The following is a 214180-nucleotide window of genomic DNA, read 5'->3' on the forward strand; positions in this document are numbered from 1 at the left end:
CTTTCATATTTTTTGTCTTAATTTCATTCATTTCTGCTCTGATCTTTATTATTTCCTTCTACTAATTCTGGGTTTAGTTTGTTCTTGATTCTCTAGTTACTTGAGAAACTAGGTTCTAGTAAAAGTAGAATCAGAGACAGTCTCAAGCAAACTTTTAGAGACTGTACTCCTAGACTTTCATACTGTACATTAAGTTGTCTGTAGGGCTATTGAGAGGATTAAATGAAATAATGTGTTCATTTAATCCGTGCTTGGCATATAGGAAAGCTAAATATAGTGAGCTGCCATTTTTTTTTCTTTTGAAGAAATCCCTAATGAAATGTTTGAAAATATGATGGGATCGTTAAAAGTTGTGAGCTGTGGAGAATATCACAATTTTAATGTTGATTTCTGGATTATTAATGTGACAGTGCTTCTGTGAGATACAGAAGGAGAGAATTCTCTATCTGTTTGGAGACTTGTAATAGTCCAGTTGAGTGTAAGGAGAGATCCTCCATCACTAAAACAGCCTGAAAGAGAAGGGAATTTTAAGATAACTTTGATAAGTCAAGCAGTAACATTTATGGAACACCTAAAGTGCACAGATAACTGCTGGTTACTGTGAGAAAGAAAGGAAACTAACATTCCCTGAGCGCTGATGACAGGTGCCATTACCTTTTTTTTCTTTAGCTGCTATTTATTGAGCACCTTCTATGGGCCAGACACTTGTATATAATTATTTTTCATTCTCATAACAATATTGCAAGGCAGGTGTTATTTTTCTAAGTGAGGCTCAGAGGTAAGAGACTTGCCTACAGGAAAGAGAGGGAGAGAAATATTTCCAGGGCTTAATCTCAGACCTCTCTGACTTCAGAGCCCATATTGGACAGAGAATCTTAGTTTGAACCTTAAAAGTTCCATGAATTTTTGAAATTATAGGCACAATTTTGTGGGGAGATGGTCATTTAGCATAGACTCTCAAAAGGATTTATGACCCCCAAAGAGTTAAGAAGCATTGTCCTAGACTGTCAGAAGGACCGTAAGAAATCAATCTCACTGTCCTCATTTCAAATTTGGGCAAACAGTGGCACAGAGACGGGAAGACATTTGTTATAGAGTGACTCAAGTGGCAGAGCCTGTGCCAGAACCCAGTCCTCCTGGTCCCGGGGCCCCTGTACCTCTCTTTTTGAGGCCCCACATGAGTACAGAGAAGCCTTGAGTAGCGTGGAAGAATTATAGTGTGTAGAACCAGATCTCCTTTAGACTGTCTTGGCAAGAAGTCAGTTAGGCACCTCTGGAGAGAGATGTGTTAACTCTTCAAGGACCAGGTACTAAATTAGTACTATTTGGTAAATTGCTACTTTATAGGGTACCATTAGTAAGTGACTGCTCTAACGTGAACTAGAGTGTAGAAGAGCAACCCAACCATCCAAGGGCCTGCTTCCTGCCTAGTGTATAGTTTTCACTCCAGGTAGAGGAAACCCTGCCTGGGCTGTTGCAAGTCAGAGACCATAGTAGGAGGGAGAAAGGCAGGACAAAATGCTTTCTACACCAGCAGAGAGTGTCTGGATTCAGGAGTGGCTTCAATATAAGGAAGTGCAATTGGTATTCATGTTCCTTGCATATTTTATGTTCTATGAAGTCTTGCAGGCTACCCCCCAACCCCTCTTGAGCCTGAAACCATAGCCACTTTTCTATTTCCTCACTATATTCTTGAGGCTCATTTTATTATACCCATAACCTAGCTTGGTGCCTGGCTTTTAACCAGTATTTATTGACTAAATAAATGAATGTGATTTTATCTGGGTTTGAATCTCGGTTCTACCACTTACAAGCTATGTTCTTCTTCTCCTTTTTTTAAAAAAAGGAATAGGATCTCACCCAGACTGGAGTGCAGCAGCATGATTACAGCTTGCTGCAGCTTCAAAATCCTGGACTCAGGGGATCCTCCCACTTTAGCCTCCTGAGTAGTTGGAGGGGCGCACCACCACGGCCAGCTATTTTTTTGGTGGGGGCGGGGACAGAGTCTCTCTCTATCGCCCATGTTGCAGTGCAGTGGTACAATCTCGGCTCACTGCAACGTCCGTCTCCTGGGTTCAAGCTATTCTCTTGCCTCAGCCTCCCTAGTAGCTGGGATTACAGGCGTGCACCACCATATCTGGCTAATTTTTTGTATTTTTAGTGGAGATGGGGGTTTCACCATGTTGGTCAGGCTGGTCTTGAAATCCTGACCTCAGGTGATCCACCCACCTTGGCCTCCCAAAGTGCTGGTATTACATGCATGAGCCACTGCACCCATCCCCAGCTGACTTTTTAATTGTTTTGCAGAGATGGGGTCTTTCTATCTTGCCTAGGCTGATCTTGAACACCTGGGCTCAAGCTGTCTTCTGGCCTCGGCCTCCCAAAGTGCTGGGATTCAGCCACTGTTCCCAGCCAAGCTATGTTATTCTAACGAGTAAGATAATGTTTCTGAGCATTAACACATATGATTACCTAGTAAAGTAGGAAACAGAAGAAAGTCTTAATGATGGTCAAGATAAGCCCTCTTGGGACCTGGGAGAAAGGAGTAGCAGGAACTGACCCTTTTGGGGACACTAAGAAGCAAACTGACAGTATTGCTCCAGCCTGCTTCAGCAGTTGGTTATGTCCTTGAGACCCAATTGTGATCAAATCGCTTTTATGAACATCGGGAGGCTCATTTCTCATCTTTGCCTTGCCTCAGTAACACTGGGAACTTGGACATTTTCTGCTCTTTTACATCATGACCCTTCACCTTTTCCCTGTCTAGGGCAAAACCAAATTTGTGTTAGCATCATTCAAGATGAGTAGTATTTGGAGAAGATTCCTGCTCAAAGAGAATTAGGAATGAAAGGTTTAGCCTTTCTCAAAGAATGACTCCTCTCACTTCAGACAAGTGTCTGTGATTTAGCTTTGTCCAGAAAATGATTATTGTTTCTAGATAAAGCTTCTGCAGTTTCAGACCTAATCGTGATAAATCTACCATGAATTCATGCCTGTCTGACATTAGACCAATTGCCTAGAAATCATGACACTTATAAGAAACAGTCACCTCTTTATTTGAATGAAAACAAAGCATTCCAGGGAAGATTAAAAAATATATTACTTTAATTTTTAGAGGAAAAGAATTCTTTAAAGAGAATTGTCAACGATCAAAACTGGTTGATAAATCACATATGTAACTATGTAATTAAACATCTCCATTTTCAGAGACCTGCAATTAGAGTTCTTCGTCTAGTTACCCATAATGATTCATTCTTGCTAATATGCTAAGGATGGAGGGAGTCAGGAAGAGAAATTTTAATTTGAACTTTTCCCTAATTTGGATCCAGACACAGTGGAAATATGTCTAGGTTGGAATGCAGGAAAACTGGGTTCTAGTTGTCTTAGTTCTGTTTCTCATTAACTCTGGAGCTTTGGCCAAATCACTAAGTCTGTCTGAGCCTTGTTTCCTCAGCTTTAAAACAGAATAATAATATCTACTTCAGGGTATTGTTGTGAATCCTTAATGAAACAATGGTTATTGTAATGTATTTGTAAATTTTAAAGCATTGTAAGGTCTTAATTATTTTCCAAGTATCGTGCTTTTTCTCTTCTTTTTCATAGCAGGCCAGGCCCTCTATTGGTGGTGGAAGGAAAAGACTTTAATATGTGATATTAAACCTTTTGTGTAGGAAAAGATGCATAAATGATGAGCTAGCACGTGATTTGTTGGCTGTGTCTGTGATTGACTGCCTCCAAATTGACAGGCCTCACCAGGCCCTGCTTCTGATGACCAGGATTTAATTATTAAGAGAACTGGGGCTGAGCTTGGTGGCTCATGCCTGTAATCCCAGCAATTTGGGAGACCAAGGCAGGTAGATCTCTTGAGCCTAGGAGTTCGACACCAGCCTAAGCAACATGGCGAAATTCTGTCTCTACCAAAAATACTAAAATTAGCCGGGCATGATGGTGCGTGCCTGTAATCCCAGTTACTCGGGAGGTTGAGGCAGGAGGATCACTTGAACTCAGGAAGCAGAGGTTGCAGTGAGCTGAGAGCACGCCACTGGACTTTAGCCTGGGTGACAGAGAAATACCCTGTCTCAACAACAACAACAACAACAACAAAACCTGGTATTTGCTTGGGGGCTGGAAACTTAGTTTGCATCTTGCAAGCTACAGAGGGTCGTCACAGGTGCCTTAGGTGCTGGTGCATTGACTTTGCTGGATTCACATTTAAAGAAAACTCTCTTATTTGGACCAAGCAGAGGTCATAGGGGATTGTGATAAGAACATTGAGAGTTTTGGGGATTTAGTTCTAAGTTTTACTGTAGGGCCATACGATAAGAATTGGGGTTTGAGTTCAAGCAGAATATGAGAGCTGGAAGGGATGATCTAATCCAGTGGTTCTCAAAGTGTAATTGAGTTGCAGCATCAGCATCAATAGGAAACTTATTAGAAGTACACATTCTTGAGCTTCATCCCAAACCTGTTGAATCAGAAAGTTGGGGGCTTGGGCTTAGCAATCTGTATTTTTCTTTGTTTTTTAGACAGAGTCTTGCTCTGTTGCCCAGGCTGGAGAGGAGTGGCATGATCTTGGCTCACTGCAGCCTCCCCCTCCCAGGTTCAAGTGATTCTCCTTCTCAGCCTCCTAAGTAGTTGGGACTACAGGTGTGCGCCACCACGCCAGGCTAATTTTTGTATTTTTAGTAGAGATGGAGGCTTCGCCATGTTGGCTAGGCTGGTCTTGAACTCCTGACCTCAGGTGATCCGCCTGCCTCAGCCTTCCAAAGTGCTGGGATTACAGGTGTGACTCATTATGCCCAGCCACAATCTGTGCTTTAACAAGCCCTTCAGGTGACTCTGATGCACTCTAAAGTTTGAGAACCACTGCTGTAATCTAGTCTTACTTAGAAAATGCTTGCAAAATGCTGAGCCTGGTACCTGGTATATAGTGAGGCACTATGAGTGGGGTGCCTGTGAATGTATGGTAGCTGTTGCTCTAGAACAAAACTCAGACTTCCTTGCTGCTGCTTTTCCTATGACCACATTTTTCAGTGGTCTTTAAAAATTCAAGTTGCAAAAATTCAAGACTGCCTCTTTGATTTTGACAGCAATGTGTGAATGCAGTTTCTGGGATTATTTTATAGAGGAGGATTACATATGCCAATTGGAGTGGTGATAGGGCCTCAAGGTAGTTCTTAGGCCTCAGACGAACTTGGTCAGCTGCAGTGCTGAAGCCTTCAGTTCCCCAGTTTTTGTCACACTCAGAAAGAATACGGTTCTTAGGGATATGAGAGATGTTACAGAGAAGAGAAATTAGTTGCAGTTATCATATTGGCTATTTTGACCTTGACTACCAGCAGAATCCAGTACAAACTCAGGCAGACTCTCTATGATTCAGTTTCTCCATCTAGAAGGTAAAAATAGTGTGATTTCCCCATTGATTAATTGACAGAGACAGGATAATTATCATATCAGGCTTATAAGGTAATAATAGTCTGAAGACTATTCTTTGTTGAAATTTAGTTGTGTTTATTTTTGTGTTTTATTTTTGTGATTGTAAATATAATAAAACTTTGGAAGGCCGAGGCAGGTGGATCGCCTGAGGTCAGGAGTTTGAGACCAGCCTAGGCAACATGGCAGAACTCTGTCTCTACTAAAAATACAAAAATTAGCGGGGGCATGGTGGTGCACTTCTGTAGTCCCAGCTACTCGAGAGGCTGAGACAGGAGAATTGCTTGAACCTGGGAGGCGGAGGTTGCAGTAAGCTGAAATAGTGCCATTGTACTCTAGCCTCAGTGACAGAGTAAGGCTCTGTCTCAAAAAAAAAAAAAAAAAAAAAAAAAAAAAAAGAAATGCATGTTAGTGCCTCTGGAAAACTTTAGAAAAGTATAAAACATAAAATATAAAAATCACTAACAATCCCACTAACTCAGAGAAAACCACCATTAATATTTTGGTGTATTTCCTTCTAATCTGAAGTTTTAATGAAAACAGTCTAAAATTAAGATACTCTCTATTGAGGGAAGCTTACATGTATTGAGTGTCTATTGTGGGCAAGACAGTGTGCCAATTGCTGAAGATATATTAAATCACTTAATCTTTACAACAACCCTGTAAAACAGGAGTCACAACATGGACTACACACTGGAATCACCTGAAGCAGTGGTACGGGATGGCCTTTAGAAGTCTGAAGCCTATGCCTCAGACTAATTATATCAGAAATTCTAGGGGTGGGACCAAAGCATCAGTATGTTCAACAGTTGTTCAGATGATTACAATGTGCAATCAAGGGTAACAAGTTGCTATAACATAGACCAGTGGTGCTTAAACTTTTGTGTGCATCAGTTTCACCAGTAGATCTCGTAAAGACAGATTGCGACTGCCCACCACTAGTGTCATATTCAATAGTGTCTAAAGTAGGATCTGAGAGTTTTGCCTTTCCATCACATTCCCAGGTTTCTTGCCACTTTATATGTGAGAAAAATGAGGCTCAGATTAAAGAATTTGCCCAATATATACACCTAGAAATTTGTAGAGCTGGCATATGTACCCAGGTCTATAGAAGGCCTAAACTTATTTCATCTCTCTATTTTCCTCACCCCATCAGTGTCCACGTAGCTAATGTCCACTTATTTAATAAGTTGTATGTATCCAGGGTAATATATACTTTTTCAACTCAGCACTTTCAAATTGTGGTTAAGAAAACATCTTATTAGCCTTGGAAACAAAAACAGTAATCAGAAGCACAGGTTAATGTTTTGCTAGGTTCAACCTGCTTTTCATAAATGACAAACATTGGCTGGCTCAAGATAACAATTATCTATAAAAACCTTTAATAGGCCAGGTGCAGTGGCTCATGCCTTTAATTCTAGCATTTTGGGAGGCTGAGCTGGGAGGATCGCTTGAGTCCAGGAGTTTGAGGCTGCAGTGAGCTATGATCACACCACTGCACTCCAGCCTGTATGACAGAATGAAACCCTTTCTCAAATAAAACAAAACAAAAAACTCCTTCCCAGAATTGCTGAGGGAAACCTTTCCTCTTGGGTTTATAGAGGTAGATTCTGAGGCCCCAAACTTCTATCTTCTTTCTCACTTTTCCTGTTTGTTGTTTGGTTAGTTTAGTCCATGAGTTTCCCTGATACTTGGCTAGAGTTTGGCCTCTGTCACTGCTGCTATTCAAATACATTCTGACTAGTTTTTAGTATTTGGCTTTCATCCTAATACTATAGTACTTAAACTTAGTTGGCATATATGTCTGGGAGTGAATTGGATAATTGTACACACTTTACTGATTTGGTAATCACACTGGGGCTGGGGAGCTGGCAGGATTGCTCTTGTTGACAATGGGAGGGTAGATACATGTTGTGATTTGCTTCCTCTCTTTCTAGGTTCTAAATCCTGTTGTGGAATGGAGTGTGTGAGTGAAACTTTGTGGCTTCAGGGGAAGATTTATAGAAACTGCTTTGCTGGCTGCAGTCTTAGGGAAAGGCTGCTGAGGAAATGATGTGGTTGTTAATATCCTGCTCTTTAGAGTCCCACTAAGCACTGTGACTTTGGGCAAGGTACTTCACCTTTCTGAGACTGTTTCCTCATGTAAAATGAGTATAATAATATTCTACGTTTTAGGGTTGCTATGAGGACTGGTTAATTGCTGTCATCCACGTAAAGGAGCTTGTCACTCTACCAGGCATATAGTAAATGCTCAATTGATTACTAAATTGATTATCATCCTCACAATTAGAGATAAGTCAAAACTGGGAATGTAAGTGGAGGCTTTGGCTATTCTCTCTCTCTCTTTTGTTTTTTTGAGACAGGGTTTCACTCTTGTTGCCCAGGCTGGAGTGCAATGGTGCGATCTCAGCTCACCGCAACCTCTGCCTTCTGGGTTCAAGTGATTCTCCTGCCTCAGCTTCCCGAGTAACTGGGATTACAGGCGTGCACCACCACACCTGGCCAATTTTGTATTTTTAGTAGAGACAGTGTTCCTCTATGTTGGTCAGGCTGGTCTGGAACTCCCGCCCTCAGGTGATCCACCTGTCTCCACCTCCCAAAGTGCTGGGATTACAGGCATGAGCCACTGTGCCTGGCTGACTATTCTCTTTAAAGATATTGTCATTACAAATATTTATTGGGAACTTATCATATGTCAGTGTCATTGTTTTAAACACTTTACATATGTTAACCTACCTATTTTTCAAAATAATCCTGCAAGATAAATACCCTTTGTAAGGGTTATTGCTGAGTTTAAAATGAGGAAACTGAGACCAGCACAAGAAGATCCAATGCAAATTTATTCAGCTCCCGGGCAAGGTTCTGTGGTCCAACAGGAGGGACTGGAGAAGTCTCACGGACTCTTCTCAGACGTGGGGTTTTATAGGGAGTGGAGACATTTGATTGGTTGTGGGAGAGCAGGGCGTGGGCGGGGCAAGCTTGCTATTGGCAGGTAGGCAGGGTTTGAATGCTATTGGGTAGATTTACAAGACTTCTTTTGCATTTTGGTGGGGTTCTTCAACGGCTGGCTAGGTGCCGAGTGCAGAGCCTAGTGTGGAGTGAAGAAGTGGGTGTGGAGTAATGACGTGGTTTCCAGGTGCAGATGGGGCATGTCCAGGCTCCCGGAGAGGGAGGGAGTGTGGGCGTGCCCGAGCTCCTGGGGCCAGGGATGGGGGGGAGGGGTGTGTCTGAGCTCCTGGCGAGGCTACCGGCCTTACACCCTTATTTATTTATTTTTGTTTTGCAGTTGAGGAAAATGAGATATAGAGAAACTAATTTGTCAGTTAAGATATAGGCACCCACTATCTTGTGAGATGGTAGGTAAGGAAAGCATTCCAGAAGAAACATGCACCATGGTGAAAGGGATGTAGTCAAGAATGCATAAGAAACATGAGCACCCCCAAGAATTATAAGGAAAGAAGTAGTAGAAGTGAGATTTGAAAGGTAGCTGGGAGCTTGTCCGAGTTTGGCTTTACATGTCAAGCTAGGGAGCTTAAACTGCATCCTATAGGAGCTGCTACTGTTTCTACTTCTAGCTGCTTCCCTGGTCATTGATCTCAAAAATTTGTGCCTAAGAAGACTGCGCACAAGGTGGTAGTCCTAGGAATGGCTGTTTCTGCTGTCCCTCAGTGGCTCTGGTCTCAACATAGGACATCATTAGAGTTGTTTTGTTATTTAATTCTGTTAGTTGATCTAGTATTTTATATTTTATTTTATTTTTGAGGTCAGGTCTCACCCTGTTACCCAGGCTAAAGTGCAGTGGCATGAACATGGTTCACTTCAGCCTCAACCTGTCAGGCTCAAGCTATCTTCCCACCTCAGCCTCCCAAGTAGTTAGGATGATAGGCCTGCTACCATGGCTGGATGTTTCTAATTTTTTGTAAAGACAGGGTCTCACTATGTTGCCCAGGCTTGTCTCGAACTCCTTGGCTCAAGCAATCCTCCCACCTTGGCTTCCCAAAGTGTTGGGATTATAGATGTGATCCACCATGTCTGGCTTGATATTTTAAAACCAGGATCATTTTGGGAGGATAATGTCAAACCAGAAAGACTGAAAAATAATTCCATGTATAACTGTTCTCACCTTGTTTTAGAAAATATACTATCATCATGGTTGGTTTATCTTTGGACTACGTTTGTAAAACCTACAGTAGCAAACAGGTTCTATGCCTATGAGAAATAGAAATAGGAGTAGAAAGACCAGGATTCTAGTGCTGGCTCTGCCAAATGCCAGCCGTGTGAATGTGGGTAAGTCATTTGACCAGTCTGGACCTCAATGTTTTCATCTTATACATAAGAATAAGAATTCCTAATCTGCTTGACTCATGAGATTTTCAGGAACATTCAATAAGATAATCTCAGTAAAAGCTTTTTGTGTACTATAAAGCATGCATCTTAATGGATATAATTATTATATAGCATTTGCTTATTGTGATCTATCAATGAGCAAATATTTATTGTGTACCTTTTAGATATTATTGTGGTAAGTGCTTTTGAGGCTTCTGAAATAAAAGATTCAGGCTCTTCCTTCAGAGAGCTGGCTATCTAGTTGAGGACGTGATATGTTCACATAAAGTCACCAAATATGAGATATGCATAGTAAAAGTTTTATGGTCTTGGAGATCACCTTGGGTTCAGTGTCACCTTTGGCTAGAAGAGAAGAATATGTGTTGAAAAAAAGGGAGACTGGCCTGGCTGGAATTTAATCCAACTCCAGCAATTCCCATGGAGAGTCAGACATAGTAGATTTTCACTTTGGAGACTATTAATGACAAATAATTTGGAGGGTATTAATGACAATTTTTTAACGTTTAAAATTTTTTTTTAACTTTTATTGTAGGTTTGGGGTACATGTGAATGTTACATAGGTAAACATGAATGACAAATAATTTTAATGGTAATTACAAATTAATGAGAAATCAATGTTACTAGATTAGGGCTGAGGCTTTCAGTAAAGTCCTCAATTGCCTCATTTCCTTTTCTCAACCTTATGCAGTATTATTGTCTCCATTTTATAGAGATGGGGAAACTGAGGCTCAGAATGGCTAGTCAGAACTAGGAGTCAAATACCTGTTTATCTGGCACCAAATCCACCATTTTTACCATGGCTTTTTACCTCCTCATTAATTTTTTAAAACATTTTCTACAATCATTTCTGTCTAGTAGGCTGTGTTGAGTTTGCTTTGCCTCTGAGGCCCAATTCAAATATTATCTCTTTCATAAAATCTTCCCTTCATCCCCAATAAGAACTTTTTTCTTAGTAAGAATGCTAATAACTAAGGATTCTCAGTTTGTATTGCACAGCAGTATATCACATTTTCTATTTTGTGTCATAGGTATTTGGGTACAAGAGTATCTTCCTCCATTAGGCCTATTCCTCAGCTAAGTATGTAGCTAAGAATTGCTTCTCAACATAGCTTTGCTAATAATTGCATTTCAGGGCAGAAATAGTAGCTCTCTTCCGGGTGCAGTGGCTCACACTTATAATCCCAACACTTTGGGAGGCCAGGGTGGGGAGATCATGAAGTCAGGAGTTCGAGACCAGCCTGGCCAATATGGTGAAACCCTGTCTCTACTAAAAATACAAAAATTTGCCAGGCATGGTGGCGCACACCTGTAGTCCCAGCTACTCGAGAGGCTGAGGCGGGAGAATCGCTTGAACCGCGAAGGTGGTAGTTGCAGTGAGCCGACATCGCGCCACTGCACTCCAGGCTGGGCAACAAAGTGAGATTCTGTCTAAAAAAAAGAAATAGTAGCTCTCAAGACCTGCAACTACTAAGGAAATCTCATGTAAAAAACCTGGGTAGTATATTAGGTTCTGTTTCTTTCAGGTAAAAAATGAATAAGGAAAGAAAATGAAAAAAAGGTCTCAGTTTTTATAATCATTCCGCCAGAATGGCACTAAGGAGGCAGGTGACAGTAAATTCAGTGGCATGAAGCTTTACCTGGTTCTGATTTGTGGTGCACTCCTCTCTTTGCCTTTTAATCAGATAATAGAAATGACTGAAAGAGTAAAGATGCTGGGCCAGTAGTTATGCTGAGTCCATTCTTCCCATTGATGCTTAAGGGATTTATGTAGGTAAGTCTCATTAATGTTAATGGAAGTTACATGTGTAATTCCCCTTTTTCATCACTGAGAGAACAGAGCTTTATATTCCTTGGGTAATTATGGTACCGGCACTGTTAGTTTTCTCAGTTAACTTTTTCACCTGCCTTTCCTGCTTGGACTCTTAAGAAAGGAACTGAATTCTTCTGTTCAAAAAGGAAAATTGCCAAAATATCTGAGAGGTGAAACAAATGTAACCAGATCCATTTGTTGGAGGGGAAAAAAGCAAGAAAACACTGGGACAGGAAGCTGGAGGGTGAGCTCCTGCTAATTCTCAGATCCCAGGAAGCAGGTCGTGGTTTGGATTTTCTAACAATGCAGGGCTTTTCACTGGCAGTCCATTTCCTCAGGTATTTGAAGTAAGTGGAAAATAAGTCCATTTCCTCAGATATTTGAAGTAAGTGGAAAATAAGTCCCCGAACATTTGGGTGAATTAATTTTGAGTTTGAGTAAGTTTGAGTAGCGACACCTCAGTCTCTGCAGAACCTAATAAAGAATTAATCTTGGTTTCTGCCTGAGACTTAGTAACAGATTTGAAATACCATGGTATCTGAGATTTGGTTTGCAGGAATCTAAAGGGTAGCTGTTACTGTTCTATTAAAAATTACCAAGTCCTTTGTGAGTTCCTCTGTCACACCAGGTGTTCTGATTAGAGCATGCAGCAGGTCATCCTGTTCCTCAGAAAACAGCAGGGTCTATTCCTCAACTGTAGATAAGAAAGTCAGCATCCTAGTCTTGCTATGTGGCTAGGTGATTTTTTTTTTTTTTTTTAAAAAGAACAAAGTTTCTTTTTGATGGCTTTACTTTTTAAAAATTTTCTGTCCTCACAGTCTGTTCCCAATTGATGGCTTTACTTCTACCATTTATAATTTATAAATTTATAAATGGTATAAAACACGTTTATACCATTGTGTTTTTTTAAATAATTGAAAGTTTAAAAGAAAAATACACTTTTACGCATACACTTTTTTTTTTTGAGACGGAGTCTCGTTCTGTCACCCAAGCTGGAGTGCACTGGTGCGATCTCGGCTCACTGCAACCTCTGCCTGCCAAGTTCAAGTGATTCTCCTGCCTCACCTCCTGAGTAGCTGGGATTACAGGCCTGTGCCACCATGCCTGGCTAATTTTTGTATTTTTAGTAGAGACAGGGTTTACATATGTTGGCCAGGCTGGTCTCGAACTCCTGATCTCAGGTGATCCACCCGCCTCGGCCTCCCAAAGTGCTGGGATTACAGGCGTGAGCCACCGCACCCGGCCGATGCATACACTTTCAGTTTTTTGTGGCAACCATCAAATCTCACGTTGGAAGAAACCTTACAGTCAGCTAATTCAGCCAAGTGCTCCAAAAGCATTCAGTGGTAGGGAACTTACTTTAGCACTTGGTATAGTATCTGGAACACAGTTAAATACATTATTTGAATCAACCCTTCAGGAACAGGCTATTCTTTCTTTGGATAGCTTTGTGTTAGAAACTTTTCCCTTGGGGTGAGAGAAAATATATGTCTTTCTCTAGTTTTCTGTTACTCCTTGGACTTTGTTCTACACTTTTACCCACTGGCCCCTGTTCTGTCCTCATGAGACCATAGAAGATGAATCCACTCCTTCTTTCACTTGAGAATTCTTCTCTTATTTTCTCAGAATTAAGAATCAAGACATTTTATTGTCCTGCCTTTCATGTCCTAGATGCAATAATGTTTTGGCTTCCTGGGCAATGGCCCTTGCTATTCATTCTCCAGGTGTTCTTTTATCCCTTGGATGCTGAACCATGTTTTTTCAACTTGGCTCATTTCCTGAGGCTTGTGACAGAAGACCTTTTTTCTATCACCTTGTATTTTAAGTCTTCACACTAGATTATTGGTCCATGTAGCTCCCTATTCCTAAAACCCTACATTCAGATTAGCTGATCAAAGCTTGGAGAAGACCAAGATACAATGTTATACAAGGTGCTTTCTCCAAAACAGCCAAGCGTAGTGAAAAGAAAATCAATTGAGACTTAGGAGATCTAGATACTAGCCTTTTCTCAGCCGTGGAGATTCCATATTTCAAATCCTTCTCTTCTATCCATTTAATTATTACATAACAGTCAAAGTAAGCTTAAAGTATAAATTGGATTATGCCACTTAAAATCCTTCAAGGGTTGGGAGGCCGAGGTGGGCGGATCACGAAGTCAAGAGATCGAGACCATCCTGGCCAACATGTTGAAACCCCGTCTCTACTAAAAAATACAAAAAATAGCCGGGCATGGTGGCACGTGCCTGTGGTCCCAGCTACTCGGGAGGCTGAGGCGGAAGAATCGCTCGAACCCAGGAGGCGGAGGTTACAGTGAGCCGAGATTGCGCCACTGCACTCCAGCCTGGCAATAGAGCAAGACTCCGTCTCAAAAAAAAAAAAATCCTTCAAGGGTTTCTCAATCTTCTTAGGTCTTAGCCTAAAATCCAGTCTTTACCAAGGCCTCAAATGTTCTCCATAGTGTGACTCTGTGATGTGACTCCATTTTGATTACTCCCCACCCTCATTTTTCCCTTCTTCTATGTTAGTCACTACTCTCAGTTATACTGGCCATTGCCCAAGCTTTGTCCCATGTCAGAATCTTTGCATAAACTGTTTCTGCTTCCTCAACTGCTTATTCCCTCAATTTTTTGCCCAGCCAACTCTTAATCCCTAGACTCAACTCAGGTGTCATTTCTTCAAAAAGCTCTTTCATAACGTGGAAGAAATGCTGTAGCTAAATAAATGGTAGCCAAATTGAGCCCTTTGCTTTGGAGATAAGCACAGTCTAACCCTTGAGCTTGTGCTTTTGAGGTGTGTGCAGTTCTTCTTGTGGCACCATCCACCAATCTGTATTATTTACATGTCCAATTATATGCGGCCTGGGTATGTAAGGATTGTTGTTGACAGTATGACACCTGGAACTTAAGAAACATTCAGAGAATTTAGTTCACTCAACTTGAAGTGACTACTGTGAGGAAAAGAAAGGAATGGCAAGAAAACATATATTTATTGATTATCTACTTCAGGTTTGGCAAATTTTTCTATAAAAAGCTAAATAGTAAAGATTTTAGGCTGTGTGGGCCATACAGTCTCTGTGGGAACAACTTTGTTCTGCCATCCTAGTGTGAAAGCAGCCACAGAAAACACATCAATGAATAAGTTGATGAGTTTCCAATAAAACTTTACTTACAAAAGTGGGTGATTGTTTCCTAGGCCCTGATCTGGTGTGTGCTGGATGCTTTACATGTATTTACTCTTTATGACAACCTGATAGATAATTGTTTATTCATTTTATAGGTGCATAGAGGTGCAGTAACTTGTCTAGAGCCTCTCAGTTGGTAAGGGAAAAACTTTGGATTCTAACTTAGGCCTCAAAGATTAGAGAAAGGAAATGGTCAATAAAGTTTAATTCAACAAGTATTCATGGAGCACCTACCATCTGATTATAGTAGTGCTAGACATTTGAAAAGCCTAGAATGTATAAACTTCACTTCTATCTAGTTACCTTTTATTTATTTTATTTTAATCTAATTTGGGAAGGCAGCATGGTGTGGTGAAAAGAATGTGAGTTTTGAAATCAGACCTGACTCAAATTTAGCCCCACTATTTAACAACTTTGTGAACTTGGGAAAGTTAAGTTCTGGCTTTAACATCCTGAAACCAAAAACAAGTGAAGTGATATTGGTAGATGCTAGGCCTCCATCAAATAATTTTTAATGAGATTTTATATTCAAAGGAACATTATACTTACTTTTTAAAATTCCAGTAGTTTTTGGGGTACTGGTGGCTTTTGGTTACATAGATGAGTTCTTTATTGATGAATTCTGAGATTTTAGTGCACCCTGTCACCTAAGCCATGTACACATAGCCAACATGTAGTCTTTCATCCATCACCCTTCCTTACCATCCATCTCCCCTTCCTTACTTCCTCACCCTGAGTCCTCAAAGTTCATTATATCACTGTGTATGTTTTTGTGTCCTCATATTAATAACTTAGCTCTGATTTATAAGTGAGAACATACAGTATTTTTTTCCATTCCTGAGTGACTTCACTTAGAATAATGGCCTCCAGCTCCATTCAAGGTGGTACAAAAGACATTATTACATTCCTTTTTATAGTGTGTGTGTGTGTGTGTGTGTGTGTGTGTGTGTGTACACCACATTTTCTTTATCTTTGAGGAACTTTATACTTTTGATTTATACTATTTGAATCTTTCTGTACTAAGTACTGTTAATGTCTTTATAAATTTTAAGACCTTTAAGGATCGAGATAAAAAGGAGACAGCCATTCTTTATCTCCTTCAGAGCTGGTCTGTCTCTAAGAATTTGGCTTGCGTGATGGAACAGAAAGTTTGTCTCCATCAGCAGGAAGAAGTGTTTGGAAGAAACTCAGGGAATGTAGATACTGATGTCAATAGTATATAAGTTGTTGAGTCCTGCATTCTTCTTTTATTTGCTAAGTGACAAATCATTTGGGAGAGTGACTAGTAGGTCCACATCATGATCATGTTTGATGCTCATATTCAGAGTGGACTTCGGCGTGATCAGTAGTTATTACAAGTGGTGGAAAGTTTGAAAACATGCAGTGGGAAGAGTTAAGTGGTTTGTAGGAAAGGTGTTTATGACCAAATCAGGGCTGCTGTCAATTTGAGGATTGTCATCAGTATCTGATTACATATAATAATTTCATCTTGCTAATTAGAATCTCCTATTCCACAGGCTATCTCATTTCAAATTTCAGGCATCTTTTAAAAGCACACCAGGAGTGCCTTCTTTTGCTCAGAAAAGCTTCACTACTAGAAACAACTTGCTGTTCCTTTTCTGTGCCTCTTCAGTTGTTCTGGGGACGATCTACTCCACTTCACGTGAAGCATGTTGCCAGTGTTCTCACCAGCTAAGTCCTCTGACTCTTGCCCTTATCTGAATCTGTTGGGCTAATGGGAAAAAAATAACCTTTGATAACCTTTGAATCAACAAAGATATTAGAGGTAAAACAAAGAAATTTTGTGACGAAAGAAATCGAGAAGAGTCTTAAATAGAGATGCAGTTGGAATCGCTTAAGAATTATGTTGTTAAAGATGTAATGGAAACTATTTTTATATTTGGGTACTGAGTTCTCAGATACATTTGAAAATCAGGGTGGAGATTAAAGCATAAACTGGGTCATGGTTGAAAATTTGGCATTTGGTGTAGTTTTAGTAACCTATAACCTTCATATCTTTTCTCCTTTTATCAGACAAAAGGCAAATTCTTCTGACCCATGAAGTTGATCTGTGAACTCCGTCAAAAAATCCAAAATCCCACAGTTGTAGATCATGCATCCCATTAGCATAATTTGCTGCCCAAAGTGTAAATGTATATTATCTAAATTGGCACATAGTATAGATAGTGTATTACAGAATTATAAGAGAAGATTGTTTGCCATGTAGTAGAGTCAATTTAAATTTTGCCATAAGAATTATTGCTTTTATCTCTTCACCTTTTCTTTCAGAAACTGTGAGTTATAAAATAAATTTAAATGTAATCATAGAGATAGATGCTATATTTCAGTCAAATAAAACCATACATTCTAGCAGTCTGTGGTGGTTGAAGAGAGTGGAAATCTGATTTTCATGAGGATGTCAGTTTGGTAAATCAGGACAGAAAAAAACAAATGTCTCAACTAGTAAAGTTATGTTTTTGGATTTCAGAGAACAAAGCCAGTTTAAAAGCTAAAGGTGCGAAATGAAGAATTTGAGAATCTGAATTTCCCTTGCCTCTACTCTAGGGATTCCTTTTCTCTCTCTCTCTCTCTCTCTCTCTGTGTGTGTGTGTGTGTGTGTGTGTCTGTGTATGTGCGCGTGCGCGCTTGGGTGTTTGTAGGACTTACTTCACTGTTATTAAAGCTTTGTAAGATTTCTCTAGGATCTCCATGATGATGTTCCTCTTTTTTAATTCCTGAAATTAAAATGTGTTGGAATGCTTGGCTGCCTTTCACTCCCTCCTCAATGGACCCTTTAGTTTTTCACACCAAGGTGTCCTTCAGGGTGCCAGGTCAGGCTACCAAAACAGCTTCTAGGAGGGGATTAGAACCAATTAACATCTTTGTACACAAAAGCCACTGGCAGCTGAACAGGCAGCCTGGTGGCGGCTCCGGAGCTGCATTTTAAATAGGGCCTTCTGTACTTGAGTTCAAGTAGGAAGAGGTGGAGAAAGTTTTTATTTATAATTGAAAATGCTGTTTTTGGATAAAGTCTAATGAAAAGAAAAGTAGTGTTCAGAAGTATCTAACAAATACCATTTGAATGTTGGTCTATATTGTATGTGATTCCATCAAGGATGCTCTCACAATATAGCCTGCTCCTTGGCACATATTGAGATGAAGTGATGTTTCTTCACATAACAATTTTGTCCTTACATTTCTCTTGTTCTCTGTTTTAAAAAAAGTTCAGCTGGATCCCAAGGCACAAAAAGGAGCTGCTCCAAAGGATATATGGTCTTAAAAGCCAGAAGCCTTTTTTTAAGAAATCTATCGTATGGATACCTGTACCACAAAATCTTTGTTTGGGGCAAAATAAAGTGGAGAGAGCCATTGTGCAAAGTTTGTTTGTTTTTTAACCCTTCAGTTTGAGAGAAGTTGAGTTATTTTTGTTTCATTTTAAGCACAGTAACCAAATTGTTACACTTTTTATTTTTTACTGTTTAATTTTTTGGAGTTAGTGTATCTTTTTATGTTCAGGAGTACTGGAATCAACAAAGATATTAGAGATAAAGCAAAGAGATTTTGTGACCCAAGAAATTGAGAAGAGTCTCCAATAGAGATGCAGTTGGAATCGCTTAAGAATTATGTTGTTAAAGATGTAATGGAACCTGTTTTTATATTTGGATAGTGAGTTCTCAAATACGTTTTAAAGCTCAAGAGCAAAGTAGGGGTGTTTTCAATCTGCTTAATATTGAACCTTCTCAGCTTCCTCAACTGCAAGGCATGTAGCTTTCTCTGTGAATGAAAATACTAGCAAATAAAATGCTACTTTCAGAATCTTGTCCAAAAGACTACAGTGGGAATCCATGGGGGAAAAAAAGAGACCCGAAAAAGAAAGAAATTAATATGCAGTAGGTCAAAAGAATGATGGTGATCATAAATTTACTAAATCAGAGTGGAAAGTATAAGGAAAAATGAAACAACCTGATATTCTACTTTCTGTCCTGTTATATATTTTTGTTTTATGGAAGGAAATGATGAAGAGAATAGTATGCATTTCTCTTTCAATGGCTTGAATGGAAAATGTTTTTAAAAAGTCAGTCTCCTGGTCCCTAATCTAAATTATGGTCATTTCCAGTTTCCTGGGTTTTATACATAACTCTAGATTCTTCTTAGTGTGATATTTTCGAAGCAAACCTTAATACAGTCTTAATGTGTGGTTTCCCCCCTGGGTTTTAGTTTCAGATACTGTATTGTGAGTCTTCAGACATGTTGAGTCCCCCTAATGTTAAATGGTAATTGCCAGAAGTATAGGTGGGGATGGAAACATTGTTATATTTTGTTCATTTTTCACACTTCAGCAGTTATCCCTTTTTCTCTCTTGCTGTATGCTTATTAGGGTATGAAATGCAGGTGTGTGGGAAATGGCTAGCGGACATTGACAGGTTATTTTGTTGGTCACTGCCTAATTAGTAGCATAGTGGATGCACCCTGCTAAGCTTTAGTGTGGGGCAGCAGAGCTGGTCTGTTCTAATTTCCTCACGGCTTTGATATTCGCCAAGAGATTGACGGTTTACACAAAAAGCCAAGGCCCGAAGGAGGCCTGTGGAAACAATGAGCCTTCTTGCTTGTAGACACCACAGATGTGAGAGAAAGCTGACTAAAAACAATTGGCTGACACTGTCTAATTGTCTCCGATGTCAGCGTCATTAATGTTTTCCCATGTAAAACGGAGAAGGCCAAGGTTGTATCCTCCCTTTATTTTGAGGCACATGATTATGTAACTTATCGAGATTCAGATTAAGTGTTAATTGTATTTGTGCAATAAAGAAACTGAAGCTACCTTGGATTTAATGAATATGTGCTTAATTAATTTTGTCAGCTTTTATCTTTATTACCTTCTGAATAATTCTTATCAGAATTAATAACATTTTCCAGTAATTAAAATCACAACTCATTTAATGGTAATATATATTTACATTTCTTTCTAAGTTCAAACCAGGGAAATGATTATGAAACTTCACTTATCTTCTGGCAAGCCTCTTATGAGAGTGTTAAGCAATAATTAGAACAAATACTTTGGGATGTCAGCAGAGCTTTTCAAATTAGACAACTGACCCAAGTGTTCTAAAGAAACACATGGTAATAGCCAAGAAGTACAAAATTACCAGGCTATTCCTGTGAAACTCCAAACCTATTTTTATCTGCAAAATGACTTTAAAGATTTTTTCCTGAGGAGGGGAAACTGGGGAAGGCGAAACCCTAGGAAGAACTGACAGCTTGGACTGAAATTAAACATTTTTTTTGCAAGGCAAGACCTGTAGTTTCCTACAGCGCTGATGATATATTAATCCAAGCTGAAGTATATTGCATGTCATTGTGATCAGCAAATATTACACAGTGTGTACTGTGCGGCAACATCTGTGACACCAAAATAAGGCAAATACTGTAGTTTCTGCTTCTTTTCATATTTCTTAGGTCTTTTTGGGGCAATACATTTTTCTCATCTGAGCAGTATAAGAGTAGTGGCAGAGCAACGAAGTTGTGCCCAGGAGAAAAGATATTCTGTGATTTGTTTATGGTCTGTGACGCTTCTGAGTCAGGGAAGCCCACGTATCCTGAGTTCCACATTGAGTTAAAATATGTCAAATTTGATTCTCAAAAATAATCTATTGGAAGACTTAGCCTCCCTGAAAATCATTTATCCAGGAAGCTCCATGTTTTCCTCTGAACCCTCTTACTTACCCAGGTTTGTTGCTTGAGTGCATAACTACCCTTGACAGAAAGCATTGGTTTTTGAACTTGGGGTCATGCATAGAAAATCATATTGCCGAGTGTTTGGCTTCTTGTATCCCTTCCTTACCTGTACAATAGCACTGGCAAAGTGCAGTCCACACAGTGAATGCCCATTGTGTGTGGTTCCAATACATTGTCCACAGTGGTTTCCTAGGGGATATGTTACAGTACAGCTTATGACCAAAGAGAGCCCGGTGTTGTGGAAAAGTCCATAGCCTTTGGGGTTAGGTAGATCTTAGTTTGAATCCAGCCTCAGCTACTCATTAGCTGAATGACTTTGGACATGACCTTTTTGAGTCTCAAGTTTTTGTTTTGTTTTATTGTGTTGTGTTGTGTTTTTGAGACAGGGTCTCGCTCTGTCACCCATACTGGAGTTCAGTGGCATGATCTTGGCTTACTGCAACCTCCACCTCCTGGGCTCAAGTGATCCTCCCACCTCAGCCTCCCAAGTAGCTGGAACCCTGGAACCACAGGCATGTACCACAATGCGTGGCTTTTTTTTTTTTTTTGCATTTCAAGTTCTTAATATTAATGCCTTGCAGGGTTGGTATGAGCTTGACAGATAATGATTGTAAAGTGCTCAACAGAAGATCACCTGCAGTAACTATTAAATGGTGGCTACCATTATTATTGTAGTAATACTTTCTGTACTCATGGGCTCTGCTGCCTCCAATTTCTAATTGCATGTATCTGGGCATTCTACCTAACTTGTCTTAGCTTAGTTCCTCATATGTAATATGGGATGATGATAGTATATACTCAGTATCCTTGTGAGGGATGGTGAACTGAGGATAGTAATACTAACGATAATAGATATTAATGACTGCTACTGACATTTATCGAAGGAGGTCTCACATATTGCAGAGTCTGAAACGTTAAGCACTTTATAAGTGTTAGCTGTTATTGTTGTGTTTATTGTGAAGTCCTTAGAATTGTTGAAGAATTTCAGGTCTGTCAAATTCTTCACATACTGTTACTAGTGGACCTGGTGGAACTGTTCCTCAACCAAGCATTTCTTATCTATGAGATGAAGAAAGTATTACATATGAGCCTATACCCTTTTCTTTTAAACCCTTTAGCCTCAGTCTCTCCCTTATCCCCGCCGTACTTTTTCTAAAATTCGGTTTTCTAAAGACAGTAATAATGTGAAAGCTTACTCTGAATAAGTCCAAGCTTCTCCAGAAAATGGTAATTGCTCATCTTGATTTATTCTAGTATGTAAACTGTCTGCATGCATCTTTTCTCTAAGTGACCCAAACCAGCTGGGCACTGTTGCCTCATGATTGGCAGATCTTTATGCACTGGGTGCAGCCAGATGGGTCTAGAGAATGCCCTCTTCTTTCCCTTTGTTTTTATTGGCTTAATTTGTCCCCAAAGGGGATAAAGTTTCACTGTGTTGGTTCATTTCAAATACAAAGGGATTTATTCCTACAGGTTTCTCAACTTCTCGCATGTGTTGAAAATTCTGGATATAGGATGCTGTAGCTTGGTCATCTAGCAAATCATAGACTTGCATCTGCAGCAGCTAGAGAGCTTCTGGGAGGCTAGTGTCATTACCCAAACTAGAGTTTGCTTGCCTGTGAGAGGCCAAAGCTATAACCTAATGTATTATGCTCACATCCTTACTGGAGATCATTTAATCCCATGACTTCAAATCAGTTCAGTAAACGTCTCTTAAACATCGGTTATTTGCACACTACCGTGTTGGGCATGGAGAATACACATCTAAGTACGGGAAGTACTATGCACTATTGTGGTTACATGTACAGGCTTTGGTGTCACATCAGGGTTAAATCTTTTATCTATCCCTTATTAGCTTAGACATTTTCCTCATCTATATAAAAGGGGTTGAGAATACCAACCTCCCAGGGTTGTTTTAAGGGCTAAATGAGATACTGTATGTAAAGCACTGATCACTTGACAAATGGCAGTCATTAATAAGACAGTCCCTGCCTCAACTGGAGGATACAGACATGGAAAAGAGATCATTTCCATGTCATGTAGTAAGAACGAGGCTCATTCTGGCAGAGTGAGAGGAAGAAAGCTTAGGGAAGCCTTCCTGGAAAGGATACTCACTAGTTGGCCTTCAATCTTGATGGATGAGGCAGTCACTCAGGTAAAGTAGGGGAAGGGACCATGTTTTCCCAGTGGAGGGACCAGCATGAGCAAATGCATACTGTAGAAAATGTATATGCTAAAAACTGCAAGAAATTCAGTGTTATTAGGAGCTCAAAGCCTTTAGGTTGTGCTTACCTGTTAAGAGAGGCTGCTTGGAAATGGGCTGGCACTCTTTAGGCCTTTGTTTTTGTTCCCTCAGGGCGACTTAGCACGTTCCAGCTGCCTTTAGAAGGTGACATAGTCCAAGGATGCAAGTTCTTCTTTAATTTGCTTAGCTTCTGTTCTGAAAGGAAAGGTCATTTATGGGGAAAGGTCATGTCTGTCATTTAAGGAAAAGTCAAATGTGGATTTCCAGAGCTTTCCTTTTTGATCATGTGACCTTGTGCTAATTATTTAGCCTGTGTCTCAGATTCCTCATCTATAAAATTTAAAATTTGGATAGTAATGGTATTTACTTCATCTGAGATATTTCAGGATCAAGTGAATAATCCATGTAAAGTGTTTGGAACAGTCCCTGGCACAAAGAATAAGCTCAATAAATGTTAATATTGAAGTGTTAATTATTCTCAGGAGTATTTCCATTCAGAAGAAGGCAGAATTTAACTGAGAGTAATGGTGGACTTTTTCAGCATGATGTCATTTGCTATTTGGAACAGAAGTCAAGAGAAATTGAAAAAGGTGATCCAGTGTGTTCAATCTTCTCTTCCAGAGGAGAATTTAGTGCTACCGCACACACTGTAGTTGGAAAGGGATGCACAGTTCCCAAATCATCATTCTGAGCCACCTTGTGCTCTTTTGTCACAGAGTCAGAAGCCTTTAAAGCAGAAGTCCTGGGAACAGATCCACCTCAACAGTCAGAACCTTTTTCTTATTCTTCTTCCTCCTCTCTATCCTCTTTTCCCTGGGTCACCCCTCCCTCCCTCCCTCCCTTCCTTCCTCCCTCCCTCCCTTCCTTCCTTCTTTTCTTCTGTTTTCACAAATTATGGTGTTTGGTTTGGAGAATAGAAGATGGGGTGGATTTTAAATCCATAGCTAGGTGCCCTTGTATAAGACAACTTGTACAGTCATATGAAATAGACCTTATTCCCTTCTGAATTTTTACCTTTTATATGAGCCCACCAATGGTGATTGTTCTGTTTTATTTTAAATTGTTATTAAAATAACAATTTTACAGGAGCAGTGGCTCACACCTGTAATCTCAGCACTTTGGGAGGCCAAGGCAGGTGGATCATGAACTCGGGAGTTCAAGACCAGCCTGGCCAACATGGTGAAACCCTATCTCTACTACAAACACAAAAATTAGCCAGGTGTCAGCTACTCAGGAGGATGAGGCAGGGAATTGCGTGAACCTGGGAGGCAGAGGTTGCAGTGAGCCGAGATCGCATCACTGCACTCCAGCCTGGGTGACAGAGCGAAACTCTGTCTCAAAAAAAAAAAAAAAATTGTGGAAAATACACATAACATAAAATTGACCATCTTAACCATTTTAAGTGTACAGTTTAGTAGTGTTAAGTGTATTCACATTATTGTGAAGCTAATCTCCAGAACTTCTTTATACTACAAAACTGAAGCTCTGTACCTGTTAAACAACAACTCCCCATCCTTCTCCTTCCCCTGACCCCTGATAACCACATCCTACTTTCTGTCGCTATGAATCTGACTACTCTAGGTTCCTTAGATCAGTGGGATGTCAGTATCTGTTCCTTTGTGACTGGCTTATTTAAATTAGCTTAATGTTCTTTAAGGTTCATCCATGTTGTAGCATGTGTCAGAATTTCCTTTCTTTTTAAGATTGAATAATTCCATTGTATATATATTACAATATGTTTACCCATTCATTGTTGATGGACATTTGGGTTGCTTCTTTCTTTTGGCTGTTAGTAATGATGCTGCTATGAACATGAACATGGGCATACAGCTATCTCTTTGAGACTTTGCTTTCAGTTCTTTGGGATATATACCCAGAAGTGATATTGCAGGATCTTCTTTGAAGAACTACTGTACTATTTTCCATAATGGCTGCACTATTTTACATTCTCACCAACAGTATACAAGGGTTCTAATTTCTGCACATCCTCGCCAGTGTATATTGTTTTCTATTTGTTTTTGTTTTGTGTTTTTTGAGAGCGGCCATTGTAATGGGTGGTATTATATTGTGGTTTTGATTTTTATTTCACTAATGATTAGTGATATTGCCTATCTTTTAATGTGCTTCTTGGCCATTTGTATATCTTCTTTGGAGAAATGTCTATTCAAGTCCTTTGCTTATTTTTGAATCAGCTTGTTTCTTTTTGTGGTTGAGTTTTAGCATTCTTTATATATTCTGAATATTAATATTTTATCAGATATATGATTTGCAAATATTCTTTCCCATTCTGTTCATACTGTCTCATTCTGTTGATACTGTCCTTTGATGCACAGAAGCTCTTAATCTTTATGTAGTTCAATTTATTTTTATGTTTGTTGCCTCTGCTTTTAATGCCTTGTCCAAAAAAATCGTTGCCAAATCCAGCGTCATGAAGCTTTTGTTCTATGTTGTCTTTTAAGAGTTTTATACTTTTCATGTCCAGGTCTTTGATCCATTTTGAGTTCATTTTTTATATGTTGTAAGGTAAATGGTGATTTTTTTTGTTTACTTGTTAAAGAGAGTACAAAGTTCCTGAAGTATTATCCTGCCCTTTCCCCACTTCTAAACTCTAAATTACTTTTTATTAAATTTTTATAATGATATAATTTATATAAAGGTTGTCAGTTTTAAGTATACTGTTTCAAGACTTTTGAAAAACGTACACACCAGGTAAACACCACCACAATCAAGATGAGAACATTTTTGTCACCCTCAAAATTCCCTTGTGCCAAGTTTAGTCAGTTCTCTCTCCTACCCTCAATAGCCACTGATCTGTTTTTTTCTCACTATGGTTTTGTGTTGTCTAGAATTGTTGCTAATAGGGCTGCTGTCTGTACAGCCCCACCATGGGTAGGGTGCGCCGTGAATAATGTGCCAGGTTATAGGGACATGGTATATATAGAGAGGAATGGGACATGGTGCTTATATGTTCATGGTCTGTTAGGAGCTACTTTTGTAGGCTTCATTGAAAGTGCCCCAGACAAGACCCCTGATGTGTGTGTGGTCTGGGGAATGTGCCTAAAAGGAGAACTTAGGCATCTGTGTTTTAGTGGCAGACCTAAGACAAGTTAGTACCTGAGTGAATTTGATCAAAGACTCTTTCCAGAGCCACAAGTAGCAATGCCAAGCACAGAATTCTTACAAAGTAAATAGCCTATACATTGCAGGTGCTGCCACCTGCACACCTGTAGGGGAAGATTTGCTGAGTATAGACATTTTGACTTTTTAATGGGTGGCCATGAAATTGACAAATGAGGTAGGAGGAAATTGCGTCTCTGAAAGTTTGTAGTTCATCATTCTCCTGGGAATGACTCAGATTCTTCTTCCCTTTGAGCTATAATTCCAGTTTCTTTTTCTAATGGACACATTGATATTTTCATGCTTATTGCTAACCTTTTGGGGCCTACTGAAAATGTCCTTAAAAGGAAATAGAGAAGTTAGAAGGTATAATTCGAAAAGTAGCTTTTATGTGAATCAGCTCTACTAATATTAATATTTAGGCAATTCTGGCCAGGCACCATGGCTCACACCTGTAATCCCAGCACTTTCGGAGGCCGAGGTGGGGGGAATCACAAGGTCAGAAGATCGAGACCATCCTGGCTAACACGATGAAACCCCATCTCTACTAAAAATATAAAAAATGAACTGAGCTTGGTGGCACACACCTGTAGTCCCAGCTACTCAAGAGGCTGAGGCAGGAGAATTGCTTAAACCTGGGAGGCGGAGGTTGCAGTAAGCTGAGATCATGCTACTGCACTACAGCCTGGGTGACAGATTGAGACTCTATCTCAAAAAAAAAAAAAAAAATTTAGGCAATGCCTGATAACAAAACATTTCTAAATTTTAGTCAGCTATGAATAAATGGCACTAAATGTGGATGGATATGGCTCCAAACACCCTAGTGAACTGAGGTAGCTGGTAGATATTAGAGGTTTGTTTTGTGTATTCCTGTGTAATGCATTCACCCGAGTACAGTTTTTTTGCATTCACCTAGTAAATTTCGTGGGGTAAAATTGTGCATAATCAAGTGCAAAATTCACATTATGCACAAATTGTTCTTTAATACATTAGTTACACTGGAGCACATTCATATTTTCACAGCAAACATTGCAGCAGAACTAACAGTATTCTCGAACACTTGACCTGTTATTTTGTTTTGTTTTGTTTCTTCCCACCTCAGCCTTCTGAGTAGCTGGGACTACAGGTGCGTGGCACCATGCCTGGTTAATTTTTACACTTTTTGTAGAGATGAGGTCTTGCTATGTTGCTCAGGCTGGTCTCAAGCTCCTGGTCTCAAGCAGTCCTCCTCCCTTGGCCTCCCAAAGTATTGGGACTATACCCAGTTAAGTTTTTGTATATTTAGGATACTAATCTGCTGCATTTAAATACATTGCAAATGATTTTGTAGCTTGTCTTTTTGCTTTCTTTAAGCTGCCTTTTGCTGAATAGACGTTTTTAGTTTAATATAATCAATTATATTAATTATTCTGTTTTGACTCATATTGTCTTAAGAAATCCTTTCCTCTATGTCACGTAAATATTTTTTAAAGTTTTACTTTCCTTTAAAATCTTAATTTACTTTTGTTGATTTCTATGTATGATATGAAATAGAATTCCATGTTTCCTTTTTGTATATGTAGAACTAACTCCATTGATCAAATAGTCATTCTTTTTTCTGCCCTGGCATCTCTGTCATGTGCCAAATTTAAATAAATGTATCCGTTTGGAGGCTTTTTATTCTCTGTTAATAGTCAGTTTGTCTAACTCTGATCCAACACCATAGTTTCTTAATTATTAACATTTTTTGTGTGTGAAATCTTTATACCTGGTAGGGTTACTCCTCTTTCCTTGTGCATTTTAAAAATTATTTAAAAATACATATAACATAAAATTTACCATTTCAACCATTTTAAAGTATACAATTCAGTGACATTAAGTACATTCATAATGTTGTACAATCATCACCATTATCTGTTTACAGAAATTCTTCATCACTTCAAACACCTAAACCTATTGCTTACTGCACCCATTAAGTAATAACTCCCTATTTCTTCCTCTGTCCAGATCCTGTTAACCCTGGTAACCTCTAATCTACTTCAGATCTCTATAAATTTACCTATTCTAGATATTTCACATAAATTGAATCATACTATAGTTGACCATTTGTGTCTGGCTTATTTCACTTAAATAAAGCATCTCTGAAAAGACATGGATGCTCAGAGTGGTTAAAAAGAACAAACAAGACCCCAACTATGTGTTATCTACAGGAAACCCACTTTATAAAGTCACAAACTGACTAAAAGTAAAGTGATGAGAAAGATATGCTGTGCTCTAGTAATAAAAAGAAAGTTGGAATGGCTATATTAATTTCAGACAAACAGACTATAGATAAAGGAAAATTATCAGGGATAAAGAGGAACATTACATTATATAAAAGGGGTCAGTCTCCAAAAAAGATATAAGGATTTTAATATGTATGCACTTGACAACAGAGTTTCAATATATGTGAAGCAAAAACTGAGAGAATTGCAAAGAGAAATAGACAAATTCAGTATTATGGTTGGTGATTTCAATGCCATTCTATCTGTAATTGACAGATCCAGCAGGCAGAAAATCAGTAAAGACATAGTTGAACTGAACCACATCATCAATCAACTGGATTTAATTGACAATTATAGAATACTTCAACAACAAAAGAATATGCATCTTTTTAAGCTATCATGAAACATTCACCAAGGTAGACCACATTCTGAGCTATAAAACATACCTTAGAAGACTCTCAAAGTATGCTCTCAAACTAAAACAGAATTAAACTAGAAATCAGTAATAAAGATAGCTGGAAAATACCCAAATATTCAGAGATTAAACAACACACTTCTAAATAACACATGGGGCAAAGAAGAAATTGCAAGAGAAATTTAAAAATATTTTCAACTAAGTGAACATAAAAATACAACTTATCAAAATTTGTGGGACCAGTAAAAGCAGTGTTTAGAGGGAAATTTATAGCATTGAGTGCATATATGAGAAAAGAAGGAAGGTCTAAAATCAATAATATTTTTTAACCTAGGGAAACTAGAAAGACCATATACAATTCAAAGAAAGTAGAAGAAAAATAATAGAAATTTAATCAATGACATTGAAAGAAGGAAAACAATAGAGAAAATCAATGAAACCAAAAGCAGGTTTTTTGAAAAGTTCATTAAAATTCACAAACCTCTAGCCAAGCTAATGAAGATAAAGAGAGAAGACATAAATTACTGTCACAAGTTAAAGCAGGGCCATCACTACTGATCGAATGGACATTTTAAGGATAATTATGGAATATTATAAACAACTCTGCCCACAAATTTGGTAACGTAGATGAAATGAACCAATTTCTTGAAAGACATGACCTTCCAAAAGTCATACAAGGAGAAATAAATATTGAACAGACCTTTATCAAAGAAATAATATATTTATATTTACCTACATGTTTTTACTCTTCTGGTTCTCTTCATTCCTTCCTTTTCTTCTATGCTTTCACTGGGATCATTTTCCTCCTGCCTAAAACACTCCTACCAGTGGTGTGTGTGTAATGTGCTGCAAACAATTCTATTAACTCCATAGGTGCCAAAAATAAGACACGATGGGTCAGAGCAAGGCAGTTTATTATGCACAGCGGAGCAAACATCAGGAGTATCTGCATGGTACGCTTATTCCCAAAATCGTGGCAGAGCTTGGTCGCGAGTGCCTAATGATGTGACCACAATCTACTACTCTCATAAGTGTGGCATTTCCATAGCAAGAGTAAATGCCAAAGCCTGTTAGGCACTAGTGGTGTCCACAAGATTACATGCCAGGCAGGCAATCACCTTTAGAAAGGTGAGTCAACTGCTGACAGGAGCCACCATCTTTGTAGACCATTTTGGTTTACAGATGGGAAGCCTGTCTTTGATTGTGCTTTGTCTTGAGAGTCATACTGGTAGAGCCATGTTTCACCTCCTGTTATCATTCTTCAAAGACATCCTTCAGGATCTTAATCCCACTTGTTTAAAATGTCCATTGAAAGCTTTGCTTTTGTCTGCAGCTGATCTGGGCATAATGATTTGGCACCCATAGAGTGGGAAGTTTGCTACACTTTCATTTTTCAGTTAGAATTGTATAAGTTGGACCAAGTGAGACGTCTGTAGTGTTGGCTACTGTTTGTGCTGTTAATCATCAGTTTTCTTCAATTAAAGTAAGAATAAATTGATGTGGGTAGTTTGCTGCTGTGACCCTTCTTAAAATGAGTTACCCATTGTAAACTGCTGATTTATTTGGGACATCAAGATAAATACAGCTGATGATTCCTCCAAAGTGGAGGCTTGTCCATCTAAATCATAATTTAAAAGATTTTGGTGATTGCTCCAATTATCTGTTTAATAATTATCCTTTCTTTGGTGGGCAAATTTCCAGTGAAAACCTTGATTTCCTTAAGTGCCCCAGATAGAGTTGTTCTCCACATACATACCACTGTTAAGGTCAGCAGTCACATGTCATTCACTATTTTTCCATCTTACTTCTCCATTGTCTTTAGTCAAAATGCAAACTTGTTGGAATCTTAACTTCCTTTCATACCTCTTTCTGATCAGCTACTGGGTAAAGCTGACATATTATGAAACTCAAGATTTACTTTTCCAACTAAAGAAACCTATTTGTAAAGGTGAAGCATTTTAATATTTTTAATTGCACATTTCTTCTTAAATTGTAAGGGCTTTTGTGGTGGGGGAGCTTAAGATCTAATATGAAAAAATAAAATGAGAGATACTGAGATGGAAATATACCAACGAAAGTTCTCAGAACTTTTCTTCCACTAAAATAAAGCAATAAAGTCAGCACACTAAAGGCAACACTAATGAAGTTTTATACATCTTCAATTAATAATAATGGATACTGTGCAATTACTTTCCATTTGCTTTCTCCAGAAACTTGTAAGTCAATTTTGCTTTAATGAAGATAATGTGTAAATTCAGAGGAATCCATATGACCTTGGACAAATTAGTGAGAGGCATATTTTTTCCGGTTTTGTTTCTAAAAGTTAATGTTTTGCAGGTTTTGTGAATCAAAATTAACGCTAGCTTTTTCCTAGAAGCCCCAACTTTGAGCCAGAGATACAAAATAACTTTTGATATTTGAAATTATGAAATCTCTTGATGACTTTCATCCATCCTATCCAATGCAGCTAAGTATGCATTGTAATTTGTCACTTTATATGAAATTATGGTATACATATGTTTATTTCTGCACTTTTTGGGGGCAGAGTTGATAATTTCTGTTATAATTTAAATATAAATGTGTGTTGATATTCTCAGATGGTGGGTTTGGGAATGGAATAGAGGTAAGTGACTGATGAAGGAGATTTGGAGGTCTTTCCAATTAACTCCTAAGAAAGAGAGATACAGTTGAAGCAAAGAGAACCTGGGCCTTAGCTCAGCACTCTAGCAGACAGCTCCAAGGATATAACTGTATGTCAAATCAATCCACTTTTTCCACCTCTACTGACTGTCATTTACCTAAATTAGACAGCCATCATAACTTCCTTTTGTGACTGGTTTTTCTGCCTTCAATCTTGGCCAATTCAGTCAATTTTCATATAATATCTAACATTATTTTTTATTTTTATTTTTTGAGACACGGTCTTACTTTGCCGTCCAGGCTGGAGTGCAGTGGCACAGTCTCAGCTTGCCTCTTGGGCTCAAGTGATGCTCCTGCCTCAGCCTCCCAAGTAGCTGGGACTACAGGCATGTGTCACCACGACCAGCTAATTTTTGTATTTTTAGTAGAGACAGGGTTTCACTATGTTGCTCAGGCTGGTTTCAAACTCCTGGACTCAAGCGGTCCACCCACCTTGGCTGTCCACAGTGCTAGGATTATAGATGTGAGCCACTGCACCCGGCCTCTAAAGCTATCTTTCTGAAATACAAATCATCCTGTCAGTCTTGCCTAAAATCTTTAATGTCTCCATTGCTCTCAGGAAAAAGTCTAAGTTCTTTAACATGACTTACATGGACTTAATGGTCTGAACCTTATCTCTAACTATTTCCTCCTTACGTGATTGTTAAATAGAGTAATTCTATTCTATTTGATGTTATTATTTGCCACGGGTGTTCTCAATTCCTCCTTTAACCCATTCTAACTAATTTGTATTCTTCCTTCAGGTCCTAGTTGAGCCACTACTCTAATACCTCTGGTGTCTTCCTGACCACTCCCAACCCAAGGGAGTCTCTGGTGTTTTCCTGACCACTCCCAATTCCTAGAATGCTCCTACTGTAATGCATATCACACTATGTGGATAATTGCCTCTAATTATTAGTTTGTATTCCCTACTAGATTGGAAATTCCATGAAGTCCCAGGCCATGCTTTTCTTGGTCACTATTGCATCCTGAATGCCTAGCAGAATACCCAACATTAAGAAGTTGCCCAGTATTTATTTGGTAAATAATCGAATGAATGAAGGATCTTGTGATTTCTGTGACAGGTTGACCCAAAGCCTTTACCATCTCAAATGCACAAGTTATTTTGCACTGAGATCACTGTGAGATCCAAGAGTCAAAACTCAGGGCAGGAATGAACAACTGTGACTCATCAAATCTAGGGAGCCTCTATGTTGAGGGCTGGGCTTGAGAAACACTGATTCTCGGGATGCAGAATATCTACGATAAAGCAAAGCAGATTTCTAAATACTGTGTTGAAACTCTGGGGAAAGGAGATCCTAGAACATTTTTACCAAGCAGGGGAAAGGTAAGTGGAAAATAATAGTACAGGTTCCATTTTTTACTAATTTACATTGTGTAAAATTCAGTTAATAATGTATGTATTGTTTTAGAAAATCCAAGAGTCTTTTTCTTCACAATATCTTAATTTTTTTGAATCCTAAATTCCCTGAACATGCTGAGGAACTGAACCTCCTGGAAGACTACTGCATTTCTTAATTCCTCAAGTATAGAGCCTTAGCTTTGACCAGGATGACTCTAAGCCATAGAGAGTACATGCTATCTGCCCATCCTCCCTACAGACACGGGAGGGCAGTACAAAAGCAGGTTTATTGTCCTTAGACTTCTTTTGTCTGTCCAAGGTGTTGTGCAAACTTCTACTCTTGCCCTGCCAACTGCTGCATTTCCTATTCCTAGCCTCAGTTCCCTATTCTTGTATTTATCCCCAGTAGATGGCATGGGTTACTAAAACAAAAATCCTGTAATTCTATATTGTTCTGGAAAATGATATGGAAATAAATTTACATATATCAGAATTGTACAAGAGAGGATCTAAAATTTGTGGTGGTATCTCTGAAGTGCAGTAATTCTTTTTGTGAGTTGGGGATTCCTTGAGAATCTGTTGAAAGTTATGGATCCTCTCCCTAGAAAGATGTACCCACATAAAATTTTGCATATAATTTCAGAAGTCTCATGAAGTATAGATTAAGGATCTCTGCTAGATCTCTTACTGAAGGACTCTCTTGTATTCTGAGAGTTGAGTACTGAGGGATAAAAAGAATTGGAGGTGTTTATGGCTATGGATTTGACAGAGTTTGATTATATGCTTTGACATGTGCTTTATTAATTTATGACACTGTTAGCTCAAAAGCTATTAGGGAGTGTATGACAGGGTCATTTGGTATTTGCTGAGAGTAGTTAGAGACTATTAGCTTTCTAATGAAAAGATATGGATGTACAATTAGAAAAAATAAGAATTAGCTAAATTTAGCTAGAGGAGGAAAACGATGTGCTTTAAACCAATATTTCCAAAATGTCAAGACTTAATATATAGCATCGCCCTCCCCACTCCAACATGCTGCCTCTGCGCCTGCCCCTGCCCCATTCAAAAAAGTCTCATATATTCTGCAGTGATGTCAGGGATTCTGGGATAAAGGCAGTGGGAGATCTATTTGTAGAAACCTCAGGGAGTTCAGGAGGGGGACAGTGCCTAGGGGTTACTAATGCTGATGTCTGCCTCAAGGACCATGGCAAGATGCAAAACCACCAATTTAACTGGCAGCGGCAGGAGTGGGGGCGAAGTGGATCTCCAGGTGCTCACCTGAAGGAGACAGAATTAGTGGACACAAGTTGGAGCTCAAGAGGAGTTACTGCGTGTCTTCCAGCCAGTAGCCTCAGGGTTCATGTCAGACTCCTAGAGGAGGGGGCTAAAATTTAAAATCAATCCAGTGAAGAGAGGTGCCATCACCCTTACTTTGGCGTTAGTATGTTCTAGATGTTAGGCTAATTAATGAAATGCAAAAGTGGCACTGCTTTTATCCTCCTCACCTGCAAACCTTCTCCTCCTCTCTAATTTCTGTGACATATTGGAAATGCACTATAATATGATAGTTAAGTGGCTTAGCCACTTACCAGCTATGTGACCATTGCACATCATCTATCAGTTTAGCTGCTCATCTATAAAATGGCTAAATAATAGTATGTACTTCATAGAGTTATTATGAGAATTAAATGAAATAATGCACGTTAGTAGTACAGTGCCTACTGCCTAGTAAGCAATTAATACATGTTTGCCATTTTTGTAGTTATTTGGCCATCTACTCTTCCCTACTAAGCTGATTATAAACTTCCAACAGTCGGGATTTGTCCTAATGCATCTTTGTCTTACCATAATACTTATACATAACAGGCTTTTAGAAATATTTTTGAAAAAATTAATAAAGGAATAAATGGGTGACTGTGGGAATGAATGAAGCTGGATTTAAAAATAAGTATTTTGAGTGGGCGTGGTGGCTCATGCCTATAATCCCCACACTTTGGGAGGCAGGAGTTCAAGACCAGCCTGGCCAACATATATGTGGCAAAACCCTGTTGCTACTAAAAATACAAAAATTACCCAGGTGTGTGGGCACCTGTAATCCCAGCTACTTGGAAGGCTGAAGCAGGAGAATCACTTGAACCCAGGAGGCAGAGGTTGCAGTGAGCCGAGATCGTGCCCCTGCACTCCAGCCTGGGTGACAGAGAGACTCTATCTCAAAACAATAAGAACAACAACAAAATAAAATAAAAATAAGTGTTTTGAACAACGTGGAACAGATGTCTCAGGGCTTTTATATGTGCTAGACCCTCTGATTGAATTATTCTTCCCCTGTTTTTGCATGGCCACTGACCATTTCTCAATTTTAGCCATCAGTTTAGTGCAGCCTCTTCAGAAAGACCTTTATTTTTATTTTTATTTATTTATTTATTTTTGTAAACAGAGTCTCGCTTTGTTGCCCAGGCTGGAGTGCAGTAGTGTGATCTTGGCTCACTGCAACTTCACCCTCCCAGGTTCAACCAATTCTTATGCCTCAGCCTCCAAAGTAGTTGGGATTACAGGTGCTTGCCACCACACCCACTAATTTTTGTATTTTTAGTAGAGACAGGGTTTTGCCATGTTGGCCAGGCTAGTCTCAAACTCCTGGCCTCAAGTGATCTGCCTGCCTTGCCCTCCCAAAGTTCTGGGATTACCGGCGTGATTCACTATGCCTGGCCCAGAAAGAGCTTTTTGATGATCCCTATCCAAATGTGACCCCTATCCAAATGAGTTTCCCTGCCCCTGGCCCCACTGATTTTGTTTTCTATCACTACCCTTTGCTCATGGCACTTAGAATTTATAATTGTATGATTTATGTATTATAAATCATATAATTATATGATTTATGTATTATAAAGTATCTAATTATTTGGTTTTGAAAATACTTATATGTTGTCTGCCTTTCTCATTACACAATAAACTCTTCTACAACCAAGAACTTAAAAAAAATAATTAATCTGTAGAGAGACAACATAGCCTAATGGGCAGAGCTAGGATTTGAACTCATGCAACCTGACTCCAGAGTCAACCTGTGTTCAAATTTTGGTTCTGCCACATATTAGCTCTGTGACCTAAGATAGGTTTTTTTAACTTCTCATCTTATTTTTCTCGTCTTCACATTGTGAAGAATAATAGTACCTTCTTCACTCATACTGCCCTTTAGACCCAGGCAACTAGGACTCCTGCCCTGGCCTAGTGCTTTAGAGGACATAGCTCTAACTGTACTCTGGCTATGTCCCATCCCAGGGGCAAGCAGTTCATAGGGCCAGAGGAGGAACATGCTTGTACCTTTTGTAGACTTACACACTTACAATAACTGGAATCCCACCACTCCCTACCCAAATAGCTCTAAGTACAATGCCAGAGTTGGTTGAATTTTTCCTCCACATTCATTATCCCAAAGATAGGCTGCATCACGAGTGTGTCCACCCAGAGAACTTATGGTCTCTAGTCCTGCCTCCCGTCTGCCATAATGGAATCACAATCACAAGGTCTCACACTAGGCCATCTACAAGCTGTCTTGCAGGAACAGTCCGCTTCTTTCAGAGGGTCTGTGGATCCTCTTGCATTTCCTGATTTATTCCTGCAATCATTCTGGAGCTAAAATTCATGACACAGGCCTCCACACACTGCTCTGTCCATCTGAGTTGGAGCTGTAATCTAGTCCTGCCTCCCGTCTACTGTGATGGAATCACAATCACAAGGTCCCACAATAGGCCATCTGCAAACTGAGGAGCAAGGAAAGCCAGTCCAAGTCCCAAAACTGAAGAACTTGGAATTTGATGTTTGAGGCCAGGAAGCATCCAGCACGGGAGAAAGATGTAGGCTGGGAGACTAGTCTTTTCCCATCCATATATTTGAACTAACATTTTCTTTTTTTGCTATAATCATAATTGGCCCAAAGCAAGAAATACCAGCTTAACATACACAGTTAAGTACGAATTGCAAATTTCCTATGAGGAACAGTCTTAGATATTGATTTCACAGAATGACAGTCCTTAGAAAAGGTCTGCATCGCCATAAAAAAAAATGAGTTCATGTTCTTTGCAGGGTTATAGATGAAGCTGGAAACCATCATTCTCAGCAAACTGACAAAAGAACAGAAAACCAAATACTGAATGTTCTCACTCATAAGTAAGTGTTGAACAATGAGAACACATGGACACAGGGAGGGAAACATCATACACCAGGGCTTGTAGGGGGATGGGGGATCTAGGGGAGGGATGGCAGTGGGTGGGGGGATTGGGGAGGGCTAACATTAGGAGAAATACCTAATGTAGATGACAGGGAGATGGATGCAGCAAACCACCATGGCACATGTATGCCTATGTAACAAACCTGCACATTCTGCACATGTACCCCAGAATTTAAAGTATAAAAATAATAAAAAAAGAAAAGATCTGCATCTTATTTGAGCTAACAAATTATTGTCTTTTACAACAATACCACAGGAATTTGGATTTCTGTACTATCAGATGCTCCTTGTTAGCTCAAATACAATTTGCAGTGACATACACAACAGTAGGATTTGCAGCAGGATTCTGGGTCTCAATATAACTCCAACAGTTTTCTGGTAGCATAGAGGACTGTTATAATAAGGAAAGCAAGCGGCTGACTATATTATGTTATTTGAGGCCCTAAAAGCCCAGCCCTGATGGCTGACCAGAAGTTAAGAATCTCATGATCTAAAACACCTCACAAGTTTATCAACAAATGTGGCGGGATCACAGACTTTAGAGACAGAACAGGACTAAATGCTACTTCTGTCACTTATTAGCAATGAGATCTTGTGCTAATTTCTTAATTTCACTTTGCTCCAGTTTTCTCATTTATGTGATGAGACTAGTAATATTCACTGAGCTGACTTACTGAGTAATGCTATTAGAGGGCCTAGTATAGTTCCTGGCATGCAGATTTCATTTCCTTCACTATCTAATCACCATTTATAGGCCAGGAAACGGGGTATTTCCTGCTTTGATCTTGTTTTGACATTATAGTTACACAGGAGATTCTGAAGATATACTTTCAAATGTGATAAAATAAAATATTTCGCCAATGCAAAGTGTCAAACATGAGGAAACATAATCATTGATAGCAAAAGAGCACAGCAAATTACTTTAAAAAGATAATTAAAACATTCTTTTTGCTTAAATCTTGTCAAATGGCATTTTACTAAATTGCATTTAATTTATTCACGTAAGGTACTCGCTGCTTTATTGCTAAAGAAGGTAGGAAAATATACATAAATTAAACATTTTTGAAATTAAGAAAAATTATATTTTAGTTGTGGTATTACCAAACCTCTTTTTAAGAAAAAAAAAAAACCTTTAAGCCTATTTTGGATCCTTATGAAACCAATGTCTCTAAAACTGCAATAGGGCCCTTCGCCTGTGGGCTGGTGAAGATGCTGCACCCTTCTCTCCTGGGTTTAATGCCCCCTGAGTGACATTCTCCCTCTACTTCATCCCCGCTAATGCCTGCTTTTAGGATAAGAAAAAGAAAGGATCCGACATTCAATTCCAGTAAATCTAGGATAATGAACTGAGCCAAGAGGAAGATTTACCACCAAACTGATTTCTTGCATCCACTCAAGAACCTGAGTGGGACTGCCTGCTTCTTCTCTGAAAAAGAAGCTATCTGGCCTGCTTACCAAAATATGGAGATTTCTTTTTCATTGTTAGAGATAGCTTTGAAAAATGCAAATGCCTCTTAGAAAATAAATCACAATGACTAAAACTCATTAAAATAATTAAGTGACTGCAACTCATTAAATTCTTGGCTTTGCCAGGAATCAGGAAGGTGCAGGGGTGAAGCATAGAACACAAAAGAGAAAAGCAGATGGAGGAGAGGGGCCCCCAAGAGTCAATAGGGAGCTCAAAAGAAAATCTCCCCTGGTTATGGTTTTAAACTAGAATCTGGAGTTTTAAAATTTTTTAGTTCTGGCAATAGACTATGGTTTAAACAAGGGCTCCCCACTCCACACAAACATATGAGAATAGAAAAATACATACCTCCCATATCCACTTAGTAGTGGTTTGTAGCCATTTGACTAGCATGCTTGATATTGACTTCAGGGTCCATTATGCACATCAAGGCAGACGGGCTGGACTTTTTTTATTTTTAGCAGTTTTATTTTCAAGACTTTCCCATGGCTTTTAATACTTTTTTTGATTCCTCTTCATTAAGGATTTTAAAAGCAAAGGTCTTTGCTTACCTTGAAGGTACTACTTTTTCTATCATCATAGTTACTTGTTAATGGATTTCTGAATTCCAATTTCATTACTTAATTTTTATAGAACTCTATTTCCTTTATTATTACATTTGCCTTTGTAATATGTACAATCTGTTGGCTAGATATAACAAGGCTTTAAATAGTTTTCCTGTGTACCATTAATAAAATTGGTTGCTGATTCATTTGCTTTGCAGAATAAATCACTACCTCATCCATGCCCAACAGAAAAATGGCATGTGTTATCTTCTGATTATACTCACTAGCTATTTTGCTCTGCTCTCTCTCTTCTCCTCTACGCTAGTGAATATATGATGTTCTTAGTTGTAGAGAGGAAACAAGCAGAGGGGTAAAGCTACTTGGACTTTATAAATGTAATAGTAACAATTTACTTAATAATAGTAATGTAATACTTGACAGTTTATTGAAGACCTTCATTTATATTATCTGGTTTGAATCCTGAAGGGTTATAAATGTGACCTACACAAGTTCATGATTAGTAAGTACAGAGGCTGTCCCTTCTTTTCTTTAATCAGCCTCAAGTATTTTCCATCTTAAGAACCAAAATCTTTCTCAGTCCTACATTCTCTTTTAGCTACAGCTTTCCTCACCTCCCCTTCAGAGCCAGGCCACTTGAGAGTGATCTGTACTTCTTTTCCCTCTTCTTCACTTCTCACTCATTCTTTTGCTCACTAATCTGAGGTTGGTGTCCACTGCTATATTGGGATGAATCAGTAAAAATCATTGTAACCTTCTGGTTGCTAAGTGTAGTGAATACTTTTCAGTCCTTCTTTTACTTGATTTCTCTATATTACTTGACATTATTGATTATTCCTGCCTTCTTACAACTAACTCTTCCCTTGGCTTCTGAGACCTCACCCTCTTCTGGTTTTCTCCTACCTCTGCAGCAGTTCATGGTCTCTTCAGTGACTCCTGTTCCTCTGCTTTTTCCTAAAATACGGAGATTTTCTCAGGAGGCCAGTTTCCACTCCCCTCCCTTTCCTTTTTCTTCCCTTTTCTTGTCATCCCAGAGCAATCTTATCTGTTTCCTATATAGGTGGATGATTTTTTTTTTTAATGTTACTGTACTTTAGGTTCTGGGGTACATGTGCAGATCATGCAGGATTGTTGCATAGGTACACACATGGTAATGTGGTTTGCTGTCTCCATCCCCCGTCACCTACATCTGGCATTTCTCCCCATGTTATCCCTCCCCAACTCCCTACCCCCGCTGTCCCTCCCCTGTTCCCCCCCAACAGACCCCAGTGTGTGATGCTCCCCTCGTGTCCATGTGATCTCATTGTTCAACACCTGCCTATGAGTGAGAACATGCGGTGTTTGTTTTTCTATTCTTGTGTCAGTTTGCTGAGAATGATGGTTTCCAGTTTCATCCATGTCCCTACAAAGGACAAAAATTCACCCTTTTTTATGGCTGCATAATATTCCATGGTGTATATGTGCCACATTTTCCCTGTCCAGTCTATCATCAATGGGCATTTGGGTTGGTTCCAGGTCTTTGCTATTGTAAACAGTGCTGCTATGAACATATCTGTGCATGTGTCCTTATAATAGAATGATTTATAATCCTTTGGGTATATACCCAGTAATGGGATTGCTGGGTCAAATGGAATTTCTATTTCTAGGTCCTTGAGGAAGTGCCATGATTCTTTAAAGAAACTATCTCAGACTTTTTTTTCTTCATTGTACTTTAAGCTCTGGGGTACATGTGCACATCCTGCAGGGTTGTTGCATAGGTACACACATGCCATGGTGGTTTGCAGTTTCCACCCTTTCATTGGCTACATCAGGCGTTTCTCCCAGTGTTTTCCCTCCGCAGCCTCCCCGCCCCCCACCCCCTAATCTACCCCAGTGCCCAGTGTGTGATGTTCCCCTCCCTATGTCCACATGTACTCATTGTTCAACACCTGCCTATGAGTAAGAGCATGCAGTGTTTGGTTTTCTGTTCTTGTGTCAGTTTGCTGAGAATGATGGTTTCCAGATTCATCCATGTCCCTACAAAGGACACAAACTCGCCATTTGTTATGGCTGCATAGTATTCTATGGTGTATATGTGCCACATTTTCTTTGTCCATTCTATCATTGATGGGCATTTGGGTTGGTTCCAGGTCTTTGCTATTGTAAACAGCACCACAATGAACATATGTGTGCATGTGTCTTTATAATAGAACGATTTGTAATCTTATGGGTATATATCCAGTAATGGGATTGCTGGGTCAATGGGAATTTCTATTTCTAAATCTTTGAGGAATTGCCACACTGTCTTCCACAATGGTTGAACTAATTTACACTCCCACCAACAGTGTAAAATTGTTCCTTTTTCTCCAGTGTCTGTTGTCTCCAGATTTTTTAATGAATGCCATTCTAACTGGTGTAAGATGGTATCTCAATGTGGTTTTGATTTGCATTTCTCTAATAACCAGTGATGATAAGAATTTTTTCATATGTTTGTTGGCTGCATAAATGTCTTCTTTTGAAAAGTATCTGTTCATATCCTTCACCCCCTTTTTTTGTTTTTTTTTTTTGAGACAGAGTCTCACTCCATCACCAGGCGCCAGGCTGGAGTGTAGAGGCATGACCTCGGCTCACTGCAACCTCCACCTCCCAGGTTCAAGTAATTCTCCTGCCTCAGCCTCCTGAGTAGCTGGGACTACAGGCTCACACCACCATGCCCAGCTAATTTTTTTGTATTTTTAATAGAGACGAGGTTTCACCATGTTGGCCAGGATGGTCTCGATCTCTTGACCTCGTGATCCGCCCACCTCAGCCTCCCAAAGTGCTGGGATTACAGGTATGAGCCACCGTGCCTGGCCCTTCACCCACTTTTTGATGGAGTTGTGTGTTTTCTTCTTGTAAATCTGCTTTGGTTCTTTGTAGATTCTGGATAGTGGCCCTTTGTCAGATGGGTAGATTGCAAAAATTTTTTCCCATTCTGTTGGTTGCCGATTCACTCTAATGATTGTTTTTTCTGCTGTGCAGAAACTCTTAAGTTTAATTAGATCCCATTTGTCTATTGTGGCTTGTGTTGCCATTGCTTTTGGTGTTTTAGTCATGAAGTCCTTGCCTATGCCCATGTCCTGAATGGTATTGACTGGGTTTTCTTCTGGGTTAGGTGTATGGTGTTAGGTCTTATGTTTAAGTCTTTAATCCATCTGGAGTTAATTTTAGTGTAAGGTGTAAGGAAGGGGTACAGTTTCAGCTTTCTGCACATGACTAGCCAGTTTTCCCCACACCATTTATTGCATGGGGAATCCTTTCAGTGTTGCCTGTTTTTGTCACTTTTATTAAAGATCAGATGGTTGTTGATGTGTGACATTGCTTCCGGGACTTCTGTTCTGTTCTGTTGGTCTATATCTCTGTTTTGGTACCAGTACCATGCTGTTTTGATTACTGTAGCATTGTAATATAATTCGAAGTCTGGTAGTGTGATGCCTCCAGCTTTGTTCTTTTTGCTTAGGATTGCCTTGGCTATGCAGGCTCTCTTTTGGTTCCATATGAAGTTTAAAGTGTTTTTTTCCAGTTCTGTGAAGAAGGTCAATGGTAGCTTCATGGGGATAGCGTTGAATCTGTAAATTACTTTGGGCAGTACGGCCATTTTCATGATATTGATTCTTCCTAACCATGAGCATGGGATGTTTTTCCATCTGTTTGTGTCCTCTCTTATTTCCTTGAGCAGTGGTTTGCAGTTCTCCTTGAAGAGGTCTTTTACATCCTTTGTTAGTTGTCTTCCTAGGTATTTTATTCTCTTTGTAGCAGTTGTGAATGGGAGCTCACTCATGATTTGGCTCTCTGTTTGTCTGTTACTGGTGTATAGGAATGCTTGTGATTTCTGCACATTGATTTTGTATCCTGAGACTTTGCTGAAGTTGCTTATCAGCTTAAAGAAGTTTTGGGCTGAGATGGTGGGGTCTTCTAAATATACGATCATGTCGTCTGCAAATAGAGACAGTTTGACTTCCTCTTTTCCTAATTGAATCCCCTTTATTTCTTTTTCTTGCCTAATTGCTATGGCTAGAACTTCCAATACTGATTGAATAGGAATGGTGTAAGACAGCATCCTTGTCTAGTGCCAGTTTTCAAAGGGAATGCTTCCAGTTTTTGCCCGTTCAATATGATATTGGCTGTGGGTTTGTCATAAATAGCTTTTATTATTTTGAGATATGTTCCATCAATACCTAGTTTACTGAGGGTTTTTAGCATAAAGTGCTATTGAATTTTGTCAAAGGCCTTCTCTGCATCTATTGAGATAATCATGTGGTTTTTGTCTTTGGTTCTGTTTATGTGATGGATTACATTTATAGATTTGCATATGTTGAACCAGCCTTGCATCCCGGGATGAAGCCTACTTGATTGTGATCGATAAGCTTTTTGATATGCTATTGCATTCAGTTTGTTGGTATTTTACTGAAGATTTTTGCATCGATGTTCAGATATTCTTAAACATAAACAAAAGTGGAAATAATGGTTTAATTAATGTCTGTGTACCCATCACTCAGCTGCAACAGTTGCCAGCACTTTACACATTTTGTGTCACTTATCCTTCCCCTTCATGTTACTGCACTTGTAAATGTTTCAATATACATTTCATGAGGGCTTTGAAGTTATAACCACCATGCCGTTTGTATACCTAAAAAGAATTAATGGTAATTATTTAATGGCATTAAGTAATGGCATTTAATCCAGATTCAAACAAGGAATGGATGACTATTTTATTTTTTGAGATTGAGTCTCACTCTGTCACCCAGGCTGGAGTGCAGTGGTGCAATCCCAGCTCACTGCAACCTCTGCCTCCTGGGTTCAAGTGATTCTCCTGCATCAACCTCCTGAGCAGCTGGGATTACAGGCACCCACCACCACATCCGGCTGATTTTTGTATTTTTAATAGAGATAGGGTTTCACTATGATGGGCAGGCTGAACTCCTGACCTCAGGTGGTCTGCCTGCCTCGGCCTCCCAAAGTGCTGGGATTATAGGCGTGAGCCACCTTGCCTGGCCTGATGACTAAATAGGTTCCCATTTTTCGTCTGACCAGTCCTCTGTCCTGGCCTCTCAACTCAAGTATCTGTCTCATCTTTCATAGCTCCACTTAGAGGCCTCAAAGATGCTTTGGACTCTTTATATCTCTACCTTAACTATGGCTCTCCAAGCTATTCCCTATTTTGTGCTTCCTCTCTCAGTAAATGGCACTCCTATCTACCCAAATTATTCACGTCAGAAACCTGGTGTTTATTGTTGATATTTCCATCTTATCCACTTCTCATATCCAGTATATTACCAAATACTGTCAACTCTATCTCCTAAATATATTTTCAGTGCATCCTTCCATCCTCCCTGCCATTATTTCAGTTCAAGTCATTTTTGCCTTGGATTGCTGCAACAACCTCCTAAATGCTTGCCATTTCTAGTCCTTCCTCCTCCAGATCTTCTCCGTGACAGCCAGGGATCTTTCTTTTTTTTTTTTCTGAGGTGGAATTTTGCTCTGATGCTCAGGCTGGAGTACAGTGGCATGATCTTGGCTCACTGCAACCTCCGCCTCCCAGGTTCAAGCGATTCTCCTGCCTCAGCCTCCTGAGTAGCTGGGACTACAGGCACCTGCCACCACACCTGGCTAATTTTTGAATTTCTTTTAGTAGAGATGGAGTTTCCCCATGTTGGCTAGGCTGGTCTTGAACTACTGACCTCAACTGATCCACCTACTTCGACCTCCCAAAGCGCTGGGATTACAGGCCCTAGCCACCACAGCTGGCCGGGATCTTTCTAACATGTAAATCTGGCGATCACCGCCCTCCTTAAAACTCTTCAGTGGCTCCTCATTGTTTTCAGGAGTGCAGTGGCACTATCTTGGCTCACTGCAACCTCCCTCTTCTGGGTTCAAGCAATTCTCCTGCCTCAGCCTCCCGAGTAGCTGGGATTACAGATAGCCACCACGATGCCTGGCTAATTTTTATATTTTTAGTAGAGATGGGGTTTCTCAATATTGGTGAGGATGGTCTCAAACTGCTGACCTCAAGCAATCCACTCACTTCGGCCTCCCAAAGTACTGGGATTACAGGCCTTGGCCTCCCAAAATGCTGGGACTACAGGCATGAGCCACCACGCCCAGCCTAATTTTTCTTTTCTTAGGGAGATGTGGAAGCATTTGATGGATTCTCTCCATTAGCACATCTTTCTTCTTCTAATTCTTTTTTTTTATGTTACTTTAAGTTCTGGGATACATGTGCAGAATGTGCAGGTTTGTTACATAGTTACACATGTGCCATGGTGGTTTGCTACACCTATCAACCTGTCAGCTAGGTTTTAAGCCCCACATGCTTTAGGTATTTGTCTTAATGTTCTCCTTCCCCTTGCCCCCAACCTCCCGACAGGCCCTGGTGTGTGATGTTCCCCTCTTTGTGTCCATGTGTTCCCATTGTTCAACTCCACTTATGAGTGAGAACATGCAGTGTTTGGTTTTCTGTTCCTGTGTTAGTTTGCTGAAAATGATTCAGTCCACCTTTCGTAAGTGGGGTGATAAGCATGTGCTTACATCAGCAGAACAGAAAGAGAAGCAAGCTTTGGGAGATGGGTAACTGAGTAAGAAAGGTAATCAGGGAGCCTTCAGAAAGAAACCTTTTAACAAAAGAGAGAGGCAACAGTTTGCATAGTTCAGCTTCAGAAACCCTGTTTGCAGAGACTCCTAATAAGGCTAAATGGTTTAGCCCAAAGAACAGACAGTAAGGTTCAATTTAGATTGCTGGCTTTCTTCTCAACATCACAGTTGTATGAGACTTTGGGCAATAATAGTGATCGTTGTTGAGGGTGGGCCAGGTGGGGTTTGGAAAGGCAGTGGGTTATGAATTTTTTTTTTTTTTGAGGTGGAGTCTCACACTGTCGACTGGGCTGGAGTACATTGGTGGGATCTCAACTTACTGCAACCTCTGCCTCCCAGTTTCAAGTGATTCTCCTGCCTCAGCCTCCCATGTAAGTGGGATTTCAGGTACCTGCCACCATGCCTAGTTAAGTCTTTGAATTTTTAGTAGAGAAGGGATTTCACTATTTTGGCCAGGCTGGTTTCAAACTCCTGACCTTGTGATCTGCCAGCCTTGGCCTCCCAAAGTGTTGGGATTACAGGCGTGAGCCACTGTGCCCAGCCAAACGTACGTTTTTAGGGAAAGGCAAGATACAACCAATGTCTCCCTTTCTTGGTTCCTTGTAACTTTCGCAAATGTAGTCCAAGGATGGTCTCAATGTCACAGTGCCCAGGTGGTAGCCACAGTAAACTCACAGTTGGAGCATCTACTTTTGAGGCCAGCTTTGAATTGAAACATTTGTTTTATCTAGTTCACTGAAAATTGAATAAGAATATATGGCTTTCCAGCCTCTGGTTTCATAGTTCCTTAATGCCAGTGCTCAAATGAGACTTGCTGTGAAGGGGAAAATGAGCACACCAGAGAGAAGTTTTCATAAAGTTATTCAGTTTAAAGGACTGTCCTTTATTCCAAAGTGACCCTTTTGGTGTTACTTTTTTGCTTTTATGGAATATGGTGAGACCTATAGCTTTTATCTTAGTTTAGTCCTTGTTTAGAAAAACATTTAGAAGTTGGATTTGGGGATATCAAGAAAAGCCTTTGAAAAAGTGACATTCCAGTGGAGAACTGAAGAATGAATAAAATTTGCCAGGTGAATGGTGTAAGGAAGATCAGTTAGAGAAAAGGCACCAAATGTATGAATACGATGAGGCAAGATGGAGATTGGAGTATTATAAGAAATAAAAAGGCCTTGAAGATACAAAGAAAGAGGATCAGTAGATGAGACCTGGGAGTAGTTGGGACAAGATAATGTAGAATCTTAAGGCTGCACCAAGGACTTTGTACTTTTCTCAAGAGCGACAGGAAGCAATATCAGTTAAGGGCACAAAAGGAAAACAGAAATCTCTCTACAAATTTTAACAAAATGAATCTAATACAGGGAATTGGTTAGCACATGTACTAAATGGCTGAGAGAGTGATGCATCCCCATTGAGATAACCTGGTATTAATACTGCAGGAATCATTTTCCACCCCATTGGACTGGTGGTATTGTTAGAACTTAGGAGTGCCCAGAATGACTCTTGGGACAGATGGTGAAACCATGGAACAGAGGGGCTGCTGCTGAAACTGGGATTACCAAAGGATAGATCCTCTTCACTTCTAAAGTCACTGTCTGAAGGGATGGGGCTTTCCCCCTCCTCCTGCCAATGCTTCCTGTTAGTAAAGGCTAATAGGAAATGTAGTTTATACATGTCTAGCCATGATATTATCGTGTGGAATAGAAAAGGGTCAATATGGGACTGGGAGACAATAATAGAGTATGAGTCAGTAAAAGGTTTAGATTAGGGGAGGGAAATAATCTGTAGATTGCAAAAAAGATTGATATGTTTATGGCAACTTCCCTTCTGGAGTTTACAAAACCATCTCCATTTATGGTAGTATTATCCAGTGAATTCCAGTCACTCAACTTAAAGCCTGCTGATCTTACATTCTCTTTCCTATAAGTACCTACCTATGAGTTATACAAAATAATCTAATAATAATAGATACCATTTGTTGAATACCTACTATGTCATAACACATTACAATTTCTCATTTAATTTTCACAACAAACCTATAAACTGGGTACCATTATTATGTCCATTTTAGAGTAAATGTAACTGAGGCTGAGAAGGTAACCTAATAAATGGCATTGCTGACATCCGAACTAGGACTTTCTGACTCAAAACCTGTGCTCCTACAATGATAGCACAATATCTAGCCTAGAATTCTGGGAGGAGCTCCTCAATAAGAACCTCAAAATGTAAGCTAATTCATTGATGTCCAATTTCTTACTTGTGAGATTCCCAGTGGGAATTCTGTGTTAGTTGAGCAAGACACACAATACTCAGGATCTTTTGTGTCTTGAACTTTTTAAACTAATGATACTCAAACTACATGGTCAAAAAAGTTTTTCGAGGGAGAGAGATCCAAGATGGCTGATCACCAGCAGCTCGGGATTGTAGCTCCCAGTGAAAGTGCAGAGAACAAGAGGACACCACACTTTCAGACGAATTTTTGTTGCTCATGGACCAGGAGATTCCCAGCGGAGCAGTCCCACCAGTCGCCAGCACAACTCTTGTGGCCGGCGCGGTGGTTTTTGCTGGCGCCTCGGTGCAGCAGTTCTTAGTGCAGAGTGAGCAGGACTGGGTCCCCTTTTGGCCAACGTTGTTTGGAGCTCCGGGAAGGCAAAGTCGCCTATTCAGCTGATTGAAGGACGGACTCAAGAAGGGAGCTAGACTGGAGATTCCCGGGCAGAAAAGCACAATCAATCTTAACACTGCTGTTTTGGCCGGCGCAGTGGATTTCTCAGATTTCAGCGCTGGGAATCAACAAGTTGGACGTCCACTCAGAGACCTAATTTGAAAATCAGTAATCACAAAGACAACAGGTGGATAAATTTACAATGATGGGAAGAAACCAGCGTAAAAAGGCTGAGAATACCCAAAATCAGAATGCCTCTCCTGCTACAGGGGATCACAGTTCCTCATCAGCAAAGGAACAAAGCCTGATGGAGAACGAGTGCGTTCCATTAACAGAAGTAGGCTTCAGAAGGTGGATGATAAGAAACTTCTGTGAATTACAAGAACTTGTTCTAACCCAATGCAAAGAAACTAAGAACTTTGAAAAAAGGTTTGATGAAATGCTAATGAGAATAGACAATTTAAAGAGGAATATAAGTGAATTAATGGAGCTGAAAAACACAACACAAGAACTTCACAAAGTATGCACAAGTCTTAACAGTCGAATTGATCAAGCAGAAGAAAGGATATCAGAGGTCGAAGACCAACTTAATGAAATAAAACAAGAAGTCAAGATTAGAGAAAAAAAGGATAAAAAGGAATGAGCAAAGTCCCCAAGAAATATGGGACTATGTGAAAAGACCTAATCTACATTTGATAGGTGTACCTGAATGTGACAAAGATAATGAATCCAAGTTGGAAAATACTCTTCAGGATATTATTCAGGAAAACTTTCCTGACCTAGTAAGGCAGGACAATATTCAACTCCAGGTACTACAGAGAACACCACAAAGACATTCCTCAAGAAGACCAACCCCAAGACACATAATTGTCAGATTCATTAGGGTTGAAATGAAGGAGAAAATACTAAGAGCAGCCAGAGAGAAAGGTCAGGTTACCCACAAAGGGAAGCCTATCAGATTTACAGCAGATCTCTCAGCAGAAACACTACAAGCCAGAAAAGCGTGGGGGCCAATATTCAACATCCTTAAAGAAAAGAACTTTCAACCCAGAATTTCGTATCCAGCCAAACTAAGCTTCACAAGCGAAGGAAAAGTAAAATCTTTTGCAAACAAGCAAGTACTTAGAGATTTCACCATCACCAGGCCTGCTTTACAAGAGCTTCTGAAAGAAGCACAATACATATAAAGGAACAACCAGTATCAGCCTTTCCAAAAATATATCAAAAAGTAAAGAGCATTAACATAATGAAGAACTTACATCAACTAATGGGCAAAACAGCCAGCTAGCATCAAATGGCAGTATTAAACTCATATATATTATTAACTGGATAAAAAGCCAAAACCCATCGGTATGCTGTATCCAGACCCATCTCACATGCAACGATACACAAAGACTCAAAACAAAGGGATGGAGGAAGATTTACCAACCAAACGGAGAGCAAAAATAAATAAATAAATAAAAAGCAGGAGTTGCAATTCTCACCTCTGATAAAATAGACTTTAAAGCAACAAAGATCAAAAGAGGCAAAGAAGGACATTACACAATGGTAAAAGGATCAATGCAACAAGAAGAGCTAACGATCCTAAATATACACTAACCCAATACAGGAGCACCCAGATACATAAGACAAGTTCTTAATGACTTATAAAGAGACTTAAACTCCCACTCAATAATAGTGGGAGACTGTAACATCACATTGTCAATATTAGACTGATCAACGAGATAGAAAATTAACAAGGATATCCAGGACTTGAACTCAGACCCAGAGCAAGTAAACTTAATAAACATTTATAGAACTCTCCACTTCAAATACACAAAACATACATTCTTATCAGTACCATATCACACCTATTCCAAAAGTGACTACATAATTGGAAGTAAATCACTCCTCAATAATTGCATAGCATTTCATAGGTTTAAATGAAATATTGGTTGGCTGCTAGTTTGTTATTTTCTTCCCTTATTCCTTCCTGTCTCCATTGTTAAGCACAATTATTGGCATAAAAGAGGTTTTCAGTTCCCATTTTTAGACTGCATTCTAGCCTGGGCAATAAAGCAATACTCCCGTTCTCTCTCCCTCTTTCTCTTCCTTTTTCTTCCTCTTCTTCATTCTTTTTTTTCTTTCTCTCTTTCTTTCTTCCTTTTTTTTTCTTAAAAAAAAAGGTGATTAGTCACGAGGGTTCTACCTTTATGAATGGATTAATGCTGTTATTTTGGAAGTAAGTTTGTTATGAAGGGAGTGGTGTCCTTATAAAAGATGAGTTCAGCCTCTTTTTTTTCTCTCTCTCCTTCACTGTGTTCTCTTGCCCTTCTACCTTCTGCCATGGGATGACATAGCAAGAAGGCCCTCTCCAAATGCAGGCCTCTCAACCTTGGACCTCCCAGCCCCCAGAACTGTAAGAAATAAATCTCTGTTCTTTATTAATTACCTAGGTTCAGGTTTTCTGTTATAGCAGCACAAAATGAACTAAGACAGTGACCGTGAACTTTGGCACCCAGCATGAGACCTGGCCTTAGGATGCATGAGACACTGTTTGTTGTTAACAAGAGGAACATGAAGGAGAATGGGAGGCTTTCAGTCCAGGCTAGCAAGCAGTTGTCTCAGCCCCACCTCAAAAAAAAAAAAAAAAAAAAAGTTTTTCACTGTAGGGTAAATGTTCTCACTTTTACCTATAAATGATATCATTCTCTTCCTAGCTGAAAAGTTCTAAGTTCTAAGATTTATTTCCTCCTTCACTTTACTGTTAGTGTTTCCTTTTTAATCAGGTTATTTTGTTAAGTACAGAAAGTTTAGTTAACAGATAGACTAGTGTGAAATATTATGCAAGTAATTTGATCAGGCCACAGTGACTGGAAGAGAAATAATTCTTCTGGAGGGAGACCTGAAATTCCTTAGCAGAACCTATCTGACCCTTTTTTGAGGTTAATGACAATGCAAAAGATAAACAGTTTGGAGATCATTGAAACCTGAAGCAAACCCATTAAATACCATTATGCTCTACCTACATTTCAATTCAGAAAGAGAAGCATCGTACATACGTTGGTAAGAGAGTGTTATTTTAAAGTATAGCATGGACTGTGTTTTGTAGAAGTAGGCCCGTTGGTTGATGCTGATTGTTAGGTTTCACGGAAGCCTAAGTGGAATGACTTTTCCTCTTTGTAGAAAACCTATGGGATGGGAGGCCAAGGTGGGTGGATTACCTGAGGTCAGGAGTTTGAGACCAGCCTAGCCAACATGGTGAAACCCCATCTCTTCTAAAAATACAAAAATTAGCTGGGTGTGTTAGTGCATGCCTGTAATCCCAGCCACTCAGGAGGCTAAGGCAGGAGAATCGCTTGAACCTAGGAGGTGGAGGTTGCAGTGAGCCAAGATTACGCCACTGCACTCCATAGCCTAGGTGACAGAGTGAGATTCCATCTAAAAATAAAAAAAAAAAGACTAAAGCTTCAGGCAATATAGTAACAGTTGTCTTGACTATGCATAATAATGGTATATTAACATAATATGAACAGTGCCAGGAATGCTTGACCGTTTTGCTTAAAAATGTGTTGTCGTTTCTTCCCAATTGGATTCCTATACTAGTTCAGCATTAATTGTTATTGTTGTTTAAATTAGAAGCCAAGGTCTTTAACAGAATCATCCAGGCAGATGTATTCTGTTTTAGGCACTGTACTACATTAGGTTTTTGTCAGAGTTGCTACCATTCCTAAGATTTCTTTCCTCTCGCTTTTCATACCATAAATAAAGTACCACAAGTTTTCTGTAACATTAATTCCTGAAAGACCTATTAGGCTATGAAAACCAACTTCAAGTTGGTATAGTCATTGTGAAAATAGTATCATCTGGCTGAAATTTTATTCCTTTTGTATTCCATGTTATCTACTCAAGGTGAAGTTCTTGTTCTGGTTTGTTTCCTTGGTTGACCTACTATAGACAGCTTCTATACAGGTAAACAAGGGTGGAAAGACATTACATTTTTAGTTGCTTTGTTTATTAATTCTTTAAAGTTATCTGAATTCCTAGTTATATGTGATTACTTATGCCTTGCCATGAATTAAGAAATAATTCTACATTTATTGACCAGAGGGGAGAGAAGCAGTTCTCAAACTGTTTGGCTCACTACACCATTCTTAAAAAATTCTTGAAGACCCACAAAGAGCTTCCCTTTATATCTATCAACATTTGCTCTATTAGAAATTAAAGTAGAAATTTAAAAAATATTTATTTCATATTATTAAATACAACAACAATTAACCCACCATGTGTTAGCATAAATAACATTTTTAAATGAAAAATCACAATATATATTTTTACTTTTAGAGATAGGGTCTTTGTTACTCAGGCTGGAGTACAGTGGCATGTAACCTTGCCACTGTACTCACTGTAACCTTGAACTTCTGGGCTCAAGCAATCCTCCTGTCTCAGCCTCCTGAGGAGCTAGGGCTACAGGCATGTGCCACCATGCCTGCCTAATTTTAAAAATTTTTTCATAAAGATGAGGTTTGGCTGTATTGCCCAGGGTGGTCTCAAACTCTTGGCCTCAAGAGATCCTCCCATCTTGGCCTCCCAAGGTGTTGGGATTATGGGTGTCAGCCACAACACCCAGCCCATATTTTTAATTAAATGTCTTATTTTGACATAATTATAGATTTGCTTGCAGTTGCAAAAGATAATACAGAGAGACCCCATGTATAGCCAGTTTCCCTCAATGGTATAATCTTCTAAAACTATAGAACAGTATCAACCATGATATTGACATTGATATAGTCAAGATATAGAACAGTTCGGTCCCCACAAAGATCCCTTCTGCCCCTACCACCAAAGTCTAGCAACCACTTATCTGTTCTTCATTCCTATGATTTTATCGTTTCAATAATGTTATACAAATGGAATCATACAGTATGCAACTTTTTGGGATTGGCTTTATTAACTCAGCATAATTTCCTGGATATTCATCCAAGTTGTGTGTACAAGTTTGTTCCTTTTCATTGCTGAGCAGTATTCCATGGTATGGATATATCACAGTGTAGTCATTCACTTTTTGAAGGACATCTATGTTGTTTTCAGTTTTTGGCTATTACAAACATGGCCGCTATGAACATTTGTGTACAGGTTTTTTGTGTAAACGTAAGTATTCGTAAGTATTCATTTCTTGGGAATAAATACCCAGAATACAATTGCTGGGCTATATTGTAGTTGCCTGTTTAGTTTTGTAAGAAACTGCCAAACTGTTTCCCAGAGTGGCCATGCTCTATATTTTATATTCTCACCAGCAATGTGTGAGTGATTCAGTCTCTCAGTATCCTCACCAGTATTTTGTATTGTCATTATTATTATTGGGGAGTGGGAGTGGCATGTTTCCTATGTTTTCAAGTTGACAAAATACATATAACATAAAATGTATCATTTTCACCATTCATTAGTGTGCAATTCAGTGGCATTAAGTACCTTCATATTGTTGTACAGCCATCACCACCATCCATTTCCATAACTCTTTTCAGCTTACAGACCTGAAATTCTACACCCATTTAACAATAACCATTCCCTCCTCTCTTCAGCCCCTGGCAACCACATTCTACTTTGTCTCTACGAATGTGTCTATCTAGGTATCTCATATGAGTGGAATCACATTCTTGTTTTGTAACTGGCTTATTTCACTTAACATAGTTTTATCCATGTTTTAGTACGTGTGAGAATTTTCTTCCCTTTTAAGGGTAAATAGTATTCCACTGTATATATATACCGCGTTTTGCTGATGCATTCATCTGTCAGTGGATACTTGGGTTGCTTCCACTTTTTGGCTATGGCTGCTGTGAACATAGGTGTACAAATACCTCTTCAAGACCCTGCTTTTAATTCTTTCGAGTATATATTCAGAAGTGGAATTGCTGTGTGATATGGTAATTCTGTTTAATTTTTTTTTTTTTTTTTTTTTGAGACAGAGTCTCACTCTGTTGCCAGGTGCCAGGCTGGAGTGCAGTGGCATGATCTTGGCTCACTGTAACCTCCACCTCCTGGGTTCAAGCAATTCTCCTGCCTCAGCATCCTGAAGTAGCTGGGACTACAGGTGCACGCCACCACACCCAGCTAATTTTTGTATTTTAGTAGAGAAGGGATTTCACCATGTTGGCCAGGATGGTCTCCATCTCCTGACCTCGTGATCCTCCTGCCTCAGCCTCCCAAAGTGCTGGGATTACAGGCATGAACACCACGCCTGGTCATTCTGTTTAATTTTTTAAAGAACTGCCATATCGTTTTTCATAGTGGCTATAGAATTTATATTTCTACCATCAGTGCATAAGGGTTTTAATTATTTCTCCTATCCCCACAAACATGTATCGTTTTCTGTTTTTTTTTTGTTGTTGTTGAGACAAAGTTTTGCTCTTGTTGCCAGGCTAGAGCGCAATGGCGAGATCTCGCATCCCTGCAACCTCCCCCTCCTGGGTTCTCTTGCCTCAGCCTCCCGAGTAGCTGAGATTACAGGTGCCCACCACCACACCCAGCTAATTTTTGTGTTTTTATTAGAGAAGGGGTTTCATCATCTTGACCAGGCTGGTCTTGAACTCCTGAGCTCAGGTGATCCACCCACCTTGGCCTCCCAAAGTGCTGGGGTAACAGGTGTGCTGGGGTAACAGGTGTGCACCTGGCCTCTGGTTTTTTAATAGTAGCCACGGTACTGGGTGTGCTTTTGATTTGTATTTACTTAATGATTAGTGATATTGCCTATCTTTCATGTTCTTATTGGCAATTTGTATATCTTCTTTGGAAAAATGTCTATTCAAGTCATTTGCCTATTTTTGAATCAGATTGTTTTGGTTATTTTGTTGATTTTTAGATTCTAAATAGTCTGGTTTTTAATCACTTATCAGTTATGTGATTTACAAATATTTTCTCCCATTTTGTGAGTTGCCTTTTTATTCTGTTGATGGTGTCTTTTGATGCACAAAAGTTTTTGATTTTCATAAAATCCAACTTGTCTATTTTTTCCTTTTGTTGCTTGTTTTTGTCCTACCTAAGAAATCATTGTCAAATCCAATGTCATGAAGGTTTTGCTCTGTGTTTCCCTCTAAGAGTTTTAGAGCTTGAGGTTTTACGTTTAGGTCTTTGATGCATTTTGAGTGAATTTTTGTACGTGGTGTTAGGTAAGGGTTCAGCTTCATTCTTTGGCATTGGATATCCAATTTTCTTTTGTTGAAAAGACTGTCCTTTCCCTGTGGAATAGTCTTAGCTCCCTTGAGTGGGTCATACTTTCTTGTTTCTTTAAATGCCTTGTGATGCTTTGTTGAAAACTGGACATTTTAATCTAACAATGTGGTAACTCTAGAAATCAGATTCTCCCCCTTTCCTAGGGTGTGCTGTGTGTTTTTGTTTGTTTTGTTTATTTCTACTTTTGTTTTTAGATTGTTGTGTCTACGCAGGGGATCAGCCTGAGGTATAAACTTAACGTCTTTTTTTGAGCCTGTGCCTTCCCTTAAGCATGCAGAGTCACTTTCTAAATTCCCTGCATATGTGTTTGCTTTTGAATGTCCTAGCCCCTAAATGCCTGGCTCCCAAAGGGGAAAAAGAGAAAAATGAAGGGAAAAGGGAGGGAACCATATAGCCTGAAAGTTATTTCCGTCTGAGCAGGAGGGCTTTGTAGCAATGGGAATTTTCAACAATTACTGCCCATCTCTGTGTCTGCACCTCCATGATCAGAAGCAACAATCAGTGATCACAACACAGTTCTCCAACATTTGAAGAATTGGGTCCTTTTTGTCCACCCTGACTGAGGCAAACTGCAGGCTGCTCCTGGAATATGTGTACAGCTGCTTACCAGGTGGCTAGAGGTGGGAGATGGGTAGCTGCTGCTGAGCTAATAGCTGAAATTGACCAAAATTAACCCACAATTTACTGTTCCAGTCTTCCCCTGGAAGCTGCAGGCCTTCAATAAACTCCAGAGTTGATCTTGTTTTCATGATACATTGCTGAACTCGTTTATTAGTTCTAGAATTTTTTTGATTCTACATTTCTTGAGATTTTCTATGTAAACAATCATGTTCTCGGCAAATGGAGGCAGTTTATTTCTTCCTTTTCAATTGGTATGGCTTTTGCTTTTTTGCTTTTCTTCTTACCTCTTTGCAGTAGCTAGAACCTCTAGTACGATGCTGAATTGAAGTGATGAGAATGAACATCTTTACTTAGTTCCAGAACTTAGACTGAAAGCATTCAGTCTTTCATCTGTAGGATTTTTGTAGATGCTTTTATCAACTTGAGGAAGTTCCACTCTATTCTTAGTTTGCTAAGAGTTCTTACAATGGATGAGTATTGGATTTTGTCAAGTGCTTTTTCTGAATCAATCAATCCCATAAATTTTTTCCTTTAGCCCATTGATAGGGTGGATCATTATGTTGATTGATTTTTGAATGTTGAACTAATCTTGCATACCTGAAATAAATACTTGGCTATTTTGCATAAATTTTTTATACATTGCTTCATTCAATTTACTAGTATTTTGTTGAAGATTGTTATGTCTGTACTGATAAAAAATATTGATCTGCAATTTTCTTTTTTGTATTGTCTTTGTCTGGTTTGGTATCAGGGTAATACTAACTTCATAAATTTAGTTGGTAAGTGTTCCTTCCTCTTTTACTTTCTTGAAAATATTGTGTAAAATTTGTGTAAATTCTTCATATGTTTTGTAGAATTTTCTAGTGAAGCTATCTAGGCCTGGAAATTTCTTTTTCAGCTTTTCAACTACAAATTCAACTTCTTTGATGGTTAAAGGACTATTCAGGCTGTCTGCTTCATCTCAGTTAAGTTTTGGTAGCTGTGGTATTTGAGGAATCGGTCCATTTTCTTAAAGTTCACAGTATTCCCTTATTATCTTTTTTGGCTTAAAAATACATTAAAGCATACATAACATACAATTTACACTTTTTACTATTTTTTTTTTTCTCTCTACTTAGAGACAGGGCCTTGCTCTGTCTCTCAGGCTGTAGTATAGTGGCATGACCACAGCTCACTGTAGTCTGGAAACCTTGAGCTCAAGTGATTCTCCTGCATCAGCCTCCTGAGTAGCTAGGACTACCGATGCATACCACAATGCCTGGCTAATTTAAAATATTTGTTTAGAGACAGGGCTGTGCTATGTTGCCCAGGCTGGTCTTGAACTTCTGGCCTCATGCAATCCTCCCACTTTAGCCTCCCAAGTAGCTGGAATTACAGGTGCAAGCCACTGCACCCAGCTCCTAACCATTTTTAAGTGTAGATTTCAGTAGCTTTTAGTACATTCACAGTGTTGTGCAACAAGCACCATTATCTGGTTCCAGAATAATTTTATCACCCTAAAAGGAAATCCCATACCCATTAACCAGGCACTCTGTATTTCCCACTCTCCTTCAACCCTGGTGTTAATGGAAAAACCAAAGTCTGTAGAATATTTTAAAGAGGTTTCTTCTGAGCCAGTATAAGTGACCGTGGCTCAGGAAAAACACAAACCCAAGAAGCCTTGAATAAGGGTCCTAAGGTGGTCAGATTACAGCTGATATGGTTTGGCTCTGTGGCCCCACCCAAACCTCGACTTGAATTGTAATCTCCATGTGTCAAGGGAAGAACCTAGTGGGAGATGATTGCATCATGGGGGCAGTTTTCCTCATGCTGTCCTCATGTGATAATGAGTGAGTTCTCTTGACATCTAATGGTATAAATGTGTCTGGCTTTTCTTGCTGTTTCTCTCTCCTGCCACCATGTAAGACGTACCTTGCTTCCCCTTCATCTTCTGCCATGATTTTAAGTTTCCTGAGGCCTCCCCAGCCATGTGGAACAGGAAACCTCTTTTCTTCATAAATTACCCAGTCTCAGGTAGTTCTTTATAACAGTGTGAAAACAGACTAACACAATTTTATATATTCAGGGAGGCAGGAATTATAGGCAAAGATGCAAATATGGAAGGTATACATTGCTTTGTCCTGAAAAGGTGGGATATCTTGAAGTGGAGGCTTACAGGTTATAGGTGGATTCAGAGATTCTTTAATTTGTAGTTGGTTAAAGGAGTAAGGCTCTATCTATAACTTGAAGTCAGTGGAAAGAGATATTTAAGTTAAGACAAGGATACTATGTCAGTCAGCCACAGTATACTGGATGAAATGGACCTATTTAGCAAGAATGATGGCCTACAGGCATGACTTGCATGGCCTTAGGTCTTGCTTATAATTTGGCATCTTACTGTCACAAAGAGTCAATTTTGTCAGTCTTATGATCTCTATTTTAACATTAATATGCTGGTCAGTTGTTATGTCTAAACTCCAAAAGGACAGGGTTAAATGAGATGTGTCCAACTTCTCTTCCATGGTGGCAAGGAATGCAGTTTCTCTGGAGTCCTCTGGCCAAGAGAGGATCCATTCAGTTGGTGGGGGGCTTAGGATTTTTAGTTTGCACTGTCCATCACTAATTGCTATCTGTGTGAATTTTCCTACTCTGGGTATATTTTATATGAATGAAATGATACAATATGTAGCCTTTTGTGTTCTTTCTTTAGCTTCTTTCACTTGGCATAATGTTTTCAAGATTCACCCATATTGTAGCATGTATCATACTATGCTTCTTTTATGGATGAATAATATTCTACTGTATGTATGTATCACATTTTATTTATCCATTCATTTGTTGGTGGATATTTGTTTTTTTCCTACCTTTTGATTATTGTGAATAGTGCTGCTTTGAATATTCTTATACTAGTTTTTGTTTGAACTTTTTGTGGGTATACACTTAGGAGTGTAATTGGTGAGTCATATGGTAATTCTATGTTTAATTTTTAAAGGAACGACCAAACTGTTTTCCACGGTATGTACACCATTTCACATTCTCACTAGCAATGTGTGAGGGTTCCAGTTTCTCCACATTCTTGCCAACACTTTCCTTTTTTTTTTTGAGATGGAGTTTTCCTCTTGTTTCCCAGGCTAGAGCGCAATGGCACGATCTCGGCTCACTGCAACCTGCGCCTCCTAGGCTCAAGCGATTCTTCTGCCTCAGCCTCCTGAGTGGCTGGGATATAGGCGTGTACCACCACACCTGGCTATTTTTTGTATTTTTGGTAGAGACGGGGTTTCACTATGTTGACCAGGCTGGTCTTGAACTCCTGACCTCAGGTGATCCGCCCATCTGGGCCTCCCAAAGTGCTAGGATTACAGGTGTGTCGCCACAGCTAGCCCACTTTCCATTTTAAAACAATAGTCATCCTAGTGGGTATAAAATAGTATCTCATTGTAGTTTTATTTTGCATTTCCCTGATGACTAATGATGTTGAGTATCTTTTCATACGCTTGTAAGCCATTTGTACATCATATTTGGAGAAGCATCTATTCAAGTTCTTTGCCCATTTTTAAATTGAGTTGTTTGTCTTTTTGTTGTTTAGTTATAAAAGTATTATATATTCTAGTTACTAGACCATTATCAGATATATACTTCATACATACTTTCCTCCATTCTATGAGTTTTCTTTTCACTCTCTTGATAGTGTCCTTTGAAGCATAAAATATTTTAATTTTGGCCAAATCCAGATTTATCTATTTTTTTCTTTTGTTGCTACTTGTGCTTTGTATGTCATATCTATGAAATCATCTCTAATCTGAAGATTCTAAAGATCATTACTATTCTTTCTTCTATGAATACCTCTTTCTTCCATAAAACTTCTTTTATAGTCTAAGCTCTTATATTTAGGTATTTGATCCATTTTGAGTTAATGTTTGTATACATTATGAGGGATCACGTAAGGGTCCAACTTAATCCTTTTACATGTGAATATCCAGTTGTTTCAGCACCTCTTGTTGACTTTTCTTTCCCCACTGAAGGATCTTAGAATGCTCATCAAAAGTCACTTGACTATAGATATATGGTTTTATTTTTTGCCTTTCAATTCTATTCCATTGATCTATATATCCATTCTTATACCATTTTCAATTTTTTTTCTTACTGTAGCTCTGTAGTAAGTTAGGAAATTGGGAAGTGTGAGTCTTCCACATTTGTTTTTCTTATTCATGATTGTTTTGCTATTTGGATTCCTGTGCCTTTTCATATGTATTTTAGAATGGCTTCTCTATTTCTGCAAAAAATGCCTTTGGAATTTTGCTAGGGATTGCATTGAATATGTAGATAGCTTTGGGGAATATTGCCATCTTAACAATAGTAAGTCTTCTAATACATGAATGTGGGATATCTTCTCATTTATTTAGATTTTAAAATTTTATTTTAGTGTTTTATCATTTTTGGTATACAAATCTTACATCTTTTTGGGTAAATTTATTCCCAAGTATTTAATCCTTTTGATGCTATAATAAAAGGAATTTTAAGAAATTTCTTCTTATATTACTTATTGCTAGTTTATAGCAATTCAATAGATTTTTACATTTTTTTAAATCATAGATTTTTGGTGAATTTGTTTATTAGCTCTAGAAATGTTCTTTGTGGATTCTTTAGGCTTTTCTATATATATATGATCATGCATCTGAAAATAGAAGTAGTTTTACTTCTTCCTTTCCAATTTGGATGACTTTTATTTCTTTTCCTTGCCTAATTACTCTGTCTAGGATTTCCAGTGCAATGATGAATAGAAGTGGTAAAAGCTATCATCCACGTCTTGTTCTGACTACTGTGGGAAATCTTTTGGTCTTTCACTATTGAGTATGATGTTAGTTGTAGGTTTTTCATAAATGTCTAATCTGTTGAGGAAATTCTCTATTATCACTAAATAGTGAATGTTATTTTTATCATGAAAGGGTTTTGGGTTTTGTCAAAGGATTTTACTAGATCAGTTGAGATCATATGGTTACTCCCCCCCTTTATTCTACTAATGTGGTATATTACATTGATTGTATTTCATATATTGAACTACCCATGCATTCCTGGGATGAATCTGCTTTATCATCGTGTATAATTATTCTAATGTGCTTCTGGATTTGGTATACTAGTATTTTGTTTGGGATATTTGCTTCTGTGTTCATAAGGGATATTGGCCTATAGGTTCTTTCCTTGCATTGTCTTTGTCTGAGTTGGTGTCAAGGTAATGCCAGCCTCATGGAATGAATCAGGATGTATTTCCTCCCCTTCTATTTTTTTGAAGAATTTGAAAAAGATTAGTTTTCATTCTTCTTTAGATGTTTGGTAGAATTCACCAATGAGGTCATTTAATCCTCAGCTTTTTTTTGGTTGGGTGGGTTGTGGTGATTTGTGGTTATTGACTCAATCTGTTTATATGTTATAGGTCTATTGAGATTCTGTTTCTTCTTGAGTCAGTTGTGGTAGTTTGTGTGTTTCTAGGACTTTGCCCATTTCATCTTGGCTGTATAATCTTTTGGTATATAGTAGTTTATTATATTCTCTTATAATCCTTTTCATTTCTGTAAACTTAGTAATAGTGTTCCCATTTGCTTTTTTGAGATAGGATCAGTCTCACTCTGTCACCCAGACTGGAGTGCACGAGTGTGATAAGAGATCACTACAGCCTCAATCTCTTAGGCTCAAGTGATTCTCCTCTTTAGATTTCTCAGTAGCTAGGACTACAGGCATGTGTCACCACACCCAGCTAATTTTTTTATTTTGGTCTTTTTGTAGAGATGAGGTCTCACTATGTTGCCTAGGCTGTCTCAAACTCCTGGGCTCAAGCGATCCTCCTGCCTTGGTCTCCCAGAGTGTTGGGGTTACAGGTGTGAGCCACCATGCCTGGCCTGTGTCACCATGCCCCAGCCTGTTCCCAGTTTCATATTTGATTTTAGTAATTCAAAATCAAATTAAGTCATTTTAGCTAAGGTTTGTCCATTCTTTTTAAGTCATTTTAGCTAAGGTTTGTCCATTTTGTTGATCTTTTCAAATAATTAACTTTTGGTTTTATCAATTATTTTGTTTTCCTAATTGTATATTCCATTTATCTGAACTCTAATCTTGATTATTTACTTTATTGTTCTTGCTTTGGATTTGGTTTGCTCTTTTTTTTCTAGTTAATTAAGGTGTACAATTAGATTATTGACTTAAGATTTTTTGCTAATGTAGGCTATGAATTTCCCTCTGAGCACCACTTTCACTGCATTTATATGTTCTTATATATTGTATTTTGTTTTCATTCATCTGAACATATTTCCAATCATTCTTGTGATTTCTTCTTTAACCTATTAATTGTTTAAACTGTTATAATTTTAATGGCTGTAGCAAAATCCTCCGTATTATTCCTGATACAGATGATTTATATATTATATCTTTCTCAGTCTTGCTAGAGGTTTATCAATTTTATTGATTTTTTCCAATAAAGAAGCCTTTGATTTATTGATATTCTTTATTATTTTCTTTCTATGTTTTTTAGACACGAGGTCTTGCTATGTTGCCCAAGATGGCCTTGAACTCCTGGACTCAAGCAATTCTCCTGCCTCAGCCTCTTGAGTAGCTAAAACAATAGGCTCACACCACTACACCTAGCTAATATTCTCCATTGTTTTTCATTTCATTTATTTTTGTTTCTTATTTCCTTCTTTTCACTTCCTTTGGATTTAATTTGCCCTTCTTTTTCTATTTTCATGAGATGATTATTTAGATTAGTGGTTTGAGAACTTTCCTATTTTTGAATGTAAACATTTAGCAGTATAAATTTCCCTCTCAGTACTAGTTTAGCTATATCCCATATATTTTAATATGTGTATTTTCAAACAGAAAAACATTTAAGATACTTATTATTCTTGTAAATCTTTTTTAGCTCGTTGTAAATTCTGGATATCAGCCCTTTGTCAGACGGGTAGGCTGCAAAAATTTTTTCCCATTCTGTTGGTTGCCAATTCACTCTATTGACTGTTTCTTTTGCTGTGCAGAAGCTGTGGAGTTTGATTAGGTCCCATTTGTCTATTTTGGCTTTTGTTGCCAATGCTTTTGGTGTTTTGGTCATAAAGTCCTTGCCTATGCCTATGTCCCGAATGGTTTTGCCTAGGTTTCCTTCTAGTGTTTTTATGGTGTTAGGTCTTATGTTTAAGTCTTTAATTCATCTGGAGTCAATTGGGCGAAGGATATGAACAGATACTTTACAAAAGAAGACATACATGAGGCCAACAAACATATGAAAAAATGCTCATCATCACTGGTCATTAGAGAAATGCAAATCAAAATTACATTGAGATACCATCTCACGCCAGTTAGAATGGCGATCATTAAAAAATCTGGAGACAACAGATGCTGGAGAGGATGTGGAGAAATAGGAACACTTTTACACTGTTGGTGGGAGTGTAAATTAGTTCACCCATTGTGGAAGACAGTGTGGTGATTCCTCAAGGACCTAGAAATAGAAATTCCATTTGACCCAGCAATCCCATTACTGGGTATATATCCAAAGGATTATAAATCATTCTACTATAAGGACACATGCACACGAATGTTCATTGCAGCACAGTTTACAATAGCAAAGACCTGGAACCAACCCAAATGCCCATCGATGATAGACTGGACAGGGAAAATGTGGCACATATACACCATGGAATATTATGCAGCCATTAAAAACGATGAGTTCGCATCCTTTGTAGGGACATTGGTGAACCTGGAAACCATCATTCTCAGCAAACTGACACAAGAACACAAAATCAAACACCACATGTTCTCACTCATAGGCGGGTGTTGAACAATGAGAACACATGGACACAGGGAGGGGAGCACTATACACGGGGGTCTGTTGGGGGGGAGTGGGGGGACAGTGGGGGGGTGGGGAGTTGGGGAGGGATAGCATGGGGAGAAATGCCAGATATAGGTGAAGGGGAGGAAGGCAGCAAATCACACTGCCACGTATGCACCTATGCAACAACCTTGCATGTTTTTCACATGTACCCCAAAACCTAAAATGCAATAAAAAAAAATAAAAAAAAAAAGATACTTATTATTGCATCATGGAATTTTCAGTACCTAGTCTAATGGCCCTTAATTTGCTTAACTGTGGCCCTTTTCCTTCATTCAACCCTCTCTTAAATCATGGTTTCTAAAATGTAGAAGTCTGGACTGGTCTAGCTATTGCAGAATAGTGCTAGACTATCTGTTCATTTCTTTGTTTATCATTCACATTGATTTACCCATTCGTTCATTCAGCAAACATTTACTGAGGTCCTATACCAGTCATTGTGCTGGCTAAAAATATAGAGATGTTTAAACAGACATACTCCTTCCCTTTATGGCTCTGTCTGGCAAAGTTGACAAATAATTAAACAAATAGTTTCAAGAGTCACCACTATCTGTCTTACTGTAGAAACTCTACTACCATTAACACAAAGCTAGGTTAAAATTCTATGAGTTTTTGTGTTTTTTTTTTCCAACAAGTTCTGCCATTTTCTATCCTATTTTCAAAAGTCTTTGCCACCTTGAACCTAGGGTGATCCTCAGCTGATCTGCACTCTACAGGTTATGCCAGTTGCTTAAAGCTGACTTGTTTCTGATTGGTTAAGGCTGTGGTTAAATGTTTTGAAGATCATCCCTGACCTGATCCTTGACTGCAAACATCTCTGTCTGTCCCTTTGCATTGATCACTCTTTTGTGATACAATCTGAGCCCATAATGGAGTAGCACCTTAGCTTTGGGTAGAGTGATCAAATTTTCTAGAGTTCTATTAGTTAGGTCCTTTCATTGTCACCAAACCCCCGATAGATATAGGTCCCAACTGACAGATGAAGAAATTGAGACCCAAAGAGGCTAAGTTAGTTGCCCAGATTGGGAAAATCAAGAACAGATACAGGTTTTTAGATTTCCACCTAGGCCTTTACTTTCGCCTCAATCTGTCTCTTCTTAGTTGACCATTAAATATATTTTAAAGAGGGCAAAGTCCAATTGCATAATAGATCTGCCTGTCTGAAACATGATGATTAGTGCTAATGGCTGGGTATTACCTGGCATGCATGTGTTAGGTTTACAGTAAAGAATGTCTACTTTTTATTAACTGTCCTTTTAGATATATTAGTGACTGTCACACCTGAATTATAACAAAGAAGCACTAGAGAAATTCAATGTGGGCGGCAAAATTCTTTGAAGAATAACTAGTTATAATTGGGGAGTCTGAACACATTTCAGAGTTGCACGTTTAATATGCAGTATGGTTAATTGCACTGTAATTACAGTATTTTAGAATGCCATGCTAAGTGTTTAATCCTTTTCAGGTTTGCCCTCCAATCAGTGGCCTGCCTTCATTTTCCAGATTGATGAAGTCTGCCTCAGAGAAAGGGGTAGGTAACAAGACTGTGCCTATGTGTCTAATCAGCTGGAAAAGTTGTAAAATGAATCTTTCCTATCTGGAATTTATATTTAATCATAGTTATGTTCTCTTTGTGAATGTGTGTTGATTAGTTAGTTGTCAGAATAGGAAAACAATAAGAGCTTTTATTTATACAGATAAGTTATGCTGGAGTAATTATTTAGGTCTGATTGAGTTGATGGAGATTTTTACATTACCTCAGCACACAGAGCCACTTAATCTTATTCATAATGTTAATTATATACTCCAAGAGTTACTACCATGCTCTTATTTATGGTGTTTACTATTCAGGTTTGTTTATATATGTGATGACTTGTGGACCCCTCTTTTTCACTGGACCATGCCCTTTTTACAGTTGCAAAATGCACCTCCACTCATAGAAACTGATCTTCAGCAGTTTATTCACAGTATTCCTGATCCTATCTAACTTGGGGAAGGAAGCTCTCTTTGGTTTCAGAGTTGGTTAAGATTATGTCATTGAACTGACTTTTAATAGATTTTTTTTTTTGGCTCATGCCTATAATCCCAGCACTTTGGGAGGCGAAGTGGGTGGATCATTTGAGGTCAGGAGTTTAAGACCAGCCTGGCCAACATGGTGAAACTCCGTTTCCACTGAAAATACAAAAATTAGCCAGGTAGTAGTGGCACATGCCTGTAATCCCAGCTACTTCGGAGGTTGAGGCAGGAGAAACGCTTGATCCTGGGAGGTGCAGGTTGCACTGAGCTGAGATCAGACCACTGCACTCTAGTCTTGGCGAAGGATTTTTTTTTTTTTTTTTTTTTTTGCCTTTATGTATTTGCATATGCCTTTTCAGTGACTGGAGTTTTCTTTCCCTGTATACCCACTGCAAACTATTATTTATTTTTTTAGACCAGGCCTAAAATTTCCAAGCTTCAAGAAGCCTATTTTAGGCCGGGTGCGGTGGCTCACGCCTGTAATCCCAGCACTTTGGGAGGCCGAGGCGGGTGGATCACGAGGTCAAGAGATCGAGACCATCCTGGTCAACATGGTGAAACCCCGTCTCTACTAATACAAAAAATTAGCTGGGCATGGTGGCGCGTGCCTGTAATCCCAGCTACTCAGGAGGCTGAGGCAGGAGAATTGCCTGAACCCAGGAGGCGGAGGTTGCGGTGAGCCGAGATCGCGCCATTGCACTCCAGCCTGGGTATCAAGAGCGAAACTCCGTCTCAAAAAAAAAAAAAAAAAAAAAAAAGAGAAAAAAAAAAAGAAGCCTATTTTAATTGTACTAGAGAAAGTTAATCATTGTCTCCTTTATCTCAACTACTGTATCTGAGCTTTAACACCATCACAGCCCTGTCAGACTGTATCAGAATTATCTTTGATATGTTTGCTTTTAATAATAGACTGGTTTATTTGAGAGTTAGGACCATAGTATATTCATCTCTCTTATCACCCAAATCTAATAGTGCTTGGTACATGGTAGATGCTTAATCATTTCTAAGTGTTGAATGACATAGATTATTCTTTTAAAAATATTTTTGAGGGCCGGGCATGGTGGCTCACGCCTGTAATCCCAGCACTTTGGGAGGCCAAGGCAGGTGGATTATGAGGTCAGGAGTTCAAGACCAGCCTGGCCAAGATGGTGAAATCCTGTCGCTACTAAAATACAAAAAATTAGCCAGGCATGGTGGCAGGTACCTGTCATCCCAGCTACTTAGGAGGCTGAGGCAGAGAATTGCTTGAACCCAGAAGGTGGAGACTGCAGTGAGCCGAGATCTCATCACTGCACTCCAGCCTGGGCAACAGAGCAAGACTCCGTCTCAAAAAAGAGTTTTTTTGTGTGTGAGAAATAATTTACATATCATAAATTCACTGTTTAAAATTTTTTTCTCCGATTTTTTTTACTGCCAGAAATTCACTGTTTTAAAGTATGCAATTAAGTGGTTTCTAATATATTTACAAAGTTGGGCAACTATCACCACTATCTAATTTCAGACTATTTTCATTATCCCAGAAAGAAACCCCATACCCACTCTCAACCATTTCTACCCCATACCCACTCTCAACCATTTCTCATTCCGTCTTTTCCCCAACTCCTGACAACTACTAATCTAATTACTGTCTTTATTGACTATTTTGAACATTTTATGTAAATGGAATCATATAACATGTGAATTCTTTCTCTTAGCATAACATTTTCAAGGTTGGATGTTGTAGCATGTGTAGGAACTTCATTCCTGGCCAAATACTCTTTTACTGTATGGATATATCACATTTTGTCTATCAATTTACCAATTGATGGATGTTTGGATTGTTTTTAGTTCTTGACTCTTATGAACAACATTACTGTTAATATTCATGTTTTTGTGTGTACATATGTTTTCAGTTTTCTTAAGTATATACATAGCAGAGAAATTTCTGGGTCATATGGTAACTCTATGTTTAACTTTGGGAGTTGCTGCCAAACTGTCTTCCAAAGTGGTTATACCATTTAACATTCCCACTGGCAACATAGGATGCTTCCAATTTCTCCACATTCTCCACAGCTCTTGTTATTGTCTGTTTTATTGATTATAGCCATATTAATGGGTATGAAGTATTTCATTGTGCTTTTGATTTGCATTTATCTAATGACTTATCATATTGAGTGCCTTTTTATGTCCTCATTGGCCATTTTTTTTACCCTAGCTTCGTTTTTCTGCAGTTTGAATATGATATGTCTAAGAATAGATATTTTTGTATTTATCTGGGTTGGTGTTCTGAGCTTCCTGGATCTACAGCATTGTGTCTGTCATTAATTTGGGAAATCCTCAGGCATTATTCCTTCAAATCTTCTGTTTTTTTTTTTTTCTCTTGTTTTTCTCCTGGTATTCCAATTATAAAGCTCACTGATTCTTTCCTCAGTTGTAGCTGGTCTACTGATGAGCCTGTGAAAGACAGTTTTCATTTCTGATACAGTATTTTCTATTTCTAGTATTTTTTTGATACCTTCTTAGAGTTTCTGTCCGCTTACCTTATCCATCTGTTGTATGTTGTCCACTTTTTTCATTAGAACCCTTAGCATATTAACCATAGTTACTTTAAATGCCAGTCTGAAAATTTAAAACTCTGAGTCTGGTTGTGATGCTTACTCTGTCTCTTTAAGCTGCATGTTTTTTATCTTTTAGTATGCCTTGGAATTTTCTGTTCAAAGCTGTTGTACTGAGTAAAAAGAACTGAGGTAAATAGGCCTTTGGAATGAGGTTAATCTGACTAGAAATTTGACTCTGTTTACTGTTTGCTATAGTTATATGTGTCAGAAGCTAAAATTTCTTCTGGTGTCCTTGTTTTTGTTTCCACTGTTTTATATGGGCTTTCCTGAAGACTTCTTCTTAAATAAGGTCTGGGATGTGAAATTCTTTCAGTTGTAATTGCCTGGTATTATGCGGGATCCCTGTATAATGTAGATGTGGTGGTAAGATGTTGGGAGAGAAGTGTGCTATAGTCTGGTGATTAGTTCTTAGTTTTTTAGTGAGCCGGTGCCCTGGGCTGTGACCTTTGTTTCTCAGCTCATTGTTTTTACCAAGATCAAGTCATTTTTAAATATAAATACCCACCAGATTGTTGCACACTTTTGCTTATTTTCCAGAATTTTGAAAAAGTTGATTTCAACAATTTTGCCAATGTTCTCATTGCTTTTAAGGAGATGAGGCTTTCCAGAGTGTTACTGTTATTTCTTCGAATACCACTCCAGATGATTCTCCATAAATGAATATAGTGAACATGCTGCCTAGTTCACAAATAATACAAATTTCTATTTTTTTTTTTTTTTTTGAGATGGAATCTCACTCTGTCACCCAGGCTGGAGTGCAGTGGTACAATCTAGGCTCACTGCAACCTCCACTTCCCAGCTTCAAGCAATTCTCTGCCTCAGCCTTCTGAGTAGCTGGGATTACAGATGCCCGCCACCATGCCCAGCTAATTTTTGTATTTTTAGTAGAGACGGGATTTCACCATCTTGGTCAAGCTGGTCTTGAACTTCTGACCTCACGATCCACTCACCTCAGCCTCCTAAAGTACTGGAATTACAGGCGTGAGCCACTCCAACCGACCAAAAAAATATGAAGTGCTTCACAAATTCGCGTTCATTTCTTATAGAAGGACGTGGCACTAATACTCATCAAAGATGGATTTTTGTAAGTTTTGTAAGTTGTCAGTATATCCTGCTAATCTTAATTAAAAGATTAATTGCTTGATGATGATCTAAATACTTGCTCTGCATAAATATGCGCATATTAAACTCTGTTAAAGTATTAAGAAATGTAATAGCTAAATTTTAAAATGACACAAATTGCTCAGAAACATCCTTTCTTTTTAGCACCTTAATATGCCAAAATTAGGACTTTCATTTAAAATGTTGTAAGGCAGCAATGAGATTTCATTGTCTCTCATTGTTAGGCATTACCATCAAAATATTTTGACCATACTTTTCACTTTGACATAGGTGTTTTGGCATGTATGCCCAGCTTTTCAAGGAGTTTTTGGAGGTATATTTTTCAATTCTGCTGTTTCCACTCTGTTAGGTCAAAAAATAATCCAAGCTAAATGCTTTTGGTCTTGTTATTTGGGTGCTTATAGATTTCCTACAAAATTACTTCTTTGACTTCAAATTGGTATAGAAAATACTCTACACAGATTTCAAGAATGAATGTTTCATGGTATGTATTTATTACCATTTGAGAAAGAAATTGGTCATAGAATACCTTATTCAGACACAGATTACATCATTGTTATCAATGTTACACAGTTTCAAGATCTTTTTTTTCAGTACTTATAAGGTTTTCATATAAGTAAGTAGGTAAGTAATATGCATACATACAGTTGAACACTATGTAGCTTTAAAAAATAAGGTAAATCAATGTGATAATATGGAAAGATCTCCAAGATATATTGTTAAGTAAAACAGATTATAGAATACTATAAATGAGCCATATTTATAAAAGTATGTGTATAAGAATATGTATTAACATTTCCAGCAGAATAGCTATGAGACATAGTAGTAGTTACCCTTGAGTAGAGTGTAGAGGTTGGGGGAAGAGAAAAATACTTACTTTATTACTACATTTGAATGAAAATAAAGAGCAGATATTAGTCTCATAACTTAAAAAACAGTTTTAAAATCTATTTTCAACCTGGCATTTGAACTACAGATTAATAATTTTAGAACTAAGCTATCTCCTGGAGAATCATTTAATTTTTATAACATTGAAACATATTTAAGTTACCCCTTATTGGACATTCTTTTCCATATATACAATTCTAATTTTGTATTTTTTCCCCTAAAAAGTCCCTTATTGATTGATTGCTTGATTGACTGACTGAGACAGGGTCTTGCTCTGTTGCCCAGGCTGGAGTGCAGTGATATGATCTAGCCTCCACTTCCCAGGCCCAAGTGGTCCTCCCAGCTCAGCCTCCTGAGTAGCTGAGACTACAGGCATGTGCCACCATGCCTGGCTAATGTTTTGCATTTTTTGTAGAGATGGGGGTCTCCCTATGTTGCTCAGACTGGTTTTAAACTCCTGGACTCAAGTCGTCTTCCTGCCTCAGCCTTCCAACGTGCTGGGATTACAGGCATGGGCCACCATACCCACCATACCAGGTCTCCTTCTCTTCTTTATTAAGTCTTTCATTTTTTTTTTTTTTTTTTTGAGATGGAGTCTTGCTCTGTTGCCCCAGCTAGAGTGCAGTGACACTCTCTCAGCTCACTACAACATCTGCTGCCCTAATTCAAACAATTCTCCTGCCTCAACCTCCCAAGTAGCTGGGATTACAGGGGCCTGCCACTGTGCCTGGCTAATTTTTGCATTTTTAGTAGAGATGGGGTTTCACCATCTTGGTCAGGCTGGTCTTGAACTTCTGACCTCGTGATCCACCTGCCTCGGCCTCCCAAAGTGCTGAGATTACAGGTGTGAGCCACCGCACCGGCCTGAGTCATTTTTTTTTTTTTTTAAAAGAATCGTGATAATGTTTTCATAATGAAGTTTACCATTTTAAACGTTTTTAAGTTTTGTGGCATTATGTATGTTTCCATTATAGTACAACCATCGCTACCATTGGTCTTTAGAACTTTTTCCATCTTCCTAAACAGACACTTCTGTACCCATGAAACAATAAAGGTCAATTTTTGTGAGATGGAAATTGTCTGAAATTCATGTAAAATAAATTGGAAAAAATATAGAGAAAAATAAGAATAGATGTATGGTGTCCTTCATTTTAAAATACTGCTTCTAATTGCCTGTTCTTACAGAGCGTTTTAGACTTCAGACAGGTTAAATATTTGTGTTTATTAATGCCACATTAGTTAATAGAATAGAAAAAGGGCCAGGCGTGGTGGCTCATACCTGTAATCCGAGCACTTTGGGAGGCTGAGATGGGTGGATCACCTGAGGTCAGGAGTTCCAGAGCAGCCTGACCATTATGGTGAAACCCCGTCTCTACTAAAAATACAAAAATTAGCTGGGCATGGTGGTGTATGCCAGTAGTTCCAGCTATTCAAGAGGCTGAGATGGGAGATCACTTGAACCTGGGAAGCAGAGATTGCAGTGAGCCAAGGTTGCACCACTGCACTCCAGCCTGGGTAACAGAGAGAGACTCCACCTCAAAGAAAAGGATGTGTTGCATAGGTGCTACTGATCATGAATATAATGGAAGCACATCCCCTTGAGAGCTGTATTAGGGTATGTTTTTCACTAGATTGGATGCTTTTCATGACAAAAATGTAGGTATTTACCTTCACTTCTACAGAAGTTAATCAGATGAAGACACTGAATGGTTATCAAATGTAACTATTGAAAGATGGTTAAAAATGTTGGTGTGGGACTTTCAGTATTAGAAAGGAAGGAAACAGAAGGAGGATAAGAAGAACCTCAGACTTGAGAACCACGGAATATATATTCTTTGCTGTGGAATAACTTGAGATCCACCATAGACATTAAGTTGGAGCAGATTATGAAAGGATAAATTTGCTTCTGAGCATGACATTTCTCTGATTACATAGAAAGTGATACTTTTGAAGAGTGGCTTCAAAGACAAGGGGCTCTTGGTTTTGCAGCTGGTGAGCTGCCATTCCTGGTTAAGATGGCCTGTAAATATCAAAGGAAAAATGGCAGTTATGCTACAGAAAACTTGAAATACACTTTTGCTTTCCCTCTCTTTCTCCTTACCTGCTTCCTCTTTCTTCATGTCTTTCCTCCAGTAACATACACACTCAAAAACTAAATTAACTGAGTAGCATAGGGCATAAAACTTTGGTTCTGACATTAAGTAGCTAAGTGAATGAGAATATATCATTTAGTTTTTGTGGATCTTATTTTCCTCTTATGTAAAATTGGGAATATCGTTCTGTTGGTTCTTTAAATAAAAGGAATTGAAAAATTTAAGTAGACGATTTGGAACAAATAACTCAATGTTGGTGAATCTTTGAAAAGAATAATATAGTGTTCCATCTATATAATCTTTAAAATACTAACGATTATAAATGTCTAATCATGTGATGGGCTAGCGGTAGATACTTATGACAATGAGAGCCATACTAATTTTTCTCTAGAATTGTCAGGAAATTACAAGTGCTTTGGAAAGTTACACATTTATTTAACCAAGGTGATGCAATCTAACTCTTCAAGACAAAGAGTGAAAGTATTAAACCAGTGAACCTCCTTTCCCTCTTAAACTGCAAGCCTATGTATGTGCTGTCTTCGTATGAAGCAATGCCTGTCACTGAAAAAAGTGGAATACAGAAAAGAAAACACATGTTGCAGGTTTAAAAATAGTTCCAAAAATAGAGTATTGGACTCTCTGATGCTACATATTGATTTTCCAATGGTATCATTTATTTACTCATCTAGTTTTTCTTCAGCATTGAAGATAGATTTTAATAAAAATAGGTAGCTACTAAATTTGAGGAGTCGCATGAAAAACCCAACTTTCTGTTGAATTTCCTTTGGCATTTCAATAGGTATACTTAGGTTGGGAAAATATATTAACAAAGACATGCATAGGTATAATGCTAGACTGAGCATTGAGTGTCATAAAAAGAAATCACTTAGAAAAACAGGCCTTGTCCTCAAGAGGCATATGACCTTGCTTTAGAAATAAGTTACACAAAACATTTTAAACATTGTTACAACTTAAATTTTAGGTGATGTAAACTGTTCAGACCATAGTAAATACCACAAAAGTAATGAAAAGTCAATTGAGCAGTTTTTTTTTTCTTTTTTTTTAATTGCATTTTAGGTTTTGGGGTACATGTGAAGAACATGCAAGATTGTTACATAGATGCATATGTGGCAGTGTGATTTGCTGCCTTCCTCCCCTTCACCTATATGTGGCATTTCTTCCCATGGTATCTCTCCCCAACTCCCCCCACTGACTGTCTCTCCCCTATTTCCCCCCAACAGACCCCAGTGTATAGTGCTCCCCTCCCTGTGTCCATGTGTTCTCATTGTTCAACACCCACCTATGAGTGAGAACATGCGGTGTTTGATTTTTTGTTCTTGTGTCAATTTGCTGAGAATGATGGTTTCCAGGTTCATCCATGTCCCTACAAAGGACGCGAACTCATCATTTTTTATGGCTGCATAATATTCTATGGTGTATATGTGCCACATTTTCCCTGTCCAGTCTATCATCGATGGGCATTTGGGTTGGTTCCAGGTCTTTGCTATTGTAAACTGTGCTGCAACAAACATTCATGTGCATGTCTCCTTATAGTAGAACAATTTATAATCCTTTGGATATATACCCAGTAATGGGATTGCTGGGTCAAATGGAATTTCTATTTCTAGGTACTTGAGGAATCGCCACACTGTCTTCCACAATGGGTGAACTAATTTACACTCCCACCAACAATGTAAAAGTGTTCCTATTTCTCCACATCCTCTCCAGCATCTGTTGTCTCCAGATTTTTTAATGATCGCCATTCTAACTGGCGTGAGATGGTATCTCAATGTAGTTTTGATTTGCATTTCTCTTATGACCAGTGATGATGAGCATTTTTTCATATGTTTGTTGGCCTCATGTATGTCTTCTTTTGTAAAGTATCTGTTCCATGAAGCTGGGCGGTTCTGGGTTGGTTTCTGAATTCTGAGTTCTAACTTGATTGCACTGTGGTCTGAGAAACTGTTTGTTATGGTTTCCATTCTTTTGAATTTGCTAAGGAGTGATTTACTTCCAATTATGTGGTCAATTTTAGAGTAGGTGTGATGTGGTGCTGAGAAGAATGTATATTCTGTGGATTTGGGGTAGAGAGTTCTGTTAATGTCTATTAGGTTTGCTTGGTCCAGGTCTGAGTTCAAGTCCTGGATATCCTTGTTAATTTTCTGTCTCGTTGATCTGTCTAATATTGACAATGGGGTGTTAAAGTCTCCCACTATTATTGTGTGGGAGTCTAAGTCTCTTTGTAAGTCATTAAGAACTTGCCTTATGTATGTGGGTGCTCCTGTATTAGGTGCATATATATTTATGATTGTTAGCTCTTCTTGTTGCATTGATCCTTTTACCATTATGTAATGTCCTTCTTTGTCTCTTTCGATCTTTGTTGCTTTAAAGTCTATTTTATCAGAGATGAGAATTGCAACTCCTGCTTTTTTTTGCTCTCCATTTGCCTGGTAAATCTTCCTCCATCCCTTTATTTTGAGCCTTTGTGTATCCTTGCATGTGAGATAGGTTTCCTGGATACAGCACACTGATGGGTTTTGGCTTTTTATCCAATTTGCCAGTCTGTGTCTTTTGATTGGGGCATTTAGTCCATTTACGTTTAGGGTTAATATTGTTATGTGTGAATTTGATCCTGCCATTTTGATACTAGCTGGCTGTTTTGCCCATTAGTTGATGCAGATTCTTCATTGTGTTGATGCTCTTTACCATTTGGTATGTTTTTGGAGTGGCTGGTACTGGTTGTTCTTTTCTATGTGTAGTGCCTCTTTCAGGAGCTCTTGTAAAGCAGGCCTGGTGGTGATGAAATCTCTGAGTACTTGCTTGTTTGCAAGGGATTTTATTTTTCCTTCACTTATGAAGCTTAGTTTGGCTGGATATGAAATTCTGGGTTGAAAGTTCTTTTCTTTAAGGATGTTGTATATTGGCCCCCACTCTCTTCTGGCTTGTAGGGTTTCTTCTGAGAGATCTGCTGTGAGTCTGATGGGCTTCCCTTTGTGTGTAACCCGACCTTTCTCTCTGGCTTCCCTCAGCATTTTCTCCTTCATTTCAACCCTGGTGAATCTGACGATTATGTGCCTTGGGGTTGCTCTTCTTGAGGAATATCTTTGTGGTGTTCTTTGTATTTCCTGGACTTGAATATTGGCCTGCCTTGCTAGGTTGGGGAAGTTTTTCTGGATAATATCCTGAAGAATATTTTCCAGCTTGGATTCATTTTCTTCGTCACATTCAGGTACACCTATCAAACGTAGATTAGGTCTTTTCACATAGTCCCATATTTCTTGTTGACTTTGTTCATTCCTTTTTACCCTGTTTTCTCTAATCTTGCCTTCTCGTTTTATTTCATTGAGTTGATCTTCGACCTCTGATATCCTTCCTTCTGCTTGGGTGATTCGGCTGTTGAATCTTGTGCATGCTTTGCGAAGTTCTCATGTTGTGTTTTTCAGCTCCATCAATTCACTTATATTCCTTTCTAAGTTGTCCATTCTCATTAGCATTTCGTCAAATCTTTTTTCAGTGTTCTTAGTTTCTTTGCATTGGGTTAGAACATGTTCTTTTAGCTCACAGAAGTTTCTTATTACCCACCTTCTGAAGCCTGATTCTGTCAATTCATCACATTCATTCTCCATCCAGTCTTGTTCCCTTGCTGGTGAGGAGTTGCGATCCCTTGTAGGAGGAGAGGTGTTCTGGTTTTGGGTGTTTTCATACTTTTTGCTCTGGTTTCTTCCCATCTTTGTGGATTTATCCACCTGTGGTCTTTGTAGTTGGTGACTTTCTGATTGGGTCTCTGAGTGGACATCCTGTTTGTTGATGATGAAGTTATTTTTGTTTCTTCGTTTTCCTTCTAACAGTCTGGCCCCTCTGCTGTAGGACTGCTGAGGTCCACTCCAGGCCCTGCTTGCCTGGGGATCACTTGCAGCAGCTGCAGAACAGTAAAGGTTGCTACCAGTTTCTTCTGCTTTTTCCCAGTAGGATACCTGTCAGTCTGAGCTCTCCTTTATGAGGTGACTCTTTGGATATACGGGGGTCAGGGAGCTGCTTGAGGAGACAGTCTGTCCTTTATAGTAGCTCAAGTGCTGAGCTGTGAGCTCCATCGTTCATTCAGAGCTGCTGGGCAGGTACGTTTAAGTCTGCTGCAGCAGAACTCATAAACCCCTTTTTTTTCCCAGGTGTTCTGTCCCGGGGAGTTAGGGCTTTATTTATGAGTTTCTGCTGTGCTGCTGCCTTTTTTTTTTTTTTCTTCAGGGCTGCCCTGCCCAGCAAGGAGGCAGGCTAGTCACTGTCTGCCTGCAGAGGCTTCGCTGAGCTGCTGTGGGCTCCGCCCAGCTGCCGTGTGAATTTCCCTACAGTCCTGTTTATATGGGTGTAGTTAGAACTGCCTCAGCAATGGTGGCCCAGCTCTGTAATGACGGACTCTCTCTGTAATGGTGGGTTGCCTCGGCAACGGCAGGCTGCCTCAGCAATGGCGGACTACCTCCATAGTGGTGGAGTGCCTTGGTAATGGTGTTCGCCCCTCCCCCACAGAGCTGGACTGTCCCGGGTTCAGCTGTGCTTGCTGTGAAACTCTCAACCCAGAGCGTTTCCAATTGCTGTTTTTTTGTTTTTGTTTTTGTTTTTGAGGGGGTGGGACCAGCCGAGCCTGATCACCTGGCTCCCTGCCTCAGAGCCTTTTGTTTTTCAGTTGAATGGTCAGCTCTCTCCCAGGTGTTCTGGTCGCCTGTTGAAAAGGCGCTAGGATCTGTGTGATTTCCCGTGTGGCGACCCACTGCACCGGCTGAAACAGCAGCTCTGAGATTCGTGGCACTTTTTTGCCCAGGAATCTCCTGGCCTGGCTCCCTGTTTCAGGTCCCCCCATTTTTTTTTTTAATCAGATGAATGAGCCACTCTGCCTTCCTGGAACTTCCCAGACCTCCCCTTGCTGGCTAGGTGGGGACCCAGTCCCGTTTACTCTGCACTGGGAACCACCACGCCAGGGCACTGGCAAAACAGCTGCGCTGGCCAAAACAGCTGCGTTGGCAACCTGTGGGGCTCCTCCACCTGGGAATCTCCTGGTCTGTGGGCAGTAAAAATCCGTCTAGAAATGCGGCGTCCACTCACCCTCTGCGCTTTCACTGGGAGCTGCAATCCTGAGCTGCTCCTAACTGGCCATCTTGGATCTAGCAATTAAGCAGTTTAAAACAGCATATCATAGGCCGGGCGCGGTGGCTCAAGCCTGTAATCCCAGCACTTTGGGAGGCCGAGGCAGGTGGATCACAAGGTCAAGAGATCGAGACCATCCTGGTCAACATGGTGAAACCCCATCTCTACTAATACAAAAAATTAGCTGGGCACGGTGGCGCGTGCCTGTAATCCCAGCTACTCAGGAGGCTGAGGCAGGAGAATTGCCTGAACCCAGGAGGCGGAGGTTGCGGTGAGCCAAGATCACACCATTGCACTCCAGCCTGGGTATCAAGAGCGAAAACTCCGTCTCAAAAAAAAAAAAACAGCATATCATAAAGCCTTTTCCCTAAAGTGTATACATTCTATTAAAAAATGATTCTGTTTTTTCCTCACAGGCTTATTAGTATTCTCTCTTTTTTATAAACACCAGACTCTAAGCAGATTTTTTTCTTTTCTTTTCTTTCTTTTTTTTTTTGAGATGGAGTCTTGCCCTGTCGCCCAGGCTGGAGTATAATGGTGTGATCTCCGCTCTCTGCAACTTCTGCCTCCTGAGTTCAAACGAGTCTCCTGCTTCAGTTTCCTGAGTATCTGGGATTACAGGCGCCTGCCACCACACCAAGCTAATTTTTGTATACCTGTTTGGGATATATACCTCTTTGGATATTGAGAAGTACATACAGTCATGTATCCAACACTCCAGTATCATACAAAATAATTCTATCACCCTAAAAATTCCCCTGTGTAGCCCTTTTATAGTCAACTGTTCCCTTCTTCCTCAACCCCTGGTAACCATGATCTGTTTCTTATTTTTATAGTTTTACCTTTTCATGATGTCAGATAAATTGAACCATACTGTATATAGCCTTTTGGGTCTGTATTATTAAATTTAACAGAATGCATTTAAGATCTGTATGCACTGTATCCACTCAGTAGCTCATTCTTTTTTTATTGATGTATATATCCTATTTTATGAAAAATATATATATATTTGTTTATTCATTCACCTATTGAGGGGTATCTTGGCTTTTTCCAGTTATTGGTGATTATTAATAAAGCTGTTATAAACAATTGCATATAGGTTTTTCTGTGAACATAAGATTTCTGTTCATCTGGGTAAGCCCCAGGAATGGAACCACCAAGTTGTATGGCAAATGTATTTCTAATTTTATAAGGAACTGCTAAGTTGTCTTTCAAAGTGGCTGTACCACTTAAAATAGCTACCAACAATTAAAGAGAGTTATTGTTGCTCTGCATCTTTCTTAGCATTTCGTATTGTTCCTTTTTAATTTTAGCCATCCTAATATATATCTAGTATTATCTTGTTGTTTTAATTTGCATTTCACTAATGACCAATAATGTTGAGCATCTTTACATATGCTTATTTACCATTTAAAAAGATTTTTTTTGGGCCTGGCGCAGTGGTGCAGTGGTTCATGCCTGTAATCCCAGCACTTTGGGAGGCTGAGGTGGGCAGATCACCTGAGGTCAGGAGTTTGAGATCAGCCTGTCCAACATAGTGAAACCCTGTCTCTACTAAAAATACAAAAATTAGCTAGGCATGGTGGTGGGAACCTGTAGTCCCAGCTACTGGGGAGGCTGAGGCAGGAGAATCACTTAAACCAGGGAGGCACAGGTTGCAGTGAGCCAAGATGGCACCACTGCACTCCAGCCTAGGCCACAGAGCAAGATTCAGTCTCAAAAATAAAAAAAAAATCTTTTTTTGGTAAAGTATCTGTTTATATATTTTGCCAATTATTTATTTTTACTATTGACTTATTTTAATATTTATTTTAAAAAAATTTTATTTAATTTTTAGAGATGGGTCTTGCTCTGTTGCCCAAGCTGGAATGCAGTGGCTCACTGCAGCCTTAAACTCCTAGGCTGAAACAATCCTCCAGCCTCAACCTTCCAGTAAGCTGGAATTACAGGTACAAGGCGTTACGTTGGCTCTTATTGTTGGAGTTTTAAGAGTTCTTTAAATATTGAGGATACAGAATACTAAGTATGTGATTTGTAAATATTTTTTCCTCATCTATGGCAAGTATTTTTAATCTCTTTAATTTCTTTTATCTTTCATAAAATCTAATTTATCAATTATTTTATTTTATTGATTATGCTTTTGGCATCATATTTAAAAACTGATTGCCAAACTTTAGGTTACACAGATTTTTCTCATGTTTCATTTTTAAAATTTTACTGGTTCAGGTTTTACATTTTGGTCTGTTATCCATTTTGAGTCAATTTTTCTATGAGGCATGTGTTGAGGCTCTTTGTTTTTTTTTAAATATGGATGCCCAGTTGATCTAGCACCAAGTTTTCAAAATATTTTTTTTCCCCATTGAATTGCTTTTGTTACTTTGCAGAAAAAAGATTGACTATATTTGTGTGGGTCAACTTTGGGGATGGTTAATGCATCTTTCTTTTGCCAATACTACATTATCTTGATTATTGTAGCTTTAGTTAGTCTTGGAAATCAGATAGTGTGAGTCCTCCAACTTTGTTCTTATTCAGAATTGTTTTGGCTAGTTTAGCTTTTTTTATTTTTGCCTTTCTATAATGCATTTTAGGATCAGCTGGTTGATAAACAACCCTGCTTGAATTTGGATTTGGACTGCATGGAATCTATAGGCTAAATTTGGGAGAACTGACATTTTAGCAATATTGAGTTTTCTAATTCGTGAACATAATATATCTCTTCATTTTTTAAGATAATCTTTGATTTTTTTTATCAGCATTTTATACTTTTTGGCATCCAGATCTTTCACATATTTTCCTAGATTTAGACCTAAATCCTTCAGTACTTTTAGTGCTATTGTAAATGGTATTAACTTTTAATGTCATATTCTAACTGTTCATTCCTGGTTATGGGAATACAGTTGACTTTTGCATTTGTCCAATGACTAATGATGTTGAGCATCTCTTCAAGGGCTTATTGACCTTGTATCCTATAACCTCACTAAACTCAAGTATTAGTTCTAGAAGCATTTAAAGAAATTCTTTGGCATTTTCCACATAGGAAATTATACCATCTATGAATAGAGATGGTTTTATTTCTTTCTTTCTAATTTATATGCCTTTTACTTATTTTTCATCCCTTATTATATTGGCTAGGACTTCTGCTACATTGTTGAATAGGAATGGAAAGAGAGGACATCCTTCTTGGTTCTTGATCTTATAGGAAAAAGAATTCAGTCTCACATCATTAAGTATTATGTTAGCTATAGATTTTTTTTGCAGATGAGCTTTATAATGTTAAAGAAATTCCTGTATATTCCTAGCTTGTGAATTAAAAAAATTGTAGACGAATGTTCAGTGCCTTTTCTGCATCTATTGAGGTGATATGGGTTTTGATATTTAGTTTGTTAGTATGGTGAATTTTACTGATTGATTTTTGAATTGTTGACCCTGCGTTGCATTCCTTTTTGCACTTGGTGTTGATATGTCATTTGACTTAGTTTTGATATATCACTCTCCTCTCTTCTCTCCCCCTGCCTTCCCCTCCCCTCCCCCTTAGTTTTGATATATCACTCTCCTCTCTTCTCTCCCCCTCCCCTCCCCTCCCCCTCTCCATCCCCCTCCCCCTTCCATCTCTTCCCTCCCTTCCCCCTCCTTCCTCCCCTCTCCCCTCCCTCTCCCCTCCCCTCCCCCTCCCCCTCCTCCCTCCCCTCCCCCTCCTCTCCTCCCCCTTCTCCTCCCTTTCTCTCCCCTCCCCTCTCCTCTCTTTTTCTTTCTTTTCTTGACAGGGTCTGCCTCTGTTGCCCAGGCTGGAGTGCAATGGTAGGATCTCAGCTGACTACAAGCTCTGCCTCCCATGCTCAAGTGATCTTCCCACCTCAGCCTCCCAAGTAGCTGGGACTCCAGGCTTGCACCACCACACCCAGCTAATTTTTGTATTTTTTTTTTTTTGTAGAGACAAGGTTTCGCCATGTTGCCCAGGTTGGTCTTCAACTGCCCTCAAGTGATCTTCCTGCTTCAGCATCCCAAAGTTCTGGGATTACAGGCACATTACCACCGTGCTTGGTTCATCCTTTTATTTATTGCTGGGTTCATTGCCAATATTTTCTAGAAGATTTTGTTATTGTGGTAAAATATCCATAATATTTATCATTTTAACAGTTTCTAAGTGCAGAATTTATCATTTTAAGCATTTCTAAGTATAGAATTCAGTGGCATTAAATATATTAACAATGTTGTGTAACCATACCACTATCTATACTCAAAACTTTTCATCATCTCCAACATAAATCCTGTATCCATTAAACAATAACTCTTAATGGCTGTCCTTTCCCCATTGAATGGTCTTGGTACCCTTGTTGAAAATCAACTGATGATATATGTGAGGATTTATTTTGGGGCTATTTTATTCCATTAGTCAATATGTCTGTCCTTATGCCAGTACCATACTGTTTTAATTACTGTAGCTTTGCAGTGAGTTTTAAAGTCAAGAAGTGTGAGTCTTCCAACTTTATCTTTTTTTTAGAGATTGTTTTTGTTATTAGGGCCCCTTGCAATTCCATATGAATTTGAAAATATGGCTTTTTATTGCTGCAAAAAATGCTGTTAGAATTTTGATAAAAATTGCTTTGGATCTACAGATTTGGGTATTACTGACAGTGTTAAGTACATGAACACAGAGTATCTTTCCATTCACTTAGGTCTTCCTTAATCTCTTTCAACAGTGTTTTATAGTTCTTAGCATGCAAGTTGTTATGGTTAGGCTTTGTGTCCCCATTGAAACCTCATTTTGGATTGTAATCCCCATAATCTCCATGTATCAAGGAAGAGACCAGATGGAGGTAATTGAATCATGGGGGCAGTTGCCACTATACTGTTCTTGTGATAGTGAGTTCTCACCATATTTGATGGTTTAAAAGCATTTGGCAGTTCTCTCACCTCCCTTCTCTCTCCTGCCACCGTGAGTAAACATGCCTTGCTTCCCGATGGTTTAAAAGCATTTGGCAGTTCTCTCACCTCCCTTCTCTCTCCTGCCACCGTGAGTAAACATGCCTTGCTTTCCCTTTACCTTCTTCCATGATTGTAAGTTTCCTGAGGCTTCCCAAGCCATGCTGAACTGGGAGTCAATTAAACCTCTTTCCTTTATAAATTTCCTTTATAAATTATAAGTTCTTTATGGCAGTATCACAATGCACTAATATACAAGTCTTTCATTTATTTGGTTAGATTTATTTCTAAATATTTAATTTTTAAAGATGCTGTTATAAATGGAATTTCTTTCTTAATTTCCTTTCTGGATTGTTCATTGCTGGTGAACACAACCAGCTGATTTTTGTGTGTTGATTTTGCTAAGTATCTACAGCTACAGTAATTAAAACAGTATGGTACTGGCATAAGGACAGACATATTGACTAATGGAATAAAATAGAGAGCCCCAAAATAAATCCTCACATATATCATCAGTTGATTTTCAACAAGGGCACCAAGACCAGTCAATGGGGAAAGGACAGCCATTTGATAAGTGATGTTGGGTAAAGTGGATATCCACATGCAGAAGAATGAAGTTGGACTCTTACTTGTTATAAGTTAGAAAAGGCCCAACCAAAATTAACTAAAAATGGACCAAAGACCTAAACTTAATAGCTAAATTCAGCTAAAACTGCTGAATTAATCTATTGGCTCTAGTAGCTTTCTTGTAGATTCTTTGGGAATTTTCTATATATAGCTTTATGTCATATGTGAATAGAGATAGCTTTACGTCTTTTCCAACTTGGATGCCTTTTCTTTCCTTTTCTTCTCTAATTGTTGGCTAGAACTTGCAGCACACTGTTGAATAGCAGTGATGAAAGCAAGTATTCTTGTTTCATTCCTAGTTTCAGGGAGAAAGCTTTCAGTCTTTCATCTTTGACCATGATTTTAGCTCTGGCTTCTTTACAAATACACTCTATCATGATGAGGACATTTAATCTATTCCTGGTTTTCTAAGAGTTTTTATTGTGAAACGATGCTGACTTTTGTCAAGTGCCTTTTCTGTGTCAATTGAGATGATCATGTTTTTTTTTTTTTTCCTATTAATGCGATGTATTACATTGATTGATTTTGTTATGTTGAACCACTTTTGCATTGCTGGGATAAATACTACCTTGTCATGGTGTATAATTCTTTTAATGTGCTGTTGGATCTGGTTTGTTAGTATTTTGTTGAGGATTTTTGCAACCATATTTATAAGAGAAATTGGTGTGTACATTTCTTTCTTGTGATATCTTTATCTGCCTTTGGTATCACAGAAATGCTGGCCTCATAGAATGAGTTAGGAAGTGTTCTCTTTTTTTTTTTTTTTTTTTTTTTTTTGAGACAGAGTCTTGCTCTGTCACCTAGGCAGAAGTGCAGTGGCACGATCTCGGCTCACTGCAACCTCCGCCTCCTAGGTTCAAGCAATTCTCCTGCCTCAGCCTCCCGAGTAGCTGGAATTACAGGCACACACCACCACCCCTGGCTAATTTTTGTATTTTTAGTAGAGATGGGCCTTCACCATGTTGGCCAGGCTGGTCTCAAACACCTGGCTTCAAGATCTGCCCACTTCAGCCTCCCAAAGTGCTGGGATTACAGGCGTGAGCAACCTCACCTGGCCTTCCTTTTTTATATTTTAGAAAAGTTTGAGGAAGACTGGAGTTAATTCTTCTTTAAATGTTTGATAGAATTCACCAGGGAAGACATCTGGTCCTGAATTTATTTTCATTGAAGTGTTTCTTTCTTTCTTTCTTTCTTTCTTTCTTTCTTTCTTTCTTTCTTTTTTAACTTTCTGATTTACTCTTTACTTATTATAGTTCTGCTGAAATTTTCTCTTTCTGAGTTAGTTTAGATGACTTGTATGTTCTGGGAATTTGTTCATTTATTCTAGGTTATTTGTTGACATATAATTGTTCTTATAATTCTCTTGGAATCCTTTTTATTTCTGAATCATTGGTATTAATGTACCCATTTTAATATCTGATTTTCATATTTTTTATTTTTCTTTGTTAATTTAGGGAAAGGTTTATCAATTTTGTTTATATTTTCAAAGAAATTACTTTATTAATTTTATTTTTCTATTGTCTGTTATTTTATTTTTATTTTGAGACTGAGTCTCGCTCTGTCACCAGGCTGGAGTGCAGTGGCACGATCTTGGCTCACTGCAACCTCTACCTCCTGGGTTCAAGTGATTCCCCTGCCTCAACCTCCCAGGTAGCTGGTACTATAGGCATGTCCCACCACGCCTGGCTAGTTTTTTGTATTTTAGTAGAGATGGGGTTTCACCATCGGCAAGATGGTCTCGATCTCCTGACCTCGTGATCCACCCGCCTCCTCCTCCCAAAGTGCTGCGATTACAGATGTGAGCCATGGCTCCTGGCCTGTTATTTTATCTCCACTCTAATCTTGATTATTTTATTTCTTCTGCTAACTTTGGGTTTATTTTGCTTGTCTGTTTTCTCAAGATGTACAATTACCTTATTGATTTTGTATCTTCTTTATAATATAGTAATTAGAACTTTAAATTTCACTCTGAGCACTGTCTTCATTGTATCCCATATATTTTGGTATGTTGTATTTATGGTTTTATTTCTAAATGTTGTTTTTTCTTGTGATTTCTTCTTTGAACCTTTGGTTGCTGAAGAGCGTGTTTTTAACATCTACGTATTTGTGAATTTTCTAGATTTCCTTCTATTACTGATTTCTAATATCATCCCATTGTCACAGAAGAAGATACTTTGTATGAGTTGTATGATTTCAATCTTTTTGAATTTATTGAGACTAAATTCGTGGCCCAGTATAATATCTGTGAATTTCAGAAACATGTAAATTGTACTTTTGTCAGGTGGAGGGTTTTATATATGTTTGCTGTGGCTACTTGGTTTATAGCTGTTTAAGCCCTCTCTATCCTTATCGACCCTCTCTCTATATTTTATATCCATCATTGAAAGTAAGATATTGTAGTCTCCAACATTTTTGTAGGACTATCTGTATCTCCCTTCAATGCTATTAATGTTTGCTTCATATATTTTAGGAATCTCTTTTATATATTAAAAATACTTCATATATATATATACTTTTAGTAGAGATGGGATTTCACCATGTTGGCCAGGCTGGTCTCAAACTCCTGACCTCAAGAGATCCACCCACCTCCACCTCCCAAAGTGCTGGGATTACAGGCATGAGCCACCATGCCCAGCCTGTATATATGTTTATAATAATTATATATTCTTGCTGAATCAACCCTTTTGTGAATATATAGTGCCTTCTTTTGTTTCTTGTAACAGTTTTTGACTTAAAGTCTATTTTGTCTGATAGTAATATAACCACCCCAATTCTCTTTGGTTACTAAATGAAATTTTTTCTCACCATTTTGCTTTAAATCTATTGTTGTCTTTGGATCTAAAATAAATCTTTTGTAGACAGAATATAGTTAGATAATTTTTTTTGCATCCTGCCAATCTTTGTCTTTTGATTGGAGAGTTTAAGCCATCTTCATTTAAAGTTATATTTAATAAGAAATGACTTACTTTTGCCATTTTCCTATGTATTATCTATATGTCTTATGGCTTTTTTGTTCCTCATTTGCTTTGTTATTGCCTTATTTTGTGTTTAGTTTTTTTTCTTTTTTTTTGAGACAGAGTTTCGCTCTTGTTACCCAGGCTGGAGTGCAATGGCACGATCTCGGCTCACCGCAACCTCCGCCTCCTGGTTTCAGGCAATTCTCCTGCCTCAGCCTCCTAAGTAGCTGGGATTACAGGCACACACCACTATGCCCAGCTAATTTTTTGTATTTTTAGTAGAGACAGGGTTTCACCATGTTGACCAGGATGGTCTTGATCTCTTGACCTCGTGATCCACCCGCCTCGGCCTCCCAAAGTGCTGGGATTACAGGCGTGAGCCACCAGTGTTTAGTTTTTTTAAAAAAATATGTATGTTTTTGGTAGTTAATCATTTTGATTTCCTTCTCATTTCCTTTTGTGCATATTGTTGATATTTTCTATGTGGTTACCATGGGGGTAGCATTTCAAATCCTAAACTTATAATATTCCAGTTTGAATTAATAACATCTTAACTTCTTTAATATGTAAGAACTCTGCTCCCAGACAGCTCCATCCCTTCTGTTATATTATTATTGTAACAAATTGCATCGTTATGCATTGTGTGCCTAGTAACATAGATTTATAATTATATTTATGTATCTGTCTTTTAAATACTATAGGAAATAAAAGGGAAAGTTACAAACCAAGAATAATACTGGCTTTTATATTTGCCTATTCATTTACTTTCACTGGAGATATTTATTTCTTCATATAGCTTTGAGTTACAGTCTAGTTCCTTTTCATTTAAATCTGAAGAAGTCTCATTAGTATTTCTTGTAGGGCAGGTCTGAATGTCTTAATTTTACCTTCATTTTTGAAGGACAATTTTTCCAGAAGTAGAATTCTTGTTTGACAGGTTTCTTACTCTCAGGTCTTTAAATACCGTATCCCACTGCCTTCTGGGTCTTCATGATTTCTGCTGAAAAATTACTTGTTAATTTTATTGAAGACCCTTGTATGAGACAAGTCACTTATGAAGCAGGTTCACATGCACTGCTTACCAACTCATCTGAGTATATTGAGATGAAACACCCATGTACAAGTTACATGATGCAGGTTTATTAATGATAGTTAAGTAGCAAGGGACAACAGAAGACTAGAATTTATTGTTAGCCAGTCCTCCAAGGCTCGGGGAAGCCACCTGGGGTAGACAGTGTCTTGACTGTGTATATCCCACTTGCACTGCAGCTGAGGGAACCCAAAAGGCAGGCTGTCCTGTGTTACATACCTCAGGGCTACGTGACAGGGCTAATACAGGATGCTGAAAGACATCTTGTTTCAAGGGAAGAAAGGAACAGAGCCTAGCTGTTCTGGCCAGTCCCTCCCCTATCTCAGGATGTTATATTCCCAGCAAATGCTATAGTTATTCCTGAGAACTACAAGTGAGAAAGTAGGGGAAACTGGGTTGATCCAAGGCCACCTAGAGAACTGTCCTGCATCGCTGAATTTCCTGAATCTGTAAATTGATCTTTTATCAAATCTGGGATCTTTTTAGTTATTTTTAATCACTTTAAAAAATATACCCTTTTTTTGAGCCATCAATTTCTTGTGTGTTAAATTGGCTCATATTATCTTACAGGTGTGATTCTTAGTTTTTTAAAAAAAATGTTTTGCCTGTGTTTCATTTTGGTTTCTATTGCTATTTAACCTTTTCTTCAGCATTGTCTAAATTGCTGTAAATCCTATCTATTGTGTATGTGTTTTCACTTCTGACATTGTATTTGTTATCTTCTATAGTTCCTCAAGTCCTTTTTTGTAACTCTTATTTTTCTCCTTATCATGTTCATGTTTCCCTTTATATCTTTGACACACCTTTGGTCATTCATCTTTATAAGACTTATAATAGTGCTCATAAGGTCCTTGTCTGCTAATTCCATTGTCTCTGTCATTTCTGGATCTGTTTCTGTTGGCTGATTTTTCTTACTATGGGTCATATTTTTCTGCTTTTTTACTGTAATTTTTGTTTGGATGCTGGATGTTGTGACTTTTACATTGTTGAGTGTAAATTTTTTTATAATTTTTTTTTTTTGAGACGGAGTTTCACTCTTGTTGCCTAGGCTGGAGTGCAGTGGCACGATCTTGGCTCACCAAAACCTCTGCCTCCCAGGTTCAAGCGATTCTCCTGCCTCAGCCTCCAGAGCAGCTGGGATTACAGTCATGTGCTACCATTCCTTGCTAGTTTTGTATTTTTAGTAGAGATGGGGTTTCTCCATGTGGTCAGGCTGGTCTTAAACTCCTGACTTCCGGTGATCTGCCGCCTCAGCCTCCCAAAGTGCTGGGATTAAGGTGTGAGCCACTGCGCCCAGCCTACATATTTTTTTTTAATGATTACAGCATAAATAGTAAGTGTGCTGTCACTTTTTTTTTTTTTTTTTTTTTTTTTTTAGAGACAGGGTCTTGTTCTGTCCCTTAGGCTGGAGGGCATTGGGGCAATCATAACTCACTATCGCCTTTAACTCCTGGACTCGAGTGATCTTCCTGCCTCAGCCTCCTGAGTAGCTGGGACTACAGGCATGTACCACCATGCCTGGCTAATTAAAAACATTTTTTTGTGTAGAGACAAGGCTTTGTTGCCAGGCTGGTCTTGAACTCCTGGTGTCAAGGAATCCTCCTACCTCGACCTCCCAAAGTACTGGGATTAGACATGAACCACTGCTCTTGGATTGCTGTCACTTTTATTGTTGTTTTCCTGTATGTAGTATGTATTTTTCTTTGGCTGCTTCTAAGACCTGAATATTATCTTTAGTTTTTAGCAGTTCAATTATGATATGCCTCTGCATGGTCCTTGCATTAATGTTACATTATTTATAAATACAAATTCTAGTGATGACTTAAATATCTAAGAATTTGAGAATGACTAAGTATATTCATTGATATAAAGGAATGACATGGAATAAATATTCAGATTAGGTTGGTATAAGCTAAAGCATAATGAAGTAATGTTTAATAAAAGTAGAACAAACACATATATAAATACTTGAACATTAAGAATATTTGTAGAAGAGATTTATATATTTAATAAACTTATCTAAGTAGTATATTAAGGTAAAAATTTTCTTCCCCTTAAAAATTTGTTTTTTAAAATAACAGATTTATTGAGCTATAATTCACATGCCATAAAACTCTCCCATTTAAAGAGTACACTTTAAATGTATAATTCTGTAGTTTTGAGTACATTCAGAGAATTGTGCAACCATTACAATTAATTTTAGAAAATTTTTATTACCCCAACAATTAACCACACACCTACCAGCAGCCACTCCTTATTTTCTCCCAGCCCTCCCCTACTTTCACCCTGCCTCAGTAGATACTCACTAATCAACTTTCTGCCTCTATGGATTTCCCTGTTGTGATCATTTTATGCAAATGCAATCATATAATATCTGGGCTATGCTTATCTACTTTTCACTGAGTATAATGTTTTCAAATTTCATCTGTGTTGTACCATAGATCAATACTTTATTTCTTTTTATTGCCAAATAATATTCCAATGTTGCCATTTTCATATCATAATTAACATTACCTTAAGTAGCTCGGCACATAAGCTGTTTAGTATAGATTCCCTAATACAGAATTAGTGGCTCAAAGAGTGAACCTTTTTTCCTCTATTGTATTTCAATCTTATTTATCTGTATACCTCAAAAGATGACATATGTGATTTTACTTTAATTACCTGAAAAATTAAAGATTAAAGAGAAAATCCTTCTTGACCACTGTACTTTCACACTCCAACCCCCACACCTTGGTCCTGCTCCCCTACTTTCTATTCCTAGAGGCAGCCATTATCCTGAGTTTGGTACATATCCTTCCAATTCATTTTTTAAAAGTTTCTCATTTCTCTCTACATACATATTTGTATATATATGTGTGTTTGTATGTGTGTGTGTAAACACACACATTTTTAAGGATTTTAAATGACATGTTATTTGGAGGTCAATAATAACTCCAAAGTGATGCCTGCAACATAAATCTCTATACATATTATTAAACAGAACAAAAACTAATTTCTTACTTCTATCCTTTCCATCAATATTCATATCATATAAATAAACCATAGTGTAATGGGAGATCTGAATCCCAATAAGGACTCTAATAGCCATGCTAATAATTCATACTATGCCCTCAAGTGAATTCAATACTGTATTTCAGGAGCCTTTTTTTTTTTTGAGGCGGAGTCTTGCTTTGTCACTCAGGCTGCAGTGCAGTGGCAGGATCTTGGCTCAGGAGCCTTTTCTAGTTTTAAGGAGGATAAATAGAATTCATTGCAAAAGGCTACAGATTTAGTGTGGAACCAAAACACTTAGTTTGATTATAGATTTGAAAATTAACTCATTCTTAAACTCCAGAAATACTATCTAACTACTGTATAATTGGAGTAGACAAATCAATCTTTTAAAAAAAATGGAATTTGTGAACTAAGCCAAATATTTAATGGGCACTCTGCTTATATTTGGTAGAGTGTGAGAGAATGAGTCAGGATGACTCGTCAGGTTTAACAGGTTTCCTGACTGCTAGACAAAAGCTAACTGTCCATTATTTTTCACCCAAATCTCCTGGACTTTTTTTTTTCTGGAAGGGAATTATCTTTCCATAAAATACCTGGTGGCAGCACATATTCGTATTTTCATGTAGTTGAGTCTGAATCGTCTCAAGTTTCCTGGGCCTTCTTTCAACTCTGAGAACTAAGATGTAATACTAGGGCAAAGACCCTTTCATTATCTCCTGGGGATCTTCATGGCAGCTATCTGCAACTATCTTGAATTATCTTATGCAAATCTAGGAAAAGCGCTGAATAATAAAATCCCATATCAAAATTATTTTTAAAGTTTAAACATTTTAATTCATTGTATTAAAAAACACTATGCTGCCCTTTTAAATCATTCTACCCCTAAACCGCAGGTGCTAACATACTATATTGCCAATTTTAGAGAAAGAGAAAGCAGTGCTACCACTTTTTTTTTTTTTTCCAAAATTTGAGTTAGCGTGTAGTAATGAGTATCAGAAAGACACTAGTTACAGGATTTACCTATATCTCAACCTCACTCTGTAACTATCAGGGAGAAAGAAACGAACACAATAAATGGAGCTGGGCACTTCCATAAAACCTCAATTGAGGAATGAGCAGCACAGTGCTGATGGTGTACCCCAACTACGATCTTAAAGGTAGTGAGAAAAACCAAGCTGTGCGGTAAGTCGAATTCAGTTTGGACTTATTTCTCATGCTTAATGATGAGTGTAAAAGAACTGTATCCTTCAGCTTATAGTTAGCAACCACAGCCCCTTTCTCACAGACTCGTAATCTTAAAAAAACAAAACTACTGCATTATAAATTCCGGACTTGGTGTTTTGTTAATCTTCCTCTGTTAAATCCTTACAACTCTTCCTGGAGAGTAGGTATCACTATTCTTCCATTCTTCAGATGAAGTTCAAAGATGCAGGAGACTTGACCAAAGGTTAGCCAGCAACTAGGGGTTGGGGAGAGGCGCCTTTCAAACAATGCAGGCCTGCCACTTCTCTGCTGGGCATGGTCTAACCCAGACATGAGTTCACATAGCTCAGAGGGCAGTGAAGTGGGACAAATGCTTGGCTTAACTGCCAGCCTCTGCTGCCCGGGGGCTGCGTGACCTTCGGCATTCACCGCAGTGGCACCCTCTCTAAAGGGAAGGTCATGCCGCCACCAACCAGATGATCTGCAAGGGGCCTCTAGCCGCCACCATCCACGTGCGGCAGGGTCCGCGTTCAGATCACCTGACAAACCTGGTGCGATGGGGGAAGGCTAGCCGGGGCCCTCCTTCACTCACGGCATGGTCATTTAAGTAGCTGGGCGGCCTGTTTCGGTCCTTGTCTGCTTTTCAAGGTACCAAATGTACGGGCCCGCCCCTGCGGGCAGCTAGGTTTTGCAACCCCGCCCCCGAGTCCACCGCAGGAGAACTGGAGAAGCAGCCTGGGCGTCCATAGCCCATTGCGTCCCGGTCCACATCTGCGGTTCGTGGGGAGCGACTCCCGGGCAGCGTCCAAAGTGGAGTTCCCACACACGCTGCGAACCCACGGCCCGTTTTCTTTGGAACGCGCGTCCTTGAGCCTGCGGGTGGAGGCGGAGAAAAGGGTGCGGAGCGAGTCAGAGGCGACCCCACGCAGGGCCGCAGCCCTCCCACCAGCGCGTCCTGCGACGCCAGCCGCCACAGGCTGGGATCCCGGCTGCCGCCCCGCCCCCGCCTCTCCACTCCCTGCCCAGGGCTGCCGGGCCCGCCCCGCCCCGCCCCGCCTGCAGGTGAAGCGGCCGCAGCCGCCGAGTAGGTGCGTGGGGATGATCTCACTCGCGCGCTCCGCGCCAGGAGGAGGAGGAGCGGGAGCAGATCCAACTTCCGGGTAGTGGAGCCGCACGCCACCGGCATCTTGCTTTTCCTTCCCCCTCCTCCCGTGTGCCCCTCGCCGCTCCCTCTTTCCCTTTTATTCCCGGCCCCACCCGCCAAAATGAACAGCTCGGACGAGGAGAAGCAGCTGCAGCTCATCACCAGTCTGAAGGAGCAAGGTAGGCGGCACGCGGGCGCCAGGTGTGGGCAGCCGCGGCCCGTGGGCGGGGACGGCTCCAGGGCGCTGGGGCCAGGGCAGGTGGAAGCCGCACGGGAGACGTGGCGGCCGTCGTGGTCAACGCGGTAGCTCCGTCACGCGCGGAGAAGCGTCGTCCGTGGCCCACGCGCCTGGGAAAGCCCCAGGCCGAGGATAACGCGGAGTGTCCGGGGGAGTCAGGCCCCGCAGCGTGAGACGCGCTGCCCGCCGGTAGCGTTTTGCTGGCGATGGGGCCTGGGGGAAGGGAGGAGGATTCAGCGCGGACAAGGTTGTACAGTGCCACCCTCCTTGTGGGAGAAGCGGGTGGGGCAGGGTATTTTGGCAGCTTTGGGTGGCTCAGCTAGCTTGGCCCCACCCTTAACACATTTGTTGGCGCCGAGTGGCCTGTAGCGCTGTTTCACACCCTTCCCAGCTCTTTCTTTGGGTTCGGTCTAGTTCCTCTTTCCTTACCCACTGGAATTTTCAGGCCATAATTTTTGTTTTTATCAATTCTCAATTTTAGCAGTTTATTAGTCAGGAAGGTCAACATGCTGCCAGTGTTGGGCTTCCAGAATTAACGGGGTTGGCGCTGGGCGCGGGAGAGCCAGGCCATGCATACACATTTCAGTACTGCTTGGTAACTGGGGATTATTCTTTAATAAAGAGCTGCTTCAGTCAGTCTTTTTTTTTTTTCATCAGTTACCACACTTCTGAACCAAACCAGATCAACCACCAAATGTTAACCTAACACATTGAAACAATTATTATTACCCTCACCAAAGGGTGGTCTGCGAAGGTGGGTCAAGAAAGAAACCATACAGATTTAAAGGAAGTAAAACTGTGTGGGAACATGTACTTTTCTGAATGACTTGCTGACATGACCGTGTAATGGAAGCCGCTCTGTGGCAAAATCTGGTGTTTAGTTCCAGTTCTTTCACTTCTCTTGGTCTAGTTCATCAGCTCTGTGAACTTGTCTTCTGGTTAATCAAGGCTGACCTGACTAAAGGCGAGGGCGAAACTGGAGGACTTCCTGAGGTCTTCTCCAGTACTCTTACCTGTTCTTCCTTAAAATCACAAACACCGTTGGGAAGCGCACCTGGATTCCTCTGAAGCCACACTCTGGCAAACAAATGTCAACATTACTGTTTACTGTGTGACCTTGGGGGAAATTATTTAACCTCTGAAATGGACATAACATTCCTCTGTAATATCCAGCATCTAGAAAGTGCTGGATAAATGTTAGTTTCGCCTTCCTATCACCTTCAGCTGGCATCCTAGATTAGCCTGAGGTCATAGAGTCACAAGCATCAGTGAATTTAGTGGGTGGACAGAATTCCTTATCTGAAATTTCTCAGGTGTTTTAGTGAGGGACCGGATTCTACAGGTGTTATATTTAATAACACCTTCCCCCCAACCCATAACATTAAAACTTGATTCATATTATAGATTTTGGAGCTTTCGTTATAGGTAATGATCTGTCAGTGAATATCAGATCTTCTTATGGTCAGTTTTTAAATAATGACAATAATAAAAATTTATCTTTTCATTTTGTGTGTAATTCAAGGGTAGCTTAACAATGTAGATAATCTGAAAATTGTTTTTATTTGATTTCAGAACACATTCTCCATTCCTGTGTTGGGTTTGAGGCCCAAGAAAAAGAATTTCTAAATTTCTAGCTCTTTCTCCCGTTGCATTGTACTGGAAAACAAATCCATGGCATTGGTATTTTTAGAGGATTTATTTCCTTGATTTAAGTGCATATCAAAGGTAATATGGGGTGTAAATTGTGAACTAGACGGTCCTTGTTACCAAATTAATTGTCTAGAAGAGAAGACAGTTACTAATCAAATAATCATATGAATAAATGTGCAATTACTTTTTTTTTATAGGATAGATTCTTAGAAATGGAATTGTTGGATTAGAGAGCATGGACATATAGTTTTGCTAGACATTACACAAGTACCCCCAAAAATGATTATACCAGTTCAAATATATCCTTCAGCAGTACCCATTTCCCCCTACACGGGTCAACTCTGGCTAATAGCACCTTTATTAATTTGATAGCCTGACAAGTTTTTCATTTTTGCCAATCTAATGGGCAAAATGGTACTTTTTAAAATTTGCATTGCTCTGGTTATTAGTGAGGTTTGAAACCTTTTTACGTGCTCATTGGCCACTTAGGTTTCATCATATGGGTCCTTCCTTAGTTTTTTTTAAACTGATAATGATACTTGTACATATTTATAGAATACATGGGATATTTTGTTACATGCTTGGAGTGCATAATGATCAAGTCAGGGTATTTAGGGTATCCATTACCTCCAGTATTTATCATTTCTATGAGTTGGGAACATTTCAAGTCCTGTCTTCTAGCTCTTTGGAAATATACACTACATCTTTGTTAACTGTAGTCACCCTACTTTGCTGTCAAGTGTTCAAACTTATTCCTTGTGTCTAACTTTATGTTTGTACCCATTAAACAATCTCTCTTCATTTCCCCCTGCCTTAGTGAGTTTTAAGTCTAAAATTTGAACCAGTTCTCCAGGAGAGTGTTCAGAAAGAAGATTCCTGTCTAATCTAAACCACAAAGCTGACAGCAGCCTTCCCTAATGTGAAGCCTTTAGTGGTGTGGTGAATAAGGTTGCTTTTGACAAAAGTTGTGAAATGTAATGACGGAGTCTGTCATAATATGAACAATCTCTAATTTATACTTACCATTCCCTAAGCTCTATGTCTTATAAATCACACCCACTTCTGAATTACTTCAAAACATTTTATGTTCCCTCCTAGTGAATGGTATAATTAGCTATATTATGTCTTTCTAGAAAGTTATATTATGTCCCTTTAAAAAAAATTAGCCAGTGTGTGATTGCTTATGTTCAAGCAGATGTTGAGGTAATGAGGTAATTCTCCTTTTGTCTTTTTTGGGGCTTTATTTTATTGGACTGATTGACATATTTAATGCACGGAGAAATGGCAACTTTGGATACTATTTCTGAGGCATATTTCCTAGCTACTGAAGTGGATATTTCCCTTTCAAAACATCATACAATTTGCTCCCCCTCCAGAATTCAGTGGGAAAATGATAGACTTAGTTCAGCATTTGTTTAAGGTGCATGATTTTCTGTGTAATTCATTCAGCCCACATGTATTGAATATTCATAGCCAGGCACTGTGCTAGGCATCAGAGAGAGAGAGCTGAATAAGACCTTGCCCTTGCTGGTGAGGAGTTCCTGGTCTGGAGATGGTGCTAGGCATGTGAATTCCAGGAAGAGTGTTTGACTGGTCTAGTTTGGCCAATCTCATGTATTCAAGTACCTTGGCCACGGGAGGGCAGGATACTTTAATTGGCAGCCTCTGCAAAGATTGGTATGGTTGTCCAAAACAGAATGGGGTGCCACTACCAGGAGGACGCAGACTGGGCAGACACATAAAATACATGTCCGCTAAACTGTTCAGTATAGTAATGCCATGTCACTTTCAAGTGGATGAAATTTGAGGAGAGATGGCTTTTAATAATAAGTATATACTAACATAAGACCAAAACAACCACCACCACCACCACCGAAGTAATGGGCAATTCTGGGGCTAACAGTATTTAAAATGATTTTCTATGGGGAAGTAATTGGCTTTAAAGCAATTTTAAACCTCCTTTTATCTTTAGAGTTAGTATTGTTTTCCTTAAGATTATTGAGATGATATCAAGATTCAGATGGAAATCTAGTCAAGCTTATTCTTATAGCAAGTTAGTAATTAAAAGATACATTCAGTATTCCATTGGCTTCTAGGCCAGGAAGTAACTAGAGCATTATTTTGACAAAACAGTATGAAACTATTGCCTACCACAATGACCATATAAGTCTGGAAAAACGGAATCATTGACAATCTTGGACGCATATGAGATCAGCCAGTAGAAAGCTGTTTGGAGTTAAATGGTTGCCTTGTTTTCAAGTGCAAACTTGGTTTTACATCAGTATTTTTCAAAGTGTGGTACAGGGGCCAGCTACGTCTGAAACACCAGACACTTATCAACGATGCATTTTTCTCCTAAAATTAGTGAATGGTTGCTGAAGGACAGCAGTTGGATAGCCCCCACCCCCGCCATGAGATGGACATGCAGCATGGGCTAAGGAACTATGTCTCCTAGTCAGAATTTCACTATTACCTAATACTTCCATTATATATGTGAATCACTTTTTTTTTTATTTTGAGGTGGAATTTCACTTTTGTTGCCCAGGCTAGATTGGTGCAATCTTGGCTCACTGCAACCTCAGCCTCCCAGGTTCAAGCAACTCTCCTGCCTCAGTCTCCCCAGTAACTGGGATTACAGACACGCACCACTACACCTGGCTAATTTTGTATTTTTAGTCGAGACAGGGTTTCACCATGTTGGTCAGGCTGGTCTTGAATTCCCAACCTCAGGTGATCCACCCACCTTGGTCTCCCAAAGTGCTAGGATTATAGATGTGAGCCACGCTACCTGGCCATGAATTGTTTTTTTGAATAAATGTAAAAATAGACACATGCTTATAGAAAACAAGATGTAAAGTGAAAAGTACAATTACCTGTTCTATCTGATCCATTGTTTCTCAATCTTTATTATCACTCTCCTAAGGAAACTTTTTAGACATTTATGCACTGTGACCCTTTGAAGGAACATAAGCCATTGTAATATCCAAGATCTTGTCTCTTGTCTCCTTGAGGATATTGCCACATTGACAATGCATGCTGTGACCCCATTTTCATTTCTCATAATGTTACTCAAAATGTCTGACTAGGAGACATAGTTCCTTAGTCCATTCTGCATGTTCATCTCATGAGGGGTTGCCCAATTGCTGTCCTTCAGCAACCATTCACTAACTTTAGGAGGAAAATGCATTGTTGATAAGTACCTGATGATTCAGATGTAGCTGGCTCCTGTACCACACTTGGAAAAATACTGATGTAAAACCAAGTTTGCACTTGAAAACAAGACAACCATTTGTTTTCACTTTAATTTCTCAAAGTTATCTACTGTTTCATTTCTCAAAGTTATCCACTGTTAACCTTTCGTATTCTTTCCTTCCAGAAGTTGTGTTTTTATATGCATATATATAATCTAATATGTAATTTTTTGTATTAGTACATGTAGAGTTGAATCTTTAAAAATTGATTGACTAATGTTCAAAACCAATGTACAGATCTATCACAATGTATTTAATATCCTCTGGATGGACATGTCTATGTATCTTTGTTTGTTTTTGCTATTACAAATAATGCTTCCAGGCTGGTTGTGTTGGCTCACACCTATAATCTCAGCACTTTGGGAGGCCGAGGTAGGAGGATACCTTGAGCCCAGGAGTTTCAGGCCAGCCTGGGCAACATAGTGAGACCCCAGCTCTCGCTCTAAAAAAAAATGCTCTTGGTAATGGATTCGAGTTGGAGACATCAGTATGAACTCATGTTTAGCTTAATACAGATATGGTTGGTTATACACTTACACATAGACATATTTATATATTTTGGTTAGTATATACATATATTTTCTCGCTCTGTCAGCTGAGAGAGCCTGGATGCACTAGTATTAATGAGCACATCTAGAGCTCAGAATTTGGCTTCTAATGCCATTCTCTAGTAAAAGGAACAGGGTTCTTAGGAGAAATGGCTAATTTTAGGAAAGGGGCAGGAAATATACAAGATGAGCCTAGAGCATCTTGTAGTATTGGAAACTATGGAAGTGCACCAACTAATAAGCCCACGTCGATGGAGATACAGTAGTCCCTGCTTATCCACGGAAGCTATGTTTCAACACCTGCATTGGGTGCCTGTAATCATGGATAATAACAAACCCTATACATACAAAATTTTTTCCTGTGCATACCTGTGATAAAGTTTATATATTAGGCACAACAAGAGATTAACAATAACTCATAATAAAATAGAACAATTATAACAATATACTGTAATAAGAGTTATGCGAATGTGGTCTCTCTCTCTCAAAATATCTTATTGTACTGTACTCATCTATTTTCATACCATTGTTGACCGTGGGTAACTGAAACCCTGGACAGTGAAACAGTAGGTAAGAGGGAAACTGCTGTCTGTCAGAGAGCCATAAGAGCCAATGGAAGGAACTTCCAATGTCCAAAGATGGAATTCTGAACAACAGAATATTGGATTATAATTGTTGATACTGTTATAAGTAAATGATTAAATAAATACATGGAGAGAAAAGATAAATCTCCCATGCAGAACAATTCCAAGTAATTTATGTTGACACGCCCCCTCAAAGTGGTGTACATGACTCCCTGATTCTCAACTGTGGACAGCGCATAGTAAATTCCTTCCTCAGACTACAACATGGAAAAGGGGGAAGAGAGTAACTTTACAGTGGAGAAACCTGACAAACACTACCTCAGCTAGATGATCAAGGCCAACATCAACAGTGATAAGTTGTGTGGATAGCATGATAGTGTGATGTCATGAATTGGCATTTTACCTCTGTGGTCTTCCTCTAAAAACCCATAAACCTAGTCTACTCATGAATAAAGCATCAGCAAATCCCTATTGAGAAACATTCTAGAAAATACCTGATCAGCACTTCTCCAAACTGTCAAGGTCATAAAAATGAGTGAAGTCTGAGAAACTGTCATCATGAAGAGATACCTAAGGATTGAAGGGGAGAAAAAATAACTTTTCCCTCAAATCTTGTAAGTTCATAATTGGGACAGATACCTGTGAAAAAAGACAGATGAACAAGAGAACAAGAAGCAAGTTTCTTAATGCATGCAGTGCACATTGCAAGGGAGAAAAATAAGCAGTGGCTTAACATACTGTCTTCAACAAAGAACCGTACGTTTAGAAAAGTGTTAGGATAAAGAAAAGCAGTTTCAGGCTTCCAAGGGCAGGAGAATATGGGAAGGTGAATTTATGGGGAAACTCCTGGGGTAGACTTGACTCACAGATTTCTCTGCCACCATCTCTGAGGTGATATGGGTTGTAAACGAGAATGCGTGCCTTGTTTTTAGGTAGGAAATGGGGAGAAGATAGACCTTTTGTCTTTGTAATTCTGTGTTCTGCTTTTAGTCAGACAGAGGGAAGGCAGAGAGCTCTCTTGCATCCTAATTATCTTTAGTTCAAAGGTCTTTCATATTTTGGGGAGATAAACTGGTTCATTCAGTTCCCCTCTTTGAAACTTAACTTCCAGAAAGTCTCATGTATTATGTGCCAGGTTGGTAGCTTTGGAGAGACATGGCTGTGAGATAAGTGATTGGCAAAGGGGAAGAAAACTAGATTAGAACCAGCAGAAAAGAACAGATTTAAGTATATTGTCTCATATCTTAATGAGTCGGTCTCTTAGTCCTGAGACTAGGTCAGTTTAGGTAAACAGTCGTGTTTTATTTCAAAGGGTGGTGTTAAGGGTGATCTCTTTAATGTTAGGCCTCTATATGGTGTAAGCATACAAATCTTTAATAAAAGATGTTTCTGTGGAAAAAAAGAAAAAGCAAGGTTAATGTTTAGAGCAATCTATAAATTAGTTTCTGAGTCTGAGAGCAGCCAGTTGAGAAGATTTATAAATCTTAGGGTCTAAGTGTCTTCAGTTGGAGTGGGGCAGGCAGGTGCAATCTGATAGATTTTCTTGTTTGTAGTTTAAATACTGTAAAGGTTGTCTATATAAAAGCTGTTGTGGTGATTTCAGTGATGTTTCTATCAAGTTGTCCAGCTTTAGTCTGCAGAGCTTCAGGAAAAGCCCAATTTTAATTTCAGTGATTTTAGGTTAGAACGGTGGGAGAAAAATTGGAAATGTTAGTTTGGAAACTCATAGCCGTATATAAGAAAAAACTAAAAGAATTCAAGATCTATTCCAGATTGCAGGTAAATAATAAAGTATCGAAAACAATGAACAGGGCTAGAAAGTGATTCCAGGTCAGAAGGGTGGGAGAAAAATTGGAAATGGAAATGTTAGTTTGGAGACTCACAGTCAGGTATTGGAAAAAACTAGAAGAATTCAGGATCCATTCCAGATTGCAAGTAAATAATAAAATCTCAAAAACAATGAACAGGGCTAGAATGTAGTAATGGGTGAACTATCATTTCTAAACTGTTATTTTTCTGAAAATATTTTTTTCTCTCTCACACTCATTTCTACCAAAGAGAATCAATAAGACCCATTTATTTGTAAAATAAGTTTTTATCTGTTATACTTGGCCTAATTATTTACATAAGTGCAGCAAGAATAGTGATTGACTATGTAAGCTTTTTTAAAATCTGATTTGCTGGAACTCTTCATAAGGAATCTCAGATTAGGCTTAAAAAAAAACCTCCTTAGGCTAAGAAACTCAAGACTCACCCTCAGATTGTGCCTATACCTGTAGTATTGGGTAGATACCTCTCTTCCCTAGATTTCCAAAATATACTGATGTTCCTGTCAGGAACTGACATTCTTTACCCACCTATAAGGCAACCATTTGAACCATGTATTCAAGATACAAGGCCAGTTTTTCCTTTAGGGACCTCAGTTCCCAAACACTGTCTGGTCATATCAGAAAATATGACATTCCCATGAAAATTTTGGCAATATAACCAGTGTTTTCAACTGTGTCCTGTTAAAAGAAGAACGGATTCTTATTGAATGTAAATGCCTGTATTGTCCTAAGAATAAGAATACTCATGAATAGTTTCCAAATATTGGAGGGATCAGATAAGGAAGAAAAGTAAATGTTTCAATTTTGTTTGCAAAAGTATACTTTACAAAATTGTTGTAAGCTATAGATAGCGCAAAAGAAGAAAATGTTTTCTTAAATCTGGAAAATAAAAGAATCAATAGTGTCCCAAACAAAAAAGTCATAAAAATCACAGTCCCTCATCATTTTAGTCCCATGTAATTCAGTCTTAATTCTGCTCCATGTTAGCAATTTTAGGAGTTTAGTTTCCCCTTTAAAGTTCTGGAATTCATACTCAGTCCACTGATATTTCCTTAAAGTTATCAGATTGGAACCAGCAGAAAAGAACAGATTTAAGCATATTGTCTCATATCTTACTGAGTCAGTCTCTTAGTCCTGAGACTAGGTTAGTTTAGGTAAACAGTCATGTTTTATTTCAAGGTTATGGGAGATCTCTTTAATGTTAGGCCTCTATATGGTGTAAGCATGCAAATACCTAATAAGAGACATTTCTATGGAGAAAGAAAAAGAAAAAGCAAGGTTAATATTTAGAGCAGTCTATAAATTATTTTCTGAGTCTGGGGAAAGCAGGCAGTTGAGAAGATTTATGAATCTTAGGTTCTAAGTATCTTCAGTTGGAGTAGGGCAGGCAGAGTACATGCCAGAGTTCTTTTTGTTCTTCCCATATACCTCCTTGAAGACCCACTACTTTAGGATTATAATTGCTTGCAAAAAGCTTTTAGAAAGAGCATCAAAATAAAGCAGTTACGAATGTGGACAACAAGACTTAAAATTGCCATGGTTAAAGATATGATGGGAGTTCATTATGATAATGATGCAGTTGACAAGGAAATTTGGTTGGTTGTGAGATACAGAAATTTAACATAATCAGAATTATGACAGATAGCATATTAGATTTCTGGGAATCTCATAGTTTTGAAACGCATCAATACCATATCCATACGAATAATAACTCAAATGTTAGCATTGCATATTATTTGACAGTGTTTCTCACTTAACATGCAGAATAAGCTTAATGGGTTTAATATGTCACTTTCAGATTTCTGTGGAGCCCTCTGGAAATCCCAAAATTAGTTGAAGGTCAAAAAGACTTAATTTACAATTTGATTTTGAGAAGTTTGTAAAAAAGATTCAAAACAATCAAAACAGGATCACAGGTCACTGTGAAATAATAGTCATTCTGATTGTGAAATAATATTCATTTAATCAGAGTGATAAAGGCTTCAAAAGCAAACAGGAAGGCAAATACTTGTAGAAAAACCTTAACTCTTTAACTTAATTTTCTAAAGTAATCAAAGATCCAATAAAGACAATGTGAAGCGCAGGGAATCATCTCGATGAAACACAGAATCTCCCCTTCCCCTTCCACTTCTCCTTCCCCTTCTCTTTCTCCCCTTCTCTCTCTCTCCAGTTCACTAAAAAGGTGAAAAAAAATTATTTTCTCTTATCAAGACAATAGGAAAATCTTGTTTTTAAAAAAGATCACATTTTAGTTTTGTATCAGTATACTTTAGATATCAAGGTTCCATTTTAAATCTCATAATAAATTAATTCAATTTTTGTTTAACTACGCAAGACTTTCTCTTGCTCTCTCTTCTATTCCCAACTTGCTGTATCCATTTAGTTTTCTCTGTATCATTTCTTTCTTCATTCATTTTTAAACCTTTAAATAACATCTGCTTAGACAAAATCACTCCTTTCCTCAACAAAAACAGATCCTCATATCTTGCTTATAACTTTTCTCACCAAAAAACCACATCTAGTAGCTTTAATTACATATATTAGAGTTTTAATCCTTAGCAATTTTGAACCAGCATTCTGTAGACTAATACCACTTTATAATATCTTAGAAATATGTGTTTCCTTCAAAGTACAATTTTTAAAGCTTGTTAACAGACTCAGATATCTTTTTCTTTAAGCCAAAAGTAGATAAATTTACATTTATGTTTAGCAATTAATGTTTAAGCATTTTATCTTATTTGAAAATGATCTAGGCTGAGGCAGGTGGATCACCTGAGGTCAGGAGTTTGAGACCAGCCTGACCAACATGGAGAAACCCCATCTCTACTAAAAATACAAAATTACCTGGGTGTGGTGGCGCATGCCTGTAATCCCAGCTGCTCAGGGGGCTGAAACAGGAGAATTGCTTGAGCCCCAGAGGCGGAGGTTGCGGTGAGCTGAGATGGCGCCATTGCACTCCAGCCTGGGCAACAAGAGCGAAACTCCGTCTCAAACAAAACAACCCCCACCCCACCAAAAAAAAAGGAAATCATCTAGATAATATCCAACAACATTTAATTGAATTTCACAAAACTCTAAGGGTGTGGTAACCAAAGAGACTGCAAAACCTATTATGAAATATGTTATTTTTAAAGTACCTATATAAACTCTTATCCTGCTTTATAAAATTCACTCATTTTAATAATTATGCTTGGAAAATTTTATGAGACAGACAAAGCTGGACATCGTCTCAGGTTATTTTTCTCTTGTCCATTTTATAGCATGTGCATGTTAGGGAATTACTATTCAAGCAAGAATCTAAAGTTAATTATATGTGGTCTTTTTTATTTCTTATAACTCAGAAGACATAGTTGTTTTTACAAAACTAACACTATTGAATTAGTCTTATCTGCCCAAGTCATGTGAACCTGAAAAGTATTTGGGTTAGTTTCTATATCTTAGCAGTTTTAAGTAAATTTAATTTATGAGTACTCATTTATCTTTAAGCCAATTTTAAATTTCTTCAAAGCATTTACCATATAGAAGCAACCTATAACATATATGAAAACATGTATACATAAAAAATGCAGACAAGATATTACAGCTTTTATTTAAAAATGTTCAGCTGTGAGGAAGCAGATGTGGTGGCTCACGCCTGTAATCCCAGCACTTTGGGAGGCCAAGGCGGGTGGATCACAAGGTCAGGAGTTCGAGACCAGCCTGCCCAACATGGTAAAACTCCTTCTCTACTAAAAATACAAAAATTAGTGAGGCCTTAATGGGAGGTGTTTGGGTCATGAGGGTGGATCCCTCATGAATGGACTGGTGCTTTTGTCCTCGTAGTAATGACTACCTTTTAGTACCTTGTAGTACATAGTAATGAGTAATGAAGCTAGTAGAGTTCTCTACTAGCCTCCCTCAGAGAACCCCTGAGAGCTGCTTGTTAGAAAGGGCATAGCGCCTTTCCCTTCTCTCCTGCTTTCCCCTCTCACCATATGATTGCTGCACATGCCTGCTCCCCTTCGCCTTCTGCCAGGGGTGGAAGCAGCCATGAAACCATCAACAGAAATAGATGCTGGCAACACGTTCCTTATACAGCCTGCAGAACCATGAGCGAAATAAACTTCTTTACAAATGACCCAGCTTCAAGTATTCATTTATAGCAACACGGATAGACTAAGAAACAAATGTAAACCAAAATTCTGTACCAAAGTTATATATTACAGATGACTCAAGACCAAAATTACAACCATGCATGAGACTAAAACCAAGAAGCACTTTATGGCTTTAACCAAAGTCTTCAAAGAGGGAGCAGAAGATGCAGCCCTTCCAACATCCACACCACTCCCAAAAGACAGGCAGGAGGAAGAAAGGCCCAATAACATGTGTGCCACAAAGAGATGCAAAGACAAAAAGAGACAGTAGTCACTAAGACAAACAGAAAAACAAAAGCCATCCATGGGGTGTGTTTGGGGGTTTGCTAACAATAAGCCTCTTGATGACTTAAAACCATAGATGTAAGAATTACATTCCAAAGAGGGTAGGATGAAAAAGATGTAGTTCCCCTCAAGATCCAGTTTCTCCCAATGACAGCCTAAGAAAGCAAAGACCCTCATTGTTAACAAGGCAATGAATGTTGAGACAATTAAGAGAAGGTTCCTTGAGAGCAGGTTTGGTTGGACAAACGTGTTTTAGATGCTTGGCCAACTGGATAGCTGCTGCCTGATAGAAATCTGACAATTTGTGCCCCCTGGGGCTGGTGGAGACCAGAGAGAAAAACTTGGCTTGTTACAAAAGCCAAGCTCTCAAAACATACAACAAGATGCAAGGGAGAATCTTCTTACGATTTTCCTTTTTATGACAAACCACACACACACAGAAAAAACAGACAAGGAAGACAAAGGCCTTTTCTGGGTGGCTAATGGTCAGTCATCAATACGTACCCAAACCAAATCTACAAGAGTCACAAATTGAAAGAACGATTTTTTTCTTTTTTTCATTTCAAAATTTTTTTCTTGCCAATCTGAATTTGGAAAGAAAGGAACAAGGAAAAATATTTACCTTCCTCTCGACCAGGCATTACAGGTAGAGATTTGGGAGAGCTGCCTTTGTAAGAATTATCTTTTTCTACCAGCTTTTGTCTGTTCTGTTCTCCCCGGATTGTGTCGGCAGATCCCAGAGCAAGTGTACAAGTAGCCCAGAATATCCTGCCAACTATGCCAAAATAAAGGGGAGAAAAAAATAATATTTTCCTCAAGCCTCTTAAGTTCGTAATTGGAACAGACTCCTATAACAATAGACAAATTAACAAGAGACAGCAAGTTTATTAACACATGCAGTGCACATTTTAAGGCTGAAAAGTAACTCCAAGTAGTGTCTTAAAACTCTGGTTTTCCCAGCACTTTGGGAGGCTGAGGCGGATGGATCACCTGAGGTCAGGAGTTTGAGACCAGTCTGACCAATATGATGAAACCTCAGCTACTCGGGAGGCCAAGACAGGAGAATCGCTTGAACCTGGGAGGTGGTGGTTGCAGTGAGCCGAAATTGTGCCATTGCACTCCAGCCTGAGCAACAAGAGTGAAACTCCATCTCAAAAACAAAAAACAAAACCAACAACAACAAAAACCCTCTGGTTTATATTATCATCTTCAACAAAACAATTAATTTTAGAGAAGTGATAGCACAAAGGAAAGCAATCCCAGGCTTCCAAGGGTGGGAAAATGTGGGGAGGTAAATGTTTAGGGAAGCTACTGGGGCAAAGTCGGCTTGCAGATTCCTCTGATGCCATATCTGAGCTGACATGGGTTGTAAAGGAGAATTTATATCCTGTTTTTAGGCAGGAAATAGGGGGAGGATAGAAAGACCTTTTGTTTTTATAATTCTCTGTCCTGCTTTCAGTCAAACAGAGGAAAGAGAGAGAGAGCTCCCATGCATGCTAATTATCTTCAGTTCTCCCCAATCCTTCATATTTTAAGGAGAAATATTCTCTTCTTTTATAATATATATAATAGCTAAATGTAATATGATATTCCAGATGGGATCCTAGAACAGAAAAGGGCATTACATAAAAACTAAGGAAGTCTGAATAAATTATGGACTTTAGTTCATAGCAGTGTATCAATATTGGTCCATTAATTTTAGCAAATGTGCCATACTAATGTAAGAGACTATTCTATCTTTGCAGTTTTACTGTAAATCTAAAACTCATAAAAGTTTACTAAATATAATAATTCTGCTTACATTCTTATACACATGTGTCTTTAAGTGCAGCTGTAGGAAAAATTCATTTTAAAAATACTGTTTTAAAATTGACATAATTATATGCATTTTGGAGGTACAGGAAAAATTATTGAGAATTGAATTGTGGGATCCAAAAGTACATGTATTTTAAACTTTTTTTGTGCTTTAAGTTTTATTCTGCAAGGCTGTTACACAGCTAAGCTTTGCCTCAAGATGTAGAAGGAACACACATTTATTTATTTATTGCATATAGTGCTTGCTAAGCATTTTAAACATTAAAACATGAGTTCTGGGCCAGGTGTGATGGTTCATGCCTGTAATTTCAGTGCTTTGGGAGGCTGAGGTAGGTGAATTGCTTGAGGCCAGGAGTGTATAACCAGCCTTGGTAGTCTTAACAGTAACCCCTCCCTATAAAAAATAAAAATAAAAGATTAACTGGGCATGGTGGTATGCATCTGTAACTGGAGAGACTGAGGCAGAAGGATTACTTGAGCCCAAAAGTTTGGGATTACATTGAACTATAATCATGTCACTGCACTCTAGCCTGGGTGACAGAGTGAGATCCTGTCTTGAAAATAATAAAATAAATAATATGTAAGTAAAATAAAATATAAAATAATAATAAGTAAAAGAAAAGAAAATGCAGAATAATAAAATAAAAGAAAATAAAATATGGAATAATAAGTAAAATAAGCCTACCCATGAATTATGGTACCATGAAGAGTACTACTGTATTAAGATCCTTTAGACTTGATTCCATTTCAAATTTTCTGTGGCACAAATTTGCTTATGATTTTGTGTGTGTGTGTGTGTGTGTATGTTACTAGCTTTTTATATAAATAAGACTTTTTTTTAGACGTGTAGGTTTACAGAAAATTGAGCCAAAAGTACAGAGAATATTCATGTACCTCTTCACCTTTTCCCACTCTCATTTCCAGTATTATTAACATCTTGCTTGAATTAATGTGGTACATTTGTTAGAATTGATGAGCCAGAATTGATACGTTATTATTAACTAAAATACATCATGATGAGCCAGAATTGATACGTTATTATTAACTAAAATACATCATTTACATTAGGGCTCACTTTTTGTCTTGTACATTCTATGGGTTTGGACAAATATATAGCACATGTATTCACCATTACAGTATAGAATAGTACCACTGCTCTAAAAATTTCATGTGCTCTACCTGTTCATCCCTTCCTTTCTAACCACAAACTCTTAGCACCCACTGATCTTTTTATTGTCTCCATAGTTTTGCCTTTTCCAGAATGTCATATGATAGGAATCATATGACACTTATGTAGCCTTTTTGGATTGACTCCTTCCACTTAGCAATATACATTTAATTTTTTTTCCTTGTCTTTTTTTTGTCGCTTCATAGTTCACTTACTACTTCTTAGCACCAACTACTTGCTAACACCAGATACTATTCCATTGTCTGGATGTACCACAGTTTTGTTTACCCATTCACCTGTTGAAGAACATCTTGTTTGTTCCCAAGTTTTGGCAATTAGGAATAAAGTTGCTATAGACATTAGTGTGGTGGTAATGTATGGAAGGAAGGGAAGTGTTCTGTAGTCCTGTGATTATATCATAGTTTTATGATTTGCTCTTAGTGACCCTGTGTCCCTGGGATGTGACCTTTACAGATTCTTCTCAGTTTTGTTTTATTTACCCCCTGGATGAGACAAGAAGGCTAGTGGGGGCTGGCATTGCATATTTGCCTTCCACCAAGTCTATTAGGCTCTGGTAAGATAGTTTCTCTTGAGGGCGTTCATTGTTTAGAGGAACAGAATGTTCTGGGCATATTTCATATAGGCTACCTTATTTTCTTCTTTAAAAAAGAGACTGGGTTTTGCTATGTTGCCCAGGCTAGTCACCTTCATCCTGGAGGTGAAACTCACAAAAGTTTAGGGGCCTCCTCTAAGACTGGGTCCCCATGGCAATTTTAACTCAAACTTTTCCAAACTGAGCCTCCAGCTATCCTTTAATCACAGTTTAGGTTTTCCAGTACCAAACTGGTTCCCAAGGAGGTTTCTGCTCCTGGACTGCTTCTCTAATAATTTATAATCCTTTCTATCTGCCTTATGCATCTCTTCAGTTTTGGGGCCCTGTGACCTCAATTATCTCACAGATCCTTGGAAGAATTGTTGATTTTCAGTTTGTTTTTACTTTTTGTTGTGAGGATGGAGTGATGATTTACAAGCTCCTTACATAACAGACCAGAAATCAGACTTACATGTGTATTTTAAAGATACTCAGTTTTCTCTTTTCTTTTTGGTTAATTTGAAGTCATTAATTTAGTTTGTTGAGAGTGCATCTTAAGTATCATTAATTTATTAACACTGAACTATGTGTTTTACCATGTAATGAATAAATTTCTGTTTCACCGTAATTTCTTTTCAGTTATGAAATCTGTCACCTTTGTTTTTTGATCAGATTTTCTAGCAATGTTTTCCATGGATTTTCTAATACTTTAATTAACAAGTAAGGTACAAATGACTCCTCTTTCTACTCTGGCTGTAAGAGGACGACCCATTGGGATGTGTACAGAAGGGAATTATTTCCTAATTAAACACTATCTTTTGTGACTCATGTCCTCATTCCCCATTAGTAAGCGGTATCTGAAGGCTCCCTGAGTGTCAAAGATGCAGACTAAGTGGGTGAGAATCTACATTAGAAGCTCTCATGAGGTTGTGTTTTTCTGGTTATATTTGCTGGCTATTTAAACCTTCATTTTTATTAAGTATCTTGATACAGTATATGATGTAAGAGACTCTTTTACCCTGGGGAGGAGAGTGTGTGCTCTTTTGTGATTGGTTCACATGAAGACCTAGATCATTCTTCCTTTCCTTAATTTAACACATTTATCAAATAATCTACTGTATGTCAGACAGGATCCTAGATATGAGAATCTAGATAGATAAAGGCGTAGTCTTTAACCAAGAGGGTTATTTCTGATCCAGTGCTTTAGTGCATTGCACATAATAATGCTCATTAATGTCTTTTTGCATGAATGACTGGTAGTCAGTAGATTTGTTCTTCTACTATCATTCTGTGTCATCGGATTTGACTTTTCTATGCATTTGTGTCTTTGTTTGTAAAATGGAGTTGTTAATATTTGGATTGTTTTGCCTCACAGATTTATATGACCCATTCATTCATTTATTCAACATAGGCATGGACTCTGTTTGGTATTCATATAAGACATATAGCAGTGAATCAGGTGAGAAGAACAACAGGAAAACAGACCTGTACACAGATAATTTAGAATGTTATATGTAGATGCTCTATAGAGCTATATGGACAGTGTACTCTGATGGTATATTAAGATAAAAGTGCTGATTTTGCATGAAATATATGAGGAAGGCTTCTTAGAAGAAGTAACAGTTAAACTGCATTGAAAAAGAGGAGATAGGGAAGGGGTAGGGGAAGACTTTGCCGGCAGAGGGAAAAACATTTGCAAAGGTATCTAAGTATGAAATGTCTTGGAGGGTTTAGGGAAGCACTGGGACTTTGGGTGTGGCCTTTGAGGCTGAATGGTGGAATTCCCGTTGTAGAGATAAGGTCTTTTGAAGTTGCTAAACAAGAAAATAGCCGGCCTGCTTTGTCCATATGCTAACTAACTGCTATGTAAAGAATGCCCTTGGGATAGAAGGAAGCTAGAGCTAGATAGGAGGGTTTTGTCATTATTGAGGGTCTAAGTTAGGGCAGAGATAACAGCTTCAGAGGAAGGGCAGATTGCACAGATATTTTTTAGAGGTCTGAGCAGTTTGATGATTCTTTGGAAGGAGAAAAAAGTGGGAACTCAAAGGTAATCCTGCAGGTACTAGCTTGAGTACTAAGGTAGTGGTAGGTGCTGACACCAATGAAAGCAGACCTTTCATACAGGGAGTAGGACATTTGGGTGAAGGGAAATTGATGGGCTCACTTTCAAAAAGTTGGGTTTAAGATGCTTGCAGAGCATCTGGACAGAGCTGCCTAGTACTTCCAGTAGAACCGTCTGCTGTGTTCACAGACATGTTCTGTGTCCGCTGTCTATTATGGCAGCCACTATGTGGCTGTCCAGCACTTAAATATAACTTATGTAACTAAGGAACTGAATTTTACATTTTCTTTAGTTTCAATGAATTAAAATTTAAATAGCTACTTGTGGCTAATGGCTACCATTTTGGACAGTACATGTCTTGTAAATATTGGTTGGAAATACTGCTCTGGAAAGAGTGCTAGAGGTAGAGTGATTAGCCTCCCTGGGACTGGGAGATTTCCTAGGAGGCTGAAATTTCAGTGCTAAAACTGACAAAGTCCCAGACAAAGCATGATTATTATTAACCCTAGCTAGAGGTGTTACTGGCTTGTAGCTATGAACTTCAGTCGTCACATTTCTAAAACCACTAAGTCTACTCAGCTGCCTGTTGGGCTGGCTATGTCACGATTTGCAGCTTGAAAAGAAAACTCCTTTTCTTGGCATTGAGGAGTTAGAAAACAGAAAACCAGCATGATTCTTGAAACACGTGCTCTGCCTGATATTCTCCTTGTTTTCTCCACCATCTTCCTTTATTATTAGGTTACAGCCCACTTTAGCTGCACATTGGAATTACCTGAGGCTCTCACTTCTAAATGTGTGTGTGTGTGTGTGTGTGTGTGTGTGTGTATCTATCTGTCTGTCTATCTATCTATCTTATCTATCTGGATGGCCAGGCTGTATCCCAGACTAGTTAAATCATAAATCTTGAAGCAGGAGGGGCGAGGCAACTGTATGATTTAAAAGCCCCACAGGTGATTTTAATGTGTAGCTAGGATTGACAAGTACAGCTCTCAGAAGTGCTTTTACTTCTTTGCCACCTTTCTTTACTGCAATACATTGTTTGCAGTTGATTTTCAGCCCCCCTTCCCCCTCCCTTTATTTGGTGGAGGATAGAAGTACCCTGGAAAATTTCCCTGTCTGCCATGCAGGACAAAAGTCAGCCTGAGGCTGAGGGCATTAGGGAACAGCTTAACTTCTTTTGTCATGAACACAGGATTTGATGTACTTTGCTGTATCAGTAATAATAACTATGGCTAACATGTTTTGAACAGTTAATATGCCCAAATACTCTTATATATGTTAACTCATTTACTTTAATAACAACACTGCGAGAGATGTATAATTATTATTTCTATTTTCCAGATGAGGAACCTGAGACTCAGAGAGATAACTAATTTGCCCAAGGACCCCTAGCCAGTGAGTGCTCAGGCTGTCATTAGGATGCACTTTTTTTTTTTTTTTTGAGAGTCTTGCTCTGTTACCAAGGCTGGAGTGCAGTGGCATGATCTTGGCTCACTGCACTCTCCGCCCCCTGGGTTCAAGCGATTCTCTTCACTCAGCCTCCCAAGTAGCTGGGACTACAGGCACATGCCACCATGCCTGGCTAATTTTTTCGTATTTTTAGTAGAGACAGGGTTTCACCATGTTAGCCAGGATGGTCTTGATCTCCTGACCTCATGATGCACCTGCCTCGGCCTCCCAAAGTGCTGGGATTACAGGCGTGAGCCACCGTGCCCAGCCTAGGATGCACTTTTTAATTACTGTCCTATATAACCTTATAGTACAGTGAAATATACTATACCTGTAAATCTGAGAGATGAAATCTTCTCAAGCTCTCAAGCTGCAGGTATCTTTCATATACTGAGAATTGGTCATATGCATCTGTTTCTGTTTTGTTTTGTTTTTCATTTGTTTGTTTTTGAGACAGAATCTTGCTCTGTTACCCAGGCTGGAGTGCAGTGGTATGATCTCGGCTCACTGCAACCTCCGCCTCCTGAATTCATGTGATCCTCCTGCCTCAAGCCTCCCAAGTAGCTAGGATTATATTTAGCTCTTGGGTGTGTGTGGTGGGGGCTGATGAAGAGCTGATGTGCAGAGGGCTTCATTCTAGATCAGTCAGATTTTTTTCTGGGAATACAGGCATGTGCTGCCACGCCTGGCTAATTTTATTGTATTTTTAGTAGAAACAGGGTTTCACCATGTTGGCCAGGCAGGTTTTAAACTCCTGACCTCAAGTGATCCCCCCTGCCTCTGCCTCCCAAGTGTTGGGATTACAGGCATGAGTCACTGGACCTGGTCAGATTCTAGCATTGGCAAATTCAGGATTTGGAGGATGTCTCTAATGGAATCACTTGAGCTGTGCAAGTTCACTTTTAAAAATTTTCAGACTGCAAACCAGTTCTGAACCAAGAAGGTGGCTTTCTCTGCAATCACTTACCATTGCCATAAAAGAAGGAGATGAATAATATAGATCACTTCAGTTTTTGCCAGTTTTACTGAGGATGGGGTTATGCGTTCACTGTGATACATACGTATGTGTGTGTGTGTGTGTGTGTGTAAGTGTTGTTTACAGTAGTGAGTTTGATTTTGTTAGCAAGGGGTTGAATTCATCTCATACTTTCCCTTTCCTTTCTTTGTACCTTAAATAGTTAAAAGAGAGCATATTTTCTGTGATTTTCATTAATATATGATAGTTCTAGGGTTGTTAATTAACTCTTTTCATGTAATTGGGAGCCTACAATGTTTCATCTGTGTTCTATTGGTGGTATAATGGAAGAATAGTATTGGCATTTTAACAAAGGCTTCAAAACCATTATCTGATGTTTTAAATAGAAAAAATTTCTTAATGTCAACATGAGATCATGGTTTTATAAGCCTTCATTGTTCGCTTTGTATGTCTATAAAGTAGGTCACCAGTAATAGAATATTAAATCAATTTTGGTTTTTCAGCTTTATCTATAGATACTTTTAAATGTCAAGTAATCTAAAATCAAAGTCTCTTGATAAAATCAAAGTCTCTTAATAAAGTATTTGTATATCTATTTTTTGAAACAATATAGTGATAAGACATGGGACCACAGACTACCCAGCATTGGTGTAGTGAATATTTTTAGAAGTTCTTATTAGTTCTTGTTTCTTTCTGTTAAAAAGATAGGGACATGTTTCATTTGTTTTTCAGCTCCAAAGAATTTAGTTTATACTTAGCTCTTGGGGTGTGTGTGGTGAGGGATGATGAAGAGCTGGTGTGTGGAGGGCTTCCTTCTAGGTCAGTCAAATCTTTTTCTGTTGAATTTTTTTTTTTTTTTTTTTTGACAGAGTCTTGCTCTGTTGCCCAGGTTGGAGTGCAGTGGTGCATTCTCCACTCACTGCAGCCTCTGCTTCCTGGGTTCACACGATTATCCTGCCTTAGCCTCCTAAGTATCTGGAACTACAGGCGAATGCCTCCACACCTGGCTAATTTTTCTACTTTTAGTAGAGATGGGGTTCCGCCTTGTTGGCCGGGCTGATCTTGATCTCCTGACTTCAAGTGATCTGCCCACCTTAGTCTCCCAAAGTTCTGGGAATACAGTCATGACCTGCTGTGCCCAGCCTGTAAATGTAATTATTTTCAGAAGAACTGTATCTTTACATGTACACATTCACCTATTTTATGGGCTAATTCTCAAGGATTCTTTTGGAATGTGGCTTCAAAAAATTGTCCATTAATTCTTGTTTGATTGGTCCTGGTATACTAATACAACTTCTGGACATTGATGGTATAATCTCATAAATATTTGCCAGTTTGAATTACGATTTTAGGACTTTGGTACCACCATCACAGTAGCCGTTCTGAACCCTTTCAATCACCATAGGAGAAAACAAGGCATGTGCTTTACTATGTTAATTGTCTGTTTCTGGGGTGTTCTTTGCCCTGGTGGATAGAATCATACATTTCTAGAATTAAGGACCAGATTGTCTGGGATGTTCTTGCAGCCACTGGTTTCAGATTTTTTATTTCTGTTTCTAGATTATGCATAGAAATAGGAAACTCTGGTCTTTTTTTTTTTTTTTTAAGAAAAACTGATTTTTGTTTTTTTGTAGATAAATCCATAAAGATGAATGTTCATATTGTGACCAACCTGGGCAATATAGCAAGACCCTATCTCTACAAGAAATTTAAAAAATTTAGCTGGGCATGGTAGCATGTGTCTATGGTTCCAGCTGCTCAGGAGGCTGAGGTGTATTGTTTGAGACAAGGAGTTTGAAATTGCAGTGAGCTGTGATGGCGCCAGTGCACTCCAGCCTAAGTGACAGAACACAATCCTGTCTCTTAAAAAAAAAAAGGAAACCTGATGATTCACTGAGTTTCTGGTGCCAGTCAAGTTGCTGGCCCTGGGGTGAGCCGCAATTTTAGACTTCCTACAGCTATTCTGCTCTGTCATTGATCTTAGGTGATTCTTTTCTTCTCATTTAATGTGTTCAAAACGTTATATTCTCAACTGCGAGGATACCTGAAAATTATGCTTTGATTAAAGATGAATGTGGGGATTTAAGGTTTTTCTTTGTTTTTTGGCAATAAAGGATTTTTAAGTACACAACTTTCCTCCCTACTCAGTGGGTAATGTTTCCAAACAGTTTAACATATCTTCCCCATTTAGTGAAATGAGTCTGAATTTCTGGTCATGACTTGGTGACTGACAATCTCATCTGAAAATAGTTGTTCTTAAATGAATCCTTCACAAATTTTTTGCTTTGTGAATAAAGCAGACGTGTGACCTTGAGTCGAATGTGCAAACCTGCTCTACTTTGTAGAAGCTGATTTTCTAAATATAACTCATTATAGTATCACAGACTAATAGTGCTGGGTGGAACTTCAGGGAGCACCTGCCTAAATCCGTTCACAGGACCAAGTGCTGAGCATCAGAAAGGAAAAGAGCCTTGTCATATGTCACCTCTGCTGGCTCATGGGTGTTCCTAATGACCTAGGGAGAACTGAAATTTAGCTTCGTGGGCTCACGTCTGCTTTTTCTTTCTCTTAAAAACAGTAGCCCGGCTGGGTTTGGTGGCTCACACCTATAATCACATTTTGAGAGGCCAAGGTAGGAGGATCACTTGAGCCCAGGAGTTTTGAGACCAGCCTGGGTAACATAGTGAGACCCTGCCAATACAAAATAAAAAAAAGAAAAGCAGAAGCCCCTTTTCTGCAGCCTCTTCCCTACTCTACCTCAACCTAGTAAGAAGACAATGGGGATTAGTTGGGTTCCCAGGTTTCCTGCAGTAAACTTTTGACAATGTTGTAATTTGCTTTCCTTTTTTCTTTTAGCAATAGGCGAATATGAAGACCTTAGAGCAGAGAACCAGAAAACAAAGGAGAAGGTTTGTGCTTTACCTTTTTTCTCCCCTTTCTTACATTTGTAAAAGCCTAGGCCTCATAGTGTGTTGTTCAGTCACCAATTTCAGTTAAATGTGAATGAGGGTTCTTTTTTTTTTTCTTCCCTTTTCTCTTGCATGTGTGCTTCAAGCTAATACCAACTCCAGGCTCCAGATGGTAAAGAATAGCAGGCATGCTGCAGTGGGTGCAGCTCTGGGAGATGGCTAAATGTGCATCAAGGCACCAGGCCAAGCAACTCAAGTCCCCAGGAATTGTACTTTTTCCCTAACAGTCAGATTTGGGATTCTGTCAGTGGAATCGAAGGCTTGATACATGTACCTTGGGGACCTAGACACATTGGGTCCTGGAGAAAACTCTTTGGAATTAGTCATATTTGGCCCCAATACTTCCATAAACCTTTTGTATGTTTGCTTCCTCTATCACTTTGAATAATACACCGGAAGTTGAAAAGCATCCCATGTGAAGGTGGGGAAGTGTGATGAATATTTTCAAGGGCTCTTTCAGTTTTGTTTTAATTGTTAAATGCTTGAATTCTACTTACTTCACAAACTGTATCCTTATCACTTAAATATCTAAGATTTGTGAATGCTTGCTAATATATATAGCTAATACTATACATATACATACACATATGCATATGTGTATATACATGTATATGTGTATGTATATGTATATATGTATATGTATAGTATTAGCTATATATAGTATAGTATTAGCTATACTATATATGTATAGTATTAGCTATACATGTATATGTGTATGTATATGTATACATGTATATGTATACACGTATATGTATAGTATTAGCTATATATACACACACACATATATACACATAGTATTAGCTGTATATATTAGCAACCATGTATATATATATATTTTTTTCCCCTGTAAATTTAGGGAGGGGAAAAATGGAAGGACAGGCTAAGGTCAGAAACATAGAGGGACTGAATAGCAAATGAAAAATAGAGAGGAAGCACACTGTCTATTTTTGGTTTTAGATACAAACAAAATTTACTTTAAAAAATTACTTTGGTAGGCCAAATATTTCAGAACATAATATCCCTGGTAGAAAATTAATAAAACAGGTCCCTAGTAGATATTAAAGAAGATAGCCATCACTGCTATAAATTGTGAAACCTCATTTTTAAAATTTCAGAGTAAGAGTTGTAATAAAAATTGGCAGCAAGCTAAATATTTGTAAAACTTATGGGATATTTGGGATCACTTATTGGGCTCTTTAGATTATATTTAACTTTTTCACTATTAATTTGCCACCTATATTGCTGTAGTATGGGTGGTGATATTAATGGTGAGTACTCTAGTTCAAAGGAGATTATAATATATTTTTAGATAATTATTTTTCACCTATTTTTAAGGCTCCTTTGCTTATTTGTAAATAAATCCTTCGTGTTCTGTGAAATCTTAAGTTTCTTCTCCTGCCTTCATCGGTTGTTCAGGGAATGGTAGGTGAAGGTGATAAAAGACAACCATGTTAAAAGGGGTAGTGCATGCATCTATAATATGGTAAGAAGCACTCTGGGAGGCTGAGGTGGGAGGATCACTTGAGACCCAGAATTCAAAACCTGCCTGGTCAACATAGTGAGACCCCCATCTTTACAAAAAAAAAAAAATTAATTGGGCATGGTGGCATGCACCTGTAGTTCCAGCTACTTGGGAGGCCGAGGCAGGAGGATCCCTTGAGCCCTAAAGGCTGAAGCTGCAGTGAGCGATGATTGCACCACTTCATTCCAGCCTGCGTAACAGAGTGAGATCTTGTCTCAAAACGTGCACGCAGACACACACACACGCACACCCCCCCTGACACACACACAGAGTAAGAAAGTCACAGAAAATAGTAATATGGCAAGATTTCTAATTCCAACCCTGTAACCATGCAAAATCACAAATGTCCTGAGGACATAAACAGGTAAGGAGGTTGTGCTTAGATCCTGGACCCCTGATGCCCCATAATTCCAAAGTAAACCTAATGGGTCATGCTTAGGCTGGATAACTTGAGCCTCTTGCTCTAAGATACTCAACTGTCTTCCAGCTCTAGGAGAACAAAGAGGCTGAGATGTTATCAGTCATTGAGTCTTTTTCATAGCTGCTCCTGACCCACAAGAAAAACAAAGCAAGTTGGAGGAGTTAATTCAGGAGCACTTTTTGACTTAACCTAGAAGGTAAGAGGAGGGAAAGCAAACAGGTATCTTCATAGAATAGAGAAAGAAGGATGGTAGAAGAAAATGAATAATGTAAGAGGAAGAAGATTAAATTTTTTATTCTTTTCTTCTTTAATCCTTGCTTACATGTAGATCTAGCAGTATCCTAAAAATACATAGTAGATGCTCTGTACACATCTATTGTTGGTGGAGATGATGGTTGTTTAACTGACAGCCACTTTCTGTAGTGAGGTTTTAAGTGAATCATCTGTTATGCAAGTGGTATTATAGGTAAAATGCATTTGGTAAAAGAAGGATTATAAATTACCTCAGCCCATTAACTGTTTACGTGTTTCTCTGCATAGAGTATGGCCTAATACTTTCATAACATCTGTAGGCATTATCGATCTGCTTCTGTTGTAATTCTTTAAAAATAACTATTAACAGAAATGGGAAGAAAAGAAATGAAAACAACATGGAATGCTGTGTGGTTGGGTGGAACAAAGTAGAGTGGTTTTAAGTTCACTGCACTCTGTTTATCTTCTGTTAAAAGACTAGCTTGCTTATTACTGCAGATTTTTCCCCAAAAAGGAGGGGGGGTGTGTTACAAAGGAGGGAAGCATATAATAAAAGCCTTTTACAGAGTGTAGAATGAGTAAAAGCAGCTTTAGTTCCGGAGGTGGTAAATGCAGAACAGCATTTTCTCTGGGAAAGCACTCTCTTGTGCCTGGCTGGGTGAGCTTTGTCCAGTTGACATCAGCAAATACATGTGGCCATCCTTCCATTGTAGCCCCAGACCAGAGTACAGTTAAATCGTTCAGGGACAGCAAACTAAAGTAAGACCCCTTTTTCCATGGTTAATTTGCTATAGGGAAATTTAGAATGAACAGAGGAAGCAAAATAAATAAATAAATGAATAAATGTATTTCTGCCTTCCACGTGCCTACGTTCAGTCTTTGTGTCCAGGCCATGAACCTCATCAGTGGGAAGAGGCAGTGGATGTGATTCCTTTGGGTAGGATCTTTTACTGCCCTGTTTGGAGTCTTTTCTGTTGAGACAAGTGGTCTGACATGGTGCTCTTCAGGGAAACTAGTTGCTTAGGGTGCATGGAGTAAGAAGCTGCTATGGGACGTCCGTGCTCTCTTCTCCCTGTCTCATGCTCCGAACAGCAGTGTGTCCGCTCCGTTTCACAGAGAAGAGAACAGTACCACAGGGCTTGAGTGAGTTTCCCAGTGTTACACAGATAATGGCAGAGTGTAGATTCAAATGTCAATCTTCTGACCACAGTGTTCTTTTAGAAGCAGATGAACTGTGGGTGCTTATTGACTCTTCTTCCACAAAGATCCTAACTTTATTCTAATTCTGTATTTTTAGTGCATGAATTTTCCACAGCAGATATCAGGCTTGATCCTTTTCTGGGTCATTTGTCTTTACAAGCTATTGGTTTATGTTGAAAAACTGAAAGTTAAATATAAATAACAAATCAATCTTACATCAAAGAATTCACATATGTGTGTGTATATGTATGTGTGTACTTGTATGTATGCGCAGAGATTATGGCATAATGCATCCCAAGGATAAAAGCAGGAAACTTGGGGCAGGGGGAATGGACCAATGTTTTAATGGATCTTTTTCTTTTTATGGTAGTTCTCCCATTTTAGGAAAATTGCTGACTATTTTATGGTTTTTATCAATGACTTTGAGGTCTGTTTGAGTTTATAAGAAAAGCTCTTTTAAAGGGAAACCTTTTTATTGAATGCCTTCTGAGTACTGGGGTGTAAAGAAAAGTATATGAAGGTCCTACTCTTGAGTGAAACTACTCTAATGAGGACCCCAAATAAGTTGACAAATAACCACGATCAATTATGCTGCTCTAAGTGAGTGCCTAGAGCATTGCTGGGCAATGGACAAAGAACAAAAAGACAAGGATCCTACTTTTTTCCATGTGACAAACTTTTACTAGCCTTTAATGCTTGGCTTAAATGTCACTTACATTTTTCAAAGTCTTCTCTAGCTCTCTCACAAGCAGAATCAGTTGCTTTTTTACTAATAAAACATCTGCATATTTCTTTATGCGTGTATCATATTTATCAAGCAAAATGTATTACTATCAAAATATTGGCATATAAGCAAATGGTGTGGTTGCCTTAAAATGTAAAAACAATGAGATTTCTTTTTTTTTTTTTTTAAACATCAAGATAAATGGGGATTATGGAAAGGGTGCTCCTTGCTACTTTCCATTATTTTTTGCCCATTTTCTAAATGGACTTAGCAGTATGTGAAAAAGTAAGAGCCTATCATACTGACATGAATAACTCTTCAAATTTATATTTTTGGGGTATAGAAAAATAGATGACTATATATTTTGCAATCAACCAAATAAAATGGTTTACTTTGCTTGTGTGGCAATCACCATATTCAAATATTAGTCATGCCTCCACAATTGAAGGGCATTCTCTTATGACTCACTCAGGATCTTTGTCATAATCGTTTGGGTTTTTTTCCTATATAGGGGGAAAAGCGTCATTGAGCTTTGAATGGAATAGCTTTCAGGTTTCTCAGAGTAATGGGGTTGGGGGTGTGTGTGGAGTGTGCATAAAAAGAAGGAAATCTGAATAATAGAAGAATGTCTGCCTTTAAATAGTAAGTATTTATGTTTAGTATTATGTTCTGAGATCGAGTTTTGAAATGCATAAATGTTTAAGTGGCTGATTAGAAGTCGTTTGGGTGAGCTACTGTAACAGTGCATCAGGCGGTTCTGTCAGCTTGCCAGGAACAATGAATGAAAAGAGAATGAGACAGACACTTTCCAAGACTTACGTTTCAAGAAGCGGGATATATGATACTGTTTGCATCTTGGCTCAGTTGTCTATTGTTGAAATTTCTTCCTCTTGTGTAATATTCAGGGATGAAGGTCCCGACGTATTTTATTAAAAAAAAATCGATAAAGAAGCCACTTTAAAGAGCAAGATATGCATCCATTATGCTAACTGTTCATGCATAATACATCCACATACATGCAGTTTCTTTGAGACAGAGTGGCAAGTGGTTGTGCCAGAGAAAAAGTAATTACTTAGCAGTTTGAAAGTGAAAATGAGTCTCTTATTAACAGCAATCTATCTAGAAACAAAGAGCAAGGATCTCTGTTCTGATGACATGTGTTTCCATCTCACACACAATACCTAGAATTTGGAGAATGCTGCAAGACAGCTTTGAGGGCAGCTACCACTTCTTTTTTGCCTGTGAAAATTGGAGGGAAAGAACTTTGAATTGGAAGAAAGAAGAACACCAAAAGAGAGAGTGAAAGGAATTTCATCCCAGTGGGAATGATTTAATGTGTTGTATTCTTTATGGATAAGAGTATAGAAATCCAGAAAGTATAGTTGTAACTAGATTTACATAGGTGGAGCAGTAGAATTGTTGATTACTGTTAAAAATGAATTGATGGTCCTTTCACTGTATCACCTAGGATTCTAAAACAGGTAAATACACACAATTCTAATGCTGGCAGTATTTAAAATCTTTAAATATTGTAACTGGACATTAATGAACTTCAAGAAAAATGGTGTAATGTTAAACTTCTTTATACTTAGTGGCATTGTACCTTCTGTTGTACGTTCCTTAGGAAATGGGTACATATTTTTTTCAGTTCTGATTTGGCAGTATTTCTCACATTATATCAGGTGTACTTATGAATTGCTTACTTCATTTCTTGATCTTCTTTGGTAGATCATAAGTTTTTGTGAGAACACATTGTCTTTTGTGTTCATGTATTGTGCCCAGTGTTTAACATAGTACCTTGCCTGTATGGGTTCTGTATAAATTTGTTCAGTTCTCAGAAGAAGGAAATGATGACGTTCAATGATTATAGTAGATACTTGCTTCAAAGTCTGATTCAGTCAGCTGTAGTGTACTTGCCTATGTATAGATCATCCTGTATCTTGGTGTTGTGCATATGTGGTGCATATATGTACTTTTTGGGCCCTAAACTGCCCTGTCTATAGGCTAACAACTCTCTGAGGCATTTGTGCACCAGGAAGACAAGCATAAATGTTTCTATTAGTGGAAGTTAGATACAATTCAGAATGTTGAGGTTTTTCTTGTGTGACATATACATACAACAGAGTATAAAGATGTCTCGATATCTATATCAGTTATCTGTACTTCTACTGAGCCCTTTGAAGCAGACATTTTAATGTTGACAGTAGTTGGATGAATATGTGAGAGATGGGTGAATAGCTGAGCTGCCCATTTTGGGGAATGGGTGATGCAGGGAAGATACCAATTCACACTGGAAAGGCTGTTTTTCTGCAGATCAGTCTGCCAATGCTCAGAAATCCTGGTTTAGTTTCAGAAGCCAGGTATCTGCTTGGATGAGGCTCAAGGAAGAGATCTGGAAAATAGCCAGGGCTTCTAATATTAAGGGCTTTCAAAACCAGCAAGGCTAACCTCCGGTCAATTCATCACTTCATAAAGAGCCAAATAGAGACTCTAGAGTAGATGTAATGTTATCCAGCTTGCCTACATGAGCCAGCAGTTGTGCCGCTGGGTTCTACCCCAGCCTTGAGCTACAGAGAATCGTTGGGCATCATAATTAAGTGATGTGGGCCCAAGAACATCTGTTGCTATTGCAAAGTCTTCATGAGCAATTCTCACACAAAAAGAAGCAGTTTTTACAAATGGTGCAGCTGCATGAGAAGGGTAGAGAAGGGGTGGGATGGGTGAGGGGCTTCTGTGTGGTGTAAAGATGAAACATTCTTCCTAAAAAGCCGGTAATCCTGGCTGACTTCCCTCTGTTGGTAGAATGAGAGAAAGTTTGCAAGATACTTTTCTGGGTTCACCTAAAAAAAATGAAATAAGTGGGTGTTTGGATTTCTGCTTTTAGTAAATGTGTACATCCTCCATATTTTGTTCAGTTCTGGTTTGGAACAAGTAAGCTGCATTTGCAGCATGTGTAGACTCTCCCCACCCCCAACTCACACCCCTTTCAGCATAACAGATGGTAAATTCTCTGGCTGCCAGTTCTAGCATAATGTGGTTGCAGAAAATAGAAAGCAAAGCAACATGAAGACCCCTGATAGAACACAGCTGGGGGTGGGAGACAGCTTGTGAATCTGCTGCTGATGATAGCCATTGGGTTAGTATGAACACTCATAGCTGGACTACAGAAATAGACTACCTGCATGTTGGAATAAAACTGATGTGGAGACCTGTTATTAACCTGAGCCTGTCTACTTGGGCCTTAATAGCAGAGAGCATGGACCTAATGTCTTTCTTCTGGGTGACTACTGCAAGCCTACCTAAAATTGTCATGCATCGCATTAGTGGTTGCATATGTTGTCAACTGGTGGCCTTTTTCAGATCTGACTAGATAGAGCACAATTCCTGTTTAATGCTTTTGTCTTCCAAAGTCGCACTAAAAACTCTGGCTATTTGACTGAAGCGAGAATTGAATAAACCTCTAATTCCTTCAGGTAGAGCTTTGAGAGTTACTTAGAGGGACCCCAGTGACATTAATTTGGAGTGACGTTCTGAAGTACCAGCTCTTAAATGAAGACAGGTTTTTATAAAGTGTCTCACATTTTTCAGAAATGCCAGATTAAGAAATATGAAATTAATTTGAGAGTGAAGCACCAGATATATTTCACTTGGTAATCATGACTCAAGAGTTTGAACCTGGTAGGAAACTAGGTTTCTTTTTGTGCCTTATGCTATGTTGTGCATTGTTGGAGGAAGGTAGACAGACCGGTAGGGGTGGTGAGGAAGTCTGGAACAAACAGAAGCCCATTCTTGAAAATGAGAGGAACATTCCTGAAACAGCTGGCTGGAAGTCTCATATCATTAAGGGTTATGATGTCTGATGTAGTCCACTTGGGTTGGGGAAGGATTTAAGAAAAGCCTATATGAGAATTTAGAACTCTACCATTTAAAATTTTAAACACCAAAAAATCATAAATGTTGTTTGTGTCAGCTGGAACTAGAGACTATATTGGACAGAATTATTATTTTATACAGAGGATGGATCACCATAGGGAAACCTTAATCAAATAAATGCCTTCTCCTTTAGGATGTGGTCCAGCCAAACTCATTTTGATTGGATGGGGGTTCCTAAGTCAGGATTTAGCAACCAGCTTTGCTAATTTAACACATGTACTTGCATCAGGTTCTCTTGCCAGAATGCATTTACCCATATGCTCAGGGATAGTATAACATTTCAGTGGCTCTTTAGAGACTAAAAGGGAAAACTGAACCATGAGCTTCTTACTTTTTTATTTTAAAATATCTTAAAAGGACGGAAAAGGGCAGAGAATAGTATAACGAATACCCATTGCACAGGACTGTTATTTCTCTTGAAATTTAAAAATAAGGAATGCAGCAGATTCAACTGAAAGTTGTCACTATCCCTAGTCCCATTCCCCTCCCTATCTCCTAAGAGACAACTACTGTCATAAATGTTGTATATTTCTTCTCATTTCATATTTTTATACTGGATGTATCATAAAGCATATATAAATACGTGAGATGTTTTTGTGTACAGAAGATACTTGATATATCTTCTGCAACTCATTCAACATGATGTTTTTAACATTTTTGTTGATACATATGGCTTTATTCATTCATTTTCACTGCTCTATAGTGTTGTATATGAACATACCATGATTTATTATTAAAAATGAGGAACCTTTTGTATATATCATCTTTTATACGTTACTAGAGATTCTCTGGGTACATACACCTAAAGGTAGAATTGCTGAGTCATAGGGAATTACATATTCAATTCTGATAGAAGTTTACTTACAAAGCAATTATACTGATTTGCACATCCGTCAGGAGTTTATGAGAGTTCCTGGCTCCCGGTATCAGAGTTTTTCAGTTTTTGCCAGTCTGATAGGTGAGAATATCTCATTGTTTTAATCTGGATTTTTCACATTACTTGACATCATCATTTTTTAGCTATTGAAAATTGAAATTGAAAACATCCAAAGGGATGAAATTTCAATGTATTTATCTGACAGGTTAGCAATCAAATATAATTTAAAATTGTACTTTATTCATATAGCACTCCTAGGGAATAAGGTATTCCCAAGATTTTTTTTTTTTTTTTTTTTTTTGAGATGTCTCACTCTGTAGCCCAGGCTAGAGTGTGCAGTGGTGCCATCTTGGTTCACTGCAACCTCCACTTCCTAGGTCTGGGTTCAAGCAATTCTCCTGCCTCAGCCTCTAGAGTAGCTGGGATTATAGGCATGTGCCACCATGCCCAGCTAATTTTTGTATTTTTAGTAGAGACAGGGTTTCACCATGTTGGCCAGGCTGGTCTTGAACTCTTGATATTTTGATCTGTCCACCTCAGCCTCCCAAAGTTCTGGGATTACAGTTGAGAGTCATCCCAAGATATTAAATTTTAAATTATTACTCTAAGAGTTAGACATTACTTTTTAAAGTTTTAGCTGCTTGTGATGAATATCTATCCCTACAATATGTTATACATCCCTGTTTTATGAAATTCAAGATATATTGAATTCAGTCCTTATAATAATAAACATTAGGTTTTTTAAAAAAATTCAGGCTGGGTGTGGTGGCTCATACCTGTAATCCCAGCACTTTGGGAGACTGAGGCAGGTGGATCACCTGAGGTCAGGAGTTCAAGATCAGCCTCACCAATATGGTGAAACCCCGTCTCTACTAAAAACACAAAAATTAGCTGGGTGTGGTGGCACACACCTGTAATCCCAGCTACTCGGGAGGCTGAGGCAGAATTGCTTGAACCTGGGAGGCGGAGGTTGCAGTGAGACAAGATCACGCCACTGCACTCCAGCCTGGGGGACAAGAGTGAAACTCCATCTCAAAAAAAAAAAAAAATCATTAATTCCTTTAGGGCCTATTGATACAGGAGATACTTGTTTCTATGCTAGATACCCTAAAAGGTCCTTATGCTCTAATAGTTATTTTTGCCTTTTATGGTCTTGCCTCCCAAAGCCTTTTCAATGAGTTCGCCTACATTTTTAAATTAAAAATCAGTTTATATAAATGATATGTGCTTATTATGGAATATTTTATCTTTTCTCCTTTTAACTTGGTACCTTCCCCTATTCAGAATCCAGAGGACACACGGATCACTTTTTCTTGGGTGAGAGTGTGTGGCGTGTGGCTGCCTTTTGCCGTCATGCAGCAGTCTTTCCATCCCTCACAAGTATGTGCCAGTGTTCTGGATAGTTGAAACTGTTTAGAATCAGGTTTGTTGATGAGTGGCTGTGTACTGCATTAGCCAACATAAAAAGAGGTACGAACATTCTCTTACAGAATTAATGTATTTTAAGTCAAGGATGTTAAATTGGTCTATTATTTGGAAGATAATTAACAGGAAGGTGACTTATATCTTAGAAGGTTTGAGAAAATTGGCCAGATACAAATGGCACAAACCCCATGCTGGTTGAGCAGTATAATTTCTGTATGACCATTGATGCTTTCAAAGGTTTCAAATTTTGTTTTGTTTTCAGAAAATTGCTGCTGTTTATAAGTTTGCTTGTGCTTGCCTTTTCAAACTTAAAATTTATTATTTAAGTTTAACATTTCTTTTTCTCTCTCATTTCAGTGTGACAAAATTATGCAAGAACGAGATGAAGCTGTTAAAAAACTGGAAGAATTTCAGAAAAGTACGTAAGCATTTCAGTGGAATTATTATAACTCATAGAGGGTTTGGGGGATTATAGACATATACCCAGTTTAGTTGATGATGTCCCTGGTCATACAATCAAGAAAGCAAGAATTCTTTCTATTTGCCTCAAAATGCCCAGGAGTCACTTTAAGCTTTAAAGAAATGGAATAAACATTATTGTTTTATCAATGGTGTTAGAAGAACCTGTACTTGTTATAAAACAGTTTAACTATACAGAAGAGTTAAAGGAGAACAAAAATGGCTTGTTGTCTTGGCTCCTTGAAAAAAGCCAGTGCTAGTACTTTATTTTTAAGAGTGTGAATGTTTGAAATAGCCCTCTCACTGAAGAAAGTTACATTCCCACAAAAGCTGTTCTTTCCAAATTTTTGCTATGTTACTTTTTTAGGTTAGGTAAATCTGTTATTACTTTATTCCCAAAGACAACAAGGCTGATCAGACCCAGAAGGATCAGATGGAAATATGTCATAGGCACAGGGTCAGACTGTAGTAGGGAAAATGGCCCCCTCCCTTGGAAGCCAGGCCTTTCTCCATCATTCTGCAGATGCTCTGTCAGTCAGGATATTTGATGATATTATAAAGAGTTGACTTGGTAACGACACAGCAGAACATTTTATTCTAGGCAAAACAGCCATACAAAGGCAGTATGATGGTTAAATTTCAACAGTAAGTTTATTTCAGTGTCCGGTTATAACAAAGAACATCCAAGGAGAATCTTGTTGATATTACCTGTCTTTGGAGGCCAATATGCTATACTAGAAATACCTCTTACTTGCAAATGTGTGAATTCCAATTATATGGTACTTTTACTTATGGAATATGCTTACTCTGAGTCACATCTTACACAGTTATACCATTGGCATTGTTACCAGTTAATATGCTTGAATTATTGATAGTGGATTGGTGTACAGTGAAGATAGTTCCTTATGTTTGAACTTACAAAACATTTTGATCTAGGTAGGCAATAGGAACTTTGCCTCCTGCATTATACAAAACCAGAAGCAACTTTCCCGAGTATCAGCCTTTGAAGTAACATGTGCATTCTGCTTTCATCTGCTATTTCTCTTTCCCCTTTCTTTGTCTCTTCCTCTGAATAACTTTAATAATTTTAAAAATTTACATTTTTTCTTATGAGCAACTCAAATTGAAGCCTGAGAGGATTGATTGGAAGATTAGTAGTACAACAATCTGTATTGATGTATTCATTTAATTTTTACGTTTACTAAGTGTGTTTAATTAATTTAAGATTTGGATATTAGGAAAACAGTGCTAATTCTTTTTTTCTTTTTTCTTACTCTCCTGGTAACTCACAGAACAACACAGTGCCAACTCTTTACTCATTCTCAAAAGGAGAGAAAACAAGGACTAAGAAAACTTTATGTATTTGTCAGAAAACTGTATCTGGGATAAATAATTCATGGCTTTTGAGCAGAGAGTAGAATTTCATATTTGGAAGGGAGTGAGGCAATATTTTATCACCGGTGAAGAGCATTCATTTGTGTAAATCCAAGTTTCTGCATTAATAAAATTGGCATAAATGACCTTGCCTCATTGACCATTTGATGGTTAAAAACAAAAACAAAAACAAAAAAACCATAATCTGTATAAAAAATGCTTAACACTGTACCTGGCATATAGTAAGTGCTCAATAAATTTTAGTTGCTGCTACTACTGTCTCATCTACTAAACTGTCCGGTACCTGACTGCCCTTCAGTATTAAGAGTTCGTATCATTTACCTTTAGGGAGTAAGTTCCTTGACACCAGACTCCACATTTGGACAGTGGTGGAAGAAAGTCTGTTTTGGTGCTGAGTCGAAATCTGAAGATCTCTGTAATGTTTACCTACTAGGTCTACATCTCTTTTTTTTTTTTTTTGAGACAGAGTCTCGCTCTGTCACCTAGGCTAGAATGCAGTGGCATGATCTCTGCTCACTACAAGCTTCACCTCCTGGATTCAAGCAATTCTTGTGCCTCAGCCTCCCAAGTAGCTGGGATTACAGATGTGTGCCCCATGCCTGGCTATTTTTTGTATTTTTAGTAGAGACGGGGTTTCACCATGTTGGCCAGGCTGGTTTTGAACTCCTGTCATCAAGTGATTCTCCCACCTCTGCCTCTTGAAGTGCTGGGATTGCAGGTGTGAGCCACCACGCCCAGCCTAGGCCTAGGTCTTGAAATGTAGAGGAACAGCTGAATAAGGGTTAAGAAAAGCTTTGTTTGGCCATAGGGCTCTGCTATCCCTAGCTTAGCATACTTTTCCCAGGATAAGTGTTTTTATCCATATGTCCGTGTCATTGTTGATCCTCTGCCAGCTCTCTCTGAGCCTTCCTCCTAGTCTTTCTGCACACAAAGAATACTACCACATAGCAAAGACACATTCCCTAGACAGATTCCTGTGAAAGGAGAAGTAACTGAAGACCTTTCATACTTTTTCTTTTTTTTTTTTTTTTGAGATGGAGTTTTGCTCTTTTTGCCCCAGCTGGATGGAGTGCAATGGCCCAATCTTGGCTCACTGCAACCTCTGCCTCTCAGGTTCAAGTGATTCTCCTGCCTCAGCCTCCCGAGTAGCTGGGATTACAGGCACACCACACACCCAGCTAATTTTGTATTTTTAGTAGAGATGAGGTTTCACTGTGTTGGCCATGCTGGCCTCAAACTCCTGACCTCAGATGATCCGCCTGCTTTGGCTTCCCAAAGTCCTGGGATTACAGGCGTGAGCCACCGCACTCAGCCCCTTTCATATCTTTTCAAGGGCACACCGATTTTTCTAGATATGTGCCAACTTTCATGGCTGTTTCCTTACCACATGGAAAACCTTTAGAGTTGTTTGATGTTGAAGAAGAATTTGTGGTACGTTCACCACATATGCTTTAGAGATATTCTACATCTAAATATCGCTGGGCATTGGAGTTGGGAGAGGAGATTTGCGCTAGAAGCAACATTATTGGTGGTGACAGCTTGTATAATGGATTAGAAAGGACTATAGAAAAGTAGAATCACCTAGAAATGGTTTTAGCTGGGCTTTTTACCGATTAGAACTCTGTGATTTGGAATATGTTATTTAATTTATCTGGGCCTCCATGTTCTCAAATATAAAATTACTGTGATGATCCCTATGTCATAGGATTGTTGAGGCTTCGTGAGGGAGCACGTGTAAAGAGTTAAGCATGAGGCTGGACTCATAGTCAGTCTCAACAAATGGTGATGGTAGTTGTTTCCTAAGAAATTCTATACAACAGAAAACATTCTTATAAAAGGCTGTTCACCGATGAGCTTAGGCCTTCAGTCCTTTAAACAGACACTAACACAAGCACCTACTTTGCATGTAGCGTTGTGCTTAGGTGAAAGTAAAACAAAATCCCTGCTCTAATGTTCATAGTGAGTAGGAGATAAAAACAAGTTAAAAAACCAGTTACCCTACAATGTGATGTGTGCTACACTGCCACATATGTAAGACTGCTTTGAAGTCATAGATGAAGAGAGACAAACTTTGCTACTTCAAGTAGTCTAATAGAAACAATAGTTGATGTACTTTTATATTACACTTCTGAGTTCTCAGGGTCATTAAAATTTTTTTATTACAAAAAAAATCAAAGTTATGCAAAGGCGAGAAAATAATGTAACGAACCCCCATGTTCCAGTTATCCAGTTTCAACAGTTGCCAGCTCACAGCCAGTCTTCCATCTATACACCCATACACCCACTGTCACTGACCTCAGATTGTTTTGCAACTAATTCTAGTCATTGTATCATTTTATTGTTTACTGCCTGCAAATATTTCAGTATCTATTTCTTTCTTCTTTTTTTTTTTTTTTTTCTCCTGAGATGGAGTCTTGCTCTGTAGCCCCGGCTGGAGTGCAGTGGCACTATCTCAGCTCACTGCAACTTCTGCCACCAGGATCCCAGTTCAAGCAATCTCCTACCTCAGCCTCCCAAATAGCTGGGATTACAGGCACAAGCCACCACGCCCAGGTTTAGTAGAGATGGAGTTTTACCATGTTGGCCAGTCTGGTCTTGAACTCCTGACCTTGTGATCCTCTTGCCTCGTCTCCCAAAGTTCTGGGATTATAGGTGTGAGCCACCACGCCCAGCCTTCAGTATATATTTCTAAAAGATTAGGATTCTTTTCTTTTTACGTAACTGCAGTATTAGGGACACTTTATTAAAAGTTCATCTTTTTTCTTTTTTAAACCTCTCATCATCCAAATATGCAAATATGACAGGTACAGTGGTCATGGATTCTGGTTATCCTGAGACAAGCTCAATTCAGAACCATAAGGCAAATTATTACATGAATAGCTAAATGTTTAAAGAACTTTTATGCTTTGAAATGTGCAAATAAATTTACATATTAAAAATACTTTTGTGTCATGTGACTTGACTTTTGGTTTCGGAAATGGGGTCATGCTTTGTAAAGATATAATCACCCTTTGAAATATATTCTTTCCTTTTGAACCTAGAAAGTTGGTAACTAGGTTTTGATGCTACCAATTTAGCATTGGAAGAATTTCTTAAACTAAAAATTAATGTGCAGTTTTTAAAATGTCTACTGTTTTCTCTTTAAGAAGAAATGAAAACCCCACCAGATGGAGTATACCAAATCAGAACTGGAGAAAATATGAGCAAGAACTACGCAGCTACGTTTATCAAGTTAAATCACAGGGCACCTTTTTACAAAATGTTTAGAAAATAAATGTTGTTGTTTTTTTCTTTCCTATTTGCTGGACCTAAACCTCACTACTGTGGAATGAATTTTCTTGCTCTTTCAAGAGCAAGAATGTTATTGAATAAAAAGTCAGATTCCTGTGAAAAACGCAGGGTGTTTATGTTTTTGTTATGATAGTGGAAATACCAGATTGTGGCAGAAGATGTCAAGTAGTTAAGGCTAAAAATTCAAAGTAATATTTGATGTTGTAAAAATTGTATAGGTTTCTTTTCTCTTTCCTTCACATTTTTGAAGAACCTACCTTGTAAACATAGTGATAAAATGCCAGGAATATTAGGATTTTAAGGAAATAATAGAGCCTATTATTTAAACTACAATATAAAAGGCAATTATATTGATGAAGAGCTACATGGGCTTTGTGTGTGTGAATAAACTTGGCCTGTGTTCAGCTTCTATTTGTTCTTCTGGCATAAACACATATTGTGTGTGATTCCAGTTTAATGGGGACCCGTTTGTATGCCAAGCAGCTGCATTTTAGGACCTATTGCGTGATTTCATAGCTCTCTGAAAATTGGTTCTATTCAGAACAAGAGATAGAAGAGAAGAAGGGGGGTGATGTGGAAGGGTGGGGGGGAGCTTCAACACACAATCATTTCTTTTCAATTGGAGCCAGAAAGGTTGATGACAACATGACCATTGTGTTATAATGATAAGACCACTAAGGCATCTGTACCTCTCATCAAGGCTTTCACACAACAGCAGATACAATTTAATTCACTGCTCTGTCAGCAGTGCTGATACCATTATGCCGTCTGTCTCCACAGTTATAATCACTGTCCTCTGAGAAATGCAGTTGAAATGATCTTGAGCAGTCAAAGAAACTCTCAATTAAGGCTGCCACTTCCAATGTGTCAGATTGTGTCTTATGCACTTGGTACAATTTTCACTTCCAATCCTGTTTATTTACAATGTCTACCAGTAATTACGCTTAACGTGTCATTTAGTGAGGGGGGCCCCTGCCAAGCCGATTGTTGGGTGCTGCTGTACCATTGAGTGGGAGTTTCTCGAAGTCAATGCCATCAGCAGCTTTTAGGCCCTGATGGGATGCAGTAGTAATGTTGATAATGCAAGTATCGTGCTCATCAAGTCATAATTAGATGCCACTCAAATGTGCCACTTGTAATAACAGTGTTGATTCATGTTTTTCTCGGTGACTGCAACTACTAATTAGTTAAGTGGTTTTTGGTTGGCCTGCATTTGCTGCAGATTATTATTACCCCTGAAAAAATGTCAAGGTTAGAGATGTTTCTGGCCATTTAGTGCTGCTTTATGAATTTGAATATTAACATAATAAGAACTTTGGACAGACTTAGGAAGTAATACATTTTTGTATTTAATTTGGAGAGAAATTTTTTCCCCTGAGTTTAATCATAATTGCAGGTTAATTAAGCTTAAATGAAGCACAAGTAATCTCTCTTTGTGTTATGTGAGCCCAGTGCTTTTTGCCTAACTTTGTTGGGTTTCACATTTGGGTGTCCTTTAATTTTTTTTTTTTTAAGCCTAACAAATATCAGTAAGTAACATCTACACTTAGGGTTGAGATTCTGAGAGTTTTCATTTAACTAGAAATATGGGTGGAAGGAATTGGCATTTTTCTGACTTGATCTTCAAAATATAACTCAACTTCTAAATCACTTTGTACTTGTATATCTCAATTTACATGCACCACCTATGAAAAAAATCTAAAAATTACTATTTTTCAAGCATTGGTAAAATATCCAGTAAAATTTTATTTTTTTCTAATGCTCCTGATAGTCTATGATTCAAGAAGCAATTTATTAACATCCGCTTTGTAACCATATAGTACATAAATCTTATTGCTACACTTTTCTGCCCAAGAGTTACGAAATAGCATTAACTACTTTGTAGCTAATAGAAACTAATGTTGCAGTACATAGCCAAGTTGCCCCATCATTATTCCAGTCATAAGATTAATTTAAGATTAAAAAAAAAAATTTTTCTCATTAGAGCCATGTGTTATATCCTCCTAAGAAAAAGAAGTCATGCTGTCACTTCTCTTTATTTATGAAATGTTCTTTTGTTTAAATTAGCATATATGTCTATGGCTACATATAGAGTTGCATAGAAAATGGACATGTAAAAAAATCTAAATAGCTCTCTTAAAATGTATGTAGTAAAATATATGTATGTGAAATGAATGTTTTCCATTGTGTACTTGTTTCTTTCTACATTCAAATATTAGCTCAGATTTAATCAGGGCAGCTTCTCAAAAACCTTTTTTCAGTGATAGCTAAAGGTCTGGCTAACTAAAGAATTGAAGTATTCTTAATCATGGGACGATGCGTGGGCTCCTGGAATAGCTGACTAATCTTTGAATGCTGAGACTTTTTTCCCCCTCATTCCTAGTTTCTCACATGGTCATAGAGGAAGTTAATTTCATGCAGAACCATCTTGAAATAGAGAAGACTTGCCGAGAAAGTGCTGAAGCTTTGGCAACAAAGGTGAGACTTCCAATGAAGGAATTTTACCTGAGCTTTTAAATTTCAACTTGCTTTTCTAAGCAGCGGCTTCTGTCTGGTTTTGCTTTTCTACTTCTCTAATGGATTATCTACTCTGATGATGAGGGAAATGCTAAAAGGTCTCAGAATCCTGAAATATGATTATGTAAATATTCGCCTTCATGCAAAGGTTATTCCAATCGTAAAAGGAGCATTTGTATGTGAGTATTTCAGTATTTGTGCTTTTTGCCTGTGAAAATGTGGAAAAAATGGTCCCAGAGTAGTGTTAAACGGGACTTTGCAAATGTCCATGAATTTGGTTAAAATGCTAACCGAGTTTAAAACTAACCTAGTGTGACATAAAAGAACAGTGAATGTCTCATATTTGAATCAGATGGAAAAGTCACCCTGAAGCCTTACATTTCAGGTGATTATTTGTGAAAGCAAAGCAAGGGCATGCTAAAGGTGACCTCCAGTGTTCCACTGATTGCCTCTTGCTGATGAATTTACCAACTGTATAATTTTCTATATTCTGTCTCATCAGAAGTACATTATTATTAAAGAATGTTTTTATCTCTGTCTTACGTATTTTGGGTTGGGTAAAATGCATCTGAACCACTTCATCAGAAAATGGATTACAGCAATTTTCAACCAAATTTCATTAGTAATGCTGCTTGTGTCCCTTTTCCCTCCCCCCATCACCTACCTCCGAAAATTTCTTTGGATGTGACTGAAATTTTACTCCCAGTAAATACATAAATAAATATAATTTGTATGCACTAATAATGTGCTTGCTAAAGGTTATTTACTTAATTGTTTGCATAACAACACCACATTAGAATTCATAAGCTATTTAATCAGACCTAACTAAGAATATAAACTTGTGTATGTAACTTCTCTCCTGTTATTCGTCTGAAGAATACATAGCAATACACTTTAAAAATACTTTTTAAAAAATGATAACATGGATGTGTTCACATCATTTTTACTCTGTTGCATATCCCTAGAGTTCACTAGTCCAAAATGTTGTGTGAATTCTGTTTTCTTTTTTTTTGAATTTCTTTTTTTTTTTTTTTGGAATAAGTAGAGAAAATGTACATTTGGAGCCTACTACCTGCTCTGAATCTTCTAGTTTCTAAGGATACTCTCTCTATTTTTTCTTTTTATTAACAAGTATTCCTGTTGTCACAGCATATCCAGAGTGAGGATACTGACTACCTTTTGGGATTGGCAGAGTTTATTGAAGCCACCGGTTTGTGGGGCAGTATATACAGGTTTTATTTTTGGTTATATCATTTTGGGCATGTGTGATTTTCGACAAGTTAGTTTTGTTCTCTGGACTGTAGTATCTCATCTTAAATGGCATAATGGACTAGAGTTAGGACTGGAGTTCATCATTTATTCATATATGGCCCCCTGCAAAAAATTACTTTATTCTGTCTCCTCTTTTATTTAACAGGTGCCTTTGGGCAAGAGAACTCACCTCTCTGAGCTACAGTTGTCTTGTTCTAAATGCCAAGGTGACCATGGTTGGCTTCTTTATAATACCCCAGATCCGCTGGCTCCAGATGTGTGGTCCAGGCCTGTGACTGTAGAAAAGCTGCCTGGTAACTGTTATATTCCTCCCTGGTTATGAACCAGTGTTACCTAATCTCTAAGCTAAATTTTACAATTAAGTCTTAACAATAGGATTCTTAACCAACACTGTTTCCTGCCTGTTCTTTAAGAAGCCTTTTTTTTTTAAATGGACATACAGTTTATTTTTGCTGATACACTATGAACTCATGGGGCCTAGAATAAAAAACAGTCCAAAAATGGATTAAATAAAATACTATAAATGTGCTTGTTTGTTGTGAAAGCCTGCTCTGAATGCAACATGTGCAGACTCCATTATATGTGTGACCAACAAATGATAATAGCACGTTCCGATTTAAGTATCAATTGTCATTTTTGAAGGTAGGCTTCATTTTCTGAGAGAAAAGTTTCTGTAAATTCTTATTTTTATAAATTTTTGCCATCAAATTATGACAAATGGAATGTTTAATTCTTATCGTGCAGTTTGACCTCATAATTTTCTGTTTTTTTCTTTTTGAGATGGAGTCCTTCTCTGTTGCCCGGCTGGAATGCAGTGGTGCCATCTTGGCTCACTGCAATCTCCACCTCCCAGATTCAAGAGATTCTCCTGCCTCAGCCTCCCAAGTAGCTGGGATTACAGGCATGTGCCACCACTCCTGGTTAATTTCTGTGTTTTTAGTAGAGATGGTGTTTCACCATGTTGGCCAGGCTGGTCTCAAACTCCTGACCTCAAGTGATCCGCCTGCCTCAGCCTCCCAAAGTGCTGGGTTTACTGGCATGAGCCACTGCGCCCAGTTCCTCATAATTTTCTTAAAAGCGAGTATGGATACTTTGCTTTGCTAAAATGTGTACATTAAACTGATAAGTGCAGACCAATTATTTAAGTCATATGATCCAAAGCAATTAAACCTGCTGGTTTTGTACCTTTAAATAGTCACTAAACTGTGGGCAGTATAAAACCACTATTTACATTTGAATATAATAGGTTCTGTTACTGTAGGGTTGGGGTTATAAGAGATACATTTTTAACTTAGACATAGAGGGGTTTCACACAACAAGTAGCATGCTGTTAACCTGTAGCTTGATAAATAGCTAAAATGAAATTGCTTAGCCAAAATTTGTGAATTCAGAATTCTCAAAAATGTCCGAATAGTATACACAGAAGACCTCATGTATAGGCTGGATGTGGTGGCTCATGCCTGTAATCCCAGTGCTTTGGAAGGACAAGATGGGAGGATCACTTGAGCTCAGAAAGTTTGAGGCTTTGGTGAGCTATGATCATACCACTGTACTCCAACATGGGTGATGGAGCAAGATCTCATCTCCAAAAAAAAAAAAAAAAAATGACCTCATATATATAAATCTTACATTTCTTCTTTCAGAATGTGAAAATGGTGTTTCAGAGAAGACTTATGACATTTTCTGGTTGGCATTTTTTCTTGAGCTGGTGACTTTGTTAACTAGAGTAATTGTATTGCAGACAAACTGGTGGATTTTGGTGCCTGGTTTGATAGAGGCATTAAACCCTTTTGAGGGCAGAACTGTGTTAACTATGACGTTACTAAGGTATTATTATAGTAGTTTTCTAAGAAGTAATGTATTAAGCACTAGGTGGCAGAAACTATAAATACGTTGATTGAAGAAAACTAGCTGATAAATGAATTCCAAAGGATAGACACAAACTAAACCTCTTTTCTTACTATTAATAGCTAACACTAAAGTTTTATTATGTGGCAGTTACCATATTAAATACTTTATATATAATGTCTCATTTAATCATTATATTGTAGGGTAGAGACTATCTTAATTCTTAGTTTACTGATGAGAAAACTGAAACATAAGGATTAGGTTAGTTGTAGAGGCAGACATGGAATTTTATTGCAGAACTGGGTTGTATACGAAAGCAGTACATTTCTCTGCATGAATGATTCTTAGTGTTGATGGACATTAGAATCACCTGGGAAACTGAATAAGTGCTATGCTGGGTTCCACTGCCAGAGATTTTGTTATGGTAGAGAGCCTAAGCATTGGAGTTTTAAAAAAGCTCTCCAGACATTCTGATGGACAGAGTTGAGAACGATTAGTTTAAATATTAGGATACAGAACCAGAAATTCAGTCTTAAATATTTTCACTTTTGTCTTAAATTGATGTTTTCTTCTGACAATCAGAAAAGTTGGGATAGTTTGAGAATTGACATGTGAGAGTCCTTGAGCTTCAAGTGGCATACTGTAACATTCATGGTTTAAAGAACCCACAACAGTTTTCACCTGAATTTTCCATCTTAAGGAAGAGGGGTTGGGAAATTATGGGCTTCATCTTTTATCTTGATCTTCTAATGTGATGTGGGGAGACAGAAGTTGGAGCTATAGACTGGGACTAAGAATAAAGGGTTGTGAATCGGTTCCCTGAATAGAGCTTGCCAGCCTTCCTCCCAGGACGAATCCATGGAAGGGTTCATAGCCATTTCTCAGAGATTATTCCTGATTCTCCAGAGAGGTCAGGCAAACCTCTTGTGCTCCAGACCATGCCACTTCAGGTTCCATATTATTGGTGTAGGAATCAGATAGATCTCCCAGATTGAAGTGGGCTGGGCTTTCTCTGTGAGAAACCCTGAGGAGCCCAAATTATGATCACAAATGAAAGAGCAAAGTCAAACCAGTACCATGCTAAACGTCTTATTCTAGTGTCAGGTTTACAGTGAGGAAAGGTAGTTACCTTTCTAATGAATTACGTTTATTTATTTCCAATATCAATTATTAAATTCAGAGCTTGTCTTCATTGTCAAGGGCTCTAGTAAATGAAATGCATTTGCATTTCCTTTTTAAATACTTTTAAGTTCTGGGATACATATGGAGAACATGCAGGTTTGTTATATAGGTATACATGTGCCATAGTGGTTTGCCACCCTCATCAACCTGTCATCTGCATCTACTTGAGGAGGCAGTCTGTCCCTTTGCAGAGCTTGAGCATTGTGCTAGGAGATCTACTGCTCTCTTCAGAGCAGGCAGGCAGGAACATTTAAGTCTGCTGTAGCTGTGTCCACAGCTATTCCTTCCCCTAGGTGCTCTGGGAGATGGGAGTTTGATCTGTAAGCCCCTGATGGGGGCTGCTGCATTTCTTTCAGAGATGTTCTGCCCAGAGAGGAGGAATCTAGAGAGGCAGTCTGTCTACAGCGGCTTGGCTTTGCTGTGGTGGACTTTGCCTAGTTTGAACTTCTAGGCTTTGTTTACACTGTGAGGGGAAAACTGGCTACTCAAGCCTCAGTAATGGTGGACGCTCCACCCCTCACCAAGCTCAAGTGTCCCAGGTCGACTTCAGACTGCTGTGCTGGCAGCAAGAACTTCAAGCCAGTGTGTTTTAGCTTGCTGGGCTCCATGGGGGTGGGATCCACTGAGCTAGACCACTTGGCTCCCTGACTTCAGCCCTCTTTCCAGTGTAGTGAACGGTTCTGTCTCACTGGCATTCCAGGTCCTACTGGGGTATGAGAAAAAAGTCCTGCAGCTAGCTTGGCATCTGCCCAAATGGCTGCCCACTTTTGTGCTTGAAACCCAGGGCCCTGGTGGTGTAGGCACCTGTGGGAATCTTCTGGTCTATGGGTTGTGAAGACCATGGGAAAAGTGTAGTATTTGGGTCAGAATGCACTGTTCCTCAGGGCACAGTCCTTCACAGCTTCCCTTGGCTAGGGGAAGGAATTCCCCAACCCCTTGTGCTTCCTGGGTGAGGCAATGCCCCACCCTGCTTTGGTTCGCCCTCCATGGGCTGCACCCACTGTCTAACGAGTCCCAGTGAGTTGAACTGGGTACCTCAGTTAGAAATGCAGAAATCACCACCTTCCGTGTTGATCTCCCTGGGAGCTGCGGACTGGAGCTGTTTCTACTTGGCCATCTTCCTCCCCATCTCTGCATTTCTACAACTTACATTTTATACTAGGTAAAATAATCTACTGAATACTTTGATGTGCACAAATTAAAGAAGACTGTTTACTTTTTAGTCTTGGGAAGAGAAACCATAAGCAAAACCATGTTGTACTTCTGTGGACATTGGGCATCCTTAGTCTTTGTGTGTGTTTTGTACTAAATTTTCATGCACATAAACACATCAGCTAAAGAAGGTGATGATAGTTGAATAACTAAAGTTAAAAAAAAAAAAACAACTCATTTCTGCATCTGGGAATAAAAAATACATTAACAAATTAGGATTTCTTTCTTTTTTTTTTTTGCTATGAACTAGAACTCTTTTAATAGAGGTAGTAGAAACAACATCTTGAACTAGTTTAAACAAGAAAAGAAAAAGATGTAGGAATCTGTTAGAAATATTGGAGAATTCCATAGAATCTCTGAGCCAGGAGCAGTTTAGGAATGAACTGGAGTCTGGGGCTTGAGTCTGGTGGAAAACGCTTTCTTTGTTGCTTTTCTCTCTTTCTCTACACATCAGCTTCAGTTTTAGCTTTTCTAAAAACGACCTTCCTCTTTTTTTTTTTTTTTTTGATTCTGTAATGGACTGTGGTTACCAGCAGCTCTTCTCCATCTGAAAGAAACTCATCTCTGTTGACAGCCTCCAAATTTCTAGAGAAGGGATCTGATTGGTTATACTTGGATCATGTGCTTAATCCCTAGACTAGTTCGCTGTGGCCAAAGGGCTGGGGTATGCCTGAGAGAGCATAGCTCTCCCATTGAAATCATGTGGAACAATGAAGAGTGGCAATGTCCAGAAAAGAGGAGATGTTAGGCGAACAGACATTTAAATGGTGTTCACAGCACCGAAGCAAACAGAAGATTTGCTTGAAATAAAGTACCTTTATTAAGACTATAAATGACTATAAATAAATCAAAATTTTATTTAATCTGTTCTGGTATTTTATCTTAGTTCCTTATATTTCTTATCAGTTAAAACTAGCATTTTCATTTGCTGCTGGCTGTAATCCAGGCATCAGGTCTTGGTTAAAGAAGTAAATTTAATATAAAACCTTATTTAATTAATCTGCTAATTGTTTATGTCCCGCTGTGAGTGTTGATGAATATGTAAGACAAAAATACACTTTTTTTGTCTATCGTTTAAAAATCCAAGATGCTCATTTGGCTGCTGTTAAAATAACTGTTTTTGTATTTTGTCTTAGCTAAATAAAGAAAATAAAACATTGAAAAGAATCAGCATGTTGTACATGGCCAAGCTGGGGCCAGATGTAATAACTGAAGAGATAAACATTGATGATGACGATTCAAGTACAGACACAGACGGTGCCGCCGAGACTTGTGTCTCAGTACAGTGTCAGAAGCAAATTAAAGGTAGAACTCTTTGCTTAATTATTGAGCATGTTTTTTTTACCCCATTAGGACAGTGCTCTGAACCCTGACTGCACATCAAAATCATGTGGGAAACTTTAAAAACACTGATGCCTGCATCCTACCTTATCCGAAATTTTGCTGCACCCTAGGCCAATTAAATCAGAATTTTGGATAGGGTAGGACCCAGACATCAGTATTTTTAAAACTTCCCACATCATTTATTTATATCTCCAAATCACTGTAGGGTATATACAATTGTGTTTTACGAGTTACTTTCTTGTTTGAAATTAGGCACTTTTGAAAGTGTTGTCTCAATGGAAATAGCCAGTTAGACTATAACCTTAAGGATATGTACTAAGTGTCAAGCTATTTTTGTTAAATGAAAGAAAGAAGGAATAAAAATATATTTAGCAACACCCCTTTTTATTGGTTAGCAAGCAGTGTTGTAAGGCAAGATCATATGATGCATCTGTTAAATGCACATGTTTATTTAAAAATGTAGGAAAGCAGTTCTGGCTCTATAACTATTGGAACATTTTAATTTAGTACACAGGCCAAAAGCAATATTCATTTATTTGTTTGGTAGATAAAATTTCAACTGGAAGTATAAAGAAGAATGGATGTCACAGACACCATCCTTACCCAACTTTTCAACCCCTCAAGCTAAGGCAAAATAGCATTCATGTTGGTAGGGAGGGAGAGGAAGTTTAAAGGAGTTCCTTTTGCTCATTAGTCTCCTTTCTGTTTGATCTTGAACAATATGGTTTCATGTTCTTCTTTTTGGATTAGCCAACCAGTGGAGAAAGTGGTTTAGAAATGAGTCTCTGAGAACTTCTTCAAGCTGAGTTTATGTAAAAAGTTTGATTTAATTTACAAATAACCACACAACGTATTTCTTACTGCACTTGGAAAACAATAAGAAATTAAAGGCAGCTAAAACCTAAGTGACAAAACAGTAGGCTGGAACATACATTTAAGCAGTCTGTGCTAATCTATGTGTATTTTCAAACATTTAAGTGGCAGAAGTAACTTTAACACCAGAAGCTTTTGCACTTACAGTTGGTAATATTTTCTTCCTAGTAACACATTTTTCATTGAATCCTAATAATAAAACTATAAAATAAGTTTAAAAACAAAACACCCATGACTCTAGAGAAAAAATTACTAGAATTAACCCTACTTTCAAATAGTTACATTGTGAATCAGTTCAAATACTAAGGACTATAAATTGGCAGCAAGTCAAGATCTAAAATCTCCAAATTATTAACTGCCCAATGTTTATGTATATTGTGTTGTGATAAGAGCCCGTGGCATTATGAAATAGAAATGAGTACTACACCTTAATTTGTTTTGCTGAAAGATTAAAAAAATTTACTTCCAAAATGCCAGATAGTTTTATACAGAATGCAAAGAAAACATGATCAGGTACATATAAGGTTGCCTGATGTAAGATTATTAATACCCATGGCTATATGGCAAAGGGTCACGCAAGTAAGATTCTCATTGTCCTTTGGTTCTTCATTTCCTTTTGATTGTTAAATAATCTTGACCATAAGCTGCATATGGATTGGCATTTTCAATTCTTTTGACCAGATTGACTACTTATTTCATTTTAAAAATGAATTTCTTTGCATTTTTTTCTTTAAAAATGCAGAACTTCGAGATCAAATTGTATCTGTTCAGGAGGAAAAGAAGATATTAGCCATTGAACTGGAAAATCTCAAGAGCAAACTCGTAGAAGTAATTGAAGAAGTATGTATCTCAGGCCTGAAAGGCAAGGGCTTCAGCATTTTCAGGGTGTTTGGGGATTTGCTAAGTTAAGAACTTACTATTATAAGCCAATTTCTAAAATGAGAACCATGTACCAATTTTAATCTTCTCTTCTCCCCTCAATTTTTTTTCTTTCTTTATTATTATTGTTATTATTTGAGACAGAATCTTGCTCTGTTGCCAGGCTGGAGTACACTGGCGTGATCTCGTCTCACTGCAACCTTTGCCTCCCGAGTTCAGGCGATTCTCCTCCCTCATTCCCCCTAGTAGCTGGAATTACAAGCATACACCACCACACCCAGCTAACTTTTGTATTTTTAGTAGAGACAGGGTTTCACCATGCTGGTCATGATGGCCTCGATCTCCTGACCTCATGATGATCTGCCTACTTCGGCTTCCCAAAGTGCTGGGATTACAGGCGTGAGCCAGGATGCCCGGCCTCCCCTCAATTTCAGACATACAAAAAGGTAGAGGAAATAAGATCATGAAGATTAATGTACCCACTGCCTAGCTTAATAAATAAAATTCCGAAATAGCATAGGCATGTTTCCTGTTCTTCCCCCATTTTTTGCTATGTAAGGTAAATTTGTAGGAATAGTAGCTACTATTCCAAGTCATGTATTTTATTGCTGCTGGTGGAGAAAGAAGAGCATGTTTTGTTCTTCCAGTGATGGCTGGTTCGGTTGGGAAGAACTGTTCCTCTGTGTATCTCCAACACAGGCATTTATGATAGGTGGTAGGATGGGTTCAAGTGGTTGTTCACAGAATCTATCTCTTCTGCTGTTTTGTTTTGTTTTGTTTGAAACAAGACCTGACTCATACTCAGGCTGGAGAGCAGTGGCACGATCACAGCTCACTGCATCCTCAGCCTTCCAGGCTCAAAAAATTCTCCTGCCTCAGCCTCCCAAATAGCTGAGACTACAGGCACACGTCACCACACCTGTCTATTTAAAATTTTTTTTATAGAGATGTGGGTCCCTGTATTTCCCAGGCTTATCTTGAATGCCTGGACTTGAATGATCTTCCTACTTTGGCCTCCCAAAGTGCTGGGACCACAAACACAAGCTGCTGCACCTGACCTTTTTTTCCTTTTGAACTGTCTTTAAGAACAGGACCGCCACAATTGCCTTTTATTTGCATGAGGCTTCAAGGATTTACCTTCATAGTCTTGATTCTTGATTTAACATTTATTAGTGGTTCCTAGATTCTGTAGACCAGCACTTTCCAACCGATGTGCTACTCCACCTTGATTACCCTCAGGTGCCTTACGAGCATGCCAACGTATTGCTCCTGTCAGCGAGCAGCCTCATCCAGTTACCTCAGTTTGCATACACATATTGTCATTTTCTTGCAGGCCATGATATAAAAAAGGTTGAGAAGCAGTGACCACCAACTTCATAGCCCGAGCTGCTTTTATCACTGTGACAAAGCATTGTAATGAATGGGAAGAAGGATGACGATATTTTGGGAAGGACCTTACTTTTGGACAGTGTGTACCAATTACTAATTTAAACCAAAACCAAAAATAAAGCCTACACTAAAATAACCAGTTCACAGACTATCTGGAGGTGCTGATGGATTCAGAACCACTTTTCAGGACCATTATCTTTGTTTCTTGGTGTGCTTTGTTCCTCAGTGGTGGTTATTTACTGATGATCTCTCCCTTCCCACTTAGAGGTGTTACTGGAAGACAGTTCAACAATTATTTTTATTATGATTATTTAAGACATCTGAAAAGGCATAATGAACAAAATAGTGGGTCTGGGTTCGGTGGCTCACACCTGTAATCCCAGCACTTTGGTAGGCCAAGGCAAAAGGATCACCTGAGCCCAGGAGTTGGAGACCAGCAATACCTCATGGCAAGACCTCCTTTCTCCAAAAAATTTTAAAAAATATTAGCCAGGCATGGCGGCATGTACCTGTAGTCCCAGCTACTCAGAGGGCTGAGGTGGGAGGATTGCTTGAGCCCAGGAGTTCGAGGCTACAGTAAGCTATGATCATATTACTACCCTCCAGCCTGAGTGACAGAGTAAGATCCTGTCTCTAAAAAAATTATTTGTATTGAAGAGACAGGTATCTACTACCTAACTTCATTCATGGAGTATTAGCAGTATTAGCATAGTGATGAAGGCCCTGGTGTACCTCTTTCCAGTTGCTCATTCCTCACTTCCTGCTCAGTTTCCCTAAACAGCTATTGTACTAAACTTGGTGTTTATCATTTCAGTGCATGTATTTACATGTCCACTACAATACGTAGTATTTTGAGTGTTTTGAAATGTTATAAACATACCTGCATTCTAAATTCAATATAATGTATTTGAGATTTATCTACCTTGATATATGTAGCTTTACATTTTTTTTTAACTTCTCTATGGTATTCTCTTTCATTGATAGACATCAAAAGTTATTTCAGAAATTTAAATTTTTGTGGGAGTATTTATATGTATTTTATTTAAGCCAAGATTCGTCAAAGTTCAAAATATTCTTTTATTTTAAAAGTTCATGTTTGTCTTATTTAAGTCAAAAGTAATCAACATTTGGCTGGGCACGGTGGCTCACACCTGTAATCCCAGCACTTTGGGAGGCCGAGGTGGGCAGATCACCTGAGATCAGGAGTTCAAGACCATCCTGTCCAACATGGTGAAACCCCATCAATATTTAAAAAAAAAAAAATTATATATATATATATATATATATATATATATATATGTATGTATATAGTAATCAACATTTAAAATGAACACCAAAATTGAGTACCAGATCTTGACTAAATGATTCTTGTATTTTCTGGGTGATTTTTTTTTGAGATGGAGTCTTGCTGTCAACCAGGCTAGAGTGCAGTGATGCATTCTTGGCTCACTGCAACCTCTGCCTCCCAGGTTCAAGCGATTCTCCTGCCTCAGCCTCCTGAGTAGCTGGAATTACAGGCAGGTGCCACCATACCTGGCTAATTTTTGTATTTTTAGTAGAGATGGGGTTTCACCATGTTGGCCAGGCTGGTTGCAAACTCCTGACCTTGTGATCCACCTGCCTCGGCCTCCCAAAGTTCTGAGATTACAGGCGTGAGCCACTGCGCCTGGCCTCTGGGTGATCTTTAGTTGGATTTTTGCATTAAAGATATGAATCATGGTGCCGGGCGTGGTGGCATGTGCCTGTAGTCCCAGCTATTCGGGAGGCTGAGGCTGGAGGATCTCTTGAGTCCAGGAGTTCTCGGCTGTAGTGGGCTATGCCGATCGGATATCCGCACTAAGTTTGGCATCAATATGGTGACCTCCCGGGAGTGGGGGACCACCAGGTTGCCTAAGGAGGGGTGAACCGGCCTAGGTCAGAAAAATATGAATCATGGCTTGGTATGGTGGCTCACACCTGTAATTCCAGCACTTCGGGAGGCTGAAGCAAGAAGATTGCTTGAGCCCAGGAGTTCAAAACCAGCCTAGACAACATAGGAGACCCCATTTCTATATTCCTTTTTTTTTGACTTAAAAAAATATGAATCATTTACATTGGATGGCTAGCATACCGTCATGTTTAGGGGCCAATGCCCACTGGAATATATAAATAAGTTCTGTATCAAGTATACATCCTAACTTAAATAGCTATCCTTGAGGCTTTAAAGTAGAGCTTTAATAAACATCTTAACACATTGAAACCAATGTCTGCTTTAAATTGTGACTTCATGTTGAAAGTTGAACAGCAATTGAGTATCACACATTGCCATATGTCCTGTTTTACAATTTTGGGTATTTTCTCCCCTCAAAATCTCACATTTTTAGGTAAATAAAGTTAAACAAGAAAAGGCTGCTTTAAATTCAGAAGTTCTTGAACAGAGAAAAGTCTTAGAAAAATGCAATAGAGGTAAGTCTGTCCAATCTTTTTTTTCTTAAATACATATGCAGTTTGTTCTGTTTCTGTATATTTTGTGTCATTTTACACCTGTGCCTAAGGATGATTGTAAATAAAATCTTCTCCTATGTTGTGTTTTTCTAGCAGAGTCTCTCTCTGATTCTTATTATTTTATTACCCAACTTAAAGTCTGGGAACATCTAAAAGTGATTTCACTTGAGGAACAAAGAACCCACTCATTTTGAAACTTCAAACTGAAATACTACTTCTGACTTAAGTGTGTCCTGGGATCATGGCCTTTTTAGCTATCCCCTCAGCATTTATATACTTGGTAGGTTATTTAGTAAATCTCAATCTGAAGAGGTTAGGCTGTCTACATAAAACATGTAACATTATATGATGAAATTTCAAATTAAGAGGATGTGGAAAATGGGGCAAAGGAAAGTGAAAGTTAGATTGATAGACAAAGTGCAAACTTGTTCTGAGGTTTTGCACATTTCCTGCCTGTATGCCTGAAATCTGGCTCTGAGCTGTCTGGCAGACAGTGTAATAAGAGATTGATGATCATTTAAATGAATCACATGAAAATGAACCTGCTTTTTAAGAAAAGCAGACCTGGTCTCCTGGTGAGAGGGAAATGCCAGGCATGGCAGCATGTTTCTTTAGTTCCAGCTACTCAGTGGCTGCATCCAGAGAAAACTTCGTGTAATTTGGTTAACAGTGACCTTATCCACTTAGTTGTAAAACACAGCATCAGCTCTCATGGGGGCTGTTTCATGTGTCTCCCAGTTTAAGACAAGGAAGTGATGCCCACATGTTCTGCAATAGTAATTTTGGGAGTGGTAGGAAGAACTTGATATACTTTCTGTTCTCTCTTTTTTCCTTAGCCACTCTCTTTCGTTATTTAGAAGCTGCAACACTCAAAGGAAGTATTTCAGCTTTGCGACCCAGGGCCTTTTCTACTGTTGTTGGGGGTAGCACTCAGTCTTTTTGTCATTCATCAACTGGGATATTTTCATAAACAAAGGACTTTGTAGGCTGGGTGCGGTGACTTACACCTGTAATCCCAGCACTTTGGGAGGCCGAGGCAGGCAGATCACGAGGTCAGGAGATCGAGACCATCCTGGCCAACATGATGAAACCCCGTCTCTACTAAAAATACAAAAATTATCTGGACACAGTGGCATACACCTGTAGTCCCAGCCACTTGGGAGGCTGAGGTGGGAGAATTGCTTGAACCCAGGAGGCGGAGGTTGCAGTAAGCCAAGATCGTGCCACTGCACTCCAGCCTGGCAACAGAGCGAGACTCCATCAATCAGTCAATCAATCAGCCAATCACCTTGTAGTTAAATGTGGGCGATCTGCTGAATTATAACATTTCTCTAAGTTTTTCTATCTTTAAATATAGAAACAGTGTAGAATTTTCAGTCTTGATTTACTGTGCTAGAAAAAAAGGATTCTGCAAGGGTTAATGATGTAGCTCTTACCTTCAGAGAGCCCCCTGTCTAGGAAGAGAGAAAAATTATATAAATACCTGACTAGGACCAACCTGATTTGTTTCAGATTCCATGTCAGAAGGGCCAGAACATGTGAAAATTCACTTTTTATTATAGTGTTCTGGACATAGAAAAGAGAGTCAATTATCTTGCCAGGGCTTCAGGTAGTCATAGCGTTCTTTGTTTTCTTCACGAAATTTCTTTTTTAAATAGGCTTGAAAATCATTTGGCTCTCAGGGACCTATAATTCACACCAGAAATCACCACTTATATTGCTTTACTTGAGTAAGATTATTAGTCTTTCATCTGAGGAGATTGTAGATTTACAGAGTACAGATTTGAAATTCTATGTCATTACCCAGCAAACCAGTCCTTAGTCAGTTAGGATTGAAGTGCTCTGGCGGAACAGTGTGTGAAAGCAGCTGTTAAAAGAGCCTTTTGCAAGGTTCTGTTGGTATGACTCAGCTCAGGGTTGAGGTGCCTCAGCAGAAGCGGATGGGCAGTGTGCTGTCTGCCTAGCTTGTGCCTAATATCCAATGGCGTCATCACTGCTCTGTCCTGTCATTATCACTATTTAACAAAATAGGCCACTGAATGTTGAAAATAGCAAAGAATTCATGTTGCTTTTATTTGACAGGACCTTCCTTTTGAAGGTCCTTTGTACTCTTTGGTACAAAGCTGTGACTCTTTGGGTCCAAATGTATCTAAGGCTGTTTCTCTCCCTTGTAAATATGGAAAACACTTAAAAATAACTTGTATGACCAGGCGCGGTGGCTCACACCTGTAAACCCAGCACTTTGGGAGGCTGAGGTGGGCAAATTACTTGAGATCAGAAGTTTGAGAGCAGCCTAGTCAACATAGTAAAGCCTCATCTCTACTAAAATACAAAAATTAGCTGGGTGTGGTGGCATGCATCTGTCTGTAATCCCAGCTACTCGGGAGGCTGAGGCATGAGAATCACTTAAACCCAGGAGTGGGGAAGTTGCAGTGAACCGAGATTGTGCTACTATACTCCAGTCTGGGCAACAGACATAGCGAGACTCCATCTCTCAAAATAAATATATAAATAAATAAATATTCAGGTAATATACTTTTTTTGGTGGAAAATTTAGATTCATGTAAGAAGAGAAAAAAAATCTCCACCTTTACAATCCAGAGATAAGCACTAGTAACATTTTGGTGTATATTCTTCTAATCTTTAAAAAACTATATATATATATATATATATATATATATATAATTTTTTTGTTAAATATGTTTATTATATATATATGGAAGACAGAGGAAATACCAGTAAAAGAAATCTCTTTATACTTGCTGGTAACTTACAAACCCATGAACATCCCTCTCTACTCATACCCCTCCCTTGAATTTTTATCATTTCCTTTCTTTTATTTGTAGTTTCGCCAAATGTGTATGTATCCCTAAACAGCATTGTTTAATTTTGTGTATTTTTGAACTCTATATAAATGGAATCATTTTTCCTATAACCTTCTGCCACTTTTTATGTTTGTAAGATTCATGCATGTGGACAGGCATAGCTGTGGTATGTTTATTTTCGCTGCTCTATACTATTCTATTAGATGACCACACTAAAATTATTTCAGGTAGTATCCTATTGGTAGACTTTGGGTTGTTTCCAGATTTTGGCTATTCTGAGTCATGCTGTTATGAAAAATTGTTAGACATATCATCTGGTGCACATGTCCAAGAGTTTCTCTAAGACACATGCCAAATGTAAAATTTTATCTTCAGTTTTTTTCATTGTATACCGAATTATATAAGATCTATCAGTCGGCCGGGCGCGGTGGCTCAAGCCTGTAATCCCAGCACTTTGGGAGGCCGAGGCGGGTGGATCACGAGGTCAAGAGATCGAGACCATCCTGGTCAACATGGTGAAACCCCGTCTCTACTAATACAAAAAAAAAAAATTAGCTGGGCATGGTGGCGCGTGCCTGTAATCCCAGCTACTCAGGAGGCTGAGGCAGGAGAATAGCCTGAACCCGGGAGGCGGAGGTTGTGGTGAGCCGAGATCGCGCCATTGCACTCCAGCCTGGGTACCGAGCGAAACTCCGTCTCAAAAAAAAAAAAAAAAAAAAAAAAAAAAAAAAGATCTATCAGTTTACAGTTCTATTAACAATATATTTGTTCCCATGGTTTTGTGTCCTCTCCAAATTTAATAAAGCCAGGCTTTAAAATTTGGTCAGTTGCCTCTTGGACAGGTGTAAGAAGTGTTTTTACTCTGCATCTCACTGATTCCTAATGAAGATGAGCATCTTTCCACATGTTTATTGGCCTTTTGTAGATTTCCTATTCTATGAAATGGCTGTTGATGTGCTTTATCTGTGGCTTTTAAAGAACAAAAATGAAATTCATTTTGCACTAACTTTTGCAGTCTATTTTTTAAAATATATCACAAATGCCTTTCTATTCACTAAGTACGCTTCTACAATATAATTTTGATGGCAGAATCATATTTCTTGTACCACAGTTTACGGATCCTTCAGTGTTACAGCATTATGTCATTTTTATTAGCAGTGAGGTAGAGAGCATCCTTGCAACCAGATGTCTGCATATTCTCCTGTGTTACTATCTTAGCATATGCATTCCTAGAAGTGGGATTATTCAAAGTATATGAATAGTTTTAGATTTTTGATTTACATTGCCAAGTTGTTCTCCAAAAAGGTTTTATCAGTTTATATGCCAACCAGGAATGCATGAGGGTACCTGTATGCTTGTATGAAGAATCTTTTCAACACTGTTTTTCATCCATATTCCTGATTATTTGTGTGACTTATTGTCTGAGGTTTTCTTCCTTTTCTTCTTAAGTGTCCATATTAGCTGTAGAAGAGTATGAAGAGATGCAAGTAAACCTGGAGCTGGAGAAGGACCTTCGAAAGAAAGCAGAGTCATTTGCACAAGAGGTGAGTATCTTGTAAAAAAATCTTTCCTTCTTTTTTCTTTTTTTGAAACGGGGTCTCCTTCTGTCACCATGCTGGAGTACAGTGGCGCGATCTTGGCTCACTGTGACCTCCGACTCCCTGGTTCAAGCATTTCTCCTGCCTCAGCCTCCCAAGTAGCTGGGATTACAGGCATCCACGCCTAGCTAATTTTTGTATTTTTAGGAGAGATGGGGTTTCACTGTGTTGGCCAGAATGGTCTCAATCTCCTGACCTTGTGATCCACCCACCTCAGCCTCCCAAAGTGCTGGGATTACAAGCATGAGCCACCACTCCTGGCAGTAAAAACCTTTTAAATTTTTGTTTTTTAAGGGACCTTGCAGATGACATATCAGACAAATTCTTGAGGTTGAATAAGAACTTACCAAGGATGAATCAAGGATGTGCTGGTTTTGGGAAGCAGATACAGAATAGTATCAAGTTCATTGTCAAAATCTGGGCTCAAATTTTGACCATGTCATTTACTAGTTGTATGACCTCTGAGCAATTCTTTAGCCTCTGGGGGCTTCACTTTTACCATCTGTAAAATGCACAATAGTATAGACCTGACCAAGCAGATTTTAGTGGGAAAATTTTAAAAAAGTGTTGTGTAAACTATAAAATGCTATGTAAGGAAAAGGAATTGCATTTGGAGATACCCATGACTTGTGATGGAAAGTCCAGCTTGGGTACAAGATCTCTGTACATTTCAAATAGCCTTAAAACCTGGGATGTATCTCCATAGACCATCTCAGTTAACAGGATTATGGTATCAATATTTCTCTTCAGCCATTGTGCAGTGCTGTCATTATGCCAGGTGATTCTTCCACTGGTTGTGGAGCACTGCCATGTAGTACATTCATTATCTCAGCCTTTCACCAGCTACTGATCTTCCTCTCATGTTAGAGATCAGCTTGTTCTGGCTTACCTGTTGACATGAAGTCATCAAGTCTTCCATGGCCCTGGGTCTGGTTTCCAGGAGGATGAGGAGTTCACCAGTCAGCTAAACTCAAAAGCTGGTCTGTCATGAGATCTGCATCCTGTAGCAGTAGTTTGAATTTGTGTGCATACTTTGGTTTGAGGGGAACTAGCTCAGGAAATGTACAACAGTCCTAGGTAGAGGTATCCAAGGCATAGAAGAAAGACAAAGCATGGCATTATGGGAATGGCATTTGAAAATTCGATGATGGTTTTGTGGGAATCTTTCTGTGCTTGAGCGTAGCTGTGATAGCAATGAACTCTACCAAAGGTTTAGGCCAAGTAGATCTGATTTGAAATATTATGATTCGTTTTATTCAGAGAGTTTAATCAAAGGTGAGTAAATATTGCTCTCTTATTACTTGGAAGAAAGAAAAAAGAATTGAAGTGTGTCAGAGCCCTCTGGAAAACGTTGCAGCAATATAAATAATGCAACAAAATAAACAGTGGAGGGGGAGGGGAAGCAGAGATAATGTGAAGATGCCTTTTTGCAAAACTGGAAAGGTTGGCTGATTTTGACCTGAATAGCAGGGTCTCATTTCAAGACATTTTCAGTTCTCCATCTGTTGTTTACACAATGATGTTGGAATACAAAGCAGCTCAGAGAAAAACTTGAAGGTCATGTAGTAGCAGAGAAGACAGATGGAAGAAGCAAGGTTGTAGTAAGAGGACAAAAATGAATGATTGACTCTGCCATTCACCTGGTCTTAAGCCTTACTGGTTGGTGGAAACAATGATGCTGACATGTTAACCTAGAATGAGGAGGTAGAAGTTTGAGGAGAGAAAGCAAGCAAGAGCAATGGTACTTATGTTATTGGTAGCATAAATATTTGCAATGGCACTCAACAATTTTACAATGTCTAGATTCAATCTACACAATAGTGAGAAGAAAACTTTTTTAAAAAGCACTAGGTTGGAACTAGTATATTTTTCTTTTTATGTAGTTTACGCATGCTCAGATTTTCAACAGATAAGTACTGCACAAAGGCACATGACTTAGTTTAACAACAGAATCTCATTCTTATTTATTTATTTATTTTTTGAGACAGAGTCTCCCTCTGTCGCCCAGGCTAGAGTGCAGTGGCATGATCTTGTCTCACTGCAACCTCCACCTCCCAGGTTGAAGCAGTTCTCTGCCTCAGCCTCCTGATTAGCTGGGATTATAGGTGCCCACCGCCATGCCCAGCTAAGTTTAGTATTTTTAGTAGAGACAGGGTTTCACCATCTTGGCCAGGCTGGTCTTGAACTGCTGACCTTGTGATCCACCCACCTCAGCCTCCCAAAGTACTGGGATTTCAGGCGTGAGCCACCGCCCCTGGCCCAGAATCCCATTCGTTTGCATTTTACTTACCACTTAGGGCATTCAGCAAACATCTTATTGTGCCAGACACTGTGCTGACATTGGGTATCCAATGGTGAAGAAAGCAACTATGACCCCTGTCCTCTTGGAGCTTATGGTCTAGAGCCTTAGAAATCAATTTTTAAGGGTATTTACTTTATATTTTTAATTAAAAAGGAATATGTCTGCCTTGTGCAAAGATACAAATATTTTCTAAATGTATAAAGTAAAAATTGAAAGCTCCCCTACTCTTAACTCCCACTAGTTCATTTAAAACACAAAACCAAAAACATCCCTCTCAACAAGAAGAAAACTATCAGTTATCTTCATAACTATATTAAATTTTTAAATTTCTTCAACGTATTTAAATTTTTTGGCCAGGAGTGGTGGCTCACACCTGTAATCCCAGCACTTTGGGATGCCAAAGTGGGCGGATCACTTGAGTCCAGGAGTTTAAGACCAAAATAGTGAAACCCCATCTCTACTAAAACTACAAAAATTAACCAGGTGTGGCGACAGGCACCTACAATCCCAGCTACTCAGGAGAAGAATCTTTTGAACACAGGAGATGGAGGTTGCAGTAAGCTAAGAGCCAAGATCATGCCACTGCACTCTAGCTTGGGTGACAGAGCAAGGCTCTGTCTAAAAAAAAAAAAAAAAAAAAAATTAATGATAGACTTTCTTGTGCTTTTGAATATATTTTATTGTTAGTCACTGTAGTTTTTCTTTTCTAAGTTACGGATGCCTTGTTCAACATGTATTTCCAATATACCTTAAGACTACTATAAAATCCCTTCTCCCTCCCCCAGAAACAACTCAGATGGTATTTGAGTGTTAATTTGGAAAGAATGAATTATGTATTAACAACATAAGATTTTCTTCTCATTCTTTTTTCAAAAAAAATGTATGGAATTTCTCTGAAATTCTGATACTATGATGTTATTTGCTAAGAGACCAATTTCATAACTCTTAACTGATGAGTTATTACCATAGATGAAACTCAAATTTATCAGTGTTTGGTAACTTAATTCTCTTGAAAGATTTCTTTTAGAAAAGGAGTTATGTAGAATTTTCATGTTAATATCTTTGTTTAGAAAAACTAATAAGTATTTTTCAAGTTACCATGGTTATTTAAAAGAAGTCCCTTTCTATATATGCTTTCCTCTTGTAATATTACTATTCACGGATTGTTACAGGCATTTTGCAAAAGAAATTCCTTATTAACATCCCTAAGATTTGATGTTATATATCTTTACTCTCATTTCTCCAAGATAACAAAGTTGAGGTAATTTATAATCATGTGAAGTTAAACAGGTTTTTCTGAGTGCTACATGAAAAAGGAGCACCAGCTCTTTTTCCCAAGAGATAGCAAAGCCCATAGCAGCAGTTCAGTGAGAATCAGAAAGCCCTCTTTGCGCTGATGGCTAGCCTGTGCTCTGCTTTGTTTTACCTCTGAGTTCATTGCCCCGTTCTCGTTCCCCCACTGTCTGCTTCCTCTCTGCCTGCTCTTGGCCTCCAAGTGTACTTGGTGAGAGGCCTCACCTGCTGGAAACGGGAAGCCCATGTCAGCTGCTGTTTCCTGGCTGATCACGCAGACTCCCTCAAGTACTTTCTAAATGCCGGCAAGGGATGCCAGCTAGCTAAGTTTAGAGACGGAAAAGCATATTAGAAAGAAATTACTGGCCAGGCGCTTTGGCTCATATCTGTAATCTCAGCATTTTGGGAGGCCGAGGCTGGCGGATCACCTGAGGTCAGGAGTTGGAGACCAGCCCGACCAACATGGAGCAACCCCATCTCTACTTAAAATACAAAATTAGCCAAGTGTGGTAGCACGCACCTGTAATCCCAGCTACTCAGGAGGCTGAGGCAGGAGAATCACTTGAACCTGGGAGGTGGAGGTTGTGCTGAGCCCAGATAGCGCACTCCAACCTGGGCAACAAGAGCGAAACTCTGTCAAGAAAGAAAGAAAGGAAGAAAGAAAGAAAAGAAGGAAAGGAAGGAAGAAATAAATTCTTGGGCCTGGTGTAGTAGCTCACACCTGTAATCCCAGCGCTTTGGGAGGCTGAGGCAGGAGGATCACCTGAGGTCGGGAGTTTGAGACCAGCCTGGCCTACCTGGTGAAACCCCGTCTCTATGAAAAATACAAAAATTAGCCGGGCGTGGTGGTTGGCACCTGTAGTCCCAGCTACTCGGGAGGCTGTGGCATGAGAATCACTTGAACCGAGAGGCGGAGATTGCAGTGAGCCGAGATTATGCCACTGCACTCCAACCTGGGCAACAGAATGAGACTCTGTCTCAAAAAAAAAAATTACTGTAATCATAATGATCATCCAAAATAATTCATTTCAATTAAACCACTGGTCTGAAGCTTAAGATACCGTGATGAAATATTGATTACTCTTTCTTGGTATACTGAATCTGCATCTTACCCTTCTCCAGCCAAGCACACATGGACATATTCTCCCTCATTGCAGTCTCTATACCTCTCACTGTCACAAAGAAGTTAGGAGTCAAATGGAAGAAGAATGTGGGTTTCATTTATATACAATTGTTTATTTACCTGTTCGACTTTGTAGCTGTATTAGTTTTGCAGAACCCTGTTGCAGTTTTTTGTTGTTTTCATAAATCCCTGCACAGGCAAAGACGGAAGCCTTCTGACCTTTTTTTTCCTTTCCTAGGAAGACATACCGGGGAGAAAATGTTAGTGTTTTAGTGTAATGTATTCATGTCATGACTTTGATTTGGAAATCAATACTGATCAGGATCTTAAGGATTGTATAAATCATTAAAGCTGTGGTTTGCCACATAGAGGTTGATGGAAAATATTTCTGTCCTGAGTTTTATTTGCTGACTTTTTCAGTTACATGATGGATGAAGTTGTTGGACAAACTAATATGTGGGCTGTAACAAATCATTTTACAGTTCAAAGCTTTCAGTTCAGTTACTGTGTAAATTTTAAAATGCTGAAATTTAAAAATTTTTTAAATCTGAAAAAAATCTGAAGCTCTACTGTGTAAATTTTAAAATGCTGTTAAAAATCTGAAAAAAAATCTGAAGCTGTACTATAAAATTGGTAGGCCAGATTTCAGAGTTTACAAAAACATTTCGTACTTGAAGTCACTCACTGGCCAAATTGGGTGGGGTGTTAAGGAAAAGAAATAACAGGTGAATAGAAATTAATGTTGTTTTCAATCATGTAAAGTTGTGAGGATTTGATGAATAACATATAAATTGCTTAATAAAGTGCTCAGTAAATATTAGTATACTGTCTCCCTTCTCCCCTTTACCCTTCTTCTGTTAACTACTTTCATCACTGAGAAGAAACTAATTAGTTTAAAACAAAACATTAGATCTAGTAAATAGTAGAGGAACTTAGCCAGATGGTTAAGAGTTTGGGCATGTAAACCAGATATGGGTTTAAATCCTGGTCTTGTTATTTATGTGTGTTCTTGGGAAAGTCGTTTAACTTCTTTGAGCCTCAGTTACCTTATCAGTAAAATTATGTGATAGTAGTGTCTAATTGATAATGTTGTTTTAAGGATTATATGATATAATGAATGTAAAATGGTTCCCACCATATCTATCACAGTGTTTAGTGTTACTTATTTATAGTAGAACACTTTAATAGGATTGATGTAAGGATTAAAATAATGCATATAAAATATTTAGTGGTGTACATAAGGTAAGTTTTTGAGAAATATTAGCTACTCCTATTAGTATTAATGTATTTTAAAGCAATAATAAAATATTAAAATTAAAGAATAAGTCCAGCTTATTGTATAAATATCTTGTTGGGGCAGGAGTAAAGGTATTAAAGATTATATAAAAGTTAGGAATGAAATCTTAGCAATCACGACTTCTAAAACTGTTAATACAATTCAGAATTTGCCTTTAATTTTTTTCTTTTTTCTTTTTTTTTTTTTTCTGAGACAGAGTCTCGCTCTGTCACCCAGGGTGGAGTGCAGTGGCATGACCTTGGCTCACTGCAACCTTCGCCTCCTGGGTTCAAGCGGTTCTCCTGCCTCAACCTCCTGAGTAGCTGGGATTATAGGTAGGCGCCACCACGCCTGGCTAATTTTGTATTTTTAGTAAAGACAGAGTTTCACCATGTTGGTTAGGCTAGTCTCGAACTCCTGACCTCATGATCCGCCTGCCTCAGCCTCCCAAAGTGCTGGGATTAGAGGCCTGAGTCACCATGGCCTGCCCATCTTTAATGTTTTAATAAAAACTCTGTGTACTTTTTTTTTTTTTTTTTTGCTGAAGTTACAGTTGAGGAGGTATGTTAGATTGACTGATACATACATTCTTGTAATGAACTTTTGCAGATGTTCATTGAGCAAAACAAGCTAAAGAGACAAAGCCACCTTCTGCTGCAGAGCTCTATCCCTGATCAGCAGCTTTTGAAAGCTTTAGATGAAAATGCAAAACTTACCCAGCTCCTTGAAGAAGAGAGAATTCAGCATCAACAAAAGGTAACCCATTTTCTTCTGGATTCTTAGATACATACATGCATACACACTCATATATTTCAGATGAAGGGCACCAGCGGAGTCAGTTCAGTCATTTATTGTTTCATATTTGCCTTAGTTACTAAGTTCTTCCAACCACCTTTTAGAAAAAAGTAACTAAATGAACTTAATTTAGCAAAACTGAAATTTCTAACACACTGTTGTAGACTTTATAATAATCTTCAAACTGTCCAAAGGGTCAGAAGAAGCAAGGGAAAGTGATATAACTCAAAAAGAGCTTGGATAATACAAAGTCTGGAAATTTGCTTTTTGGAAATCTTGTATTTTTTGGAGACTGCACACACTAAGAGGATCTATTCATCTCAGAGCACTTGTTGGACGGCATAGGTTTTATTCGGAGAGAGGAAAATGAAAGTCCATGTTAGTAGTAATTGTTTGCTTAGAGAAAATTTCTGATTTTGTAAACTTGCACAAATGTGTATGTTTAAAGACTTCTTAAGTGGTTGTTTCAATTTGATGAGTGAACCTATTCCAGCTGACACAGCCTACCTCTGTGAGCCAGAAAGAAAGGATCATCATTGTGGTAGGTTAGAGGAGAATGTGGGAGAGGAGAAGCGAAGAAGTGCAACAAAGACTTTCAAATTAAAGAAACCACTTAAGAAAAATTACATCAGTGTTTATACTACTTATAATGTACCTCATTTGGGAAGGAAAGAGTGTTGCTACTTGTTATCATCTGTCACAGTCTCTGTGGCAACAGTATTGACATTTAATCCCTGGAAGTCCTGAAGTTTTTACAAAGTTGGTGTTGAGGTCGAGTTGATTTTTTTCCTCAATAAGAAATGTTGATATATGGTAGCTGGCAAGATGGCTGAATAGGAACAGCTCCCATCTGCAGCTCCCAGAGAGATCAATGCAGAAAGAAGGTGATCTCTGCATTTCCAACTAAGGTACCCGGTTGATATCATTGGGATGGGTTAGTCAGTGGGTGCAGCCCACAGAGGGCAAGCTGAAGCAGGGCATCGCCTCACCCAGGAAGCACAAGGGATTGGGGAACTCCCTCCACTAGCCAAGGGAAGCTGTGAGGGGCTGTGCTGTGAGGAATGGAGCACTCCGGCCCACATGCTATGCTTTTCCCACGGTCTTCACAACCGCAGACCAGGAGATTCCCTCAGGTGCCTATATCACCAGGGCCCTGGGTTTCAAACACAAAACTGGGCAGCCATTTGGGCAGACACCAGGCTAGCTGCAGGAGTTTCTTCATACCCCAGTGGCGCCTGGAATACCAGCAAGATAGAACCATTAACTCCCCTGAAAAGGGGGCAGGAGTCAGGGAGCCAAGTGGTCCAGCTCTGTGGATCCCACCCCCATAAAGTCCAGCAAGCTAAGATCTACTGGCTTGAAATTCTGGCTGCCAGCACAGCAGTCTGGGATGCTTGAGCTTGGTGGGTTGAGGGGTGTCTGCCGTTACTGAGGCTTGAGTAGGTAGTTTTCCCCTCATAGTATAAACAAAGCCACCCAGAAGTTCAAACTGGGTGGGGCACACTGCAGCGATGCAAAGCTGCTTATAGCCAGATTCACCAAGGTTTAAATGAAGGAAAAAATGTTAAGGGCAGCTAGAGAGAAAGGTCGGGTTACCCACAAAGGGAAGCCCATCAGACTAACAATGGATCTCTCTGAAGAAACCCTATGAGCCAGAAGACAGTGAGAGCCAGTATTCAACATTCTTAAAGAAAAGAATTTTCAACCCAGAATTGCATATGCAGCCGAACTAAGTTTCATGAGCGAAGGAGAAATAAAATCCTTTATAGGCAAGCAAATATAAAGAGATTTTGTCACCACCAGGCCTGCCTTATGAGAACTTCTGAAGGAAGCACTAAATATGGAAAGAAAAAACCAGTACGAGCCACTGCAGAAACATACCAAGTGATAAAGACCATCGACACTATGAAGAAACAAGCAACTAATGGGCAAAATAACCAGCTAGCATCATAATGACAGGTTGAAATTCACACATAATAGTATTAACCTTAAATGTAAATGGGCTAAATGCCCCAATCAAAAGATGCAGACTGGCAAATTGTATAAAGAGTAAAGATCCATCAGTGTGCTGTATTCAGGAGACCTATTTCACGTGCAAAGACACACATAGGCTCAAAGTAAAGGAATGGAGGAATATTTGCCAAGCAAATGGAAAGCAAAAAAAAGCAGGGGTTGCAATGCTCTTCTCTGATAAAACGGACTTTAAAACAACAAAAATAAAAAACAAAAAGAAGGGCATTACATAATGGTAGAGGGATCGATGCAACAAGAAGAGCTAACTGTCCTAAATACATGTGGACTCAATACAGGAGCACCCAGATTCATAAGACAAGTTCTTACAGACCTACAAAGAGACTTAGATTCCCACACAATACTAGTGGGAGATGTTAACACCCTACTTTCAATATTAGACAGATCAACAAGACAGAAAATTAACAAGGATAATCCGGACTTGAACTCAGCTCTGGACCAAGTGGACCTAATACACATCTACAGAATTCTCCACCCCTAATCAACAGAATATATATTCTTCCCAGCACCACATGGCACTCATTCTAAAATTGACCACATAATTAGCAGTAAAACACTCCTCAGCAAAGGCAGAAGAATGGGGATCTTAGCAGTCTCTCAGACCACAGTGCAATCAAATTAGAACTAAGGATTAAAAAACTCACTCAACACTGTACAACTATGTGGAAACTGAACAACCTGCTTCTTAAAGTCTATTGGGTAAATTACAAAATTAAGGCAGAAATAAATAGGTTCTTTGAAACCAATGAGAACAAAGACACAATGCACAAGAATCTCTGGGACACAGTAAAAGCAGTGTTTAGGGGGAAATTTATAGCACTAACTGCCCACAGGAGAAAGCAGGAAACATCTAAAATCAACACCCAAACCTCACAATTAAAAGAAGTAGAGAAGCAAGAGCAAACGAATTCAAAAGCTAGCAGAGGACAAGAGGTAACTAAAATCAGAGCAGAACTGAAGGTAATAGAGACACGAAAAATCCTTAAAAAAAAAAATCAGTGAATCCAGGACCTGGTTTTTTGAAAAGATTAACAAAATAAGTAGACCACTAGCCTGACTAATAAAGAAGAAAAGAGAGAATAATCAAATATATGCAATAAAATATGTAAAGGGAAGAGCACCACTGATCCCACAGAAATACAAAATACCATCAGAGAATACTAAAAACACCTCTATTCAAATAAACTAGAAAATCTAGACGAAATGGATAAATTAACTGAACACATACACCCTCCCAAGACTAAACCAGGAAGAAGTTGAATCCCTGAATACACCAATAACAAGTTCTGAAATTGAGGCAGTAATTAATATCAATCAAGAAAATACCGGGACCACACAGATTCACAGCCAAATTCTACCAGAGGTACAAAGAAGTACCATTCCTTCTGAAACTATTCCAAACAATAGAAAAAGAGAGAGACTCCTCCCTAACTAATTTTATGAGGCCAACATCATCCTGATACCAAAACCTGGCAGAGACACAACAAAATAAGAATATTTCAGGCTAATATCCCTGATGAACATCGATGTGAAAATCCTCAATAAAATACTGGGGAACCACATCCAGCAGCACATCAAAAAGCTTATCCACCATGATGAAGTTGGCTTCATCCCTGGGATGCAAGGCTGGATCATCATACAGAAATTGATGCATGTAATCCATCACATAAACAGAAACAATGACAAAAAGCACACGATAATCTCAATAGATGCAGAAAAGGCCTTCGATAAAATTCAATACCCCTTCATGGTAAAAACTCAATAAACTAGGTATTGATGGAACATGTCTGAAAATAATAAGAGTTATTTATGACAAACCCATAGCCAGTATCATACTGAATGGGCAAAAGTTGGAAGCATTCCTTTTAAAAACCAGCACAAGACAAGGATGTCCTCTCTCACCATGTCTTTTCAACATAGTGTTGGAAGTTCTGGCTAGGGCAATCAGGCAAGAGAAATAAATAAAGGGTATTCAAATAGGAAGAGAGGAAGTCAAATTGTCTTCATTTGCAGATGACATGATTGTGTATTTAGAAAACCCCATTGTTCCAGCCCAAAATCTCCTTAAGCTGATAAGCAATTTCAGCAAAGTCTCAGGATACAAAATCAGTGTGCAAAAATTACAAGCATTCCTATACACCAATAATAGACAAACAGCCAAATCATGAGCGAACTCCCATTCACAATTGCTACAAAAAGAATAAAATACCTAGGAATACAACTCACAAGGGATGTGAAGGACCTCCTTAAGGAGAACTACAAACCACTGCTCAAGATAATAGGAGAGGACACACACAAATGGAAAAACATTCCATGCTCATGAATAGGAAGAATCAATATTGTGAAAATGGCCATACTGCCCAAAGTAATTTGTAGATGCAATGCTATCCTCATCAAGCTACCATTGACTTTCTTTACAGAATTAGAAAAAAAACTACTTTAAATTTTATATGGAATCAAAAAAGAGCCCATACAGACAATTCTTAAGCAAAAAGAAAAAAGCTGGAGGCATCATGCTACCTGACTTCAAACTATACTACAAGACTACAGTAACCAAAACAGCATGGTACTGGCACCAAAACAGAGATATAGACCAGTGGAATAGAACAGAGGCCTCAGAAATAATACCACACATCTACAACCATCTGATCTTTGACAAACCAGACAAAAACAAGCAATGGAGAAAGGATTCCCTGTTTAATAAATGGTGTTGGGAAAACCAGCTAGCCATATGCAGAAAACTGAAACTGGACCCCTTTCTTACACTTTATACAAAAATTAACTCCAGATGGATTAAAGACTTAAATGTAAGATCTAAAACCATAAGAATCCTAGAAGAAAACCTAGGCAATACCATTCAGGACATAACCATGGGCAAAGATTTCACGACTAAAACACTAAAATCAATGGCAACAAAAGCCAAAATTGACAAATGAGATCTAATTAAACTAAGGAGCTTCTGCATAGCAAAAGAAACTATCATCAGAGTGAACAGGCAGCTTACAGAATGGGAGAAAAGTTTTGCAATCTATCCCTCTAACAAAGAGCTAATATTCAGACTCTACAAGGAACTTAAACAAATATACAAGGAAAAAACAACCCCATCAAAAAGCAGGTGAGGGATATGAACAGACACTTCTTAAAAGAAGACATTTATATGGCCAAAAAACATATGAAAAAAAGCTTATCATCACTTGTCATTAGAGAAATGCAAATCAAAACCACAGTGAGATACCATCTCATGCCAGTTAGAATGGTGATCATTAAAAAGTCATGAAACTACAGATGCTGGAGAAGATATGGAGAAATAGGAATGCTTTTACACTGTTGGTGGGAGTGTAAATTAGTTCCACCATTGTGGAAGACAGTGTGGCAATTCCTCAAGGATCTAGAACCAGAAATACCATTTGACCCAGCAAACCCATTACTAGGTATATACCCAAAGGATTATAAATCATTCTACTATAGAGACACATGGACAAATACATTTATTGCGGCACTGTTCACAATAGCAAAGACTTGGAACCAACCCAAATGCCCGTCAGTGATAGACTAGATAAAGAAAATGTGGCACATATACATCATGGAATGCTATGCAGCCATAAAAAGGATGCATTCATGTCCTTTGCAGGGACATGGATGAAGCTGGAAACCATCATTCTCAGCAAATTAACCCAGGAACAGAAAACCAAATATCATATGTTGTTAGTCATAAGTGGGAGTTGAACAATGAGAACACAAGGACACAGGGAGGAGGACATCACATACTGGAGCCTGCTGAGGGGGTGGGGCAAGGGGAAGGATAGCATTAAGAGAAATACCTAATGTAGATGATGAGTTGATGAGTGCAGCAAACCACCATGGCACTTGTATACCTACATAACAAACCTGCATGTTCTGCATATATATCCCAGAAGTTAAAAGTATAATTTAAAAATAAAAATAAAAAAGAAATGTTGATATATATGTAGAGTACCTCTAGATGGACAGGTGGTAACAGTCCCCTGGGAAAGAGAACAGGAGAACAGGGTGGGAGGGAGAGAATTTCATTCTTTCTTTTGTCCTCATGTGTAGGAATTACCTTTTCAAGAGAAGAGAGACAAAAAGAATGGGCTTTTGTTTCAGTTTATGCTAGAATTTAACTTTTGGTTCTGAAAAGTCTGCAAAGTCCAGCTACTTACAGTTAAGTCATTTAGTAAATAATACATGCCTGGAACCTACTGAATTGAACTGAGGTATAGGACTAAATTGTTACATATATATCTTGTTGGGTACTGAAGATCAGCTAAAACTTATTAATGAAATTATAACAATTACTACTTCTAAAACTGTTACACTCTTTATATATACAGTTATTCTGGATAGTCTTTCATGTACAGATGATCCTTGACTTATGGGATTATGTCCTGATAAACCTATGTTCGTTGAAAATACTGTAAATTGAAAGTAATACACCTAACCTACTGAACATCATAGTTTAGCCTAGCTTACCTTAAATGTGCTCAGAATACTTACATTAGGCTACAATTGCGTAGAGTCATCTGGAAACATAGTATACTCCCCACCCTTTTTGGCACTAGGGACCAGATTCATGGAAGACCATTTTTCCATGGACTGGGGAGGGAAGAATATGGGGGATGGTTTTGGCATGAAACTGTTCCACCTCAGATCATATAGGCATTAGATTCTCATAAGGAGCATGCAACCTAGATCCCTCACATGTGCATTTCACCATAGGGTTCATGCTTCTATGAGAGTCTGTTGCTGCCGCTGATCTGACAGGAGGTGGAGCTTAAGCGATAATGTTTACTCATGCCTGCTGCTCACCTTCTGCTGGGCAGCCTGGTTCCTAACAGGCCATGGACCAAGGCGTTGGGGCTGGGGACCCTGCTCTAAAGTGTCAGTTGTTTACCTGCATGATCATGTGACTGACTGGGAGCTGTGGCTGGCTGCTGCTGCCCAGGATTGTAAGAGAGTATCTTATTACATACTGCCAGCCTGGGAAAAGATCAAAATCCAGAATTTGAAGTATGGTTTCTATTGAATACCTGTCGCTTTCACACCACTGTAAAGTCGAACTGTATCTCAAACCATCCTAAATTGGGGACCATCTGTATGTGGCTTCAAATGTTTCTTAACTCTGTAAGTTCCCTTGCAGATGCAGCAGTCTTTTAAGCACAGCATATGGTTTTTGCAATTATAAAAATAACATATATTCCTTATAATGAATTTTTAAAATATAGCAAAAATTAAAGAAGATTAACCAAGTATTCCATATTTTGGTGCATAGCTGAACTTTCTGTAAATATATGATTTTGTGCATATGTATTGTTTGTTTAAATGGAGTCATGCCATGCATACTATTTTATGACCTGATTTTTTTCCATTGGTAATATATCTTCTCATGTCAGTATATAGTAAGCTATGTGATTTTTTTTGCGGCGGGGGACAGAGTCTCGTTTTTCTTGCCCAGGCTGGAGTGCAATGGCATGATCTCGGCTCACCACAAACTCTGCCTCCCTGATTCAAGTAATTTTCCTGCCTCAGCCTCCTGAGTAACTGGGATTACAGGCGACCGCCACCACACCCAGCTAATTTTTTGTATTTTTAGTAGAGACAGGGTTTCACTGTGTTGGTCAGGCTAGTCTCAAACTCCTGACCTCAGGCAGTCTATCCGCCTCAGCCTCCCAAAGTGCTGGGATTACAGGCATGAGCCACCATGCCTGGACAAGCTATGTGATTTTAAACAGTTGCTTAGTATTTCATTTAATAAACATGCCATAATTTATTAAATCAAAAATATTGGTGGACATTGGGTAATTTGCAACTTTTTGCTGTTGTAAAGAACACTTCAGGCCAGTGTGGTGGCTCATGCCTGTAACCTCAGCACTTTGGGAGGCCAAGACAGGTGGATCACGTGAGGCCAGGAGTTCAAAATCAGCCTGGTCAACATGGTGAAACCCCGTCTCTACTAAATATATAAAAATTAGCTGGGTGTGGTGACACGTGTCTGGAGCCCCAACTGCTCAGGAGGCTGAAGCACAAGAATTGCTTAAACCCAGGAGGCAGAGGTTGCAGTGAGCCCAGATTGCGCCACTGCACTCCAGTCTAAGTGAAAGAGTGAGACTATGTCTCAAAAACCCACAAAAACATTTCAGTGAATATATTTCCACCCTTGGGAGTATTTTTAAAAATAATTCCTAAAAGTGGCATTACTGAATCAAGGGCCTTTCCCTTTTTTTGAAGACTTTTGATGCTTATTACTAAATTCATGTCCCCCAGGGGTCTTTTAAAATATTACCTGAATTTTTCTTTTGAAAATGGGTACAAAAGTGACTCGTATTTAAAAATTAAAGTGTCTGTGAGGCTAACAAGCATACAAAAATGCTTAACATCACTAATCATTGGAGAAATGTAAATCAGAACGACAATGAGATACCATCCCATGTCAGTCAGAATGGCTGTTTTAAAAAGTCAAAAAATAACAGATGTTGGGAAGATTTTGGAGAAAGGGGACACATATACACTGCTGGTAGGAATGTGAGTTAGTTCAGCCATTGTGGAAAGCAGTGTGGTGATTTCTCAAAGAATTCTAAACAGAAATACCATTCAACCCAGCAATCCCATTATTGGATATTTGCCCAAAGGAATATAAATTATTCTACCATAAAGACACATGCATACATATATTCATCATAGCACTATACACAATAGCAAAGTCATGGAGTCAACCTCAGTGCCCATCAGTGGTAGACTGATTAAAGAAATGTGGTACATATTACACCATGGAATACTATGTAGCCATAAAAAGGAATGAGATAATGTCCTTTGTAGCAATGTGAATGGAACTGGAGGCCATAATCCTAAGTAAACTAACATAGGAATAGAAAACCGAATACTACGTGTTCTCACTTCTAGGTAGGAGCTAAGCATCGATTGCACATGTACACAAAGAAGAGAACAACAGACACTGAGGCTTAATTGAGGGTTGAGGGTGGGAGGAGAGAGAGGATTGAAAAACTACCTCTCAGGTATTATAGTTGTTACCTCAGTGACAAAATAATCTGTACGCCAAACTCCTGTGACACACGATTTACCTATATAACAAACCTGCACATGTACCCTAGAAACTAAAATAAAACAAAAAAAGTGTTTGGTACATAACTCCCTAGTAAATTTATTTTAAATCAAAGAGCTTATTATGATTTTGTGTTAATTTTATCTAGAATTTGCATGGTTTCTAAGATGGATTGGACTCCCTTTGCAATGAAGTACAGTCAAAGGGAAGTATTTATTTTTTTCCTTTCTTTAATGAATGAACAGGTATCACTCATAAAAGTCTTTTTTTTTTTTTTTTAAATAACTTGTAGGTCAAAGAATTAGAAGAGCAACTAGAAAATGAAACACTCCGCAAAGAAATACACAACCTCAAACAGCAGCTGGAGCTTCTAGAAGAAGATAAAAAGGAATTAGAATCGAAATATCAGAATTCTGAAGAGAAAGCCAGAAATTTAAAGCATTCTGGTAAAAGCATTGAGTAGGCTACTATGTGTTATTACTAATCTTTGAATTACTCATGCCTAGTACAAAACCTGGCACATAGTTAGTCTAGAACATCTACTGGAATGCTGTGGAAAAATAGCAAGATTTGTTTTTAAATTCCTTCATTTCTAACCATGCAATTTGGTAGAATAACTGCTGTATTAAATAATTCACAAATATTTAGACTTCTTTTTTGGACTTAGAGCCCTCATGAACATCATATACAGAATTAAGACACAAAGATACCATTAGCGTAGGAAGACCAAACTTTTCAGCATTTTTCAGAGCTTCGGAGATGAATGTTCATTATGTGCTTTATTTTGTTCACTTAGAGTGCATTTTTAAAAAGAATTATACTTTAAAAAATACTATCTTCATCTTTGGTGTTCATACTCCCTTCACCTTTGGTGTCCAATTATACACATGAAGCAATACTTTCTATATCGCACCTCACAATGAAATGGGCAACAATATATCTATTAAGTGGAAAAACTTTTAAAACACCAGGGGATACTTAAATCAAAAGATTTATTCATTCAGTTCTAGGAGGCTTAACGGGAATGTGCGAGTTAAATTACTATACAGGCATATGTGTAAGTCTCTGCTGGAAGGTCGGTAATTTAAGGAGGCAGGTACTTTCCCTTTATAATGGCTTCAATATTCACTTTGGATATTTTTGGTTAATTTTATACTAGAATTTTGAAATCTATGCAGAAGAACTATGTAGGTTTTTTTTTTCCTTCTAAAAGCATTCAATGCTTTCTAATCCACAATGAAAATTGATTATAATTTATTTTTAATTGATCCAAAATTAAGAAATATCCCATTCTTTTTAGTGAGTATCAGAGTAGCCTATAGCCAAGGCCATCTTTATTGTGAATGGAGGAGGCAGACACTGGAAATATATGAGGTTCAATTCTGAATGCCTTTTATTAATATCTGCTGTGTGCGCACCCAGCCCTATCCTAGGATACAATAAGAAATACAGAAGAAAAGAAACCATGCTTTTTATCTTCAGAGAACTCAGATTCCCTTTGGAGGGATAAGTGCATGCACATGAAATGACCAGAGGATTCTCACTTTTGGAGGGCATAGCCCACCCCTGCCTATTTAAGTGTTGAGGGTAAATACAAATGGACAGACAGGTCCCTGGGGGTACACTCAGTTGGGGAAGGTGGAATGGCTGTGAATGGGGAGAGCTACCTCTGAATGCCAACAGTATGCAGCACCTTTTACCCATTATCTTGTAGGTAGTATCATCTGTGATATAAATTTAAGTTCAGTTCTTTGAAGTCAGGTGTTATGTCTCCTGTAGCACCATTCATAGGCGCTTTCATGTTGTTGGTGCTTAGTAAAATGCCTGCTTCATTAAAGACTTGAAGGAATAATCTGCATTTCCAGAAAGCTCTTCAAAAGAGCAAAAAGTTTCTGAGTTACAGATTTAGGAAGCTGAATCTAGTTAAAATCAAGGACACTAGTATTTGCAGTTTTTGAAGGAAATGAAGTGGAGGAGAGAATATGCAGCTATTAAAATTCATTGCTAAATGTTATCTTTAATTCTTCATCTGTACACTTTTAAAGTCAAGTATTAACAACTTCTTAGTGTTCAAGTAATTACTTCATTGTTAGCACATATTTCTTCAACCTACTCACTCCTTCCCACCCTGCAGCCATTGCTTTGAATTTTTTTTCTTTGCTAAAGTTTTATATACAGCAAACAGATAATGTTTAATTTTGATAGATGGGACTCCTCTCTTGCATTAGCAGTATACTAGATCGTGAAAAGTTTAAACAGTTATGCAGTTTCTTACTGAATTTCTAATTTTGCCTTAATAAAAAGAACTTTTGAGAAAGGTTATCTTCTTTCTTTCACACATATAAACAATATTTAGTTGATTATTTCAGCTGTCTTCTGAATGCTTGCTCTCTGTGCAGTTGATGAACTCCAGAAACGAGTGAACCAGTCTGAGAATTCAGTACCTCCACCACCTCCTCCTCCACCGCCACTTCCCCCTCCACCTCCCAATCCTATCCGGTAAGCACATCCAGGAAGATTGCTCTGCATCAAATGTTCTTCCCCATCAGATTGTGCCGTGAGAGGAGCCATACTAAAAGCATGAAAGATACTAGCTGGTGCTTCTCTTGGAAATTTTTCTAAAGGCCAGTGATATGATTTGGTTGTGTCCCCACCCAAATCTTCTCTTGAATTGTAGCTCCCACAATTCCCACATGTCATTGGAGGGACTGAGTGGGAGGTAATTGGATCATGGGGGTGGGTCTTTCCCATGCTGTTCTTGTGATAGTGAATAAGTTTCATTAGATCTGATGGTTGTTATAAAGAGGAGTTCCCCTGCACAAGTTCTCTCTTCCCTGCTGCCATGTAAGATGTGACTTCCTCCTCCTTGCCTTCTGCCATGATTGTGAGGCCTCCTCAGCCATGTGGAACTGTGAGTCAATTAAACTTCTTTCCTTTGTAATTACCCAGTCTCGGGTATGTCTTTATTAGCAGCATGAGAATGCCCTAATACAGCCAATGTATTTTTTCCTTCTTGTAATATATAAATTTCATTCAATAACATAAAAATTTCCCTTAACAGTAAGACTAGGGAATTTCAAGCCTCTCCAGAATGTGTTTACTTTTCTCCCTAGCTAATTTGAATTTGAAAAGCTCTGGTTTGTTCAATTATTTTAAAAATAAAAATACTAAATGAAAATGTAAACATACTAGTTGTTATAAACTAGTAATTAAACTAAAAGTATTAATTTTATCCATATCCTCATGTTTATACCTTTAGTAATGCTAAGAGAGGAACCTTCATAAGAAAGATAAATTATGTTTAAATTCTTGTGACAGGAAGTCACATATGCAGACAGGAATTCGTATTTTCTGAAACCCAAGGTGACATGATGGCATTATGCACCTCACTTGAGCACAATACACACTAGGAGACTTAGAGTCAAATTTTGCCTTCTTTATGGTTCCACATGCCACCATCCAGAATTACATAAGACAGCCTCCTTGCCATGGTGACAGCTTACCTACTCATGTCATGATGTTAGCTGCTTTTGTATAATTTATTCTTTAATAAATGGCATTTAAAAACTTTTGCTAGGTTTTTTATCTTTCATTAACTCATGAGATTTGTTTAATCCTTTCACACAGAGAAGCCGTTTATTCATGCTTTGCACCTTTGCTGATCCATCTGAATAGAATGTGTAGCATGTTCCTCCCACACTACTATGAAAATGGGACTTTGCCTTTTAAAAAGATTCTCATTAGTTTTCCTTACTGAGTAGGGTATGACATAATCTACTTTAAGCCATTGAAGTAGTTAAGGCAAAATAATTTTTACACGTGATCGATCCAAGAGTCAATTGAAAGAATTTCAGGTATTTTAAAATCTTTCTCTCCTGGGTAGCTAAATCTGTAGGCGATATTCTGGATTTGACATTTAAAATTGGAAATTCATCACTTTGATCTTTCTCTAAGGTCTAGGATTTTGAGCTGATAAGAAAGGTCACTTCTGTCTATGAGGAGGTAGAACGATTAAAAAGTAATTACAGACTTGCTGTTGGCCTTTAATTTTTATTCTCAGAAATGTTGAGAGCCCCTAGAATTAAAAGTAAAATATAACCTCAGTAGAATTTTTTCCCAAAGAGCACTTTACAGTTACACTGAGAAATGAGTGTTCGGGACTATGTGTGTCAAGTGTGAACTCTTTTATAAGGCTCTTTACAGAAAATTTTATGAATAATATTAATGCTTTTTATTTTAAGGTGAATTTAAATTGTATAGGACATAATTTTGATAGAAAAGAGGGTTTTTTTGTGAGGAATGCTTTCTTGCCAAAGAGGTATATTTGCATATGTATTTAGTTTGAGTGGATATTGAATTCACAGATGAAGGTTTTCTAACTTTGTTCCTGACCCATTTGTTTTATCCTGATGGGTAAATCATGGTTAGACATGTTAAGTGGGAGGGGAAAAAAAAGACTACGACCTGTGGCTTCTTTTTTTTTTTTTTTTTTTTCAAGATGGAATCTCATTCTGTCACCAGGTTGGAAGTGCAGTTGCATGATCTTGGCTCACCGTAACCTCCGCCTCCCAGGTTCCAGCAATTGCCCTGCCTCAGCCTCCCGAGTAACTGAGACTACAGGCACATGCCACCATGCCTGACTAATTTTTGTATTTTTTAGTAGAGACAGGGTTTCACCATATTGATCAGGCTGGTCTCAAACTCCTGATTTCGTGATCTTGCTCTGTTGCCAGGCTGGAATACAGTGGCGTGATCTCAGCTCACTGCAACCTCTGCCTCCTGGGTTCCAGTGATTCCCCTGCCTCAGCATCCAGAGTAGCTGGGACTACAGGCATGTGCCATCATGTCTGGCTAATTTTTGTATTTTTTAGGAGAGACGGGGTTTCACCATATTGGTCAGGCTGGTCTCAAACTCCTGACCTCGTGACCTACCCGCCTCAGCCTCCCAAAGTGCTGGGATTACAGGTGTGAGCCACCATGCCAGGCTGGGCCTGTGGCTTCTTTAAGTGGCCTTACTGCTTTTCCCTTCTCTTTCCACTCATTTGACTTCAAGAATAGGTAGAAGAAAGAGGAAGAAGGCAAACTTTGGTCACTTTGTCCCACAGGTAGGGAAAGTAGGATAGGTTCTAGGCAGATATGGGGAGAGAGTTGAGGCTATTAAGTGTTTTTTTCTAGAAAAACAGAACCAATTGAATGTGTGTATCTATAGATACAGATATAGGCAGATATATATACAGATTTATTGTAAGGAATTGGTTCATATCATTATGGAGGCTGAGAAGCCCCAAGATCTATAGGGTGAGTTGGCAAGTTGGACACCCAAAAGAATCAATGGTGTGGTTCCAGGCTGAGTCCAAGAGCCAGAGAACTGGAAGAACCTATGGTGTAGTTTTATTCCAGAGTTTGACAGGCTGATGACCCAGAAAGTGGCAGTGTTTCAGTTCAAGTTCGAAAGCAAGAAAAAGCCAATAACCCAATTTGAAAGCAGTCAGGCAGGAGGAATTCCCTGTTAGTTGAGGGAGGATCTGCCTTGTTGTTCTAATTAGGCCTTCAGATGATTGGCTGAAAGCCACCCACCTCAGGCAGGACCATCTGCTTTACTCAGTCTGCTGATCGAAGTGCTAATGTCATCCACAACATCCTCATGGAAACACCAGGATTGTGTTTGACCAAGTATCTCAGGCACTCTGTGGCCCGTCAGGTTGACACACAAAATAACTATCACAGTGGGCGTGACTAATACCCCTTGAAAAACTAACAGGTGAAAATTATCCACTGAAATGTTCGATTTTGGGATGACACATGCCTGAAATTGTATTCATTCAATTGAAATGGCAGTGAAATGGGGCAGTGATGGCTAGAGGTTTGATATGGGTCCCAGAGGTCTTGACCTAGACTCCGGTGGCATTTGAGTCCTGCCTTCCCTATAGTCTGAGTTTCATCTTGACTGTTGGTTTTCATATTGTGATGATTTTCCTCTGAGCACTGTATGTCTCCAGTTTATGCTTCAACTCAGAATCCTTTAAGCTAACACTTTCTGTCATCTAGGTGGTTTTTGCTAATAAACAGATGTTTTTCTTCACATGTATGAATATATATATGTAAGTACTCTCAGCAGTACAGAAAAATTCCTGTTTCATCATCTTTATGTTCAATAATGTACTCTTGCAAAATTTCCTCACAGAACCAGAGGCAAGGTCAGTGCAGAGTGTAGTGCGAGGGTAAGGTGAGGCATCTGATTAGTGAGAACCCTCCTCACACCCAGCCTGCCACGGAGTGGTAACACGTAGACATTGGTGTTCAGTTGACAGAATGGAAAAATGAGCAAGTAAAGTTCATTTTATTCTTTATAACTTCTAGAATAATATGTGCTTATTTCAAAGTTCTATGTAAATTAAAATTTCTAACTTTTGTGAAAATAATGTAATTCCATTTGGCCATTGTGATCCCAAAGAAGAGAAACTAGACAAAGACAGAAGCTCCTTGATTGGTTCCCAAGCTAAATAGAGCAGGATGTGGTTTTTGCTTTTTACTGTGCTTTATGGGAGATTATCCATTGAGTTTGGGAATTTTAAGAAAAAGCAATTAGGAAGGGGATTAATAATGTAAGCAAAGGTAGAAGTGAAAAGTAAAAAAAGCTGGAAATTATAATGATTAAGAGATTGGAGGCTGGGCACAGTTAATCACACCTGTAATACAGGCCAAGGCAGGAAGATCGCTTGAGGCCAAGAGTTCAGGACCAGCCTGGGCAACATGGCGAGACCCCCCCGCTGCCATCCCTGATGTCAAAAATTTAAAAAACAGTAACCAGGAGTGGTAGTATACCTGTACTCCCAGCTACTTCAAAGGCTGAGGCAGGAAAATCACTCGAGTGCAGGAGGTTAGAGCTACAATGAGTAGTGATTGTGCCATTGCACTCCAGCATGGGCAACAGAGTGAGACCCTGTCTCAGAAAAACCAAAAGGAAAGAAAAGAAGCATTAGGTGGTACTATCTTCTGAACAAGTGTTACTCTGTGTATCCATTTGCCCCTTTTCCTAAGGGGAACATTATGCCTTTCTTTTCTTGCTTTTTCTTTTGAGACAGAGTCTCACTCTGTCACCAGGCGCCAGGCTGGCATGCAGTGGCATGATTTCGACTCACTGCAACCTCCGCCTCCTGGGTTCAAGCAATTTTCCTGCCTCAGCCTCCCAAGTAGCTGGAACTACAGGCGTGCGCCACCATGCCCAGCTAATTTTTGTATTTTTTTAGTAGAGATGGGGTTTCACCATGTTGGCTTGGATGGTCTCGACCTCTTGACCTCGTGATCTGCCCGCCTCGGCTTCCCAAAGTGCTGGGATTACAGGAGTGAGCCACCACGCCTGGCCAACATTATGCCTTTCTTATCCTCCAAGTATTTGTTTTCTGTTGCTGGCTTCCTCAGGGCTATTTTGCAAGTACAGTTCACCACTCTGAGGACATTTATGATGCAGTTGAAGGAACTCAAAAATTCTTGATGCATTCATTATTTGGTAAACGTTTTATTGAGGAAATGATAATATATGCAGATATGTACACAAGCCTATGTGAAATTTTAAAATAATATTAAAGTGACCATCTATGTAATCACCCTCCAAATCAAGAAATAGGCAATACTGGCATCCTAATTCTTTTCTTTGATCCTTTTCCAAAGATAACCACCTTTCTCCCTCATCACTGTCTTTTATGGTGATCATTTCTTTGCATTATTTAAGAAAAATTTTCCTGCCTAATATGTATCCTAAACTACTGTAAATATCTGTATGGCCTGGTTTTGAACTTTATATAATTACAATTTTCATGTATCATTGTGGTCTTGCTCTTTTTACTCTACATTATTTTGTAAGATTCATCTATGTTGTGTAGCTTAAGTCTATTCATATTCACTGATGTATAATTCACTTTTCAAAGGTCTCAGAATGTACTTAACCATTGTGCTGATGGACAAATGAGTTATTACCAGTTCTGGGGAATTAAGGAAATTCTACATGAACATTCTTGTTCATGTATCCTGGTGCACAAGTGCTTGCCTTTCTGTAGAGTATGTGGCAGTGGAATCACTGGCTCATAGGATGCGTATATTTTTGGCTCTACTAGATAATTAAAAAGAGTTTTCCAGAATGGAATGTACTATTAATTTATATACTCTATTTGGTTTGAGAATTTCCGTTACTCCACAAACCCACTAACACTTGATATTATCAGGTTTTTTTGGGCCTATTTGATGAATGTATAGTGATATCTCAGTGTGGGTTTGTGTTTATCTAGTATCTAATGAAGTCAAGCTCCTCTTTCATATATGTATAGGAAATTTGGACATCTTTTTTGGAGTTTCAAGGTTTTCATCCATTTTTGTATTGAATTACGTGCTTTTTCTCAATGATCTGTAGAATTTCTTTATATATTCTATAACATCTTTTTATTCTGCATAATATCAAATGCTATAAAATTTAAATATGGTCAAATTCATCATAATTTGATTTAACATAGATTTGTTTTTGAATAGACCAGAGGGTGGGGTAAATATGTTTTATCCATAAGTATTTGCTCTACATCATGCAGATTCAGATGTTTTTGTACCCATAGTTCACAAAGATTTGCTGATAACATACACTTTTTAATATGAAACATTCTCTAATTCTTTCATTCTTCCCTCCCCCTCTAACATAGTACGTAGATAGCGCTTTCTGAATTTTATATATGAATCTTGAAATTTTTTGTCTCTTTTTTTTGTAAATGTGTATGCATTTTATTATTAGTTATAGCAGTGTCCTCTCTCCAATAATTAGTTAGATGTTATACAGAAAAGGGTGAGACGTGTTTCTCTTCTGTAAAGAGATGAAAAGTTTAATATTATTAAAAATGGAAAGTGGACTATTTAAATTCTAGTTATGTATTCATACACCTACTGAAGAATGAGAAATTTACTGATTATTTAGGCTCTATATATTTTATTTGTTGGATCATAAGGCATCCAGTAATCTCCCATTGATCTTTTTATTTCTTCCAAAGATCACTCATGTCCATGATCCGGAAACGATCCCACCCCAGTGGCAGTGGTGCTAAGAAAGAAAAGCCAACTCAACCAGAAACAAGTAAGCATCACTTCTATTTCACTTAAGTGATGGATGGTGTAGTTTTGGGGCAATTCACGTATTTGTTAAGTTTTTTGCCTATAAACATGTCGTTGGAAGAGAAATACGAAGCACTGAACAGAATGAACCAGTAACCATCACTGGTTACTGAACCGTCAGAATGAACCAGTCAGAATGAACTGTCAGAATGACTGTCATCAATGAACCGTCAGAATGAACCAGTAACCATCATTGCCTTCCTGTAGTTTGTTATCTAGAGGAAATAAACATGTACAATTCACTGTAATGAGAGACATACTGGCAAACATGTTTTTATTAAGGGTCAGGGTACCTTGGAGTGTACAGGAAAGAGAGGGAGTAATTCCAAATGAGGGGTTTGAGGAAGGACTTCTTAGAGTTGGTAGCAAGTGAGCTGGGACTGTGTCAAGCACTTAGTATGTACTACTCCACTTTTGTGTGCTGGAGGTACACGACATAGAAGTTACATTCTAGTGTAACTAGGAGGAAGTAAACAAGTAAATATATAATTATTTAAATGCAATTAAGGAGTAGTACATGGTGCTAAGAGATTGTGGAGATGGACTGCTGGTATCTGAAAGTGATGTTCAAGCTGAGTAGTTGTACATTTAGAACATTGGGGGGTTGGGTGGCGGTGTTAACGGTAAGACTATTTCAGATAGAGGAGCAGCAGATTCGAAGGTCCAAAGTGTCTAGGAAGGAACTTGACATATTAGGAAACTGAAAGAAAGTTGATATGGCTGGAACATGGGGTCCAAGAGAGCAGGTCTAATAGGTAGGCAGAAGCCAGATTCTGGAGGCCAAGGTCAAGGTTCTGGAAGAGCAGTAGAAGTTTTAAGTAGAGGTATAATATGATGAGATGTGTCCTTAAAAAAAATCTCACTGGCTGCAGTGAGAGAACAGACTGTAAAGGGATTAGAGTGGATGAGGGAAGACTATTGCAGTCATTGAGATGAATGTTGATGGTAGCTTAGATGAAGGTGGTAGAGACATGCATACATTCAGGAACTATTTAGGGAGGTAATATTCACAGGACTCTGGTTCATTGGAGATAGAGGTATAGAGGACAATGATGAGATGGGAATGGAGGGAGATGGGCCCTCCCGTTGAGCAGAGCCAGCAGATGGCTAGATGCAGTGGAGTCGGTTCACAGATGCCAGCAGTTTGGTGTGCAGCCACAGTGACAGCAAAGGCTTAAAACAAGGGGGCCAGATCTTGGTCCTCTGTTCCTGCTGATCTCATTCCATAACCTCCATGCAGATTCTGGGCAGGCAGCTGGTATGTTCTAGACTCTTCGTTCTCCTGTTTATCCTATTTTGTTAGTATAAACAACATGGTAATGAGGAGCTTGGCACGGTGACAGCATTTTGCTTTAAATTCTGTTACTTTAAGGATTTAATGTCTCACTCCCTACCTCTACTCTGGCTATGGTGTTTTGAGTTATTTCCACCTCTCTCCTGCCGAGCAGATTGCAAGCTCTTTGAGGGTTTACTCTTCTTGGCAGCATCCCACCGCTGTCATGAATATTGAACGAATTGAAGTTTGGACTTAGTTTTTTCTTTCTTAGCGGGAATCTTGCAGCACCATTACAAATGAAAGCTGATTTCATCTCTAAGAATTGGCTTTCTGCGCCTGCCTTCTGCAATCCTTTGGAATATATTCCTCTGCACATTAATGGGGCTGAAAGACAAATTCTGCACTGCACAAGGCATTACAAGATTCTAAAGCAGTTCTTCATTGGTGATTTGCTGGGAAGATCCGCTCTTGGGTTACTGGCTATTAGCATTTCCTGATGCTATAATTTACATTTTGTTTCAATTTTTTTGGGGGGAGATAATTGGTATATCTTAGAGGAATGGTGGGAAATTGGAATAAAATGAATTTTCCTTCCAAGCACATTACATCATCAACTTGTCAAATAAAGTCCCTTGTCAACTTTGATAGTACCCTTAAATTAAAAGAAAAATTATTCTAAAATGTCTTAACTCCCAGTTTTAGGCACCATACAGTTTTTCTTACAAAAATGATGTTTTATTTATAATTCATTAAACGTGACAGTATTTTTTCCCCACAGCCTTGGGCTACCAGATTGCTATTTTGGGATTCTAAGGAGAGTTACCAACATGGAAGTTGCTCTTGAGATTTTAGGCTGGAGCAACCCTAGAAATCAAACAGCCTTGAGTAATTCATACTGTACTCACACGTGGCTGAAGCAGTACCCTCTTTCTATCTGGCAAGGCAGTTATTTATAGTGGCTTATTAATAGGTCACACTGAAAAAATAGTTGTTAAGTGAATAAATCAATAATGGTTAAATGCATGATGAATTAATGGTTAAATGCATAATGTAAGACATCAATCATTGGGATTCTCTGTGACACTTTGGGGTTTACATTTATAACATAGTGACTGGTCTCACAGTCGCTGTGTTTTCTTATGTTAGCATCTTATGTTGGCTTTTAACATACAGTTTGTAAGGCTTTCAGAGTTTTTAAGTGGGGAAACTTTTACTCCTTACTTACGGCTTTTAAAAAACTTCATTGTTAAGGAAGGACTGTAGAATATTTTATATGTAGTTTTAAGAGTTGAATATAAGACATCATGACAAACTCTGAATATAATAACTCTGATTTTGACAAGAATGTATTTATTAGGCCAGTTATGGATTTCAAAGGTATGCCTACTGTTTATCATATATTTAGGTCATTAATTTATTGGTATTTTCTTACTTCACTGTGCCTTGATTTGCTAATCTGTAGAATGGGGATAATAGTATTTCCTATTTCACAAGATTGTTGTGAGAATTAGTGAGTCTCACAACATGAAAAGTGTTTACAGTAGTATCCAGCACAGAAAATACTCAACATGTTAGCATGGAAAACATGGAGAAGGTACCAGCCATCCTTTGGGAGGGGCAAAGGGAATCCTCATCCCACAGGTTCTTGTGATTATCGTAGCTAAGGAAGTTTCTTTAACTTTATGACCTGATGTCAAATTTGAACTTAATTCAACTATAATGTATTCTGTAGAAATTTGGTACATCATAGTGGAATAAGATTTTTTTAAATTACCTTTAAAAAAAAGTTAGGAAAGAAATAGTAATCCTGTGGAATTTGGAAATTCATTTTTATTTCTTCTAGGTAGTAACAGAAGGTTTTATTTAGTAATAAGGTGATGGTTTTGTCTGTGGGTCTCTTTTTTTTTTTTTTTTTAAGAACTAACTTATTTTTCAAGTGGGTCTTAAAATTTAAGCCCCAATTAATTACATGTAGCTTTCTGATCCAAGACTGACCTTGAAGCACTAACTCAAAGAGCATTTGATTTTATTTTTCTGTGGCAGTTCAATAACATTAGACCTGTTGTCTTCATTTGTCCCTTTTCTTTAATCTCCAGTATCCTGCATATTTCTATTGTCCCCCTGATTACATGCTTTTGTGAGACAATTACCAACTGTGTGATTGCAGAAAGAATTACAAAACATACCATGAGCTCTCTGTAGGCAGTTCTTGCAGATTTATTAGAACTGCTTAATAGTTTAGAAGTTCGTATAGAATGCTTTTTGCTAGTTCAAAAACAGGATCGGCAAGAGAGAAAGCTTGTGCAGCTAACCTAGCATTGCCCTTGTATTGTGCCTGAGTAGGGAATCTGATAAGAATGATTTCTTTTCCTTAAAACCAATTAAGCCTTTGCATTTGAAAAAGACTGAGAAATTAAAGCCTGGTTTATAATCTGTACACAATACAGATAGTGGCACGTCTCTGAATTATCACTATGATTCTGGCAAGCAAATATAAGAAACTACTTTAAATTCCTGCTATGTTAGATGCTGTAGAGGATTTGAATGGTGTTGACCATAATTCTCCATCTGTCTGCCTTAATTAGTTTTTGTATGGTGCATTTAATTGGGTTTCAGTCATTCCTTACAGAGTGCTAATCTGTTTGTAGGCAGTGTTCCTATTACCATGCAGCTCTTCCTAGTCTCAAAATGGCAGACTTTCTGAAAAATCAAATGTTTTAAAAATGTATTTTCTATAGTGAAACCTCATCTCTACTAAAAATACAAAAATTAGCCAGGCATGCTGGCATATGCCTTTAATCCCAGCTGCTTGGTAGGCTGAGGCAGAATTGCTTGAACCTGGGAGGTGGAGGTTGCAGTGAGCCGAGATCACACCATTGCACTCCAGCTCTGGGCAACTGAGCAAGACTGTCTCGGGGGAAAAAGGAAAAAGTATTTTCTAAATTCTCAGGAATAAATCCTACACCCATACCAGGTGCTTGAATTGCAGATCTCGGTTTTCAATAGGTTGAGCAACAGCACTGTGTAGTTCACAGCAGATACTCAGATACGGAGGAAAGGGAAGAGAGGGAAAAGGGAAGGGGAAGGGGAAGGGAATTTCTACCCATCATAATTTACTCATCTGTTCCTTTGTTGATGTTTGTGAGCCGTCAGAAGAAGCTGCCCAAGAAAATGCTACTTAAGGGTTCATGGTTGATCAACCCACAGTTTAGTCACCTTTCACTGACTGGTAGATGAATAACTTTGGTGACCATGTTTGCCATGTTACTTGGCAAAAGATACCTTTTTAACTTCTGGATCTAAAGATGTTTAGATGTTGAGAGGTTTTAATTCTCAGCATTTCAGTGGCTTCTGAGATTGACAATTCTTCTTGAAGTTAGGACAGTATCAGAAAACCTAGGTTATACAGTGAATATAGCAGTGATCCCTCATTGTGGACCTATAGACATAAGGATAATGGAAACTTCTGGACTCTCTTAGTTGCTCCCCTAAGTGCTTACACAAGAGGAATGGCTACCCAGGGTTGGAGTGGAGTTTGGCCTTGTAGCAGAAAAAGAAGTCATTTAATTTAGGCCTCCTTATGGCAAAGCCTGATACTAGAGCTAATTAGCTTGGGGTTGTAGTAGTGATGGCCTACATTTAGAAGCCAGCCTTTTGGGGTTTAGTCATTTCAAATCAAATAGTAAAAATATTAGTTGACATTTAAAGTAGAAACTACAGAAGTCAATAGTCAATAGAGACTTGTTGAATGCCCACCATATTGCCACGCAGTATAGAGTCTATTAAAGATGCTAATAAGAAGTCCCTTATGAGATAAACTCAAATTTGTTGGCTGCAGTGAGCTAGATGAAGGTAAACACAAGACCTAGAACTGCATTAATGGTGATAAATGTTCCGAAATGGTTCTGTGATTTTGGTCAAGCTATTCTACAAGAGAGACATTTCACTTTTCTAATCAACAGATTTAAATTCACCTCAGTTACATTCATTCAACTGATACACATCCACCTCTTTTTTATTTTATTTTTTGCAGCAAAATAGTGCCAAGGTTAAACAATAGATAGTTGAATTTTAAAATCACATGTAATTACTTAATTGCAATTATTGCTACATGTCTGTTTTTCTTTTAGCATTGACAGTTTTAAAAGACTTGAGAAAGTTTGGCTTAAATGTTTCCTTTCCATGTGAACAAAAGATGGCAATTAAAAAATATGTTTTATTTATTTGCTGCTTGTCTTTTGACTATAGATTTATTCCAACAAGGAAAAACATCTGTTTGACCTTTTTTCACTAATGGATTTCTGGAAGTTGTTTCTTTTTTGGACTGATTTCATTGACATGGGATGTACTGTAAATTGTAAAAATATCTTTTGAGTCAAAGATTCATTGGGATTAGGCACAAAGCTGGTATTTTAAAGACCTGGAGAAATGTTGACAAATGAATAAAGTCTGCCTTGTTGACAGAGGGGAAACAATATTGACTTGGATCCATGCTACAAATTTTTACAACTCTTATTTTTCTAATCAGATATTTTTATCTCAAAAATTTTTATTTAAATGTTGCTACTTGATAGCTGTTAACCTTAGTAAATTTTTAGTGTTCTGCAACTGTGAATGAAAAATGACTGTGATTAATTACATAGTGTAACTTTTCCAAGTCACCAAAAATAGGAAGTAGCTGTTTTCTTGTAACCTAAGAGGATTTATGTATGTGTTCTTTGAGCAGCTGAAGAAGTCACAGATCTAAAGAGGCAAGCAGTTGAAGAGATGATGGATAGAATTAAAAAGGGAGTTCATCTTAGACCCGTTAATCAGACAGCCAGACCGAAGACAAAGGTATGGAGTGACTAAATGCTTTTTTCCCTGCTTGCTACTTCCTTTTTTTAATGTACAAATTTGAAATTTGATGAAAGCTGCATCAGGACTCACTGTAAAATCTTAGGATAAAGCTAATATGTCATAAAAGTGTTTACTTCCATATAAGCATGTTTCAGGAACCTAAATCAGTGTGAAAAGGAAGCCATGTTATTTTTGGGGTGCTGGCATCACATTGCAAGAGACAGTGGTATGGACTGTTACACCAAACAAATAACAATTGTCACACCCTTTCTTTTCTTTGATTCCTGATTCTTTTGTGTGATTCTGTTGATTATCTACTATGTGCCAGATACTGTTTTAGGCATGGGGGATAAAGTAGTGAACAAAATAGGCAAAAACCCTCACCTTTCTGAGGCTTCTGTTGTAAGGGAGGGTATCACATAATAATAATGGCAAAATAAAACTAAGACAACTTTGGGGAAAATAATGAGACTTCTATGATTGTTTTTCATTAATTTCACAAATGTATTCCAAGTCACTTCAAGGAGAAAAATTCTCTCCTCAACTATACCACAGCGAGCGCTCCAGGATCTGTGAAGGCACTTAGAGTCCCGTTCATGATCTCTCCCCTGCCTTTGTATATCTGCTACTGTTAAGTAAGCCCAATAATAGTTTTCAACATTTTTCTTGAAAAATATTCTTTCTCATTTCCAATTAAGTATGAACTGACTGGTTCTTCCTCTTTCTCCTCTTCCTCTTCTTCTTTCCCCTTCTTCACTAAACTTTATGGTTTGGTTCTTTCTTCTTCCTCAAGGCTGCCCTGCTTCAACTGCGTGAAATGTCCCTCAGTGTTACGACTGTTCAGTACACATTCTGATGGGTTTTCTTTTTCTTTCTTTCTTTCTTTTTTTCATTTTTAAGATGGAGTCTTGCTCCGTCGCCAGGCTAGAGTACAGTGGCAATGTCAGCTCACTGCAACCTCTGCCTCCCAGGTTCAAGTGATTCTGTTGCCTCAACCTCCTGAGTAGCTGGGACTACAGGCCTGCACCACCATGCCAGCTAATTTTTGTATTTTTAGTAGAGATGGGGTTTCACCATATTGGCCAGGATGGTCTCCATCTCTTGACCTCAGCCTCCCAAAGTGCTGGGATTATAGGCGTGGGCCACTGTGCCCGGCCTCTGATGGGTTTTCTACGTTACCACTTTGTCACAGGCAGGCAAGATAGCTAGGCCAGGCTAGAGTGGCTGCAGTGTGGGCTGTACATGGGACACAGGATTGGGAAGAGGGAACGAATACTCAACTCTAAGAGTAAATTTACATCTAAGGAAACAGAAGCTTCAGCCAACCACATAACATAGTTCAGTCTTGTGCCCGTATTCTGAAAGCAGTTTTCTAAGTAAAGGATGAAATGTAAAACTGGAGGAGAAGCTGAATGTGTTGAATGATCGGGCACAGCTGGCCTGGTGCTGGTGTCTGGCGACAGAGTGAAGAGCAGAGCTGTTGGAGCTGGGCCCTGGCACTGTCACCCAGCTTTCCCACACTTCTGCTCTTCAAGATGAGGATAGCACCCATCTTATCTGACACATGCGGTTGTTGTCAGGATCAAATGGAATAAAGTGTGAAAACACTTTAAAATGCAAGGTCTGAGTGCCACCTTTGAAAAAGAAGCTGTTTTTATGACTTTTACATCACCGCTAATTATGGAAAGAATAAGCAAAAACAAACCATTACTAGAGAAAAATGCAGTGCCATAAAGAAACAAAATTCATTGTGAAAGAAAAGGTTGAAAATTTCTTAAATCGTGAGCAATCAGTGTTCCATACATACTTTCATTTTCACTTTGTGCTTTTTCAGAATATCACTTTGTGCTTTTTTTTTCTTCCCATAACTCCTCCTGCAGTTACACATTATTTAATGTCAATTCAAAATCTGGGAAGCAACTGAACAAGGATCAGTGGACGACTGGGTTTTTTGTGGTAATCTTAAACTGTGTAGATACAGTGCTGAATGACCTGGTCAATAACTTTAAAACAAATGATCACTGCATGCTTGAGGACAGACGTCTTCCCCTAGTACCACCCGGGCTTTCCTGAAATGTCACAAATTGTGACATTGTGTGGTCCAGGCTTCAAAAGGTGTGTGCAATCAGAGGGCAACCTGAGTGGCATGGCAGCACTTTTGGGTATGCCTCAAGGCAGGTCATTTGTTTGAACATCACAGCTTGTCACCTGAAGAGGTGACCTGCAGAAGTCAAGTGTGCCTTGAGAATGTTAATTTAACCGCTTATTTTCTAAATTCGTTGGTGGTGGTGGTGGTGCCAGTATGGTTGAAATTAGTGTCTTAGTGCTTACTGACTGGCACTGAGGGCATGTGTATTTCACAGAAAATCTGTGCTATGAGAGCTGAATGCCTTAGTCAGCTTTGTACACAAGCAGCAAACCTCTCTCTGTCTCACTTCTGTGTTTTTAAAATTTGAAATGGAGTCTTATTTTTTAATTCTGTTTTGAGAGAAAAGCATTATAGGTTACTGTTGATCAACTTTCATTTTCTGATGAGAGAGAATATAACCTTACCTCTTTTCCAGGAATAAGAGGCTCCTTTCACTACGTCTTGCAAGTTTCCCCTTCATCTCTATCCTTCATGAAAGGAAGTGGTACAAGGGAGATGAGAAGTCTTTCCTGAACTTATTTTTCTATAAGGGCCTCATGCTAAATTTTCTCTCCATTAAATTAGTTGAATGATCCACAAAAGATCATTAGGTATAGTGGGGTATATACTATATCATACCCAGAATTTGCTTCAAATTACTTTGTTGATGGTGTGGCCAGAAGAGAGCTGAGCTTGTAATCAAGACACCTGACTCAAATACTACCTTGCTGAAGCCTGACTTTCCTTCCAAGATGAATGATTGGACTACACGTCCTCTGAGATCTGACTGCTCTGGCAGCCAGCCATGCTAACATTTCTCCTGTAAGCCAGGTTCTTTGCTGGTCCCTGCTCTCGCGACTTGGTCCTCTTGTGAAATTCTTGTGACGAGACATGCCAGGCTCCCTGTAAGCTAAACTCCTCCTGGAGCTGGTGGTGCTGAGAGAGGTTTTCTGCCCTGTGGCTTGCTTCTGCTCTGCACTGCTTTCTTCCTAGTCCCTGCTTGGTGGCAGAGTCCAGCAATGCAAGTGGAGAGTCGTTTACTGTAAGAACCTCTGAATAATTTGGAATCAGATCTTTGAAATCTGATGTCTACCAAATCTTTTCTGCCTATGATGATAATCAAGAGGTAACAATATGGTATTTAGAAGAGGGTAGCTTGTCTCCTTTTGCTTTGACTATAACTTCTTATTTTTTGTTTAACTGCTACTTGGGAGCACTAACATGGCTAATATTTTTTACTAACCTTAAGGCATAGATGTAATTTAAAAATATATATTGTCATACATATTACCAATGTAAGGCTACCAATACTTCATGTAAAAATCATTGTTTAGTATTTTAAAACGGAATTACTCAGTATTTTTTTTCTTTTTGAAATTATAGCCAGAATCTTCAAAAGGCTGCGAAAGTGCAGTGGATGAACTAAAAGGAATACTGGTAAGAATAGATCTCGGTTTATTGTTTAGCTAATGGGGAAATGGAAGGAGAGTATTTTAAAATCTTTTTTTTGTGAATTGTTTGTGGTGTGTTTTATTCCCATTTACAATTAGCCTCATCTTTAGCCAGTTTGATTGTGCTTACAGATCGTTCCATCACATTTGTTAATAACGTTTCAAATAACACTGTGCTGTTTTTATTCTAAAAGAGTGGTTATACTTTCACCGAAGTCATTGTTTCCCATTCTTGCCCTCCAGTCCCATCGCAGCTTGATGATGAAGTGTCTGGCCCTATGTAAGGATCCATACATGTTGATGAAAAACAGAAATATGATACATAGTGCTTTACTTTGAAGCCTGAAAGGAGAATCCTAAATGTGAAGCTAAGCTCCTCCACAAATAGCTTCATGTCAGGGTCACAGTCTGCCTTTCCTCACCGTCGAAACGATTATTTGATGATAAATTGAAGAATAAAATAAGAGGCTCTTTTTTATGTTACTAGTTTCATTTTCTCGAGGTTGGAGAGCATGCTTCGTGTCCCTCCCTAGTCATAGTTTTGCTTTTCAAACTGTGAGCTTTAGCCAACGGAATCAGTGGCTACTGCACTCTCCAGCAGTTGCTGTCAGAGACAGATGCCTCACTTAGAAAATGTTTCAGATACTCAGAGCTCTATTCTCAGATCCTGTTACAGTCCCAATCCCAGTTATTATGCACAGTAAGTCAACAAACATGGGGGCGGAGGTGCAAGACTGAATACTCCCATGTTTGTTGTTGCTGTGCTAATTATGCATTGCATGTAGACATCCACATAATTGTGGTAAACAAGATTGTTTTCATCAAGCATGTCTTTAAACAGTAGACTTAACCCAGAATGGCTTAATTAGTTTGCTTTAGTTTTAAGTGAGTGGGATTAGCACTGAAAAGAGGTATATCACTGGCTAACAGTGGTGGTCTACCTACAGAAGAATAATGTATTAAAGGCATTGAAAAAGCACGTGGTGATTATCTGATGGATTCTTGGATCAGAAAAGTCTGTTATTCAGTGTTGTATTAAGGAGAACTCCTTATGACAGTCTCTTTCGTTGTGTTCGTGTTATAATGCTAATTCATGTTCATAAACATGTGACCTGGAGCACAGTTCTAGTCAACAGTGAAAGAGGAAACTATACTGAGTTTGACTTTTTAAAAATTAGGTTAATTTTGAAAATCAGACATCTCTATGAGATAGATACAATAATATTTGATTAGACAAGATATCCCATTCTCTGAGAATGCTGGATGGTAGCAAGTTTACTGCATTACAGCATTACTCTTAAATACCATATTCACCATAATTTTGTGCCACTTCGAGGAGAGAAATTTGTGAAATAATTTATAAATTATAAAAAATTTGAAGATATCTTTTTTAATGCAAATTGCCCCATCCTTCTTCCCTTGGTTCTGTCATTAAATCTCTCTGCCTTACCTGAATTAATGTATCACTAGGAGTTACTACTCTGACAGTATGATTATTTGCATTAAGTTTTTTAAAAAGTAGAACTCATGATTCTCTCCCCTACTCTTTGCCAAGTGGCAGTTCTTCTGTTCTCCCATAGAAGTTTCTTTGAGGGAGGATGGACTATTTGTAATTCCCAGTCACCTGGAGCCTACAAACCATACACATTCTTATAAGAAAGAGAAAAAAAAAAGCTCCTAGTGCACCCTGCCAAACATTTGGGTCTTGAGTGGTGCTCGTTGTTGAAGTTCATACTATTCGGATTATCAAAGTTAGTGCCCTGTAAAGCACATGGTGCCAACCTGACAGTCATGGTGTGTAAGAAACAAGATGGAACACGAAAAGCCTGCAGTTGTGTACTGAAGTGAAAAGCAAGCACCGGAACCAGGGGATATCAAGAAACCAAGAAACATGGTGTTCAGTTCTATTGTAGAACAGAACCAGGAAGAAGCTCGGTGTGGGTTATTTTTGATGAAATGGACATGACCCATAAGACTTAGTGACACGGCCTTCTGCTAAGTTAGCCCACTGGTAGAAAACAAGGCTCTGGTTTGGGGGAGTTTGAAAACCCTACTCTATTTTTTGAGTTGAACAATTTTCAAGCCAATTTTTAATGTCTCAATATTGACTGAACTCATTTTTCCAAAGCTACTTATGCTTAAGTTTTAAAGCTGGATATTTTGTAGATACAAATATGTATAGTCCGTTTCTCATAGTCACAAAAGGTTTTGAGGTTTAGGAAATGAAGCCTTTTGAGTCACCCCAGTCACTTAAAAAGCCACTGTAAGTGACAGTGGTGATTTCTGAAGAATAAATTGATGCAAATTAAAATTGTCTTCTCAATTTCAATTGGCTCTAAATCCAAGAACTAAAAGCAACTTTTAAAAAATTATATTATGGATCTTTTCCAGTCATCTTTGGTTTTCCAAATTACCTAGAAATTTTAGAATAGTTAATTTTGTCTGACAATTAGATTAGTCAGTATTATGAACATTTAACTAGCATGGAGCCTAAGATCATTAAATGTTCGCAGTGGTTTGAAGTAGAAAAAGAGTACTGATTTGGGACTTGGGAAACCTAAGTTCTAGATCCAGCCCTATCAGTGACTTACTGTGGGACCTGGCCCCAGATCCTGAGGCTTACTGAATTTGAATTCTCTTTTCTATAGAGTGAAGGAATTACATGTACCACAGAGTTTCTAAGTTAATTTCTGATTCTCAAATTTTATGATTCTAATATAAAGAGATAACTTAAATAGTCTTGGTATTTTATTAGCTGAGCTCGTCATCATTTCAGTTGAGAGTCATGTAGAAACTTTTATTTCCTCCACAATTGCCCCTGTATTGAAAGTTTACTCATATATTAGCTGAAGCCACCTCATCCATCAGTAAATGGTGAAAGAAGTTGGGGATTCAAGGGTTAGAACGTGGAAAATGGATTCCTTCAGTAATCAGGTATGATGAGAGAATAGCTTACTACAGTCAAGAATTTGAGGAAAGAATGCCGTTGTCCAAATAAAACACTAGAAAATATTGTGAAAGATACGTTCATCAAAAAAGATATCCTTGAAGGTATGTATGTATGTATGAACACACATAAATTTTCCTTGAATTAAATCAAGTGATTGAGAAAAATTACACAGTGTCCTTGATATTCAAACAATGTAGTAGTTTTATAACATATTTTAGTAGTGATAACCATATGTTTTTCAAATACCTGTTTACAAATGATAGAGACGGTAAGTTTTTAAAAATTATAAATACAAATGATATGGGAATAGTTGTACTTTTTTCAAATGTATCTAAAGTGGCTGTAGTTCTGTTTTCTGTATTTTGTCAGTATCGGTCATACCTCATGGTGTGACTCTTCACAAAATCGTATCAGCAATGTTAAAGAAACAAACTAGATTTTAATGATAAAATAAGCCATTATAGTGTTATTTGTGATGTGATATTCCTTTTAATGTATTTAATGAATTTTTTTCAATAAATGAATAGCAAAACAAGGTACTTTTTTTTTTTTTTTGAGACAGAGTTCCACTCTTTCTCCCAGGTTGGAGTATAGTGGTGCAGTCTTAGCTCACTGCAACCTCTGCCTCCTGGGTTCAAGCTATTCTCCTGCCTCAACCTCCTGAGTAGCTGGGATTACAAGTGTGTGCCACCACGCCGGCTAATTTTTATATTTTTAGTAGAGACGGGGTTTCACCATGTTGGTCAGGCTAGTCTCAAACTCCTGACCTCATGATCCGCTCACCTTAGCCTCCCAAAGTGCTGGGATTACAGGCATGAGCCACCGCGCCCAGCAAAACGAGGTACTTCTAGGGAAAAAAATTATATGCCTGGTTAAAATATGAGCCTTATAATCTAATCTTGTTAGTCAGATTCTTCTATGACAACTTTTATATAACTTTCTATACTTTTCTATGACTTTAAGCAGTTAGGTAAAAACTTCCCTAAACAAAGCAGCATAACTTGTAACATATGACGTTTTTAACCATCCGATTTTACAAGCACCTTTTTTTTGTTTTATAGGCTAAAGAAGAAACAAGTGTTACCATTTTTAGCCAGTAGAATTCTTAGAATCCTTCAGGTAGTTGGCAGGTGGAGAGGGAGCAGGATTAAGGCAACCCCTCAGTGAGTTCAACCATTACAAAGGCTGGCAAAGTTATTAGCCTTGGTGGACAAAAGCTGCCTTTTGACTCTGGCATGAAGTCTGGCAAGTTAAACCAGACTTGAGGTTCTTTTTTCCTCTGATCAAAAGATTATGGTTCTCCTACCTTCCCCTCCCTCCACTGCTGCCCAAGTGTGTGGCACAGCTGAGAAGGACCATTTCAAAGAAATAATTGGTATCTCTTAGGAAAGACTTGTTGACGTATTAAATCCTTATATATCACTGAGAAGTACATCACCCAGTGTTCTGTACAAACACTTGACTAGTAATGGAGTTGGAAAACTGTAGCTATCACTCTGTGACATACTTCCCAGAGGAGCCAGAGCAGGGAAACATGGATCTTTGTCTGTCTTGTTGAAAGCCAGTATCAATTTCAGGAGGAGTAGATTTATAGCATCTCTTGTTTCCTTCAGTATCTTCTGGGCCCTGAATAATACATTAACTGTCTCCTGTGTTAAGAATGTGGAGTTAAGATACTGACCCTTGCTTTACCCTCTGAATGATTATAACTTTCCTTTCACACTGAAGTCAAGATGTGCTCAGTGCAACCCTTCTTTGGGTTGGCCACGGGAGAGCATTATGTGCCTCCTTTGACAGCCACGACGCCGTGGACATCAGGTGTACAGCCAGGGCTACTTTTTGAAGAATCGGTCACACGTTTTTCAGTGCCACTATGATTTCAATTTAGTAGCTTGTGTCTGCCATATAAAGATTTACTTCTAAGGTGAGTTTAATATATCAGTTCTCTTCTCTACCCAGTCAATACACATCAGTCTTAATCATCGATATGCAAGTACCTTCCCACTGATGAATTTCATATAGTCACCTCCTCCAGAATTGTTCTTGTACTGTTCTTCTGAAACAAAAGCTAGCATTTCACACCATCAGTAGCATCTTCTTAAATGATCCAACACTCTGTCTTGTTGAAAATGTGCACATTAAAAAAATTAATATATAGCAAATTCATTTTATTTCCTAATTCCATTCAAATTCTGATAATGTTTTCATGGTTTGATTTTTATGTTCTTTTGTGTGTTGTATTAAGACATTAACCTTTTTGTTTTTGTTTTGTTTTCACTTTAGGGGACACTTAACAAATCCACTAGTTCAAGAAGCTTAAAATCCCTTGACCCTGAAAACAGTGAAACTGAGTTAGAAAGGATTTTGCGTCGCAGAAAGGTGACAGCAGAAGCAGATAGCAGTAGTAAGCTGGTTTGAATTCTCCACAGTCCTTCTCTTCACCTCTGAAACACCTTCTTCTAAGTCCCTTTTAACATGAAACAATCTTTTAAAAATTATTATTAAAATACTAATTTTTAATGTGAGTGAGAAGTATGGGATGGGTTAAGATATTTATGGATATCTCATAAGAACTCTTAGATATTTTTATTGATATATTTATTTATTTGTAAGTAACCAGGCCTTTATAGATCTGATTTGTTGAATGCCAGATGCCCTTGGTAAAGAAATTCAGAAAGAGTTTCGGCAACCATATAGCATCAAGTACAGACTCTGGAGTCAGACCACCCAAGTTTGAGTCCTAGTTCTCTTGTATACTAGCTGGTTGCCCTTAAGCAAATTACTCAACTTCTCTGTGCCCAGTTTCTTCATCTATAAAATGAGAATAAAAGCACTGCTTCCTAGGATTATTCTAAAGATTAAATTGATATGTGAAAAATCATTAGTAGTTGTAGTAGAAATTACACATCAGTTACAAATGCAGGAAAATCATCTTGACTCTTTGTATCCATTTAGCTTACTGTGCCTGCCTGTGAAATGAGTGACTGAAATTCCAGCTCTGTCACCAACTGTAATGTACCATCTGATCAAGTCTTGAGCTCAGTTTGTGTTTGTGTGACATTAGGTCGGTATTAGCCTCAAAATTTATCCCAGAACTGTGCATGTCTTGTGCTGCTTCATCAGCTGGATCATGGGAATTAACAGAAACCTTCATGAGGTTTCCCCTTGTGAGCAAGCAGGAGGCCAACTTTAAAAAACTACCTTAAAGTAAAATTAATCAGCAACCACAGCTAATGGCCTGAAGCTTCCTGATTGAATTCAGTCAGCTTCAAGGAATCTATCATAATAATTTAAATCTGGAAAATACTGAGTCACATCGACCAAATTTAAGTAGCTATAATATTACAGATGGATTTTTGATCATCAAGTTCTAATGTTCAGAGAGAGATTTACTCAGACAATTGAGTAAATTGATTCCTTGAACCCACAGTGGCTTAATCAACCAAACTTTTATTATAAAAAGACTTTTATTTTCTTCTTTAAAAAAAGATCAGCATTCAATTTTTAGGTTGGTCTGGAAGTTCTGTTGTTAAAAATCCTACAAGGATTCTGCCACCTACAATGCCCTCGGAAACAACAACTTCAGGAAAATTAAGAGGTTACCCCAACATTTTTTTCCTTAGGATGGCTTTGCGAGCATTATGCAGCCCGAGACATACAATCGTTAATCATTTTGTGACTTCATCAGTGCTTGAGTCATCCTTTTCATTGTTTCAGCCTTAAAGTAGCTCATGTAAACAATTGCTATTTTTAAGGACTTTGTCCATGTGCCATTTTAGTGCTCTGTCATTCACATTCTGTATTTTGCCACTGGCTTTTTTATTTCTCCAGAAATATTCTTACTCACTCATGAATTTGGTCAAAATGTACAACACTCACATTTTAGAATTAGTTTTCAGTGGAAGAAGTGAGCAAAGGTTTTCACTTAATATGGAAATTTGAATATTTCAGAGTAGAGAAAGGAATACATTTCATGTACATGGTGGGAATCTTTCATTTTATTTACTACATTCCTCCAATATACAAATATTTAATGCATTATTTTAGGTCAGTTTGAATAGAAAATACACATTCAGTAGAACTGTTAATAAATGAATAGAAAAATAAGAACTGTCATTGGCTAGGTAGAGAGCAAACATACACTAAGAGAGTGACTTGTAATTGAGCAGAAATTTCCTTTGAGTTTCCTAATAGCCAAAGCAAAAGAAAAAAAAGGAAGGAAACAAACTTACAAACTCTCATCATCTAAAGGAGAAATCATACCATTTTTTAGGTGGTACAAACGTTTTTCTGTTATGACACTAGAGGTGATATTTACCATGTGAATGTTTTTATAAAGACTGTGGAGTGACAAAGTGAAAATTCCAGGTGGGGGAAGTAAGGAAGAAAGTAAAGCCACAGAGCTGCATGGTGGGAGTCAGGTGACAGAGGCGAGGAGTTGGTTACGTTGGTGTCTCAGGTACTTGAATCTCTGGGGTGGTTTTCTTCTGCCCCCAAAGGCTTATGGGAAAGTAAATGTGAGGTCACAAGTAGAGAAAGGAAAGGTCAGAAGAAAGACGGCCTAAGGTTTGCAGAACTAAGATACCAGGTTAATGGTTTTCTCTCCCACGGGCAAAGGATGTTGTACCCTTTTCCTTAGGATTTTTCTTAATGCATCTAACTGACTTTCCCTTGTTTTACCTAGTCTTGTGGCCTACCAAACTGACACTTCAAAGAGCAGTAAGTGCCTCTTGGAGAACATTGTGTGGCTTAGACAGGATGCAGTAATAATAATCTTAAACTGTACATTTTTAAAAATTTCTTTTTGTATATAAGCAAAGTATAAGAGCTGTAGCTTAGCTCACTACTGTCCTTCCTTTTTACAGAAAATGCGTTGGTGTATTCAGAAGCAGATCTTTCTTACAAGGACAGATTGTTTAAAGCTACCTAGTATTGTAGTCAACACTTATCCAAGGGCGTAATAGAGCTGATCAAAAGCAAATCTTGAATTCAACTTCAAATTTATATCTTCAGGAACTCTAATATTAATTGATATTTCTGCCCTTCTCTCTTAACTGCCACAGCCCCATGCAACATGAGGCTTGACATAGCTGGGAGGAATAGGGCTTTTTTTTTTTTTTTTGAGACAGAATCTTTGTCACCCAAGCTGGAGTATAGTGGTGCAATCTCAGCTCACTGCAACCTCTGCCTCCCAGTTTCAAGCTATTCTCTTGCCTCAGCCTCCTGAGTATCTAGAATTATAGTCATCTGCCATCACGCCCAGCTAATTTTTGTACTTTTAGTACAGACAGGGTTTCACCATGTTGACTAGGCTGGTCTTGAACTCCTGACCTCAGGTGATCTACTCGCCTCAGCCTCCAAAGTGCTGGGATTACAGGCATGAGCCATGGTGCCCAGCCAGAAAAGACCTTTTAAGTCAAAATATCCAATAATGTTAAAACTTGTCTGCCGAGATTTAAGTCAAAATATCCAATAACATTCAAACTTGTCTGCTGAGATAGTATAAGTTAAATAAATAGGGAAGGCAGAAACTAATGCTTTGTAAACTGGGGCTTCCATTAGAACAGAGAGGTTCTGTGTCACCTGCATAGAGCAAGGTTCAGAGAGGTGTCCAACAGAATGGCTTTACCATTTTTTAGTCTCTCTTAGGTAGGTTTTTCAAATTAGACCTTCATTTTTAGAGTTGATATGTTACACTGTTATACTGAGTACATCAGGCACATTAAATCCAAGTGTAAGGATAGTATTCCAAAGCTTAATGTCAATGGTCAGAGATTAGCTAGCATTTTGGATTATACCCACTAGTACTTTCCATCTTAAGATGATCTGACATTTCTTTAGGGATAGACACCCAAGTTTTGTGCTCTTCTTACTGGCACATTTCAAGGTTATCATCTCACTTTATTTCTAGAAATAGTCATTTAATTTGCATATTTGTGACTTATTTCGTAAATCTCTTCGTTTTAAAAGCATTCCTTCTGAAGTTTCAAGAAGCACTTACTAGCATCTTGCTTTGAGAAAAACTGCCTAGGATAGAATCTTTTTACCTAAAATTAGGGGCTGGCTTCAGTGCCCAGAATTTTTAGATTGATATGCCAGTAATTTCAGTAACAAGTTATATTATAGTTTTTAAATCCTGTCCTAAAGAGTAGAAAAGTCCAAAAGGTAAATAGCCAAACTCTTGCCCACTTAATTTTTATGATTTTGTGTCTGTGTTTTAAGAGGAAATAAATCCACTTACTTCTCATTCACATTAAAATGAAAATGTTCATAAAAGCTCTTTAATGCTCGAGAAGCCTTCATGAGCCTTTTAGAAAGAGCGTTGAGCCTTTTGACATTGTTCCAGTTTCTGTTAAAAATGCAGAGCTGAGTTTTGGGAAGAATTAACTCTTGAGAGGCAAAATGGTTCAAGTAGGGCTGTCAGAAAGCCATGCTCTGTGAGAGGAAAAGAGTTTTCACAATTCCAGTATTACTAAGGACTCTGGTCAGTCAGGGAATTGTGGCCTGGGATTTTGTGGTTTCTTAAAAATCTGTACACAATTTCTCAGCGTGGTTCTAGTAGACTGAAACGTCGTAGTACCACCAAAGCAGAGCAGATTTCCATCAAGAACATTCTCCACCATGCTTTTGAAATTTTAAAAAACTTGGCCTTTTCACTTCTTGAGGGATTTTCAGTTAATCTGTTTTTCAGTACCATATTAATAAGCATCGTACAGAATTATTAAACTTGAGGTATGTGTTTGGTTTTAAGGTCCAACCGGGATATTAGCCACTTCAGAGTCCAAATCCATGCCAGTGTTGGGTTCTGTATCCAGTGTAACAAAAACAGCCTTGAACAAGAAAACTCTGGAGGCAGAATTCAACAGCCCGTCCCCCCCAACACCTGAGCCAGGTGAAGGGCCCCGTAAATTGGAAGGATGCACAAGTTCCAAGGTTACGTTTCAGTAAGTAATAATGCTCTTTACTAAGTGGTGTATAGAAGAATCTGTAATGACTACCTTGTGTGTTTCTTTGATTTGTGTCTCTTTAGAGAGATTTTGATTTGGCTCACCAATAAATTCTCTTCTTTCATTTGATGGGCCAGCTTTTCATTCTAGGGTTCTGACAGAGATCTCATTCAGATCCAAAGCAGGTACCATGTACAAAGCTGAGCTGAGTTTTGGGAAGCATTAACTCTTGAGAGGCAAAATGGTTCAAGTAGGGCTGTCAGAAAGCCATACTCTGTGAGAGGAAAAGAGTTTTCACAATTCCAGTATTACTAAGGACTCTGGTCAGTGAGGGAATTGTGGCCTGGGATTTTGTAGTTTCTTAAAGATCTGTACACAATTTCTCAGCGTGGTCCTGGTAGATTGAAACGTCGTAGTACCGCCAAAGCAGAGCAGATTTCCAACAAGAACAAGTTTTACTTCCCCTAAACTGGTTTGGTAATCAGGTTCTTCTACACACAAAAAAATTGATCTGGATGATACTGACTCTGCATCAGGAGACACTTAATCAGTCTTTCGAGATTAAATACATAGATCATCCCTCTTAATGGTTCATGAGCACTCAAGAAGATACTAGATCTTTTAGAGGCTACTTAGAAGGGCACGTTTTTACAACCTTCTTTTCTAGTCCTCAGTTAAAGATGTGTCTAATATTGCTCTATCCTGAAAATGAAAACATACGATGTAAAGAGTTATCTGTATAGACTTGCTTCAGAGTGGCACTTTGATTGTCAAAGAGTTAATCCTGCTATTGAATGTGTTTCAGACAGATCTAGTGGAGGATCAATTTGTTTTATAACAATGGCAGCTCTTTTTGAAATTAGTCTACAGTTTTGCTTTAGTTCTCTTGCCAGGATGTCAGCTAGTTTGTCACTTAAAGAAAAGGAAGAGGTGAGACAAATCAGATCAGCCGAATATTGTAATCATGGTTAATTAAACCTCTGACTTCCCATCCTATCAAGAGAGAAAGAACTCCCCCGTTTTTTTTTTTTTTTTTTGTAACTCTAGCTGTCTTAGCTCAAAAGGTGAAACCTGGACAAATGAAGTTGAAATTCAATTTGGATCTATTTTTGCCAACTGGTATTTTCTTCCTCTCTTGCATTCTCTCATTGCTACTATTAACTTTTTTTTTCTCTTCAGGAATGAATGGCCTTCTTTGCTGATTTACAGTTTTATCTAATTTCATTGTATTTAAAACCACATTTTCTCCTGTAGTCATGTGTTTCCTTTCTTTTGACTAGAGTCATTTGAACAGTTCTAACAGAAAGATGATCTATATTCATTCTCCATCTTTCCTATTAAATTTATTTAACACCTAATTTGACATCAACAATCTGGCTACATTTGAACCAATATCCAGACACAAAAGCAATTTGGCTGAGACAAGTTAGTTTCTGATAAATGCTTCAGTGTGTGTGTATAGATTTTTTTCCTTTACCATTTTACACAGATAATCTGAATCAGAAAATACTGCAACTCCTTCCTCCTTTTGTCTGCCTTTTATTCTCTAAAAGTAAGTGGAAATTACATTTCCAAGAAAGGAAATGAAATAATTGCAGGCCCAAGGTCTGCAAAATGTGTGTTGAATTGACGGTGAAAAGGATCTGTGTGTTGACAGACACAGTTGTTAGATGCCATAAAGGCGGATGTGAGGCTCAATTTATTTCTCATCTTGCTTGTTCAATGACTGCTTAAGAGACACATTTCAATTTAATTTATCTACTTAAAGCTCTAATACAAATACTGTGTATTGCTGTATTAACTTCTAAACTTTGTAACCTAATGCTCCATTGAGTTCTTGACATTCTTTAGCTAAATAAAATAACTGTTGCAGTGTATTTTCATACTGACAGCCATTTATCAAATAAGAGCACCTTTCTGGAAAACTCTGTTTCTTAAATACAATTAGACTATCCAGATTGAGAGTTTTGTGTATGTGTAGGGTAATTATTTACCCAGATAGGCACACTTCATTCATACGTTAAAACCTTTTAATGACTAAAAGAAGTTTAACTTAATGTAGTTACATGTAAACTTTAAAAGTTTCTATTATTTGTCAGAACTCTCAGAAACTGGCCTAGCTGCCAGGAATGAGAAGGGTTATTTTCAGGGTGTTTCTGGCTGGCTTAGACTAATAAGTACTCTATTATACTAACCACATTGTCTTACCTCATAGACTTGGCCTGTCAAAGCACTTTGAAGTCAGGTCAGCAATTAATAAGTAAAATATTTCCTTTGCTTTTAAAAACTGTCTTTGTATTCTAGTAGTTGCACTTCTATTTTGATCTGTGGCAACACCACCATTAGTGTTTCCGGTCAGTGGTGCTATTGGCTCTTGACGTGAATCAAGGTCAAGAGAGGATGCCAATGACAGTCGGCTCTAATACAGACATTACTACTCCAACATATATATGCATGCACTCTCTCTCCCCTCTCTCTCTCTCTCTCTCTCTCATGCAGACACACACACACACACACACACACACACACACACACACACACACACACACACACAGAGTCAGCCTCAGCCACTTCCCTTCCTCCCTCCACTTTGGCCTCTTTGTCCCAGTACCACTTCACCCTAGGCCCTTTGCTTTTGCTGACCCCTCTGCCTAGTATGGCCTTCTCTGAGAGCCGCATGGCTTACTCCCTCACCTCCATGGCTCTGTTGCTCAAATGTTATCTTCTCAATGAAGCCTACCCTTGCCACCCTATTCCAAATTGTAACCTATCTTCCCTTAAGCTCTGATTCCCACTTAACCTATGTCACTTCTCCCTATAGGGGTTATTACCTTCTAACTTACATTGTTTTATTTTTTTCTCCTCTATTGGAATATAAGCTCCATGAGGGTAAGACGTTTTTCCTATTTTGTCTACTGGTGTGTCTTACACACATGGGACAATTCCTGCCATATGGTAGGCTTTCAGTAAATTATTTTTTAATAAATGAATGAGCACATTTTTAGTATCAATAAAACAGTGGAGTATCAACTACAGTACTCAATCAGCATTCTCTCATTATTCGACAGTCACTTGCACACAAGCTTGATATTAGAGATGTTTGTTTATTGGTTTTTAGATTGGATTATTTGGTTTTAAAACATTTTTTTTTGAGACCGAGTTTCACTCTTGTTACCCAGGCTGGAGTGCAATGGCGCAATCTCGGCTCACCGCAACCTCTGCCTCCTGGATTCAGGCAATTCTCCTGCCTCAGCCTCCTGAGTAGCTGGGATTACAGGCACGCGCCACCATGCCCAGCTAATTTTTTGTATCTTTAGTAGAGACGGGGTTTCACCATGTTGACCAGGATGGTCTCGATCTCTTGACCTTGTGATCCACCCGCCTCGGCCTCCCAAAGTGCTGGGATTACAGGCGTGAGCCACTGTGCCCGGCCTAAAACATTTTTTTAAATGCCTGGGAACCATTTCTATTCAGCTCAGTCTTGCATATCTTTTTTGCCATTGTACCTACTCCAAATTAAGTTATCAAAGACAACAGAATACTCAGTTGTAAAAGAAAGATTCAGCTGTGCTCACTTGATTGGCCCAAATGGATAGGAAAATTTGCTAAACTATCAAGAAAGGTTTTAAACGTAAAAGTAAAGACAAGGCCGGGTGAGGTGGATCATGCCTGTAATCTCAACACTTTGGGAGGCCGAGGCAGGCAGATCACCTGTGGTCAGGGGTTCAAGACCAGCCTGACCAACATGAGAAACCCTGTCTCTACTAAAAACACAAAATTAGCCAGGCATGGTGGCACATATCTATAATCCCAGCTACTTGGGTGGCTGAGGCAGGAGAATCATTTGAACCGGGTAGGTGGAGGTTGCAGTAGCCAAGATTACTCCAGCCTGGGCAACAAAAGTGAAACTCTATCTCAAAAAAAAAAAAAAAAAAAAAAAAAAAACAAGTAGAGACAAAGATGTTTTCTGCATAAGATCTTCACTTAACCAGAAAGTTAAATAACATCCCAGTATACCTAGAAAGTTTTTTTCTTTTAATAAATTTCTAAAATAAGCATATGAATATATTCCACATAATTGAGTAACTCCTCTCTGATAAATTATACAGTCAAGGATTTATTTCCTAGGGACCTATAAGATAAATTATACAGACCTCTGATAAATTATACAGTCAAGGATTTATTTCCTAGGGACCTATAAGAAAGCAAGAAACACTTTTAATGCTTAATTATAAGGATTAATTAAAATTAACTTTCTTGTCACCAACATATGCAAAGCAAGGGTTTTTTTTTTAAGAAAAAAGAAAAAGGAAAAGATAATCAGGGCTTGGGAAAGCCTAATTTATTCTGTTTCTATTTTAATAATAGTTTTAAAATGTGCTCTGTTAATTACGTCTAATAAGTATATACCATCTAGTCCTAATATCTTAAATCTCACAGCAAATATGAATGTTATGAATTCTGATTGGTTATAATTCAGATCAGGATTACGCTCATCATGTCCCTTTATGCTGTAAGAGGTAAAGGGCTGGCCAGGCGTGTTAAGTGTAAACCTTATTTTTGCTTTTATGCTCTTTCTCCTGATCAAGATTAAATCTGATAATGTTAAAATATAGTAAGAGTCACTGATTCCAGCTAATCAATGGATGAGAATCAAAGAGAGAAAATTCTAAATTATAGAATTTTTAAAAGAAACTCTTTTCCCTTCACACAGCTGTAATACCTGGCAATAGGGTAATTAAGTATTGCCCAGGGTCAGAAAAACAAGAATGATTTGTATTTTAATTAATAAAAGCCTGTAGACAGGAGTGGGAGTAACAAGGAAACAATGTGATTCATTTTCTAAACCGGTGCCTGGGTGCGGGGGACGACAAGCAGCATTCAGTTATTTCCAGGACTTGAACTCTTAATATCAGACAGAGTAAGGTTCAGATCCTGGGTCTGCCGTTTGGGTATTTGTGCCCCTGGGAAAGTTATGACTGAATCCTAGTGTGTAAATTGACGATAGTAATGCCTGCCCTGTAGGGTTGTCATGTAAATTAGATCCTATGGGAAAAGTATTTCAATAAAATCCTTTCCTATCTTATCTTAAAATTATGATGCTGGGATAATGATCATCAAGGACCAAAGCCGAGATACTGGACCCCCTGAGTTTTTGACTGGGCCAGATGACTTGGACAAGTCGTTTAACTTCTCTGGGTTTTGTTTTCTTTTTGTTACGTTTCTTCTCATCTAAAATCAAGGCAAGTAGATTATGTACTTTGCAGAGTCCCTTTCAGCTTTTGAATCCCAGTAATTCCTAACAAATCTCCTTACTTGGTAAAGGTCTTCACAGTTAGGATAAGGAGTAAGAGGTACATATTTTCTAGCACATGTCTCTCAGTGTAGACTTACAGGAAAACACACATAAACCCAGAAATGTAAAATAATATGTTTAAAATACATCGTCGGAACTTACAAGTCCAAATCAAAATGACTATTACCTTTCAGAGTAGTACTTTTAGGGGTCAGCATACTTATTTCAGCCCTTCATTATTGCCCCAAATGCTTTTAGACCTTTTTAGGTTAGAAGTACCTGATCACAGGCCAGGCATGGTAGCTTATGCCTATAATCCCAGCACTTTGGGAGGCTGAGGCAGGCAGATGACTTGAGGTCAGGAATTTGAGACCAATTGGGCCAACATGGCAAAACCCCATCTCTACTTAAAATATAAAAATTAGCTGGGTGTGGTGGCATATGCCTGTAATCCCAGCCACTTAGGAGACGAGGCAGGAGAATCACTTGAACCCAGGAGGCAGAGGTTGCAGTGAGCCAAGATTGTGCTACTGCACTCCAGCCTGGGCAACAGAGTGAGACTCCGCCTCAAAAGATAAAAAGGTACCTGATCACAGAGAAAATAAATTAGGTGGTCTTTCCCACCTCTTTATTTTGGAGTGAAGAAATTGGATGAGAAGATTCCTTCAGAGCCGCTCTGCTGGTCCTATAAGAGAATAGTGTCAGGGTTCATTTTGATCAAAAGATGATGTGACCCATTTTAATCACCACTAAATTTGACATATGTTTCCAAATGACTTTAGCTTTTGAAAGTGGATTCCATTTTCAGACATAGCTATCAGTTGGGCACCATTGCAGATGTATGTATTTTTTAATATAACATAGACATTTGATGTGCCTGCCAACCACATTTACAGAAGAGTGTTGTGTAGTACAGACAAGCTGAAGCTGGTTGGGGCCCAGCTTTTCTTCTTTCACCCCAGTTAGGTAGACTAGGCCCACATTTACACATTCTGGGATGTTGCTTAACAAGTAACTAGGAATTAATGTTTCTGAAACGTAAGTCAAACAATAAATAAAACCCAGTATACATCAGCGTGAGTGAAATTGCCTTCTATTTTAATACTGTGTGAGATACTTGAAACATGTTAACTCTATTATCAACAGAATGCATACGTCTGATGTTCTTGGTTGATATAGGTATAGTAAATGAAAAAACATTTTTTGGGGAAAAGCCAAGAAACCTGCATTCTGTATGTGTGTTTTTTAGTTAATACTTCTATTACTCTTTATCAGTATATATTCATAATAAAATCAAATCCATCTAAGAGGAAATGTGCTGAAATTATAGTAGGCAGGATGTATATGTTAGTTATAGATGGAGGCTATTAGTAATGCAACCAGTTTCCAGTTTGGGGATTGAGGATTTTGGAATTTGCTTCTGTGCTGTTGTTACTATATTTCACTAACAATTATTAAACCAGGTGCTTTTGTGTATTATTTTAATTCTCCCAAACCTTAGATTGGACATTATCCCCATTCTACAAATGAGAAAACTGAGATTCAGTGAGGTCAACAACTTGCCCAAAATTATACTTCTAATTGGCATTTAGGTCAAATTGCATTTGAACCTTTTAAACTTTATCTCCAAAGCCAATGCGTTTTGAACTATGGTGCACTGTGTTTAGTGTCTTAAGAGCTTAAGGAAGGGGCAAGAAAAGAATGACCATAAGGTTCCTTCTGTAGAAGGTGATGATTCTGCAGTTAAGTTGCTACATTGACCCGAAGATACTCACATCCTATTCCTTAGACCCTACATACTCATAGGTGGTTTCATGTCTTCCTTTTCTCATTCTCTAAGGCCAACCTAAGCAGATTTAAAGATCTCTTGTCAAGGGAGGAAAGTGTTACCCAATAAAACAGAGTTGTGAAAAGGAGAGCCTGTCTGAATTAACAAAAAGTCTTAAAGAATAATTGGAAAGAAATTATTTTAATCTTTTTTCATGCCAAATGTCCAATAAAGGGCCATGCTTCAAAAAAATTTTAGAAATTAGCCTGTCAGAATACCAGCCTTAAGCTACTTTAGTCTTCAGCATAAGTTCCATTTGCACAGTTTTATTTTATTAAACATTTTAGCCATGCTGAGAAATAGTTTTTTCCCAGAAGCAAATACCTTGAAAATTTCTGATCATAATCATTGGATTAGAAAGATGCTTTTACTAAATGATAATATGATAATATAAAGGTGAATCACTATATGTGAATCTAGTTTAAAAACATACATTCTAAAGCCCTAAATATATTTTATCATTGTATCCATTTTATTCTATACCTTTTTGAGAGAGCTTCGTGTTTGTCAATTACTGGTTAGCTCCTTTGAGTTTATTTTAATTATACATTGGTCATCATGTTTTAGGACATTTTTATTATACAGAGAGGCTGGAGACGTGGGCCTTCAGTATGGAGAAAGAGGTGAGCAGATCTTAAAATGTGTCTGCATCACAGTCAGGCAGAGGCTTAAGAATATCTTGTGTTCTTGCCATCTTACTTTTCTCCTTTGATACCATCTCATCTGAAAGTGGCCCTGCTCATCTGAATTGAGCTTTTTCATCCATATTCACATTTCTTCTATTAATTACTTTCAGGAAAGTGAATATCCTCCTAACAGTTGCAATTAGACGGGATAGTCAACCTCAAAGATGATTTTGCATTTTATCTAGTTACTTCTATAAAACCTTACTTCAAAAGAGAGAACCCCTTAGAAAGGGAACTCCCGTTCCATTTTAACTGTGTGGTTTGTAGTGGTTTCGTAGGTTTGTCATCTTGGTCATTCGCAAAGATCCTTTTAAGCCACAGTTAATTGCCAGAGACTCTTCAGTTAACACTTTCTAATTTATCATGCTTCTCTTCACCCCAGATCCCCCCAAAACTATAAGCTTCATCAAGCTCTTTTAAATTTCCTTTTTAACTACCAGACAGGCAGTTAGCTTGCTCTTTCGTTTGGGGGAGTCAAAAGAGGTTACATGCTGCCCTAGAAGAATTTAAAAAACAAAAACCCATGTAGCAATTATAAGACTTCAATTTCAATAGAAAAATGTTCATTTCCAGTGAAGCCATTTTTATTTTAATTTGCATTTAATTTCTATATCTGTGGTATCTCTAAATACATGTGACTTTTGGCCCCACACAGACTTATTTTTGTAAGAGTTCATCTTGTTTGGGCCATTAACTGAATACCAAAGGGTAGTTGATGAAACATAAATTTTAGATGTCTCTTGGTTGGTGTGACCAAACATTTCCATGAAAGAAAAAAAATCTAATTGCCTTTCAGATTTTGAATTAAAAATAAGATTGATTTTTAGCATTGTTTGACCTCTAACTGGTCTCTTCATTTAGTATTTCTAATGTGCAACTAATGTAGAAAATTGAAATAGAAAAGTACTGCTTTTTAATTTATTGGAGTTGGAGAATCTGAGCTATTTTATTTTATTTTGTTAACTTATTTTCTCTAATCCTATGAAAGATGATGAGCTTTTGAAATGCATTAGCAAATAAAATTTGAGATTCTTAACTTACTTTTAGGGAAACGGCATAAAATTATTCTCTCAAACAAATGATCTCAGCTGGAAATTGATTTAGCTGGCCATATAACCATTCTTTAGGAGAGGTTTGGGGTCACGTTTTGTTCAAACGGAGACGAGGGTAGTTCTCTTCCTCCCTGGGGTGGAAAGGAGTGGATTTTCTTCCTGATACTCCCACCCCCCCACCCTTCCTCATCACCTCCGCTTTCTTTCTTTTGCATGTGTGCGCGCGCGTGTATGTGTGTGTGTGTGTGCGCGTGCGCGCGCACCCCTGTCAAGAAGGGTGAAGGAGGGCGCCTTCCCTGTACTTAGTAAACATTTGTTTCTGAGAAGAGACTACCAGCTAACAGAATGAACTGCATGTACGTTACTGCTTAATCTGATGCTCTTATACAATTAAAGGATTTGCTCTGCTCTCAACTGTAATCTTAGTACTGCTGAATTGTGTGCTGACACTGCAGGAAACAGTTCTGTTCAGCAAAGCGCTGCTACAAAGGTTCTCCATGTGCGCCTGTACATGGACAATTAACTTTTAACAACAAAATTAGCAGAATAACTGGATGTTCTGGAAGTTGAGATCCCTTCACTTCATTTTTTTTCCTTCCCCTGCTGCCAAGGAGTTATCCTGTGGACTGCCCGAAAGATCCGCTTGTCAGGATTGTCTTACAAGTGTTCTGAGTCGCTGTGCAGACAGCACCTTCCTCCAGATTAATTGTTGAGGATGTATTACACCTAGTGTAAAAATGACTGTTAAACTGCTGTTGAGTAAATCTCAAAATTACTGTTAAAATGCTGCTGAGTAATTCTCACTTCTCTCAAAGAATTAATTGCCTTCTAACATTTGCTTCCAGTTGCAAGCACCTAGGATTTTTAAGAGACTTTGTGTAAAATATATCATTTCTGCATAGAGAACCAAATTGCTTTTGGTACACTGTAGTTTTTTTTTTTTTTTTAACCATTTTTCAGTAGTCTCTACAGTGTTTATGTTTCCTTATATTTGTGTATTGTGGAGTAGAGGGGAGTTTTTTTATTCAAATAGAAGAAGCTAAAACTCAGATGCAATGTCGGATCTCAGAATAAACTGACCTAACTTCTGAAACCCAATAAACACATTTCATTTGTAATATTCTTTATTGTATAACTCTATGAAAAGTAATTTCTTTATGACTCCTGATCTTGAGAGTCTAAAAAATATATAATACAGTAAATTGAAAGAAAACTACATTTCAGAAATATTTTCCTGAAAACTTAGAATGAAAATGCAAGTATTTTGTACATGGCAGCTGTTTTTAAGGAGCCAATGTTGAATTTTGTGGAAGACTTTATGTCTCTTAAAATATTTCTTGTAAGTAACATGGCTTTTAATAGTTGGAATCAGAATGGATTTTCCATGATGATTTAATGTTGGGCAGAACTATAAAAAGCTAAAAAACAAAGCCTAAGAAAACAATCACACACATTTCAGAATATTTGGCTGAGCTGAAATCATAGTTCACGCATTGTCAGTGTTTCTTTTGCTGTGAGAAGAGTCTGGTTTCCTGAACCTCCTTGTGCCGCGTATTTTAGATTCTGTAGATGTCTGCAGCCCAGCGTGCACTAGAGGAGTAAGATAATCGGTACAAGGCTTCCTAGCTTCGCATTGTGGTAAGCTGTGTACTGGGATGCCTGTGCTGCAGTTACTCAGCTAAAGAAAATATTGCTGAGCATAGACACAGATCTTTGCCCAGCCATTGTCACCTATGGGAAACAGGAATTCTTGTTAATCTTGAGAGCAAATCAGCATCTAGAGACTGATGTCAGATTTTCAAACATGGTAGTATTGTTGTTTAATAATGTTATTTTAATAATTAAATCCACTTTTTCCTCAAATAGAAGTGTATTCAAATTGACAAACTAATACATTTTTTGAGCTAAAATGAAGTTTTGAAAAAGTACCCAAAGCAAAAAAGAATTGAGCTTTGTTTTACCTTTATTATATTTAAAAATACTGCTAGAATTGGTTAACATAGTGAGTTTCACCTTAGGTTTGAAACTTTATTTTGTGAAATTTTGGACAAGTGCATTAAAATCTGAAAAATAGGATTTCCAAAAGAAACAATAAAAACTACCTCTGCTATAATGCCACTACTGTTCACTGCAGTAACTGTATAAAGGACTTGAAAAAAAAAGTAAGAATCCTTGTTTTTACACCAGAGAAAATATAAAAGCAACTTCCTCTTTGGAGTTTTTCCAGGCAACGACTTTATAAAGACAAATTTAAATCTTTCCGTTTTCTCTCCTTGAAGGTGGTAAATATGATTGCGGTTTTATCCATTTTTATTGTAAATGAAACAAGTTCAGACCGTCCGGCTGTGCGTCATTTGTTGGATGGCTGCCACAGACTAATGCAGACATCCCACTGGGAGACCAGAGAAGAACTATACTTTGATTCACCAGATTGTGTTAAATAGTCCAGCTGTTGTGATTTGAAAGATAGTTACCTCAGAAGTGAAATAGAAATGAACTTGGCATTTATGCCTCAAACCATTTTTGTACTGTTTGGCAATCAGCTTTTCAGAGGTAGCATTTTATAAAATAACTCTCACCGCTTAAAAGTTCATTCACTGTAATGTTCAAAATGTCCCACCTTTATATTATCAGTAAAATTAAGCTTGAGTGATATGCAGAATTTGCATGAAATAAGCATTTCCCCCTTCATTGCATGAGCTTTGATTGTATTCAATTGAGCTCTGAACCACGTGGATTAGGGCTCTTTTGGGCATTAGTTAATTTGAATTGAAGCTGAAATGTTAGCTAGAATGTTGTTGAATATAACTGGAACGTGGAAAGTTGATTTTGAAAGGAATTTCATTGAATGCAAACAATGATGTGCTTTTTAAAAATTAGAATGCTGCACTTTCATCTCTTGTAACACAGTCTGAGAAATCACTGAGTCCCTGTATAAAGTCCAGCTTTGGCATGGGCATTGCAATTGTTCTGATTCTTCTGGTAGTATGGTTTGGAGTCAGTCTTTCCTTTTACTAATAAGTTGCCTCACCTGCTCAGGCCCCACACTTGTGCTCTCTTGCAGTAGGGGCACAGTAGCTGCTTTCTAAAAGGCCACCCAAGTTGTACTTGGGCATCAGGCTTCATAGAATGGCATAGATTGGTATTTCTCCTAGCTTTTAGTTTGCTTTTTGGTTTTTGCTTTTATCTTAAAATAGCATTTGAGCATGTGGTATAATATGACCTGTGAAAAATATCTATTTGAATGGATCATAAATAACTACCACGATGTTGTGGTTAGAAAAAAAGAATTGGACAGGAAATCAAGATTCCACTAGTTTAGTTCTATATCTGCTGTTAACAAGTCATATGCTGATTAAACCTCACTCTTCCTTGGACGCTTCATCTGACAAATGAAGAGGTTAGACTAGCTCACGATGGTGACCCCTGTCAGCCCAAGCATCACATGATTTTAGTTTTACTTTATAAGTGATACTTGTAAAATTTAAGTTTTACTTGCAGATTTTGCAGCATGCAGGAGACAGGCTGCCATTACTTTTTATAAGTATAGACTTTTAATTCCTTATTGTGGTCTTTGTCCTTAGATGTTGCATTGAAGTAGAACAATTGAACAGAATGACAATATATTACAATTCTTATTGAAGTGTTGCATTTGAGCTTCTGGGATTTCTACCTTGAGGAGAAGCTTCATATTTAACCCTGTAGAACCTGCCACCGTGGCTACTAGAGTGAGAACGTGGGTTCTTGACACCATCACTGATGTGGCTCTGTGGCCCTTCCCATACCATAGGAACGAAGATAGAATGAGGCCTAGGAGAAAGAAAGGCCTCTTATTCCAGAAGGAGCCTTGGGCAGCTGCTCATGGGAGCCAGGAGTAGACCTATGATGTCAAACCAGGAGGAGCTACAAACCACAGGGGAAAAATAAAAAATACACAAGGGATAGCTTGAAGAGATAGACTTTATATTTACCAATCTGGAGGATGGAGATGGAAACAGGGATTCAGAAAGAATTAAATCAGTAAACATGCCAAAACTAGCCTGTTGTATAATGTTTGTAGGAGAAGATACTTTGAGAAACAGCATGCTGTCATGGAAAAGGCAGGAACAGGGAGACAGGAGCTTCTGACTTTTGTTCTGACTCTGCCACTAATGAGCTATGTGGTTTCAGGCCAGTTCCTTCCCCTCTTCATGCCCCATTGTCCTCATCTGTAAAAGGGCAGGTCAGACTAGATGATTGCCCTAGTCTCTTTCCAGCTTCCATTGGGATTCTAAGGCAGTGGTCATTATCCTTGAGAAACAAATCACTCTCCCTCCATGCATAGATTCAGAAAATGCCCACTGCACCTAGTTCAGTGATGATAAAGGGGTTCCCAAATTGTAGCCTATCTGTGACTTAGTAATAGATTAATCTGCAGTCAAGAAGCTTGCTTCAGGACAGGGGAATCATTCTTTGGACTGAGACAATTCCAGGACAATTTCAGCCTGACAATACAAGGTTTATGAGTTTTCAGTTCAATCAACATCCATTTATTGCTGCTGTGGAGCCCAGAGAGCACTTCCTGGAAATTTTTAGCCCTGAGCTGATGAAGAAAGCTTTTTCTAGGACCTGTGCACCACCCCTTCACCTGTAGACACATACCTGCAGACACACATGGGCGTGGAAACATCCATGGTAGTTCTACAGAAGTGATGAAGGTTAGTATGGGTTGATGGAAGTTGCTCACCTAGAATGAGAGAAATATTTCCTTTGCATGCTTAGAGCAGATTGGCTTGCTTATATAAGGTGGGCCCAGACCCAAGATGGTGAAGCCATACTGGTGACTTGACCTGCAGACTTGGATGGGACTTTCCCTGGAACCTTAGCTGGGCTGCAGCTTCATTTCCTAGAATCTTCTCACCCATTTGTTTCCAGTGTAGGGTTGGCCACAGAGAAATTTGCATGAGATTTAGAAGGCGGAAGTGAAGTAGTTGTGTAAAAAAAAGTTTTTAACCCTCAGAAGGTCCGTGTAGGGCAGACTCTGTTATAGCTTGTGCATGACATTCCTGATGTGCTGACTCACCTAACTGGCATGTGGCAGTGGCTCCCCACGTCTCTTTCTTCAGATTCTCCAAACTCTGGGCCAGGTGCATGTGCAGCTCCTTGGGGAAGGCTCCGGCTTATCCTGCAGATTGTCTTGCATCATCAAGAGTGGTGCTTGTGAGAGATAGGTAGAGCTCTGGTTTGTCCTTTAGTGTCTGCCACTTTACAGCGATCTTCCCTCCCAGCTGTCAGAACAGCTGACTGCAGGCCCAGCTTCAGATGAGGAGGCAGCGGATTTCCGTAGATAGCATGACTACTGCCTTCGATTGCCTAAGGTGTAATTCCTCTGATTAGTCCTTAATTTCACTTGCAGTTGTTCTGCTTCTCTGATCACAGGCTTTTAAATATTATGTGGGTCAGAGAAAGTCAAAACAGGTAGCACTAGAGAAACTACACCCCATTCTGATCCCCAAAGCACAGCGGCAGATGTCTGGAGTAGTTCCTTAGCCAGGTAGTTGGACAATGTCATGTGCCATAATCAGGCAGAACTAAGGGAATCTGTCATCACCATGTCCTCACCATGACAGCCTCATGAGCGTGTCATCAGGCTCCTGGTTATATTTGTTTTTACCACCTCCAAGGAAAACAGAGTGTTTGTCACTTAGGATGATGACCAAGCCACATATAGGTAATATAACCCGATAGCTGGAGGGAGTGGTTTTTAAACATTTGGACAGATCTTGTAGTACTGGTCAGAAGGTGAAAAAACAATGGTCTTTGGGTTTGAGGCTTTTGTGCCCGTGACTGGGTCATGCAGGTTACTTTCTCTCAGTAGTTGATCATTGTTGTTTTTGTTGCAATGGAGACATCCAGACCTATTAACCTTGATCTCTTCCGCTTCATTCTGAACCTTTCTGTTGATTAGTATTTGCCCATTCGTTTACTCCACAAATGCATCTGTGCTAGGTGCTGGGGATAGCATTGTGAATAAAGCTTAAGAGTCCCTGCCTCATGGATGTTTACATGCTATTGGAAGAGACAGATAGGAAACAAATGTGGTAAGACCAACACGAGAGAGGTATTAAGTGGTGAAAGAGTGTCTCCTGCCAGCTCTGACCTGCTCAAGGGGTCAGAGAATAGTAGAAACCAACTCCTGGTGAGGGGCTGGTAGAACAGTGAGCAGGCCCTGGCTGGCAGCTCCCTGGCTGGCACCTGGCAGAACACCAAGAGGTGGGGTGGTGGTGTGCCAGGCCATGGTTAACGGCCAGTTCTCTGGGACAAAAAGGCCTTATCCTAGCATTTTCCAAAAAGACCAGAGAAGTCCGAAAGCCCTAGCCCTGCCCACTGCAGCTGCCTCAACCTTCAGGCAGCAGCTCAGCAGCCTGAAACTTCAGGTGTTTCAGAGATATCTGTTTCTATAAGGAAATCCTCACCGATTCAGCCTGAGGAGCCATAGCTTCTAGCATCAGAAGAGATGAGAGGAGGACTCTGTGGAACACTGCCTCTGAAATTCCATAAGAAATTTCTCAAGAAACCTGATCCTCCTTTTAGAAAAATGAATAGTAACTTAGCATTTTAGCTTCCACTCTGACTCTCTCTCTCTCTCTGCCCTTGGTCCTACTGCCACCCCCCTCCCAATGTCTGACCAGGTCTCCTCTAGTTGGTAATGGCAGCAGCCGGCATGCCTCTCACCTGTCCATCAGTGATCAGGGGTAGTTACTTCCCCTCGTTCATGCAGGCTCCTCAGGGATATCCTGCAACCAGCTGTACCCAGGAACACACAGGAGGGAAGGGAGTTAACTGGCTCCTTCCAGCTAAGTGAGGGTGGGCGGGAGTCTGGGCAGCAGGCCATGAGGAGAAGTTCACAGTTTGTCCATGAGCTTTACACTTCCTGAGAAGAGCATGCAATTAAGCAGGTAGGTGTGTTTGGCTTTTTTACACTTCTGTAGTTAGTTAATCGCTCTTTCGCTGCCTTCTTCCTTCTGGCCTTGTGCTCCTAATATCAGCTGTGTAATCCGATAGCTTCATGTTTTCTTTTAAATGGCTGGCATCTCAAAGATGACTATATGCATGTTGATTAGACTTAGAACATTTTGGGTTTTATGTTGTTCTGAATCCAGAATATCAGAGACAACTATTTTCTCTCTCTGCTTTTTATTTTTATTTTATTTTTTTGTCTAACTCTTCATCTCATAGGCCTCCCAGTAGCCTTGGATGCAGGAAAAAATACTTTGATGGTGAAAAACAAGCCGAACCAGTTGTAGTTTTAGATCCTGTTTCTACACATGAACCCCAAACCAAAGACCAGGTTGCTGAAAAAGATCCAACTCAACACAAGGAGGATGAAGGCGAAATTAAACCAGAAAACAAAGAAGACAGCATTGAAAACGCGAGAGAGACAGACAGCTCCAACTGCTGATCCATAAACCAGAAGCCTGACATGTTTGGAAGTCCTTTTCAATAAGCACACGATTAGTGTGGGTGTATTGGCAAGGGCCATAGACATTCTGCTCTGGTCACTGTATTCAGAATACAGGTTCTTTTCTGGTGTCACTTTTGTAAGTAGCAACTATAAACATAAGTAAGCTGTTTAGCAAAATATATGTTCCTAGTAGGTTTTGGTTTTGATCTTTATAAAGATGAGATTTTCTTTTCCTAGTTAAACTGTATTAAGTATGACTTCTTTTAGAAGGTTACAAAAAAATTCAGATGTTGATACCTTTTTAGGAAATGTGCATACCACTCATCAAATGGGATGATGAAAGTTTGAGGTGCTTGTGGATAATTGGATAAACAAAACTGATCAACCTAATACGATTTTAAAAGCCCCCCCAAGAAGCTTCTGTTTTGGGTCTGATCCTCTTGATGGAGAAACTGCAGCAGCATGGAAATTGTCGGGTACTGTGGCATACAAGTTATTTTCTATGGTAGACTGAGATAAAACTCAGGAGCTGGCATCAAACTTGTAGTCCCATAGTCAGTGTTAATTACACACATTGTTAACTATTAGATGAAAAATACATGATATTGATTGTGTCCAAAGCCTCCCACGGACCTCCGAGGGGATTCTCTGGTAGCCTGAACACAGAATTGAGGTGGAAGTCTAAACCTTGAATTTAACAGTAATACGTTGGCAAACCATGTGCTCTGTGCTATGAGTTAATTATGTTTTCCCATATACTAATGTGGCACAAGTACCGTATTTTATCACAGTTCTTATGTACAGTGAAGATAAGTGACAAGCACACATTTTTCTTGCTTCACTGCTGTTCTATATTACACAGGTTTGTTGTTTTTTTTTTAAAAGAAATTAAGCGGTAGTTAGTCTCTAAGAATACAATGTTTCAGGCTACCACAGTGAATAAATAGAAATGTAATCAGGGATTAAAAAAAAAAAACTTATGCAGCTTTTCAAAGTTGATTGTTTCAAAATTGGTGTTTATTTAAAATAAGTGGTAATGTACTTGAATGCACTTTTTATGACAATGATTCAGTAATGGTAATTTTACTATTAAAGAAAGTGAAAGGTTTAGTTTTGTTAGCATGGCTCAGCATGTAGCTTTCAGGTGTTTTTCACCTAAGGGCAAAAGAAAATGATAGTAATAATTGCAGTAGTTGTATTGTATTGTATTTTTGCACGTGTGGTAAGCATAGGCTTGAAGAGGTGGGTAGGCAGGTACATGTACTTCCTAAATTTGGAGATAATTATCTTTCTGTAATTTCATTATGCTTGACTATTTCCATGTTCTCCCAGTGATGGTTTTACAGTTACTTATCACTTTACTCATGGAGACGTAAAATGTAGTGTTTTTCAACTGTATCTTTCCTTAACTGGACAATACTGCTATATGATATGCTAACTACAGACTGCATTAATTCACTAAGCGAATTCTGTTATGCTGTAATATGAACTCTCCTCACCACAACTTATTAAAAAGGCACCAACAGTTTCCCATTAAGGGTCAATTGTAGTTATTATCAACGTTTCTGGCTTAGCTCCCCAAGCTTGACATTCTTTAATAGAAAATTGTATACGAGTTGACAACTTTAGTAATTTTTAATAGTCCCTAAGATGGTTTGAGTTTTCTTTCATGTTTCTTTGTGCTGTCTTCCTTCTTGCATCTGTGATCCGTCTGCCAGCATGTGACTCACACATTTAGGAATATAAAAATGTGTACACTGTCTTTCCATATTTCATCACACCATCAACAGAATAATGTGGTTATCCAAACACCCTCCTTTCTGGAGTAAGAAGTTGCCCTTTTGGTGAAATGTGCTAGTTGGACTAGGGAACGATTCATAACAGGTATTTTGAAAGTGTTCTTACCTTTTTTAAGCCGCTTTCTTTCTCCTACTGTGATTACAAAGAATTTTAAATTAATTTGACATAAAGTATTTGATGTAAGATATTCACTCACCTTTTCTGCCTAGAGATTTTCCCTTTTCGCTTTGATTTTGAGGGGTTTTTGCCCCTGGCTGGGGTGACATTGTCAACCAAAGCAAGGTATCCCAGATAGGAAGACGTAGGAGAACTATGCTTATATCTGCAAAGTATGTTCATAGCTGTTGCACACACAAAACTTACATACAACCTGTGTACACGATTGTAAGTTGG

The 214180-nt window shown here is 38.5% G+C and overlaps 1 protein-coding gene across 4 annotated transcripts; it reads left to right on the plus strand.

Moving 5' to 3' along the window:
* The first annotated feature begins 92499 nt into the window (after positions 1-92499).
* On the plus strand, positions 92500-213524 carry SHTN1 (shootin 1). Of its 4 annotated transcripts, XM_064373801.1 has the most exons (17): positions 92500-92750; positions 116008-116060; positions 126832-126892; positions 134003-134097; positions 140787-140955; positions 142610-142707; positions 146499-146580; positions 150894-150988; positions 157646-157792; positions 167233-167386; positions 169340-169439; positions 175970-176052; positions 182093-182202; positions 185717-185770; positions 191018-191138; positions 195486-195678; positions 211762-213524. In XM_064373801.1, the coding sequence occupies exons 1-17, from the start codon at positions 92693-92695 to the stop codon at positions 211982-211984; spliced, it is 1896 nt and encodes a 631-aa protein (XP_064229871.1). In that variant the 5' UTR covers positions 92500-92692; the 3' UTR covers positions 211985-213524. The 4 variants fall into 4 exon arrangements, with proteins under 4 accessions (XP_064229871.1, XP_064229874.1, XP_064229873.1 ...); XM_064373802.1 differs by lacking the exons at positions 92500-92750; positions 116008-116060 and adding an exon at positions 120792-120881; XM_064373804.1 differs by lacking the exons at positions 191018-191138; positions 195486-195678 and having other exon boundaries at positions 92502-92750; positions 211762-211861.
* The last annotated feature ends 656 nt before the right edge of the window (positions 213525-214180 follow it).

This window comes from Aotus nancymaae, unplaced genomic scaffold, assembly GCF_030222135.1.
Source record: "Aotus nancymaae isolate 86718 unplaced genomic scaffold, 86718_ANA_hifiasm-v0.15.2.pri h1tg000010l, whole genome shotgun sequence".
Classification (NCBI taxonomy): Eukaryota; Metazoa; Chordata; class Mammalia; order Primates; family Aotidae; genus Aotus; species Aotus nancymaae.

What these genes read in the sequence shown, in the direction of transcription:
- SHTN1 (XM_064373801.1), top strand. Translation starts at nt 92,693, where the DNA reads ATGAACAGCTCGGACGAGGAGAAGCAGCTGCAGCTCATCACCAGTCTG. An exon ending in ACTGGAAGAATTTCAGAAAA is followed by an intron (nt 126,893 to 134,002) that starts GTACGTAAGCAT and finishes CCTCATTCCTAG; the next exon opens with TTTCTCACATGGTCATAGAG. An exon ending in AGCAGAAGCAGATAGCAGTA is followed by an intron (nt 191,139 to 195,485) that starts GTAAGCTGGTTT and finishes TTTGGTTTTAAG; the next exon opens with GTCCAACCGGGATATTAGCC.